Genomic DNA, 285,332 nt, shown 5'->3' on the forward strand with positions numbered 1-285,332 from the left:
TTGACTTCTGTTCTCACATTACAGCAGCACCAAATCCTGTCGCATGGAACAGAAATTTATCTGTCTGTAGATGCACTATTTCAAACTCTTCCCTGTGTAAACTGTTCCAGACTTGACCAGAAACAAGGCTGTTTACTAACAACAGAACAGAAACTTCTTCAGTATTGTGGGTTTTTTTCCCCTCAGTTTTTTAGTTTTCATACTGCTGAGCTGCTGTTTGTCAGTTAACACTGTTTCTAGCTTCTTAATTCAAGGTATTTCCCTTTGTCTGATTTCCTGTGTCTCTCTGAAATGCCTCTGTATGTAGAGTGTGCTCTGCCTTCTTTCTGATGTCAGGAAAGGTTTTCCTCTTGACGTGGGAGGAGGTTAGAAGGACAGGCAATGGCATGCTCATTTTCCGCAAGTAAGTAAGAGGGTATTAAACTGCAAAAGGCTAATGGCAAATTTTTTTTTCTAGCATTCATACCAACACTTCTGTACAAAGGGGTTGAATCCTGCTTCCATTTATGCTGATGTAAATCTAGGATAATAAAGTTCTTGACAGTTTTACAGCATTGCATATTTTATTATTACAAGTGGCATAACTGGAATGGAATATATGATATGGTTTGATCGTTGTATCCTTCTGCAGTTCTTACTTGCTGTGATTACAGCACCTTTTTGATATTTAAATATTTTTTAATGTGTTTTAGACATTAAACTCTCTGAGGCAAGGACTGACACTGTAAGCATAGCACCCAGTGTAATGGACCCCACTGTTAGGAAGACTACCTTAGTAGTAAAGGACCAAAAGCGGGGTTTAGCGAAGGTTTGGAAAGCACTTCCAGGTGCCACAACAAGTTTATTGGTTTTTCCTTTAAGATCTCTTCTAAGCTTTCCCTCCAACTCTGTTTAGGCAGAACTGAGCTCTGCTTGTTTTTTAGATTGCCGTCCCTCAAAAGCTGCATCTCCAGGACCAATACCTGGAGATGACTCAAGACTTTGAGAAAAATGGTTTCTACAGAGACCATTACCACGGTGAGGTGGGTTTTTGCAAATCTGTTGCCTACTTCATGTGCTGATTTATCAGACACATTGTTGCAACAAGTGACAAGGTCACACTGACCAATTTGACTGTGAAGGTTTACATGACCTTTAGCAATAGGAAAGGACCTCACAGACCTAAAACCTTTGTGCAGTAAACTAGCTTTAAAAGTTGGCCTTTTAAAATGACAGTGTAAGGTCAGTTTGGGTTTAGAGGAACAAGACTTACAAAACCCAGAAACTGCAGGAATGTTTGGTCCCTTGGGAACTTGTGTGGCTTGTTCTGATTCAGAGCTGTCCTTCTGTGTGTTTCCAGCCCAAGTGCAGCAGCAGTGCCACAGTGAGCGAGAACTCAAGAGTGAGGAGCTGGTGTTACTGCTGGAAATGCAGAGCCCTTGGATCCCTTTCCTGGCTTTTCCTGTGGCCCAACAGAGGTGGAAAAGGGAAGTGAGGGCCCAGCGGGGTGAGAGTGCAGTGCAGGCAGAGGTGGATGCCATCAGGGAGCCTTAAGGGATGGGCCTGGCAGCACACTGGCTGCGTTTTCTGCACAAATCAGCTGCGCTGAGAGCATCATGCCAATGGCCAGTGATGAATCCCCGAGGGCTGCTCACCCTGAGGTGGTTTGTGTGGCCTTGGGGCCTTCTGTCCTGCTGTGCCATCTTCATCCCTTTGCCCCAAACACTAAGTCCCCTGCTGAACCCTGCACGCTCCATGTCGTTTCGATGGTGGGGTGCTGGGCCGTGAGGGGGACACCCCACCCCTCAGCCGGAGGGCCGGGCCGGGCAGCAGGGCCCAGTTGCAGGGTTGCGTGTGTGTGTGTTTGCTTCTCCCGCATCGGCGAGAGGCCCCCACGCCGCGTGGGGCTTCGCCTCCCCGCTCAGGCGGAGGCGCGGGCTGGGCCGGCGCTCCTTTCCCCGCGGCCCAGCGGCCCCGCGCCGCCGGCAGGGGGCAGCGAGGCAGGCGAGAGCAGCAGGCGGGGAGTGACCGCGCATGCGCCGTTCTGGGGAAGGGGAGGGGGAGGGGGGGGGTGGGGCGGGGAGGGTGGCAGGGCGCGAGCTGCACTCCCCGCCCCGCCGTGCTCCGCCCCGCCCCGCCCCGCCCCGCCCCGCCCCGCCCCGCGCGAGCGGCTGGGGGGCGCTAGGACCCGCCCTGCCCGCGTGCCGCGCGCCGCCGGGCGATAAAGGTCTCGCGGCGGAGCTCTGACGTCACGGCGAGTTAATTTTAAACCCGGACAAGATGGCGGAGAGGGACGCGGCGCGGCGCGCGGGTCCGGCCCGCCAACGGCCCGACCCGGCAGGTAACGCGCCCCACTAGGTGGGCGGCGGCAGCCGCGGGCCGGCGGCGGGGCTACCCGCGGGGCCCCCCCCCGCCGCCGGCGTGGGGCCGGACCGCGGGACCTGTTGGCGGGCGGCGCCGGGGGAGGCCCCGGTGTCTCCCCCCTCCTCAAAATGGCGGGGGTGGCCGCCAGCCCCGGCGCTTGCCCTCGAGGGGCGGCGGGGGAGCCGGCGCGGCGGCCCCTTCGCTCGGCTCGCTGCGCGCTCCCGAGCGGGGTCACCCCGCTCTCCCTGCGGCGGCCGGGGCCTCCCGCTGTGCGGACGGCGGCCCGCACCGGGGCGGGGGCGGCCGGGGATCGGCGGTCGGTGACCTTATTCCCTGCTGCGGCGCGGCCGGGCCGCCCCGCCGCCCGCCCGTGTGTCCATGACGGGGGGAGCGGGCCGGAATGCGGCTGGTGCCGCCCGGCAGAGGCCCCCGGGCCGCGGGGCGCTCGCCTGGCACGGTCCCGGGGCCGGAGCGGAGCAGCCCGAAGGACGCCTGCTTCCTCCGGACCCACGTCCACCTGCGAAGGGAGCAGCGCCGGGCAGCTCAGGGAAGGAGGTGGCTGATCTGCGTTGGCCCGTCCCCCGTATGGCCCCGGTGCTCTCCACCGTCAGTGCTGTTCTCTGGTGGTGATGGGACGTGTCTCTGGCGTGGTGTTTAGCCTCAGATGTGCCAGAGTCTGCGCAGTATGTTTTTTGAAATAGGGTTATTTCTCAAGAATATCTTAAAAGCGAAGAGCTTATAACACTCTCTCTGCTATAGTCCGCGTGAGGTGGGATCTGGGACTTGTGAAGACTGTACTGACTTGAACGTTATGTTGAATCCTGTGAGTTTTTTAGCGCTGTGCTAGAACACTGAACTATTTTAACGTCTTTGTTGTATAACTCAAATTTGGAAGCAGAACGATTGGACTGGGCACGATTAAACAAAGTTTAGCAGATGCCATGTGCTTCTGTTGATTTCAATTGCTTCATTTGGAAGCCAACTAGAGATTGGGAAATGTAGCCACACTGTAAACTGGTAGGTGTGGAGTGGCTACTCTGCTTTTTTTGTAGGGAGGACAAGTCAGTGCTTTTGAGCATGTGGAAATGTTTGATTGTGTTTGGCTGCATTGCAATTTTAATAATTTAAAAGAGTCCATAGATTGAAATTGAGGTTGTGGTGCTGCTTTATTGCTTGGGTACTGGTTTCTCCCTTCCCAGCACTGCTGAATTTTCTTTGATGGTTCTCTGTGTTTTGACCACTATGTAGTTTAATAGATTAGATTATTGCGTAACTTTCTCAGGGTCATAAAAGTGCCAGTCCACATGTAATAAATGGCCTTTAAAGTAGCTGTGTCATCATTAGTGGTGGAAGCATGCGTGTGTCACTTAAGTACTTTAGACATGGAACAACTTAATTGATAGGATCTGCATGTATAGCTATGTATGGTCTGTGCCTGCCTGCAGAAGAGCTTTCTATTCAATGAAATGCAGCAGAGTGATAGATTGGAATAGTTACAAGAAGAGAAATGTAACAGGAGGGGCCTGTAACTCCTCCTGTACCATTACTAAGTGTTGCTTAACAGCTGTTATGTCCTAGCTTGCCCTAAAGTCACTAATGATGTTACAGTTCCTCCCCAAATAATAGCTGTGGTGTTTCAAATAGAATTCTTTTGAAAGCAGGGAGTGGGGTTGAGGAAGGCTGTATTCCTTCCTTTTCAGGTTTACCTGCCTGTAACTTAAAGACGTTTCTCAAATATTTCTAGCACAGAAGAGTTTTACCTGAACTGTCATAAAAGCATTTCTTTAAATACGACAGTCTTTCCCGCTTTAGGAGGCGAACGAAGCAGCTCTTGTTCGTGTTAGGTGGACAGGATTGCTTGAGCCAGGTCTCGCAGAAGTGCTGCTACTTCTCAGGTGCCTTGTACCAACTACAGTCCCTGTGTTTTGGTTAAAATATCAGTAATTAATGTTTGCTTACTGACTATGCTAATGAAGTACCACTGACTGGAGCAAGATACTGTGATAGATGAGGGATTGTTTTCTTGTCCTAGTAAGAATAGGGACACTACCTCAAGCTGACTAGGCTGGGTAAGAGCTGGGTCTGTTGGAGGGAGGAGAGCTGGGGATTTTCCTCTGATGTAACAGAAGAGCACTTTTTTCCTGATAAAAGTATCACATCCTCTCCAACTTCAAGTTTTGCCCAACTGCAAAACCAGATGTAATAAGCAGACAGAAATGCAGGTAAATTAAATTCTGCGTTCTTGTTTTAGTAGTGAACCATAGTGGTGTTAGTCTTCAGCAGAAGCTGGATCCTCAGGTTTCACTTCAGCACTATGATAAAACTAGTTTTAACTTTGTGCCTGTTGTTAGTAGACTGTAAAAGTTTCCAACTGTTCCCAGGACATTCATAAAGAAAACTGCCAAGTTTAAGTTAAACTTCACCTTACACAGAAAAGTGAGATTTGAAGTTGCTTTTGTTACTGCATTGCAGTCATGAACAGTCCCTCTCCTGAGGATGATTTTTTGATATCCTAGCATGGCAGCCTTTGCATGGGAGGGCTTAAACTTTAAAATCAGACTGAATTGTTTCTTTGTTTTTACTGTGGCTGCATGCTTTGCCTACAGTGTGATCTGCAAGCTGCAGTTTGAGTGTATTTTTCCAACTTCTTGCTAAATCCTGCTTTAATTTCTCAAACTTGCTATACTAATCAATATTTTAAGGTTTTTGTCTTTAACTTCAACTATCTAAGGTGAACAAGGCACAAAAATATTTTCTAAGCTTCTGCATAGGCAGGCCTGCTGTATTTGTCATTTGTAAACAGCTGAAAGTTTTTGGAATATACATTGGTTCTTAAGACTTTACTCTTACTGGAGAATGACTGGGTCTCTTTTGCAAAACATTTTCAGCAACCTGAACTTCTTGAGATGTCCTGGAGGAAAGATGGAAGTAGCTTTCTTTGTTTTTGGAAGGTTGTTCTCGACCTGAAGAATACTATTTCATCCTATAGCTGATTTTGAGGTCACAGTGCTGTGTAGGGTGTTGATTTACATGAATACATTTATGGAGTTAGGATTTGTATCTGAAACATCAGACCAAACAGATGAGCAGGTTTGAAATATATGTGAAAACATTGCTCAGATCGATGTCTGCTATTTCAGTTAGCTGCAAAGAAATGACTGATATGAAATGAGTGGTGTCTGTTAGGACAAGGGTTATAATAAAGTCATTTCTGGCAGCAAATTAATACATTATAGGGACTGAGGTTCCGAGGGCATTGGTAGCTAACTTGTCTGACCTTTAACTTCTGTTTATTTCTGAAATAATATGCTTTGTGTAATGTCCATTTCCAGGAAAGCAACATTTTATGTGCTTGCTAAGCATGCTTTTTGAAGCAAATTCAATATAAAAGTCAGAGGAACTCAGGCATTTAAATTCAGAAGTAGATCCTTGGTCGACTTAAGAAACCTGGAATGAAATCTGAGGAATTTGAAGATCTGTCTTTCCTCCCCCACTGTTAATTCTTATTTGACTGAATTTATCTTCTAAGACTTGAAGGTAACACTCATTGTATTCTGTAGCTGTATGAATGAGTTACTGGCAGATGACCCAGGGTATAAATTAGTGCTAGGCACGTAGCTACCTGTTGGTATTTAACTGGAATTATCACTCTGCAGGAAAGCAAGGAGCTTACTCTTCTCCCTTTGCATTTGGGAGGGAGCTTACATATGCCATTATAGTGCTGTAGCTGGTAAATTCACTTAATGAATTACCTCCATAGCAGATTGTTTATGTGCTTACATATCCTAAAGCTATCTAGTTACTTTGCCTGGAGTTTATCACTGAGAATTCCAGCTGCTCCATGGGAATGTTACTCCTTGAGGTAACAAGACTACTTTGTATCTCGTTCTAGTGTGAGAATAGTAGATCTTTGTGCCCAGTGTGACTTGTGAAGCTAAATAAGTCTCTTCTCCCTTTTCTATTAACTAAACAGAAAAAACAGCTGTGCTAATTTTATAATGGTTAGTAGCTGACTCCTCTTTAAGGTTGAAAAAACTTGAAGCAGAATGTTTGACACCAAAGGTGGCATTACTGAGCCATATAGCATCCCAGGTAGTCTGACAAAAGTTAACCTGAGTGAATGCAGGTAAGCTGGGTATTGGATTTGAGGCCAGCTTGATGAACTCATGAGCAGGGCTAATAAGAAATCAAATATAATGTGAAAGAGAAGTCCATTTGGGCCTCTGCAGAAATGATTTTATGAAAGACCAGCTTCTTTTGAAAGACTCACCCTGCTCTTCTGCATCCTGGAGGAATAGATAAGAGAAGTGCCAAAGCTGTAAGATTGCACAAAGTGCCTTTTGGGAAAGGACTCGGCTTAACAGCTTGGTTACTGGGCCTCTATTTACGGCTTGTGTATGGTATGAGGGATATTCTGATATACTTTTGCTAGGAAGGGAGATGTCTCATCTAATATATTTTTCTTGTTCTAGGTGTATTTCTAGCTTTGTTTTCAGTGCAGATAATGAGCAAACGACTGTATTTCCAGCCCTACATACCAGTGATTTCTTCACGGCAAGGTGGAGTTTGTGTGCTACTGCAAGTCTTCACAGGTTTCTCTTAAAAGACTGAAGTAGAAGCCAAAACCTGGAAGGCAGTGGAGTTGAAGACTTGAACTAATAGTGTTGTACAGATTACAGGCATGGAGTGTAGAATGTAATTTCCAGGAAACTGGTATTTGAGAATAGAACTTAATTTGTTCTTATGCAGTTGTTGCTCAAGTGAGATCAGAATCGCATTCCAGTTTGTTGTTAGTGTCAAATCATAATAATTTTTGCACCATTGCCTTAGAGATAGTCGTATTGGATTCACAAGTTCTTACTGGTCTCAGTAAATTATTTGGAGTGTCTTTTGAGCGATGTGTTGTATAATGATTCCAGGAAAATAAGATTTGCTTTTTTAACTTGGGTTGAAAATTATAGAAACCTGTTGGAGAACATGTGTCAACTGCTTGTACTGACATGTTAGGACTACCTCTTTTATGTTGTATGTACTTGGAAAAGTTGTTCTCGCCTGAGTGGAAGAATAAGTGCAGTTATTTTAACTGTCTCCATAAGCCCGATCCTATGATACTACTTTTCTGCAAACTATGTCTTATTCCCCTCTCCTCCTCAACCCCTGCTTCATTTTCAACTCCTCAGGTAAATGTAAGAAAGGGTCTTCTGGCTTTTACTTGTGGCTGTTCATTTATCTTGGTCTGTGTAGTGTGATCTACCTGGGGAACCTTAAACAATTGGGAAACAAAAGGTACCATCTATCAATTCTCTGCCTAATATGGAAGTCATCACAGTACTGATTTCAGGGGAGGAACAGTCACTCAGAGTGCATGAACCGCTCAGCGTGGAGGCAGAAGCCTGACTTCCTTTTGATGTATTGCTTAGACATAAAATAGTAGTGAAAACAACCGTTGTAGAAAATTTAGGTTAACGTTCTTGATATAACCAAATCACTTTCTTAAAACAAGAAGTCATCTTACTTTTAAGATAACGAGGTTCTTAAATGCTTTGTATTTCTGAACTAATACTAAGGAATTGTTCTTGTTAATAACAGCAGTGTGATTCTAAACATGGCCTTAAAGCTACCCCCAAGACAGTTATCACTTATCTTCCAATCAACAAAGTCTTAAGCTTGTCATGAGGATGAGGGAGGGAATGCAGTACAAAATACTTAAAAGGAAATCTTTCTAAATGCCAGTATGTCAGACTTACTAGTACAGAAGTTGTTTGGAAAAGTGCAGTAAGTAATGCCTTTGGGACTGAGACACAGAACTGGGGTATTTTCTAGAGCTAATAGTACTTTAGAAATAAGTAGCTACTGAAAACTTACCGCATGTTATGCTCTGAGATTTAAAAGGCCAAAAAAAATCTTTCAAAATATAATAGTAGTGATAGGAGCATTAAGAAATGCTACTTCTGCTGTTAAGCTTAACTTTTTCAATGGAAAAATGAACATTCTCTTCACTATGAACACTTAGATAGCAGATGCAATTAAATACTTGTGGAACCTTCAGATGCTACTAGGAATCCTGCTTATTTGAGAAGACCCTTAAGATGCAATCTGGTGCTTTTGAAGAGGTTGGAAGTTGGCTTGTGATAGACTGAATGTTATTCTTAGAGTCTCAGTCTAAGTACTGAGTGTCAGGCATATCACCGTTTCATTAATCAAATACCAAACTGAGCTGTTCTGTAGTCTGTTGTTGACTTCTGTAGTGCATTAGAACTGACTAGATTAAGCTTTTGTGAGCTTTAAAGAGCAGCACACTGGTGTCTCTCTCTGTTTGGGTTCATCTTCTAAACCTAGACTTTTTTCCCCAGTGTTTGTCCTCTATGCACTGCAAGGACAGATTTCATGCATACACAGAATGAGGACAAATATGATCTACAAAGACTAAACTGTTGGTTGGAGGGGAGTGTTAAACATAGTCTTCAGACAGTTGTATTTCCCTCTTCCTTTTCCACCCAAGTGAAAGATGAATAGTAAACCATTTGTAGTCTCAACGTATGGTCTGGTCTACTGTCCTGTAGAAAAGCAGTTAGATTGGCTAGATGTATTCAGACTAGTCTGAGAACTGGACATAAAGAGAAGTAGTAACCAGCTCCCTTTCTGTGTTTGTTCCTTTCAGGAGGATAGTGTGGCTTGGCTTGCCTTGCCTCTGGGATTACTCTCTTCGTTTTCCCCTCAATGCTGTACTCGCTGCTGGGCTTGACTGGCCAGCAGCCGTTAATGTACACATAACAACAGCATTTGTTGTCTCAGGAAAATACTGTTTAAAACCCAAAACTGCTCCTCTTAAGACTTTTCTTTTGCTAGCAGTGGCTGAGGTTTCTGTGGTAGCAAGTGTCATGAATGATGTTGAAGAAGCTTAGGTAAGCAGGTAAGTCTTGAGCCCTTTGAACTGATAAGAAGGTGCTTGTTTTGTGGAACTGAGCTACTAAAGTGTGTTCTACAGTGTTCTTGTGACAACTGGTAATTTTGAAATTGCAATTCTTCTAATCTACTCTTTAGTAGAGGCAGGTCTTAGCAGGTCCAAGGGAATGCTAGTGCCAAACTCAAGGTCTTCCCATCAGTCACACAACCTAGTCTGTGTTATTGACAAAACTGAAACCAGGGTTAACCTCCATTTGCAAAGAAAGGAAACCTCGTTGTTAAGTGGAGGTTAACAAATGTGTTGGCTAGCCCAGCCTAAGTCTGAACTCTTTCAGATCTAGACAAATCCTTGGCAACACACAGTCTGATCTAGTTACAGCCCAGTTGTCTACCCATCTATGCAGTGTTATCACATATCACTAAGTCAGTCTCCACATGGACATGCTTCTTAACTGTGCTTGTGAGTTCTGAGTCTGGAGAAGTTTTGCAGCTTAACTAGGTTGTAGTCACAAAGCTGAAGGTTTCTTTTGGCACTAGTGCCCAGTCAAGCAGCTTTTGCCTCCTCAGTTGTGTTGGTGCAGCTGTTTCAGAGGCTGTAGAGTGCACAGCACATCACCTTGTGTTTGTTCAAGATAAGTTGGTGCCTGGACCTAGGACAGTGGTGCCAACACAGAGGGCAGCAGTCCTCTACTACTGTTCAGCAGTACAGCTGAACTGACCCTGTGCCCTGCAGATGAAGCTGCGTAAGCTCTGCTTTTTGTTAGTCTTCAGTTCCAGTGCTCACTGGACTCTCATGAGGTGATAGTTTGTAGAAAACTGTTCATATTGGTTTGCTTTTTCTACTGGTTTGGTTTGTTTAGCTGACTTGACTCTCAGCAGTGCTGGGTATGTGGCAAAATTAGCAGGAAAAGCAGTGTGGTACTGTACTGTGTGGTGCTGGAAATGGGAAAGAGTGGGAGAGCCCTTGTGTGAGTGGGTGGTTAAGACTGCTAGTGAAACAGGCTTGAAGAGGCAGCAGGGGAGAGGAGGAGGAGGCAGTTACTGGCACTGTCCTGTTGGCAGAATAAATGTACTTTGAGCTGTTGCCTTAGCAAGGGACTTCTGTGCAGCAACAACAATGATGCCTGGCAGAGATTCAGGAGTTGTGAAGAGTAGGTACAGGGCTCTGACGTATATGGACATGGTTAGGTGCAGTATCAATTATGAGTTAGTTGGAGGAAAGTGATATGGCAATCCAGCTCTCCTTCTCTATGTTCTTAGCAGCAGGGACTGTGATGAAAACTACTTTTGTTGTACCTGTGTGAGAAAAATCTCTTCCTTCAGCGGAAGGAAGTGAAGTGAACACATGGAAAATGTAAAATTTTTTTGGTTTGAGTTCTCCCTGTGTGTGGGACTTCTCCTGTTTCGATTCACATTGATCTGGGCATTAATTGTGTTGGCACATGTTGTGTTTCCCCCGGTCCCATTTCCCTTTCATCAGGTGAGTGTGTTAGTGATGCTACCAGATTAAGAACAGTTGAGAAGGGAGAGGGAGGAGGAACTGAAATACTCCATTAAGGTGTCTGAAGGTAGTTACTGTATCAGGTTTGCTAGCTATGTGATACAGAGAAAGCAGTTTCTTAAGGTAAACTCAGTCACTCCCTGTACTGCTCTCTTTATTCTTTGAGATGTAGTGTTAAAACAGAATTGTGGAGTTCAGTGCTGGAAAAGCTGGATGGGAGGCTCTCTTAGCTTGCATGTACTAAAAGGGAGGTGCAAAACTGAGTGTAGACTGGAGGCTGGGCTAAAAGATCACTTTTGCTTAGAAGCTTCAGATTGTTAGAAGCATGGTTTGATTAAAAAGGAAAAATTAAAGCCTCTTTGGCTTGCTCTGTTTCCTTAAACTTGTTGGCGTTCCTGACTGACAGCTTGTTCATCCTGGCAATGAGTATGAAAGCAGACCCCTTGGTGTACCTCCCCGTACAGCGAAAGTAAGCACTTGCTTTGCTTGCTGCTCAGCTCCTCTGTGACTGTGGTACAGATGCAGCTGGGGGTGGCTGAACCTATTCTGGCTGCTAATCTAAAGATCAAACATGGGGTAATTGCAGTTGGCATCTCTCACCTTACTCTTTTCTCCATGTCCTTCTCACTCAAAGTCTTGGTCTGCATTAGCTGATCATTGTTTAAATTATCAGCTGCAGACACTAGGAATACATACAAGGTATGTAAAATGTAGTTATGGCCTAAACCAATTAGAAAATACTGATTGAATCTTCTTGGGTGCGCAACAACATTAAATAAAATCACTCTGAAATTCAAGCAGAAGTCTGCCTGGTTTAAATCTGTGGCTTGTAAGGATCCAGTTAGCCTGCAGTGTTCATGAAGAGCTTTCACTTGCCATTTCTGGAGTCCAGGATGATCTAGGGCATTGTCATATCTGGTGTATTCTCAAGAACCTGAGGGATGGGTAAGAAAGGGGAGAAAAGGTGAGGAAGAGGCCTTTTAGTGCTTTCATCTGCCATAGTATTCTAAAGCAGCATTCTTTGAGGGGGCTGAAAAAGTACTGGTAAACTTCACTGTGGGTAGAGATACTGTTAGGTCCTTCAGTGAGTGTGCTAATAATAGCTGTGATTTTTAGGCAGAGTGGAAGAAGGATGAGAAGCATGCTTTGTCACTATCCTTACCCTCCAAGTTTTCCCTTGTAGCTATGGAGAAACATCTTTCTTATGAAGTTCATGATGTGCTTTCAGAAAAGCAATCCTTTTATGAATAGGTTTTTTCTGTTGTTACTTACCAGGTTGTATCAGGGTTTGTTTTTCTTCTTAATCTCTACTTATTGGTATTCTACTTGCATGCATCTGCTGAAAATAGCTGAATTTGAGGGTTGACATTTTTGCTGCACCTCTTCATTATAATGAAGTCTCCCTCTAGCTTTTCTGTCCCCTTAAATGGAGAATGCAAAATGCCAGCTTATCAGTATTTTGCATAGCTGTGGGAGAGCTGTCTGCTCCTGCATGCATGCAGACCATTCAACAGAGAAACAATTTAAAGCACTTAGGAGTAGACAGGCCTATTGTTTGATTAGTTATGGTGCTTCATAGGTATCTAGGTCATCAGAATATCTTGTTTTTCCCCTTCTCTGGCAGAATTGTAGCTTCAGGTACTTCTCTCTTCTGCTCACAGTTTATGTAATAATCCTAGATCTGTCCTTTAACATCTCACTGCCCTGAGGGAACAGAGAGAGTTAAATGCTTCTTTTCCCCTCCACTAACTCCTCTGTCAGACTTACTGGATATCCAAACAAGTCTTTGGAACTTAGCTCATCAGTCCTATTTATAGCTGAAATATTCAAAACATTTAATTATTTCTGGCCTTAAAATGAGCTACTTGGCAGTATTTGCTAGTCAGCAATAGGAAAACAGTGATGCATTAAGGTCTGTGGCAGCCCTATGTTGGTCTTACTGTGAGTTTATTGCATGGAGTAGATGGCTGAAGAAAGGGGAGGACAATTTTGTGACTTTAGTGATTTTTTTTTTTTTCCAGTAGATGTGCCAGATTTTTTACCTTGTCCAAATAAGGTTTGAAGATTAACCTATTTTTTTTCTATGCTCTGGAACTCAGTTCACACATGCCTACACTTTCCTCAGTTCACTACACCAAAACAAACATTTAAATAGTTTGTCTCCTTTCTCTCTGAGGAAAATTTCCTCGGTGAAGCTCTGAGAGAATGCATTACATTTAAATGTGGTGCAGCAGTTTCATCCTGATAACTTATTTTAAGCTTTTGATTCAAGCTGTGAACTCCCTCAGGCCGTGGACGTAGAACAAGATTTCAAGACAGATGGTCTGAGGTTAGTGTAGCCCACTTCAGCTTGCTTTATCATTCGGATGTGTGGGGGATCCTATCATGCATCTGTACTGAGCTAAGAGCAGGAGGCTTAGATTGCTTTTTATGGACACAAACATGGGGTGTCTGTACAGCACCAAGGAAAAGAGTTCAGGGATGCTGAGAGCTGAAGTATGTAGGTGGACTGAAAGTTTTGATTTAAAGTTGGACTTACAGCAAATACAGGTTTCTGTACAAACAAGTTATTAAGACTGCCAGCTTGAAGATGTACAGTGTGAATGAAGTCTTTGTCAATCCTTGTGATAGAGGAAATGGAAGGAGTACTGATGAGAGCCATCTGTGCTAATGAAAGTGACTTGTTTAGACTTTGTTCATAATCCAAGTCTTAAACCACTAAAACGCAAATGGGATTTAAATTTATTTTAATGTAGTGCTGTGTCTGTGTGCAGTTGTCTGTGTCCAACCCACTGTCCAGAGAAGCAATTACTAGTTGTCAGTGCTTGTTGATCAAGAACCTATATTGTGTCTAAAACCAACTGAGTTTACCAATTAGTGTTTGGGTTTTTTTTGTCATTAAAGAATGTGAATGATGTGTTTAAGAAGCTCAGCCTGTATTTGGGTGGACACTTAAAGGTAAGTATGCTGGTGCTTTATTTCAGTTAATGTGCTTAAAGGGAGAAACTTGCATTTAAAGCAGGCTGTCTCTGATTTTCTGTAATGTGCAGGTTGAGCTGACTGTTCTCACTTCTGTGTTCTTATACTGCAGGACAAATAGGCCATCAGCTGCTAGCTGTGTAGCAGGGGAAGCAGGAATTAGATTTTCATTTTACTTCAGAACTTTTAGAAGCAGGTTATTTAGTTGAGTTTGCTCAGTTGAAATACTGTCTGTACATACACAAGAAGCTACTGTTCTCAAAATCTGGCTTAGCATTTTAACAAATGGTGCCTGTTCTGGATACTTAGCTGTCAATAGTGTCCATAGGATTCCTGCTGTAGTTGCTGAGTGGAGTGAAGAGCTTATAGGGAAACCTTGTGGTAGTATCTTCTCCTGGCTATATTTGCTTCCATTCAAGTCTGTCTGCTTCTGTGTCTTGCTGTACAATATTGCTTTTTTTATCTCCTAGACTGTTGACCTGGGTTAGGAAGTTGTTATGCAGAGTCAGAACTGTGCATTAGCTTGCGTGCTTTAATTGAATGATTCAGGTTGGAAGAAGCCATAAGGAAGTAGGGAGTGATTAGTAAACTGCCACAGTAATAGGCCTGAATGGATGGCAGACTTCAGGGATAAGTCCAGTTGATGATCTCTTTGCATCAGCTCAAGCCAGAGTGTAGATACAACTGTAGTCTGGAGTATGTTAGTTCAGTAGTACAGAAGCTTCAAAGGTCAGATGAACATCTTGAAAAAATGAAAATGGAGCTGTAGGTTTCTGGGCTAGCAACACTGTGCTGCAAGTTCTAGTGCCATATGCTTTGACAGATGAGGGCTTTTCTGTATGTACTAAAAGCCTGAGGTCCAGTCTTCTGTGCACATGGGGATTTTCAACAGCATTGAAACCAACCCTGTGAGCGAGTTGGGTGAATCTACTGGCCTGTCTTTAGTACTCTGGCAGGAGGCAGCACTGCCTGGCTGTTCTGCATGCAGTGCAAGGAGCCATCAGCTGTGCCTCAAACAACCACACTCTTGAGCGTGAATGTGCGGGGTCCATAACCCCATTACTAGGGTGGAACTGGAATTCTTAGTGTTAAGGGATACTATAAAAAAAAAACAAACAAAAAAAACCCCAACCAACCAAACAAACCCAACAAAAAAGACCAAAACAACAAAAATATGTTGCTTTAGTTGTGTCTATAACAGTACTGAATGTGTTGTCATGGAGACCTATATAAGGAGGCTGCCATGAGCTTTGCAAGTCCAAATTACTGTCCAGTTGGCTAGAAACGCTTCAGTGTAGGGGTGGTCATTCTGTGAACGCCACCTCTTCTAAAGTTAGTCCTCATCCATTTCTCTACTTGATTTACTGGGACTGGACTGTTGCAAGAACCTAAAGCAGTCTGTGGGCCTTAGACTGGGTTTTAGGACGAATCCACTTAAATTCTGAATTTCAAGTAGTACACTCTGACTGTCCTGGAGCAGGTGAGGAAAGGTTGGGGGGGAGGGGAGCCCTAAGGAGTAGGGCTTCATGTTGTGAATTTCACTGACTCCTGGCCTGACTTGGCTTGACACTGCTATCAGCACGCTTCTTTTATGAACCACTTACAGAACGTACTACAACGCTGGTGCATTTTTTTTGCAGAAAACTGGACTGTGAAGTGGGACTTCTTGTCCTGACCATTGTTTTGAGAGACTGCTCTGAAAGTAGTTCTTGGAAGTGTAATGTGATCCTTCTGCCCAGGATGCCAAAGCCTTCTAGAAAGGCTTCCAAAGTACTCCAGTGCTGCCTGAGACAGTGACAGAGTAACAGGGTAAGCAGCCAGAAGGTAGTATAAAGGACCAAAAAGGTTGTGACATCTGCTGAGGAGTGTGTGACAGGTTAGCTTATGCTGCTGGGATGAGCAGTAGTACTTTTTTCTACAGTTAACATGCTTAACTTGCACAATGTCTGTCCTGGTAATTGCTAACTAGTTCAAAATCTCTTGAAAGGTGTTCTCTGCAACTTGAGCATGAAGTTATCAAACCAGCTCTTCTGGATGGATCAAATTTCTTTCACAGCTGTCAACGCTGTAGCTCTCCACCCTCTAAAGTGCTTGATTCATGGCAATGATGGTCTTTTCTGTAGGTAGGTTGTGTGGTGTCAGATATATTAGGCTGTCTAGTGTAAAAATACTAAACCAAACAACCCAAAAAACCTGACTTGATGCTCTGGACTTGATTTTTCCAATTTCTGCTGGTAAGTGAAATCTAAGAGGAATTGAATAGGGCCTAAGATGAATCTTCTTTGCTGTCTCCTCTGAGCTAAGTGAGCTTCAGGGGTGAAGAATACTATGAACAAGATGTGGGCTTTTAACGGCCATATTGTGTGTAAGCTCTTGATAGTACTATCTACTTGTGATAGGGAGAATCTGCTTGTTTAGAAATAACTAATGATGAAAGACCATTCTACTTGTTTGTCCAGAAAGCGTCTTGGCTTGAAGAGACTTTTGCTGGCTGTGCTCTGCACTGGCAGAAGGATGCTGCTACAATTTGCAATTTGAGGTCTGCTAAGGTTCTGATGACTTCCAGGTAGGAAAAGATGGTTGATATCAGACTCCAAGTGGATGAAGAGAAGTTGCAAATACTGCTTCAGACTATTTTAAAGTCTACATTAGTTTACAAACCTGATATCTTACTGCAGCTGAAGTGAAGTATATGTTTAAATAAAAGAATGTAAGGCTGTTTTAAGAAATCAAGTTAAACTTGCTTCTGTGGATTCCCCAGGCAACAAAGGCTTTGATACATTGTGTGAATATCTGTTTACTAAAACACGGGCATCTCTTTTTGGAGCTATCTAATCCTAATGCTTTTATCAATAGAATATTGCTTTTATATTTCTAGGCTGTGACGCTGAAGGCTTTATTTCTGACTGTCAAAATCTTTGTACCTCACCTGGGCCATCCTTCTAAGTTTTCTGGCCTACAAAGGGTGCTACCTATATGGGGCTAAGTCTGTTTTGTAAACTCTTTCAAAAAAGAGGGCTTGTTTAATTTCTGAGAATATAAAAACTTTAGGCCAAAGGTGAGAGTTTTTCTTCTGAAGTGGTGACCACTATGGTGTCAATGTAGTTTGTATAGTTCGGTGTCCTGTTGACAGCTTTTATTTTTAAAGTTATTCCCTCCAGTTGTCATGCCTGCTGATTTAATTGAATTTTTTTGGCCTGCTCTGTCAAACAGTTTAAGTTAGTGATGCTAGGGGCTGTTTTGCACACCCACTGAGATAATGTTGGAGTTTAGTTCTAGCTGCTTAGGATTTAAGCATTCAAGTTTACTTCCTGTTCAAACCAAGTACTACTCTAGCTTAATGTATTCAAACCAATTTTTTTAAGATTTAGTGCCACTGGCCTTTAAGTCAGCACAGATTCAGTGCTTGGAAATGGAAACATCTTTTCTGATCTGCAATGAATTGAAATATTGTCAGAACCAGCTAAAGAGACAGTTACTGGAAAAAACTTGAGGATTGTCATGTTACAAGTTTTTTTAAGTTCATGCTAATAACTCAAATGTCTGATTACATCCACAAAACAGTTGGAGCACTGCTTATAAGTCTTTTGCTGAGGATGGTATCTAGGATGCAAAGTCTGTCAGGAATGACTTGTCAGGTCCTGTGGGTATTGGTAGGGTCTCTGCCATGAATGAATTAAACTGTGGTGCTTTCCATGGTGCCTCATGACACATCCTGCAAGAGAACACTGCTTCTGGGCTGCTTCCACAGGAAGCACAGGGGCCATGTAACATACCTGCACGCAGTGCATCAAGTAACTGGAGATGGCTCCTTCTTTGTCTTCCTTAAAGCAATGCTTGGAAATGAAAGCAGCACTAGCAGTCCAGCATACTTAAATTCATACAGTGATGTTCCCAGATAAGTAACTGCTAGGAAGGTGCCTCAGTCAGGATTGTGCATATGGGGTTCTGATAGAAAATGGTAAAATGTAAATCTGGAGTTGGAGGCAATTCTGTAAGCACAAAAATGCTTCCAGATGTTTGATAGGAAAAGTGGAATTAGGCCAGTGGTAGAGTTTGTTTCTGCTGTGGGACAAACTTCAGTGGTGTGATACTTGAAAAAGACTTCATCTTGGACAGGTCAGTTTGTTTGGTTTTCTTTTAGGCCTCTAACCCAGTAACTCCTGAATTCTGGAAGTCAGGAAAATAGATATTGGTACTATTGTGCTATATGTCTGAAGGGCTGTGTTACCTTAATTTATCATTCATCAGTAATTTAAGTCTCATATGAGTTATAATTCTTTCAGCTACTTGTTGATGTTGAAAGGATATTGATTCTTAAATTGTGTATAAAATATTATCTTAACTCTTTTTGAAAGAGTTGGTACTTACTGTTGTTAAGTCTTGCTTAATAATGTGTCATAGGATGAGTATGAAGCCAGAAATTACTTCAATGTTTTTTGGTTTTCTTATCTCAGAAGTGTTAGGCCTTACACATGCTCAGGAGTTTATCCTCTTTAAAACAGTGAATAGGCACTCTGAGGTCTCTGCTGTATTGAGAATTGAAATGGGTGTAATGCGTTGGAACTGGAGAGGAGTTTACTAATCTGGTGATGTATGTAATCCTGGGATTACATACTAGATCACTGGTCTTGCTTGGCAAGCAAAACTGACAGAAAACATAGCTTATTTTTTTCCCCTTACAATAGTGTAAGAAGGTGGTAATCTAAAAATGGCCTTTTTGGTCCTCCTTGGAACTTATTTTAAACTAATTAATTTCTCCAGATAAAAGGCCATTGATTTTTAATGGAAGTTATACTTAAGAAACCTTTAAAAGGGGTTTTGATGCTGAAAACCAGTTTTGTTTTGTGATTTCTTAAAACATAGGAACAGTAAACATCTAAAAAGTAGACTATATGCAAAGCTGATGAAAACAGTCAGGGAGCTGCTGTTGATCTCGTTGTCTGCACATGTGCCTTCTCAAGAGCATCGCTCTTGCTGCTGGGAATGAAAGCCCACCTCAAGGCTTCACTTCAAAGAAATGTTGAGTGCCCTAAGTTCTGACTTGCTAATGTATTTGTAATCTGTCAATTTGCAGGTAAGCATTATGAGGAAGAAGAGGAGGAGGATGCCCTACCTGACTCGGATGCCTTTCCAGACTCGGATGATGAGGTGGATTTGGATAAACCATGCCCCATACAGATTGTTCTTGCTCACGAAGATGACCATAATTTTGAATTAGATGAAGAAGCATTGGAAAAAATCTTGCTTCAGGAACACATCAAAGATCTTAACATAGTAGTTGTGTCTGTAGCAGGAGCTTTCCGCAAAGGAAAATCTTTTCTACTGGACTTCATGCTTAGATACATGTATAACAGGGTGAGTAATTTGGATTTTCCTTGCAGGAGAAAAGTAGTTTGTATTTTAGTCATTTACCTTTGTATTTGTTGACTTGAGCACAAATACAGCAGGTCAAATTTTTCTTACTTATTTGGGACGTGGGGAATTCAGCTACTCTGTTTCTACTCTGTGAAGAAGTGTACTTAAGTGACAGTTTTTCAATATAAATTTTCCTGCAGTTATCAAGGGAACTTATTGGTGTCCTGATGTAAGTGGACATGAGAAGAACTTGAGTGAGGGAGTGTGGTAGCCTTCTAGTTGTGGGGGAAGGGCTCATCCAAGTGATGGCTTGGAGGAATCTTGCTTTGACTTGATCTGAAATCATATTGTAGCACTAGCTTACCCGTTGTTACAAAAAGAAGTGTCTTACCGGGTGGCTATTGGAGGACTAAATCTGCTTAGATCAGAGGTATGGCAAAAAGGAGAAAGCCTTCTGCTTGGAATATGTCTCTGAACATAATCCAGGAACTCTTTAAATCCTTTTAAGTCATTGGTTAATGAATGCCTGATCCAAAAATTAGCTTTTAGTTTGTAGCCTTTGGCTGGTACTCTCTTGTGTTCCACTATACTTTGAACTCTTGGCCAATATGGAGAAGGTGGGGTAGGGCCTCCTGTGAACATACACATCTGCCTGTCACAGGCTGTGGTGTGTTTCTTTTAATCTGTACAATGAATATTGACAAATCAGTGTTTTGTTGTTTTTTGAAGCTCTTAAAAAAAAAAAAAAATTAGAACTGATTCTTTGTTGGTCACTGTTCTTCAGAGTTGGAATTCACAGTAGCAGAAACTAACTGTGACTACATTTATTTTACCTTTGTGCTACCTGGCTTGGGGTGAGATTAAGATGAACTGTGCAGTTACAGGAAATATGGGAATATTGCAAAGAAGCTGGTGGTAGTTCGCAGATGAAGACTTCCTTTCTCTCACTCCCAGTAGTGTCTGCTGTTGAATTCCTCTTGCTGATTTGCCAAGAGCTCTGTAAGAAAGACAGAGGAGATGGTAGGAGGAGTACACAGTAGCAGGCTAGTGTTCCCAACTTTTTAAGACTTTTAAACTAGGGAAGTATAAATGTTTCACGGATACAGCTGTTCAGTGAGTGGCCTTTTGTGTGTGTATATAAACTGTCTCTAGTGTCCTGTTTGTTTAAAACAAACACACACACCCCCCAAATGAAAACAAAAACCCCCAAATCCCAGGAAGTAGAGCACACTGAGCTAGATAGTGGCTGGCTAGAGGTAGTGCTAGTCCCTTCCAAAAATAGAAGGGGTGGGCTTTGAGCAAATATTCTAACTTTCAGATTGTGAAATAAAACAAAAATTCATAAAGCAAAATGGATTGAAACACTGTTTCAGCCTTGTGTAATATCATGCCCCTCTGGTCCCTTTATTGTGCAATCACTTTTTTTCAGTTATCTATTGGTCTCCTTCAAAATACCATTTTTTTTACTTAAACTGAAGGTGAAGGCAAACTTGGCCATCTACTGTAACAAGTAACTTAGCAAAAGCAGAGGTTTTGCTCACCTGTGCTGCTTCTGGACAGGCATTTGCATTCTGAAGCTGTAGTGATTGCAGGCCTTTAGTTGAGCTGGTCCAACTCAGTGATGCATCAGAAGACACTACACTTTGCCAGAATGTTTTCCTGCAAGCTCAGTGACATAAGCTGGCTTAGGGAAAGAGTTTGACAAGCATCAGCTTCTGCAAACTGATTGATGGGAGTTGGGGATGAGAGGAGATAAGTGCAATGCCCCCTGTTTTGAGTACTGCTGAATTGTATCAAATCAAATGGTATCCTCTATGCATATGCAAATTCAATACAGGAGGGGAGGCCTTGCTGTAGTTTTACAGTACTCTTTAGTCTGATTGCTCCATCTCCAGTCAGGCTTAATTACAAGTCTGTATTTTCTGTGAACTCAATACTGGATCCTGCACAAAATATTAAAGCATCTGCATTCAGTTCGTACACTAATCAAGCAATTTGGGGATATTCTCCCCTGTGGATATTAACGTGTGATGAAAAACTTGCCAAGATACTTCAGAATCCCATTTTCTTGTCTTAAAGCAAGAGCTGGAGGTCATCTGAAAAGTTACCATCCTAAAACTCTCACTTGTGCCAGTTGAAGTCAAACAGGTAGGATTTTGGCATGGCTGAGAGTAGTCACTAACTTAAGGGAGGTGGGCATCTCATTTCAAGCACTGATACCTGGTGTTACGATTGCTCATTTGAAATAGAACAGAATAATCTGCCACAAAACAGCAGCAGTTATGTACTCAGCTTGCAGCTACAAGGATACTATGATCTTTGTTGCAGTTTAAGCCTAATTAAGGGTTAGGTGCAGTAACACTGATAAATTTAGATTTAAAAGCTTTTTTTACAGGGGTATGACCTTCTTAGCTTGTATTAATCTGCAAGGTGCATTGTGGACTAATGGCACTATGCAAATAAAGTTGCATTGGTCCTTTCCTTAGTGTGGAATATTGAGAGGTTATCTTTTTCAGTGACTGATACAAAATTGTAGTGCAACTTCTAACTTTATTTCATGTAGGAACAAAGTCTTTATTTCCTCCTTCCATTTATTGAATATGTTTCAAGCTAGCTTGATGGATGGAGACTGTTAAAATACTGAGTTTTAACTAAGGAAAGATGTAGGTAACAATCTAGCAGTGCTTCAAAGTGATGCAGAGGTCAGTCAGAGACAGGCTTAAGTGTATCATCCACAAGATGAAGCAGGTTCAGGTGAAGTTGTGCCTGTTAAGAGACCAAAGTGTCCTGTGACATGAATCACATGAAATCAAATGTGGTCATATCTAGTGCTCATTGAGGGACTTGTCAAAAGATTTGTGTAGTTTTGGCCTGAATTGCTACAAATAGGGATAACTTCTGGACCAAACTGGGAAAAAGTATTCTTGTATCATAGAATCCTAGAATGATTTGGGTTGGAAGGGACCTTAAAGATCATCTAGGCCCAACCCCCTGCCATGGGCAGGGTCACCTTCCACTAGCCCAGGTTGCTCAAAGCCCTGTCCAGCCTGGCCTTGAACACTGCCAGGGAGGGGGCAGCCACAGCTTCTCTGGGCAACCTGTGCCAGGGCCTCACCACCCTCACCGTAAAGAATTTCTTCCTTATATCTAATCTAAATCTGTTACCCCTCATCCTATCCCTACCCTCCCTGATAAAGAGTCCCTCCCCAACTTTCCTGTAGCCCCCTTTAAGTACTGGAAGGCCACTGTAAGATCTCCCCAGAGCCTTCTCTTCTCCAGGCTGAACACCCCCAACTCTCTCAGCCTGCTCTCATTAGGAAGGTGCTCCAGCCCCCTGATCATCTTCGTGGCCTCCTCTGGACCTGCTCGAGCAGGTCCACATCCTTCTGATGTTGGTGCCTCCAGAGCTGGACACAGCACTGCAGGAGGGGTCTCATGAGAGCAGAATAGAGGGGGAGAATCCCCTCCCTTGACCTGCTGTCCATATTTCTCCTGATGCAGCCCAGGATATGGTTGGCTTTCAGGGCTGTGAGCGCATGTTGCTAGCTCATAGTCAGTTTTCCATCTACTAATACCCCAAAGTCCTTCTCTTCAGGGCTGCTCTCAATCCACACATCGCCCAGCCTGTATTTGTGCTTGGGATTGCCCTGACCCATGTGCAGGACCTTGCACTTGGCCTTATTGAACTTCGTGAGGTTTGCATGTATAAATGACAAATGGAACCTAATGTTGAATAGTGTAACAGATTCTCTTGCAAAAGCGAAAAGCTACAGTCCATTGACATATACCTGTGAAATATGATTCAGCATTGCAAAACTATCCTGGAGTGTACTGAAGCTCAAAGCAGGCCTGGAGCTTTGATTTCTAGACTGGTCAGTGGATGCATAAACGTTTTATGGGATAAAAAAACTCCTGGGGAAAGCTGTTCAGGTTTTACTTAGCCTCTCTGGTAGAGGTGTATGTGCATGACAGAACAAAAACAAAACCAAAACCACCAAACAACTTGTAAAGAGCTGTGGTTCCTTCTCTTTACTTAGATACTCATGTTCATTTTCTGAATTTTTATCTACTCATCTCATTTACTTGTCCATGTCTGATCCAAACAGCAGAGCTGAATGGTGTCATTTGGGAGAATGCTGGTGCAGAACTGCTTGATTGCCTTTCCCTCTTAGTATGGTTTGCTCTGCTGCTAGGTGTGAGGAATGTGTGTGGTTTTTTCCCATCCCCCTTTAGAAATAAGCAGTTTCACTTATTTGTAGTAAGTGTTTCTATTCTGTACAGTCCCTGGGTGCTCATGCTGTTTTCTGAGATGTCTTGAGCTCTTTTCTGAAAACTGCCAGTGCAGAGTCAGCAAGGTAGAGACCATGGCCTAGTGAATTGAGAAGTCTCCCCTTTAACCTTCTCAAAGAGCACGCTTTCCTGGCTGGTAATCTTCTCTGAGTAGTCAGAGGCAAATTCATTAAACGTCTCTTTCTGTTCTGCCAGCATGCTCTATTCTAGCCTGTGAAATAAAGGTTTTTATCGAAGCCCCCTCATCAGTTGAACTACTCTCTTGCCTACCACTTCTCTCTTGTAAGATTTCAGTGTATATAAACCTATCACAGTGAAACTACTTCAGGGCACCTGTTCATGCTCCTTACTTGCCCAGTACATTAAACTATGTTTCTGTGTTAAATGTACTCATATAATGGCTGGATTCTTCTGTGTGAGCCACTGCTCTGTGTGTTGCCTGTCCTTGAGGACCAAAGACCTTGTTACAGTACCATTAGCCAGAAGCGTTAGCTGCAAATTGTACTTGATTCTGATAGCTCTTTCCAGAGTGGGCAATGTGCTAATAAAATTTTAATATGGATGTGTTGACGGACATGTATGAAACTTGCAATGTGACCTTTTCTCTTGAATCCTAATCACTTAGGAAAAGGTATTTGGTAACTGACAAGTATAGATTGTAGATCTTCTGGTCCTTACCTATTCTTTTTGGCTTCTGGCGTTGGGAGTTGTGCTGCCTCTGTTAGTGTAGGGGCTGAGATGCTTAGCTAGTTTCAGCAGTTGACCTGTTTGTGAGGGGGAAGGGAGAGGATTAAATCAAGATCAGGTTTTTTGTTCCTTAAAGAGGTTTAGCTGTTCCTGTAGTGAAAATACAGGCTATTTACAACTGTATTTGAATGGAGTTCTCTCAACTGTGAGAGAAGAGCATGAGTGCAAAGTGGAATTGATGGACAAAACTAAGCCATTCTCATCAGCTCTGAGCACTTGAGACTTTAAAGCTGTGCATGTATACTCTTCAGTGACTGAAGAGTGAGTTGTGCAGCTGCTGAAATACAGTACACATGAACAGCATTTCTTTGTGGATGATCCTTGAAACGCTGCAGAATAGCATTGTGTTTGAGTATTTTGTGTAGTGTTGTCAACTGGTTCTGAGGAAGATGAGAAAACAATGTGGAAGTCTGCTAAAGCATATCATGTTAAAAAAAAAATCTCCTCCTTGGTTTTAAATAAGTTTCTCCTCTTGTTTTGTAGACTTCCCCTTGCTGGATAGGTGGAAACACTGAGCCATTGACTGGGTTTACGTGGAGAGGTGGATGTGAACGGGAAACCACTGGTATTCAGATTTGGAGTGAAGTGTTTGTAATTGATAAACCCAATGGAACAAAGGTAAGTGCTTGACTTAAATAGGTGTAAGTAAGGATTTTTGCCTCTGTGTTTTATCTTTAATGCCATGGGTTTCATGGGGGCAGTTGCTTTCATCAGTTGCTTTCCTTTGCATTCAGTAGCTGCATAACATATTTGGAAACTCAGTGGAAGTATGAATTTTCTTACTGGATTGTAAGATTCAATCTCCAACAGTAGTCCCATTCTGGGAGTACTTTGTTTTGGCAAAGTCTACTCTGTCCAGGCTGAAGAGTGGGTTATCCTGTGGATGTTGTAAAACTCAGGGCTGAAAAGACCATATATAGACAAATGCTGTGATAAAAGCACCTCTCTAACAAACACTGGTTTTTGAGAGGTGAGAATGTGTTCTAGCTTGTAGCTGTGTTCTAGTGAAATGTAACTCCATACATTTCATGCTATACATGGCTATAAATACTGGAAACAGCTTCAGTGTCTGGAAGCTGGTCCTTCCATATAGTTTTAACAGGTAGTCCGTAAAAAAGGACTAAGTCTTAACAGTGGGATAAAAGGCACTAACTCTATTCTAATCAAAGCTGGTGCATCTTTTTTAACTCTTAGGTCAGTTTAACTACAAAGTTTGGTTGTAGGTGTGTTATCTTCATGCTGAAACAAAGTGTTAATGTTAATAAATATTTACTCCACAATACTGGTGGGGTATCTTGAGCTATTCATGTTTTCCTGGACCATAAGCTCTTGGTTATTTAACTTTTATACCCTTTGCATTTGCAAAGGAAACATCCGATGGCCAATTAATATGGGACACTGATCTTAAACAGGTAGTGGCTTAGGGGCATGCAGGAAGTTTTGTCAGATTTCATAGCTAACCGAACAGTTCTCTGGCTAAAAAACAGTTAAGTTGTGAGGATCTGTTTATGCTCTAGGGCCAAATCACTTGCTTGCTCTTGCTTATTGGTCATCTTTAACTGAAAGAGAAGGCAATTGTAGTAGATCCCAAAGGTGGGAATTGGACAGATTAACTTTTATCATTAAGCACTTAGTTCCTTGTTGTTCCAGCAGACAGTCAGTATCAATTATCTTGTTTTCTTCTGAACATGATTAAGATAGATATATTTTTAAAAGTAACCCTCTCACTCTTGGCTCTAATGAACTGTGCTAGATTGTCAGCTGAGACTGAAGTTCTTCCAGTGAATAAGAGCTGTCTGTTACTCTGCACTTTACCCCCAACTGGCCTGAGGGAGGCTATTTCTGTGGGAGAGGGTAACTAGTGTAGCAAGGCCAAGGACTTAAGGTTGCTTACTCAGCTGTAGGTGTGTAGAGGCATGTATGCAGGAAGCTGACTGAGGTTTAATAAGTAGTTATAGAGGCAGAGACTTGCTCTACTTGAAATAGAATTTATCCCAGTGGCCTGGCATTTAAAAGTCTTAACAACTTGGTTAACTATTACTGCTCTTTAAAACTCTCTAGGTTGCTGTACTACTCATGGATACCCAAGGTGCCTTTGATAGCCAATCCACTATCAAAGACTGTGCGACAGTTTTTGCTCTGAGCACCATGACAAGTTCTGTCCAGGTGAGAATACCTGTGTTGGCAAATAATGGTAGCTATAGGAATCCTCTATCCTGAACATGCAAAGAATATCTCTCTAGCTGCGCTTTGAAAGTTCACTTGCATATCCTCCTCCAACTGTCATTTAAGCTTTCATGCTTAATGTCTTATTTTCAGTTTAGTATACTACATAAGTTTCTCTGTGGAATCGAGGTTATCCAAGGCCAAACTGAGTTAAATTGCTGACTGAGCTGGGGAATCCTAAAAAAATACGTCAGAATAGTGACTGCTTCTGTACAGATGCCTCACAGAATCTTTAAGACTTTAGATACAGTTTCTGGTGAAATTACATTGTGATCAGCTAAACATACAATTGCTGCTACTGCAAAACTTCTGACAATTCTCTTGTGCATGTCCAAAACTAGTTTTAAGCTTATGCCTTAAATGTGCCAAAAGTGAGCAGATTTTGAGGGATGACAAGTGACCTTCTTCAGACACGTTACAACATGAAAGTAACAGGAGTATGTAGAACACCTTCTTCCCTGTGGGGTTGGTTTTGGTGGTTTTTTGTTTGTTTGGCTTTTTTTGTTTGGTTTGCTTTGTTCCTGTGGCTAGGATAACTTGTGGGTTGTTGCTGCATCTTTGAGTTTATTGCTGCTCAGTATTTGTGCTATTGAAACAGTCTCAAGCTCCCTGGATAAAATCAGATTTCTCTGGGAAGATTTGAAAGCAAAAAAACCCGGTGAACTAACTACCCAGTCATTTCTGTAGGAGATGCAGTTGCTGGAGATGCAGCTGTTGGACCAATGAATCCTAGAGCACTTAGACATGCCCTTCTTAATCCTCCTGTCTCTCACCTGTGTGGTGATTTGAAGTATTTGGCAGTCTTCTCTGATTCCTTTATGGCTTTCTTCCTTGGAAGGAAGTTGTTCGAAGAAGGATTTAGGTAGTCAGCAGTGGTTTTGTCCCTAGTGCTTTGTATAAGGAAGTGACTTTTGTTTGGGATGCCTTCTGTGACACGTTTCTAGTTGCTGACTTTTGGGTAGTTAGACTTATCTGGAGGGGGTAAAAATACTCAAGATACCTAAAAGACTACATGACTGTAAGATAATGGTTTCATGTTACACTAATTCTTTGACTGTCTCCTGCAGGTATACAACTTGTCCCAGAATATTCAGGAAGATGACCTTCAACATTTGCAGGTAAGAATATGCTGAATTTATATTAAGTTGCTTCTGAACTGACAGTCTTGTCATTGTTCTTGAAGTTACTACTAATGTAACTGTGATTTCAGAGCTGCCTGCTACTTCATATAAAACACTGAAGCTGACCCGATGCTAGAACTAGTACTGCCTATAACATTTGCATCATCTCCATGATGCTGTGGTGCTTCTGCTGTGCCAGTGCAGAGACAAAATAGTACAGACTTCTAATCTGGCTAAATCTTATCTTTCTAAAGTCTGTTCTCTATATGGTAAGTTCTGAAATTCCCAAAACGATGAGAAAGGAAAATGATTTATGGAAGTAACTAATGAGAAAATTCCAATGTTTCTCCTTTTTCCCTAAAATAGGAAAATGGATGGTATTTCATAATCAGTTTCTAAAGAAATGTGGGAGCTTGGGTCACGGCAGAAAGAGTGTTTTCTATCCAGAAGCCTTCTCTAGTTTTTCAACTGAGTACAGAGTTTTATTTCTGCTTAGAAACAAAAGCAGGAAAGAGTTGTCCTCTTTAGTGTGTGGTTTTCATCCTCTAATGGAACATTGTGGTCAGAGGCCACTGAATTCTGACTTCATGTGAATGGTGCTAGAATTGTATCTCCTTAACTTAAAACCTATAACTTTAAAGGCCAGCTTGTGTATTAATAAATGACTGCCTGTGCTTAGGCCATGACCTTGTCACAGCTTAAAACTGTTGTACATGCCTTCTGATTGAAAGGACTTCTGTCTTGGTCAGTGCTGCAAATGACTGGCTGCCAATACTGGAAGTAGAAGAGCACTAACTAAACAGTCTTGTGATGCAGTTCTCAGTTAACAGAGTTGTATCACTGGGCCAAGACCTCCCCACTCCCCAAAAAAACCCAACCAAGCACTGCAAACAAAAAAAAGCCTTAGCTAATTATTTGAAAGCCAGGCTTTTCTCATGACTTTGGTCCTTTGACAGTCTCGGTGCAATCTGAATAGTGATCCCTTTCTGTTATACTGGAGGGTGAGGTTTGAGGGAAGAGAAGGGTGATAGACATAAGCAGTGGGTAGGGGACACCCATGCATTTAAAGCTGGGACAAGGAATCATGGGCTGAGGGAAGAAAATTCTAGATTTCTGTTATAACAGGAACTTCTGTTACTCTGAAATACTGTTAGTCTATGGCTGCCTTTTCCATGTAGCAGGGAAGTGAATGGGGTAGGGAATTAGGATCAAAGAAGCCAGTCTCTGTGGGTGCTTGGCCACTTCAGAGCTTCTTTTGCTCAGGGTGACAGGGGCTTGGAAGTACTGTAAGTTCTCAGATGTTCTTGTGATCAACACAGGAAGAACTGTTCTTTTAGCCATGAAATTTATCTGAGATGTTCCAGGAGTTAGTTTTAATGCAGAACAATGGTTGCCTGGTACTAGAGGATACTGGTGTGCTTCCTTCACCTTGATCTCCAAGATCTATAAGGGGGCTAGTGTGGCTCAACACCTGACAGTATTGACCTCTACTGAAACATCCAGCACAGTCCACAATTCATGTTCTCGTGGGTTGTCTGGCTCACTCAGTCCAGTGAAGAATGCCGCTGCTGGTATTAAAGATGGTGGTAGCAACAACAGGAAGACAGCTGACACATGCCTTTATAGTAGAAGGAAAGAACAATTATCAGTTAAGGTTATGGGCTGAAGTAGAGATCTGGGAGGCTGCTGAACTTGGCTTGTAGTTAAATGTCTGATACATTGACTCTAGCCAAGTTCCTTGAGATATCCAGGAATAAATCTTTTGTGGGAAATAAGGGGCAAATGTTAGACAGGCTTACCTCCTTAGCCTAGGAAACAGGTTTTGGAAACTGGCTTGCTGAGAGATACAGCCAGCTTTCCTCTGAGAATAGCCTGCAGGCCACCCACTTAGAGCTGTGGTGCGTTGACAGTTATGGAATGGCACTGGGAAACCAGTGGAAATCATGTCTCCTGCTTGAATTTTACTGAGGGTTGGTGTACTTGAGGTGTATTGGCCATTCTTAACCCATAATAGGATTTAAGAACAAATGCTTTATTTCCTAGTGACATAATAGAATATTTTACAGTAGAAAAATGTGGTTTATATGTGGCACCCTTATGCTCTTCTTTCTATCAGTTGTTTACAGAATATGGAAGACTAGCTATGGAAGAAATTTACCAAAAGCCGTTTCAGGTAACTATATATGTTAAATGGATCTTAAGCAATTGAATGTGTAGCAAATGAGCTCAGGATAATTTATGCAGAGAAATTAGTTGGGCTGAAGCTAGCCTGTTCTTTACAAGACTGACTTTTCTTCCCTGTCACCACATTTCTTGGCAAAAACACAATGGAAAAATGCTGAAGAGGATCACATTTGGGCAAGTATAGCTTTGTACCTGAGTTATAAGGCATAAAAGGAATGAAGGTATCAAGTGATGTGTGAACATTAAGGAGAAAAGTTTCATGCTGCCTTTTCGCTCGTTACCCTTTGAGATATGGTTGGTCTTTGCTGGTGGTACATGGTTATACGTAAAGGTCCTGTGGCCTCTAAGAAATAGCACTGAGAAGGGCCATGTTGCATTTCATTTACGTGAAGCCTTACTAGCTTCAGTGTTAAAAGTCTCAAAACTGATAGCATCTCCTGACTGTTTGCTAGGCCAGAGAAGGGTTTGAGGCTTCTTCTGTTTAGTGGAGACAAAGACTGAGATCTCTTCCATCCTGAAGTATCCCCTTTAATCTGTAAGGGTACTACTTGACTGCTGTTGTGGTGAGTTTTAAGACTTGTGTCTCTAGAATATTCAGCCTACAAGTGTGAGTCCCCAATGTTCTTGTGATTGGCCAAGTCTGATTTAAGAGTAATGTCAAGGTTTGTTTTCTGTCTTCAGCTGATGGGAGAGAGGACAGTGTAATCCCTGTGGGATAGCAAAAGGCAAGCCTATGGAACAGGGAAGCTATCTTTTTGAGACACTTGGGTACTTCCTTTCAGATAAGGAGTGAGTTGCATTTGTGTGTGTAGTGTGTGGGTTTGATGTTTGGGGTTTTTTGGGTTTTCTTGGGGGTTTTTTTGTGTTTAAACAAGCAAACACTTGCACCACAAAACTACAAGGCTACTTCATTTAGAGCAGCCAAGCTTAGAAATTTTTTTACTTAAAATAATCACGTGTGATAGTTTTTGACCTTAGGAATGATGAAACCCATTCACTGCTGCTGTTGTTCCTGTTACAGACACTGATGTTCTTAATTAGAGATTGGAGTTATCCTTATGAACATGCATATGGCCTGGAAGGAGGAAAAAACTTCCTAGAGAAAAGATTGCAGGTAAGTTATCTCCAGCAGTCCTGGTGTGGTTTTCTAACTTAAGTGACAACTTGCTGTCAAGGTAATGATGCATGATGAGATAACTCTTTGTGCTAATAAAATACATTTGTGATGTTCCCACTCGTGTGCAGAGTTCTGGGGTTTAGAACTTGACAGTTTTAGGTTCAGGAATGAAAGCTTAAACACGCTTTTGTGATCTTTCTGCTTTTAAGCTGCTGTTTAATCTTAATTGCTGTACTGCAAAACTATTAGCAGTTCTTACTGCCTTTTTCTTTTCTTCAGGTAAAGCAAAACCAACATGAAGAGCTACAGAATGTAAGGAAGCATATTCACTCCTGCTTCAGTAATCTTGGCTGTTTCCTGTTGCCCCACCCTGGTCTTAAAGTTGCAACAAATCCAAATTTTGATGGGAGGTTGAATGGTAGGAAGCTTTCAATTGTGTGTTTCTTGATTCAGATCACTGAGTTTTTCTTTTATAATGGAAGCTAAACACTGAAATGATTGCCTGTTGAAATTCTTGACTGGAAAACTGTAGGGCTAAAAGGTGAAACTGTGGAATCTAGAAATGTGCACTGTGTTCTTTTCAGTGGTTTGAAGGTAGAGGAGTTAAGCGGGCAGAGGGAATGGATATCTTTGTGTCTAGCTGTTGTTTGGAATCTTTATTTATCACTAAGATCTTTATTTAATGACCTTTAAGTATGTCTCAAGTTATCAGATTACAGAGGGGAGAGTTCACAAAATTAAAGACTTCACCTTCCTAAAATTGAAAGGCTTTTCTCCAAGAACTTGCTAAACCAAAGATCAGAAGTAGAATGACTTTAAAATAAAAGCTGTAGGTTTCTGCTACTGCAGAATAAGAGGCAGCCAGGATTCCTCCAGTTGTTGCTTGATCCCCCAACAGAGGGAATGTATCAGAATAGCAAAGGCTAAAGAAGTGGGTTTGCAATAGTGGGATGCCAACCACCTCTGTGCTGAGGGCACAGACTTGTGGGATTATTGTGTAAGATGTTGGTGTAATTGGGGAAATGCACTTTAAGTATTACAAGGATCATGGAACCTTGTTCTCTCAGTCTAGAGATTAAAGAGTAGTAGGTAGAATTTATTAAAGCTATACTATGTATTTAAGCTGTTAAATATCTTAAAAATGCAGTCAAGGGTTGTGATGTTATGGATTTTGAAGAGTCATGGGTTATCAGTGTTCCTTTAGGAAATGTAAGATTGAAAGCTAACCACTTTTTTTTCCCTGAAATTGATTGAATTTTACTAGATATAGATGAGGATTTTAAGAATGAACTGCGGAATTTGGTACCATTACTGCTTGCCCCTGAAAACTTGGTAGAAAAAGAGATTAGTGGATCCAAGGTGACCTGTAGAGATCTCGTAGAATACTTCAAGGTAAGCAAGCTCATACTAATTATTTCTGTTAATGGCTTAAAAGAAAATATTCTAATTTTAGGGCATGTTGTTCCCAGAGAAGATATCTAGGCTGACGCTTACTGATCAGCTCACTTTTATTTCATGACTCTGACTTTCCGGAACTGGGACACAGCTTCCTAACAGTATAGCTCTTAGTAAGCTACTATTGGCAAAATTGTGTGGTTTTTTTTTTTCCTTTGTAAATAGGCTGGAAGACTTCAAGTTGTATTAGAGATTTTTTCCCTACTTTGAAATCCTAGTTTGTCTGGATATGTTGCCTTTTTTTTTAAAGAGGGTCTTGTGTAGATTGTACAGATAGAAAACCAGCTCTTAAACTGCTAGGTATGCAGTGAAAATTTCAGATACTCCCCTGTGGATTTTTAACATGCAAGGAAGATGCTTTCTAAACACTTGCATGTGCAGCACCACTGTATCCTCTGAAATACTTGTGTATGATACTTGCAGCTGTTACTCTTGAGCTGTTTTGGTATCATGGTGACACCAGCAGAAATGTGATAACATAATCTGTACGTCACCAGGAATTGGTCTGGTGTGTGTAACTTTTTTTGAATTGGAATGACTTAGACAGTTGGCTTGGTAGGAGAAAGTGGCACTCATTCCTAAGGACATTAATTTTGCATTACGACTTTTGAGCATGCATGTTAAAGGTAGAAGAGAGTTGGGCTGATGTTAAGAAGCTATGCAACGGAGAAATCTGAGACCAGAACTCTTTAACACTTGTCTTTCCTTTATAAAAAGTTGCTTCATTTTACATGATATGGGATGCAGAAGTCATGGCTGTTCTGACAAGCATAAAATCAGCACTCTAGAGCTCATATGTTCAGTCTATATTTACGTGGTTGCATGCTGCTTTTTGTTCTGCTTTCTTCTCTAGTAAGACCTGATCCTATACAGTATAGGGAGTGTTGAACTGTATTCAACAGCAGTTTAGGAAGGATTGCACCCTAAAAACTATGTAAAACCTGCTCTATTGAAAAGCTGCCTGATTCATGTCCTGTATCCAGTCTAGGAGCAGTCATGCAGGGTGCTGTGGAAACACTGTGGTTATGTAACTAAAGAGGACTGCTTCCTTGGGACTGTGCACCTAAAGCTGAGATTGGAAACTGGAGGACTTTTACTTGGAGGAAAAATAACTACAGAAGCAAGGAGGGTGTCAAGGGACCAGAGTCTTGTATAACTCTATACATTTTTGTAGGTTGTCCTACAACCTAGAGCATCGGGTATATAGGGACCCCCAATAACCTTGTTCTCTGCTCCTTTACAGAGAAGAATCCTCAGGGCAGAGGCTTGTAGACAAGCTGGGGAGAAGAGCAGCAGTAGCATGAAAAAGAATAACTGCCCAGCCTCCGAGGGGCTGAGAGTGGCCTTGTTGGTCTAACTTGCACAGCTTGTCCAAAGCACTGAAATGGCTACTGCTGCCTGCTATGCCCGCTCCACTGATCTATCCCAAAGAGCTGTGCTACGTGCCATCCTGTGGGCTGGAGAAGGCGACGTGAAGGACATGTTCTCTTCCAGCCTTCTGAAACCCTGGTGAAAGAAAGGACACCTGAAGATTGGTGGGGTGGGGCACAGAGGGATAGGCTGCCTGCTTGGCTTCCAGAATTATTTTGGCCACTCAGCTCTGTCTGCATTAGTGCTTTGATCTGTTTTTTTTTTTTTCTTCCCATGCTTGAAGGGAGAAAGGCATGTGGGGAAATGTAAGGACTGGTTCTCCCAGCACTGGGGTGTGTTTGGATAGACCTCTTGCCAGAAAAGCTGTGTGAGGTAGTCATCTTCACTCTTTTGTTTTGGGTGAAGATTCCCTGCTTAGCAAAGACCCAATGTATTTGAGGGAGCAGAAAGCTGCTGTCAAGACTGTCACTTCTTGAGATAGTGGCCATATCTCTTCAAGGTTCTCTGCTAACCTGCTAGGCCCTAACCTCAAATGCACAGGGAAGTAAAGCACTAGGGATAACTGTGAGAATGCCAGACTTGTATGAAGAAATGTGCTTAATTGAGTATTTAGCATTACTACAAAGAAATAGTCAATGAGCTCTATATCATCCCTCTCTTCTTTTCCTCAGCTGTGAATGTTTAGGAAAAAGAAACCTTTTTTTCTTTCTCCCATTTAGGCTTATATTAAAATCTATCAAGGAGAGGAGCTACCTCATCCGAAATCTATGCTGCAGGTATCTTATTTTTCGATCAAATAATCTGATAGATGTGTACTTTGTAAGTTATTTGCAATTGAAGATCGTGACTGCTGTGGGTCTGAAGCTCCCACACACCTTGCTGTAGTTCTTGAAGGAGCTATGTACTTTGAAAGCCATCTGAACTATGTAGCCTGGGTACACATTTGTGTCTTCCCTAAATTCCATCTACTAAATGGAGTAGGGGTATATCTGGTTGGGTTCTTCTAGCTGCTTCAATTTCTAAGCATGTGTTTCCCGTAACTTGTTATTTTTGTCAGTGTCTTTCAGACTGTATTCAGAGGGCTTTTAGCATCAGATGCAGCAGATAAAATGAAGAAGGCTTGCAGGAATGCAGCTATTGCCACTGTCTTGCAATGCTGGGCTACTCTGTGGGTTTGTTAGATTGGATAACTACATTGAGGTTTCTTTTCTGGGTTGATCCAAAGAGAATATAATCAGCTTTAAAGTGATCTGAACACAAACTGATTGTGTAAAGCTTGTGTTGAACCCTTGAATTGTTTGGGATGAAGAGCTTTCACCAAAGTGTGGGCTTTACGGTTGGTTTTAACCATTTTGTGTTTGTAAGACTTGGGTTTTTTTTTTTTTAAGCTTCCTGTGTCACTTCATTAAGACATGACTGTTCTGGGTTTTTTTCATCCTTCAAGGCACTAAATCTTTAGACACTTGGGGAAGTTCAGAAAACTCATCACAGTGAAATAAAGGCTGCTATCATTTCCTCTACTTAGCATGCCATAAATGGGGTTGTGCAAGATATGCAGGATGACATAACTGTCCCTGACATGACACAGGTTAACAGTGTTCTTAAATTCTTACAAATTCTGACACCAAAACTGCACATACATAATGCAGAAAATACCAGCTTGCTGCTTTCATCACAGGTAGTGATGTATCAGGATTAACATTTAGTAGTTCAGTGATCCTTGTTTGCTTATTAACAGTAGAGCATTCAGAAGAGATGGCTCATGATGAAAAGCACGCTGGAGTTTGTCTTGCAGCTGTACTAGAAAGCTGAGGAAAATGTTCTCCTAGTCAGTAATCTGTTTTAATGTATATTGCTAACTGTCACTTGTTTTTGTGGGGCATTTTTCTGGCCATCTGAAGCTTTGGAGGTTGTGGAGGTATGTTGGGCAGTGTAACTACATGTATGTAACCAGCTGGTAATGCTGTGATGACACATGGTGCTCAATGTTTTCTAGGCAACAGCTGAGGCGAACAATCTTGCTGCTGTGGCAGGAGCAAAAGACTTGTACAGTAAAGGCATGGAGCAGGTATGATGATACAACTTTTTTCTAACTGTTGTCCCGATCCAATGTTGGGGGAGGTTTCGCTATAATCCCAAGAGCGAGATTAAGACACAAATGAGGTCAAATGCTGTATACCTAAAACAGGTTTTTATTACTAAAGTGAAGAGGGGTAGCGATAGGACAGAATGGAAGGAAAAGACAGGAATAAATCAAGGATGCAGGACAGGGCTGCAAGAATAGTCACCACCATGGATCCAGCGGCATCCTGTTGGTCCTCAGTCTTCAGTTCTTCGGTGGTGGGTGCACACGGATCTGGCTTCGATGGTGGATGCACGCTGAGCAAAACTTTCTGCTGCCTTTTTAAGTTCATAGTATCCACTGATTAATATATCTGCCCACCTTTAGTTTTTTTTTCTCTGGTCCCACAGGTTTTGTTGCATCTGACTTCAGGGCAGGAACGTTTTCCTCTTGTCAGTTCATTAGCAATGCATGCGTGGTGTCTGGCCTACACAGTAGGGCCACAAATGGCTACAGGATGGGGCCGACTCAGTACACTCTGCCCCTTTGAGGCTTGTCTAAGGAGTCCCGATAATGCAACCACAAAGAAGTGGGGGGGTGCATCCGTCAATACAGTCCCGCTTCTCTTGGCGACACTCCCCAGACCAATCCACAGGCCGCAGCAGCTTCTCTTGGAGGTTTGCACAGACACAAGCAAGCTTTGAGACAGTCATAGGACATTTCAGTCTCTCACAACTGCCTACATGCAAATACAGGCCTTCTGTTTTAATGTACTCAATGTTAGTTGTGTGTGTGTTAATGGAGAAAAGTAGCTTAGGGCCAGTACTCGTGTGTTTTCTGCATTCTGCTCTGAGGTTAGATGTCTGATGCAGCAAAGCCAGGATTCTTGGAGACAGAAATTGCTGGGGAGGTTTGGGAATGGGTTTGTTTGTAAGATACCACCTGTTAGTTCCCCCTGCTGCTCTTGATAGACGTCTTAAAATCCTGTGACATGAAATGGGCAAACAGGTGAGGAGCCGTTTGGTGGACCAGGGTCACACAAGGGTAGAGTTCTAGTTTTATAGTCTTATGCTTCTGAATTGTGGTCATTCATTAGCAGTAAAATGCAAAGATTAATTCTAAAGTTTAAAAAACACTTGAAATACAAGAATTATCTTGTCTGAAAAAGCTGTATGTGTAACTACCTACTTGCTTCTTCTCTTGAAGACAGTGACTTATACCACTCCAGGCTGAGTGTACTTCATACTTCAACACAGTGTTATGCAAGGTTTTATCATAGGAAATTCTGAAAACAATTACATGTCTTGTAAAGCTTAACTATGCTTATTGTGAAACTCTACAACCAGAAAAGACCAGTAGGTGTGATAACATACTACAAACATAGCTTCTCATTAACTAGGCTAATTCTGGTCTTAATGGCTGAAGTAGCTTTCCATTTTGAAATTAGGGTAAGAGCTAATGCTAGTGGCAGACCAGCCAGTTCCAGTTGTTAGCAGGCTGTTTTGAGAATGCTCTGCTGGTGTAGAGGGACTCCTTGGTTTATTTCCATATTGGAAAATCTCTTGAAATAGTAAATGGGTTGTTTATAATAAATGCCAAGTCTGCCTTCCTACCTTGAATCTTCAATGGCTGTTGAGATACTGTAGTTGTAAGGTATTTTATTTGGGGCAAGCAATAAACAGGAACAGATGTTCTCTTAAACAGACTTCGTTTCCATAGTAATGTTCCCCAGTATTGTATATTTTTATATCACTGTAGAGATACACACAAATGTCTTAAATCATTTTTTTATCCAGATGTCTCAGATGATGTTCCTAATGCTACACAGCTCTGAAATTTCTATTTTTATGATTAGAAGTGGGAACTCTTTGGAGTTAAGACTGGATTATGTAAAGATAATTCTTACTGTAGCTTCTGAGTTCTCATGAACCAAAGCCCTCCTTTGCTGAGTGTGCATAACCAAAATACTGACCTCTTGATGATCTTAAATGTAAGGAGCAACAGGTGCAGTCACACAGGGTATAAGAAAACAGTGGCAGTTGTTTGTGGGGTGGTCTTGATGCATCAGCACCTCCTAGTGTTTACCAGTGAGCAATGTGAAAAGACTGTTTTGGAGGATGAGACTAGCAGCCATTTTACAGGGAGTTTTGCCAGATGTGGAATATTTCAATACGGAAAAAGCAGAAAGGTGCTTGTTAAATTTGAGCAAAGGGTAAAGTGGGGGTGTCAGGATCTAGACAACAAAGTATGCCTTGAAGCTAGCCAGTGAAGCCATCTTGTGAGGCAGAAAGGGGATCCTGTACTCTGAGAAAGTGATCTTCTGTGTGTCCTGCTGAAGGGATAGCAGCAGGAGGTTAAAGTTGTTGCTGCACTGAAGACATAAGATGACAAGCACTGCGACAAGACTACCTTGAGGCAGGAGAGGGAAGGCTGTTATTTGACACTATATGGAAAGGATCTTCAGTTTTTAGCCACAGTCTGACTGTGAGGGTCTGGAAGAGTTAGAGCTGATCTGCCATATGTATGTCTCTGGCCTAGGTAATCTCTAATCATAGTCCTCAAGAGGTCAGAAATCAGTCTTAGAGAGTAGAAGTACTTGGAGCCTAACCATTTTCATACCCATGCTGATTCAGGGAGAGGAAGATGGTGGTGTCCACATCACTGATATCCATTGGAGTCCACGGCCTCATCCCTTCAGCAGAAATGTACACTCACAAGTTGATCAGACTCAAGCCTACAGGACAGTTTAGGGAAGAATAGGCTAAAGATGTCAGCAGCTAGTTCTTGTTAATTCATATCACCTGGTAAGCTCAATGGAGCCTGCTAGTGGTGGCAGTAAACCGGAATAAACTTGAGTGGGCGAAGTCTACCCTGTTTTTCCAAGTTGTGCAGTGATCCTCTCACTGAGATAGGTGACCAGGAGTAAAAAGCTGAGGGGGGGGGGGGCGGGGCGGGGCTTGTGGCCTTCAGAGTTCTCCTTAACCTTCCTCAAGCCAAGCTTTCTCTGCCTCCTGGCGTTCCTTTATTTCACCTTTTCAGAACAGGAATGTACATGTGGCTGATGTCCTGTCCTCCTGGGCTTGCCCAAAGGGAATGGTTGAAAGTGTGTGAGTTCAGTCCTGTGCTACAGCTCTGTGTGTGACTAGACAGATAAGGCTCTTGCTGTGCCATGGTGCAGAGTACCTTTAGCTGCTTCACTTGGGATGGGACTCCAGAGTCTACAGAGCCAAGAAAGCTGCAGCAGGTAGTCTGCTGGCTTGAGAGGGGGGCAGTGAGGAGCAGGTTTGCTTTCTGTACAGTAGAAGATACTCAGGGTGTGATGACCTCATATCTGCTTGCTCTAACAGGTTTGTGGGGGAGATAAGCCTTACATTGCCCCATCGGACCTTGAGCGGAAGCACCAGGATTTCAGAGAGTCAGCTGTCAGGCAGTTCCGTTCGGTGAAGAAGATGGGAGGGGAGGAGTTCTGTCGTCGCTACCAGGAACAGCTTGAAGTGGAAATCGACGAGATCTATGCAAATTTCGTGAAGCACAATGATGGCAAAAACATCTTTTATGCTGCTCGTACCCCTGCCACTCTCTTTGCAGTCATGTTTGCCATGTATCTAACCTCAGGACTGACTGGGTTTCTTGGCATGAACTCCATAGCTACCCTGTGTAATCTTGTGCTGGGGATGGCTCTTATATCGTTTTGTACTTGGGCATACGTTAAGTACTCTGGGGAATTTAGAGAAGTTGGAACAGCCATTGATCAGATTGCTGAAGCTATATGGGAACAGGTTGGTATCTGTTTTTAATGCAAAATCTTCCTTTCTTGAGCAGACATATCAAACAGTTCCTGTTTAGTGCTGTGAGCAAAAAGCTGGTCTAGACCTAATGGAGAATGCTAGTGCTGGCAAAGGGAAAACAGGCTCAGAAGCCTGACTGCTCTCCTCAGTAAGAGATCCTGCACACAAAGAATGTTAAACAAACGTAGGATATTATCAAAAAAGTGTTACTTAAAGGCCTTACTAGGTGCTTGGACAGTAAAGAGTTGGAGGGACTCTTTAAAAATCTTGTTACTTCTTCAGAGCGAGGAATTCTGCTTTTAAAGGTATGTTTAAAGTGATAAACTTGCCCTATGGACATGGTGGATAAAATATCTCCGGTGGTGCAAGAAATGAGGAAGGCAAAATGCTGCTCTCCTTCCTCACCTCACCTGAAGGTGTGGCACTGGAGGGCTAATTAGACCTCAGAGAGAGATGGCTGATGACTTGCAGCAACTGCTACAAGAGGATGTACAGCAGGTTTCTTCCTTCAGGAAGAGTTGTGTTGTCTGTGACAACTTCAGTTGGTGCAACTGCTGCTGCAGGAAATACTTGACAGACAAATTCCTGAAAGAACAGATGTGAGTGTAAGAGCACCAAAGCTTTCTGTACAGAGATTTTGTTGCCTGAATCCAGTTGACACAGCTGTGCCAGTAAAGCCAATGTAGAGAATCCCTGACCAACTCCTACGAGTAGTGCTTGGAGCATTCTGAGTAGCTGTGTCCAGTGCCAGCAGAAGGCAAAGGCTTTGGTGGTGCTGTTACTGGAAATAAAGGGCTTGCTGAACTTACCTGGGATGACATTAAAATGGGTCCTACAAGGCACGAAGAAATAACTAACAAGCCTTCTATACAGAGGTGCTCTCCTATATCTGAAAAGTGACTCTGTTCAAGGCTCACCACAGGCAGTTGTACATTAGACCTACCTGAGCAACCAGGTAAGGTTATGAGTTACACTGGAGCAGAAAAAGTGGATTTCTAATAATAGGAGGAAAATGAGCATTAGGGTACTAAATCTGGAGTTACACCCCTACGTAGTGATTAAAATTGAGGCTCTCCTGTACCACCACAGCTTCTTGCTTTGGAGCTTGGGCATGAAGACCACTGCCAGAAAAGTGGAAGGTGTCAGGTTCTATGTGTAATACTCAGAGTGCCACTGCTGCTCTAGGATACCTGGGGCGCATGAGGCTTGATTTGACTGCTGACCTTCCCTGGAAGGGGAGAACTTGGCTTATGCTAGCAGGAGCTTGCCTCCTGCAGGCTAGGGGAAGGTGGTGTCCAAAAAGACCTTGCTGGTGGTGGTACAGTTGCACATCACCAACAATATGGAAAGCACCTACAGGTCCTGTCGGAGTCACTGTGATTATATACCATGTTCTTGCTATTGACTCTTCTGAATCTCTCCCTTTCTTTTCCCTCCTTGCTTCAGAGGAATCCCAGGAAGGTGAGAAGTTACTGGCAATCGGTTTCTTTTTTTAAACTAGATTGACTTTTTCTGCTGCCTTCTAAGAGCTACTTTTCCTAACAGCTGAATTCATGTTTTAGGTGTTTTCCAAACTCTTTGAGGTCCTTAGACGCCGAACAATTCGCCGTGCTCTTACATCAGTGCCGCGACAGCGACTCTCATCCAACAATAACAAGAAGAAAAACTAGCCAGTATTTTTAACTTTCTTTCTGTATCTGAAGTGTTCACACTTACACATATAGGACAATAAGCTGGACCGTCTGGGCCGGTCTGCATAAATGCTGTAACCATACCAGACTGATGCTGCATATAGGGTATGGACTTGCACATCCATCTTCTAGGAACTGTAAAGTGGTTGGAATTCAGTGAAATACTGCTGTATAGGAGGGATATCACTTGTGTCCATAGCATGTAGCTGATTTAACCTCATTACTCTAGCAGCAAAACTCATTTCTCTTTCAGTTCATTGCCAGTTTGTGTCAGACTTCCACATTCTAAGTTTTGTCATTATTTCAAGTCTCATCTCTCTATATGTTTTTATATTATCTTCCTTGGTTACCTCATCTTTTTGTTTCTTTTGCACGTTTCTCATTCCACAGGTGTTGAAGCCCATGAGTGATAATTTGATGGAGGATCATATGAAGCAGTCTGTAAAAAACTCTATCAAAGCAGGCCTGACCGAGCAGGTGTCTCACCATGCCAGACTAAAGACAGACTGACAGGTCATCTCCTCTTCAACTCTGCCCTCTCATCCTAGACATGCTTGCTGTACCATGAGAACTCAATAAAAAAAATAAAAATAAACCAAAGTTTACAATCAACTGTAGAAGTAGTTTAGTGTGACCGGCTTCACAGATTGCTACCATCACCTGGAAAGAGTAAGTTTGTCAGTGCTCTGCTTCTAAGAGAAACTGGTGCCATGGAGACTGTTGGGGGTGGGAGGGTGTGTGTCTGTTTAACGTGTAGTCCTGGTGAACCATGTGCGTTTGGGGGGTGGGAGCAGGGAGAGGGATCTTCCCCCCAGTGTCGGCGCTGATGCAGTCTCTGCCTACGGTGGGACTCTGCCCTCTGCAGGAGGCGATTTCAGGGAAGTGTAACGATCAGACCCCACAGAAGGTGCACTCTGGTCTCCCCAAACACACCCAGCTCCGCACTGTCCCCATGCCCCCTCTCATGGAGTTTGTGTATCAGCTTGCTGAAGCCACCAGAGCCACCACATTACAATACAGATCTTGCTTATTGCCTTTTTATACCAGTGTTACACACACGCATGTATTGGTTCCTCATGCTGCTGCTGGCAGAACCGACTTGAGGGAGGCAGTGGGTCAGAGCATGTGGTGTCTCGCCTTGCCCTCGCAGACCTGGGCCCAAGGGAGGTGCATATCAGAACTGAGCTGTTTTTCTGCAGTTTAGCCTTCATGTATATAGTATTGCCATTAATTCTACTGGGGGAGAAATTCCATCCAAAAATGTTGCCTACAGCTACCAAGCAATGAGTTAGGATTGTCTGTACAGTGTGTTTAGTTTTTATTTTTTAAGAAATCACAGATAGGGCATGTATATGAAATATAAATATATAAATACAATTTTGTATCAAAGTTTTGTAGTTTATGGCAAAACCTGGTTCTGTGGTAGCTAAGTGCAGTCCCTGTAAAGGAATGTTTGTGGCTCATGTAAATGTGTGAATGCATCAACAATTTGAAGTTTTTTGATATATTTGTGATATTTACCTGCCTTGAGCACTGCAATCTCTCACCCCTTGGGAAAATCAGTGGGAATGTTTGTTGTGAAACTCTCGTCTTCTGTTGCATTTATAGTTATTTCCTGTAATTTATTTTCAGTACATGATTAAAATCAGTTGTGTATATATGAAATGAAAGTTGTGCTTATTTTTAAAAGATGTTCAAGTATGTATTCTACTACATAAGCTATGTCAAATACTTATCCTGACAATTATATGAACAAATGGTCTATTGTACTTCATAGCTTTCTCTTGAAGCTACTGTTCCTCTTGTGCTTGTCTCTGAAAAATGACATCTGTCTAGCTCATATCCCCTTCCTGTACAGGAAAACTTTCTGGTATTCTGAAGCACGCTTCTTGACTTGTGGAGTTGCTTGTCAGCTTCTGCCCTCCCAACAACTGTATCATTCTGAGATGTTACTGGTTCTATTTTCACTCTTGGCTAAATCTATCAACTAAGGTGTTTTCAGATGTGTGGAGTGTAAAGGCAGCTAAACAATTAACTGCTCTAGTTTCAGCTGGAAAGGACTGTGTGCAATAGCTGGGTTTTTTTGCATTCCTAAATGGTAACAATTTCCATGAATGTTTGAGCTTCATCAGTCTCCCCTCTCTTGAGTGAGGGATATCACCTGCCTAGGACTAAAGCGATTGCACTGTGACTTTTGTACCATAAAGAACTGCTGGGGAGCGGTGGTTACCTGCCCTCTGATGATGAGGGCTCAGCACCAGGTGAATGATGCTGAAGATGAGGTAGGAATGCTGCATTTTATGATACCTTCTCTCAAACTGTACAGATTAAATACTGTTATTTAAACAACTGAATGTTTTGGTGATGAATCTCTTTATTAGCCAAACAACTAGTCATGTTTGTCTTTGCAAGGTCTGAGGCAGATTTGAGGCTGTGCTGTGCCCTGCAGTGATGGTGAGAGCAGAACTCTGTCCAGGCCAGGGGCAGTGAAGCTTGAAGGCTTTGCCCAGACAGTGCCCTTCTAGTAGGGGACTGAAACAGGGTCAGTTGGGGGAGAATTTGTGAACACTGTGCCAAGAAGCTGCAGAATTAATGCAAAAAAACCAAAAAACCCAACTTGGAGGGATCAAATATAGGAAAAGGGAGGGGCCAAGGTGAATTTTGGGAGGAGCAAGTGTGGGAACAGGTTATGGGTGTGTTCTTGTCTAGCTCTGTCTGCCCTGTTTTTCTGTTAACTCCTTTCGTGCCTTCTTCCCAGGAGAGGGGACTCCACTGTGTGTGTGGAGGTCTCCTCCCCCAGCCTTGGGGCCCAGGGGCTGTATGTTTGGTGCACAACGCAAGTGCTGGCAACTGCAAAGGGGGGTGGTGTCGGTGTTTTCAAGCCAGATTTAGAGGATGAGGGGCTGGGGAGCTGGGCACTGAAGCAGCCCCGAGTCTGGGCTGGATGTACATCTAGTTCTGCATGAGGCACTGGGAGGGACCAGGAACTCCAGGCTCACTTAGAGGGTCTGGGGTTCAACTGTGACCTATTTGTGTCTGTGGGAGGCAACTGGAGACAAATGAGTCTCCCAGGGCCAGTTACAAGACAGACTTGTGGCTGAAGGCCAGTTACTGAGGGCATCTAGAGCAGCTGAACTGGCAACTGGAGTGTGTATTTATTTCCCACTAACATGGGCCAGGAGGGGCAGGATGAGGGTACTGGTGCTGTTTGTGCCAGTGCTGAATGTTGACCTGTGCAGGTGGCACGAGCAGGTGCTGTGCATGTGCCCGTGGGGAACACAGGCTCAGCCCTGCAGCTGCTTGCACATGGGGCTATGAAGCTGTAGCAGCCTCACCTCTAACTGGCAACCCCTTACAATTAGTATTCTCAGTAAAATAAAGGTCACTGTTGCTCAACTTTTGCCCATGTAGTGTTCAGTACCTCAGGATCGTGCACAGTGTGGGTATGAGGGACCAGAGGAGCTTCACTAGTGGAATACCTGGGGGCATAAAGGAGAAAGGCAGTCACTCACTCTAGAGCCTTTCTCTACTCAGGAAAGAAGGGCCAAGCAGTGTTCCAGTTCTGTGGTAAGGCCTTGCTTCCCCCATCCTCCCTGAGCAAATAAAACCTATTATTTAACAGAAAAAGCATAGTGTAAAACACAGTAACTTACTTCCCCAGCAGTGTAGCTCTGGCCAACTCCTGTCTCCAAAAGGATAGAGCAGAGCTAGTTTGGAAAGCTATGTGGAAGATACTACAAGCTGGCAAAGTACAGCATAATGCTGTAGAGAAATGGATGAGGAGAGAGGACGAGGAAGATGAAATGAGCTACAGCATCAGAAAGGGGTAGAGAAGGTGACAAGATAAAAGATACTTCTTGTGTTACATTCTAATTCACTTTTCCTGAAGTATTTCTCCAGCTGGCATCAAGTTAGAGGCACTCGCCCTCACAAGCACCTGCTCAAGTTCCTGTGTCCCTTGGGAGGGGCAATAATAAATACTCATCTGGAACAAGAAGTGAGGTGACTTCTGGCTCCAGAAAGGCAGAAACAAGTCTCACTTCTGGCTATCTTGTAACCCAGTTTTCTTAGAGCAGGCTTGGGCCAGGCCACAGATTCTTCCTGTAGATGGCTGATCCTGAGACTCAAGGAAACTAGAAAGTACATCAGGTAGTGTGGCACAACGCTAGTGAAACGGTGGAGAACAGGAAGCCCTGTATATTTTATGAACCTAGATATACTAAGTGTCTAATGTTTTTTGATTGTGTTAGCCAAGTATGGCTAAACTCCCTGCCTGGTACTATCTTGGGTTAAAGTAATTAAGCATAGATTATGGTAAAACTTCCTTTTTTTTATTGAAGAACATGGGTGGGAGTAAAGACATTATTTACACAAGTTCTCAAGTGCAACTCAACTCAAGAACATATAACCAGCAATATGATAAAAGGATGTGGGTCCAAAACAGAATTATGGAGGCTACCAAATAGTATAAGTCCCTGGTGAACACAGACCTTCAGATAAGATCAGCAACTGCAACGAGAGAAAATGAGAGACTCTGAGTATGTGCAGAGTGTGCTGAGAACAAGGCACATGGTAAAAGGAAGCCTCTGGCCTTTCTCTTTCAGAGGCAGCACACCAGTTCCCAATTGGAGGAGGGCAGCAGCCATGCTGGGGCTGCACTCACCGTTCATGGGCATCTCATCTATCTGGGTGGAGTAGTACTGCTCAATGTCTCGCAGGATGCGGATGTCATCATTCTTCACAAAGTTGATGGCGACACCTTTTCGACCGTATCTGCCTGATCGGCCAATTCTGTGGAGGCAGAAAAAAAAGAAAGAATGGAGCCAGTGTGGTGAAAGGTAATCCCACCCTGCTCTCCTGTGTGAAGGCTGAGCTCACCTGTGTATGTAGAGTTCTCTGTTGTTTGGTAAGTCGTAGTTAATGATGAGAGACACCTGAGGCACATCCAGGCCTCTAGCCCAAACGTCTGTTGAAATAAGGACTCGGCTGCCAAAAGAAGGGGACAGTTATGGCTGTTCCACCCAGCTGAAGGGGGTGTGAGAGCAAAGTCACAGTCTCCAGCACACAGCAGCCCCTGCTACTCTGCGCTTCTCCCTCCCCATGGCACACTGCAGCATCCATGTTTGGCTGCAAGTGAAGCTGTCGCATGCAGCATCACCCAGCTTCAGTGGAGGTAGAGAGTACCAAGGCAGCTTTGATCTCTCAGAAAGAATATGACACCCCTAAGAGTTTAAAATACAGAGGACAGAGCCCAAATATTTTTCTTCCTTGACTTATTTTAAATACAGCAGCTCCCAAACTCTTCAGCAAAATAAAACAGACTAATTCAATGCCTGGAAGCATGAGCACCCCTCCTTGGAAAGTAGCAAGCTCTCAAGCCAGTGACACTGCAGGGCAATAGATAGGAATCACAGCTCCTCCTCATTTGAGCTGAACAAGGCCTTCAGAGGAGAGGCATTATAGATTTCTGAGGCTAGTTCACTTCAGACGCTAGAAGAAATCCTGCCCTGAGGGAGCAATGCTGTAAGCAAGACTGCTGAAGGCATTTACCTTGCGCCAGATCTGAACTCCTTCATGATGGACTCCCTCTCCTTCTGTGGCATGTCCCCATGCATGGATGAAACAGTGAAGTTGGCTTCCCTCATCTTCTCTGTAAGCCAGTCTACCTGTGCATACAGCCAAGCAGCTCAGGTTAGCTCTTGGCTCAGGACAGCCAGATGCGCTAGTTGTGCTTGCAGTATGTTTGCAGAGACATAAGCTGAAGGACTGAGAGACACTTTAACAAGCATTCTGATGCTAAAGGAAGTAAATAATCTTTACAAAGCATCAGCTGTTATGATACAGGACTCCACTAGCCCTGAAAGGCAAGGGATTAAGGGCATTTATTCAAAAAGTGTGACTCTGTTTCAGGCATTTTAAGCAATTATAAGAATAAGCACATTCTTAACTAATTAGTTCTACTTCTCTAAAAGGCAATTCCTGCCAACTGTACCAGGTCTGCCTATAAGCAGTTGTTTAAGCTAGGCACATCCCAAAGACAAATGTTTAACCTCTGCTCTTGCTAAACTGTTCCCAAGTGGGGAAACAACAGACCTCTTCACTGGGTTTGTCCCAATATTATCTCCTGAGCCACCCTCAGGAAGCAGAAAGCCCATGTGATGGTTGCTGTACCTTTCTCTTGGTGTTACAGAAGATGACAGCCTGGGTGATTGTGAGCGTGTCGTAGAGATCACACAAGGTGTCAAACTTCCATTCTTCTCTCTCCACAGCCACGAAAAACTGCTTGATTCCTTCAAGGGTCAACTCATCGCTGTAGGGAAGAAGAGCTGTACCACTCCACAAGCAGACCAATACATACAATGCAGTCAGAAGGGCCGGGTGGGCTTCAGTGGAGACCACACCTCTGCCCCGCGCACTGCTGGGTCTGTGCACAAGGCCGAGTTGTTCTAGGAAGTTCCTGGAGAAGTCTGCTCAAAGGGTCTCGAACCTGACCCATGCAAGAGAGACTAGAACTGGGGCACTCACTTTGATCTAGACAGACAGCTCCAAAAGGAAACATGTCTGTTCTCATCAGTTTTACATTCAAGCGTCTTGACCACAGAGATGGAAGAAAGGTAAAGGGGGCAGCATAAGAGATCAGGCAAGAGGGAGGCGCCTCCTGCCAGGCTGCCTACGCTTCCTCCTCTTGACTCCTGCTGAGTTCCACTGCACGAGGACCTATGACACCACCAGACAAAAGCTACACCTCCAAAGGCATTCAGGATCAGGCAGCTAAAGGCTTTTCTGGCTTGCTATAGTACAGAAAATTAATGGAGGCGGCCTACAAATATCCCCTGGAGGAGCAAAGGAATTGGGTAGGTGCGGAAGATGGGCTTTCCGGGAGAAGGGAGTGCTATACGTGGGAAGGATGAGGGGTGGGGGGCAGTCAGGCTGAGCAGCAGCAAACAGAACTGGGCAAGGATAAAGTCCAAGCAGTGAGTCGGCCCCTGTTGGAAAACAGGATGTGAGGATGTCTGCAAACACCCAGACAAACTGCAACGGTGAGAAGGAATGTGAGAGAGACTCTGCACATTTCAATCAGTTAATACTGTGAACTGCCCAGTGCTGGACCAACTCAAAGAGCTCCCGTTCTTTCCAAGGAAACTCACTCACCGTTTCACCAAGATGCGAATGGGGTCTGTCATGAATTTGTTGGTCATCTCCAGAATTTCATGAGGCAAAGTGGCACTGATCAGAACCACCTGTGTAGCTGGAGGCAAGTATCTGTACACATCATAAATCTGCTCCTTAAAACCTTAAAAGTAAATCAAGTAGCACAGAACAGTTAGCACATCTTTCTCCCAAGTGTCCTGCTCCTTCACAATTTGATCTGGAATTGAGTATTGGGCCCACGCTACGAGATGAGTGAATCAGTAGCTCAGAACCAATGTCACATATTGCTCATCTCTCTCATTTTCCCAAACCCACTACAATGTGGCTGTGGTACACAACAAAGTATGAAAGGCAGTGCTCAAGAATTTATAACTATCAAAAAGAACACTACAACTAAATCAGTCAAGGCATATTAAATAGTTAAACCTGTTACAGCCTATAATTAATTATAACCATCTAACTTTGGCAAAACCAATTGATTTTAGAAGTGGGACTGCCAGCTGGGACACCCTGGAACGTCAAAGAGGTGAGAAGAAAGGAAGTAAAAGGGAGACAAATATTTTACCTTTATTGAGCATTTCATCTGCTTCATCCAAAACCAGCATTTTGATGGCACGAGTCCTTAAACTTCGCCGACGAATCATATCTGTAAGATTTCACTTTGTAAGATGAAAAGGCTCTGAAAGCAAGCAAGCCTACACTGCTCCCAGCTGCTGTCAGGGCGTGTCAGTGGAAGAGGGACAGACACTTGCCCTGCTGCCAACAGAAATGGTGTTTGGTGATGGAAGGCACATCCAAGGGCCACAGCAAGTCCCCTGCACCCTGCAACACAGGGGGCTGTCTCTGCAGCCTGGCTAAGGCAGTGCTGGCCGCAGGGAAGCTCCCAGAGCCCAAGCCCTGGGCTAAATGCACAGGACAGGTGAGCCAGTCTCCCATGGCAGCTGCGTGCAAGAAATGCAAAATGCTGCAGGAACTTTTTGTCAATAGGCTGGACAAATCCACATCCTGTTTGAAAGAGCACATGACTTTGTGTAATTACTTAATAATGCAATAGAAAAGTATTTGCTATTAGTGTGCTGTTCAAAGCCAGCCCAGTTCAGCAGCTGCTTTTTTTGTTTGTTTTTTTCAGCTTGTGGAGACTAGCTCCATGCTCTCTCCATGACAGGTGCTTGTGCAAGAAAGTGCTGCCTGCTTCTCAGAGACCCTGAAGATGTGAGTTTGAAGGCTAACACTACCACTGTGGTAACTGCCATGAACAGTAAATATAAAAATCTTCATGCAATGAAACCAGAAAGTACCAGCTGCAAGTGCACCTGATTTAACAAAGAGAGCGTGATGGCCAATACACAGAAAATATGGTCCTGACTTTGACATTCAAGTACACTCCGCTCCTATCTCCTCCAAGATTCTGAAGTATTTTCTGGGACTGTAATATTTTCTCCTTAAAAAATACTCTTTGTTCCCATGTCACCATATAAAGAAACACTTCAACAATGAAAAGCAAAATAGAAACAGACAACGTTCAAATACTATCCCCACTGATTTCTCTCTAGTCTTTTCCAGATACTACTACAGTAAGTTGTTACCTTGTTATACTTCACATTAATGTCACATTAAGGGTGTCATGATAAATGTAACTTTCATGCTATTCCAAATCCAAGAGCACAAAAGTTGCAGGAGGTTCCCATGGCTCAACTCAAGTCTGAAGCTGGAAGTGATGTAGCCTCCCACATCTCCTTACCAAATACACGGCCTGGAGTGCCAGCAACAACATGCTGCCCATAATCCAGTTTTCGGATATCTTCACCCACGTTGGTCCCTCCGATGCAGGCGTGACACTGGACATTCATGTAGTCTCCCAGAGCAAGAAGACCCTGTGTTGATACAAAGGAATGGCTTAATTAACTGAGCTCTCATGAAGTTTGTATTTGTGAAGAGATGCAGGTCTGCACAGCCAGACAGTGTTTTATTTAAACAGATGTAAGCACAAGCAGTTAGAGGGATTTTTTTATGTCTGTTACCCAAGCCTCCTCAACAGCAGGCTTTCAAACACTGGGAACTCAGTTCTCAGGGAATCGTAACTCCTTTAAAAGTGCTGTCCTTAAAAATTCAGCTAGAAATGTGTAAAACCTTAGACTGCTAACCAGTGTGGTCATGTAAGCAAGAATGGATATAATGCAGATGAGCAAAACAGCCCTTTATCAAAATTTCTTATCACTTTCAGGAACAGAAAGAAAAAGCAGATGCTGTGCTTTGAGCTCTGCTGAGGAACATGTGAGAACTGGTCTCAGGCCTTGCAAGTGCTTTACAGATGGCGATTTAGACGCTCTTACCTTCTGAATCTGTACAGCCAGCTCCCGAGTTGGTGCCAAGATCAACGCCTGGGTCTCGCGAACCTAATTAAAACAGGTGATCATATAGCAGTTAATCACAGGGCAGACGGATTATGGATCCCACGGTACTTTGAAATCTCACATCTGAAGGATTAATCATAGAATTTTGTGCTAAAACCTACTGCTTGCAAGGGTCAGTACACCTAGAAAGCAGCTCTTACACAGAGTATTTACACAGTAACAGCCTCTTAATTTACCTTTGACAAGACAGCACTAAAGCAGTTCTTCAATAGCTCATTTTTCATTCCAACCTGATTTCTGAAAACATTATAAGAGCGTGTACTTTTCTTGCAAAAGAATAGAAACAAATTTAAATCACTTCAATTTCCTATGTTCATTTCAGATAAAAACCTGGCATTGCACAAGGATTCCAAGATAATTAAATTAGCCTTTTACAGAAATGAAGCAAAAAGCTGACCTTTTCATTTAAAACATGCAGCATTTATTTTTATGTCCCCAGGCATAACAACACAGGTGAATAACAATCTAAGCTTTATTTCAGAGAGTACTGGCCCACAGAAAATCATCATTTTATTGAACAGCATCTACACATTCAAGTCATACTTAAAAAACAACTAGATGGACATGATACCCCGAACTAGAAAAGCAAACATTTGTCAGACAAAAATCCAGGTTTTGTTCTGTGCAACGTACGCCAAGTGTTCAGACAGGTTACTGATGCTGTTAGGACTGTTCAAGGACAATTTTGCTTGCTGAGAGATTAATTTACCCTCTAATACGTGAAAGAGGTCTGCTGTTAAAGCCAACTTTATAATTACAAGACTATCTGAACTTATTTTGCCAGGATGGGTTTAACAGTTAAACTGTTACAGAGTAGAGCCGGGTGAAATTTTCAGTCAGAAATCTGTCTTGAGGTTCATTGCCCATAATTAATAGATTTCAATGTAAAGCTTCATTTCTTCACTAAAAATGAAGGCTTTTATGATGAAGACTCTACCAATTTAGTTAAAAATCATTTTTAGCTATGAAGTTACCTGTATATCCAGACACTGCAGAACAGAGATGGAGAATGTTGCTGTCTTCCCTGTTCCTGACTGCGACCTGAGAAACAGATGTTTGGTGAACACTCTGGATGTCTGGACAAACAATACAGGCAGTTTCAATATATTCCACCCCTCTGCTCTTTGTCACTCCTTCATCACAAAGAAGTCAATACTGCCAACAGTATATCTGACAAAGTTCTGTGACGATCACAGCATGATCCGCAGACAAGCACCTTTGAGAACTGCAATATCAGAGATGGAGCACTCCACTACAGGGTCCCCAGCTCTGGTGTGTTTACTCCTTATCAGACCAGCATTTCATCTTACTGCAATTTATGGTACATAGTATTTTTTTCTTTCAAAGTAAATGGTAGATGAGCCAATACAATTTGGAAGGCTAGAAATTCCCACTAGTAACCCAGAAAGGATTTTTTTTCAGTGGGATGCATATCCTTCTTTGTCTCTAGAGATATACAGGTTTTCTTCTGCTTACTTCTTCCCTTGATTGAGACTGCAGTTGTCTCTGTACTGCTCTGGCTTTGCTGGAAAACACTCCCAAAAGACTCAGAGCCCTGTTCATTGAGAGCACACAATAACTTGGCTGAATCTTTATTGCAGTGACATACTTAAACTTAATAAAATCTGACAATAACAACTGTTAGAATTACAACCTATGTGCAAATGTGCCAGTGTCAACCTGTATCGCTCGTGATGCGATTTCCCTAATCCTGCCACGCAGGAGCCCAGGATCACGGGTGACAGATCTCGCTTCCAGCTTATCGGCGGCCAGTGTGACCGACACCCACCGCTCTCGTGCCCGCAGCCACCCCCCCGCGCCGGCAGCTTCACTTACTGGGCGATCACGTCTCTCCCCTTGATTATCTGCTTGATGGCTCTCTGCTGGATGGCCGAGGGCTTCTCAAAACCTGCGGAGGCGGCCGTGACCGTCAGCGGCGGCGGGGCAGCCCCAGAACCCAACAGGCAGCGGCTTCACCGCGCAGGCGCAACGCCGCACATGCGGGCGCCGGCACGGCCGGCCCCCCCACTCCCCTCCCCCTTCCCCCTCCCCCCGCGCTGCCCCACGCCGCGCACCGTAGGCGTAGATGCCGCGCAGCAGGTCCTCCCGCAGTCCCATGGTGTCGAAGGTGGGCGTCACGTCCACCTCCTCGCTCGTCTCGAACTCCACCTTCGTCATGTCCTCCTCCTTCATCAGCCGCTTCCGAGCCGAGCCGGTCGTTCCGCCAGATCCCGCCGACCCCGACATGGCTGCACCCTTCCCTCTGCTGCCGCCCACCCTTCGCGCACCGGCGATGGCGCCACCGCCCCACACACACACACACACAGAGCCGCCGCGCTGCGCATGCGCGGGTCGTGCGCATGCGCCCCGAGTGTGGGCGAGAGGGATGGCGCGGCCTGCGCGGGAGCACGGGCGGGAGCGAGGCCTGCGTAGCGCGCATGCGCCGGCGAAGAGGGCGGGGATTGCGCATGCGCAGAACAGCCGCGTCATGGGCGTGTGGGTGCGGAGGGTGCGGCCTACGCATGCGCGGGAGTGTGGGCAGGGCGGAGGGTGAGACCTGCGCGGGGGGAGGGGGGGAAGGGAGGGTGCGGCGGCGGGAGGGGCGGGGCGTGTGCATCGCGGCGGCGCGGTGAGTGAGGGCCGGGGACGGTGGGGCAGGCGCGGCCCAGGCCTTGGTCCCCGCAAGTCCCCTGGCGCCCAGGGGCCTACGCAAGGGTGTGGGGAGCATCTGCGCCCCACCTCCGGCCGAGGCGCGGCCTGCGGATAGCTGTGTCTTAAGCGTGCGCTGGGGGCTGGCTAGCGTCGTTGCCGTCTACGTGGCCTGTTTGGCTCGTGTGAGGCTGTAGATCCTTCCTAAAACACCGTGAAAAGGGATATTATAGGTTACGCATGGGGAATGCGGGTTCGATTCCCTGCTTAACATATTGCTTGAAGATGATGTGGATAGGCCCTGATCGCATGGTGATGTGTCCCCCTTGGAAAACCATAAGTGCTGGTGAAGGAAAGTTGCTACAAGTATACTTGAAATTGCTAATGTACCTGTAAAGTAGGACATTTAGTTTTAACGTTAACCATCACTTGTGTTTTACTAGCTTTTATTTTTCCTGTATTTTACTGTAATGCATATAATTTAATTTATAGTTTTTCATAACTACCCTCTCTAGTCATTACCCGCTTGTAAGATGTTTTAAAGCCTTTAACTCCTTGCCTAGTAAAGATAAGACAGACCTTGGGCAGTCTGAAAAACTCCCTGAGTACATCCCTAATAGCACGAACCTAAAAAACCGAGTGTCTAAGCAGACGCCAGTGTCCAGATAAGTGACTGGAAGCTGGTCTGAACTAACCTTGCAACAAACAGGAGCTGCAGGAGGGATGAGATAACCCTGTGACCAGGGATGGACACGAGGAACCTAAAGTTCACTCACGGGCAGTGAGAGAAAGGCTATGTGGACCCCTAAGGCGGGGAGCAGACCCTCACTCTACTTTTACTACGCATGCTCAGACTAAGTAAATGAATTCTGAGAACCCGTTAGCGTAAGACTGCCTTTTGTAAGAAATCTGATGCATGTGTATACTTTTTGTGTATATTAGAGAGTTTTGTTAGTAAGTGTGGCACTTGTGGTGGAGCAATCCCCAGTGCTGCCCAGCGCTGCGAATAAAGAATCCCTGCTGAACAGTTACACTCAATCCTGACTGTTGAGTGAAGCTCTTTGTTTCACTGGTGTCTATATGTATGGTATGTCTTGCCCATGTAAAAGCCAAGTGTCCAGGTCCAGGAATGCCTCAGGCAATTTGCAGGGGGAGGAAGGGCTGGCTCTCAGCCCCATATAAACTTTTCTGCAAATGGGTGTCAAGGTTGATTTGCAAACCTGAGCTCAAGACAAGGCAGTTGAATGAGATTTAGAGGTTCTCAACAGAGACCAGAGGACAAGGACGGATGCTTTGCTCTGCCTTTCTTCAGCTGATCTCTCCATTTCTCTGTCCATGTCATGCAAGCAGTTGGGGTCGAGTTTTCACAGAGCTGAATCTCTGTGTTTGTTTTTGGACCAGAGGGTTTGGATATGGACATGCTGCACCCCCTTACCCTCCATTTCCATCTGGGATTTCAGCAGGATTTACATCTTCCATCTTCTCCTTATACAATGATTTTTTCATCCTTGAACAGAGGGCAGATTTAACCTTCCTCCTGCCATGGAGTCTCCAGGATACTTGGCTGATCTCTGAACAAACCCTTAAACTTTTGTGGGAAAAGTTGCTTGTCAGGGCATTCTTCTGAGTCCTGAGCCAAAATGTTTGACATGGTAAAATGAAGTTAAAAAACCACAAATGTTTCTAGTCCTAGTCTGTCTGAGGGTGCCTGGGTGAGTCAGGCTGAATGCTGCTTATGGGTTGTTCCCATTCTGGTTGTGACTAGATGTGTCAGGAGCTGCACGTTCAAGTGGAGCCGGGAGGTTTGGGGTGTGCAACCTGTGCCCTGGGGCGGGCAGACTGATGCTCTTTCTTCATTTTTCTTATTATAGAACCTGAACAAAGAAACTGAAAGTGATAAAGCTTTTGTGAACGAGACACCGAAGGCACAAGGTATCATGGTCTCCCTCCTCCCTATGTGTCTGACCATGGCACGGTTAGGTGGGAAGGGAACTCTGGAGACATCTGGGCTAGTCCTCCTCACAGCAGGGCTGACTTATAAGCTGCACCAAGTTGCTCCAGGCTTGTCCAGTTTTGGTTTGAGTATCTCCCAGGATGAAGACCCCACAGCTTATCTGGGCCTGTCCCAGGGCTGCAGTGCACTCAGGAGGAAAAATTTTTTCCTTATAGCCAGTCAAGGTTTAGGGAAACCTGTTGCAGCTTGTTCCCGTTGTATTTTGTCCTTTTGCTGTGTGTCTCTGCAAATAGCCTGCCATTTCCAACAGCAGTGTTAATTTTCCAGAAGTTTTTTAATTGTGTTTCATTTGCACTGTAAAAAAGATGAGATTTATTTTGAGAAGCTGTTTGGATGCTTCAAGCTTGTTCTTGCAGCTGTTGAGTTTCTCTTCTCTTGTACTCATTTTTTAGAAACCCAAGATTTATTCACTAAACTGGAAAAGGGTGGAGATGGAAGGGTGAGCTTTGAGGAGTTGCAGTTTGGCTTGTTCAGCCACATGACCACCTTTTTCCAAGGTTCGTCAGCATCTCTCAAGCAACGAAGACTCAGCACGTCACAGCATGAGTTGAAAGGCAGAAAGCTTTCTTTGTAAAAAGAATCCTGATTGATGTCCTTGATCTGCAGCTCCTTGAGGTGATTTCAGTTAACTTTGGACAAGGAACCTAAATCATTGCCAGTTCCCTACACAGGACAGTTCCTTTGTCTTTGATGTTTCTACACTGTCCTGCTGGAAATCCAGGCATAAATCTAGCCATCGCACTTAGGAAGGTTTCCCCACAAAAAAGGAGGCTAAAGAATGAGTTCTACCAGGAACAATTCAGGCCAAGATGTTTCATTTCACAAGGGAGTGATTTAACAGACATTAGTTTGGCATCTGAGGGTGGTGACTTTGGGAGTTTTCCACTTGTCAGTCAGTTTTTGGGTATGGTCTGGACTTTGGCCACTGCACGGTGACTGAAAGGTTCCACTGGTAGCTGCCCGAGTAGGAACAAACCCTGTGCAGGTGGAGTGTGATGGTAATACAGAACAACAGAAGGCTGTCGAGCCTCCTCTTTTTACAGGAGAGAGAGGAATGCATATCCTAGGAGAATGGAAAGATCACCCCAATTCTAACATTGGCTGCAGAGTGCTGACATCTCTGCACCTCTTGTGACTCAGATTCATCCACATTTTTTTTGTTTGATGTAAAATACTTTCCCCATAGTGCTTTTAATTCCAAGGGCTGGCAAGGCATTTGCAAATGCTTTTGAAGTAACTGTGCTTTAAGGCACTAAAGTGTAAGTGAATTGCTGATTACCCTGACGGCCAGGACAACTCCATCCAGGACTCTGAGCAAAACAGCTCCAAAAAAAAAAAAGAAAAAAGAAAAAAATAATTGTTTTGGGTTCTTTTGGCTTAAGACTGAGGTAACAGCTCTCTGAAGATAGGCTTCCAAACCTGGTATGAAATCGGTGCTCTTGGAGATATTGCCAGTTTTGTATCAGCTTTCTGGATTCTGCTTTTTGGTTCAGCTTGACTGAATCTCATTTACCTTTGAAGTTGACCTCAACCCAGTTCTAGCTTCTAGATTAAAAAAAATGTTGGCTGGCCGTCCCCATCTGATAGTTTTCACAAGACCTTCTGATGCTCTATAACTTTCCATGTTGGTCTTTCTGTGGATACTGAGTTTTCATGGGTTAGCAGGAAGATCAGAGTGCATGATCTGTGCCTGCCAACCTGCTCCTTGTGGCTGCGTTAAGGGCAGCAGCTCAGGACATCTCCCTCCTGGCAGCTTGGGGTTGTTATTAGAATGTTCTCCAATATTGATGGGGTTCCTGGAGCTTCCTTTCAGTATTGAAAGCTGTCAGTTTTTCTCTGCCAGTTTTGCCCCATTGACTTCCCTCCCCTGCTTTTTTCCTCAGCGTCAGAGGAGAGTGCACAGGGAAGCAGTCTGTCCTTCCAGCAAAGATGCTTCCAGCATCTGTTCTCTGGCATCAGCAACAGCACTAGATTCGCCAAGTCTGGACTTGTCATTGCCATGTGAGTCCTGAAAGAACTTGGAGGAGATCCTCAAGATCCAGGGTGCTGCCTTGACCGGTGGTGGCAGGTGAAGTGAGCAGCAAGGCCTTTCAGCAAGCAGCCACCTGGGGTGGACGAGGCACTTGCTGTCAGGTTCATGATGGGATGGCAGGGTTTGGCCACCCCAGGGCTGGGGGAAATCTGGGGTGAGTTATGATCTAGGCCTGTGAGATGGCAGGGGGAATCTCTAAAAGACTGGAGGGTGGTCAGATGGCGTAACAACAGAAGTCCTGTTGGCATTGTTAGAAGTCCTTGCTGTCCTTGCAGAAGCCAAGTAGCAGCACGGAGGAGCAGGTGAGCCTGGCAGAGCTGCCTGCAGCTTTCAACAACACACTCATGGTCCCCAGGAGAGGGCTTCAGCATGCAGCTGTCACGTCCTACGGATACAAACTGCAGTGCCTCAGGTGAGGATGCTGTTCCCTGGGAGGAGGGCCCTTCTGTGGGGTGTGTGAGATGTCTTAATGCACTGCTTGCCGTGCCTGCAGGATCCAGGTGAGGCAGATTGCCAGGGAGAGGGACAAGGCAAGGCTGGACTTGGAGGAAGTGGAGAGACGCTGCCTGCAGCTTGGCAGGGAGTTGGACAAGCAGTACGTCGCTCTCGAGCACACCCAGAGCAAGCTCAAGTAGGAGGGGTCCTTTTGGTGGGGAAGGGAAAGTGGTTTTCCTGTGGGTACCCACAGCTTCTCCATTCCATCCCAGTCTCCCTTTATGAATCTCCCACTTGTTTTGCCATTGTGTTTGTGGCAGAGAAGTCCCTGAAGACCTCCCCACACTACGGTCCCAGCATCCCTCCAACCAAGCTCTCATCTGCTTTGTGCGTGGTGGGAGGGGGTGCCTGGACCTCATGGCCATCTGAGAACATGCTCTGGGTGCCCCAGCCATGCTGCTTTCTCCCCTCAGGGATTTTCAGGCAGATACAGAGGCAAAAGAGCTGCTTTTGCAGCAAGCAGTCAGTCACCAAGCAAAGCTGGAGGCTGAGGCCCAGTTCCTCCAGGGCAAAGAGGCCAGCCTGCAAGGGAGACTGAACCACACAATGAAGGTGAGTAAAACTGCCCTGGGTGAAACATCTTCACTTGTTCAGAGGAGGCAAAGCAGAGGTGGTGACAAAGATGGATGGTTTGTGTTGCTCTTGCTAGGAAGGATAGGAGTTTTATGCAGAAAAATCATCAGCCACATCCATACTATTGAATTAAATACAGAGTTGTTCCCTTGCCGTGACATTATTAAACCCCCATATTGTCTGTTGGGAGTGGTTTGACCCTTGCTAACACCTGGACACCTGATGGCTGAGGCTAAAATTGTGCTAGGGACCAAGCAGAGACAATGGTGTCCACGTGCCTGGGATTTTCCCAGTGCTGTTCAGCATAGAAGTACAGACGGAGATAGCTTAGGACTTGCTGCCTTTGTTGGCTGTGAGGGAAATCATAGTTTCGTGAAGCAGAGGTAGAGATGAGCTTGTGGGGCTGTCTAGCTCTTATTCTGCAAAACCCACTCCTGCATCTGTCCTTTGGAGAGACGAGCCAAACTTCAGCCCACGTGGTGTGTACCAGCAGCACGCTGTCCAAAGTGGGGTCTCCTGGGAGCTGTGTTGTTTGGCATGCTGATGTGCCAGTTGTTTTACAACTGATGAACTGGCTGATGAACCCATCCTGTGATGTGAGGACCCACAACATCAAGAGAATCTTCTGCCTTTTGTCTGCAGGAGAACACACAGCTGCAAAACAAGGTCGCAGAGATGGCTGAGAAACTGGCAGCCTCTGAGAAGCTGGTGTTGGAGCTGCAGAAAGAACTCGACTGTGTTGTGAAGGACAAGGTAGCCTTTCTTTGTCTGTTGCAGTTACATAGGAACTTTTCAGGAACTCATCATAAGATTGACCCTTTCCTATGAAATCTTGTGTATTTTGGGTCAGTTGTTATGGTCTCCCCCTCTTTGAACTGTCCTGCACAGTAATGACAACCTGGAAAGAAAAAATTCTGGCTTTTAATTTAGGCCTTTCAAAGTTTGAAAAAAAGGAATGAGGAAAGTGTGCAATTGTAGAAAATTCTATGAATTTGAAGTCTTCAACTGTGAACTTTAGAGTTTGGTTTCCAGAAAAGAAAAGCTTTCACAAGTGTTGAAGTAAAGGGTTTTAGTGTCTTCCACTACAGTGAGGCACCTGGTAAAATGGATCTGGGTAAAGAAATGAGTCTGTGATCTTGTTAGCCAGTTTGGGAAAGCTAGCCTGCCTGTAGTTTGGTGTCTCTCACACATGAAGAAAAATGTTTTTCCTCCCATTTCTGCATCTGACCCGTCCCACAGCTGTCAACAGGAGCCCTTCCATTGAATCTGTGGGTGTAGCACCATGACTCCAGTGTTTCTGTAGAGCTTTTGGCTCTCCATTTGGAGAGGTGATAATTTCCTTGATGAGAAGTGTTTCCCTGTGCTTGTGCAGCTTGGCCAGATGGAGCCCCACAGCCCAGAGCTCCTGAACCAGAGTGAGCGCTTTGCAGAGATTATCCTGGAGTATGAGCAGCAGTGCCAGGTACAGGTGGGCAGCTCTCCAGAAACGCTGTTGTGAAAGTACAGCTCTCATTGGCACATCTGTTGGGCACTTTGGGGAGGGGAGGAAGGAGGCAGCCCTGTTCAGAGGGGATCCCTCTTGCCTTGCTCAGAGTCCTTTGGCAGGAGGCAAAGTGCCCCCAGCCTGTCTCCTTGCTCCTGCAGCCCTCTATGGGTTGGTTCCCTTGCTGGGATACTGGCAGAGGGGAGTAGGGGTGGGCCATAAAATCCTCCCTTCCTGCTACTCTGTAGCCCCATGCTATTTTGTTTGGGAACCATGTAGCTCTGTGTATAAGGACAGACCACCCTGGGCTCTGTTGCATTTCTTCTCGAATGCAAAGAGAAAGCTGTTCTTCCTGCTTTGGAAAGCATGTTATCACTTAAATTCTTCTATCTTTTTGTTTTTCCCTTCCTCCTTCTTGCCCCCCCCTTTAAAAACCCATACAAAACCTGCTGCTGCTGGACTCTGCTAGAGAGTCAAGGTGAGCCTGTCCAGGTACTTGGTGTGTGTGTGGTCCAGGCACTGATGCTGTGTGTGTCATACCTCCTGCAGGGTGCTGTGCTCCTGCTCAGAGCTTTGGGCTCCCTGGGACGTGAGCACTGTTCCCCTTCTCTTGTTTTTAAGTGACTTAGGTTATCTTGCATGTTATAAATTGCTGGGTGCTCTGTGACTTGGCTCCCGAGTCCTGTGCTTACTGGATTGCCCATTTGTTTCTGAGTGCTATGTGTGACTGGGGAGCACCACTGAGTAGAGATGTGACTTCTCCCCTCATCAGGGGCTGAAATATGCATTTTCAGCAAAGCTCTTTTCATGGATGCAGCAGACAGCCCCTCCTGAAGCTATAATTAAAGGCAAACATGCTGGAGTACTATCAAGCACAGCATTGCTCCAGATGGCACCAGAGGGTTGAAGATGCTTGGTGCTGCGATTTTTCCTCCCATTGAGCAGCTCCAGAGTTGTCCATGAGAGTGCTGGTGGATGGAGAGGTTCAGCCTTCAGGCTGCAGCTGCCCCTGGGAAGGCACCCACTTGGGTTTATCCTTTACACTTGTTGAATGCTGTCAGCTCCCCCTCCTCCTCTGCTCTCCTGTTTGAAATGGAGATTAAACAAACTGGGTTTGCATTTGTCTAGACCTGCTCCAATAATATTTATTACTATTTGGAAGCATCCTAGTGCATAGTCTCTTGTAGCACATCAGTTTTCTGGGTGGCAGCATATGGAATATAATTTGATGTTTGCTCAAAGTGAGCAGTCCAGAGGGAGGCAGGATGCCTTCTATGCTATTGCTTCCAGTACGGGATGGAAGGTGTGAAGTGAAACAAGCAGTTGCCAAGCTCCAGACCCCTGTGTGGAAGTGGCTCATTGCACTGCCATGGTGGCTCATAGCATGGTGTTCAGCTGTGGGACCCCTGGCTGCAGGCTGATGTTGGCACTGAGGCGGGATAAACTCCTGTGCTGGCCTCTGAGGGTTGTCTCTCTGCTAAGCAGGCAGCAGGACCTGCCTCATGCTTTCCATGGGATCAGCACCTTCTTGCCTTGCTTTATTCCTTCTGCAATCTGGAAATGTTCCCTTCTGGAGCCCTGTGGGACTTGCTTCACCATAAATCCTGCTGTCACTTGGTCTGCATACAGTAGTGCTTGTTAGCCAGCCCAGATACCCACAGGAGTGTCTTGAGAATGTAAATGCAAACCTCTGGGATATGTGAGGGATTGTACTGAGATCACGGTGTTTCTTGTGTGTTGCTTGCTAGCAATGGTTGTGTTTAGGTCAGGAGGGGTCTCAGGAGGTCAAACCCTCCAAGGTGTTTGCAGAAACCCCTGGTATTGTGTGCTTTTGCATGTAGGGGCAGTTGCTTGTGGCTCTTCATGCTTTACAGTGTCCAGTGATGGTGATAGCAGTAATCTGGTCTTGTTTTTCTTCTCTGGCTCTTCCAAAATCTCTCTTCTTCCTTTGGGAAGGAGGAAGATCCCTCTGTTTTATTCTCAGACTGTGCTGGCGAGGGGGCTCTGCTCTTCATGCTGCAAGAGACCCTGAGTACACATGGCTGCTGGGAGCCGTGGGTGCTCAGCCCCCCACAGCTGTGGGGAGCTTTGGAGCAACATCATGACCTGCCTCTGCTTCAGGTGCTGTGGGACCAGAATGGAGTGCTGCGAAGGGAGCTGGAAAGGCTGCGTTTACAGCTATGGGAGAGCAGGGCTGAGAGAGGGCTGCCGGCAGGAGGTAAAATGTGGGAGGGGTCGATGCCTCTCCATCTTAGCAAGAACAAGATTCCCTCTGGATTGGAGTTGCCATGGGAGTGTGGGGCGGCTTGTTGTGCCTGAGCTGCTGCTGCCAGTTCTGGTACTGCGCAGCCCTGGGAAGGAAGAAGGGGGGTGATGGGTGGTGAGGAGGAGGAGAGATGGAGGAAAGGAGGCTCTTCCAACTCGAAAGCTGGTGATGGTGACCTGTGAACTAGACAGCTGGGAGTGAACGAGCAGATTTTCACTTTTGAGGATGTTGAGGAAACACAATATAATAAAGAAGAAGTAGCCCCAAACTGTGGGTTGGGAGGTTCAGGTTGAACATTAAGAAACAACTTCTGGCCCAGAGGGGTGATGCAGCCCTGAGACTGGTTGCCAGATAGATGGGGGATCTCCATCTTTTGGGGTTGTATGGGCTTGACTGGATGAAGCTGCAGACATCCTGATCAGGACAGCTGTCCTGTCTTGTAGGCCTGTCCTCACAGGGCTCCTCTCTGCCAGTGCGCAGCTATTCCAGCCCTCTGCTTCCCCCTTCTGTGTGCACAGAGACATCACTCTCAGTGGAGCAGCTCGAAGAGCAGCTGCGGGACCCGAAGGTGCAGCTGGGAACCAAGGTGAGGGGGATGGGGGGTGATGTCCTGACTTCTTGGCACAACTGCTTGGTAAGCACCCTGCTACAGTATGGCTGATGGGATATCTGCTCCGGGACGGTTGCTGAAAGGTTCAGACTGGGGAGCAGGGTGGTACCTTGTCTCTCTGCTGGAGTTACTGTATGTGCTTCCCCAGCCCATCTTAGCTGGTGGGAGGGTTTGGAGCCATGACTGGCTGGCAAAGGCTTTGTGGAAGTCTTGTCACCTTGCAAAATGTTTGTGTGGGTCTTGCTCCTTATGGGCAACCAGAGATTAACTCTACTCAGTGTTGCTGTTGCAGTAGAACCAGCAACAGGACCAAGAGGAGAAGTAGCCAGGTGTCTCCTGAGGGCATGGTGGGGTGTCAGAGTCCTGTCTCCCTGGGCTTGCAGCACACTTTTAACCTGCTTGCCCTAAGGTGCCAGTGTGAGCCCAGCCCTCCCTTTAGACGTCAATGAGTGCTCACGTGAGAGGCCTCAGTTTCCACCTTCACTCCTCCTTTTACTGCTGAACTGAGAGGTCGGGGTTGCTTGCTGGGTTTCCACTGCAGCACTGCAAGAGTAAATCCTAAACTGCCACAGGTGAGGAACAGTGCAAGGAGCACAAAGCTGCTTGCAGATCTTCTGCCGGACTTTACAGTCCTGCCTTTGTGCTCATCAAATCCTGGAGTTTCTAGTGTTTACAGGGGAGCTATGGGGAGCAGCAGCTACTCACCACCACGTCCTGGACAAGGGACCACTCTGCAGGGTGGAGGAAGGATGTGAGGAGCAGTGGCAGATGGTGCCCTGGCCTCTCCCTTTTCCTCTCTGAGGTCCCTTGCAAACAAGGAGAAAGGGGAGAACTGTGCTGCTTGCTGGGAAGAGCTGGGACCCACCGATATCTGCTTATTAGAGGCTGCTGCCATAATTCAGTAGGGACCAGAACTGCTTGAAGAGTGTCCCCTGTTGAGAGGAACCAATAGATCAGTCTGAGCCAGAGCTATTGGAGGAGACGGAGCTCTTGGGAGCATGATGCTAATATCCAATTCCTGTCTCCTCCCAACAGATAAACTCTGACAAGGAGGAAATCGAGTTAATGAGGAAAAACTTTGAGAGAAGGAAGAAAGACAATGAGGAAAGCTTCAAGGCTGGGATGCACAAGATGAAAGACCAGAAAAGAGACCTGGAAAAAACAGTTGCAAAGGACTGGGCTGTAATTGATAGCCTGAAAGAGCAAAAATGTGTGTGGAGCCTGGAGCTGGAGGAGAGGTTTGAGATGGAGCAGGCCAGGGTGGGACAACAGCACACTGAAGACATTTACCATCCAGGGCAGCAGCTGGACCAGGGGGAAGAAGAGCTGAGGATGCAGCACAGGGACAGAGAGAGCCTGAGGTCTGGCACCATTCTCTTTCTGGGGCTAAGTGGGAGAGTAAGGGTGCATCCCCTGCGCAGTTTGGAAGAAAATCTGGGCAGTATTGCAGGGCTGCAGCTGTTCGAAGTGGGATGTCTAAACTCCCCTTACATGAGTGCTTTTATTTCAAGACTTTAAGTTTCCCGACATGTTCAACAAGCTTGTGCCAGAGTCAGTGCCCAGCAAAGACTGTATCTCAAAACAGCGAGAGAAATAAGAGAGCTTTCATCAGTGTTTTCTTACTATCTCTCTCTTTCTTGCTTCTTCAGCAAACCTGCCTCTATTTGCTAGATCAGCACAACCTGCTGTCTTAAAAGCAGCAAAAAATGGCTTAAATTTCTCTGTATAGCCAAAATAGACTGGCTTGTGGGAGAGTAAGGTTGTCACTAAATGGCTGTTCCTCTTCCTTTCCTGTGCTTGTGGTGCCAGTTCTGCAGCCTCCCCAGGGGCCAGAATGGCCTTGCAGAGATGACTGGAGAGGAATTGGACAAGAAACTGTTGCCTGGCCATGCCTGCTCCCTCCTGTGTCCCAGCACACCCTACCACATCCCGGGACATTCCTCCTGCCTCTTCCCTGCTGTGTCTCCCTTCAGGACCAGAGTCCCCTTCAGCAATACACAAGTGTATTTTGCTAGGTCGTTATCCCTGTTTTAGGGCTGAGGAGCTGAAATACGGGGTAGGTGTGGGAGAAGGGAGGTGACTTAGCTGAAGTCTGTGGTAGACTAGGGGAATAAACCCAAATAACAGGAATACAATACATTAGAGCTGTGTTACCACCATCTCTGGTGAATGGTAGAGGGACTGGCTGTAGCGGGGAGCTTTCAGAGTTGTTGAAAACATCTGATGGATAAGTCTTTGAGAAGTGCAAAATGGCATGGGAACTTTCTGTAATGTTTAAGTAATTGCCTTGACTTTGCAACCTGAAGAAAACTTTGCATTGCCTCTCCAGAAAAAGCATGTTCTGAGGCTGGCTGAGATTTTCAAGCTGCGTTACCGCATCCAGGTCAACAAAATGGTTTTTATCTTTAGGAAGGTTGCAGAGCATAATCAGGAGCTGTTATGGAGTGAATGCCAGCGTGAGGACAGCTGTAAGGCTTTGTTGCAGCAACATTGGTCTGAGAGGAGGTGATTTCCCAATGATGAAGGCTCCAAGGGGAGCAGTGTGCCCAGGAGAGAAGCGTGCCCAGGAGAGCCAGCAGTGGAAATGGAAGGAAAAGGACATGGTCTGTGGAAGAAGAGGCAGCTAAATCTGGAAGAGAAGGTTAATGAGGAACAAGTCAAGATGTGTGAAATGCTGGCTGTTGGGAAGAAGAAAAGTAAAAAAGCACCAGGATGAAATGGGAGTAATGCAGAAATTGTGGGGCTGAAGGCTCTGGTGTTGGAAGGGATAAAGTGTCTGGAGAGCTGCCCTCTGGGGGGAGAAGGAGCAGGTCCCCAAGGCTCAGATGAGCAGGTAGACCAAGGTCTCCTGTTGCAACCTCAGCACTGAAGGAGCAGAGAAGAAATGAAAAATTATGTGATGGACAGAGCAGTGCAGACAGTGTAGATGTCTGTTGCAGTGAATGGCCTGCTCAATCTAGAAGCTGGAGCCAAATCTGAAGGCATTTGTCAAGGAGAAATGAAATCTTGATAGGCAAGGGGATGTGCTTGGGAAGTGTCAGAGAAAGCAAAGGTTGCCTTCACACAGCAGACACAGCAGCATGTCAAGGCATAGACAGACTTCATCTGGAGGGCAAGAAGAAAAAAAGCCCTGGGAGACAGAGTGGCACAGCAGCATAGGAGGAAACATGACATTCAGGCTGTCAAAATGGAGCTGGAGAGGGAAAGAAACAGGGTGAATCTGGGGCTGATGCAGCTCAGAGATGTTGTGTGCTGGGTGGAAAATTAACCCAGAGCTCAAGAGAGTGGCAGGTTTGAGCGCAAAGGCAGTTTGCAGAACTAACACAGTGCTGCTGCTGCTGCAAAAAAAAAGCAGATGCCTTGTGAAACACAAGGCTGCTTAACAACATGATGGTCCAAGACACTCTAACAGCAGTTGTGTTCTGTCTTGCTGTCCCCCACGTGTCTTCTACTAACCATGATAGTGTGGTCAGAGAGCTGGGATGTGCTCATGTGGCTCTGTCTGACTGTGCACTCCTCTGCCTTGTACAGCTGTACATGGGTTTTCGAGATGCTACAGGAAGCACAGCATAGGAATCCTGATGCAAAACTGACTCAGAAAGCAGCTGCTGTGAGGAGCGTCCTGCCAAGCAGGGGGAGTGAATGCCACACACACAGCCCATGCACTAGTCCTCTTGCTTGCTGGCTTGGAGAAGAGAGGGAGAACTTCCCCACACAGCTTCTCTGCCTCCCACATGCAGTGCCGTGTTGTCAGCAACTGCAATTCTGTCCTCCCTGTCGGGATGGACAGTCCATTCTCCTCTGCTCTCCCCTGAGGAATTTGCGTCCTGTGTGGACCTGGGGTTTAGCAGTAGTTATTGGATAAGACTGTTTGTTTAACACAGGACTAAGCTTCCTTCCCACAAATGCCTCATGGGAGACTGGGAGTACCAGTAGGAGTGGAAGGATAATGAGGCAGAGAGGCTGCCTTGGATTGGAGGTTGTAGCTGTTGTGTCCAGAACTGTAAAATCACAGAGGCCTCATAAGCAAGCTGGCTTCTCCAGATGTGGCTCTATTGCAGTTGAGGGGTTGGGCTCACCACCTGGTTATCCTGTGATGAAGTCTCAGTGTGTCTTGATGAGCCAAATCACTTTGTTTCCACTCCTTGGCAGGCCTTCAAAATAATTCCAGCCAGCTGGAAGCCACACAAATTCAGGGTCTGGTGCTATTTGTCCTTACTCCCCTTCATTTTCCTTGCCTTGAAGACCTGCTCCTTCTCTACCAATGTTTTTATTGTCCCCACATGTTTTACGTGAGTTTTTGGTTGGTTGTTTCTCAGATTCCTTTAGTTCTTGCTGTCTTTGCAAACCAAATGGGAATAGAGCAGGGAACCAGCATAGAAGAGCAAACTGGGCTTTTGCATGGTTTTCTCTCCCTGCAGGGGAGAGCTGTGCCAGCTGCTGGAGAACAGCTTGCTGAAAAGTCGACTTGGGAGACTCCAGCAAGAGCTGAGGCTAGCAAAGGAGAAGGGCAGTGAACATGAAGAGTAAGAGAGGAGCCAGCTGTGGAAGGCTGGCAAATGGGTGGATAGCTAATTCTTGTAAAAGGAATAGCCACTCAGGTGCATTTACCAGATCTCAGCTGGCTCAACTTGCCTTTTCTTTTCTCGTTTCTGAGCAAGCCAGCACTCTCACACCCTTTGCTCCTCGCAAAAGCAGCCAATGCTGGGATGGGCTTGGTGAGCCAAAGGCTTGGACAGGCCAGAGCACAGGGTCTGGAGCCGGCTTTGGGGAAGTCTGTGGAGATGGGTATGCTGAGGGAGGAAAGGATGGGCTTCTTCGCTACACAAACCTTGTGGCCAGTTTCGCCTTAGGAAGCTTGAGATAGGTTCTGGGGTCACCTACTGAGCCATAAATCCAAGGAGAGCCAGGTTTCTGGTGTGGATGGTCCCAAGAGTCTCCTAAGCTGGCTCTCCCATTGTTCATCCCCTGATTTTTAGACCTCTGACAATGTTGCAGGACTTCGAGTGTCCCCAGCTGCCTGCCCTGGGCTGGGCCGACTCACCTGTTGGGGCAGAGATGCCTGATGCACGCCTGAATCAGTTCAGGACTGTATCCGTTTTGGCCTGGCTTTGCTTTATGTTGCAGGCCAAAACCAGATGTGTGGCTCCCCGAAATGGGGCCTTTCTCTGGGGGTCAATGGTTTGCTGCTCCTTGGCCTGAAGCTGACTGTATCCCTCTCCCTGACAGGAAACACGTGAGCGAGTTGGGCAGAGAGAAGGTGGAGGAGCTGGCTGAAATAACAGAGTTAACAGTGTCGGTAAGGAGCTGTTACACTAATTGACAGGCTCTTGGCTGAAGGATTTAGGAGGACAAAAAACTACATGTGCTTATAGAGGAGAAGGGAATATTTGTTTCAAACATTCAAACTCAGTCTTGCTTTGAAGAATCAGCTTCATTTTATAGCTTGTCAAGTAGAAAAGATTTGTGTGACAAAAGCCAGGGAAGGTCTTATAGAAGGGAAGGTTACTACAAAATCTCTAATGAGATTGACTTTCTCTCAGAGATTTTTCTCACTCCCAGTCTCAAACCCACATGCTCAGGAGCCCTTGGCAAGGTGTGCGCACAAGGCCTGGCTGGGATTGCTTGTGTGCAACATGAACGAGGGTTGCAGGCTGTTAGTTCCTCACCGTGTTCCTGGGATTCCTCGTGACTGGGAACCACAACCTGTTTTTTTGGAAGTGTCTTTGGTACTCTTTGGGGCCATAAGCCACAGCAGGGTGGCCTTTGCTGGCTTCAGCTTCTGTTAACCTTGAGCCACACACCTGCTGCCCACCTTCAGCCACAAACCTAATGCCCACTGTCTGCTTTTCCTCCTCCTGAGCGCCTGCAAGGCCCTGCAGTGACAGTGGTGTTCCTGAGTGGGAACCCAGCGGGGACAGCATGGGACAGGTTAAGTCTCTGTTGCCTCTCTTCCCACCCCAAGCCTCTGTGCATGAATTGTTTTTTCCTCAACCTTTTCCAGAATGAGAAGAACAAGGTGGGGGTCTCCCACCTGAATGTCAAGATGCGTCAGCTGGGCCCTGAACTCGCTGAGCACAAGACTGGCCACAGTGCTGGCCCTGGCCCTGTCCAGCTGCAGAGCCAGAGGCTGGCGGAGGCCGAGTGGCTACAAGGAACAGAGGCGGCCGCGAGGCTGGAGCACCACCAGCATCATGCAGTGTGTTGGATGGAGACAGAGCTGCTCCAACAGCAGCTCAAGGCCTCGCAAGAGAAGGTGGGTGTCACTCAATTGGTAGCAGGGTGGCAGGCTGCTGAGTGGTCCCTGTGATGTTGGTCTTGTCCTGATCAGGGCAGTATTGGACACCTTCCCCAGGCAGAAAGGACTGTCCTCTTCCTCTTTGTAGGGGACAAAGGCCTTGCCCTCCCACTTAGATATGTCTGAAGCCAGTTCAGGTGCAGCTTGGGACCAGGTCCTTGCTTGCAGCTGCCCCTGCGGTGTCCCACTGTCCTTGTCCTGGGCAGGCTGGCTGGGCAGAGGAGATGGAGGCTGAGTGGAGGTGGTTCACACAGGAATGCCAGGAGCTGTGGCTCCTCACAGCTCAGCTGACAGAGGAGCTAGAGGAGTGGCAGATTCAGGTAGGGGCTGGGCAGGGATGACAGGGGCCAGGCAGACCATGTCTGAAGGGAGGGAACAAGGGGAGCAGGGGAACAAGAATCACTAGGGTAGAGGAAAGCCAATGTGAGAAACCTCCAAATGTGCTAATATTCATCTCCTGCCTTCTACTCTGGGAACAGGCTCAGGGACTGGCTTTCAAGAGTGCAGCTTGCCCATGCCAGCCACCCTTAGGTAGCCCGAGGGCAAAGCTGGGCTAGACCTGCTTCCCAGTACGAGGTTTGCCCTTGGCTGGTGGCAGGAAGCAGAGGACATGTAGTACAGGCAGGAATTGAATCCCAGCTTGCCTGGGATGTACCTAAGAACAAACCCATGTGAGCAGCCCCCTGTGCCTCCTGCCGTTGCGGGCCTTGCTGCTAGGACTCCCTCCCAGAGGATCCTTCCAGCAACTCCTGCTCCTCACTGCTCAGCAAGGGGAGCATCTGTTAGGAAGGGGTCCCTGTTTCTCCTCTTGCAGCGCTTGGTGCTTTCCATCCCTGACTTTGTAGGCTGCCCGGCAAGCACCACTCCCATGGTCCTGCTGCTCTGCTGTGGCCATGCTGGTGTGAGAGCTGAGGCGGGGACTGAGGGTGCTTCCTAACCTCTCCCCTCACCTGCGGCACACTTTGTGCCTGTCCCATTGCTGGCACAAAGCTGTAACCAGCTATTGGCTTTCTGTGTTACAGCTCTTAGAAGCCAAAGCAAGCCTGAGCCTGGCCCAGTCTTGGCACGCTCTGCAGTTGCAGCAGGCCAAGGCCCAGATGAACAACATGGTGCCAAAGAAACTCTTTGAGCAGCTGCAAACCAGCTTGAGAGAGGAACAGTGCAAGGCTCAGCAGCTCCAGGAAAACCTCCACCGGCAGGCTGAGCAGATGTGCAGGCAGCTGGTCAGGACCCAGGTAAGCAGGGAATTGCAGAAACACAGTCAAGGGTACTGGGGAGAGAGCACTGACAGCCTGGAAGGCAGCTGTGGTCAAAGCCGCCAGAGGTTTGGGTGGAAGATGCTATATATCAAGAGCCCATGTGGAAAACACACTTGATCTTCAAATTCAGCTGCAATTTTCATTCCTCATGAACCCTGTCACCACCCTGCACTGAAACAGGAGCCCTCCCCACTCTAATCCGGCTACCCCAGACCAGATACCTTGTGCCTAGAGGAGGAGTTACCCAGGGAGACACTCTGTGTTGGCTCAGGTTGGGGAAAGAAAGTTTGACCCCTCTATGTGAAGATGTAGCCTTCACAGAGTGGGGTGGTTTTACCTTTAGGGCACTGGGCAACAAGGTGTTGGGTTTTTGTGAGTTTGTCCTTTGTTTCAGGACACTGTGATTCAATTGAACTAACTTGGGCAAAAATGGAGTAAATTATAACCTAAGGAATAAAAATGAGCAGACACAAAAGCTGCATCCAAGGAAATTCTGTCTCTTGCTGGCCTTTTCTGGACACAGCTGAGAGAGGCGAGGGCATTGGCTTGTTTTTATAGAAAACATTGCTGGGAAGTATGTGTCTTGTCTTAAAACTGGTTGGTGCTGACCTAGGGAATGTTGTACTGTTCTAGACACTTGTCCCACTGCTCTCTGCAGCCTGCACCACCTCTGCTGATCCCCCCATGCTCTCCTTCAGGGAGCATGAAGGTCTGCGAGTGGGTTGCCAGGGGCCAGGTGAGTGCTGGGCCAACCCAAGTTAGGCTTTGTTGCCTGCGGCAGGAGGAACACAAGCATCTGCTGCAGGCAGCTGTGGAGCAGGCAGAGGGGCTGGAGCATAGTCTGAGAAGTGCTGAAGCTGTGCTGGCGGAGAGGGCAGCTCAGCTCAAAGACACCCAGGTGAGTGCAAAAGTGGTTAGTGCTGCGTGTGCCTGCCTGGCTGGGACCCCTGTGTGGGAATGCTGAACCTTCAGTCTCCTGTCCCTGCTTGTAGGCCCAACTCTCCAGGAACAAACTTCTGATTGAAGACCTCCGTGAGGAGAACAGGAGGTTTGCAATAGCCCTGCAGGCAGCTGAGCTGAAGCAGAAGAGCACTGAGGAAAAGAACAAGCTGTTGGAGGAGCAAGCCTCAGCTCTGAAGCAGCTCATCGGAAAAATCACACCAGCATCTTTGAGTGGATGATGGGACATCCGGTGTGGCAGCCTGTACTGGTCTTGACTGGGGTTTGTCAGGTGCAGAAGGGGAGGTGCGGCTGGTTTGGAAAATCAGCCTTGTCATCTCTGGTCTTGCCAGGATTTTCCTGGGTAGAAAGTAGAAAACGGAGAAAGAAATTGGTCCTGTGGATAGCTGAATTTTCCTACTGAAAGCACCGGCTTTGCTGCCTTTTTCAGCAGAAGAGTGTGCTGTTGTAAGTCAGATCTGTCTCAAGGCAGCCATCCCACAGGACCTGCCTGCACTCTGGCAGTGTATTTGGTGGTGGTGCAGATGCTCCCTCTCTGCGGAGGATTTGCTGTTGGCATCGCGCTGTTACAGCTGGAAAGCCAGAGCAGGAGGGCTTACAGGTTCCTCCATCCAGCTCACTCCAAGCAGGAAAGCTGTGTTGTGGCATTAAAATGTTTGCAATATTACAGCACCTCCTACCATCTCCAGTCTGCTCTGTATTTCAGTAGCCTTCCTCAGCTGTTGTTGAACTTTTATTCTCTACAGCTCCTTTTGGGCTCTAGGAGACTGGCCCTCCTAAAGCCTGAGCCTAGGATCCAAACCAAACTTGCCAGATTGTTGTCTCTGCAGTGAACAGGACAGAGGGGCTGAGGGAAGAGCCATCTTTCAGTTTGAGCCTCCAAGGCTTGGGGCAGGCTTGGTGACCCCCACTCAGCACTGCACTTCTTTAAAGGAGACCAGGAGACATGGTAAGTGACCTGTGTCATCTTGCATTCCTTGCCGGCCTTCACAGAGTCAGTGAGTACTGCTCTTGCCAAAGTAAGTTGTCTAAAAGGCCACAAAGCCAAGTATTTGCATCAGCAAATGCCAAATTTATTGATCTGCCCAGGGTGTTACTCTCTGCATGGAGAATACATCATCACGGTGCCCCTGCCTCGCAGTGCAGAGCAGAGGGTGTTTACGTGGGGGCTGTGGTTGCCACTGGCTGTGAAAGGGCTTCTTTGGGGCTATGGAGACTACTGTACAAGAGATTAGACAAGCCTGACTGGATCAGGGTAGCAAAGCAGAGGCCGGACAAAGTCAATACAAAGAAGAGGGCTTAAAAATAGCTCAAGCTGTTGTTGGTTCAAGAACAAAAAGATAAATTGGCTGTGAGCTAAAACTCAGCCACTGCCTTTAAGTCTCAGCCTGCCAGGGCAGAGAGGTTCCCTGGCCCTGGGACAGTGCCAGGAGCTGGCTGGAGGCTGTGACTGAGCCCTCCTTGGTCTAGACATGCTTTTTCTGCCCCGGTGGATGACAGCGGAGACTCCTCTTTCTTTGCCTTGGGGGCAGCCCTGATTACAAGGGCCATGAGGAAGGCTGGGCTATTACAAGGAGGGAAGCCCCACAGAGGGTGTGGTGCTAGCTCAGGGAGGTTCCTTGGCTGGGGCTGGGAGAGCAATGCACTAACACCCCAGGCGTTTATCCTGTTCCTGTATTCTTCCCTAAGTATTTGCTTTTAGGCTTCTGTCAGAGATGGGGGCTAGGCAAACCTCTAGCCTTACCTAGTGCTTATGTTTTTGAAAGTGTTATCTCTCAGCCACTACTCAAGAGTGAGCAGCTCCATTAGGAGAACCAGACAGGAAGAGCAGCTCTTCAGCCTTGCTCTGGTTTTGTGCTAACTGGAATCCTTAAAACCCTCTGCTCTGTTTCCCACCCCTACTCCAGTGGTCTGGGGAAGGAGACTCTTCATAGAGGGACAGAGGCACAGCCCAAGCATGCTGGGAGAAACCCTGGCCAGCCCATGACCCAGACTGCAGTGCTCATTCACTCAGCACTTAAGAAACATTTATAGGACTCTGATAGGAGATGAGGCTTCATGTCTAATTCTAGAATGAAGCTTGTGCAGCCACTTGGAGGAACCCCACTGAGACACCCAAGTAATGAGTTGAGCATCATCCTGCAGGGTCAAGATGGGGTGGGCCAGAGAGCCAGGTCAGAGTGTTTAACGAACACAGTGTTAACTCTTGAAAAACACTAAATTGAAGGCCGAAACAGTTCTTTATTTTGCAACCGTGGAGTTCTGGCTTCCAGAGCCCAGCCAGTTGGTGTCTTACTCCCACATGCACAGTGTGAACAAAGAACTCCAAACAAAAATGCATTCACAGAACCTGCTTGTAGCTGTGGGGCTTGGATAACACCCCCCCACCCCCCGCCCCCTCCAGTGCCACCCCCCACTACGCTGGATTCCCGGGAGCGCTACATTACCAGCATGCACCCTTTGGGCATGAAGAGCTGGCCAATGTGGTTTGCATACTTTATAAACTTGGGGCTGATCTTCGTATCAGGTATCAAAGGCCGCTGAGAGGAGAGGCAGGGTGCCCACTGCAGAAATGCTGAGGTGTCTAGAGTCCTGCACACAGCCGAGTTCAGTCCCTGTTGCGGTTGTCCCTCCTGTCCCGCGTGCTTACAACAGAATGTGCTCGAGGACTCCTTGTCTGATTAACTGCTCGCATTTCCAGCGGGGTAAAAAGTGCTGCACAGAAACACAGACAAACTTTCCTTGAAACCCAGGCAGGCTGAATTTGTTGCTGCATACAAGCAGCTGTTTGTCGTGCTGCATGGCTGCTGCATTGTGGTACCAGATCAGGCAGAGCCGAGCTGCAGCCCTGGGCCACACAGACAGCTTGCAGCATGTGCGAGGAGCTGCGTATGTAGGAACTCTGACATGCTGCAAAGCTGGGATAAAGCAGGGGGAGGTCATGGGAGCGAAAGGGAAGGAAGAGACCACTCTCTTGTCATGGGTACCTGGCTATTCTTCTTCAACAGGACGGTGGTACCATCATCGATCTCAAATTCTCCATAGTCTCTTAAACACCGCACCTGTAAAGCAGAAATGCAGCTCTCAGATCATCAGACCTCCCATAGAAAACACCACACATCACTGCTGACCTGCAACACGTGCCCCAGAAATGTAAGTATGGACACATTCCTACCCGCCTGCTGCAGCTGCAGTAGAGCAGACCTGGAAATGCAGAAGTCGACTGATCCCACGGTCTGTGGCCTACCTGACGTACTCTTCCTGCCTCTGCCTGGAGCAAGAAGCACCAGTGAGCAGCACAGCCCAGCCCTCCACAGAGACTAGAGGAAGGGCAGCACAAAAGACAGGCTCTGCGGAGCAGCAGCAGCATCATTTTCAGAACCTCTCCACACACACACCAGGAAGTGCCAATCTGTTAACACTGAAACTGTCCTAAGGAGCAGGTTGATTGTCACTAGATGTTCTTTTGAGGAGAACATCAGAACAGAGCACTTCAGCTACTGACTCTGATTTCTCACATGCTCTTGCTTTAGCAATTGTGTAAAATAATTTACAGTCTCATCTATCAGAGCCCATTTAAAATAACAGCAAAGAAAACTAGTCAACAATCCTTAACATGAGAACAAGTTTTCTTAGTTAATCTGAGTTGGTCAAGTTTCTGCAAAATGCTGCAAAAACTTCTCACTGGGATTCAGACCACTCGCCCCATCACACCTATTCCCTGTGGACTAGAAATGTCATCTTTCAACATACTTGGAGCCCTCGGTAGAAGAGGGAGTAGAATGCTGGCAGGCAGAGTGTAGAGTAAAAGGCTGTAGAAGCTTTAGTGCTCTCAGAGGCTTTGCTCAATGACCTTCTGATTTGGGATGGGGGTGAAATTCTCTAAAAAAAGATGGTTGGGCAAAACATTTGTTCATAGACAGAAACCACCAATCTTGCACTTACTTCAATGTACAGGCTTTTCGGAGGTTTTATGTCCTGTGTAAGGTCCAGCCCCTCCTCTCCTCCTACTGACCTCATGTAGGTAGCCAGAGACTTTTTGTACCGACTGAACCACTCCACCTGTGGACATTAACAGCAATCCCTCAGGCAAAGCCAAACAGCTAATGCTGAAAGACAGATCCATGATGAGTGAGATCTAGTTTGTTTGTCCTGTTAGGCCACTGTTCCCACATGTGTTCATGCCAGTCAAAGGTGAACACCAGCTCTTCTGAAGGGAAAAACTGCCCCAGAGGCAGAGCAACCTGGATTCAGAGTAGGACACTGTACGTAGGTCTAGAGATGGCATTTGAGAGCAGCATGTGAAGACCTAGTTCTGAGTCTGATCTGGTGGAGACCACCTGATTCTTCAAACTGCCAACCACTACCTGCCCTCAGTATCTACTTGGGATCGTACTCGTAGGCCATGAATAAACAAATCAGTATTTACAGAAAGGCACGTTGTCATGTTTATAATGGGGGAAGAGAAGTCTACCCTATTTTGACTCTACTAAATCGATAATCCATCAAGAGAAATAAGCTGAAAGAGCGGAAGAGTTTAAGACAAAGCTGACTCACTTCCTCAGCTGACATGTGAAACTGGATGGTGTTTGGCAAGACGCTGCCGTACTCCCACCTTAGTGCTCGGATCCGCAGCAACCGGTCGTACCTAGGGCAAGAAACAAGGGGCAAAACCAGCGTCTCTGCTGAGGTGAGGCTGGAAAATCCCCAAGCAACTCTGCCCTCACAGCAGAGAGCAAAAACTTGGGTCATTCCACTCGCCTTCCCTTAAAGGATGTGATTTTTGGCCTATCCAGTAATTAAAATTTTTAAAGAGCAGGAGCAAACCAGGGCCTTCTCCTTGTGCTAGCGTTTCGTGTAACGAACACAAAGGAGGCGGGTCCCGCAGCTGCCCTTCCGCTTCACCCCGCGGAGGAACTGGAGTCCCAGCGCTTGCGGGCCCTCCCCTCTTTGGAGGCTGCGCCCCTGTGCCAGTGGGGATGAGTCCCACGCCGTGGTCCCGACAGGTCGCGGCAGCTCCCCGCCTGCCCCCCCGCGCCCCCTCACAGGTAGGCCAGGATGCAGCGCTGGTTTCGGAGCAGGCAGCAGTGCCGGAACCGGATGAGGAAAATCAAGTCCGTCCGTCCCGACTTCGCTTCGGACCTGGAGGAGGAAGAGGAGGAGGCACATTACGGTAGCTGCGGGCCGGCTGGGGGCGCGGAGGGGCGCGACACTCACACGTCCGCCTGGTTCCGCTCGTACAGCGCCCGCATCTCCTCCAGCGCCTGCCGCAGCCCCTCCGCCTGCAACACCGGGCAGACTCAGGGAAGGCCGCACCGCCGCCGGGGTGGGGCCCGCCCCGCTCCCCCCGGCCGCGGCCCGGGCCCCGCTCACCCGGAAGGGCGGGAGGTTCCCGCCGGTGGCGCCCCGCAGCTCCCGCACCAGCCCCACCGCGCGTTCCCCCGCCATCCCGCCGCGCGCGCGGGAAACCGGCCGCTCCCCGCAGCCAATGGAGGGCGGGGGCGGGGCCTCGCGGGGCGCCGGGGGGCGGAACCACACCTCCCCGGGGGGGGCGGGGACACACCTCCCCGGGGGCGGGACCACACCTCCCGGGGGGCCCCGCCCTCCGCCATGACGTGCCCGAGAGGTGGGGGGGTCTCGGCGCCGCTGCTGTCACCGTGGCGGGGGCAAGCCCGGCTCAACCCCTCTCCTCATCCACCCCAGTCTTGAGGCTTATTTTGGAATTTCACTTTTCCTCTTTCCGACTTTTTTTTGGCCTCCGGCCTCTGCGCCAAGATCAGCAACCGGGGGGGCCCAGCCCAGCCGTGGCTTGGAGCAGTGCTCCTGCCGTGCTGGATCGGGTCCACTGCGGCCAAACCCCATCCTCGTCCCCGAGGGTGTCCCCTTGCACGCCTGGGGCTGTGCAAGCCCCTGCCCGGGGACCTCGTGGTTACTTTTGGGGTCGTGCTGAGACCCCCTGAGTGGATAAGGCAAAATTTAGAATTTTTACCCCACACTTAAAAAAAAAAAACCAAAACAGGAAAACGTGTGCCTGTAGCAAAACCGGTTTCCCCATTCCTCTTTTTGGTGTTCTCTGGGGTGCTGCACACAGCTGGCTTTTTGACAACCTCCTCCCTGCGCTACCCCAGCCCTTCCTGGTGCATCTCCCTTTGGCCAGCAGCATCCTTCAGACCTGAAGCTTGCCAGAACTAAAGGGAGGAAAAGAAAAAAAGGTGAAGTGTGTTTCTGGGTGGGACAGGAAATTTTTTAGCACTCAAAGCCCTGTGAAAGGAATCAATAACCCAGGACCATGGCTTGTCCTGCTCAAGGAATTTACTTCCCTAACCATGTGTTTCTATGGTTACTAGACATAAAAAATGACCAGTGTTTCACACAGCACAGTTTATGCCACGATGCTCAAAAACTGAAGGAGTGGGGAGGGCACAGTGGGGCTTTTACATCATGATTGAGACAGCTCAGTGTGGTTTTGTATGCCTGAAAGATTTATGCTGCTTATGTTTAGGATAATGTGGCAACTGTACAACTGAGCAGGGACCATGGCTGGCTCTGGCCAGAGTGCTTTAATTGCTCTCAACAACTGTTTTATTTGGCATTTTAGGCACGGAGGGAGAATGCCCAGAAATACTCAGTCATCTGAGAGCTGGAGATGGGCTGCTGGGGGTTTGTTCCTCAAACAGACTCATTTCTTGGCCACACAGTGCTGCAGCCAAGAGACACAGCAGTTGTGTCAGTGGGGGGACAAGACACGGCAGAGCTGGTGAATCCCACTGTGGGAGGTATTGGATCACCTCTTGTCCTTGTGCTGCCACCGCAACTGATTTGTGCCTACCTTGTACTGCTTCCTTCAACAACGTGGCCTGTTTTCCAAAGGATCTGACCTGTATGGGGTACACTGGTGTCTAGATGGGGAGCACACTGCTGTTAGGCAGCCGTGGAGTAACATGATCCCACAGCTGGAAACCAAAGTTAGAAAAAAACCCACATGTGGCTTTGGCTGATGCGGTAGGAGCAGCTGACGGGGGGGATTTTGCACAACGCAGTGTCAGGACAGGTTGTTTGTCTTCAGAGACGTGCTGCAGCCACAGGGTTAATGAATAGAGAAGATGTCATTTTATGGCTGGGATGTCACACAGGAGGGTTAATGGCATGGTCTTGGGGTGCCTTATGTAAGGAGAATAAACGCCTTGGAGCCAGGATGAGTAAGCAGCATCTCTCCCCTCTCTCCTCCAGGCTGGCTAGCTTTGGCAGGGGATTCTACCCTCTCCATTCCCCCTCAACCTGTGGCACGCAGAAGTTTAGGGCCTGAAGAAGCTGCTGGAAAGCGCCTGGTGCCCAGAGGGCTGTCACTACAGAAGCATCACATGTGGCTTGTCATTAATAATTGTGTTCTGCAGTGATAATAGCCCATCTGAGCCAGAAAAGATAATAGCAATAAACATACATCCCTAATTCCAACTGTAGCTGCTGAAAATTGGTTGTTGCATCTTGCTGAGGGATAGAAATGCAACTGAGCCTTGATTGAAAAATTCAGGGGAGGCTGCCTTATCTTACTCCTTTGCCAGATTAAAAAAACCTCTTACATAAAAATAGACAAAATGAATGAAGAATTTATAAACATCTATATTTTGTGTTAGGAAATGTGATAAAATTAGGAAAACAGCTGAAGACACTGATTTATACAACTCTGACTATTTCAGGCAATGAGAGGTTTACATATCACATTTTAACAAGATAAAAGGTCTCCCACAAAATACATAGATGACAGACAACTCATCTGAATTTGACATAACACAGCATCAAGTACATATGTAATGTGATGAACAGTGCCAGGTCATTCCCCAGTTAGGTAACATACAACCTCTTGAATAAGGCAATTCAGATATAACTCTTAATTCAAATCACAACATACCCAGACAGCATGCAGGGAAAAGTCATTTATTTTGTACATTGGAATGACACAACTTGCAACATGTTTCCATTTTATGTAGTTAGAGCAACAGGATATAAACCATTCAAATTATATATATATATATATATATCAAGTCAACAGTTGTCTTTACTGGAATAAAGATTATCTATTTTTGGTAAAAATAAAACTATTTGAATTCACTAATTAACAAAATGCACAGTGATCAGAAACCCAATTCTTCTCACAACTGTCTTCCCCGGCTCACTCGCATTTCCCTGTGATGCAGCAGCTGTGTAACCCCAGATTCAGAGACCTCATTGCACAGAGGAACGAAAATTCCCTGGCCCGTGGTTCCCACAGCTGCAGACTGTGCCATGTGCTTTACTGCGCTGACACCCGCCCCTGGGGGACGGCGGTGCTCCCATCACACCCGTACGCACCCTGTGGCTTGGAAACTACATGTCATGTCTCCGTTTCTGGGTGCCTGCCCAATAAAGCACTGGCACACGTGCCTGACCTTCAGCGAGTCAGAAGTTGAATGCATGCGGAAACCCATTCGCTGGAACAGGGCCCTCGTTTCTTTATTACTAATTAATTCCTCCAGGCCTTTATGACCAAGAAATTTAAGAAACTGCAAATCTGCTTAGAAGCAAAAAAAAACTGAGCCAAAAATATCTCTGATATGGTGGAGCCTAACGGATGTGGCTGAGGATGTATTTCTACTGCAACAGTCTTGGGAATCACTGAAGATAATGAAGGCTTTTCCTAGAATTGAAAAGTGTTTTCAAGAGGAAGAAATGAGTAAGGGAAATAAGATTTTTACATCTTAAAAAAAAAGATTTTTAATTTCTGAACAGACTAATCTGGGCAGCTTCTCACTGGTAGAGGGCCGTACATCCCCCTGTTTAACACATACCTGCAGGGAGGGATCCCCTTGCTAAGGTATTATGTCCCGCAGTGATGGATCTCCCCCACTCCTGTCCCCATGTGGGGAAGGGGACAGATCCAGGTGTCAGCGGGATTACATCTGCTGCCAGGTCGGGGCTGCTGCAGGTGTCGGGTGCATTGCGGGAATGGCTTTGGAGGGGTCCAGACCTCGTCAGGCTGAAGCACTGCAAAGCCCTGAGCAAGGTTCACCCGTGTGTCACAGGGCTGATTAAGGACTAATAACGGTATCATGCTCATGAATAATGAAGAGGCAGAAGTTACCCACGAGGGGGTCCAAATGCCCTGAGCCTTCAAATGGGCAGTTGAGAGATTTCGCTCCTTCAGGTAAGCTACACAGCAGCAAAGGTAGCTGCAGCTGAGGCCTTCCTGATAGAGAACGGTCCTGGGCTTCAAAACCCATCTGTCCACGAGAGAAACTACCGGAGAAACCGGATTTTCAGAGTGATTGTTACTGGATCCCATTTATCACCTTTATAGAGTTGTCTCGTGCCTCCCTACTGCTTTATTTACTGCTCTGGTAAAAAAAATCATTGACATATTTCTTTGCCCTTACAAGATACAAAAACGCAAATCTTCAAAAGATAGTGGGGAGAAAGGTGCTTTCACAATGACATTCAGAGCAAAAAGAGAGAAACAACATTTTACAGATCATTAGAGAGCTATCTTTGGCAGAATATTTCAAATAAATTATTTTTACAAATATTTTCTGCAGTTGTATATTTATTTTGAATAGTTCACTTTCAGCTATAGGGTTACTGGTTCACTACTCTCTATTAATAGGAAAACACCACGAATATAAAAATATATGAGCTCAGCACAATTTTTAGGCTACCACAACTGTCTCCAATGATTTCAAAAGTTGTAGATTGATACCATGGAAAATATGAAACAGGTTTTCTAACAGTATGTGTCAGGTTAGAAGATCACAGCTCATCACTGTTGTAAAACACGCTGGGGAGGGCAATATGGAAACGAGCCGGAGGAGCCGGATGCTCAGAGACAGTCTCTGCCACCACTGGACATCCCCCCGCGGGGAATCGTCTCTCTCTGACCATAAGGCTTAGAGATGTCGCGCTGAGGCTTAGAGATGTCGCACTGGGTGGTGGCCGAAGGGTTTCCACCCTGGACAGGAGAGGAGGGAAACGGGTGCGCGACACCGGGCTTGCTGTGCTGAGAGTTTCTACAAACAAGGCTGTACCTGGTCCTGTGCTTTACCCAGGAGGGAGATCGAGTGCAGCCGTTTTCATTCGCAGTCGCCTCCTTTCAGCTTTGCATGGGGAAAAGCACCCAGGGAGCCGCAGGCTTTGCCCTTGCACCGTGGCCAGATCCTGCCCGGGGCTTTGACCAGGACCCCAGCAGGATGGTGACTCTGCCGGGGACCCCAAGCCTGAGCCGTGGTGGCCCCAGGAGGGAGCTTGCCTGGTCCCAACTTCCCTCCCCAGCACGTGCCACCGAGTCCACCGAACATTTAGATTTAACTATTTTGCTTTGTTTATACAGCATGTACAGAATATACAGCATAGGATAATTATTTCCCAGTAGACTACAAGTGTCTCCCAAGATGACCTCTTTTATCAACAAATATATATAAATCGACAGTAATAAAAGAGTCGTACCAACAAATATTATGGCTTTTCAAATAGTGTAGCTGCATTTTGCCATTAAACTTATGAGGAACCATGAGAGAGATAGAGAGATTGGGAGGTTTCAGCTGCTGTGCCCAGGGGTGACCCTCAGCTGTGACCCACCGTTGCAGGGGCTTCACATTGCTGGGGCAGTGCTGGCTCATGGTGCCAGGTGTGGCGCAGGTGGCCGGGGGAAGGTGGGGTTGAATTTATGCCCCGTGCTCTGGTTTCTGTCTCCGGTCAAGCCAGTTCTGCAAATTCTCCTTTCAGCCCTGCTTTGGAAAAATTTGGCTCTGCCCAGCTGGGGTCTCCCTGCCCGGTGGGGTGCTGCGTCAGGCCGTCAGGTATCTCTCTCTCTCTCGGTCAAGGTTTGCAGAAGGCGTCTGTCTGTCTTAGAGTGCCCTGCGGCTCTGAGGGGGAGGATGCACAGGGTGACAGGTGACACAGGACGTGGGGGGTGACCGTGACAGGTGGCTGAGCTGACCAGTGCTTTGGACGGGTTAGGAAGGGTGGTTGCAGCCTCCTCCCTGCCTGCCCTCCCAGTGCTGCTCCTGGGGCAATGGGGAGCCCCCCTCACGCTGCTGAGCAGGGGGACAGTGGCTGCTGTCAGAGGAGAGCAGGAAAGCACGAGCCATCATTTTCGGAGCATATCATTGATGTGCTCCAGCACATCAAAAACACCAGAGGACAACCTTGCCTTGGCAGTGCCGAGGTTGGTTACCTGCCAGTGAGGCAGGTTACCTGTGCCCCAGCACCACAGGCCTGCTGCCTGCTGTGCTCACGAGATGCATCCAGCCACTAGCTGTTTCCCTCCCTTTTTGGGACCATTTTGAACTCTTTCTCTCCTGCGTCCTGCCATTATAGGGGGTCCTGGCTGCCTCACCCATGGGGAGCATGCAGCATCCCTGGGACAGGCTGCACAGGCAGCTGCCAGCTCCCTGCCCAAGTGTCCCTCCACTCCCAAGTGGGGCAGTGGAAGAAGCTGCTGATTTGAATTAGATCACTGCCAAGACAGATGTGTTTCTGTGTCCTCTCCAAGCTCATAGCAACAGCCTGTTTTCTACTCTAGAAAGAGGAGCAGTTGCTTTCCCTGTGTTTCAAGCGTGTGGAAACTGCTTTTGAGAACCAGAGTGGTCGCTCAAGCATCGAGATAACTGGACCACTTAATTACCATGGAAAATTAGTAACAGATCTAAATTACTGCTGCATCGTTTTTTGACTAATTCTCATCTCATTTCCCACTTCTTCAGAGTATCATGGCCACTCCCTGCAGGCCTCTCTGGCTGAAATCAGGGCTGATTGTCACATGAACAAGCATAGACAGCCCAGGCCTCTCCTTTGGCTCTGCCTGCAGGATGCTGGGCTATGAGAGGCTCTGCCTGCCATGGCAGTGATGTGGAGAGCAGAGTCCCGTGGGGAACCTACTGCCTTTGAGACATGTGAGCTTTCCTGCTAACAGCTTTGCTCCCTGGCACTCTGACCGCTTCTCGCTGGGACTACCCCATGGGCTTGTTTGTTGGGGTGGGGGAGAGATAGTGTGTGGTGTCCTCCATAGCCTTTTCTTGCTTGTTTAATGGTGACATTCACACCTGGTGAACACCAGGTGTACCAGAGACCTCTCTGGATATCCTAGGGACAGTGGTAGGTACAAAGATGCCCATCACTGCTGAGTAGTCTTCAGGAAGTCATAGTTTTGATTTTACAACCTCATGCCACATCTCTTTGGCACAGAGACCTGGGATACGGAAGGCTGCATTGTACCCAACTCAGCATTTTGCAGCTTTTACCAGCATGTATGTGTTTCTTTCAGCAGGAGCTAGGAAGCTTAGGAGAATTCACCCAACTTCTCCCCTCCATCCACAAATAAAATTGTTCTGCTGGATTGCTGAACAATGTCCTCAACAGGTAGTCTTGAAAGCTCCGTTATTTGCAGAGCTGTGCCTCCTAATGATTAATGCCTTACAGAAAAAAGAAGTTGAATAAGTGTTTGTTGTTGGTAGTTGAGTTATCGTCAGGGAAAAAATAAATAACATTTTCTTTCTTGCTAACGTAGCAACTATAATGTAAAAGGTATTACCGCAATCTTTTGCTCTCTAGAGCTCCTAGAAGTGGTGAGTGTTTCCTGATTAAGAGCAAGACAAGCAGGTCTCCTGCATGGCTCGCTGCATGAGCACATTTTCTCAAGAGCTTGGAAGATGAAGAAAGCAACATGGGGCAAAAAAATAAAGACACAACAGGCATCGGTTTGTTTTCATCTGTATAGTGGAAGTTCAGCCAAGGGGCATCTCATCACAGCTCTTACTGAAAGGCAAGACCAGGGTATTGCACAGGACTATAGCTTGAAGCAAGGGGCAAGGGAGCCATCTCAGCATTACACCGAGTAAGAAGAAATCTGTGCACCTCCCTACATCACTGGGAGTCACAAAGCCAGTAGTTTGCAAAAGCTTTCATTAATGCTCCCAAATAAGTCTGATAGCAAGCTGGGACATATTCGCACCACCAGGATCCAATCTATCCTGTGCTAGTGCAGCAATTTTACAGTGACTCAGCAACTCTCCACATTTCTAAATATCTCTGCAAACTCGCGTTTCTGTAAGTGAGGAGCCTGCCAGGGGCTGTGGGCGGGGTCAGAGTGGCACACACTCCTGGTGATGACAGTGCCATGGACTACCACGGCAATTTTCATCAAGAGAACAGAACAAGGCTGTACTCCACACTGTCATCTGTAAGGAACTCCTCTGAGTTAGAAATAAAGGAGGAGAAATAAATCCAACCTCAATGGAGAGGTTAGGAGGTGCAGGGAGAGAACCCTGTGGCAGTCCTCCATGTCCTGCATAGGTTTAGCCCTAAGTGTGGATAAGCATCCCAAGCCATTGCAACTTGCTTTACTTAAACTCTACCCATTTTAAGTGGGGGCAGGAAAATTTTGTAGGCAGATAGGTAAGTTTCAGAATATTTAGAGCACCAAGAACAGGCTCCATTTTAAAAAAAAGGAGTTGAAGTGGACCTTGCTCTGGAAGTGTAGAGGCAGAGTTGGGGTGGGGGGGTGGAGTTGGAGCATCTGTGGGACTTGATAACAGTTGAAATTCAGCAGAAATGTTTAATCGTCCAAAAACTCATGAGTGAAGGACAGCAGCACAATAAAAACAGTGCCTGTGGGTAGTGGCTGTAACAGTGCCTGGGTGATGAACAGGAAGGGCTCAGCATACTTAAGTTTGCCTCTGCTGTGTGGAAACTTGAACGGTCCTTTGCATGCAGGGGTTCAAGTCTAAGACATCTTTTGGAGTGGATAATCTTTGCCCTGAGATACAGACAGCAAACCTGAGCTAACAAGCATTGCTGTTCAGTCCAGTGAAAGAGGAAGCTTGTCCCACACGGGAAGCTCCCCATTGTGGGGCAGGAGAGACAGAGAAGGCTCCTCTGCAGGGAGCCTGAAGGAAAAGGGCATGCAAAGAGGATCTGCAGGTGGGACCAGCACAGAGCAAGCCCGAAGTTGGATTATCACTATGAGTCATTTTGGGGCCTCAAGATGGCTCAAGGTGGATGCTGGAGGACCCCTAAGTCAGGTAGGATATGCTCCTGGTACAATGCTAATTCTCCTTCCCACCACTACCTGGAACTGCACACTCTTGGGGGTAGGTTGTGAGTGCTGGGAGGGGTGGAGAGCTGTCATAGTGCAGTACAACAGAACAAGGGCTGTTTTGAATCAAATAGATAAAAATACTGCCTTGGGGTTGATGCCCATAGACAGACAAAAACCTAGAGGCTGTGCTATAGCTGTGCAGAAATCAAGATGCTTGTCCATAGCCACAGCAGCTGGGGCAAGGGAACATGCTGTGCCAGTGCCTAAAATGGGGTTTCCAGATCTGGGTGGGACCCCAAGGCACTTCTCCCTTCCCCATGTCCTCTGATGCTGGCCATCCCACTAGCAGCACCTGGCTCCACCACCCAGCAGCACTCTACAGCACCCGTTTTGGGAACCGTGTGCACTCCAGTGCCCTCTTTCACACTTCTAGAGAGAGGACCCCCAAGCTGGCGTTCACTTTGGGAGGGTGGGAAGGAGCCAAGGGAGCATGCAGGGCCTGCAGGAGAGAGCAATGAGCGACCCTGAGGGCACTGGATGCTCAGAGGCAGGGCTGGCCATTCTTGAGATGCTCCCGAGAGACAGCAAGACTCTTCAGAGACCCCTTGGATGCTCTCAGGGATGTGCTGTAGACAGCAAATCCTGCTAGTAACAGCAATCTTCTGGCTATCTTTGCTGACAACAGCTCCTGCATGGCCGGATGGGCACCTTTCATTTGCAGCCTACCTTCCCCCTGCATGAGGGGTGCGGCTGGCTGGCGAGAGGCTCTTGGCACCTCTAGTTCCAAAAGGAGAAAGGCTCAAGTCCTTAAAAGGTGAGGAATCTCACTTTATTTATTGTCCCTTGGTGCTTTTTGCAAGAATACAGCTCCCTCTGGATCCTTTCCTGGGCAAGTCAATTTTTTACAAGATAAACAGGCTTTTCTGCAGCTGTGCTGGGCATGTGTATGTGTGTGTGTGGTTGGTCATTGCATGCTCAGAGAGGCCAGAGAGGTTCCCGGTGCTCTGCAAATATGCTTCCCCAGATGGTCCTGGGTGTCAAAGCCTACAGAAAAATAATGCAGGTGTTTTTCCTGGAATATACCCTCAGACATTAAGTTTTCCCTCTTTTTCTCTCCGTCACTTTCTGGCTATGCCCAGCTCTGCCCCTTCGGGAATGCAGCTGTGCCTCCTCCTTAGGTACGTATACGGCCCCCAATACCATTGCACTTGATTCCTACCCAAGCATTTAAAAATAGCTGTAACAATAACACACGGGCTCTGGTTCTCTGCTCCCTGCCTGTAGCAGAAATAGCACGGAGAGTTAATAGACTGCATCCAGACTTGTGACCAGAAAGGGCTCAAAGCCTCCCTTTTCCCTTTTTCCTTTAAGGAAGTGATAAAAGAGGGGAGAAAGATGCACAAATGACTCTTGCAATCTCCCCTTGCCCCAGAGCCACCGCAGACTGCCTGGAAATGGGTGACACATGGGCAGGTGCATTGTTTGGAGAGGAGGGATTCCCATCTCTGGAGTGAGCAGTTCCCTGGTGCAGGCGGGTGGTAGCAGTTTGGGTGGGCTCAGTCCTGAGACGCTGCAGGTTTGCTGCTCCTGCTGACACCAAGGACGTTCAGAGTCCTTGGCTCTTTTGCACCTTTTCTGTGTGTTCAGCTTGTGGCTGGAATTTGCCTCCACTCCTGTTGGCCCCTGAAGAGCTGGGGATATGGTTTTCTAAGATTCTTAGGGCTGTCACTGCCCCATTTGCTCCTTCCATTTGTCCCCAGGCGCTTTGCAGTGGCCTGTTGGGTTATTTGGATGTCTGTCTCTGAATGTCCTTTGCACCATGCTGCATCCTTTTCCATGGAAAGGTTTGCCTTTGGCTAGTGAGGTGATGAGAGGGAGTGAGAGCAGCCGGGACAGGTGGATGAATGGAGGCTGAATTTCTGGCAACCTCTCTGAGCCTGGGGCTTTATCGGAGATGCTCACTGCCCTTCCCTTGCGAGGGAGGGTGGGAAGGCTGGCAGGGATAAGGAGGAGATGGGAGAGCACTGGCATCAGACAGGGGACCTGGGGAGCCCCATGGGGCAGGAAGGTGCGAGGGCGAGACATGCCTGCGCCCAGGGGCTGGGCTCCCTCCTGCTGCTCCTGGCAGCATGCTGTCGGGTGCGAGTGTCTCGTAGAGGAGGGCAGTTTGCTTTTGTATTTGCAGGGTTTGATTTAAAGATTTGTTTGGTGCAGAAGACCAGGCATTATGCCCTTGCGAACAGAGGCAGGTGGCTGGGGCTCTGTGGAGCAGTCATTCCCCTCCTTGGCATGGCAAGGCAACAGCCAGGTAAAAAGGTCACTGCACATCTGTGGCCCCTCCATGAGCAACTGGGCAAATACACATCACGCTTTGCATAAGCTTGTTAAAGATGCTAAAAAGCACGTGGCTGGCAGAGAATAATTGCATAAACAAGGCTGGTGTTTACTGTGTGATTTAGGCCTTGTCCTAAGCAAGCAGTGCTCCATCATTCCCTTTGGAAAGCTCTGTAAGCAGAACAGTTATTTACTGCCTATTAAACTGAGCTGCTACACAAGTCCCATTCGACTTGTTAATGACTTCAGTGACTGCAATTCATTCTGAAGCAGCAAATGATGAGGGTAGAATACCAACATCACCTTTCAGTAGATGTAATTACTGGGTCCGGAGAGCTGCTTTGCTTTCATAATTCACTGCCTGGGAAAAGCATACGGACATGACTGACTGTGTTTGCCTGTGGCTTGAAGAGCATTGAAGACTGACCCACACTCATCCTGGCGGATGCTCAGCACCTCAGGTGAGAGTGGGGCTGGCTGCATGGATGGCAAAAAGCAGCATAGGGTGTGGGGAAGGGCCAGGTTTGCATGAGAGCAGCCCAGAGATCATGTTAAATCCTCTGGCTGCTGGGGTGCATTAGTTACCTGCTCTGCCACACATCCCCTCACATCAGCAGACGGGAATTTTACTGCCTCTGGGCCTCTACAGACATGGTCATGCTGCCACAAAATCAGTCGCATCCTACCCTCTCTCCTTTTGCTCATTTCTAGTCCAGAGCTTGTAAGTCAGACATTGCTGTTGGTGCCAGTCTGACCAGCTGTGCAGCCCCATCCTGACCCTGAGCAGCAGATGGTCAAGAAGGTGGGCAGGAGCACGGGCAGGACCCCAGGAGCACGGGCAGGATCCCAGGACCCCTCATGGGGAGGAGCAGGGAGAGCCTTGCCAGACAAAGGCAGCATTTGCTGGGGCCCTATCTCCAGAGCTGGTGTTGGGAGTTCAGCTGTCAGAGTGGGACCTTGGAAGCATGGCAGGGAGGGTTTATTTGGGGACAGCTCAACAGATGCTGGATGAAACACAGGGAGGTGCAACATCCCTGGGCACGTAGAGACTTTTCCCCTTCTCAGTGCTGGCTGAACTCTGTCAAGCCCCGTGGGTCAGAAACAGCCCACGGCACCTGGACTGGGGCACGGGCAGGCAGCTGCCCAAAGCAGCCCGAGCTCCCCTTTTGCTTGGCAACCTCATGGGGTGTCTCAGATCTGCTTTTGCACCCCTGGGCCCTACCCTTGTACTGCATCTCTTGCATTCCTACTTACCATTATCTAGTGGCTTAACCCAGCACAAGTCACCATGAGGCTGGAAGAACAGGAGCACTTCTATATAACTGGAGGATACAAGTAGAAAGAGCTGCTAAGTACCTTGGGGGCATATGCATGGGTCTCCCCAAGTCTAGGGCAAGCCAGCACTGACAGGGGACCCATCACAGGAAGAGCTCCTGGCTCCAGAAGGGTTGCACTGCAGCTTTGTCCCTGGGCAGTTTCCTGCATCCCCCTGAGAGCTGGGCCAGCACACTGAGCCTGAGGGACAATGGAGATGGAGCAGGAGGAAAGCAGTGAGATGGGGCAAGAGTGGGCATTCAGAGACCCTGTTGCCCCCTGTCAGTGGCAGAAACACAGTGAAAGCAAACCAATGAGTAAAAAAGAGATGGGTACAACGTGAGAAGAGACAACAGGAGGGGAGGGAGGGGTTTTCCATAGAGAATATGGAGGAGCACTACTGGATCCATCAGAAAACATTACAAACTTTATTTGTCTGTGCATTGTGAACCATCGATAAGGATCATCACAATCAGTGGACTCACTGCCTATAGTGGTGGGCAATACACACAAAGAAAAATCAATGAAGCCAAACAGATGAAAATGAAATCATTGTACATAAAGGTAACCATAAACCTGAACAACCTGTGCCTGTGTTTGATTCTTCCCCCAAAACAATGAGAAACAAAAAGAAAACCCCCAAACCCCATTAAAAGGGAAAAGAAGGCTTGAGAAGAAAAAATAACCCCACAACTTCATATTCCTAGATAAAATCTTACAACAGGTTAATTAAAATTTCCACAGATTGTTCAAAATGAGTACAAATACCCCCAGCCAATCAGTTACAGTACAAGTGTCAGATGTGGTTTTCAGCCGGGTGGGAAGAGCTCACCAGTGGCTGTGCAGGCTGGGCATTTGCATGGCTGGGACTCCAGGAAGCTAGTGAAGGGTGTAGGGTAAGAAGATGTCTCTCAACATCAGTGCACAATGTCATCCCTGTGCTGTGCTCAGGGGAGCTCTACACCCACACTCTCCTGGGCTCTGCTCTCTATCTCAGCCCACGCTGCTGGAGTCAGGGGGTGATGCTGAGTCACACCTCCCTATCTCATCCTTCCCATCGATTCAGATTTGTACAGTGCAAAATGTGGCCTTTTTCCTTGGGGGACACTTCCTGGTTATTATCCTCAGTGGCATGGGAGCTCTGTTACGGCCCTTCAGCCTTTATGCTGAATTATTCTGCCTCCAAATGGCTGTAGGGAAGGACCAGCTTTGGGGACTGATCCTGATGGCTTAACGCTTAGAAACAGGGGCTGTCACTAGACCTCTGGGGACACAGGGAATAGCAGGAGGCCAAGGGATTTTGAGGCAGCCACCAGCTATAAAGGCAGAGGCAGGCGAGGTGCTGAGAGCCAGCCATGCTCGTCCCCCTTGGGTTTGGACGCTGCTCTTCCCATTCAGGCTTCCTGGGACCTTGTGTAAAACCTCTTGTGGGCGGTGGAGGCCTTTAGGATGTCCTGGACTGGCCACTGTCAGGGGGTGATTCCGACCATGCAGGGGGATGGAGCCTGCAGTCGCTGGGGTGTGGGCTTTCCTCCCCTGAAAACCTACATCTGCATGGCTGTTACTGCTTCTTGTGGACCCACGTGTGGAGCAATAAATGGGGACGGTTTTCCCTCCTTTTACTCCCACTAAGAGGAAACAAACAAATGAACAAAAACCTATGGCAAAACTAAACTAACTAAAATAAATAAAACCTGGTGAAAAGAAAACACTTGTATCTGCAATGCTAAACCCACATGGCTGGAAGGACTATCGCTATAGGATGCTATATACAGATAGGGTTCATTTCATTCATGCAAATGTTACAAGTACCACGACAGCATGCCCGAGGAGGCAGATGAGGCAGGAGGAAAGCCCCCGCTGCTCCACGCAGCCTCGGCTTAGGACACTGGACACGAGGTTGCGGCGGCGCATCCCTGAAGCATGGAGGGGGGGAAAGGCAAGGGGCATGTTGGGGGGGAAATGCTAGTTGTACACACACCAAAACAAAAAACCCCAAAACAACCTCAAATCAATGACGAAAACGGTTTGTGTTCTATCCTTAGAAAGCTCCCAATTTCCCCTTGTCTTCAGTCTGGTCTCGCTTCTCTCCAACAGGGCCAGAGGGCATGTTCCCGAGTGGCAAAGGCAGGCAGATGGTGGTTGGAGATCAGGACCCTTGCTTTCCTCTCCTTCCCTTGCCCACTGCTCTGTTTCTCACCAGCTACTCTGGCCTTCCCTGTACCAACACGCCCCAGTCGCCTTCGCATCCATCCTCCTGGGGGGCCGGCAGGCAGGAGAGAGCGATGGGAAAGGCTCGGTGGCTATCAGCTGCTCTTGTTGGTAGAGTTGCAGAGAGGGCCCTGCCGCTGGGCTCCTGGCCGGGACCGCTGCCCAGGAAGGGGCCCTGCTGGCTTTGGGGTCCTGTCTAGTTCAAAGGATGCTCCAAAGCTGCTTTCCGTCAGCAGGTGTGTGAACATGGCAAATCTCTTTTATTCTTTCTCTGTTCATTATACACGGCATTATATCTATATCTATACCTATATATCACTCTATATAGATACATATAGATATATATATATTTACTATCTCTGATTGTCCCTTTAGAAGCCCTTTATGTGGCAGTAGGCTTCCAGAGATGAGAAGAATATGTACAAGAGCCAGAGGAGGATAAAGAGTGAGGATGTGAGCAGCTTGGAAGTCCGCGGCCCGCCCAGCTCACCTCCAATCTCGGGTCTCCGCCGGTAGAGCAGCACGCCCACACTGATAAAAGCAAAAATGGTGAAGAGGGTGACAGAGAAGGCCAGGGTGCCGGGCGAGACTTGGAAAGCTTGTCCGTGTGCCGCATGGTAGATGGCTGCAATTGACCAGGCCACCCCGATGCCCAGGAAAACGTTCACGGCATTGCTCCCGGTGACGTTCCCGATGGAGGCATCTGCATACTGGTCCTGCGTCGCTGCTACTTTGCTGGCAAATGTGTCTGCAAAGGGAAGGCAGAGAGAATCCCTCAGGAAAGGGCCAGGTAAGGAGGGACAGCAGCAGGCAGTGTGGGGACAAATGTCAATGGCATCACTTGGGGAATGAAGATAGTGGATAAAGGGACAGGGTACAGCCCCATCTATGGGCACTCCCAAGGAAGGACACATCTAGCCAGAGCCAGAGTGACTATCAGGGTCTAAAAATGCCCAGGAGGGAAATCTCAGTGTCCAGAAATATTGTGTTTCCCCCAATATGGCCCCAGATGCCCCATGGTGCTTCAAGCAAAAGACAACACTTCCCAGTGCTACACTGTGTTGGCCCCTTCTCCCACATCCACTAATTTGTTGACTTGCAAAAGAACTGAAAAGCCTGGAAAAGTTTTGTGGGAGCCACAATGGTTTGTATCTATTTTTCAGGTCCTCTGAAGTTTTGTATTTGTATTTGTGTGTCTCCAAGACCTTTTGCTTCACTGAAGTCCAGTGTCTGGTGCAGACCCTGACACTCTGGTAAACAAGTGGTCATCTCTCACCCCTTAGGGAGAAAAAAACCATGCAGGTGGGTGTACGCTTGTCCAGGTGCTCCACCAGCTTTAATACTGGTGGTGAAAGAGCTGTGATAAAACTTGGCTGGCCTTTTACATGGCAGATCTTGTATCAAGTAGACCAGCACGCCACTGCTCTGCACTGTAGGGAAGTGCTGATTTTACATCCAAACCCACTCTGGATCTGCAGGGGTGGTGAGCAGGAGAGGGGATTAGCATCTGGGTTTTGTCTAGGTGAGCACTCTCAGCTAACGATGAGAAGATGAATCCTTAACACATCTGCACCCCCAGATCACCTTGGGTACAGGCAGCAGAGTGTGGCTCAGAAAAAGAAAATAGTGAGGTCAGATTTCATGTTTTTTAATTCTGTAGACTTTCCTTCAACGCTCCTTCCCAGTGGGGCTCCAAGCTGAGACGGTGAAGACCCGGCACGAAGACCCAATTTCATGTAACAGGGAGGGCTGGGCACAACAAGAAGGGCCATTTTCAGCAAAGAAATCAAAAGCTGCTTTATTTTTTAAAAAAAGGTCCCATGGAAATGCATCTGACTGCTGAGGGAAGGGAAAGGTATTTCCCCTTGTTCTCAGCCTTGATCATGGTGCAGTAATAGGGTTGGGGGATGGTCCTGATGCCCCTGTGGCTCTCCATCTGCCACTGTGGGAGGAGGGATGGGGTAATAGTCGTAGTGTGGAAACAACCATGTGGCACTTCTGCAAGCTTCAGTGGTGCTTTTAGTGCAGGGAAGGTCCCTGTTGGTCTTGATTTCACTGTATGTTCATCTGATGACTGCCCACCTTCTGGAAAGCAGGTGTGGAGGAGCCAGCTACCACCCAGATAACACAACATGGTCTGCTAGTTCAAGTAAGAGTAGCCAAATGTATCCTAAAAAGAATTTCTTAAACAACACCTTTTGTCAACAAAAGTGGAAGGAAGATTTTCGCTGTCAAGGGTGTGAGACAGCCCTGCCAATCTCACACCTAAAAACTCTAGTGCCAGAGGTCTAAAAAATGCTCCTTCTTCTGTTCCTTGCCCAAATCTGTTCTTCCTTTTGGTTCTGCTGCTTCTTTTTTGAGCTCTGATAGCATTAGGACAATTTCAAGATCTTTGAGCACCTGAGTGCTGATCACTGGAAGTATGAGGGTGTCAAGAGGGAAGGTGTGACTGACATGAGGGGTAGTTGTGTTGGGTTGTCCGGGAACCAGGCTCTGTCTGGCCAGCACAGCCCGTGGAAGAAGGTGAGTGAAAGGCACAGGCCCTCTCACATAAGCTGACAGGCGACTTCCCAGAGCAACCATGTCACTGCGACCATCCTCTCCAGTGCACCGGCTCATCCCTAAGAGAGGCCCTTTGCTGAGCCAGCAGAAAAGGAGGCTGGGTTGAAGCAAGTCAATGTGCAGGAGGACAAAGTGGCATGTAGGTATGGAAACTCCTGGTTTTTTCTCTCCCTGGTCAGTGTTCCGTCTCTGCTGTCTTCTGAGGCTGGGTGACCACTTGATTAGAGACACATCTCCAAACATTTGTGGGGTCAGGGCCTTCTAGGGGCTTCACAAATTGCATTTTGAGCAGCTTCCCCAGCTCAGCAACCTCACCTTGATCCATCTGAACCAGGTCTCATACAAAGGTGTCTGTGCTTGGCGGTGTGCCCTGAATATGGACTAGCACCTAACTCACCTGTGAGGCAAGATTAAAGGAGCAGACGCTCACAAAGAAAGCCCAGGACTGTCAAAACAGGCAGCATTTTAATCAAAGACCAATTTCCTGCTCTGAGAGTGGATGCCATGGAGGCTGTCCACAGAACTAGATACTTTACAGTCTTTGCAAGGCGAAGGTCCTTGAAATAGTTTTCAGGGGACTGGATCCACATCCTGGTTCAATCCTCCCAGCCCATCTGAGACTGAAAAACAACTTCCACATACACCTCAAATCTGTCCTTGGGGGTCCTGCAGAGCACAGCCAAGGACCTCACTGTGCTCAGATTTCCCAGCCCAAACCCAAACCTAGACTGGGCAGAGATGGACATTTACAACAAACCATGCTGTTGTCCTTACCTGGCACTGATGTTCCCAGTGCAACAAACACGACCGCGGTGACGGAGTCCTTCAAGCCAATGGTGCAGCCAAAGTGGGATGCCAGGTCGCCAATGAAAGCTGTCAGGAGGCCGATCATAAGGATGGAGACGACGAAGCAAGCCCAGCCATTCCAGTAATCTGTCGGAGGCACGAAGGCAAAAAGGACCTTCCAGAAGACGGTCAGAAAGTGCATCACGTAATCGAAGCAGGAAGGCAGCTTCTCCTCCCCACATTCATCGTCATCGTCATCTTCCCCTGGAGAAAACCACCAGTGCCTGATTAGACTCGCCCATACTGGGGGAGGTTGGGCAAAGCTCCTCTGCATATTGCAGCCCCCCAAATGCTGTCTCTCATGATTTGGGCCCTAGAAGGTCTTGACTTCCAAATATCTTATTTACTGGGCAATCATCAGAGGGGCTTGACAGCCTTTCCTGTCCCCTTCCCGTGGCACAGAGAGACCCTCCAAAGGCATTGGTCTTGAAAACCAACCTGCACTTCAGAAAATGCAGAGCCTCATGCCAGCACCTCTGCCTGAGTTTGACCATCAGATGCTTTCTACGTCTCAGCCCCTGCTCAGGAGCCCTTTCCTCAGAAGATGTGGAAAATGACCGGCCTCACACTAGCTGGAGCTGACTGGGGCAAGTGAACTCATCAAGAATAATATGTGCCTCATGGAGACTCCCCTAAGGAAGCCCTTTCTGAGCTGCTTTTCACAAGTGCCTGCAATTGCTTCCAGCTCTCTGGAAAGATGGCTGGTTTTGGTGGCTGCTGAGCTGCTAGCTCTGGCACGTCACCTTCTCTTCAAACCAGCCATGAAGAATACCTGCCCTAAAACCTCCCTGGTCCATCACTGCTTGTTGGCCTTCCCTGTTGCATTTCCCTGTCCCTTCATGTGCCTCCCTATGAGCTCTGGCTGCCCATTCTTTCAGTCTGGTCTGACCCAGGTCAGTGGGCACCCCTTGCACAAGCAAATGCTTTCATGTTTGCACCCCTTCCAGGTAGCTGTCAAGCACCCCCAGGTCATGAGCCGGCTACGGGGCATCATTTGTCACAGCAAAAATGCATTTCCTTCTCCTCTTTATTTTCTGTCCCTGATCCAGGTCAGTGCTTCACTTCTCACCAATCTGTTGTTAAAGCCTTGCAGAGGTCACTCTCCCAGCGTGAGCCTGCCAGCAGTCCTGGCCCTATCTCTGCTTGCCAGGCACACTGTGTGGGTTGGACCCTGGCTCTCCTGGTGCTGTGCTGAGTGCTCAGCCCCACACAGCGCACTGCTGCTCACAACTGTGACCTCTGTAGCACCTGCAATACCTGGGTCTCCAGTACAGAGGAAGAGTTGGAGATGTGAGTCCTCGTGCCCATCCTGCTTGATGTCCCAGGGACTCTCAGAGCCTACGTGTCAGCTGCTGCATGTCCCCAAAGGCTCTTGGGGAGTTATGCACCCAGTCATGCCCCCTGGACATGCAGGCTGGCTTGTGCCCAGAAGCTCTCCTATGGGTCATGGGGAAAGAGCTCAGCAGATGTTGGACTGTCCTGGCCCTCTTCCCCAGTTCCTCAGCCCTTTCCCCCTGCACTGGCCCAGCACAACTTCATCTTGTTGGTCCCAGCAGGACCATGGGGATCCAGGCAGGTGTCTCAGTTTCTCCCTTCCCTGTTCCAGGCGTTGGCACCTCACCTGTCTCTCTAAAGCCACTTGCCATCCAGCCTCCAGGGAGTCCCAATTGTGCGGGGCTGACCCTGCCAGTGAGCCCCTTGGGGCTGGTGACCTCTTGCCTGACTCCAGCAGCTCTGGCAAGGCATCTTGTGGGCCCACTGGCCAGCCTGTCCTCTGCGTGGGCTGTGTGGCGAACATGGAGCTCCCCCAGCCTGGCACAGTACACAACGTCAAAGTCATGGCACAGCCAAAAACTCCTCCTGCTCATGCTGGAACCACCCCCAGGCATGAAAGGGAGATGACGCTTTTCCAGTGAAATCAGTGGGAGCCTTCCTGCTGCCCTCAAGGGACAAGGATGGATTTCTAAGTCATGGACATCGGTGATTCCAAGGCTGTTGTGAGTTGTGTTAAAGACATTCGGGTTGGTGATTTGTCACTGTCTTTGATGAATTTTTTTCCCTCCAAGGATGTGGACCACTAGATCTCCCTGCGTGGCTTTTGGCAGAAGCTCCTTACCAAGAGGAGGACGCAATGAGTGAGCCTGGCACTCCTTTCCAGGAGGACACCTCAGGATGGCAGAAAAAAGGGACCAAGTCCCAGAGTAGCCAAGAGCACCAGTGAAACTTGAGTCTCTGTGCTGCTCTACCACAGTGGGCGAGGGGACAAGGTCCCACCTTGCCCAACACTGGGTTTAAGGGGATGATGGCTCTGTGTCTGGGAAAAGCTGTTACTCCTGGCAGCCGCAGTACTGATCAGTCTGGCATAAGCTTTTGAATGAGACTGTGCTGTTTTTATCTGCCCCACTGCTGGCCAGTGTGAACACTCCTCCTTTCACACCTTCCTCCACAATACGGATGTTTGATTGAATAACAAAATGTATAAAACCTCCCACAGAAAGAATATAAAATGCTCTTGCTGTACACTGTGTACCAATACGTGGGTATCAATTAACCCCATGTTCAAATGGTGGCTCTGTGCCATGACAACAGAGTTACTGGGGGAAGCTGCTGGCGAGCTGCTTGCTCTGTTGCTGCTCATAACAACAATTGCTTTCTGCCTCATCACAAAGGTGGCAATGAAAAGCCAACTGGGGGATCAAGAAATGGCATCCTTCCTGGGAAAGTGGCAGCCAAACCCTGTGCACTGAAGTTTCACCTCTTGGCTATTCCCCTTTGTGGTCCTGCAGAGAGCGCACGCAGAACACAGGAGCAAGAAAAGGAAAATTCCCAGGGATCACCCAGATTGTGATTATCCTCAAGAGTTCTGGTAACCTGTAAGGGGAGTCAACCTGCTCTTGGTTTGGCCCAGCTCCAGTACATGTCAACCTTGCACTCTGCTGGGTTTCTTGGGGCTCTCAGCAGAGATGCAGCTGCAGGGGAGAGGGTAGTGATGTAGCCAGTGAGAGCAAGGCAGGAGGAAACCTCTAATGCAGATATCTGTCTGTACACAGGGGATATGGCATCCCACATGAGGGCTGGGGTGAAGCTGGAGGGGATTCAGTGGGGCTACCAAGATGATTGGAGCCTGGAGGATGTTGCCTGTGAGGAGAGGTGGAAGGAGCTGACTTGGTGAATCAGGAGGAGGGGAGGTTGGAGGGGACCAAGCAAAAGCCTACTGCGACTTGGAGGGCATGTACAGAAAGGATGAAGTGAAACTCCCCTCTGCACTGACAAGCAACGCAACAAGGGGAAATGGCCACAAACTGCAGCTTCCATGGTAACATCAGGAGAAACGTCTTCTCCAAAAGGGTGGTGCAGCCCCAGGACACATACCCTGGCTGATGGACATAATCTTTGGAGGTTTTCAATATTCAGCTAAATAAAGCCATGACCAACCAGGGGAGAGTCCTACTTGACACCCTGCTGGGGTGCAACTTTGCACACATTGTTTGGCTTCAAAGCACCTTTGTAGATCAAGACCAACACATAAGATACAGGCAGTGGGAAAGTTGATGTTTCTACAATAACTTGATGGAAAATTATGTGTTGCTTGGCTTTAAACTCACTATGGCAGAAACAGTAGCTAATCAGTGGCAAGGTGTCATTATTTTGGCAGATATAAATACCCTATTCCTATGCATTACTGTGAAAACACGGAACAATTTTTCAGCCTGGGAAGCCTATGCTGGCCTGTTTTTTTTGCTTGGTGCACAAAGGCTGGTACTGGCAGGATACACCGTGCTATGCTCACACTATAATTTTGCAGCAGGTATTTTAATCCTCTCCCAAGCTTCATGGCAGCAGGTCTGTCATGGATCTAAATCTTGATGGAGGTGATAGACTGAAAAATGAACATGAGTGCCACTGTCACAATACTCGTCCAGATCTGTCTATCATTTTGTTAAGCAGCAATAATGTCTCTCTTTTGAAGAGCTGGCCAGATCCTGTGAAGGTGCCTTGAAACACAGAGTGAGGTTGGATGGTGACCCAGGGGTGCATTCAGGAACAGGCTCACAAACCCCAGGATGTTTTTGCTGTGCAAGAAACTTTATGGGCTGTTGGGTACACACTGAAGGTGGTGATGAGTGAGGCCCCAGCTCAGCCCTGTGGACAGTATGTGGACAGTATAGCATGGCGTGGCACAGACTTGCTTGCACCTGCACTGCCCTTCCAGAGACTTGGCCTGCTGCTCCATTGCTCGACCTCCCTGACAACATTGCTGCCAGTTGCTCACTGGGTGGGAAATGGGGTTTTAATGTTTCTTTTCTCAGATGGAATGTTACATTTTGAAGTGGGAATGTGTGACTTTCACCTGCTCCCCATGGTGGGCTGCAGGAAAAAACTCAAACCCAAACTCCAGTGTTTGAGGCATTTTAACTTGCTTGGCACAAAGCTTGAGGAGCTAAATCCTGGCAAAATACTAGGTCCAGAGCTCAGAGACAAACTACTGTTCCCCAACTGCAAGGGACAGATCATGTTCACCGAAATACGCCATGTTTATTAAATGTTTGTTAATCATCCTGTTAGCACTAATCGTGGCTGGATATAACGGTGGCAAAGGGGCTTTCACATAACTGCAGTCTTTACATGTGTTGCAGAGATGGGATCCAAGTACCAGTGATTACCTTCGCTTTAATATTGGATGCAATTAAATCATTGATTCTGGCATAGATTAGTTTAGCCGTATTAGATACAAAACCTGCAGCAAGGATTGTCTTGCATGATATGTTCATACTGTATCTGAAATAATGGGAGGCTCCTGGCTGGAGGCTCTAAGAATAACTATGCTACAAGAGGAAGGATCACAATTTGAGGAGATAGCTGCTGCACAATGTCCTGTCCTCATTTTCAGAGGTGGATGGTAAATGGTACAGCCATCACTTTTAATTACTTTGTGCTGGGCAGAGGTTACTCTGTACAGCAGAGCTCGAGGTAGGCAGTGTGAGTGTTCCTCCATACATTTCAATGCACAATTAGCTAGATAAGCTCAGATTGCCTTCCCCAGTGATTTAATTTAAGCTGGTTGATTTTGCCCTAATTGTGTGCACACACAGAGTCCAGGCTGGGCTGTGAGGTTGTAACTGGTGAGTTATAGTGTCTCCAGCTGTTAAAACCACATCTGGAGGAGACCTTCTTTCTTTCACCTTCCACACATGTGGGAATGCTAATATATCTTGTACTGGGCATACTAGTAAACACAGCACTGGCACCTGTGAGAACAGTACACAGGGCATTTCTGAGGGAAAAGCAATTCTCCAAGAGAGGGAAGATCAGATATGCTCTGATATGACTACAGATATCATGTGCTGTGGCAGCTATTGGGCTGCTGAGCCATAACCTCCAGTCACAGCTGGCTGGAACAGGAGGAGTTTCTGAAAGCAGGGGTGAAGGGCAAATTTTGGCCCACAGAGAGAGGGATTCAGTGGCTGTATTCACGGCTTGGCACTCTTGCTACCATGTTGTCCTCACTGCAGCAGTATGGGGAGCACCAGCGATGGGGAGCACTGCTGCTTCACATCAGCATCACTTATGCTGCTCTGAATTTAAACACGGCGTTCGCCTCCCAAATGTCTCTCACTGAAATGACTTTTCCCCTCTGCCATCTGGTAACAGCTAGGGTGTTTCTCTGCCGGGTGCTACAGACGCACTTAATGCAGGAGGTTTCCTACACATCAGACAAGGTGGTCTCACGAAAGGGTTTATATCAGCTGTCTTATTTATGCAGACGCTGTAAATAACTCTGCCACCTGTTTTGCCTCCTGCTGCTCAACTATGGTCTGTATTACTGATACAGCCAAGCTGAGACATGAGCCAGGTTCATCATAATTCACCTGGAGCTATGGTCCGAACTCACCTGCGCTGACAGTAATAGCCTCAATAAACTGCTCCCTCCAGCTGTTTGTGCCAACCACCAGGGCCAGGTTCGTCTTCTTAATGAGCTTGTCCACTGTGTTCTGTGGATGGAGATGCAGAGGAGAGAATTAGGGGCTATTGGGCTGGAGATGCTGGGCTAAAACCTACTGGTGCTAGTGCTTACAGCCATGCACTTATGGAAAAAGCTCAGCAGATTTTAAGCTCAGGTTAAGAGCCCCAGTAGCAAAAGCAAATGTAAGTACTTGCAATTCCCCTCACTGCTGCTCAAAAGACCTTTTGAAACCTGATCATGATGGGAGTTTGAACCATCTCAGCGCAGGTTTAACAGCAAATAGTGCCGAGGTGCCACAGCTCCAATTGTTCCCAATGCCTTGGGAAGAATTTTTACTGGGCTGCTTCAAAGCACTTAACTGGGACTTAATCAAGGCCCATTTGCAGAGCTGGGCTCTACCTCTCTGTGCTGCTCAGGAGCTGAAGCTCAGCATGGCAGGGAAGGTGCTGCGGCAGCAGCGGGTGGGAGATGCTCCTGGGCAGGCAGCCTGAGGGCTGCCTGCATGCTGTGATGCCTCAGATGCACGCTGACGGTGGGCACCAAAACCACAGGAGGGAGGCAGTCACTGCTGTGACACAGTAAGCATGGTCTATTATTTTTATACTGCAGAAAAATGGAAAAGATAATGAAATGGCCAATTTTCAGCTCTTGGTCTGGCACACGCATTCACAGCAGCTTAACTTCACAACCATTACTTTCATTTAGGGTATCAGCCCTTTGTGCTGGAAGTCCCAGGCTCGGTGCTCACTCAAGACCACCTGTAAGTAGGACCTGGGTATAGCACTTCACTATGAGAATGAGGTTATATTTTAAAGCAACCTGCAGCATTTTGGAGCCCAGTCAGCTCTTAGGCTCACCACATTGATGTTCTTATATAATAGTAACCACAAACAGTCTGGGATCATCCCCCAAGGACCATGGCTGTGGGCTAACAGACAGAGTGAGGATCAGACTGTATTTTAACCCACTGCCATCTCACTGGAGTGACCCTCACCCTTTCATTATGCCTTGGCTCAGCTACCTTTCAAAGTGTCCCTTGGTCCTGCTCTGAGACCTTGTGATATGAGGAGCTGCCTCATTTTGCTACGATACCATCAACACATGCTTGCCAATGCTGTGCAAATCCAAAAGGAGGGTCCCCAGCTTGAGGGGAAGAACAGGGACAGAGGACATGGACAGTACCTTGAACTCGTAGGATTCCTCAATGATGACTTCGAGCTTGGTGTGCTCTCCCAGGACTGGGCGTCCCATCTCTGCGATCCGACGCTCTTCCTCCTCCTTGCTGGTCAGTGGCTGCTTTTCTTCATTCTCCTCTGCAAAGCAAAGAGCCCGTCGGTGAGCCAGGCCCAGCTGGTCACTCCCTGGAGCTGGCTTCCTGTCAGAGGAGGAGGTCAGGAAGCCTCCGGGTGGGAGTGTGAGCAACAGAGCAGCTGAGGAGGAGGAGCAGGTCAGGGAGAAACAGACAAGGTAGTTTTGCTGGGAAGTGCTAGCAAGAGGTCTGCAACTTATCCAACCTCAGAAGGAGTCCAGTTCACCTTCAGTGCTGGGGAAAGGCTTATCACCTGTACCTCCTGCCTCTCCCACAGGGATGCTAGGAGGGGACAGATCATCATAAAGGCTGCTCCACTTCCCAGCTCTCCAGGTCTGCACTGGAGCATGGTCAGGACATTTCCATCAGCCTGTTACAACCAGAGAGAGCTGCCAGCAGCCCCAGGGCTGAGATGGATATGAAATCTTGGCTCTGCCTCCTTCTGAGCAGGGCTTTATCTTGGAAGCGACTGGCAGCTGGAGAGCATGAAACTCCTTCTGTGATGGTGGGGCTGGTGGAAATAGTGCTTGGCCATACAGGTGTGAGGAGCCCTCCACAGGGCACGGCCTGGCCCCAAACCCTGAAACAGGAGGGAGGAGGACAACTACAAGAGCAATGGAGCAGGTCTGCACCTCCACTGGCACCTGTGCAACCTCTGGGGCATGGGGACTCCAGGCAGCAGGACTTTTGTCACTGTCCCTGTGCAGACCCCCACTAAGCACCCTTCCAGTTCACCCCAGGGATGAGCAGAAGGACATCAGGGTTAAAAAGGGCTGGATTCGCTGGAGACAGGAGTTAAACTGTCAGTAGGGAAACACCCCAGTCAGTTCATGTTAGACTGCCACGGCCCTTGGGCGTCACGCTGTGGATACCTTGGATGGTGACCACGGTGCAAGGAAGAGGATGATCTCTAGCGTGGACCTTCCTGAAGACAGGTTTGCCTATCAAAGCGATCAGCAGGAGATCAGCAGGAGGGACAGTACGCCCCATGCAAACCACTGCCATGCAGTTAGTATACTCCTACTTCACGCGGGGTTAGTGTCGCTCCCTTGCCGGCTGCCCCTTGTCTGCACAGGCGGCACCATGCTGTGGGAAAGCCCTTCTCCTCCTGCTCATCAAAGGGACTGGCCTCGCGGCCAGAGCCTCGTTAGTTGGAATTATCATTTCTGGGGCTCTTGAGCAGCTGCTCTGCAATATGGGGGACCCGGGACCTTCTCCCCCTGCAGTGCTCAGCCTAATGACAGATGAGCAAATGCTGCTGTTGGGTCTTGCTGGTGGGAAGGGCAGGGGCTGCGTGCCTGAAGCAGCTGTGGGGCCCCACACCTCCAGCAGTGCTTGGGCACCCTGGCTGCTGCTCAGGGAGTGAGGACAGGCTCCCCGTGCCATGCAGAGCCCTGTGCACATCTCCTGTGTGGGCAGCAGTGAGGGGGAGGCTGGACTAAGTGGAGAAGCAGCCCCTGCTCCAAGAGATGAAGGGTGGCTGCCTGTCACTTCAGGGGTGATGCGTCCCCCTCCCCGAGGTGGGAGTTAGATGTGTGTGGCAGGCAGAGCACTCTGTAAGAGGACACGGTGTTAGCGTGACTGGCTGGGGCAGTGGGGCCACGGCACAGCACCTTCTTACCCTTCCAAAGTTTCCCTCCAGGACAGAAAAAAAGCAAAGAGGAAAGAGTAGGGTGAGCATATGGCCATTAAAAGGAAGGAAAGGGGGGGCAGGGAGAGAGCAGAAATCCATACCTGTGATGGTGAAGCCACCTAGACGAAACAGAGAGAGAGAGAGAGAGAGAGAGAGAGAAGAGAGAGGATTAGCATCTGCACAGCAACACAGACACCCTGCAGCCAGCAGGGATGTGACGGTCCTTCCCTGATCCATGTCCGGGGACTGTGGACATGGTGGGGCTGCTTCCCTACACACACCCCAGGGATAGTGCAGGGAGACCTGAACACAGGCTTTTCAACCCTTATCTGCAAGCTGCCACCCCCCAGTATCTAATATATGCTGCAGAGTGGATAAAACCAGTGTAAACCTGCCCTGGGGATGGGGGTGCTCTGGGGTGTGAGGGAGGCTTTGCTTCCCTCCCTGGCTGCCCTATCCTGGGGATGGCCAGCAAAAAAATTCAGAGGCTGGGTGGGCTTTAAATGTCCCCAGGACTGGAGGTGAAATTTGCACTGTCTCTTCAAAAAGGCTTGGCCAACTTTCCTGTCCAGCCACGAGTATCTCTAAGTTGCCAGGCAATCCTGTTTCTGCCATGCCAGTGTAAGAGGCGATGGGTTAATCTGCATGGTGCTGGTTTGTAACTTGGGGTGTTGGTGGGTTTGCTATGGCTGTAATAACACCATTCCCAAAAAATGCTCCTTGCCACTGCGGGTTACCGCTTGTTAACGTTAGTGACTTTGGGGCTCTACTCCAAGGAAAGATGTGGCATTAGATACCTGAGCTTACTTAAATAGTGCTGATCACCCTAAAAGAGGATGTTGTGAGCGAAGAAAAGTGTCAAACAAAATTGTCTTCCGAAAATACGCAGACAAACTGGAAAAATGGAAAAGAAAAACGAATGCGCGCTTACCAAGCTCATTCAACAACAGGGCTGTGAAGGAGACAGACAGAGACAAACACAGAAGAAGAAAAGTAAATGAGTAATGAAATCAAAAGGGATATCCACAGAAAGACTCCAGATCCCAGGGTAGAGATTTCAGATCTGTAAAGCTACAGGATACCATTAGTGTTGAGAGAAAGGCACTAAAAATAAAGGAACAGAAACGTTTCATGGGATTGTGGATTTAAAATAAAAACTGTTAAAAACATGGGGTGGCTATGGGATTAAAATGCACACTCCAAAAATTCATTTTTCCCCTTTGAATTGTACGTGCAAGATCTTCCATTGGTCTCTGAGGCAGTTCTGCCCCGGGGGAGGACATAAGATGTCCCATGTATGGCGGCTACTGGCTTTGACCTCCTCCAGCTGCCTAATGGGGAGCAAGAGCTCCAGCAGGAAGCTGCGCTTCTGGTGTATACAATGAGAGAAGAAAAATCTGTGGCAAGGCTTGGCTCAAGTATCTTGTCACTCAGCATTTTAGATCTCCAAAACAAAAGAAAAAGCCTCTCCCTTAGTGCAGTGGTGAGTCTCTGGCCCCTGAGGCATGGACTTGACCGTGGTTACATGGCCCAAGAGTGACATTTCAGAGATGCTCTCGTCTCCAGGGTGCTGAGCACACAGCTCGCCCCACCTCACTGCCTCTCATACAAAACCAAGCACAAAAACTGAGTTAAAAAAACAATCATTGCATGGCCAAAGCAGCAAATAGCATCTTTTAAAACCTTGACATGCCTTCCAGCTAGTGAGTTTGCAAAGCTGAGCTTCCCTCAGGTTTCCTCAGTTATCTTTGTGACCAGGAAGATGAGGAACTTTCTTTCCTTTTCTGTTTATTTTGAATTCAAAATTTCAGCTGGGATCTCATGACTCAGTACCACGATTCTCAAACCTGGGGCCTGGGGCCTGTTTTCTCTTGTTGGACTCACAAGGCTGAACCCATGCTGGTGCCTGTGAGGCTGGGCAAAGATGGAGTCACCAAGTTGAGTTGTCCATGTGCCTCTTTATCCTGGCAACACTGGCTATGCTCCATAGATGCCTCCGGCACCATTTAATGATACAAATCCCACCTGCAGAGCCTGAACTGTGCCAGTGTGTTTGATTTTTTAGCCCTGCTTCTGCTAGCCAGTCACATAAACCAGCAGGAAATATGATGGAGGGGACAAAGCAGCTGACCTAGATAGCCCTTGTGCTGAAGGGGAACGTGGCATCGCTGCTGGATGTGTTTTTAGCCTGAAATACAGCAGCATGTCCCCACTCAGCGTGCGGACCACTGGGGGCCCTCTCTGTCCTCAACAAATAATATATCACAACCCCATGCCTACTTATGTCCCAGAAATTAGAAAGCAGCTCCAAGGCAGACAGACCAAATGCTGCTGCCAATTTTTTACAAAGGCTTTAATAAGGGTCTGTTGTAGGGCAACTAATTATCTTAAGTAACTCTAAAACTGCTTCTTGCTCAGGCACCAATAGTGCGCAGAATTAGCTGTTGCCATTTACTTTCCCTTAATTTCCTAGCAGAAAAAAATGCACAGAAAAATAAGAGAACTCTGTCTTTTTGGGAAGGTTTTCAGTTGGTTTAGAAATGTGATGAAAGAGGAAATTGTTTTTATTATTCCTATGAGGAGCTATTATCCAGTGCAGCACCATGAAACTTTATTTGAGTATAACCTGATTTCTCCTAGACTGATTGCACCTTATGGTATTACCTGCTTGTGCCATGATTCTCGGCTATTTTCACATCCTAGTGCCAATATAAAAAGGCTAAAATTACTGCTCTGGCCATGCATTTTATTTCAAGCAAAGGCTATTTTATCTTCCGATAAAAATGATGCAGCATTGCCTTTTTACTTCTCGAGACTGAATTTTCTACTCAATTAAATGAAGGTGTAGTTGCGATGTGGCATGGCAACACTCGCAAAATGTCTCTGGGGGTTGGCAATGCTCATCAGCCCCTGCCCAGGTGCTCCGGGGCTGTCTCGGGAGCGTGCCTTGCTCCTGAGGGGCCCTCACGAGTGAGACAGAGTCCTCCTGAAATGAAAGAGGAAAGAAAACAGAGCAAAAAGGTGCAGTGGCCAAGCTTCAAAGGAAGGAGGGCAAAACGGCCAGGAGCCAAAGTGCGAGGAGAAAGCAGTGTGAGAGTAGGGAGACACAGAGAAAGTGGACGGCAGCGTCTCCAGAGCTGGTCTGGTTTTACTCTCACACCTTTCACTCCTCGTCGTAGCCACACCGGGTCCCCAAGCACAAGGAAGAAACTGCACTCTTTCTCATACTCCTCACGGTCAAGTACTCTAAGGGTAATGAATTTCCTGTGGGAACACAAGACAAAGGCAAACACATGATTGGCATCACACACGCATGCAGTTCATGTCCGCCTGGGTGCCGTGGTGTCGGAGATGGTTGGGTGGGGGGGAAGCAGCTGCACATCCCTCCTGGGGCATATGGGGAAGGGCAGGAGCACCCCCACCACCCAGCCAGGGTTGAACCTTGGTGGGCTGGGGAAGGGCTAAGTTCAGGGGGAATGAGAAGTATCCTCGCTCCTGCCCTTTTCCATAGGCACTGGGGATGTGAGCTTGGTGTTGCAGGTGCCAGGCATGAGTGAGCCAGACAGGGACACACAGGCTGGGCTCAGCCCCGGAGCACGTCCCCCACCTTTCTTCTCACTCATCTCCACCAGCCGGGGCTCCCCGATCTCTAGGTAGAAGGTCTTGTTTTTCTCATACTCCTCATCATCTATCACCTTGATTGATATCGTTTTGCTGGAACAGAGAAGAAGAAATAGAGATTCAAGAGTAAGGGGGGAAAGGGAGGAGGGGAGACAGGGAGAGAAGGAGAGTGGAAAAGGCAGGACAAGGGGAGCTGTGGACAGAAAACAGTGGGTTTGGTAGCACAGGCTAGAGGGGCAGCACAGCTGAAAGCAAAGGGCAGGAGCCAATGGGCCGAGCTTGCCTCAGGATGAGCATGGACCACAGGGTCAGAGCACCAGCAGCTCACAGGGTGACATTCTTCTCCCCGGCATGGCTAGAGGCCACAGCTGGACATGACACAGCCTGGACCAGCCTCCATCCAGAGGTGCCTTGGCCCAGGGTCAGCAAGACACATCCCCTTCCAAAAATCCAGGGTACAGAACAGCCCCTTGACAGCTTGCACACACTGCACAGGCTCCTGGGGGCACGAACACTGGGAACCAGCACAGACCAAGTCCCTGAAAGCATGGTGAACTGCTTAAACCAGCCCCTGCATATGGAAGATGCTCTGTCTCACCAGGCACAGCAGATCCATGCACAACATCATGATCAGATGCTCAGTTTGGACTTTGGAGGCTCCAATTTATGAGCTCAAAAGGAATGATGGAGTTAGGACTTTTTCTGTGGAGGGAACATAAAGGAAAGATGGTCTTTCTGGTTAGGGCAGGGTGAAGGAAAGCTTCACTGCTGGTGAGATCTGACTTTTTTATTTTCTTTTGCAAGCAGCACATCCTTCCCCAAGCCCTGAAGGTTTGATTCTTTCCTGTTCGAGAGCTGTGCAGTGAGTCTGTCTTCTCACATGGCCTGGGGTTGCTGAATTTGCCTCTGTGGCATCAGCAGGGCAGGCCAAAAGGCAGAGCCCCTGCTCAGAGCACAGCCACAAAGCACACACCACGAAGGACGAAAGCCTCACAAGAGGCTGTGGCCACCAGCAGAGAGAATTGCTCTTTGGGGCACCCAAAAGAGTGAAAATTGAGTGAATGAATTGCTTTACCAGGGGAAAAAAATAGCGTGAAAGAAATTTTCCAGCTCTTTTCAGGGACTCATATAAGAAGCTCAGAAACACCCAGATGAAAGCTGCTCACCAGAAGGTGACCAAACCCCTGGGGTACAAGGGGCTAGTGCATGGTGGGGGACTATTGTGGTCTTTCCTACAGTGCAAAGCCCTTGCAAAGACAAAATGGGGAGCAGAAATCCAGCAGCCCCTGCTCCTGTTTGGAGGACCCTGTTCACTGTCATGTGTGTGTGGCATTGCTGCTGGGACAGGACCTTCTTCTGGCTCTGACCTTGTCCCAGACAAGAAATGAGAAGGCAATAACAAGAATAAATAAAAAGGCAATGTCTGCAGACTGCAGACTGTCTGCAGCCCTCTGCTTGCTGCTGACCTCCTGACTGGGCTTGCTTCTTCCCCACGCCTTGACAGCACTGCCCTCCTGTGAATGCTCTTGCTTAAACAAGTTTCCCAGTTGCTCTCCTTCTGCCCAAGCCCATCTGCCCTGTCCTTCGAATAAACACTTCTTGCCCCATCCCCAGCTCCTCTGAGCTTTCCACGGGCAGCCAGCACAAGCTGGAGTAGCCCCGAGGCTGCTCTACTATATGATCAAGAAGGATCCTGGCAGGTCCCAGCACTGAAACCCCATAACCATGGAAGAAAGCCACACTCCAGGGGGGTGAAATTCAGGCCATGCCGGTATAGATTCTGACTTTCTCCCCTCCTTGCACGTCTGTACTGCCACCCAGAGCCCCTCTGTTAAGCTGACAAGTATTTGGCAGCAGAGTCAACATTTTATTCTCATTCAGAGCAAACATCACCAAGCACTTGGAGGAACAGCCAGGATGATTTCTTGTGCTGATTGCTATGAGTCAGAAGTGTATTAAGTTTGCCCTTCATGATTATAATGAAACCATTTACTCAAGAGCAAATGATGGCTGTGAAAAGTGTAACAAGGCAGCACAGCTCAGTGTAATTGTATTTTATAATGAAAATCTGTAATAATTTGTTCTGTTTATAATTATTGCTGCAACAGGTTTGTACATAGGAAAACAGGTTACCAAGCATGCAGCTGATCTTGCTTGGCATTGATGAGTTAGAGGAAATTATTGTGTATTAAAAAACTAATGAAGTATGCAAAAATGCTCTCAGCTAAGCTATCAAAGAGGACCTGACAGAATTAACAGAATGGCACAATTTCAAAAACATTACTAACAAAATCAATAATTTTCCTGACAAATCCCATTAAAATGTACAGTGCACCCTGCCCCCATGTATGAAAAAAAAGCCTTTCTCAGGAAAGTTAATTAAAATAGCTGCCTTCATCAATTCTGAGGGCAGCAGAGGTATCAAGACGTAAACTTTCTATGGGTGTGCTCTGGCTTGCCCTGTGCGGCATCCCTCAATGCCTCACAAAATAATTCTCTCTCACAAAAAGAAACTTGGGTGCCAATTAAAAAAGCTGTTCCTGATGCTTAGACCCAACACTAATAGGACTTCCTTGAATAATGCGACCTTGGGGCTTAAACTGCCACTGCCAGCAGGTGCTGCTCTTATGTGGTTCTCCAAGTGATCTTTCTAGGGTTCGAGCAAGTGCTCTGTGTTGGGTAAACATGTGCACTGCTGCTGTTTCTGCTGTACAGGGTTGTTGGGAAAAAGAGTGGGAAGAACAAACGGCAAGTCCGCTCTCTGGATGAATCTCCAATCAGCAAGAATTGCTGAGGCAAATTTGTCCCTGGGATGAGACTGCAATCCTGGAGAAAAGGATTTCCTCCTAATGGTGTTTGAGATCACATCTGTTTGAGAAACAGCAAGTCTGTGAAAATAATATAGGCTATTCTTAGAGCATGCCTGATCTCCATTCCACTGCCTTTTGCCTGCTGCAAAGCTTTGCCGCAGGGTCCTGCATGCATGTGGCCATGTGGCAGCGTTCGGTCAGTGGAGAAGGAGAGGATCGGGCAACTGCATAATTTACCCTGTGCTAGAGTACATACTGCTTTCTACAGTAATTTAGGATGTGCACTGATGACACCCTGCTCTTGCTGGACCCTCTGACATGGTCTCTGCTTTCCCAGGCAGAGATTTGCTGGATAGCACAGGCTGTGATGATGCGAGCAGCATCGAGCTAGCATGGGGCTGACCGTGGAAGCTGTGGATTGCAGCCCATGTTCCTGGTGGCCTCACCTAGTCCTGTGCTCCTGCTGCATTCAGTGTTCAGTTTTGCAAGCCTGCTGCCTGCAGTCCTCTTTTTCAGAGGTACAGGTTGCTGGGCGAGGCTGATCTTCTTGCATTACCATACATGGTGTGAATGAGGCAGACCAGGAGCTCCTGGCAGTCATGTGGGCTGCAGTGCTGAGCTCAGCAGCTGAGACATCTATCCCTTGGTTTCCCCAGCTGGACACAGTGTGATGAAGTATGATGAGACCCAAAGTCCTGACAGTGCAAGTACGTGCTGAAATTTGCATTTAAAGTCTCTGTCTCTTGTGGCTCAGGGGCTCTTTCAGCACAAGATGTGATAGTGCTTGTGTAAACAGAAAACAAAAGGAACCCTGAAACCCCCACTGCTGATTCACTGCAGAGCCAGAAGCTGGGAGTCCCAAATCCACAAGACAGAGGGAAAAAACAGAAGACTGAAACAGAAGATTAAAGCAGTCTCTAAACCATTACACATTTTTTTCACCTCATGCAAATCTGGGGTCAATCTAGATGGTCTTTCCAAGCCGTCCCTCAAATCTTCACAGAGATCTAGAATCAGCTTGATTTGGGGATGAAAGTGGTGCTTCTGCCACAGTCTAATAAACTCTCCCCAGGGAGCTGGGTATTTAAGCCACTCAAGATCCCACGAGAGTGCAACACTACAGCCCTTGAAAAAGCTGGAATATTTTTTTCCTGCTGTGGCCCTCGGTCACACTGCAGGTGGGAAAGGGCAATTTCTGGAGCGTCTCTAACAGATTTGGGTGCATGGGGCTAGAGGTCCCTCTGCTGAGCCAGACTGTGTGTTGGCCTAAACCACCAGGCTTGGCACATCTCCTGCCTTCCTCCCTGCCCGCTGCAGGGACCCCCAGTGACACCATGGGGCAAGATCGCAGCAAACCACGGCTGCTGCTGGGGTTTTCATTCCATTGCTGTTGAGTCCATTTCACCTGAGCTAAAGAGCCCTGCTCTGGCATGAAGGCTGAAGGCATCCATGGCGCATCCAACTGTCTGCATTTCTGCAGCAGAAATCTCTCTTCCCTGAGTCTGTAGCTAAGACAATTGCTGAGGGAATGAGTTTCATCTCATTTCAATCTACCAGAAATCAAAGAATAAAACAAATCTTGCAGAATTGCAGCTCCAGATCTTCTCCAGCAGCAACAAGAGAAGGATGGTATCTTTGTGAACACGGCATATAAATCTCTGTCCTCGCGCCAAGCCCGATGCTCTCCATCAGGATTTAGTTTTCATTTCAAATCATGCTATTTCATTCGCACTGTAAAGGTCTTTTAACAGAGTATGCTCACACAACCCTTAGTTACAATAGCCCATGGAAAAGTCTTCTTGGCTGGTGATGCTCTAAGGATGGTGCAGCAAGGGAAGAACTGCTATACCTGATCGGACCCAACGGCCATCCAGCACAGCTTCTTCTTCTTACAACTGCCAAGAGCACCTTAGAGTAGGAGGATATAAGAGCAGGATGGGCATACAGACAGTATTTCCATGTGATGCTCTCCCAGCCCCCAGATATTTGTGTTTCAGGTGTTTCCTAGCCAGACCAGGTTTCTATGTATTTAGCTACACTATGCAGATTTCTCCCATTTCCCTTTGAGCTTGGGTAAGCTTTTGGCATCTGTGGTATTGCATGTGCCAGGGAGAGCAATGTGATTGCTAATGCCAGCTTAGTGTTATGGACAGCACCTCTTAGGAGGTGATGTGTGCTTGGCACAAGCATGCCAGCTCACCTGTCTTTTCTGGGCACAACTCTGGAAAAGGCAAGACAGAGCACCCAGATGTCCTCCTGCAAGTGACCCCAGCAGGGACATGGCACAAGCAGGACAGGGCTGAAAGTCCCCCGTCAATGGGCAAGAAACAAACTGGCTTTGTACAATGGCAAAAGAAGGGCAAGAAGAGAGCTAATGCTTAGAGAAAAATGCCAGCTGGGGAAGATACCCTGTGAGAAACCTCATGCATGTGCAGGAAAAGGCACATATGTAACAAGCTAGCACAGTCTAGCACAGGGTGACAGCAGCAGAATGGAGATGAAAAGGGGAATACTTCTCTACAGGTATCTTTTTGACCATGGCCATGTGTGAAGATGAACGCAGCACTGGGCAGAGGTGTAAGGAGCTGGGACTCCCAGCTGTCCTATCTCCCCTAGCCTTTTCTCTCTTGTGGGATCAAATGGCACTAGGAATGACTGGTGACATGGACCTTTGCATTCATTTTGAACCTGAATATCTGCACAGTCATGGTGCACCAGGGGAAATCCTCAGTATATTCGCAAAAATCCTGTGATTTCCCGTCTACACTGTACCACTTAAGTTACGTGAAATGGCAGAAACCCCTCTCATGACTTGGACAAGCGACCAGCACTGCAAGTACCAAGGGAGCTTGCTGTTTCCAGGGCACTTCTTGACAGGACCAGATCTCCAGGAGCAGAGATGTGTCAAGTCCAGCACTCACTTCCTACTGCTGCTCAGATTCAGCATGGTGAAAGGTGGTTTTCACTGCTGCACAATGCATCCTTAGATCTCTTTCAGAACTGTAGTCATGCCTTTTTAACACTGCTTTCTTTTTTTTTTTTTTTTTGAGTGAGAGAATGAGGCCAGCTACCTCCATCCTTGAGATGTTCAAAGCTTGTCTGACCAACTTGCTTTAGCTTTGACATTGGCCCTCTGAGAAAAGGTTAGACCAGAGACCTTCTAGAGATCTTCCAATCCAGAGATCTTGCCCACCTCAACCCTGCTGTGCACCTAGATCAGAGATCTTGCAGCTAAGAAACCATCATTGTGCCCAGTTCACCCATGAGCTGGAGCTGGAATAGCTAAGAATTACTGCACATAGCCAGTAATGATGTCTCCAGTCTGCCAGGAAAATGATAATCTCTAAACACACCACCAACCAATCACTATAGCAGTCAGTAACAAGCTTGCCCATGAGAACATGGCATGCTGTCGCTGCCTGGTACCACAGACACTTATTCCTGAATCAATAGAGGGAACAATGTGCTTATGCAGCTTGCCACCCATCCAGCTTCCACTGATCACCCAGGAGAACTACATGAATAGTGTGGAGGACTTTCAACTGCAGATTCATAGTTACAACATCCACGGTAGGCAGTCGGGAGTGGAATCCTGTTGCCTAAGCCTGGTGCTGCCAGCTCTGAGCCCCCAACAGTCAAACACTTCCCATCCAGAGGGTCAGCAATTGTGGCAAGAGAATAGCCACGAGCGATGCACATTCTGGAGGTGACATTTCAAAGCCGCACACATTAGTGCTGCCCATTCCAGCACTCACTCTCAGACTCCTGCAGAAAGCTGCCACACTGATCTCTCATACATCAGCCAGTCACTTAATTAGCTGAAGTTAAATCTTGCCATGAGAGATGGGCACATGGCTTGGGAGACTCCCTGCCTCGTGCAGCTTGTGTAAGCACTGGGCACCGGGCAGTGCCTGTGCAGGGGGCAAGCAGAATGCTATAGGAGACCAAGTGCCATGGGAGAGAAAGCTCCCAAATCATTATCAGGGCTGTGCACCACCAGGGTCAGTGACTAGAGCCTTGAAAATTGGCTGTGGCCACAGAGAGCAGCCTGGACCAGACCCCAGGGCACAGCTGAAGTGAACCACCAAGGCTGCTGCAAGGCAGCTCTTTCTCTCCCCATCCCTGCCTTCACTACACCTTGCTCTCCATCTTCCTGGCTGTCCTTATCTGCTTGGTGAGACTCCCTGGAGGCTGCAGGGTCTGTTATAGATGCAAAGACCTAGCTGCTCCTGTGTCTGTCTGTGCAGCACACAACTCTTCCGACTGGGGCACCAGGGAGTGCTTTTACACACTTAGCAGCTTTATTGCTCAGATTTCTGACAGCTACTTGAGAAGGGAAGTTGTCTTGTTTCTGGGAAGAAAAAAGCGCAGATCAGACTTTTATTCCACCAGTTGACAACAAAATTGCACCCAATGGTGAGGAGGTGACAGCCTTGCATGCAGAGAGACACCCAGGTCTGTGGCGGAGGCGTTCATCCAAGCCGCAGGGGACATGTGCCTGGCAGGGGACACACGAGAGGGCAGTGGGACGCCTGCTCACCAGCGTAGGGACGTACCTTCCAAAGGGACAGATGTGCAGAAATGGGCCAGATTATGTGAATGACCTTGTGTCACACATGATTTTAGCTGTTACCCAGTGGTCTCTGACAGAGGAGAGTGTTCATTAGGGTTTCTGTCCCTGCTGATGGGATCCCATCTTTGTAAGACATCCCATGAGTCACCCATGCAGGGTCCTTTGTCAAACCAAGCCTTGCTGACATGAAATGTCTGTACTTAATGAAAATTTTGCCTGCAGTGTGCTGCAAGGATGACATGGAAAGCAAAGGAAAACCTGCCTGAAGGTGAGCCTGATGCATGCTTTGGGAAGCGTGGACGTGAGCTGATCCAATGTGGCAGCTTGGTTTGCTGGTCTAGGAGCCCAGGTCTGCATGGGACTGCACAGTCCAATGCCTACCAAAATGGTGATTGAGCATACCAGCCTGGGCACTGCAAATAAAGGGAGGGGGAACCAGTCCCTCTATCCTCCCTCCACCTCTGGAGCCAAAATTCAACTGGCTGCTCTTATTTTCTTGGTTGTCCTCCACCTCTTTCTCCAAGGCTTGCTGAATGAATCTTTTTAAGACCACAGAGCTGTGTTGTCATTTCCACAGCTGCATAAACCAACTGCTCCCCTGGCCTCAGGATGCATTGAATCACAGAATCACAGAATCACGGAATCATCTAGCTTGGAAGGGACCTTGAAGATCATCTAGTCCAACCATTAACCTAGCACTGACAGATCCCAACTACACCATATCCCTAAGTGCTGTGTCAACCCGCCTCTTGAACACCTCCAGGGATGGGGACTCCACCACGTCCCTGGGCAGCCCATTCCAACGCCTAACAACCCCTTCTGTAAAGAAACACTTCCTAATATCTAGTCTAAACCTTCCCTGGCACAACTTGAGGCCATTCCCTCTTGTCCTGTCACTTATTACTTGGTTAAAGAGACTCATCCCCAGCTCTCTGCAACCTCCTTTCAGGTAGTTGTAGAGGGCGATGAGGTTTCCCCTCAGCCTCCTCTTCTCCAGACTAAACAACCCCAGTTCCCTCAGCCGCTCCCCATCAGACCTGTGCTCCAGACCCTGCACCAGCTTTGTTGCCCTTCTCTGGACACGCTCAAGTCATTCAATGTCCTTTTTGTAGTGAGGGGCCCAAAACTGAACACAGTCATCGAGGTGCGGCCTCACCAGTGCCGAGTACAGGGGTAAGATCACTTCCCTGTCCCTGCTGGCCACGCTATTGCTGATACAAGCCAGGATGCCATTGGCCTTCTTGGCCACCTGGGCACACTGCTGGCTCATGTTCAGCCGGCTGTCAATCAACCCCCCCAGGTCCCTCTCTGACTGGCAGCTCTCCAGACACTCCTCCCCAAGCCTGTAGCGCTGCTGGGGGTTGTTGTGGCCCAAGTGCAGCACCCGGCATTTGGCCTTATTGAAACTCCTACAGTTGGCCTTAGCCCATCGCTCCAGCCTGTCCAGGTCTCTCTGCAGAGCCTCCCTACCTTCGAGCAGAGCAACACTCCCACCCAACTTGGTGTCATCTGCAAACTTACTGAGGGTGCACTCGATCCCCTCGTCCAGATCATCAATAAAGACGTTAAACAGGAGTGGTCCCAAAACCGAGCCCTGGGGGACACCACTCGTGACCGGCCACCAACTGGATTTAACTCCATTCACCACAACTCTTTGGTCCCGGCCATCCAGACAGTTTTTTACCCAGCAAAGCGTGTGCCCATCCAAGCCTCGAGCAGCCAGTTTCGCCAGGAGAATGTTGTGGGAAACGGTGTCAAAGGCCTTACTAAAGTCAAGGTAAACAACATCCACAGCCTTTCGCTCATCCAATAAGCGGGTCGCCCTGTTGTAGAAGGAGATCAGGTTTGTCAAGCAGGACCTGCCTTTCATAAACCCCTGCTGACTGGGCCTGATCATCTGGTTGTCCCGCATGTGCTGTGTGGTGGTACTCAGGATGAGCTGCTCCACCAGCTTCCCGGGCACCGACATCAAGCTGACAGGCCTGTAATTTCCTGGATCATCCTTCCAACCCTTCTTATAGATAGGCATCACATTGGCCAGTTTCCAATCTGTCGGGACCTCCCCGGTCAGCCAGGACTGATGGTAAATGATGGAAAGCGGCTTGGCGAGCACCCCAGCCAGCTCCTTCAGCACCCTCGGGTGTATCCCATCCGGTCCCATAGACTTGTGTATGTCTATGTGATGCAGTATGTCACTGGCTGTCTCCTGGATTGCGGGTGGGTCGTTCTCCCAGTCTTTGTCTTCTTGCTGAGGAGGCTGGATTCTCTCAGTACAACTAGTCTTGTTATTAAAGACTGGGGCAAAGAAGGCATTAAGGACCTCAGCCTTTTCCTCATCACTTGTTACCATGTTTCCTCCTGCATCCAGCAGGGGATGGATACTCTCCCTGGTTTTTCTTTTGCTACTGACATACTTATAGAAACATTTCTTGTTATCCTTGATTGCTGAAGCCAGATTAATTTCCAGCTGGGCTTTAGACCTCCTGATTTCTGCCCTGCATAGCCTCACAGCCTCTTTGTATTCACTGTGAGTGGCTAGCCCCTTCTTCCAAAGGCTGTAAACTTTCCTTTTCTCCCTGAGTTCCAGCCAAAGCTCCCTGTTCAGCCAGGGTGGTCTCCTCTGTCGCCAGCTTCTCTTACAGCACCTGGGGACCGCCTGTTCCTGATTCATTAAGACTTCCTTCTTAAAGCGTGCCCAGCCTTCCTGGACCCCTATACCCTTCAGGACCATCTCCCAAGGGATCCTGTCAAGCAGGTGCCTAAACAAGACAAAGTCAGCCCTTTGGAAGTCCAGGATGTCAGTTCTGCTTCCCCCTCTCCTGGCCTCTCTAAGAATAGAGAACTCTATTATTTCATGATCGCTGTGCCCTCCGACTGCCACATCATCCACCAGTCCTTCTCTGTCCACAAAGAGGAGATCCAGCAGGGCACCTTCTCTGGTCGGTTCACTCACCAGCTGCATCAGGAAGTTGTCTCCCACACATTCCAGGAATCTCCGGGACTGGTCCCGCTCTGCTGTGTTGTATTTCCAGCAGATGTCTGGGAAGTTAAAGTCTCCCACAAGAACAAGGGCAAGCGATCGTGAGATTTCTCCTAAATGCCTATAGAATATTTCATCCACCTCTCTGTCCTGGGTGGGTGGCCTATAGTAGACTCCTACTACAACATCTGCCCTGTTGGCCTTCCCCCTGATTCTAACGCAAAGACATTCTACCCTGTCTTCACTACACTTGTACTCAAAGCAATCATAACAGTCCCTAACATACAGCGCCACCCCACCACCTCTCCTTCCTTGTCTGTCCCTCCTAAAGAGCTTGTAGCCATCAACAGGCGCACTCCAGTCATGGGAGACATCCCAGCATGTTTCTGTAATAGTCACTACATCATAATTTTCCTGTTTCATCATGGCTTCAAGCTCCTCCTGTTTGTTACCCATGCTGTGTGCATTGGTATACATGCACTCCAGATGGGCTGGTGTTTTGCCCCCTTCCCCCTTCAAATCTAGTTTAAAGCTCTGTCAATGAGCCCAGCTAACTCCTGCCCCAAGATCCTCTTCCCCCTCTAGGACAGGTGCATCCCATCTAATGCCAAAAGGTCTGGCGTCCTGTTTACTAACCCATGATTGAAAAATCCAAAGCCCTTGAGTTTAAATGACAACATATGGCTCAAATAGATAACACTGCCCTGCTCCACAGCATCACTACTAGGAAAATCCTGGAAAAGGATCCAGCCTGCTCTTCCTTGGCCTTGGGGAGATACAAGACATGAGAAATGGTTTGCAGAGACAGGAGGACTGAAAGCTGTTGCTGCTTGAATAGGTGGGAGATGACAAGGCACAGCTAATGCTCAGTACCTCAGAAAACACTTTTCAGGAGTGATGATTGCCAGGTAAGATGATTTCACATGCTAGGCTGAATGCTGCTTGACTCTCCTCTTAGGAAGACCATATTGGGCAGGATTTTTCAGACCAGAAATCCTATTCTGGGGAATCCTTGATGTTTGCTCTGATCTGGCTGTGAATTTTGCATTCTGGCTAATGCAATTCTTCATTTGTCTGCCAATGTCACATCTTGCAAGGGGCCAGCTAAGCAATGACGCACGGCACTCTCTTGATCTGCCCCAAAGCAGGGTCTGAGCTTAAATGTTTTGCTGCCCCAGGACACCTGAAGATGTAGTCTCCCTCTTCCCATGGCTCTGGATGCGATAACACCAGGACAAAACAGCGCTTTGCCGTTCTTTCCCAATCCTATTGCCATGCACATCTAGTGATGGTGATCCACAGTCCTTATAGCTTCCAGAGTGCCTGCTGGGTGCAGGATCACTGGGGGATCAAACAGGAGGGACTCCATCTAGATGGGTATCTGGATCTCCACGGACAGCATGCACAGACAGTGCAATGCAAGTGACAACAACTAGGAGGAAAAACACATCTGATGTAAATTTGATCAAAACCATCCCCAGCAGCAACTGCTTAAGCGCCTGGGAAAGCTGACAGAGCAGAAATAACTTCTCCCCTGGCTTTGCACAACCATGCCCATGCCAGCTGAAAACTGCCATTTGTCCCTAAAAATTCAGCCCACGCTGCAAACAAAGGATTGACTGCTCAGGGCTCAGCCCAGCCCAACATCCTTGCTCAGTATAAAACCCTGCAAATCCTATTTCTAAGCCTGCAGGGTTCAGAGCCAAAGTCTGGCACTTCCCCCCATTCAGCCTTTCTGGGATTTTCTCCTTGTGCCTGGCTGGTCAGTCAGGTCTGTGGGTAATGCAGGCAGGTAACAAAGGCAACAGAAACTTAGCTGCAATGTTTCAACATGCTCTGTTGGCAAGATTTGCCCTGGTTCACAGGGAGCTGGGTGATTGGGCTGGTGTGTTGCAGGGAAGAGATGTGTGCTGAGCTGAGGAATAAAATCATGAAGGGGTTTGGGTGGGGCAGGATCTCTGGGTCAAACCCCTATCCCTCTCCCTGATTGTTCTCATACATCTTTTCCCCAAGGAAAGCAACTGGAAACTCATGCAAGTGCTTCTTGCTTCTTTACGCACCCAAATACGCATGTGGCTTTTCTTTACAGCCAGGTTACGACAATGATTGCTCTAACCTTTCAAATAAATACAAGTTTCTCTTCCCTGTGTGCACCTGTCACAGTTGCCATGGCAATGCTCTTCAAACAGGAGACATAATTCTTATTGAAATGGCTTTGGCATTCCCCAAAATGAATTTCAATGAGCAACTGCCAGCAGAGAGGACATTTCTGCAGCCCTGTAAATCATGTAAGCAAACTTTGATGAGTTAAAGCTAACTAAACAAAACAGTGGGGACCATGAAAAATAACATGGCTTCAGAATCAGGAATCAGGATTCAAGGAAGCCCAAAATATGTCTTCTGTGCATTAGCTGCTCCAGCGCCACCAATGCAGAACAATTCTGTGTCAACCACAGCACTGCCTCCCTCCCAGGGAAGGCACATTTCAAATCCCGCTTGCCTGGGTTTCAGGGCAAGGGAAAATTTCCCTTGTTGTTGGGAAGACACTGGACAAGGGGCCTTGATTGTGCCCTGTCACTTTGCCAGGGCTGCTGACAGGTAGAGCTGCTGGAAAAGCAGTTATACATGGGAAAAGGAGAGGATGAGCATCAGCAGAGGGCATGCCACAGAAATTCAAAGGGCAAACATCAATATTGAATGTGCAGGCTCCCTTTCAGGAGCAGTATCCAGCTTCATTTTAACTCCATGTTCAGTCAGGCATGCATCTGACTCCTGTTATTTGCTGGCTGGCCCCAAAGATCAGCCCCCTCTTTTCAAGACCCATTCCCCCAAAACTTTTGGAGTGGTGACCCAAATGCAGGATCAAGGCCTCCTGATGGTGTTGCAGAAAAGCACATCACCATCCCTACGTTTATTATCCTTTGCCTAGCAATGCAAGTGACTGATTTCAAGTCTCAGAAAGTATCTGTGACTGAACCATTTTGTGCTGTGCTGCTCACGCTGGCATGCCCTGGTGCTCTTAACAGCTTCTGCACCAACTTAGCAAAATGTGTGTGCATGCACACAAGTTGCAGTCAAACTGCTGAACAAAATGACATCTGCCTCAACACACGGTGTGTGCATGTGTGCAGATGCGATCTGTATTTGCAAGCTGTCACAAACTGTTCATAAACAAGAAACTGGTCATCAAGAGGATGTCTCAAACAACTCGAGTGGGAAGCCCTGTGGGGGAGAAGCAGAGCAAGCTCTGTGGAGGTGTGGCGGGGGCCGTTTCTCTCCCTCTCCCTCCTGTTGTTGTCCAGAGACAGAACTTGCCTAACTGAGCAGGTACAAGCCAGAGAAAGTGAGAACCTTCTGGAACAACCTATTGCGCATGCATAAGAAAGACTAGATAAAGGCAACACCCCACGTGTGTCTTTGTTGACCCACCACCTATGGACCAAGCTGTCTACTCTGATTACGTGGGATCCAAGGGTGGTGATTCCCCTTTTCCTATCCCCTCCTCCTCTCTTTTCTCTTTCCTCTTTCTGCTCTCTCTATTTCTTTCATATATTCATGTGTATAAGTTTTGTAGGAATTGAATTGTGATTGGTTGATCATTGACGGGTTATTAGGAAAACAGTCTCATCCCAAAGTGCCTTTATTCATTCCCCTGACAGTTATCAGTTGATTGTTGCCAAATTGTCTTCATTCACTTACTAAAGTGGTCAGTTAATAAATTCACCAGCACAATTGTTCCTCTGAGTCATTGTCGTGACTCCGGCCACCCTGCGGCTCTGCGGAGCAGAGACCAGCTCTTCCACCGGCACCCATGCTCTTGGGGAATTCAAAAGATTCACCCTCCTCGTAACCCACAGTGTGGGACCAGACAATAATTTTGGTGTCAGAAGTGGCATTTCCTGAGTTGGTCAGTGAGAAGAACGTAGAAGGCATATCCACTGCGTTAGAGAAGGGAGGATGTAAAATCTGCTAAGTCCGAATTCTCCAGCAGATGATCATGGCTTCCCAGGTTCAGCCTGATCTGGACTGCTCCCCTTTGCTAGAGCTGTTGAAAACATATAAATCTTGCGCAACTCCCAGAGGGAGAGCCTGGGCAGAGGAGAACTGTCAATCCCCTATTCACTGTCGCAGAATGAATAAAAGATTTGGCGAAAGAGAACAGGTGGAGATAGGAAAAGTAAAAGCTGTGGCTTGTGGTGTTTTGGGAGCAGTGCTGATAGCGCAAAAAGATAAATGCATAGTGAAACAGGCTGAGCAGGAGGTGAATGAATCCTTACAAGAGCTAGTTAAGAACTTACAAAGCAGAATTAAAAGCTGAGTGGAAAAAGGGGCTGAAAGTGGAGGTAACCGCAAACAGTTTACAAATTCAGTTGTGAAACGCTTTTGTTTGGGACCGAGAGTTGTGCTTGGAATTAGGAGAGGCGCGAAAAGATGGTGATAGTGACTGTGGGTGCTCTAGTTTATCTAAGGAGTGCAAAACGATTAACGGAGAAGTATAGCTGGCCACTACCCCTGGGGGGAGATGGAGCAGATAAAGCTCGAAAATGAGAGAATCAATCCTCAACTCTGCCCTCTGATGAAAACAGAATTTCAGTACAATGGGGGAGCTGATGCCGTGCCGAAAATCATAACAAAAGAAATACCCTATAATGCAACTGAACTGGCAAAACTGCAGGAAAAATACAGTAGGCTCCCTAGAGAAACAGAGACTGAATAAGCGTGGAGGATCTCACTCACAGTGGGAGACAGAATTAAACTCAGTGAAGAGGAGGCGCAGGGATATTGGGGTCCAGGTGTGTTTCTAACTGGCCCAGATAGTAGGGCTCCCTGGTCCTTAACTCAGAGGATGGCATACTGGGCCGGAGGGCTGGATCCACTGGAGCGGGGAGACCTGGTAACCATCCCCATGCTGGGGCTGGACCAAATTACCAGAAGTGTGCAGAAAGCGGCTTTTCTTCAGCTTGTGTGCAACAGGTGTTTAGTACCCCACCAACCCTCCCCGATGCTGCTAAGAGCTGACCCGCATTGAATGAAATCTCTGATAAAGGGCCTCCCTGACTCCCTAAAACTATATGCTATACAAATTCAAGACTGTCTAGGGGCGGCATTCCCCGATCCAGGAGCGCTTGGTGGAAATGTTAACACCAGGAAGAAACCAAACACAACTCTCTCCGGTGGAATCTCCTCACTTGGGGAGAGATTGTGCGGGAGCTGATAAATTACTGCTGCAGTGCAGGAATCTTGGAGGGGGGGGGAACAAAGAGGCAAAGCCACAGTTAGGAGAATGGAATTTGACAAGGCCTGCCTCCCGGAAAAATCCAAGGGTCAGGGATAACAAGGAACCAACTTTGGAAAGAGGGCCTACACAAAGAAATACCTAGAGACCTTATGGATGGGCTACCTCTTATTAATCTACAATTACTAGTAAAAATGTGGAAAGGCCCAAATAAGACGTTTATACAAGAAGAAAATGCCCCGACCTCTACCTCCCTTTCCAGACCGCTCCCCCCCACCTCCCCCCTGCCCCAGCTCTGCTTCTCTACTGGAACACCAGGGCTCTGGAGTTAAGCCAGGAAACTCGTTTTGCCATCCCTACTAGGTGAGCTGGGGGATGGCTTGTGGATTTATGAAAGACAGCTTACCACAAATCAGGATTACTTTCCCCATAGGGCCCCGAAGAACACTGGTTACCTTTTTAGTAGATACTGGAGTGCAGATGTCAGCTTTACGCGCTGACGTGGCAGCCCACCACAATATTGTAACAGATAAAAACTGAATATGGGTTACTGATATGTTTGGGAAGTCCCTGCTCCAAAACACAGCCACAGTGAACTGCTGGTTGCCCAAAGAAGACACTCCCATTTGGGTAGTTACGGTTGTTGGCCTGTACCCAGTGAACATTCGAGGACTTGATGTATTAAAAGGAAGGGGGTGGAATGACCCAAGTGGGAGAGGATGGAAATTCGGATCTCCCACCATCACCTCCATATGACTGTTACAAGCAGTCCCAGCACTTCCCCCATCCAAAATAGTAAACGTAAAGCCTTACCCCTTACCATTGAGAGCCAGAGAGGGAATTACTCCGGTGATAAAAGAGTTGCAAGAGCAGGCAGTAATTATACAAACCCACTCCCCTTATAATTCCCCAATATGGCCAGTGCTTAAGGCAAATGAAAGATGATGCTTAACAGTTGACTCGACACTTCAATGTAGGCACTTGCCCACTAACAGCAGCTGTCCCTACCATAGCAGAGCTAGTCTCCACTATCCAATAACAGTCTTATGATATTTTAGCAACTATTGATGTTAAAGACATGTTTTTCATGGTGCCCCTACAAGAGAGCAATAGAGACAGATTTGCATTTACCTGGGATACCTCTACCCGCTTCGCACAAGGCTATAAACATTGACCTACTTTGGCACACCATGCCCTAGCCCAGGTGCTAGCGGAAGCCCCTCTTCCTGAAGAGGGAGGAAAAACATACCAGTGCATCAATGATGTACTGATAGGGGGACCAATGTTCCTGCAGTGGGGGAAGCCCAAAGAAACATAATTATCCACATGGAAAAATTTGGCCTCTAAATCCCTGCTGAGAAAATACACTTACCTGCCCCTGAGGTGAAATTTCTAGGCATATGATGGAAAGGTGGCACAGTGTGCATACCTCCTGAAACCTGGCTTGCCTTGGAACAGGTAGAAGTCCCAGACAATAAAAAGGAATTGCAACATGCTTTAGGTTTGTTGATTTTCTGGAGAAAACAGATTCCAGAGTTCTCTATTATAGCTCATCCTCTTTATGACCTACTATGTAAACGAGCTGCTTGGGATTGGACCCTTGTTCATGAGGAGGCCCTAAAGTTGTTAGTGTTTGAGGCAGGAGTATATCAGGCCCTATTTGTGATAGCCCTAGCCCTACAAGAAGTTGGAAAAATCATACGGAAGCAATCCATAATCCTGCAAGGACCCTTTAAAGTTCTGAAACCTGTCCTCATGGGTACCCCACCTCCTGTGGGAGTAATGCAGTGGGAAAAAATTAGAAAATGGTATGCTCAATTAGAACATTACAGTCACATATACCAAGTGACAGAAGGGGCCCCCAAGGTGCTTCAAATACAGGACAAATCATCTGTTTCCCTGGAAAAGAAAGCTCGTGCTCCCTGTATAAAAGAAGTTCCTCCCTATGAGCCCTAGTTAAAGAATGTATGGTTTACTGATGCCTCATCAAAAAGGGAAGATAAAGTACGGAAATATTGAGCAGTAGCTCTGTGTGTCAATTCCAGACAACAAATCATAACAGAGGGCAAGGATAGTGCACAGGTGGGAGAGTTGGTGGCAGTCTGGAGTTTGGTTACAAGAGAAAGGGATAACATGGACCCTATATATCTACACAGACTCATATGCTGTGTTTGAAGGGTACACCGAGTGGCTCCCCTTTTGGGAGAAAAACCAGGAGGTACTACCTGTCTGGCAAAAGGAGAAGTGGGAAGATACCCTACAAGCAGCTAGGAAAAGATCTATCTTAATGGGATGGGTCACTACCCATCAGGGAGGGAACCACCCAGCACACATTTTGAACAACCAAGCAGACTCACTTACCTGTTTGGCTGTGTTAGCGACAGAAAGAGAGGAAGAAAAATGGGAACACCTATTGGAGTATCAAACACGGACACTCAGGGATTAAAGACCTCCTAAAAGAGGCTGGGAGTAGAGGATGGCCCATCACTAGAAAGATGTGCAGTACCATAGCTTCTGCTTATAGCCTATGTCACATTCGGCTGGAGAATCATCCTTTGCAAAATCCTCCACTCCACCTTCGAGATGGGAAAGGGCTATAGGAAACTTGGCAGGTCAACTATATAGGACCCTTTAAGAAATGGGAGGGAAAGCAGTATGTGTTAGTAGGAGTAGAGATAGTGTCCAGACTTGCCCAGGCCGAAGCTGTAACATGGGCTACTGGAGAAAGTATGGTAAAAGGGTTGAAAATTTGGTTCAGTGTTCTACCCAAGACCAAATCAATACAATGGCAGCCACTTCACTGCTGGGATGGTCCAAGAATGGGCAACAAATGAAGGGATACAGTGGACATTCCACACTCCCTACTATCTCCAAGCAAATGGGATAGTGGAAAGAACTAACGGGGTCTTGAAGTGTGCCCTAAGGTCACATGATCCTGGCTGGCCAGGATGCCTGAAGGATGCTGTGACAAAGGTCAGTAGTAGATGGGGGGTGAACAGATGCCCTAGGCTTACTGCCTTCTGCCCGAAACCCCTGAGTCTTCTCCCAGGAATAGAAAAAATGATGGGTTCAAAAAAAATCCCACGTTATCCGGGGCAACCTGTGCTGGTAGACCTACCCACAGCAGGGGAATTGCCATTAACTTTGAAAACCCCACTGAACCTTTATACCTGGGTGGCTACTGATGCCAGTGGAAAAGACCACAAAATTAATACTAGATGGATAACACCTTCTTTTTAAAGACAGTTTGAAAGAACCGAGCTTTCCCTTTTGTTTTACAGGAAGAAGACCGGATCCGTCATCTGTCAAATGAATCCACCCCACTGAAAGAGCATTGGACCCCAATGAATACTGTCAATGTTATATTTTTAGTATTGGTTTATCAATCGTAATTGTTGTTTTAGTAATAGTTTTAAATGTAGAATAGAACTAACCAAGGGATATGCATTGCCTTTCCCCAGTCTAAATATGCAAATCCTCCAGAACATAGCTGGTCTGATCTATTCACATGTGTTAAAGTTCTTGATTGTAATACTGACCTGGGAGACCCCCCAGAAACCTGGCTCTTGGAGAGAGTAAGGATTCTGATAAGGGTCATGTGTACTTGTTGGAGTTATTGTTCTAGTGGATATAAAAATCAAGATAGGCTGTGTAATAAAATTCATAATAAAACTGAAGATTATAACAGGAGCAAAAATTGCAGTATACCCCGTACACACTACCCTTTGAAGAGCCTGCCACTCACTGCAAAACCTGAAGTATATTTTCTGGATTATCATGATACCTGGACTTGTAAAACTAGTATATACCCGTCTCCCATGGGACTAGCATGGGGATGTTCTAATGGAAAATGTCTTTACTCCATCTGTAATCCTGACATGACATCAATTTATTCTAGAAAACACCACCTGGCAGTTACACCTTCTAAATAACTAGACAAGGTGTGCTTTAGGAGAACTGAATTTACAAGTCTAAAAAGTATCAAAGATGACACTTCAAAATTGTTTAGCTTTAGATATGATATTATTAAAAGAGCAAGGGATATGTGGTATGTTAAATTTAAGTGATGGAGAATGTTGTGTAACTATCCATAATACCAGCAGTTCTGTAGAGGAAACATGGGCCAAAATGAAAGAAACTGCTGATCAAACTGCCAGAATATTCCAGTCACTCCAGCCAAAGGACTGGTTCACTGTGTCTTGGTTCGCCTCCCTCCTGCAATCCTGGGGACTCACAGGGTGGGGGAAGTGGTTAGCACAAATTTTAATAACTTTATTGGTTGGATTTTTGTTCTTGATAATTGGCATAGCTATTATCTGATGTATAATTACTCGCTTCTATTTCTTCTCTCTTTTCTCCTGCTGTCCACTATGTTCATATCACCACCTTAAAAGATGATGTTGAAAACACTCCACTGACCTAGAGGACGACCTTGAAGACACCCCACTGACTCTGGTTGTTTGAGCCACAGGGTGGTGTCACAATCTGGTCATAAACAAACTGTTCGTAGAGACGATGTCTCAAACAACTTGAGTGGGATGCCCTGTAGGGGAGAAGCAGGCTCTCAGGGAATTCAAATGATTCACCCCCCTCATAACCCACCACATGGAATCAGAAGCAAGGCAGCACACAGCAGACATCCTACCTGCTCTCCCCATGGGGTCCTGCTGATGATAATGGACTCCTAAGATAAGGCCTTTTGATCTTTTATCAGCTTGTTGCTAAGTGTCACACTGAACTTTTGTTAGAAGCAGTTGTAAGCAATCTCCTGTCAAGGGAGGTTCAAGTGCGATGCTCACATTTTAGCAATTTAAATGACTGGCTGCAGAGTTCACTTCTGGTCTAGACTCTCTTTGCCAAGTCACCCATGATGGACCAGTATCAGGGTTTACCTGACTGTATAAAAGATATGAGGCCTGTGGATACCAGCATATGAAATGCTGTCACTATACAGGCTTGAGGCATCAGGGATGCTCATTTCTGAAGATCATAACCCAATCTGTGAGTTACACTCCAGTGCCATGCAACGCCATCGCTATGCCACAACGCAAGCCACAACGCAAGCCCTGCAAGGAAGGTGATGCACAGCTACCCAGTGATAAGGCCACCAAACTCAGCACAGGTTCTGTAAAGTACTCCCCAGCCACCCCCAGAGAGGGGCTGCTGCTGCGGCAATGCTGCCTTAAACTGTGACCATGTCTGAGAGCATTAAGTCAACAAATGACCCCAAAATCTCAACTCTAAGTTCTGCATAAAGGTGCTGTTTGGTGTTTTCACACTGCTGTTTCCATCCTTTGGAGATGGCTCTGGCCAAGAAAGAGCGTGTACTGGGGTTGAGTGCCAACAGCGGGATTCCTTTCTGCCCTGAGCCCAGCAAGACATTACAGGGAAGGGACAAACTTGGCCCCAGGGCTTGGCTCCGAACATGGTAGAGCAATGGGGAAAGCTGGTTTGCCTCTGAAATTTGTGTCTCTGGACATCACTTGTTTTCAGAAAGAGAGAGTAAGCACAGGAGCTGATTTTACCTCCCCTGGCTGGAAACATAGCCAGGTCTTCAGACAGTTTGGGAGCTGTTTTATTTTTTTCTTTCCCTCTTCCTTTCCAATGAGTTGCCTCTCCAAAGGGCAGAGGAAAAAAGTGTGTCAGCTAAGAGCTAAGATGGGATTTTTTCCCTGCCTTTTTAAACACCTCCAGGTCTTTAGTAGCTGTCAGTGATTAACATCCATCGCCTCGCAGGGACCTTTCTGAAACTACCCCGAGAAGACCAGAAGACCCTCATGTCCTCAGGCTGCTGTGTCCTGGCAGAGGCAGGCACTGTAAGATGTGCAGGGCTGTGGTGCGCGGGTGGAGGGTGCTGCTGCAGCAAGGAGCCGTTCCTCTATCCCTGCTGATGGGTTTTGTCACTCCAGTGGCTGCAGCATCCTGACAAGGGCCACTCCAGTGGGGCTTTCCTCATGCTGGACACACTTGAGTTCAGGAGCATGTGGGCAATTTCAAGAGCCACTGTTCACACTGCATGACTGACACACCGTCTGTTTACTGTCGAATAAATTCAACTGTGAAATACAGCCCTCTCAACTGAGACTCTATATAAAAACCCTTTGAAAGAGATACCAACTCTCCTGAAATCCCCAGTGATACACGGGGTTAAAGTCTGTGGTGGGAGCACAAAAGCAAACATATTTGCTAAGGATCCCTTCCAGTGCCTAGATAGGCAGGAAACCAATCCTAGGAGGATGAAAAAATTCTGCTTCTGTCTCCAGTTACCAAGGAGATTGTTTAAACAAAGCTAAAATAAGAGGAACTGAATGGCCGAGAGAAACATGAGCATGGAAGAACACTTGAGTGCTTTGTGATGGCTTGCTGCCTTTCAAGTTAGGCAGGGTCCCTGCGATGGGTTCAGCCTTGGCCATCAGCTCTTCCCCTCTGCATGGGGGAAGAAGTCCACATTTCAGGTTACATGCACCTGGGTGAAAATGGCAAAGAGCATTTAAAAATTGCAATACAGAAAAGTCCTTGCCCACAGAGGCCTCAGCTGTGTGTCAGCCCCATTTATGGCAATCGTGGCAGCAGGACGCAGAATCTGGTGCCCTCAGCCTATACCTGTCTTTGCGTGTTCAGGCCATCAGAGGAGACCTCCCTGTGGGAGCAAACTAAATCCAGCTGTATGTGGGGCTAAAAATTACTCCCCTTTGTGGCCAGTTCAGCAGCTCCAGTGCCCGTCTATAAGCTCAGAGGACTTGGCGGATGTATAGAATGCTGGATGGAAAATCCTACTGCAGAGCTCCATGGGCACACTCATGCTGGATTTGCTTCTGTGACACTGGTCAGAAGCCAAAGCCCACCAGATTGTTTGCAAAGACAGGGCTCTCTCAAGCCCCACAGGTTGCACCCTCAATGTCAGGGGCTGCACAGGTGCTGCCCCAGCTCCACCTGCATGTTGCTGTTATGCTGGGAACTGCTGATGTTACATGGAAGTGGCAATTCCCACACAAACCCCAGAGCCCAGGAGCTGGTTTCTATCCCTCTGCAGTCCTTAGTTATGATAGCAAGGGAGAAAAGTTCCCAGACGTCATTTCTCATATGTTACACAGGGTCATCTGGATACCTGATGCCCTCAGGGCTTTGAGTAAAAGACAGAGCATGTCAAACCGCCTGTCCTTAAACTTGCCCCTGACTTTCTGCTGTTTTAGAGTGTTTCAGTTGTTTGATACTTTTCCAGAGTTTAGCCATTCAGACTGAAACTTTCTATGTGGAGTGGCCACTGCTGAGAGAGTTATGAAAAGACCCATCATCTTCATCACTGAAGACTCAGATTTGGGAAAAAAAATAAGCAAACCTTTTTTTTCCAAACACCATATTGAGTAATTCTCTCTTCCTTATGCTTTGCTGCAAAGGATGAAACTTAGCAGAAGGATCTCTCCAGTGCTTAGGATGTGCCAATCCCATAAAAATTTGCTTAAATTAGACCAAGTTCTAAGACTCTAAAAACTTGCAAAATGTGTAGGCTTTCTTTGAACTGGCAGCTCAAGGTCTTGGAAGATTTAATCTGCTCTGGAAATGCTCCATCCTCTCCCAGTGCCAAATTTGCCTTTGCACAGGCTGTGCCCCTCAGCAGGGCTTTCCCTGTGCCTGGGAACTGCTGGGGAGCTGTGAGCTCTGGCCATGACAGGGAAGCTGGCTGGCCTGGGTGACCATGGCAGGGCTCGCCGCAGGGCCTGGGGAAATCCCATGTACATGCCTCTCCTCCTCCTCCTTGCTGTTGGCCTCTGAGCTATGAATGTCTCTGAGCACATGGACTCCTGCTTGCTGTGAGGATGACAGGCTCTCCGCAGTAATTTTGGTAGCCCTTCTCATCAGCCTGTGCTAGGTGAACAGTGAAGTTTGCTGGGGCATCTACACCTGCCCCCTTGTACTCAGCCTGGGATCTGCAGGGGATGATTCTCCTTTTTTGGCTATCCTGATCCTGAGCTCGACTTAGTGAGCCAGGGCTGCTGGGGAAAGCCAGAGGCACATGGCTGGAGTTTAACTCTGGGCCAAAGCGCTTGGCTTGGTAGGACCATGCTCCAACCTGATCATTGTGTTGGCCGGCTGCAGATGGAGTGATGCTACAGAAAAAAACTGCTGCTCCTGGGAAGGGCAATTTAAAACCAGAAGACTTAGAAGTATTTAAAGCACAAAGAGGTAGAAACACACCTCAGTATTGTGCTCAGGAGTTTCTCTCTAGCCTGGGCCCGGTGGGATACACAGGGATAGTCTAGGAGCTGTTGGGTGGAAGGAGGGCAGGAGGGGAACAACAGCTGCCCAGAGAGTCCTCGCAGTGCAAAGCCCAGGAGGCGAAGAAAGAGAGAGAGAAATAAAGCTAGCTTTAATTGCCTTTGGCTCCAGAAAGCCATGCTGGTGATGGTAGTTACAGTGTTAAGAGAAAAAGGTGCTCTCAAGAAGCATTCCAAAGACACTGTCAGGATTCAAGGAAACTGTAGCAAAGTGTAATAAGAAGGAAACAAAAAGACCAAAACAACCAACCAGGAAATAAAGGCTCCCTTTTGTATTCTGCCCTTCTTCCTCTCTGGAACTCATTAGCTTTTTTTTCCTTCAAGCATGGATAGGTGCTGTTGTGGGGATGTTAGTGCTTTCGAAGAGAGAATGGAATCTCAGCAGGAGGCTCCATTCAAAGACCCTGTTTCAAACAGACTGGTGATGCAGCCCACTGTCATTCATCACACCAATTCACCCCATCACATCATATCTATTTTTGGACTGAATATCAGGATGCCTAAGTGGCCGTGAGCATGTTTATTTATTACAGCCAAGTAGGGATCCTGTAGTAGCCACACACAGTCGGGGTTCTATTTTCTCACCAGAGCTCACATTTTTAAAGCTATTGAGGTGTTTAAAGTTGATTTAAACACTAACCACAATAGCTGTAGCAGGGCTCAAGCACAGTTAGGGTTTCTGGCCATGCACCTGCAGTCTCCACCCTGAGCCTGACAGGCCAGAAGCTGCCAGAAGAACACCTGTGGCAGCACAGTCTCAAAGACCCAGCTGATGGTACCATTGTGTGCAGCAAAATGCGTGGGGATCTGGACCAGATCTGGAGAAAAGGGCTGTGAGGCCACACAATAAAGTCAAATTTGCCTCCGTTGCAGTTTTCAGTATGTTTTGACTACATTTCAAAATGAATTGGGAAAATCTAGGCAGCAAGCAGAGAACGAGCCTCCAGAAGTGCTCAGAGGATGGCACTACAGGGAGAGCCAGGGTGAGTCCCAGCTCAGTGGGCATGGGGCTCATCTGTTTGCCTGAGCCAAGGTGCCCAGGTGCAGCTGCTGCAGCCCTGGACTTGGGAGCCGTCTGCGGAGGTGAACATTTGTTTACGGTTGCTCTGTTTCCCCAGAGGAACCTTTGCCGAGCACATTAGCAAAAGTCTCTAATTTTACTGGCGCTGCTCAGGGAAGATGTCAGGCCATGGAAAAAAGAAAAAAAAAAAAAAACCAAACTTAGGAATTTGGAACTTTGCTGCATGCATTTGCTGAGAGAGATTTTTAATTTGCTGTCACCTTTTCTTTTTCTTTTTTTAAAAAAAGAACCCTCTAGTAATAGGCTTTATTGTTTTCCAGTTCGTAGCTGCCAGAGAGCCTCGAGGATTATTCTTCACAGATCTATAAATGATGCCCCATATTAATAATTGCTTTCACTGATCTTTGGAGGCAAGTTCCAGGGTGACTTGTGAAGATGAGATTTCCATTTCTACACCTCAAATAAACAGCTTCATGTCAAAATCCTAACAGATAGGCAGAAAAGTGTGCTTCTAAGCTCCCAGAAACCCAGATAAAAATGCCTAAGGTCTATTCCAAGTGGATGACAATGTATGTGCAATGGGCCCTGCCAGAAAAACAGCGAACAAAGCCAAACTCTGGCTCAAGAGCAGAGAGGGTCCTGCACCACGTCCTTGGGCTAGGCAGCATGCTTGGGCATGGGGGAAGATCACAGCTTTTCCCAGGGCCAGAAAATACCATTGTTTCCCAACTGAAACAGCTGTGCCATGAAAAGTATCAGAGGGAGGCTGGTTTGAAAGCTGAAGATAATACAGATTTATGTCCAATTCACACAGGATCTAGGTATAGGCACCAGTTCCTCTGCGTTTCCTAAGAGGCAGAGCAAGTCACACGTCAGCCCAGTTACTTTCCTGGTACACATATGGTGTCCCACAAATAGCAGGGCCATGTATATTTAATAGGCACTGTTGTGCATGCACACACACACACACACACACATAGACACAGACACACACCCACACCACCCCCTCCCCACCCCCCGCCCACTCTAGAGGCATGCAGACAGAGCTATGGCACCTCAGACACTTGCAGCCTCGATGCTGGCTTGTGGTTTTGCTTTTTAAAGTCCAGAGCAGCCCTGTTTCCCTTCTGCTGCTCCTGTTTGAGATCATCAGCCAGCCACAGGTAAGGGTTTGTTTTCCAGCTGATGGGCACACACAAACCCTGTAAACAGTGTGTCAAGAAGGGAGAGTAGTGCTGCAAGCAGCACAAACCTGTCTGCTAATTTGATGGGAGTTATATTCACCATGAATTTTGTCCTTTATTAGGCCTCCTGTATTCACTCTATTATTCATGAATCCAGCCTCATTTCCTCAAACTGCAGGGTAAGCCAAGAGCTAATCGGGAGGAATAATTTTTGGGCTGGCACCTTTCACCCTCCAGCACCCCATGGAGATGCACCTGGTGCCAGGGGAGCCAGGATTTCCATTCCAGGGTTGTTACCAGCACTAGGAAAATGAGAAATATCCAGGCAAATCAAGACCAGCTGTGAACGTCTCTGCAGCCGCTGGGAAAAATTTGACCAGCCTGTAGGGCTTCCCTTTTTCTATCATGTTGATAGCTACAGGAAACAGACACTTTTAAAAGTTTTAACAAGTGGGTTTCAGGAGGACTCGTCAGCCTTATTAAAATATAATATTTCACTTTGCAAGCCCTTATTTATTTATTTATCTTGGCCCTGCCATCCCCACAAAGCTGCCTGGAAGTGAGGAAACAGGGCCTCACTGAATTTCAGACTGAAGCAATGCTCTGGGTCTGCAAGCCAAAGAACAGAAGCCAAGCTAAAAATATGCATGCATATATATGTATATATATTTGCAATTATTCTTTGTGGCAAGGGTTTTGGAATTTGCTTTGTTGCTTTTATTGTGTTTATAGACCTTCTTTCCAAATCTGATACTTAGAGAAACATATTTTGTTACTATATCCAGCAACCATTATAGCATTTTGATTTGCAATGTGACAGGCTATTCCACAAAGAGGACTCCAGCCAGGCCCTGGTAAACAAGAGAAACAAGGCTGGGAAGTGATGTATGTGGAAGGCTTGTTTGTGTGGTCTGTAGCTGTGTATTTAATAAAGATCTTTGCATAAGCTGGATTCCATGTATCAATGCAACCAAACCAGATGCTGCTCAGTAAGTGCATCCAGGCGGTGGCTGATTTTTCCCACTCTCTCCACACTGTTTCCTTTAGTTATGTGCTCAGATCACAAGGGGTTTCATCCTGTTCCTCCATGTGGATACTGAAAGAGCCCAAAATGCCTCAGAGGAAACGAAAGTACCTGACTTTGGAGCTGGCTGTGCACAACAGCCATTTGCACCAATTTGCATATGATTTGCATTTCATTGCTAATCACTGCACAAATGTGTGGAACATACCGTTTTAATCAGCTGACTGTGGGCAAACAAAGTAATTTTTCTCACAGTTTGGAGCCATCCAAACGGCATCAGAAGTGATGTAAACTGCCGCTCAGATGGCCTGGGCTTTTCCCAGGCAAACCAAGCTGCCAGCCCACGGCCCTCAGGACACCCTGCCCTGCCCTGCCCATCTGCTCTCCTCTGGTTCCCTCTCCCTGGCATTGATGATTTCTTCTAGAAAAGCGGTGTGATTCTCTGTGCTGCCCATGTAGTTGTTACTGTCAAGTATACACTAGGATCGCAACACTCATGCCTGCAAGCAGAGGCTGGAGGCACAGAGGCACAGGGCTCATCTCAGACCTGCCAAAACTGATGGACTTGCTCTCAGCAACCTCCTCCATCACTGGACAGACAGATATCTCCAGGGGACACCATTCGGGCTATTGAGAAGCCAAACATTGCGGAGAAACCTGCTTTCACACTTGGGGATGGGCAGTTCACCAGCCCTGCGGGAGCATCTCCACCCGAGCCATCAGTTTTCCTGTCTTTGCTTCGCACTTCAGCTCTTTCTAAAATCTGCATGTGGCTTTCAAAAGATGCCATATGAAAACCTGAGCAGCTCAGAAAGTGGTGTGCCCTTGGACAGGAAAAGGGAACCATGGCTGCAGAGAGCTACTCCAGGAGGATAAAGGCAGGTACCCATCACCAAATGGGCAGCAAATTGCAATGATTTCAGGTGGAGTAACTGGGCCTGTCTGTCCAGCTGCAGAGGCTGTCAGAGTGATGCACATGCCCCTTACAAAGCCAGCTACTTTTTGGCTAGCTATTTTAGAAGTTTTCTTACCAGAAAGAGATAATCTAGCAGTGATTTACACCTCTCTTCCCATTGCTTGGCACTGCAGGAAAGATCTCCTTTTTGCTATGGAAGTGGGAGGTGGAGCAAAGTCAGGAAAGATGACTTTTGCCAATGCCAGGTGATCTCAGACACACAGCCAGCACATGCTGCAGTCCCTCACAAGCATGGCTCTGCCCCTGCACCCTCAGAGGGGACAATGCTCCAGGACGTGCACCACTGTCCTGGGGAATGGGGGGGTGTCCCAGGGGTGATTGTAGGCTGCTTGCTGGGAGAGTGAGGCTTATGGGATCACCAATGCATACATGTTTCCCTGCCTTGCCTCCCTCCCCTCCCGCTCCTTGCGAAGTCCAAGACTGCTTGGATGTTTTTAGCCACATTCAAAAATGCATTTTGGCGTAGTGGGCTTATTAGACAGTAGAAAGTTCTGGCCTGCCAGCAGGCTTTCTGCTCCCAACCATGTGCAAATTCCACATGCAGCTTTTTCTGCAGCAGTGTCATGCCTCATGTCTTGCTCCTGTGTGAGTTTTCAGGTGTCTAATACAGGGTTGAGCTGCTCCAGCTGCCAGATTATTCACTTAAGACATCAGTCAACCATGGGCAAGCCAAGTCTCATCAATCAAGCAAATCACAAACTGAGCCTCACTCATGCCATCCAGCACATGCAGAATAGCTTGTTTCCTTTCCCAAATCTCTCAAAAACAGGCAAACCTGTTCAATTCACCTTTTAAAGGTTTGCTGGTGGGTCAAGACAGAAGATTGGAAGTTCTGAAAAAAAAAGGAAATTTCTGGGCAAGTCTGTTGTGTGACTGGGTTTCCTGAGGACTGAGAGGGCTCAAACAAATGAATTTCTGAAGACTAAACTGTGATGGATGAAAGCTTTACTTGTGTTTTACTTCATTTGTTTCAAAGCTTTGCCTGTGGTTTTTGCTTCCCAGGGACTCCTTAACTGTTTCCCTAGACCTCTTCATCTGTTTAGATCCCCGTATGTATATCCCACTGATAGCAGACTCAAAGCCTTCAATGGACATTTGTATCAGCAATAGCGTGGCCAGCAGGGACAGGGAAGTGATCTTACCCCTGGACTCGGCACTGGTGAGGCCGCACCTCGATTACTGGGTTCAGTTTTGGGCCCCTCACTACAAAAAGGACATTGAATGACTTGAGCGTGTCCAGAGAAGGGCAACGAAGCTGGTGCAGGGTCTGGAGCACATGTCGTACGAGGAGCGGCTGAGGGAACTGGGGTTGTTTAGTCTGGAGAAGAGGAGGCTGAGGGGAGACCTCATTGCCCTCTACAACTACCTGAAAGGAGGTTGCAGAGAGCTGGGGATGAGTCTCTTTAACCAAGTAATAAGTGACAGGACAAGAGGGAATGGCCTCAAGTTGTGCCAGGGAAGGTTTAGACTAGATATTAGGAAGTGTTTCTTTACAGAAGGGGTTGTTAGGCGTTGGAATGGGCTGCCCAGGGACGTGGTGGAGTCCCCATCCCTGGAGGTGTTTAAGAGTAGGGTCAACATAGTGCTGAGGGATACGGTGTAGTTGGGATCTGTCAGTGCTAGATTAACGGTTGGACTAGATGATCTTCAAGGTCCTTTCCAGCCTAGGTGATTCTGTGATTCTGTGACACTTGGGCAACACTTAGAATGGGCAAACTAAGATAAGGGGGACTCGAACAAAAGGACACAGAGATCCTATCTAGGAAGGATGATTTTCCTAACTTAGGAAGAAGGCACCTGGACTTCACTTCACAGTGTATGCTCTGGAAAGAAGGTCAACTACCATGAAGAAGGCTACTTACTTCTTCCCTCGACCACCAAAGACCCTCACCCTATTCTACTATGCATGCTCAGACTATGTAAATGAATTCCAGGAACTCATTATCATAAGACACCCCTTTCAAGGAAATCTTAATGAAATCTTAATGATTTGTGTGTATGTAAACTCATGTCCCTTGCTAGTTCTTGGGAGCCCTTATGGTGAAGAATTCCCAGGGCGACCCCAGTGCTGCTAATAAAGAATACCTGCTTAACAGTTATATTGGATTCTGACTGTTGAGTGAATTTCTTTGTTTCAGGACAGAAGTAGATGTTTGTGAGCCTGGAGCTGAGGTATTCAGCAGAGAAATCCCAGCTTTGCTCATGACCCAGTATATGAGGTCTCAGGAGAATAAGTCAGGCCAACATTTCAGTGCAGCCTTTGGAGGAGGATACTGAAGTTACCCAATCAAACTGGCCCAGTGCCCAGTGGCCAGTGTCACCCCAGTGGGCAACGGGCCAGTTCGGCAGCTCTGTAAATACAGCCTTTTTAATGAAAGTACTGAACTGGATCTGGATGTCTGGCCTTAACAAACCTAGATTAACCAAGGACTGACTCCACTCTGCTGCTATTTTTAGCTTCCAAAAACCATCTGACCATGCACCGCCCCTACGCACTCTGCCTGTGAACCCTTTCAGCTTGATTCGACTCAGAAACTGATTTGACACAAGCATCCCTGTATCCGTTATTCATCTCCAACATCCCTGTGGTGCTGATCTTCCACCTCTTTCCACGTCACAGCCGCTGCAGGGTCTATTTCGATCCACGCAAATGAGTGGGTGTCTCCAAGCGTTGGTGGACCGGCTACCCAGGAGCTGCCTTGGAGCAACCAGGCTGCCAGGCTCAGTGGGATGCTTCCCAGCAAAACCACCTGAACACGCACGCGGTGTCTCCTCTGAGCCTCGGGTGCTTTGCTAATCTAACAAACTGATACATGCACTGCCTTTCAGCTTCATTTTGCTGCTGAAAATACACATCTCTGGAAGCAGCAGCTGTTTGGGCTCATGCACCAAAATCACTCAGCAGCTTTAGGGAAGGGAGACCTGATGGTTTATCCGTGAGGCAGAAATGGCTTAGCCACTTTGGATTTGATCTAGCAGCCTTGGTAGGTGCCAGCTGAAATGTCCCAGCCAGCTGGTGGCACTAGGAGGGCTGCTTGAGCATCAGGATGTCTAGATCTGCTTGGAGCATGCTGGAAAAGTGACGTCCCACTGGGTCAAAGCCAAACAGATATGGCCCCAGCTGCCTTTCTCTCAACACCTCCTGGGCTGAGTGCCTGCACTCGAGGCAGAAATGCCATGTGCCTCTTCCCAGATAGGTAAGGCACTGCACAGGCAGAAACTCACCAATATGGAGGTGTGAAACCCAGCACTGAGCTGATGCTTAAAAACAGAGGTCCTGCAGGACTCCTTATCTCTCCTGCTCCATGAAGTATAGCCAGATGAAGCTCTGAAAATCAAGTCATGTGTTTTCCCCCCCTACTTGTGATTCTCAGAGGAAATGGTGTCTTTAAAAGCATAGGCAATTATTAGTGGTCTGGCCCTACTGCTTCCTAAATCTCAGACCACCAGAAGAGGACAATCTGGAAGTCAAAATCTACTTGAAAAAAACACACTCAACCCCACCCCAAACCCCTTCAATGTGAACTACAAATCCTGCTGGACTGGGAGCCGCTCCTTTCTAACTACTGGATTTTGTAAGTGGAAGGAAAAAGGTTTTTTCACAGAAATTCACTGGGGATTTCTGGTTTTGTTTCCTTTTTTTTTTTTTTTGTCAGAAGGTATAAGGTGACAATTTATTAAAGGTAAACATTTCCTGGAACACAGATGGGGCCCTGTTGTGCAGATCTGAGCGTTAAGCCTTATCTGCATCAGTTTCCAGGAAACTGCTCACTTTAACTTCCCAATCAGCAGTAACACGCAGCCCACACCTCACCCGTAGGCACATCTGGTCTTCCCTTGCTGAGGACTGTGGTCACCAGCAGGCCATCCACAAGCAACGGTGGCGGGGATGGCTGTAAACAGAGAAGTTCAGCTCCAGCTCTGGCTCAGCCTGGCAGCAGTGGCATCACCTGCCACCAGCTCAGGTTTGGTAGCATGAGTGAGAATGCACCCGCTGACACTTGAGGCTGGACTGGCTCTGTTACCTCCTCCATCCTCAAAACCTCCTTGCCCTGGAGGAAGAAGATGCTGAAGGAGACCTGTTTCCCAAATATGCTTTTTATGACTAAAAATGACCAAAAATTTTTATTAAAAATGATGCATTGTTCTATGTCCTAGGATCCATTTAGTGTACCTTACGCTATTGGTTAAATGCCAATTCATTTACAATCTTACTTTTTATGTTCGTAACATAAGGGTCACAGTGCGTCTACAAACACTCTCATCAGATCCTTGCTGAAATGGCTGAAGCTCTCACTTGTACGAAAGCAACCTCACTGTCCTAAATCAAGATATTGTTACCTCCCCATTTAAACCCACACCAGTCCAACAAACCAGTGGATCGCAAAAGCTGTTTGGCCTTCTGGCTCAGATAACAAAACTCAAATGCCTTTCCCCACGTCAAAGGCAAATCATGGGACTCCCTTTTGTGCTGTACCACTCATCCCGGCTTCCAAGCAGACGGGGCCCAACCCCATCCTGCTGACATCACCCCAGCTAACCGCAGATGGACTCGCCAATCCCATCCGACAGACATTATGAACACCATGATATGACCAATCCTCTAAAAATACTCTTGTTTTACAAGGGGGAGGGCCTGGGTGGGAAAGTGCCAGCATTTCTGCTCTGGCACATTTTAGTCTGGCCCTGCTCAGTTTTCAGCCTGTTCAACATTACAAAACAGCAATCTTACATCACACAATTAAATAGAAACCTCTCCATCCTGCACGGATCATCTGTCATGGGGAGAACATGTGTTAGATGGATCCCCTTCATGCTCGCCATCTCCAAGGAACTTGCAAAAAGACTTTGCAAATCCCTTTTTCTTCCCCAGGGAGCTGTTCCTGTCTGCTTTCTGCTGACAACCTGGCTTTTATGTGGGAGGATAGAGAATTGTATGCAGCAGGTTTGGGGAGACCAGGCAGAAATTTCCATGTCCCTGTGAAACCAGTGGGGAATGTGCTGCTGATGCCAGGCACGGCAGTGCTTCATCCCTTGCCTGTCGCTCTCAAGTCCTTCCTCACACCCTCTCCCTGTCAAACGCACCCATGCCGTTCGGCTCTTCATTCAACGTCAAAAGCAGCCGGACCGAGGCTGCTGTTCCTGTCCTTGCACCATGCTCCTGCCCCAGGCACACATCTTCTCTCCAGCCAGGGCTGGGGGCAGCGTGCAGCACCCGTGGATGTCTCACACCTTGGCAGACCTGGGCATTTTTCACCCCTGAGCGTGCAGGATAGGTCATCTTACAAAATGCCCATCCCCTCAATTAAAACATTTGGTTATTATCCCCTTCTGATCCCTGTGATCCATGCAGGGCGCAGTGCCACTTGCCAGGTCTTGTTCAATAGAAAGCCTCCAGGGGCAGGGTAGCCCCCGTTCGATGTGTGCCCTTCCCCAGCGTGTTTGCCGTTGAGCCCTGTGAGCTGGGCTTGCACACACCCCTGCTCGTGGCACTTCTCTTCCTGCTGCCTCCGTCCCTCCCTCCCCAGCAGCAGGGGCTGTGGGGCAGCCCTGACACCCATCCCAGGAGGGTCAGCAGCGAGAGCTGCCTCCTTGGCTCATCCCTGAGTCTTGATCTGCCGAGACAAACCCAGGCCAGTCACAGAGGACTCCTGGCAGCATGCCCAGGCGCTCCTCTCACTTAAGTGCATTTCGTCTGAGTGGAAATTACGCCTAGTGGAAACAGAATTAAGGGAAACCATTGCTGCCCCTTCCCTCTTTCAAGGAGTCAGGTACTTCCAACGTGCTGGCCTGCCACAAAGGATTATGAGCTGTAATTAATGCCTGGCCCATTTCCCAGGGTTGTCTTTTCCTTCTTGGGATGAAAGGGAAAGGGAGTTGTATGGGGAAGGGAGTTGTAAGGGAAGTGCCGTAGTGTAGCCGAGCCCAGGGACATTCTTGGAGTCCAGCATCAGGCAGAGGCAGACTCCCGCCCAGGCTGGTGGAGCAGAGAACAGACCTCATCCCTAGCCTCCATCTTCTGCTAGGATGCAGTATCAGGGGGTGCCCTGAAACACACGCTGGGAGATGTAGTTGCCCCTACCCTCTGCCCCAGCCCTTCCCCAAGGCATGGCCATGGGTTTGGGGAATGTGCAACATCACTGAGGCAGTGGAAACACCTGACTGGTAGCTGCTCTTCAGGCATACCAAGGGTAGAGGAGTTGTTGGGAACCAGTGGGAGTGCTTTCTGCAGTAATAAGGATGGGATCATGTAGAGGACTGCCATCTGGAAGGTGACAGGGCACGCAACTGTTTTTCTCCAAGCCCGCCCTGAATGTTGCATCCATGGCATGATAACTTCAGAAAGATGAAGGTGACCTTGAGATATGTTGGAGGATGTTTAAAAAGCTCAGGAGGGGCCAGTCATGGAAGAGGAAAATTTTCCTGAGAAAAAGTCAGGGTATCAGAGTGAAAACACCCTGTCTGTTGGGCAGAGGAAGTGATGGCACTGGTGGCACAGCATAAGGTCAGTCTGGCTGGCAGGGAAAACCCATGGCAGGGTAGGCTAGAGGCACACTGCTGTGCAGCGGAGACCACGCCACAGCGTCTGCCGTGCCAGGGGAATGCCGGGAGTTAATCTTCATGAGATCTGCCGGCTTTCCTCCCTATTTTCCCCCCATTGCTCCATCCTTTTCTGCAGCAAGGGAAACCTTTTCTCCGCCTGCATCAGCTGTCAGCTGCCCCGTGAGCGAAATGAGGACAAGGCAGGGTCTGTGGTCCTGGGAGGTTTTGGCACAGTGAAACCTGGGGGGAAACAAGCATGCTGCAACCCAGCCCTGAGGAGGGTATTATAATGCGCCTGTTGCACACGGGACTTGATGTCCAACATAGTTAATGCCTCCTTAATCACTCATAAGCCACTCCGCTCTGAAAGAGTAATAATAATGATAACAAAAACCCTCCTCGGTCTCTTTGCTTTCTATTTTCCTGTTGGTAAATCCCAAGACCTTCAATAAAACACTGTCACTGCTGAGTGAACTTAACCGTTAACCTACAAAGTGCCACCGATGATTATGCTCTGAAAATAGATTTTATCCATTCCCTTCACTCCCCTTTACTGATCTGGGCACAAATGCTTAGTGATTGTTACTTGGCAACCATGGTAAAAATGTACTAAGCCACAAGTGGCTACAAAGGATGAAATCACTATCATGAAATTTCCAAGATAAGTACTGTAATACCAGAACTCATTCCTGAGAGGAACAAATAAATCTCTTCCTTCCTTATATATATTTTTTTGTTTTAAAAGAACTTATTTTTTTGTTAGCAAGGTACAATTTTTCTTCTTACTTCTTTGTGAAGCTTCTTTGTGACTTGATTCAGCATATTTTGAGTATCACATACATTTCTAAGCGTATATGGGCACACAGTGTTTGGGAAAGCACATACACCCTCTCCTGAAGTATGGTCAGAAATATACAGTTGTAGAAGGGTTCAGGTGGGCATGGACCTCTGGAGGTCTTTGGTCAAAACAAGGCCAACCCCAAATCTAGGGCAGGGTGCTCATATACATCTGTATAGATGCGTGCATGTGTACACACACCATCTGGCACGCTTTCCAGACTCTCAGAAGCAAGCCCAGAGCACATAATAAAAGGTTAATCCATCTGAGACTGCTTTAAATTAGATATCACTAGTGGAACGAAAAGCTGGGATGCATACCAGTTATTGATTAATCAACTGCCTGAACCTACAGTTGTCAAACATCCAACTCCCATCTCCATAAATCTGTTCTTCTCCTATGGCTTAGCTCCTGTATTCAACGCTATGTAGCTCCAGGGACCACCAAGATGCAACTTGTAGGAGATTCTTTTCCAGATAATGAACATCTGAGCTTTAATCTTTGATAAAATATTTCACAGTGAGAAAATGTTTGTGTCGTGGCTCTCATATGGAAAATTCTGCCTTTATATCTGACTGAAAGCCATCCTTGGTAGCCTTTGATTAATATGTGTTTCTCTGTTGGTCTCTCAATAAAGCAGGGAAAAAAATTAATGCTTTTGCTTTGCTCAAAGGTCTGGAGGCTGACCAGCTTCTGGACAGACTGAACTCCACACAATCAGAGAGATCTAAAACCAGTGTATACCAAGCTTAATTTTTCAAACAGGAGCCTCTTGAAGTTGTCGAACTTCTCACCAGAGAAATATTTAATTCCAGAGATTAAACACTCTGTCTGGAGACTCAGATGCAAAATGTAATGCTGATTAGCATTTGTCTCAAAGCCTGATTATTTATACTGTTCCCCTCTTAGGGAACATACTTCTTTCAAGCTTGCACATAAATTTGTGCCCACAGATCTGCTTTTTCCTCTGATCAATACCCAGTAGTTGCAGCTTTTCCTAGACCTGAGTGGCAAGGGCATCTGTTCTTCTCCAGACCAGTGCTGGATGGGATCAGCAATGTGAAATCAGATTCATCCCGATTTTCAACCCAGTCCAGTCCCAGAGCCCTGCATGCTGCACTGGTGCTTCAGGTCAGGACAGGGAGGTGTTTGTCCATCTCTGCCATGATGCCTCTGGTAGCAGGAAAGGCTACAAGGGCGTTTCAGCTCCTGCAGCAGGAATATCTGCTCAGCTTCCTTCTGCCTCTTAGCGTGGAATTTTATCAGCAGCAAAGCAACCTGCACCATCTTTTCCTGTAAGAAAGGGCTTAGGGATCAGGGTCTGTCACTTCTCTAGGATATTTCTAAGCTGATGCAGACACTCCAGCATGCTTGCAGTGTATGGTGGGTTGAATGCCCTGGTTTGCAACAGAAAAAGCCTCTCCTTGCTCTGCTGTTGCAAAGGAATGAAAAATCCTGGTGCTGTGATCCCTGAGCTCCCTGAGCAAAGGCAGCAGTGCTTGTTCAGCCTGTCACAGCTGGTGCTCTCTACTTGCACCCGCTGGCATCCCTGGGCTCCTCCATGGCTGAGACTGGGCCTTTCTGAGCCCCACTTTGGTGGTATGGCCTGAGCAAGGAAACCCTTGAGCCCTGGATGGACCCCGGTCCCTTGCTGACATCTCCAATCCACTGTCAAATGCTGCTTTCCTATTTTCCTCTCTGTCTATAACACAAGCATGAAACTGGAAAAAACATCTGCATCTCACCAGCCTTTTCTCTGCAAGGGTTTGGGACCAGCACCCAGAAATCTCTGAGACACCCTTGCAGACACTGAAATAGTGGAGGAAGCAGCTGTGAAATGAGATGATGCCAAATAAATGTCTCTGGAATCATCTTCCCCACCAACCTACCCCCCTCTTACACCTGGCCATGGGGTTCGGGCTTCTGGGCCAGGCAGACTGTGGGACAGGGCTGCTCTAATGGACACAGCTCCAGTGTCTGGCCCACCTTGCTGGGATTTTGTCCTAGGCAAAGCTGTGGAAGAGGCTCCCCAGCTCCCTACAGTTATTTCATGCCTCCTCCCCAAATCCTTCAAAAAGCAACTGCTAGATATCCCATGGGCACAGGGAATAGCTCTGGGGCTCCCTAGCTCAGAGGCTGATGGTTTCAGCTGTAAAGTAGCATGAAAGAATGCTGAGAAGGTAAGAGAGCCACACAAACAGGGTGAGTTCTTAACTCACCTGCCCAGGCCAGTGACATAAAACCAGCCTTAGAAAAAAACATACTACAAAACCACAGACAGCATTTTGCATCTGTTTGCTGAAGCCTGTGTTCAGCTGAGTTCTAAACTCCCCCAGGAAACATTTCTGCTTCCTACTAGCACTTTAGAAATGGGTTTGAACACTGTTTTTTTAGTTGGTGAGAACTGCCAAGCCATATCAAATTTCCGATATTTAAAAGCTGATTTTTCACAAGTGTACTTTTAAAAGATTCTTTCAAAAAAATCCCCATGCCTGCTAAATTGCATCTGCTTTTTAAACATTCAGTGCAGACATGCAGAGCTATGGGTGACTAATAGCTATTTAAACTAGCTATTATTTTCTTCTGCAAACAGTGGCAAACCGCAAATGCTAATCATATGGGATTTCATTATCTTACACGCCGAAGACTTAGCACTCCAGACAGCTGATGCGCAGGGAGACATTAAAACTCTGAACCTCAAAAATGCAAGCCCTAAGTGAGCTGCTCTGAAGAATGACAACCCAAACCCACCTCAGCAGTCCTTCTGCAGGGTCAACTTGTTAGCATCGACTTACTGGCAAATTCCTGGCACGAGCGGTTTGTGGGTATTTAATACTTTGATTGCAAAAGAAGTGCCCAGCAGCAGGGCAGTGCGTCCATACAGAGACACAGCATTGTCCCTAACCCCATGGCCTTCTCAAGTGCTGTCCTGCCCCTTATAATTTCATCCCGTATTCTCGGTGGCTTGGCAGTAGCTGCATTGCACTGAGAGGTGTGTGTAGAGGGCTACCCGTGCACAGAAGTGCCTACGGGCAGGAAAGCAAAGATTGTCCATTTAACCTTAAATTTGCACAAAGGCATGTGATCATACATCTGAAGTTCAGTGTTCACATACTACATCTCCAGCAGCCAAATGTAATGGTACTGCCTGCACAAATCATTCTGACCACACAGGAACAGGGCCAACACACACACCTGAGTGCTTCTGAGAGACCGTGTGTGAAACATTAATTTTAAACCATTTCCACACCGAGCTGCCATCACTGGGAGCATTCCAAGCTCAGCAGCACTTTCAAGATTCATCCACAACTAAAACCTATTTTCTGGCCAACAGACAATCTTGGCGTAAAAGCCAGGCCCTGCCCGCCCCTGCTCTGCACTCCAAGGCAGAGCAGGAGAAAGGAGATATTCCCTTTGTCTTACAAGCAGCAAAAGGAGCTGTTTCTGTGAGATTTGAGAAAGTCGGGTTTTGTTTTGTTTTCGTTTTCCCCAACACTTGGAACAAAAAAAGGTTTCCTATTTTAATCCCCCAAAAGCTGATGACCTCCATGTCTCAGGGTCAGCACATTCCCCACCTGCCAGCAAGTGACAGATTAAAACAGCCACCTTCACTGCGGTTCTCCAGTTTGGGAGCTTTTAGAATCAAAATGAGACAGGCTATTTGCCAATTCACTTTTAAATAAAATGTGGCTTTCAGCAGGGCAGAAGGACAGCTAGGGAAAGGGCAGCCTTCCCTGCCTCTGTGCTGTGCTGGCAGCCAGTGCCTTGGGCATATCACACCGGGGCGAGAGGCACAGCAGCAAGAATGTGTCAAAAGGGTGACAGAGGTACCAGTGCCAGCAGGGGCCCTGTGTCCACCTTCTTCTTCCACCTCTCCATCCTGCTCCCATTTGGCTCATTTCTGCTCTCTTCTCTCTCTGCTTAGCTTCCAGAAGTCTTAGGGACTGGAATCCCAGCAAAGCCACCAGGACAAGTCACACAGCAGCAGCCATTGGCAGGAGGGGACATCTTAGCTTGGACAAGCAAGGATCAAATCCCCTCAACAGTGGGGCACGGACACAGTAGCCTGTCTAAACACCCTTGTGCAGATGCTCTTCTCCATTGCCCTGCTTCTCTCTCCCTACCTTTCCCTCTCCCCCTCTGCTGAAGACAAGGTCAGTCCAGGCAGGGAGTTTAATAACCTGTCCCCAGTCTACAGTAAGCATAGTAGCCCTCAAATAACTATTAGTTGAGCCAAAAGAAGACTGCTGGTTCCCTCCAGCCTCCCAGCCAGTGAGAGTGGGGATCATGGTGGGGAGCAGTAAGCTCTTCCACCTCCTGCCTGGGGTGGGAGCTCCCCATGGTGCAGGTGGCACCGGGGCTGGGCAGGCACTCCTCACGTCTGCGGCTGGGTGAGAAGCACAGCGAGGCTGGCCGTGCCATTGGTGCGCAGCAGCCTTTGAAACTCCGCCAGCTGCCGGAAGAAATCTGTTATATTTTAACACGGGTTATGATTCCCTGCTCTCTTAAAAGCCCAGCAGTCCACCAGGCTCCGGCCAACACTAGTTGAGCAATTTATCTTCGTGTCTGGGACAACATCCTACTACAGGTCATGAGTCGCCCTGACCTCTGCAGGCATCCTGAGACACACGTGGACACCAGACAAAAGGATGTGTTGCCTCAACGGCTCTAAAACTGCTCAGAGATAAAGAAAGAGGTAAAGGCAGGAGGCGTCAGGAAGGCAGCAGCTGTCGGAGGAGCCAAGGGATGGATTAGTTTGCATAATTCATTCCCACACTTCAAGGGGAGGCTCAGGAGCCAAGGTCTCCTCTTGCTGAAGTTGCTCTCCTCCGTCAGCATGCAACAGAGACACGATCAATCACGGCCACTGCAGCTCCTTGGTGACATTTCTAAGTGCTCTGTTGAGCATAGATGAATTAGAAGATGGTTGTGGTGTAACTGTCAGGTGCCCAGGTCTCTCTCCTGGGCTCCCACAGCCACCAAGCTCCATCCTTGCTCTCCTCTCAACCACTTTTCCTGAGACAGATGGGATCAAGGAGATAACGCTTGTACATAGTGGCACCAGTCCTGATAACAAGCTATTAACAAGAGGCATTTTCAGACTGTACCACTTCTAACAGGAGATTGACAACTGCAGAGTAAATAACATAAAGCAGATAAAACCCATGTGTTTCTCTGTCTGTACGAAGTGCTGCTCACAGCTATGGGGCAGCGTTCAAACTGAGCTGAGGAACTCAGCCATGTGGTCCGATCCAGCACATATCATCTCTGTCTCAATCTTTCTGTGCCTCAGTTTCCCCTACCTCTATGACAGCATGATACCAGTCAGGCTTTGTGAAGCTTGTGGGGATGTCTGAGCTGGAAGTGTTGCATAATACTCTAGGTGTTGCTGCAAATGGCTGAGCTACTTGCAGATTTATGCTGATGGCTTCCTTGAGTTAAGTATGGGATGTGGATGGCAGCATAACCAGTTGGGGTTTGGTCTTTGGAGTCTAAACAGGCTCTGGATTTCAGCCCTGTCGGCATCAGCTGCCCCTCTGTAAGCAAGGAGAAATCCTTTGCCAGGCTTATCCTTGTGCACAGTGCACTCCCCGGAGCTGTAGCTGCTCTTTACTCTCTGCTTGTCCAACCATCTTGATCTCAAGAAGAAAGCCCTGAGCTGTGACACATTCCCTCTCAGCCCTCTTTGGAGCCTCAGCTCCTGCAATGAAAGGACAGGAGAGCTATGTGTGCCCTTTGCTCCCACCAAGGGCAAGGACTGCTCTGTCCTTGCAAGTGCCTGCTTGTGGCATCACAGCCTCTGCCCAGAGGGATGCTTCCCCTCTTGGGGCTGTGCTCCCCAATGCCAGACACAGCTCTCAGCTGCAGCTATTTTTTACTGGGTTGCTATCTTTACTGGGTAATGCTCTGCAGATCACAGGACCTTCCACTCTGCCTCTGCCCAAGGAGCCATCAATCTGCTGGGCAGCTGTTTCCACATCTGGGAAGGAAGGAGCCCTTGGGCTGAAGCAGTTCAGGGACAGCACACTTTGAATGTGGTGCCCTCCATTGCCTGCTACATCTGTTTCCCCAGCAGCCCTGGGGGGACCTTTATTTCTCACCAGCATTACCAGGGCTACAAACCTCCTGCAGAAGGTCCAGAGCAGTATGAGGAGGCACCTGAGAAGCCTGTGGGAGCCCCTCCAGGGCGTGAGGAAAGGAAAAGGGAAATTTGGCACCATGGATGCGATGGCTGGATCCAGGTGTGATCCCACCTTGCCACCCAAGCTCACAACAAGCACAGACTCTCTCCAACTGATGCAAAAGACATCTCCCAACAATGTAGGTGTCAGCAAAGCCCTGAAACTGCTAGGCTGGACCAGAGGGTCTGCATGGCAGGGATGAGCAAGAAGGCAGATATAACCTTGAAACACAGGGCAAACACAAGCGGCTCTCAAAAGCTGATGGAAGGAAAGATCGCTTCTGAAAGAGGAAACAAGGTGTGAATTAATGAAGCTGCTGAGTGAGGAGTCAATGGTGCTTTTTGTGCCAAGTGCTGCAGAGGCAGCTTGCAAATGGAGAGCAGCAGATATGGTGAGAACAGGCAGCGCTTGGGGAGCTGAGATCCCTGCTGCCACGCAGACACCCAGCCCCAGCACCAAGAGCTAAAAATACACTGCTCCCAGCATGATGCCTGGGAAAAAGTGGGATTCCCATGGCACAGACAAAAAAGCAGGGAGCATGCGGGGGGGTGGGTGCAGCGACACCCATGGCTGCCTGTGCAAACCCACCATCATCCCTGGGAGGGAGCTGGGCTGGGAAACACGAGGGTCTGGGAGGAAGCAGGAGGAAAATGAGCAAGTCATCAGTGATTCCCATCCAGGGGACATCGAAGATGCATCAAAGGCAAGTCCAGCCCTGACACTGTAGCTTCAGCTGATGCCTATGGTTTGAGCTTTTGTTTCCTTTCCATCAGAAGATCCTCCCTCTGTTGCCAAACTTTTACTACTGAGGCTGACATCTGTTCAGGCTCAGCTTCAGCCCTGCATGGATCCTGCTGGTCACTTAGCACAAGCAGTGCACCAGCTTTTCCCGTTCACAGACCCATAGCACTGCACTGCTGGCATGATAGAGCAGCCCCTCGCAGCCTTCCCACCCAGCTCTGCTACCCACCCGAGGCTGATGTGGATGTGGGCATGCAGGCAGGTGGGCAGCGGGGCAGTTGCCAGGGAGGGCCTGGGAGATGCAGTGTGCATGAGATGGGGGTGGAGAGGGGGAGAGGGGAGCCTTGGGGATGGCTCAGCTCAGCACTCCCACGGAAGACCACCCAGTGAAACTGGTAGCTCTTCTCTCAGCTCAGTTCTGGGGGTCACTGTCAATTCACAAAGTCACCTGCCAAGTGAGGAATTTAAATAGATGACATCTATTAAACAGACGAAGGGGATGTTGCTTATCAGCGCAGGGGGTGAGATCTAGTCTGTCCACTGGAAGAAGCACAGGTTTGAGTCACAGGCAGAGGCATTTTTGAGGCTGCCCATCTATTCGCTTGGGTTGGCACAAGGGTGTGCATGCTGGCTACGACTCACTTTGTTCAGGGCAATGTTCTTGCCAATCTCAGCAATACAGGATGATGTAAGTATATCATCCATTATTACTATTTTCATTCTTGACACATGGAAAAATTAATTTTCTTTTAAAAAGTGATGTATGAAGAAGCCAGATTTGCCTGAATAATATACGAACCTATAATCTGGCAGTTACCCTTTGTCTGAAGCATTAACATTAGCAGAAGGCAATTTAGGATGATTGCTTTTAAGTTGTAAAGCCAATGTTCAATTAGAGCATGAAATGAAAGACTTATCACTAGTACTAGCATAGAGATTTATTCTCAAAGTATTTCTTTTCAGCCATAAAGATTCTGGTTTTGTTGAAAGTGACATGTTTAGAACAAGCTGCTTTTGTCTAATATTACTATGAAAAATGGTTTGGAATCAAACATTTGTGTATCTAGAATAATGGCAGTGTTTTGTTAAAAAAAATCAACATCATGCTTTGAATTTCAGTTACTGAGTTTGGTTTGAGACTTCTATTCCTGTGGTGGGTCCTGCTGCCCCATGGGCTGTGGAGGATACTGTTCAGCTTCTCTGACACCTCTTTCACTAGGGTGGTGGTAGTAGAAGTTGCAGTGATACCATGAATGTTTTAATGACCAAACAGAGCTCCCAGAAGTCTCCCACAAGCCTGAAGCTTTGTGGGATCCCAAAATGAACTTTCTATGAATCACGTCTTTGTGAAATGGTGGGTACCAGAGCTGTAGGCAGCCTTCCAGCAAGCAAAGAAGTAACTGCAAGTTCATGGCTTGTAAAAAAAAAAAAAAAAAGGCAAGCATGCCGAAGTGTGGTGTCAGGGAGGTACCCAGAAGCCCTGCCGGCCCTCGGCTGCACGTGGGGAAAGGCGCAGGAGTGGGCAGCCAGGCTGAGCAGAGCGGCGAAGCCCGGGCTCTGCTTCAGTACCTGCTGGCACTGCCAGTGGTGCCTCGACTGCAGCAGGCACAGCTCACAAACCCTTGTCTGTAGGCAAACCCCGGGCCTTTCAGGGTGCTTCAGAATAGTCATTCCCATTTTGTTTCCAACTTTGGATGGCCAAGACACCAGACTTTCTAGTGAGATTTCAAGAGAGGTATGGGCGAGGGATGGATTTGTGAAGATCCATCAACTACAGCAGGAAAAACTGTGCATGCAACACATGGGGCTTCACTGGGGAAATAGAAGAGAAAGCAGTGACAAATAGCCTGCTGGTATGTAATGTCGTTACACAGCAGCTGGGCCGCATGCTGCACAGGGCTCTTCAAGTGATCGCTTTGTCCCAGATACCGCTTATTTTCTGCATGCAGTGCCATTTCTCTGCCGCGTGCTCCCCAGGTCCCAGCGTTCATTCGGCCCCATGCTTTCCAAAGGGAAGCAGTATGTGGTCGAGCCACTGGCTGCAGACTTGGGGTTTGTGCTGGACTACGCACAGAGAGCAATTGCTGCAAGAATAATAAAAAAAGGGCACTTCACTGCTTGCTGTGCCATCAGCGCTTGGAAATATCTGGAGGGCACTGATGGGGGTGAGCAAGGCCCAAGCTGCATGCAGGGGACAGCCATGCTTGGGGGTGCTTGGACCACCCAGCACTGGCGGTGGGGGAATGGAGGAGGTGCACATCTGCGCAGCCTGTCTCTCCCTAATTCCTCCCAAATCAAAAAGACCCCTAAGTGGAGCTTAAGGGATACTGAGGCTCCAGGAGCTGTGACAGAGCAAGGCCATCAGTGCTGAGCTCTGCCTGGGAGAGAGCAGGCCTCCCCTTCACTGGCTCCCATGGGGGGCAGTCACGATCTGCTTGGTCCCAGTGAAGCTCGCCAGTACGTCTTGTTCCCACTCGGCACTATTAATTTGATGAAGCTGGCAACTCGTCTGCGCAGAGTCCTGCACTCAATAATAAGCCCCGATGTCAAGACACAAGGTAGGGCTGGAACGAAGCAGCCAGCAAGCTTTGTGAGCTGCTCCTCTCAGTCTGGCGCTGCCTGCCATGCCTGGGGGTCTGGCCCGACCATGCTTCTTGACCCTCCAAAATGCATCGCTGTCTCCCAGTTTCTTCCCTGTTTACAAGCTGTGATCCAGACTCCCACGTTCCTGGTCTCAGCCTAGAAGCACAGTACAGACCAGAGTTTAAATTCCCAAGATTGCAGCTCAGATCTTCCTCTGATCCTCTTGCAACATTCACAGAAACAATATGCCTGCACGCAATAACACACAGCAGCTCCCCCAACTCCATCACAGTCAACAGAGAGGCACTGATTTCTGCAAGGCAATGGTCTAGACCTGAATTGACACCAGGACTTTTTTTTGGTAGAAACGTTATCCAGCCACATTTTCACGTGCTCAGGTTGGCAGTTGTTTAGTTTAACGGCATGGTATGGCTAGTTAGAGCACGACAGCTGGCTACCTGCAATTAATCCATGACTGAAAGACTGAAAATGAGCAATACAGTCTGCTCAGGTCTTAGGGTGCTGATATGGAAATCCCAGGGAAAAGATTAAAGGAGGAGAAGGCGTAATATCTCCAAGCGAACTTCATTCCTACAAAAGAAATTGCTGGGTTCATTTATACAAAGCTGTTTCTCAAGGCTGTAGTGATTATCTCCTGGCTGAGATATTTTCCAGCTGCACTTTGAAGAGGCCTGGATGGATCAAAATTACACCTTGTTTCTGGGCAGCCTCTGGCAAAAGTTTATACAGCATCAAGAAATGGTGAAAGAAGTACTAGAAAGTTTCTCACAGTGAGAACATTTGTCACTGAGATGTTTCACGGAATAAACCCTGGGCATGAGACCAAGAGAAGTAATTGGACTGGCCGTGCTCCATGTTTAAGATACTTGTCTTGGGCTCCAGAGAGCAAGGAAGAGATGGCATTTATTTCTCAGGCTCACATATCCTTTAGGCCTTTACCCTGAAGCCATATTGCTTTGTCCCTCAAAATGCTGCCAGCATGAAAACCTGCTGTTTATTGCTTTCCTGAAAGCCCTGCAACACACCAAGCTGCCTGCACAGTGGTGCCAGAGTGGGCAGGAGAAGGCAGGAGCAGGCAGAAGCATGCCCATGGGGGAAGCACACCTCGTGGGAGTCACACTGCAGCACATAGTGAAATCAGCCCTGGAGTTGGGCAAAGATGTTGTCTCCAAAGAGGCACCTCACCACATGCCTATGGCTCAGGAGAGCCAACAGAGATGTTTTCAGCATGCCTTTTGCTGGCAGCTCCCCTGAGCCCTTAATCTGTCACCTATGTCCCGAGAGTGCCTCCAGACTGCCGCCGAGGAGCAGACAAACCCCAGTCCTTTGTGCACGATCCCCTGTCCCCCCCTCAAATTCCTGACAGTTGGGAAAGGAAGGGAAGAAGATGGTGTGAAACGTGTTGGGAATGCTGACAGGGTAAAGACTGTCACTGGAGCTACAACTGAGCATCAGGAGATAAGGAGAGCACAGCTGGATCTAAAGGAGCTGAGGACAACAAACCAGCTCACACACTGCCAGCTCTGCACAGGGAGAAGATAGCTTGTAAATGCCTCTGCTTCTCCACTCCATGCTGTGCATTGAACATTTGGGCTGGCACATGCAATGGACCCTGATGCCTGCTGAGCTGAGCATGCAGCCATCTCATTTCAGGAATGACTCCTGTGAGTAGCTTGGGCCACAGGAATGGACCCAGCAAGAAGCCAGGAGAGAGTTGGGGGAGGAAAAAAGCAGATCCACAGCTGTGGGGTTCACCTGGGACAGCCTCGAATTTATCCTTGTGCAAGCAGCCCCTCTCAGTCTGCTGGGCTTGCAGCTGGTTTTTGGGATCCAGTTCCTGTTGCAGGTGTGAAGTGGCATGGGGGGGGCAGGGTTGGGATCTGCCCGGGAAATTCAGGGTCCTACAGATCTGTGTATTTGGAAAGATGGAGTGCGGCTGGCCTGGGCAGTAGGGGAGAGACTGTGCCAGCTGCATGCGGCCCAGCCTGAACTTGGGAAGCTGCTTCTTACTGCACTAGTCCCTCAACACAGCAACTCTGCAGTCTCCTCTGGCATCACATCGCCTTTCTCAGCAGAGATCTGTTGATTTGGATTTCTTTAAACTAATCCTCCATACTAACATGTGCCTGGCAGGTTTTGAAGTAAAATAATAGCAACTGGAGCCACTGGTTATCCAAGCAGTAACACAGACGTTAACAACAGCCATGCAATTATGAGACCTGCTGCAGTCCCTGCTGAGATTGCCCATGCTTCTTAGAGATGTTGTAAGCATCAGCATATTAAAGGCTGCAACTAGCTGATGTTGTATTGCCGGGTAGTTTAGTACTCAAGCACAGATTAATTGCTAGCTTCAGGAGGTAATTAAAGAGACTCCGAGCCCCCCTTCCGCCCCAAGCAGCACAGACCACAGTCTCAGCCCATGTGGCTGCAACTGCACCAAACCCTCTGCCTCCTGAACTGTGGCAGCGAGCTGAGATGGATAGATTTACACAGTATTTGTTTGCCAACAGGCGATCCGCCATCAATATTTAAAGCTGAATGAATCTCAAGAGTGGTATGAAGAGCCCTTCATAAGGCAGCATCCATCATTTTGGTTTTTAATTTCGCGCTTGCTCACTTGCTGCACAGCATTATATGCACACTGGGTAAATGAATAATGGATACATAATTCACCAAATTGCTCAACCTCCTGGTTCTCCCAATCATCACGGAGCGAGGAGCCTGGCATGGGGATCCTGGAAGTACCAAGTACCAAGGGAGATGGGTTTTGGGGGGTAATACCACATTGATGCATTACTCAACACTTCTGAAATCCTCTGCTAACAGCTGTAACACCACAGCTGCCCAGCTGGCTCTATAGAGGCACGTCAATGCATCTTGTCCTCCCAACAATGCTCAGGAGTCTCAGCAGCCCGAGCTATGTCTCTGCTTGCTCTGCCCATGCAGTGGGTGCCGAACACCTATCCCTGCCATTCCCAGTGTGCTGCAGGGGTGGCAGCAGCACCATGGGCAAGTGCCCAGGACTTTTTGCTGCACCACCTTCATGTTCCAAGTGCAGCCAGAGAAATCCTGGTCCTACTGAAGCCTGTGCCGAAACTCTGCTGGCCAGGAAAGGAGAAACATCAGCCTCTGCCACCATTGCTGAATGGGGAGGATGGGCTTTTGTTAGCCTCCTGGGTTGTTTGGCACGACAGCCTTGGACACTGTACTTCACAGTCCTCATCAGCACCTTTTAAAGTGGCACTTCCTGAGTTGAGGGTAAAAGGAAGAATGCCACGAGTGTCTGCTCTAGGAAAGGCAATGAAACCAAGGATGCAGTGATGCTGGGAAGCCCTCCCCACACCCTCCTGCAAGGCTACAGGCTAGCTGCACCCCACTTCACAGCCACAACACATTTATTCCTCTGTCTCTTCTGTGTACTGGGCTGCTGCCCGAGGTTTGGCAGGTCCCTTCTGCTCTAACGCAGCTCTCTGTTCACCCTTCACTTTCCAGAAACAACACTGAGGTCTGCAGCCCATGTATGCCTGGTTCAAATGCTGCAGGATCATTTGCTGGAACACTCAGAAGCCTTATCTGGAAGAAATGATAACAAATGTGTAACTGGATGGTGAGAGCATGATAGGTGTGTGAGAGGCTGTGGAGCAGAGATTTACCATGTGCAACTTTTCTGTCAAGTTTCTCTTGGGACCAGACACTCATCCTCACCCGCACCCCCCCAGTCACACTGACACCACTCAAGAAACCTTCATCTGCTTCCACTCTGTCTCAATCACTTACATAGCAATAACCTCTCCTGGTCCTCAGCTGTGCACAGGTGTCCTGCCACTGGACTGGGGTGTCTTGACCTCTGGTGATGAACAATCACAGCCTAACCCCAGGGCTGGGCCACCCAAACAGGCCCCACAAGCTGCTGGTGGCCAAAAGTAGAGCTGTGATCTCCTGAAGCCCTGATGCCATGGCTGGAAAGGCTGCCCATGTTCTGCCATGGTGCTGCCATTCCCGCAGCAGGGACACTGCCACATCACTGTCCCTTTGCAATGTTGGCATGGCCAGTGCAGCAGCCCAGATCTGCCTCTCAACCATCAGCACAGCATGCACATCTGCTTTGAGACTGTAGCCTTAGCCTTGGTAAGACTTCCCCAGTGCACCACGAGAGAAACAGCTCTGCTGGCAGAGTCCACTGGGACACTGGGGGAGAGCAAACCTGCCAGCAAAGCTTTCCTGGTCCAGCCTCTCCTTCTGGCCACCAGACACACAACTGAGTTGCTTGGGATAACCTTGGTTCCCAGGCCTGCACTGGGACCTGTCTTAATTTATGGTGGCAAATTGAAAATCGACTCCATGTGTTTGGTGCAAAGGGCTCAGCAGTTCCCGCTGGAAGACACTGCATGCACAAGAGCTGATTTTTCTCCATCAGCGACCAGCAGGCTCTGAACCTCTGTAAAGCAGCTTGCTTTGTGCCCAAAACTTTACAGCTACACCACCACTTCTGCAACCTCTGGTCCCAGAGGGGTGTGCAGGTGGTGTCCAGAGCAATCTCAGCCACTCTGTCTGCAGAAGTGCTGATCTGATGTGACAGTCATTATCCAGGTCTGCTCTGGCTTCAGACCTGGTTTGTGAAAGAGTTGCCTCCTCATAGCTTTGTGCATTTCTGAGTCTCCAGATGAGATGTTAGAGCTCACCAGCTCCACCTGGTCAGAGTGAGCCAGCAGGATACACAGCATGTCTTAAAGTTTAGCAACCAGATTCCTAAAACATGGATCCTGAAACATGGTAAACAGTTTTGGTTTTCCTGTAACGTGGTTGCAGTAAGCAGTCATTTCCCAATGCTAAACCACTTCAGCACACCCACAGGAATGCTTAGTTGGTGTTGGCGAAGGTATTTTCAGACTGCAGGCCACCAACACACAAAGCCCATGTACAAGCATGGGTCACAAGTTCCCTGTAACATGAGGCAGCACAAGGGATGCACAGAAATGCTTTTGGCTTCCCTGGGGAGCTTTCTGCTCCTCTCCTCACCCCTCTTCTGTATTTCTCCTGATTGCACCTGTCACACAGACATGCGTGGAAACTCACTGTGGCAGTAAAAGCGTTGCCCAACTTCAGCAGGAAACACGCACAGGAAATTCCTGAGAAGCCGTGCACACCTGAGTGGTGGCAGGAGCTAGGACAAAGCCTTTCCCAACCACCCCACCAGAAAAAGCCACAATCTTGCTCCAGTCCCTGCTGCACCGCTGCGGTTTCAGCACTAGAGGTTACAGGGGATGCAGAGGTGAAATACCCAAGGAGTCAGTGTTAAGGCAAGGAGCAAGCTAGCACTGTGGCAAGAGGGGATCTCTCAAGCTCTGGTACAGCCTGGCAGTAAAATTTGACCTTTTTTTCAGACAGTTTTTACTATCGTCTTTTTTTTTTTTTAATAAACAACAACAAAAGTCATTCTTTTGGCAGGTGCATAGAGCTGTGTTTTGCCATGACAAACAGTTCAGCACGTGGTAGCTGAATTCATGAGCAAGTGGAGCGGTATCTTTAATAACACTGCATGGATACCTCTTCTAATGGGAAAATCTGTGGAAGTGCAAATGAGCAGGGAGCAGAAGGTGGTGGTGTAAGAGACCTGTCAGCAGCCCCCATGGACAGGGCTCCCAGTAGTCACAGTCAGGCCCCTGTCTCTGGCCAGCACTGTGCCCACGGCGGGCACACAGGGGTACAAGCGGAAATGGGGCAGTTCACTCCTATTCCTACCCCCCACCCCCGCCAATCCAAGGAAGAGAAACAAGAGCCCAGTATCAAAGGAAAAGACAACCAGATCGCTCTGCCTCTTTGGTTTGTTTTGTGCTGACCTTTAATAATTGCAGAAGGGGAAATAGGCTGGTCAGTTTGCATTAGAAATTCACTGAAGTGTCTGGTGCTTTCTCCTTCTTATCAAATCCAAGCCGCTTGGATGAACCCAGTGAGCAATAAGTGCTACAACCTACAGCCAGAAATTTTAGAAGGTCCATTTGCATATAGTTAGGAAGGAAAATGTTGATTAATTTGTTCTGAAACACTCCAGAAAAAACTGCTCAGATAGCGTCAGGGAGCTCAGGCAGATTATAAATTGCCTTGCTCAAGACTGTAAATGTTGCATCCATTCTTCCCTGTGCGTTTTAAAGACATCTTCATGGGCTGTGCCTGTGTGAAAGAGGTTTGTTTTAATATTTTACCAAGGAATGCATATTTCATCTGTGTGGTCCTTGCGAGGAAGGGATTTTTTATTTTGAAAATCTTCAGCTGTGAGGAGAGCAAGTGTGGATGATACACATACATGCAACTGCAATAAGCCAGGATGCTGCAGTTGCCCTGAGATGTGATTAAAAATGCACAGGGCAAAGACAAAAAAAAAAGAGAGAAAAGGAGAGCAAGAGAAATGGAGCAGGTGATGCCTCAGCAATGAGTGAAACAAGGCACAAATCACAGCACTGAGCCTTGAGCCTCTCATCACCACAACTGCGAGTGTGCCAGAGGACAGCTCAGTCTGGGCAGAGGACCTTTAAACAGTAGCTGCTGTTAATTCAAGGTGATCACCTCTCGCCATCAATATCCAGGCATTTACTGATCAGGGCTGGCATGGCATTAACATCAAAGGATCTTATATCTGTATTTGCATCAGGGGATGGTCAACAAAATATGCTGATCCCTTCCAATGCAGGATGACAAAACTTTAAGGAACTTAGACCTGTTGATGGCCTCTTGTGCAAGATCAGCAGCTGGTATCATATTTTCTCTTTTCCTCTAAGGAAGAAGCTTCAAACTTGAAACAATATTTTGACCATGAGGGTAACAGATACAAGCTCCCTGGCCTTGTGGAGGATCTTCACAGACCCCTTAGAGGTCACCCATGGTCCCTTGCAAGTCAAAAGCAATGGTGCTCAGCGCAGGATGTTGCCCAGGATGTGCAGGCCCCCATTTCTAACCCACAGTGCTGCAGTGTTTGTTTGCAGGGCTCTGTGCTGTGCTGGCTGATGCTCTCCCAAAGGTCTGGTCTCCCTGAGACTGGGGGCTATGGGCAAAGCTACATTTTTCTTCAAACATAACTAAGTTTCACCCTATACACTTGCAGAGGAAAAACTGAAAGTGTGAACTGGGTACAAACCAGCAGCTCCCATGGCCAATATAAGAGCCCTCCATTGTCACTAAACCAGCTGTCTCACTGAGGTGTGCTATGACCCAGGAAGTTTCTTGCAGCACCAGGGCTGCCTGAGTCGATACTCCTGCTCCGAGTTGTGAAAGCTGGCTGCCCAGGAGAGTTTCTGTCTCCTGCAGCTCCTTTTTGTGGCGGGCTGTAGCTACATGTACTCAGCAATGTGCACAGCCAGCTCCCAGTAAGATATCTGCTGGGGGGAAGCAATGAGACTGGTGTCTGATGCATATGAAGACCAGAAAGCGACCTCCCCTGCCTTGCCGGAGACAAGGATCTACCTGAACAGAGAGTTCCTCTCTCAAACAGACAGCACAAATGTCCCTGGGCCCTGCACTCCCAGTGAGACCATGGCACTCATGCTGAAGGGTGACAAAACCCCGTAAGACCCTACCACAGCGACGACTCCAAATGCCAGCAAAGCTGCAGATGTCAGCTGCAGGACTGAGAGAAAACAGAGCCCATTCTGTGCAACAAGCAGCGTTTTAGGGAGAAAGTTATGAAGACAGACTGAAAGAGCTGCCTTTTAAAGAGCTGCTAACATTTAAAAGATGCCTTGCAGAATTTTGTTTATTTTTGTGCTGTGAGCCGAGCTCTGCTTATCTAAATTCAGATCCGCTGCACTTCACAAACACGGCAGCTCTGAGTTCAGCCTGGTTTCTCTCTGGCCTTTTATCTTTGGGAAACGTGGCCCACTCCAAAGACGGGAGGAAGCACATAGAAGAGAACAATGCTATGAAAAACTCTGGGAGTTCTGTCCTTGAAGCCAAAGAAACAGGCATGTGCTTGCTGGTGGTAAAATCCATGTGCAGCTACCTGCAGTTATCCTGAGACACTGCAAGCAAATTGGCTAATTCAGCAGCCAGCCCATCCATCCAAGGCAGCTAAGAAGTGGAAAGACCTAAGAGAAATTATACTGTAACTCACTCACAATACTACCAGGGATGGATTCAGCTTGGGTGGTGGTATGGTTTGCGTGTTCAATCTGCCACTAACAGCAAGATGCAGGACATGATAAAGACCTCTGCCCAAAAAGGGTCCCTTTGCTTCTCTGAGACCTCTTCAGCTTCCAGCACCTGATCCCTTCTGGCCTCACCAGTGATACCTGTGCAGGTTGCAGAGACCCTTGCAAGTCCTCTGCAAACTGGGCTTCGCAGAGGATGCCTGCCATGTGTCACTGCAGTTGCTTGGCCAGGGCGGTGACTGTGCCACAGGGTCTTTGCAGAAAACCAGATCCAAGGGCTGGGATAACACAGATGGAGGAGGCAGGGATCCCCTGCCAGGCTGCCAGAGGGAAGGTGGGGAGCACGCATCCCCACGGGATCACACCAGCACCTGACCACCGTCAAGGCCTTTGGCCTGGCTGTGCCGGGCACTGGCAAGGTTTCAGAGCAGCACGAACACTGAGCAAAACCTGCATGCAGCTGGAAAGAGCCTAGCAGATTGCTCCTTCGTGCTTACTCAGGCCTTTCACTAAAAACCGTCCATGTTTTTATTGCATACTGCTGTGAGGTGGAGCAATGCTGTTACACAGGGAGGAGACATGAAACACAGCCAACACTTGTTGTCTGCAGGGGTCAGGACAGACGTCAAGACCCGCAGACACATCCCTCCAGTGAGCTGCTCATGGCTGTCCTGGTTTAGCCAGGATAGGGTTAAGTTTCCCCAGCAGTGGGGGGAAGCTCTAGCCGGGTTATTCATATATCATGCTGACATCACATCCTGGCGTGAGCGCGGGAAGAATCAATGATCGTGTGGGTTTGTACAGCTGGTCCTCTCACTGCTGTATCGGTACATACCTTGCTCTGTTCATTGTTATTACTGTTATTATTAGTGTTATTGTTTGTTGTGTTGCTGTTGCTCTGTTGTATTAAACCTCTCCTTATCTCAGCCCTGGGGCTTTGTATTTCACTCCCTTTGTGGGGGAGGGGCAGCGGCTGCGTGGTCTCAGACCCCGGCAGGGGCTAAACCATCACAACTTTGGCACCCAACGTAGGGCTGGAGAAGACTGAGATAAGGACAAAAGGAGAAGGTGTGTCAGAGCCATCTGTTAGGTGTAATTTTTCTGGTTTTATTTGCATTTGTTTGATAAGAAACGTTTGCAATGCTGGCCAATTTGCTTGCGTGGTGGGGCTGGATTAATCCTCATCTCCGCTCTGTGCTCCTAGTACTGGTGTTTGTTGGCGGTGGAAAATGTGCCAAGGGTCTTGTTTTGCTGTACTGGTTACTGTCTGCTTGTGGGGGTGAACCGATACCTGTTTGCTGCCTGGGCTTTTGTTTGGGGTCTCACCCCCTCTGTGGGTGAGCCAGGGGAAGAGATGCTCTCGGTTTTTGAGCGTTTCAGCTATCCCTGGAGCACCCAGGCCAGTGTGCTTGCGGCACAATGCTTTCTAAATGTCTGCCAGATCTTGTTTTGGGCCATGCGGTATTTCTTCAACAATAGCACCACCTGGAAACCTGCCCTGAGGGCAGATAGTTATAAATGGCTAGGTATGTGGGAGAAGATGGGCAAGTACCTGAGTGAGTGGTCACCTCCAACATTCTGGGATTTCACTCCCGAACAAGTGCAGAGTCCTGATAAACTGGTGGAGTGTTTGGAAAAGGTGTGTTGCCAATCTGACAAACCCCAGGAGACACAACTCGCTGCGATGTGCTGGGGGCTTGCCCATGCCTACCGTGTCATCTTTAACACTGATCACTGCCCTCAAGGGGGAGAAAGGGCTGCAGGGTCTGAAAGTGAACCTGCTGGTACAGCAGCTGGGCCAGGGGGACAGGCAGTGCCAGTACCGGTCGCCTCCACCAGCACAGCAGCTGAGCCAGAGGGACAAGCAGTACCAGTATCACTCGCCCCGATACGGAAAACCAAATATACCAAAAAAATCCCCTCACAATGTACAGGGTGACAATGAACCAGGCCCATCACGAGAGCAGGAGGAAGAGCCGGAGGTAATCATCCGACCTCTATCCCTCAGTGAGTTGTGAGATATGTGGAAGGATTTTAGCCGCAGTCCAGGCGAGCAAATTTGCACCTGGCTGCTCCGATGCTGGGATAGTGGAGCTGCTGGTTTGGAATTGGAGGGGAGAGAGGCCAAGCAGCTGGGATCTTTAGCCAGGGAGGCTGGTATTGACAAGGCCATAGGGAAACAGGCTCAAACCCTCAGCCTTTGGAGGCGACTCCTGCTCGGTGTGAGGGAGAGGCACCCCTACAAGGATGATGCTCTATGTCGGTTAGGCAAGTGGACCGACATGGAGAAAGGCATCCAAAACCTCAGGGAAATGGCTGTGTTTGATATGATCTATGGTGATCTGAATGATGAGCAGTCACCAATGGATCCAGATCAGGCCCCCTGCACACAGCTGATGTGGCAGAGGTTCCTGCAAAGTGGACCAGAGGCACATTCCAAAGCATTAGCAGCAGCATCCTGGTGGCGAGACACCCAGACTCAGACAGTGGATGAAGTGATTATCCAGCTCCGGCAATATGAGGGAAGTCTCCCTTCCTCCCAACATGCTTTGGTTTCAGCTGTAGAGGAACCGTCTCAGAGGCTCCAGAAAGTGGAACAGGACATGTCCTATGTTCCACCTGCACGGGCCAATGTCTCAGCTATTAGAAGCAGGCGCTTCCCCACCCAAGAGAAGGGCAGTGGAAGACACACACCACGGGGCACCCTGTGGTTCTTCCTCCACGACCATGGGGAAAACATGAGAAGGTGGCATGGACAGCCCACTTCCACCCTAGCTGCATGAGTACAGCAACTGAAAGAGAAGACCACCATGAAAGGGGAGTCTTCCAAGAGAGATGCAGCTCCAGTGTCTAGTCGGAAATCCCCCAGACAGAATAGAATGGCCAACAGTATGCTTGACCCTCTTGAGGGGACCAGGAAGTCATTCTTGCAGGAGTCACTCTTAGATCAGGTGAGTGATGGTGAGCAGGATTAGAGGGGCCCTGCCTCCAGCCAGGTGGAGGAAAGGGATAATCAGATTTACTGGATGGTGTGGATCCGATGGCCTGGCACATCAGAACCACAAGAATATAAGGCCTTGGTAGACACTGGCGCACAGTGCACCTTGATGCCATTAAGCCACAGTGGGGTCGAATCCATCTGCATCTCCGGAGTGACAGGGGGATCCCAACAGCTGACCCTATTAGAAGCTGAAGTAAGCTTAACTGGGAAGGACTGGCATAAGCACCCCATTGTGACTGGCCCAGATGCCCTGTGCATCCTAGGTATAGACTACCTCAGGAGAGGGCACTTTAAAGACCCAAAAGGGTACCGGTGGGCCTTTGGTATAGCTGCCCTGGAGGAGATTAAGCAATTGTCCACCTTACCCGGCCTCTCAGAGGACCCCTCGGTGGTGGGATTGCTTAAGGCTGAAGAGCAGCGAGTGCCAATTGCTACCAAGACGGTGCACCGGCGACAGTACCGTACTAACCGAGATTCCCTGGTCCCCATCCATCAGCTGATCCGTCGACTAGAAAGCCAGAAGGTGATCAGCAAGACTCATTCACCTTTCAACAGCCCTATATGGCCAGTGAGAAAACCTAATGGTGAATGGAGACTGACTGTGGACTACCGTGGCCTGAATGAAGTTACGCCAGCGATGAGTGCTGCAGTGCCGGACATGCTAGAGCTCCAGTATGAGCTGGAGTCGAAGGCAGCCAAGTGGTACGCCACGATTGACATCGCTAACGCGTTTTTCTCCATTCCAATAGCACCAGAGTGCAGGCCACAGTTTGTGTTCACTTGGAGGGGTATCCAGTACACCTGGAATCAATTGCCCCAGGGGTGGAAACACAGCTCCACCATTTGCCATAGACTGGTCCATACTGCACTGGAGAAAGGTGGGGCTCCAGAACACCTGCAGTTCATTGATGATATCATTGTATGGGGGGACACAGCTGAGGAAGTCTTTGAGAAAGGAAAGAAGATAATTGAAATCCTCCTGAAGGCTGGTTTTGCCATCAAGCCACAGAAAGTTAAGGGGCCTGGAAGGGAGATTCAGTTCCTAGGAATAAAATGGCAAGATGGGCGTCGCCACATCCCAATGGAGGTGATAAACAAGATAACAGCCATGGCCCCACCAACCACCAAAAAAGACACTCAGTCTTTCCTGGGCTCTGTGGGGTTCTGGAGGATGCACATCCCAAACTACAGCCTGATTGTGAGCCCTCTCTACCACGTAACCCGCAAGAAGAAAGATTTTAAATGGGGCCCAGAGCAACAACAAGCCTTTGAACAAATTAAGCAGGAGATTACCCAGGCAGTGGCCCTCGGGCCAGTCCAGACAGGGCAGGAGATTAAGAACGTGCTCTACATCGCAGCTGGGGAGAATGGCCCTTCCTGGAGCCTTTGGCAGAGAGCAGATGGGGAATCCCGAGGCCGACCTCTAGGCTTTTGGAGCCGGGGATACAAAGGCTCTGAAGCTAACTATACCCTGACTGAGAAGGAGATACTGGCAGCGTACGAAGGAATTTGAGCTGCCTCAGAAGTGGTCGGCACTGAGACACAGCTCCTCCTGGCACCCCGACTGCTGGTGCTGGGATCGATGTTCAAAGGAAAGGCTCCCTCCACACATCATGCAACAGATGCCACGTGGAGTAAATGGGTTGCGTTGATAACACAGCGGGCTCGAATAGGGAACCTCGACCCCCCAGGATTAGTAGAAATGATCATAAACTGGCCAGAGAGCAAAGATGCTGGGATGTCACCAGAACAAGAGGTGAAACGTGCTGAGGAGGCCCCACCGTATAACGAGCTGCCAGAGGAGGAGAAGTGACATGCCCTATTCACTGATGGGTCTTGCCGCATTGTGGGAAAACACCGACGATGGAAGGCTGCAGTGTGGCATCCCACACGAGAAACCACTGAAACTGTTGAGGGACGAGGTGAATCGAGCCAGTTCGCAGAGGTGAAAGGCATCCAATTGGCTTTGGAGATTGCTGAGCGAGAAAAGTGGCCGAGGCTCTATATCTACACTGACTCGTGGGTGATGGCAAGTGCCCTGTGGATGTGGTTGCAGCAATGGAAACAGAACAACTGGCAACACAAGGGCAGACCCATCTGGGCCGCTGAAGTATGGCAGGACATTGCAGCCTGGGTGGAGAACCTCATTGTGAAGGTGCGCCATGTGGATGCCCATATACCCAAGAGTCGAGCCACTGATGAACATCAACACAACCAGCAGGCGGACCAGGCTGCTAAGATTGAAGTGGCTCAGGTGGACTTGGACTGGCAGCGTAAAGGTGAACTGTTCATAGCCCGGTGGGCCCATGAGACCTCGGGCTACCAAGGCAGAGATGCAACATACAGGTGGGCTCGAGATCGAGGGGTGGACCTCACCATTGACACCATCGCAGAGATCATCCACGGATGTGAGACGTGTGCTGCGATCAAACAAGCCAAACGGGTGAAGCCCCAGTGGAATGAAGATCGATGGATGAAATATAAATATGGAGAGGCCTGGCAGATCGACTACATCACACTGCCACAGACCCGCCGAGGCAAGCGCCACGTGCTCACAATGGTGGAAGCAACCACTGGATGGCTCGAAATTTATCCAGTGTCCCACGCCACCGCCCGGAATACCATCCTGGGCCTTGAAGACCGAGTCCTGTGGCGACACGGCACCCCAGAGAGGATTGAGTCAGACAATGGGACTCACTTCTGAAACAACCTCATAGATGCCTGGGCAGAAGAACACGGCATCGAGTGGGTCTACCACATCCCCTACCACGCACCAGCCTCTGGGAAGATCGAGCGCTGCGATGGACTGTTAAAAACTACATTGAGAGCAATGGGGGGTGGAACCTTCAAACACTGGGACACACATCTGGCAAAGGCCACTTGGTTATTCAACACAAGAGGATCTGCCAATCGAGCTGGCCCGGCTCAGTCAAAACTCCCACGTGTTGTAGACAGGGATAAAGTCCCTGTGGTGCGTATGGGGGATCTGCTGGGAAAAATGGTCTGGGTTAGTCCTGCGCCGGGCAAAGGCAAACCCATCCACGGGATTGTTTTTGCTCAAGGACCTGGGTGCACCTGGTGGGTGATGCAGAAGGATGGAGAGGTCCGATGCGTACCACAAGGGGACTTGATTGTGGGTGAAAACACACCGTGAGTTATACCGTGCTTTTGTTAATTTTTCTTTGTCAATGCTAATTGCTAAATGGCAGCTGGATGTGACACGCATGGTATAGAATAAAGGGGTGGATTATGTCCTGGTTTAGCCAGGATAGGGTTAAGTTTCCCCAGCAGTGGGGGGGAAGCTCTAGCCGGGTTATTCATATATCATGCTGACGTCACATCCTGGCGCGAGTGCGGGAAGAATCGGTGATCGCGTGGGTTGGCGCAGCCGGTTCTCTCTTTGCTGTATCAGTATATACTTTGCTCTGTTCATCGTTATCACTGTTATTGTTATTGTTTGTTGTGTTGTTGTTGCTCTGTTGTATTAAACCTTTCCTTATTTCAGTCTCGGGGCTTTGTATTTCACTCCCTTTGTGGGGGAGGGGCAGCGGCCGCGTGGTCTCAGACCCCGGCAGGGGCTAAACCATCACAATGGCCGAGCTGGTGGCTTTGGCTTTTGATTCTCTGATTTCAACCGCAAATCACCACAGCAAGGCAGAGCATTGCTCCACGTTGGAGCACCTCCAGGCTTGTATCAGTACGCACCGGAAATCATCGCTCTGAATGCTCAACTGCACCTAAAATCAACTGCTTGTATTAAGTGGGGCCAGAAAATCTGCAGCCGCCTTCTCAGGAGCAGTGGGAGGAGGAAAGGTCTTCTGCTGCTACACAGCAGCTGTCCTGCAGCGTGTCTTCCAGGTACTGACAGCTTATCTAGCAGACATAATCAGCCTGAAATTCATCACTTCTGCTGTGGTATTTGAGTGCCTTGTAATCTTTACCAGCTCTCTCCAATTCAGGGAGCTGCTGCTACCTGCTGGGAGCTGGTGGGGAACTGATGGGGATGGCGTGCATCAGTCCTTGGGGTGGGATTGTCCCCTCTCAGACTCTCCCTGCCAGGCTGCCCAAACGCTGCTTCCACCCCCCCACAACCACTGGCTCCAGAGCACAACCACCTCCACCCTGGGGTAAGCAGCGAGGATGAGGAGTTTGTTTTCTGTTTCTGCTCCTCTTTTCTCCTAATGTTTTCCCTAGTGTTTTAAAAGCTCCTGCTTCAGTCTCCCTTCCTTGGCTGCCAGCAAAAAGCCTGCAGGGCATAGGAGGGGCAGCGGGCAAATGCCCCCAGGCACCCACTTTAGAGCCTTTGGGGGACACCCACGATTCTCCCAGCTGCTGGCCGTCAGCAGGAGGCCCCCAGCCCAGTGGACATCAGCAGTGGGCAAGCTTGCCACTTCCTCGGCTGAACATGGCTGCCCCTGAGCTGTGCTACCACAGCTCTCCTTTTCTGCCAGAAACCACGAATGGTGTCTGGCCGCAGATGTTTGGGTGGCCACATGCCCTGCCTGGCCTCAAGAAGCCATCCCCTGAAGGATAAGCCAAATTGCTCTCCCAAACACATAACCTTGTGTCTGGATGTGCGAGGGAGGTCTCCAGCAAAGGCCAGGCACCGCGGGGAGGTCACGTCAGTGACCGAATATTTAGTTGTTGCATCTGCCTCTGGTTTCATCCCTGTCAAGTGGCATAAACAATCAAATCAACATTAATAAGGGGACTTGGTGGAGGCTTTTAGGTTCTTGCTTTTAATGATTCATTCAGCTTCCCTCAGCTCTTGCAACCCAAGCCCTCTCCATCTCTTTCTTCCTGAACAAAACCTGCCAGGACCCACCCCAGGACCTCTCAGTGCTGTCTGGAGAAATTAAAGGGGCTTGGGCTACGTACTGGCTCCGAGAACTAAAGGACTCATAAGGGGTGATGATTTCTCTACAGAGGCACACAGAAAATTGCTGCATTCGCTTGAGGTCATTATTCTTACTAAGCAGCTCCACAGACCAGAGTAACCAAGATACTCCTGCTGCCACCATGTTCAGCCACACTGTGTTTTGTGATGGCATGCCAGCATGATCCTTGCCAGCCCCTGGCCCCCCTCCCGCCACCACCACAGAACCGGAACATGCCACCATGCTGTGGCCCCGTCGCCAGACTGATGCTCTGCTGATGCGGTAACCACCATGGAGGGGATGAGGGAGCAGAGGAAAGAGGTTTCTTCCTGTGCTGCCCCCTCCATTTATTTTCTCCACCGAGTCCTGGTGGTGCAGCAGAGAGAAAGCCCCCGTAGCTGGGGAGCAGGAGCCAGGGCGCTCCCCACACCACTCGCCTGACCACAGCAAAGGTGGGAGGGAGCTACCTTCACCTCTGTGCTGTGTCAGCCTGAGCAGTTCTCATCCCCGTTCATCTGAAGCGGAGAAACCCTCTAGCACATCTCGCATCTGTCAGGCAGCTCTCCCTGATCCTTGATGCTGATTTATGGTCTTGTCCAGCTGCCAGAGGAACCCTTTATACCAGATAGCTTTTATCTCAAAATAAGCCCTGGAAAAATACCACAGGCTTTATTTGTCATTCACTCTGGGAAAGTTTTGAGCTAATAAATAAAGCAAAGTTATTTTAAAGGGCAGCAGCTTTCCTGAAAACTTAAAACTCAGGGCTCTGACAGAAACAATACCTCCATTGCCCAAATACCATAACCTCAGCTCCTGCAAAATTAGGTTTCTCAGGCTGCAAAGAACAAAACTTTGCAAATCAAATCGCTTCACACTCATGTAATTAGCAATTATCTCCCTGGTGGAAAATGATTCCCCCACACAATATTTGGGTGAATCATACCCAAGTGGGGCTTTTTTACTTGCTTTTTGCATGTGCACACACACAAACACAGAGGCACATCAGAATCTTGGCCAAGTTCTCCCCTTCAATCTTCCCTCCATTTCATTTCAGTGCAATTCAGACCAGAGGTCTCAGATCTTAAAGCACAGGAGACTTCCAACTGTTAATACTGGCATTAGCAATCCCACTGCCCCACTGACACTAAAAGGAAATTCAGGGACACGGTCCTGCTCCCTGACACAGTCAGGCCAGGACTCCCGAGGACAGCTGAAGTGTTCACACACAGTTTTGCAGAGCTGTTTACAGTGCTTGGGCACTGAGGTGGGAGCATAACTCCCCCATGGAGGTGTGGACATGCATGAGGCATAGCGTCATGCTGGAGAAGGACCCTTCACCATGACCTGGATTTTGCACACTCATTTTCACATGATAGATCACGGCTATCACATCCTCTGCTGGGACTCACTTTTGCCTAAACCTCACAGGAGCAGCAGCCTCATGAGACACCCCTCCAGGAACAACCGTATTTCTCCTTATTCTCCTGGTCTTGTGGAAGCAGACATGGCCTTTCATCACTTTCGCAGCTAGAAAAGTTGGCAGGATGATGAAAAAATGAATGGACCTCAGTAAATTCACGCAGTGATGTTGTCCAAGATTAACTGAGTCCCCCTGCTCCAGACACTAACACAACCATAAGCACTCAACTGAGCCATTAGAACAATGTATATACATGCATGTATCTGTATTTTGATGGCAACTCGTGAAAAGCTGGGCTTTAAAGGCATTTAAACTCTTGAATTGGTTCAGCTCCCAAATCAGCACGAAAAACACAAAGAACCAGACCACATGCTAGCATAAATGAGCACTGCCTCCACCATCCTCTGAAAAACACAGCCTTAGGGCTTTGCCCTGAGAGAGAGGGTTTATATACACTTTGGATCCAATCCAGGAGTCCTTAGTCACCTCTCAAAGGCAAAATCCCTGTGGCCCTGCAAAGCAACATGGCATTTGTACCCATGAAAGGAATGCAGAACAGGACCACAAGAGGGTTTTTACTTTCTTTTTAGGCTGGCTGAGACAGGGACCTGTAGGAGTAGTCGAAAGCCACCTGTACCCAACAGAGAAAGCAAATACAGCTCTGGCAGGCAGGGCTGGAGGGTGCTTGGAGTGGGATCACATTACATGCAGAGCTGTCCCCAGACTTCATTTGTCTGCAGCCTGCAACAGCCCTCTCCTATATTATTTCAGTATGCAGCTTGACCAGGACTGCTTACTTGAGGTTGCTGTTGGCATTCCTGCTCACAAAATGAATGGTTCATGGGGTATCTAGCGCTTTTTCTTTGGGACTGGTTTCTCAGTTTGAAGGGAAACATGACTTTATCGAAATGTGAGAATTCTGAATTCCACCCCCAACACACACATTACAATGTTGCTCTGGGATAAAAAAAGCTCATAGTCTGCTTTTATGTTCTCTTTCCCCTCTATACTATTTAACATTGTTTCACGATGGCTCAGTAACAGCATGCATGATCCATTCCATTTCTCCCAGCATAGTGAACCAGAATTTTATGTATCAAACTATTAAGAGAGCAGCTTCTCATGTTGAATGATACACCAGACCTCGCTAGAGCAAAACACTCCCCCCTTGGCTTGTCATTGGGTACTTTGTCACAAAGGGACTCACTGAACATGAAGTTAACAATTTATTTTTTTTTAAAAACTTCATAAAATGAAGGAATCTGGCTCCTCTCAAGGTGGGTCTAAAGCTGAAAGGCCACAATACAAGGCAAGCAATGCAGCAGCCCTCATCGTGTTCACCGAAGGGGCTACCACTCGTCTTATTTCAGGACATAGAGTGGCCAGACATACCCACTGCTTTATGTAAAACTTGCTTGTGTTGTTCCTGGCCTCCTTAAGGTTTCACAAAGATGCTGTCTACCTTCCTCTGCTGAAGGAGGCTGTCTGCATCTGCAGTGATGGTATCACTTCATGGTCCACCTGGAAGACAGATTCTGGCCCAGATCCACCATGGACAGCTTCACTGGCTTCAGCAGGCAGTGGTGACTTACACCTCAGGAAGAGCTGGCTGTTTGCTCCTGGGTGGGTTGCTGGATGGGAATTAGATCTGACTGCGTGCTTGCTTTGGGTTTCAGTGCATCAAGTGGGGCAGATGCTCTGTGGGATGGGCAGCCTATAGCCACGCAGGGTGGTGCACCTCTGAGACCTGGATCTGCTCAACCTCATTAGTTTGCTGGCAGAGCAGTTTGGCCTTTGACATTTCAGCTTCTTCTCCTGCCTCCCAACTCACAAGTGGCACAAAAATTTCCAACTTTTTTTGTTTTCAGTGTACAGAGTGGCTTTATGCAGTTACCAGATTAAATCTAGAGAGAGAGTGAGCCATCAACCGGGGGTGTCTGGTGTCAGAACAGGAAATTTGAGGATAAGCATCTAAGAGCACTCTGTGCAGCACTATCTCATGCGTAGTTCAGGTGGTTTCAAGTCCAGGCCTCAGGAAAGGATTGCAATGAAAGACAGTGATCAATAGTTAACAGATCTGAGAGAGGTCACAGCTTTGAAAATAGGTCCAAAGTGGAAAACAAGGAGTAAGAATAAATGGTCAGTTTTCAAGAGAACAAGCTCACCAGCAGGGTGCCATACAGTTGCATGGGAAGATATACAGGGCTTCATAAATTCAGGGCTTCATAAGTTCATTAACAGTCCGAGAAAAAAGCCCATACACACGCACATACACAAACACACATATCCCTCCATATATGTATATGTATGTATACACATACAAATATGCATATTGAAGCTCAGAGAGAACTGCGGGAATCTTCAAAGGCACCCAAGAAGGGTGAGGGAGTGGGAAGATGAAGTCTGAAGAAATTAATGCAAAGCAACGCACACATCGATGGGAAAAAACCCAAACTACTCCTACACGCCCTACATTGTAAATCAGCTCTAGCTGCTCGTGAAAAGGACTTCGCAGTAGTCAGCCTGGTGAAGAACTGTGCTCTGACATCAAGAAAACAAAAGAAACCTTTGGATGTGCAAACAGTAGATTGAAAAAAATAGTATCAAACCAGCATGATGACATTCAGTAAACCTGAGTGAGGGCACACACATGGTTTCTGTCATTCCACTTCAGAAAGGGAGAACACCAAGTAACAGGGTGACAACAGATAAAGGAATGCAGACATTTCCATAGTAAGCCAGGCTGCACACAGTGGATTTGTTTAGCTTAAAGATAAAGCAATATATAAAAGGTCTGCCTGACACTTCTCATTTATCCTTCCTTGACACAAGTGATCTCTTGGTGAAATTAAAAAGCAATGGATTTCAAAAAAGCAAAAGGATTTTTATATTCTCACATAAAGTATGCCAAATTGTGGCACTAAATGATGAAGTATTTTTGATGTTAGAAGATTAGTATGATTAAAGACAGAATCAGATGTTTAGGTGGAAAATAGAGTTACTTTAAAAGCAAGTTTAGAAAAAAGCATGCAAGCCTCTGTGTTTTTATCAACAATAATGCTTTCTCATTCCGTCAAGGTCAAACAACTAGGAATAAAGAATTGGTCCAAAGGTGCTGGACGAAGGCTTGTAATGCCAGAGCCGTGACCCTGGAAATGGTGCAGCTCTCCCACCATGCCGCTGTGTCCTGAGCTGGGTGCATAGAAAGGGAGATGCTGACTTATGGCAGGGAGTCAGGGACACCACAGACCAGCACCAGCAAGACCACTACTGCAGTATCTTTCAACCCCCATGCCTACCTTTCAGTATGGTTGTTGGGGGGCCTGATAAAGGCTGAAGACCAGTTGAGGTCCAGAAAGCTCACCTGGCAGAGTGGACTCAGAATAGGAGGCACCCTTCTGCTCATTTGGGAGAGACTGATCTAACCTGACTGGCCAACACTGTAATTTGTGCTAAGAGGAGCCTGAGGAATCCAGACGGTTATTGGAACATGTGTAAATGCATGCAAATAAGTAAGATGAACAAAAAAACCTGCTGTCTGCAGACAGGAAAAATGGTTGATTCTGCTGGATAAGGGGAGTAATCTAACTCCCTTTTCTCTGGACCATGTAAGAATCAGCATAACCCCCTGAGGAGGGTTTCCCCAGGCTCCCAGTGGATAGGATTTAATCCATCAGCTGTTTTTATCCTACAACAGCTTTATTTTCCCATCCTCCCTCCCTAGCTTGACTCCTCTCAACCTTGTGCTTCACAGCTGTGCGCTTTGGTCGGAAAAGATGGGTTTGGAAATGAAATTACTGCAAGATGCAGAGGACAAGCAGGCAGCTGAGGGTGCACTTCCAGAGGTCACGTCCTCCTGGCCTTTCCTATGGGAAAGTGCTCTCTAAACCTGCTCACACCCTTCCCCAACAGTTTCAGAGCCCAAAACTGACCACCCAGTTACATGCCTGTGATGCCTTTCTCCAACCAGGTTACCCTGGAAGGACCCACGCTGCTGCAGGGAGCTTTTTCCCCTCTCCGTGCTGGGACACTGATGGTGTTGCTCGGAGCCAGAAAGCAACTCTCCCTGGGGAAATGTGAGCAAAGTGGCTGCTCCATGTCAGTGGTGGGGATACAGAAAGGGATGAGATCTCCCCATGCTCAGCTTTGTGGTGGGAACAAAACTCCAGTTCCTAGCTGCTGTGAGGAAGGAGATCCACAGACTGAGCCCAAGCAAACCATGCACCATGGTGGGGAGACGTTTGCAGACTGAAATAGCTTAATTCCTTAGCTTCATGTGCCCTTGGATACATTGATATTTTCCTCTTGTGCCACAGAAGCATCGACAGTCTTCACATGGAGTGGCTCTGGGATGACAGACAAGCGAGGTCCTCTTCTGTTTGCCATGGGGTGATGCAAAATGATGGGTGACACGTAAAAAACAGTCTTCTCCTGGGACTGTTCAAGCATGCATGCCCACAGGAAATCTCCATTACAGATCTTCCTTTGGCCTCTTTATACTTAGAGTGGAGTAAGATCTATGCAGAGTTTTCAGCTGTCACTTTGTTTTCCAAGGCAGCATGGTTCACCAGATGGAGGAGATCTGCTCTTACCCCTGCTCTCTGCGAGATGGTTGGTTTGTGGGAGAACCAGCAGTCACCCATCACAATTACACCATGACCCTGTGGCCTGCAACTGGTTTAGGGATGGACCATTGAGCAGGGGACCCATGAAAGGTGATAGAATGAGCATGTGGTGCCTTTCTGTGTTGGTGCAGGGGATACCGTAATACCTGATGTGATGAGGACATTGCTTACCTTTACAAATACCTTTGCTAACCATATCTGAGCCTGAAAGCCCCTGTGCATGTGTTTCCTTCTGCTCATCCTGGCCATCTGCTGCAGAGCAGCCAGGTGGGACAGCGCACTGGCTGCACCAGACAGAGAGCCTGATGCTGTTCACAGCCGTTTACTCCAGCAAAGGGGTAACTGCTGAAAATAAAATACTTAGGCAAGCCAGAGCTGGAGGGAAAAGTGAGTGGCCTCTGGTCGTACCAAGCCACAGCTCCTCCAGTGCCAAAGCCCACGCTCCCCACACAGGTGGGCAATGGCTAGAAGGAAGGGGGAACTTGCAGATCCTTGATTTCATCCTGTTGGACTCTCTTCATCCCATTCACCATCAACAGGCTTAAACTGGCTTTCAGACAATTTAAGTTTGTGATTTTTTTCCAAAGGTGTCTCATGGAAAATGTTTAGAGGTCTCCAGCCTCAAAGCAGCTGCCAAACACTACTACAGAGAGGCTGTGGGGTTTCCTTCCTCACCCCCCATCATGGCTGTCTCACCAAGGGGCAGTGGGAAAGCCTCCAAGCCCCTTCACTTGCGTTGCATTGCTCCTGTGAGACAAACAGCCTCCCTGGTATGGGAGTGGCTTCACTGTTGGCAAAGCAAGGGGAATCACGCCTGGCTGAGACCTGGTTCCACCACTGTACTGGGGCAGGGAGAATGACTGCAACACATCCTCATGGAAGTTAGTGGGGTCTGGGGAGGCCTTCTGGTCCCTGGAGGATCCAAGAAGAGAGACTGGTTCATGGCAAAGGGAAACTCAAAGCTGGAACACCACTCAGAAAGAAAGAGGGCTCTGGGTTTTGCATGGACAGAGAGGAGGCACACAGACACACATAAGAAGAGGCAAGCCAGACAGTCACACATCTAAGAACAGGCAGAGAAATCATTGCCATCAGTAGCTGCAGGCTCCTCCCCACCCCATAAAACCTTCTCAGAAAATCAGGGAAAGGGAGGGCCAGCAGCTGATAGGAGGAATTTGCCAGAGCTCAGAGTCCAAGACACTCATCTGGGTTGTACAGAAGTGCAGCTGGCCCTGTCTCTGGCACATCCCCAGAAGTCCTTTGGGAAATAAAACCAACAACCGCAAGTCCCTTGCCTTTGGAGCAGGAGCTATGGCTTTGCATCCCTAAGAATGTCAACACACATTGGACATGCTCTCCTACAGCCCCAGCTACTATTTCTGTCCCCAAGTTTCTGAAGCTTCTTCCAGAGATGCCAGTGTGGTGTCCAATTATCTCATCAGTCACAGCTCCATGAGCTTTGCTGGGTGCAAACTCTCAACTACATAAATAATAAATAGGAAAATTAACATCTTGTCTCTGTTTCTCTGCTCCTTTCAATTGCAAATGCATCTGGTGCAGGCACATTAGTGTATACACACACATGCGCACACACACATGCCCACGCACACGGAGAAGCTAAGTGCCTGCACTCCAGTTTGATTAATTCTGCATTTGGTGGTAAGTTCAGTTTGTGGCAAGGCTGTACACACAACTAGAAAATAACACTGGCTTTAATAGACCTAATTTTCATTAATCTTGCTGCTTCTCTCTTTGCCTTACCAGAAGGGAACTGAGCTTAATCAGAAAAAAGGAGTCTCCTTCACAGAGCTGGTGGGAGTTCGCAACAGGGTTGTGTTGGTTATTTTCCATATTCCCCTGAGGCCCATGTAGGAACAGACATTTAGTCCAAACTGTATTACTTGGCTAACAAGATTTACAAGCAGTTTGAGATAATGCAATCATTTCCAAAATGAAGAAAAGACATTCTCTAAAAAGTAAAGCTGGGAGGAGGGAGCCGAGGGCTCATTTTCTCAAAATCCATTATGTGCAGCCTGGGTTTTGCATGTGTGAGTGTGTGTGTTGCCTTCAGACTATGAAGACTGAATTAAAGGCCAGCTCTGTATATTCACCACTAGCCTTTATCTGCAGCATCATTTTTCATCTTCATCTGGATTTTTTCCCTCCCTCTGCCTCCTATGAATCTTACACAAACAAACAACGAAATCTAATCAGGCTGCCCAACCCCGCCTCATCGCTGCTGCGTGTTACTCCACGCAGCCTTAGCTTGTCAGCAGCAATGCAAGGGCAGAGCATGTATCACTACAAACAGGAATGCTTAGCTAATGCAATAACGCTCCACAGATGGATGCCTGCTTTGCAGTGTGTCAGATCCCCAGAGATCGTGCCTGCTCCTTATGCACCTGAAACTGTGGAGTAATGTGATCAGCTCTCCAAAATAATCGATGGTCACTGAATCATAGAAATCAGCGATGGAAAAACCAACTGCATCACACTGCTGTCCACCACCTCACCTATGTATGCATCCACGTGTGTGCACACATGCTGCCTGTTGCTGATGCGGGATCTCTCCCTGGGGCTGAGTACAGTTGGATTTTAAATTACTTTTGGTGATGGAGTTTCCAGTGTCTCCCTGGGAGTCTGTGAGCTAACCAGGAAGACATCACCGACTGTACTGACAGTCCTTCCTCCCCAAATGACTAATTTTAATTTGTTCCATCATCCTTGCTATGCATCCTGCTGAGCTCCCTGCCAGAAAGCAATTTTGTCCCAGCTCCACCAAGCTCTGCACACATATTTCTGCTGTTTCACTACAAGCCAATCCCTCAGGCTCTTCCACCCCTGTGTCTCTGGTCCTCCCGGGACTGTGCACTGAGCCATGCCCATGTAGGTAGCTGAGGGTTCACTGCAGAGGGATGGGGAGATGCAGGTGGTCACGGTGCAAGGGGCAGGATGGCCAAGCCAGAGGAATTCCAGGACGGGTCAAGGACCATGCTCAGCACAGGAGAGGATGCACTGAGGTGTGGCTGGAGAAGCAGAGGGAAGCGCAAGGGAGCAAATCTTGCTCCCCCCCAAAAAGTGAAGGTGACACATGAGAAATCCTGCATGGCTTTAAAGACAAACTACCTTCATGCACTGTATTTGCCAGGTTTCACGTGCGCAACAAGGTCTGGTAAGTCCACGGGCTGTTTAATATTAAATGTCTTATTTATTATTTACACAGCAAAAAGTGCATGCTAAGGAGCTGTTCCAAGGCAGATGCGCCAAGCCTGGCCCCAAAAAACCTCCCTTGCTCCTCCCAGCAAGGCCAAGAGGAACAAACCCTTTAAAAGTCTGGGAATACATCCACCAGCAGCACGGGTGAAGGCAGCAAGGGGAAAAATAAACCATTTTGAAACAGGACAATGCTGTACATTGACAGAGAAAAGGGAAGAACGAGGCTAGACTGGGAGCTCAGCAATCCAGGGTGCGAGTGCAGGGGGAGTTTCTCTGGGGCTCTGGACACAAGTGCGGGGGGACAGGACTGCAAAGCTGCAAGAGATGGTGGGGAAAAGCTCCAGATCTTTTTTGAAATCCTTTTAATTTCAAGTGGTTACACGATAGTGCCAGATTGCCAATTAAATGCAAGATGTTAAATCTAAAGATACCTGCAAAAGCCTTAGACCGAACCCCAGGCAATGCTTCTTTGAAAGAAAAAAGCATATTTCTCTTAACTGTTTAATAGTTCAGATTCTGGCTAAATTTGTAACAGCCTACAGTAAACTCAGGGGTCAGCTAACATCACTGTCTGCCCACCGTCCTTGTGCTGCACTGGGAGGACAGGATGGCCCCTTCCTCCTGCAGCAGGCTTCTTCTGGGGGTGCTGGCTGTTCTTGGTGGCCCCAAACCCAGCCCTGCTGTGTCCAAAACCACACTGTGGCTCAGGGCCAAGCAGGCAGGCTGCCCCTCTCCCATGCCCTTGACAGTCCTGAGTGCTTTATTTTGGAGATGTTGATAGCAGGAGTCATCTTCTGAAGCAAAGAGCGGGCTCCTGGATTATGCCACCAGCAAGGCTTGTCTCCCGGCATGCCACCGAGATGGCTGTGACATAAACGATAGCGATGGTTTCAAGGGGTTTTCGTGTTGTTGCATTCAGAGTACCTCACTGCCTGCCTTCCAGACACAGGAGCTGTTTAGGAGGCATGACGTTTCAAATAAAGCAGCTGCAATATTTTCCCCTTGCACAGAGCAACTTCTAAACAGAAAAAATAAGCAGCAACAGTCAGCACACAGTGTAAGAGACTTTCAGGTGATACCCTTATCCTCACCACACCGTGATGAGCCAAAGTTTGACACTTTCGTATCAATGCTCCTCCCATGTAGCTTCCACTAGACTCTTCTCCAGCACCTCAGTACTTTTCATTACTGCACAGACTTGTATTTGTTGATGAGAAAACAGAAACCATCCCTCCAGAAAATACATGTAAAATGCTATTGCACCCCAACACCCTGCAGGTCAGACAGAGACTGCACCTCCTCATGACCAACACATGTGTGCTTAGCCCCAAAACGGGGGGTTTTCCCCAAAGATGGGGAATATTCCTTATCCAAATCCCACTAGACTGAAAATTTCCATGTATATATGCTGGAAGACCACACCCTTTAGCCTGCAGATACCCAGTGGTTTGCACAATGCACCTCAAAACTGCTCAATGCTCGTCAGCAGGGCTGTGTTGCACTGGGTCAGCAGAAGCAGCCTGATAAACTAAAGCAGCTCAGAGCTCAAAGTGATGGAAGAAGCAGCAGGCAAAACACTGTAACTCATCAGACAATGTAAGATATCACAAGTAATAAGCAGCAGCAGCAGTCTGCAAAGTGGTTTATAAAGGGCTTGATGAGTAACTCAGCTGAGCCTCTGGATTACACACAAGACGAATCATTTCATTTCTGTCCTTATGCAGCAGCCCATCTGCAGTGTGCAAGGAACCATCCCTGTTCCTCACATCTTAGGAGCTTCAGATAAAAAGGTGAGAACAGCTGCTAAAACCAGGCAACACAAGGCAAATTTTTCACTTATTCCTGAAAGAGATGAGTGATTCTGCATGCCTGATCTCTATAATTGAGGAGTACTTGATATGCACAGATGTGCAAAGCCCTAAATGGACACACAACTGTGAAAAGTTCAAGAAGCAGGCTGCGCTGACTGATAAGCTGTTTCCAAATTCAAAACCAGATTTGACCGGAGGCACTGACTTACACCTTATAAAGCTGCACTGATTTCTGCCCTGTGCAACACTTGAAATTCAAGGAACAAAATATCTGCAAGGGGGGGTCCACGGTGAACCTGCATACTGTCATACAAGCATCTATTTCTCTGACCCCATTCAGCCACCACCTCCAACGCATCAGTCCTGCTTCCTCGACAGAGCCTCCCTGTCTGTCTGCCCAGGGGGATCCTACTGCTTCAGTTTCCCTAATGTCCCAGGATTTTTCCCCAGTCTATCTCCATTCTGGGTTCTCATGAAGGGTCCCTAAGTAATCTACTTCTACTTTGAACTGTGTGAATCATGCAGCAATGCAGACAAGCCAACAATGAACTTGCCTTATTCTCCTGAGAGATTTGGGTCAGCATCTTTGAAGCTTTTCCTCTACTTGCAACAAGGAAACTTCTGCTTCACATGCAGCATGCCTGTGCGTGACACGTTACATCTCAGGCACGTGCTTCCTTTGCAGGTTCATCTGCAAATGCACAGCAAGGCTGATGTGGCCAAAAGGCACTTGGTTCCTTGCAGAGCACTCATACGGTCAGACGGATAGTGAGCTGTGTGCATTCACCCAGGACTGACAGGTCTCTGAGACTTCAGTCCGGATTGCCCTAATCCTCTGCTTGCACAGAGACAGCCTACTGTGAAGGTCCTGGCCAGGGACAAGCAGATACCTGCAGTCTGAACCTAGCTACTGGCTAAGAGACAACTCGGAGGGAAGATGAACCCCTAGTAGAAATGACATCTGTGGTTTCAGAGCCACACAGAGAGACCAAGCATTTGGAGTGTAAACACCCCCAAGGTTGCTCATCAAAGCAACCTTGATTAATTAACTGCATTTGCAGCAAAATGTACAGGTGTGTCAATCTTGCCAGGGGAGCTGGGGCATTCCTGAAAGGCGCTGAGTTTGGGACACATATGCAGCTCACTCTGTAGCGAAGCCCAGGCTATGCTGTGCGGGGGCTCACACACCCCCTTCCTTTCCCCCTTGCATGACAGGTGGGTGAGCAGCTCCCATGCCCAGCTCTGCCAGCGAGCTGAGCTGCCCGGTGGAGGAGCCTGAGGCTGGGGGGGCAGCTGAGCACGAGCCATCTCATCCCCGTGCTCCCTGCGTGTTATCAAGCGTCAGTGCACTTCTGGGCTCTTGCCAGGCAAGATGGGTTCATGTCAAATGGAAAGACATCAGGAGATAATGTCTTCAAAATGCTTCCGATCACTGCCTTGCATTTCAGTCCACTGTACCGAGGGAGTCTCCCCAGCTGCCCTCTGCCCTGCATTCCTGTGTTCAGTCACACCACTGCCACTGCCTGAGAAAGCCCCCAACTGGGCTCTGTCATCTCTGATATACCTCAGACATGGGGACAGCAGGTTCCAGCTCACCCAAAGGAGAGCCATTCCCCAAAACTCATCCGTCTCTCACATAGTGCTCTGCTGCTTGATGTAGCATAGAGACAACATCCTTCGGCACCCACAAGCTCACTTGGCTCACGCTCGGCAGCAGCAGGCAGGCTTTCTGCTGCAGATTTCACCAGCAGCCCCAAAGCGGAGCTCTGCATATCATGACATTTAAAGGCAGCCCTGCTGTTCCAGCACCTCTTGCTCTAGATGGTTCAGCATTACCCAGAGCTGATTTTAAACCTTAAAGGATTGGTTTTCACCATGCCGCAAAGAGCCATATAACTGCACCCTGGAAATCACCTAGGTGCCAGAGGAGAAGGGTTTGTTATGAAGGAGGACATAAGTACCTGGGAGCTTCTGGTAAAAAAATAACTTAAAAACCCCACAGCAACCAAATAGTTAATGCTTTTTTTTTTTTAAACCCTGGGGTGCCATTGCTCCTGGGTGGTTACAGGTAGGAGCCCCTGTAGCAGCCGGCTGTCTGGTCCTACAGAGCTTGTGCCGTAGCTGACATTTCCAAGCACAGTTGCTGGCTGGGTGCAAGACCACGAGCACACCGAGATGTAAGTAGGGAGCAGTCTGGCTTCCCAAAGCACAGCAAAATACCAGCACAGCCCAGTCTCCCCTCCAAACTCATGGCCATGCGCTTTGCTGCCTTTGTCCATCTGCTTCAAAACAAAACCCCACATCTCTGATGGTGATGGACAAGGCGTAAACAGTTCCTCTTCATCCGAGAACCCCAAAATTGTCCAGGGAAGTCTGCAAACCCCGCTTTCTCCTGCTCTACAACCAGTGGCTTATCAGCAAGGTGAGGGGAACAAACCCCTTCTGGCTGAAAGATGCCTTCCAAGAGTGCTGTGGCGAGGGAGAGTGTTTCTATTCTGAGCCACATCTCCCAAGGTCTCCATCGCCCGGCTGCTTTCCCAGAACTTGCTTGAATTTCTCAGGAATGAAGGGAGGGAGGGGCAGGCCGCAAAGACCCCCTTTCTGGGGGCTGCCTTTTGGCACTGTGACAATGGGCTTTCAGCTCTGAGGCAGTCACAGGGAGGCAGGGGCACACGAGTATGCCAGAGCACTGCAGGCTCTGCTGTTTGCTCAGTTAGGTATGCCTAATCCTGCACCATCAAACATCAAACATGTCAGGCTCTCCAGTTCTCTTTATTTCCTAATTTATTCTCCCAGGCTAAGATGTTGTCTGGCTTGTTCCAGTGTAACTCGTCTTCAGAGACTATCCCAACTTCCACCAGCTGGGTAATAAACCAGGATAATAATGTGTTGTGGCAGAGCAATTAGGAGGGGGAAAGGAAAGCAGAGTGAGGGAATGAGCATGAATGAGAGCTGGCTTGAGCCACCATGTCTGCAGTGATTTGTTTTTAATTTCACTTATTAAAACTGCTCTGGGTACAGATCACCTTTCCCCACTTTGTTATTACTTCACCTGCCTTGAGACTGGGTGACATGGGCATTTTGACAGACTAACTGGAAGCCTGGCTAATTTCCCTGGTGTTTCCTCTGTGGTGTGATGAAACCACCACTCCAGAGAGCCGTGGCAGCCATGCCAAGCAAAGCTTTCCCTGAGGCAGGTCTGTGCTGCAGTGCCTGGAAGCACAACTGTGTCCCCATCCTTGAAGCAATCTTCGTTTGCACAGGCCAAGAAAACATACTTCTCTCTCCAGATGCCCTGCCATCAGGAGCAGGGGACAGGAGGATACAGGATACAGGTGTCTCTGACTTCCTGCTTCAGGTATGGCACAGGGGACTGCCAAGGCCATGGACAAATCAGGCTCCAGGAGAGACCTCTGCCCAACACGGAAACTGCCCAAGCAGGAGCAAACCCACACCAACCTTCTGTAAGGTTTCACCCTGACTGAGAGGCTGGTGCCAGCATGGATCCAGGCTCAGCAGGACTGCCTGTTCTCATGGACGCAAACAAGTCCCAAGGTGGTTACCCAGGCTGATCACTTGAGACATTACAGCCCTCATGTGAGATGAGGGTTGATATAGTACAGATTTTTGCTCCACTTAAGACCCCTATTTCGCTACTGCAGAAGAAACAAACTTTTGCTACAGTCCATAACTGGCACTCCTTCCAGCTTGCAGGATCCCTTCAGAATAGGATATGGGATGCCCAGTACAACATCTCCCAGAAGTCACAGTCATACGCTGGTCTTCAGCATTTCCTCGCGTCACACCTGGCAGCACCAGGACTTGCTCTGTGCTGGAGGAAATTCAAGGCAAGGACACTCTGCAGTACCAGAAGTTACGGTGGTCAAAGCTATCTTTGCCATGGAAAATCAAGTTGTTTTAGAGAGGCGCATCTCAATCCCTCATCAGTGGAGAATCTGCATACCAGCCAGCATGTGTGGGAAGCAAAAAAACAAACAGGGGGTTTCTCCCTCTTGCACTGATGGAGACCACGAATATCTCCCTTGCAGGTGGCAATCTGCCAATGGCTGCCAAACATGCTGTCATCTGGACCTTGCTCAAGAAACCATCCCATCACATTAACAGCTTCATCAGTTGTCAATCTTTTTTTTCTCTCCTGCCTTTAGGTCACCAAAATGTTGAGGGCTGGTGCTGCTCCAAAAGGATTGACTTCCTTACACAGCAGTTTTGCATCCATCTCTTCTTCCCAACTTACTTGTGTCTTCCATATCCCCAAGGGTTTGTGAGACCTAATCAGCCAATTCAAAGGTATTCATGGCCAGATCCAGCAGCATCTGCCACTCTGCATTTTGGACCCTGAAAAGGACATACTTCAGCAAAACCAAATAAAGGACACTGATTTCACAAGTCAAAGGCTTCTTTGGAGCAATGGAAAAACACGTACTTCCCATGCTAAACTAGGATTTGCGCATCTGTCTTCAGTGCCTCGCACAAGGAATTATGGCTGCCTCATCGGCAGGATTTAGAGCTGCAGTCAGCTCAGAAATATCACAACGCTGTATTTACTTTCTGACAGATGTACGTGTTTATCACATCCTCTCCCTTAAACATATATGTCCTTGAGTATATATACACCCAAGGTGTCTTTGGGCAGAACTCCGAAAATGTGACTGAGAGAAGATTCTGGCCTTTTCTGGGGCAGTTAAGCTTCCTGTCCAAGCACAACAGGATTGACAGTAGAAGGCATGCTGAAGAACGGGTTTTCTCACTTGTGCAATGTACCAATTCTGGTATAATTTGCCCTGGCTGCCAGCTACTAATGCGACAAGTACTTTAACCAGATATGTTCTTAGAGTGCTTCCCTTGCTCACGTGTGCTGGGCTGTACGGTTGCACACTGTGATTGTGCATCTAAAATTATGGCAGCTGATAAACTGAAGGCAGAAAAGGAAGTTAGAGCTCAAGCAAAAGTCTGCCAAGTTTCTAATAAAATTCAAAACACAGCAATATTTAAGAGCGTACATGAAGCCAGCATTTGTCTGTGTTTCAGTCTGCCTTGAAATCCCCTGAGCAATCAGCCCACGTGGAAGCAGCTTAAGGAATGGAAAAATCCGTCACTTCTATTTCTCATGTCTTTTTTAGTCTGCAAAGTACAATATGCAGTGGGAAAATGAGATCCAAACCACTTACTCGGCAACAAAAGCAATTTTGGTTGTTTTCAACTTGAGAAGACCAATGATACCTCTTCCTAAGGCCTCTCATGACAGAAGTCCACGGATGCTTGACCAATCACCTATCCTCAAATATGAAAGTTTCTCAAAAGAGTGCACTTGCTCACTAGCTCCCCAAATGATCCTTTAGTTCCACTGTCCATGAGCACATATGTTGTGATCCAAGAGGCTTGTCCCCATGTCTAAGTAACAAAAAAATCACTTCCTCCCACCATTACTACTGCAGTTCTAGCTATTTAATGCTGCACAGGTTTTTAGTCAGTTCTTGTTAAATATCCAAAAGAGAAGAGGCCTGTGCTGGGTCTGCAGCTGTGTTCTTCATCTTGTTACAGACAAGGTTTGGGAGATCCCGGCTGCCAAGGTCCCTGTTCCCCCTGGTCTTGCAACGAAAACAGTTCCCCTAGTGGTGGGAGACACATACAAATACTCTGGATGACTCGGGACGAAGGTGAGGGTCACATTTATGTCTTGCATATCACTCTGTGTCAGCATATCCATGTGCTCTCAGCTAAGCCTGGAAGGAGAGTGCAAATGTGATTCCCTAATGGTTTCCTATCCTGGAAACACCTCAGCAAGGACATTCCTCCTCTCAAGTCCAAGCAAGGAAGACAAGGCTGCTCTCTCCAGCATAACCAGTGTCTCTGCAGGCATTGCTGTGGTGTGGAGCTGGGCCACCATGAGCCAGAGGGCCACCTACACAACTTGGTGCCATGCCATGGACACCATTGATACAGCTGAGCAAGTGGGGAGAGGCCAGTCTGGCCTGGGACATCTACAGAAATATCCTAAACTGTTATTGTCTGGGTAAGAGGTAACAAGGTGTTTGAACCAGTTGCTACCACAGCAACATGCAGAACAGAGTACAAGGACCCTGTGTGGAGGGGAAAGCTTCTTGTAAACTCTTCATGCCAACCCTAACCAGGTTATGTCTGTGAGGAGGCCCTCTCTACAATATGGGAAACAAGCTCCAGTCCCAAGGCACAGTGAGACATTGCAGTTATTAACAACCAAATATTGTGGTCAAAGGAGACCCAAGTCTCCTAAGCAATCTAACCTAGATCAAGGTAAATATATGGTGGGTGGAGAGGGACAACACTGTGGCTGCAGATAAGTAGGGAACCTGGGAAGAGGCAAACAGGGCTGGAATTGCCCACGGCTGTGCAGAGACCCCGTTTCCCTTTCCATCTGGGACAAGCTCTTCATTGACATTTTGACTCATATCAACATGTTTGCAGCTTTCCCCACTCTTGGAGAAGAAAGGAAAGCTCATGAGAAACAGCTCTCAGCTGCAAAAAAAGTGCCTCTCAGAGGCCTTATCCAGGCCAAGGTGGATAACTAGAGAAATCCTTATGAAAGCTTTCACTAAACAAGATACCAATGGTCCTGAGTTGCAGCTGATATTTCCTGAGCTGTGATGATGTCCTGGTGTTTGGCACAACCCCTTAAAGTCACCAGTTTGTGCAACAAGACCAGTTTTCTAAATACCATAGCTCACAATTTAGCTGCTTGTTTTATCAACTGTAATACCAAGCTCACATAGTATGAGAAGTAGTGCCCTACAATTGGAAGTACTTTTGCTTGTGATAGTTTTGGCTCTAAATTTCGTCTCTGAAGTACTAATTGACCTTATGGTGGGAGTTTTTCCTGGTTTTCCTTTTGAATATAAGGGATCTCAGATCCTTAAACAAGGCAGAATAAATCACTGCATTTGAGTAGAGGCCACTTGCTGCTCTGGCTTAAGGAGAATTTCTTTATTTCCTCTAAATGTCCACAACCCTCTTTAGAGGAATAAGATTTACTATCAGAGCTGTCAAAAAATGTCTTGTTAAAAGTTTTTTTCCCCAAAAAACCTAATCTCGCAATTATTTTCTGAAAATTTCAAGCCCTGTTATCCTCTAAACAAAATGTTTGAAACATTTCCCCTGCCTATTTTTTATAATATTATTTCATTATTATTACTATTATATTTCTTTTATTACTAATTTTATTATTATTCTATAACAGGAAATACCTGTTTCCCTGCCATCTCTTTCAGTACTCACTGTTGCTGTTTACTACCCATTTCTTTGACTTTTCTTCCAGTGTTTAATTAATTTTTCAAAACTGTAAAAAAATGGAGGGGAAAAAAGGAAAAGCTGCTCTCTCACTTCTTTTTGCTAAACAGACTTTCTAAAGCTGATGAAATTCTGAAATACTACAAAGTTACCACAGCCATGGTTCTACTTTTCAATTGCCATATCAGAGATTTCTTCCAACAAGCCCAAAGAGTTCTGGAAAAGATGGAGACTAGAGAAAGAGAGAAGTTTAGGAAAGAAAGAAATTAAAGAATTTGTTCCCCAACCCTCTCTGTGACTTTGACAGTCACCTATAGTCCTGTTCGGAAAGATGGAAGAAGAGCCAGAGAGCAAAAAAGGTGAAGATTCTAGGTTTTGGGTTGGTTTAAGGATTTTTCCTGGATTAATCTAGCATTTTCTTATTTCAACACTGTGAGGTTTTGTATTTTTTTTGATTAAATTTCTTTTTCCCCTCTTCAACCAGCTCTACCCTTCAGACTATGCAATAATTTTTCCTATTTAATATTTCTCTAGCTCATCTTGCATTTGCTTCCAAAAATAGGGCTTATCACTAATTATTTCTAGTTCTGGGAATAATTAACTCAGACGAGGGCCCTCCCCATACACAACCTGCATCACTCCTGTCCACACAGCGCATTGTGTCTACATTTATCACATCCAAACACAGTTCCATAATTCTTTGTGCAATGAAAATTGTAAGACACAGGACACCATCCCCTGCCCTGGTGTTTTGGTTTCCCTCTGCTGAAGACAGACCCCAAAGCCTCCATCCTGGTGAAGTGCTGTCTCTAGGGACATGCTGTCCCCATAAAGTCCAGGGGCAGGCAGTTTCCTAGTTACAAGGTATTTGTCTTCCGCACCAAGTTTCCGTTTACCACTGGTGAGATATGGAGAATGAAAGCTCTGGGGCATTATCAGCCTAAGTCAGCACATACTACTAACAATCATTACTTCTGCACTGCATATTGGTTGGCACCCTCAGCCAGATTAGCTCTGCTTCTTGCATCGCAGCTGTACACATGTTTATTACCATACAGTTTACAACTAATGCAATTACTTCAGCGATTACTAAAAACTACAGGTAAGGCAGAAAGACTTTTTTTATCTCTTGAACCATCAAAAAACCTCCACGGCTAGAAATTTTTTTCCCCCCATACTTGCTTGAAGTTTTTTTCTGGTTTACATGCAGAACTGTGCTAATCATTCTGGCAGTAGCATTGCCAGGCCCCATTTCTTATGGTGAGGAGGGAAGCAGGCAAGCGTGAGCACAACTGCCTGCCTGGGGGATGATCCTCCCTGCCGGCGCAGCCGAGCTGGTGGAAAGCAGCATCTCGGGGCAGGATGGGTGAGAGGTGCTGAAGTGACCAGCTCAGACAGGGACAGAGGGAATTGCTGCCTGATAATTGCAAATTTCCAGCTATTTTCAGAGCATAACCAAGTAAGTTGGTCTGCTTTTAATTCTGAAGCATCATACTTACAGTCATTTAAACTGTCTGAATTAAGAGAGGGGGAAAGAAAAAGAAATGAAAACTTGGAAAAAGGACAAAACAAACAGAAATTATGTTCAGAGAAGCTTCCTGATACCTTTCAATGTCCTGTGCTGGAGAAAAGATATATGCTAAAATCTTAAACTTTCCTACTTCTTGCATGTGTCATAGACAGAAAATCCTGGCTTTTGCAAGGGGACACCAGAGACCCACACTGTTTTGGCCAATTATACCCTGTGTTTCTGCTGTCCAGTATCCTGCCTGTCCTGCCTGATACAGATGCACCCTTGTGTGGACCAGCAAATCAATGCTCATAGGTTTTTGGAAAGCCCTGTGTCTCCCGGGTACCTGGCTCAGGACCTCCAAGCAGCAAGCAGCTGCTGTGGTTTTGTCCTTATAATACACATTAAGAGACACTGACTAGGAAGCAGGTGCCAAGCAAGATGAAAAAACTTCAACGAAGTATTTCAAACAAACCATGCCCAAAAGCCATGAACTTCTACTTCAGGTTTGAAGTGTGGTGTGGAGAGCTGAATCCAGCCTTTCAGTCCAGCAATAGCTAAAACATATTGGGAAAACCTATGAAGGTCCCTTGGTTTCCCCTGAGAGATGCTTGGTGATTGAAGCTGGTAGGACGAGGCTGTGGGCAGGACATGGCTGATGTTTTTCTTCTCCCAGCAGACTCAGTCCCACCTGTGGGTTGCTGAATTGCAGAAAGCTCACCCCAAAGCCCACCGGCTGGCAGGGGAGCTGGAGCAATGATGCACACCAGGAGGTTCCCGTGCAATGGTCCCAGACCCCTGTTCCTCCACTTCCCACCTGCAAGGGCAAGATTTATGGGTTTTTTAGGCTTGTACAAAAGTCTGCAAAGTCCTTTGGGCAGGATGTGATGTTACCAGGTGTTGGCACGGCAGGGCGCTGCTTTTGGTCCCTGGACGTGGAAATACTGCTCCATCACGTGAAGTATGAAGCTCCTGTGGGTGCTAGGAGAGAGAGAGCAGAGAGGTGGTGCACAGGAGGGAGAATGCCGCAAAGGTTGGGGAAGGTAGACCAAAGCATGTGGCCCACATGGTGACGTGTGGGCTGCAGAGGAGGTGAAGGACAGCAGAGACAAAGCGGGGTGACCTGGGTGCTCTCAGGAACCCACGTTGTGGTTAAAATCCCCAAGGACAGCTGATAACACATCACATATAAAGGATCCTGCATGCACCAAGGGGACTGGGGAGCAGGGGGGGTTCCCAGCACAGGCAGAGTGATTACACAGCAAGAAGAGCCAGGCTGGGCTGGATAAATCCCAGAGGACCACTGCTGGAGTAGCACAGTAACACAAGCAGGAGCAGGCTGGTTTTCCCTGCATGATGCTTGTGCTGGAGGACAGGAGTTGAGAGGGATGCTTTTGGGGCAGCAGCTCCTGCACTGTTGGGTTCCCATTTGCAGAGTCTCAGGCAACCAGGAGATGCTGGATGCTGGCTCCAGCCACACACAGCAGGTGAAAGATTTCCCTCATTAATTAAGTGATTGGATGGGCCCAGGCCCTTGGCTGAAGTGATTTATTGCCTCCTCCCTCTCTTACAGCTGCACAGGCTTAAAGGCTGCATGAGGAAGAGCTGCTCAGCTCTTGTTTGGAAATGAACTGGGCAAAGACCAGCATGGAGGAGGTTGGATTGACTCCAGTTGTTGGCTGCCTGTCTTTTAACCTTTAGACAGCTCTTCGGAGGGGAGGTCCCCAAAAAGGAGGCCCTCCCTGCATCATGCCAATCACAGGGTGAAACCTGCCTGCAGCTCTTCCAGCATCATATTTAGTGTTATTTACTCTGGAGCATCAAAATTCTCTCCTGCTTGGCATTTCTGAAAAGTGTAAATACAGACCAGATAAATGGACAGAGCTTTTCTAAAATCTCATCTACAAGGCATTTTTCCGTGCACAGAAATACCACTACTCCCTGCTAACCCAGAGGGCAACTTGTGCCATCCTCAGAGTCAGTCCCAGGAACTGATTTACCAGACAGGTTTCTGGCTGCCTTCGGAGAGAAGGCCAAAAAGTATGACTGGGGATTGGGCTTCCCTGGGTGAAGAGAGAGAGGGAGGAAAAAGAAAGATAAAAAAGGCCTAAAGGAAAAGGAAAACAGGTATAAGGAATAAAATAATGGAAAGGGGGAGGGAAAATAGAGAAAGAGGAAGCAAAGTTTAAACAAGGCTTCAGCAGCCATCAGGGAAGCAGAAAATAAAATGAACCCCTGGCCCCCAACAAGGTGTTCAAATGCTTCAGTTCTGGGTATCAACGGAAGAAATCAGACAGGCAAACCATAGGGATGTTATTTGGAGCAGCTTGCTGGCTTTCCCTAGAGTTTAATAATAGCAACTGTATTTATACGACTAAAAATGTTTTTGTTAAAAGGCTAAGTACTGGTATGTCACGCTAGTTGCTTTAATTTAAAATAAGTTTTAAAAGTTCTCACTGGAAAGGCTTGCAGCTAACTATAAATACATGCAATATGCAGATGGATTTTTTTGAAATCAGATTTATTCTGCTTCAGAGGCACTAAATTGCACAATAGTGCTGCATTTCTGTGGCGCAAGTTTCCAAAGGCCCTGGGAGTTAGGATTTCCAACTGATCTTGCTGCATATTTTTTTTTAGCCCTTCTGCACGGAGTGGCAGCTCTGCCTGGTTTGATGTGAGGTTTTTGATATGTGAAGAGATTTTAAAAGATAGAATTGAGAGAGAGAAAGGGGGAAATGAAAAAGGAAGAGTCCTGGGCAGGGTGACAGTCCCCATCCTCCCTGTTTCTCTGAGCGTTTGGAGGAAAAACCTGGTCAGTCAACTATGAGACTGAAAGCAGCTACCCAGACCCCAGTCCCGTGGCTTCTCTAGGTGAGGGACAATGGCCCCAGACTCTCATTGCATTGATTACTTTTCCCTAAATGGAAACCGCAGAAAGTTTCCTCCAGGAACGTCCAGCCCGTGCCCTCTGCTGGCTGCACTCAGGGCAAGACATTACCCCGTGCAATAGGGACAGCCGGGTGGTGTGCTGGATGGTGCTTACCTCCCCTTCCTTCCCAGACACAGGGACCTCTTTGCTGGCGGCCAGCAGAGAGCAGAGCCCACGCGAATTCCTTGATTCCCACAATGTGGAGAGTGCTCAGCCCCAAATCCCATGCCATGTGTGGGCACACTGGGAGAAATTGCAGGAGGATGCAGGTGGCCCTTTTTATTGAACACTTCCATCCCCTTTGCAAGCTTCAGGATGGGCAAAACAGGTTCATCTGCATTTCAAACCCCAGCTCCTGCAAACTGGCCCAGCCCTGGCCACTCCACCAGCCCCTTATCCAGACTCTAGCCAGCAGCACCCTGCCAGGAAGAGTAAAGCAGCCAGGCAGGTTTGAGCCTGCAAAGGGAACAGCAGCTTCCCCTCTTTTTATGCTTGCAGAGAGTCTAAAAACATTCCCGATGCTCTTTGTACGTGCTTTCTTTGGCTTATAAACATTGCCAGAATGTGTGACATCATACATTTGCATTGCCCTAGCAGCGGTCCCACAGCAAAGCAACATAGCTGCAGCAGTGGGTGCAGAGGCCAGCAGCACTGCAGCGGGCGCAGCAGCAGAGCTCTGCCCTCGCTGGAGGCCTCGGCCCTGAGTGAGCCCTCCAACACATCCCGCAGCCCCATCCCACCGGGGCAGTCAGAGGGCACGCTCCATCCACGGGCCTTTGCCAGGAGCAGGGTTTTCACTGCAGCTGTTATAAAGGATAATTACGGTGAATTCCTCAGAAGGGACTGAAGTCAGCCTGCTACCAGATCGCAGGAAATATTTATAACAATCACTTCCAACTGCAGCCTTTCATCTAAAATCTAAACAGAAAGCTGAAATCCCCAGGCCTGTAAGTTGATACCTTGGCTATATATGGTCAAAGAACGACATAGGGGAGAAAAAGATGTTAAGTCCCTAGCAATCCTTGTACACGAGGCACCAATGAGATCCATTAACCTCTGTAAAATTAACAAGCCTGTATTGTCAATCAGCTTTGAAGTATGACTGTCATGCTGTTGTATCAAGAGCTCTGCTCTCCCAGGGATGTTTCAGCATGCTGTACTCACAGTACGACAGGGTGCAACACGCTGGAAATGCACAGAGACATCCCGCGATAGCAGTTCTGAATTGTAAAGCACTATCAACTATTGCAAAGTCATTGGATGACCCGCTGCTGTCTTGAAGTACAGCACCGCCACACAGAGGCAGGGCATTTTACAAGATGCTCACTGGCGAATGGGAATGGCGTTTTCTGGTATTCAGGCTTGCAGAAATGAGACTAAAAACAACTCCTGCATGAAAATGGACCTAGAAAATCACACAGCATTGAAACACTTTGCTTCAGACACTAGTAGTGACTATGACTTACTCTTTGTGAAAAAGTTCTTTTCATAGCAAAAGTCCACATTTTCCACTAAAATGTCCTTTTTTTTTTAAGAATCCCCCACATGTCCTTCTGCAACAGCAGGAAACAAGCTGCAGAGCTTTACTCAGAGAGGTGGCGCTTCATGTGTCAACACGTGTTCCCACAGCTGCCTGGCCCCTCTGGCCAGAAGCATCAGCACAGGGGTGTCTGTGCAACCCAGTGTGGGGCACACGGCCTGGGAGACAAGGTCCTTCTTCACTACCCAGGGATTAACAAACTAGAGTCTGGCTGGGACAGCGGTGTTTTCTTGTTGCCCTCCTCTGCTTTTAGCTCAGCATTCACTAACCTAACACCACAGACGTCAACTCTGTCCTCCCTTCCCCTTTGGCTTGCAAACTGTTGCCTACCTCTCAGCTTTCAGGTTTGTTGTAATCCTGGAAGAGTCACTATTTCTGGCTTTTCTGTGTGATTGGGAGGGCACACAGAATAGGGATGTATGCTCACAGGCACACGGGGTTGAAAACGAGCATTGCAGGTTTTCATTCCAGGGGAAGAACAGACTCATAGTCCCTGAAGAATCAACAGCATTGGCCCTGTGATATTGTGTGTCTCTCCAAGACACTGCTGCGTACATGCACTCCACCACGGAGATGGTCTCATGCTCAAAAGCAAAGAGCTGGCGTTCCTGTTCTTAGTCTGAGGTATGTAGGCTTTTAACAGCTCACCCGAACACTAATCTCAAACCAGTCCAGTGAGTTTGCTAACACACATAAGCCTTGAGCTGGAGCTCACAGGGGTTGGTCCTCATCAAGAGATCAGCCTCTGCATAGGACATCTCATAAAGCAGTCTGACAGGCAGATGAACCCATGTGCCTCTGGGGTAGCCTGTTTCTTTTTCATGGCAGTTCCCGCCCACCCCCAATTCATTACTTGCAACTCAGTTTCAAGAAAACAGCAGTGAACATCTGAATTTAAAAAACAGAGATTATGAAAGAAAAACCATGTTTCCTTTTGTGAGAGCTAACATAGTGTCTCAACCTGCTTATTGTTACTAGGCAAACAGCAGCAAATTAATTTCTGCATATGTCCCTGCCATATGTGGTGACAAAACCACGAGAACCATTTCTTTTTAAATACAAACTCTCTTTTGTTTTCCTTTCTGTAACTCATGCTGTATCTCAGCAGCGCATGGTCACAAAACCACTAACCAACCAAATTTTGGTCTCAGTCAGTGCCAAAGCAGCAGTAATGCCAACTACACCACAGCAAATGGCGAGTTCACAGGGTGGAAACAACCATCAGACACAACAAACCTCTCTGCAGTGATGGCAAGTAAGAAGATGTAGGCTTGAGAACTGCAGTCTGAAATACAAACCCCAATAGCTTTTGCTGGTAGTTACTATGTGGGCTGCATCACAGTGCATATTTGGCTTATCTAACCAGTGCCAGTTTGTTTGCAGCAGGAGCTCATCCTGCGGGCAGCAGCAGACTGTACATACATGCACCACCACAAGGCCAAACCAGGAGCAGCATTATGCCTGTGTAGGTACCCACAGCACATTTTGGGGCAGGATGACTCAGCCTGCCTGATTTGAGGCACAGTACAAGCCTTCTTCCACTGAACCCAGGACACTCAGAAGATAAGCAGAGGAAACTGGAGTAGTGGGGCAGAGGAGAGGCTGGGGTGGAAACAGGGACAATACGAGGAGAGACAGAGGTCTCTGTGGGAAGAAGGGGTTTTCCAACCCCAGAAGAGGACTAGGTGTGGTGAGGAGAGACCTTGATGCCTGCTGACCCTTCCCAGCTTCCTCATGTGCTCCAGAGCCACTTTGCTGTCAGTCTTCATTCTCCATGCCTCAGAAGCCTGGTTACCTCTGACCACCGGTCCGCATTGCTCCCTGCCTGCATGCCACAAACACCAGACAGGAAATGGGGATGGACAGATCTGAAAAGGAATGCACATCTGCTAGATGTGTCCAGCCACAAGGTTGGAAAGGAAAAGGACCAAACCCCAAAACAGAGCAACAATATTTCCATGCAGACTCATGCAGTTGCTACCCAGCCGGTTACAATCCCTAGCTGACAGGCAAGAGCCACATGTGAGTATACAGCATCCCCAGTAGAAATCCGAGTGTTACAAATATTTGTTGGATCTTCTCTCAACAATTTCAACAGATATAACCCAGGGGTTTAGCTACTGGGGAAGACTCTTCAGGTTTATCTGCAGTCTTTTATACTCCTCTAGACTTTAAAAATGCGCTGCCTTTGCAGCCAATAGCTTTGAGATTTGAAAAGAGCTCCTTTGCCGAAAGAGCAGCTGTGGAGCCTTACCAACAGCAGCAGTGGCCAGATGATTAACCCTCCTGCTTCAAGTCATTTTTAGTCACAGCTGTGGCTGAGCCGGCTTCCCTCTACCAGGATGCAGCCACCCTTGCAACTCTTCTGGCAGAAAGGGGAATTATTCTCCCTTCACCCAGCAGGAGCTGCTCCTGAGGCCTCAGTGCCCACATCCACAGCGCAAAGACAAACCTGCCTCTCCTTCCCTGCCAATACATTCTCCTTCCTCCACTCAGTGGAGTTAGTGCAAATAAAGCTCTCATTGACAAGATAATGAATCATAGAATCACAGAATCATCTAGGTTGGAAAGGACCCTGAAGATCATCTAGTCCAACCGTTAACCTAGCACTGACAGTTCCCAACTACACCATATCCCTCAGCGCTATGTCGACCCGACTCTTAAACACCTCCAGGGATGGGGACTCCACCACCTCCCTGGGCAGCCCATTCCAACGCCTAACCACCCATTCTGTAAAGAAATACTTCCTAATATCCAGTCTAAACCTTCCCTGGTGCAATTTGAGGCCATTCCCTCTTGTCCTGTCGCTTATTACTTGGTTAAAGAGACTCATCCCCAGCTCTCTGCAACCTCCTTTCAGGTAGTTGTAGAGGGCGATGAGGTCTCCCCTCAGCCTCCTCTTCTCCAGACTAAACAACCCCAGTTCCCTCAGCCGCTCCTCGTACGACATGTGCTCCAGACCCTGCACCAGCTTCGTTCCCCTTCTCTGGACACGCTCGAGTCATTCAATGTCCTTTTTGTAGTGAGGGGCCCAAAACTGAACCCAGTAATCAAGGTGCAGCCTCACCAGTGCCAAGTACAGGGGTAGGATCCCTTCCCTGTCCCTGCTGGCCACTCTATTGCAGATACAAGCCAGGATGCCATTGGCCTTCTTGGCCACCTGGGCACACTGCTGGCTCATGTTCAGCCGGCTGTCAATCAACACCCCCAGGTCCCTCTCTGACTGGCAGCTCTCCAGCCACTCATCCCCAAGCCTGTAGCGCTGCTGGGGGTTGTTGTGGCCCAAGTGCAGCACCCGGCATTTGGCCTTATTGAAACTCATGCAGTTGGCCTTAGCCTATCGCTCCAGCGATGAGAAGCAAGAAGTACAAGCCTGAAAAACGTATCTCTGATGGGAGCATTTCAAAAGGTAGCCAGCTTCCAGAAGGCAAGAACTATTCTCCGCCACATCAATTATCTACAGAGATGCGAGAAACTGGTTGACAATGAGAAATTAGATAATAAAAGCTCTGATTTAACTCATTAAGGTTTCTGTTATGGCTCCAGGTATGTGTAGTCCCAGTGAATGCTGAATTTTATTTATGCCTGCATTGCAACCACCTTTTGAGAGCACTGCTACAGGGCACAGAGCGACAGAAGAAGAAATTGAAAGTAATTTTGTTCTGCAGCTCAAGAGATGTGAGCCATTTTCACTGTCACAGTATGCAAACAAACCTCCACCTCCCTCAGAACTGAACCTCAGCCAGTGGGACTGCACCTCTACAGTGGGATCATGGCCCTGGGCCTGCTCAGCACAGTCACCTCTGCAGGTCACTCTGTATTAGCATTGCCATGTGGATTTCTGTCACTGAGGACTGAAGTAGGCAAGGGTGACATTTTATTTTGTCCCAGGTGTCTTCTCTAAAAAACAAGCCAAACCTCTCTAAAAATCTATATGGTTTCCCCTCCTCCAGCTTTTTAAATGAAAAACAGGTACACTTCTATAGAATTTCCAATTTTCCTCATTTTCACTGAGAGAAGAAAATACAGTAAGTACTTCTGGGGTGAAACCCTCAATCAAACATTTCCCCAGGTCCAGTTCTTGTAGGAATGACAACCAACAAGCCTGTACAACCTCTGTCACACAGGGAGGTAAGCCAAATGACCTTTACAGGCCATCTCTAGCAGTTTTGACATACGTAGCTATGTTGTATTTGTAGTTTAGACCAGCTGTGAGATGCAGCCTTTCTCTACAGCCTATCATTTATGTTTTAAAATCGATGGCCTTCATCTTAACCAAAATCTGCCTGCAACCAGCAGAGAGATCCCGCAGAGCAATGAAGAAAACTTTGTCTGAATGTCAAGGTCATTTGGGCTGCTTGGACACACCAGTAGGCAGAGAAGATCCTCAGAAGATATGAGCTGGGTTTTCCTGGGAGGGTTTGACCCTCCTGGGTTTTGCCTCTCCTGGCAAAACCTGAAGAGAAATCCTTACACTGGTTCCCCCTCACTTGTAAGCGCTGGGGCTGCGTGACCTCTTTTGTAATGGAACTGATGGAGAAGCCAAGGGAGGAGCAGGAGAGAGCAATGCTTGTGCTGACATGTCTCCAGACCCACTTTGCTCACTCTGCAGCATGCCCCCCCCACCCTCGGGAGGATGTCCATGCAGGAAGGGCTTCCCCTCATGGGTCGGCACATGTTTTGGCTTCCAGCCTCCCAAGGGTTTAACTCAGCCAGTTAGTCCCAAGTTTGTTACAAGCTTGTCAAAAACTAGTCTGTCTCAGACTCTCCTTTTCATACAGTAGCTTCAAACCACTCTATTGTGTAATGACACACTGTTCTTTCTGTGTTAGAAGTCATTAGTGCAGTTGTGTTGGGGAGATAACTGCTCTCAAATCAAGGCCCCTGTTCACAATAACTAGTGCAAAAGGAACATCATTTTACTTCATTTTTAGTGACCCAAATGCAAGCCTAAAGCTACCCATGTTCAAATGTGTTAGCAGAGCTCACCAGTTTTCCTCTAATTAGTACATGTGCCTAAACACAAAAGGAGATAAATGAATAAAACTCATGCCACAAATCAAAGGGTGCTCTACCCCAGCAAGGACTGGAGGGCAGACACTACACCCTACTCCCCATGGTTGCTGGTGGAGATCACCGTCATGCTGAGCTCTGGGTCCAAAGCAGGCATGTGGCTTTGCGACTCCCAGCTGCTCCTTTGCAGGATCTTCTGCCACATAACTAGGGTGCTAGAAGCAAATCCCTGCTTGCAAAGAGCTGTTGCACAAATTCCCTGACTTGATACATACCTTTTCAATGTACTGGCTTTCACAGAGAAGTTGAGATGCTGAAGTGTTGTTCCTTCACCTTCTGCTACAGTTCCTGTTAGCAGGGGTTTTCAAAACACTTGGCCTGAAATCCATCCCCTGCTTAAGTTTCCAGAGTTAATGAAGGAAAGTTTGGTTCAAAATGCAACTTGAATTTTCTGTGAAGCAATAAATTATAAAAAAGCCCCACAACCCCAAACTTCAATTAATGTCTTCAGACTTCCAAACTAATTTATTCAGTTGCAACTTTCCTGAAAGGTAAAGCTTTCTTCCCTAATTAAATGATGTTCTCATAGATCAGTACATTTCCCCTTACGTACAGCAAACGAATTTTAAACCTCTGCTCTAGCTGGGAGGGAAGGGATTAACGTAATATTAAATATGAAGCTCTTCATATTACCTTTTTTCTTTCCGTCTCTCACATGCATCTTTCACATGCATGTACCCATTCATACAGAGTGTGACTACCTTGGCACGAAATGCTGACCAATAGCAGGAAAATTCAGACCAATTTAGTTCTACCTTTGTCATTCACAGTGATTTTTCTTGGCAAAGCTAGAAGAATTCTATTGTCCTCATTGCTTTTACCTTTGCTGTCTAGTGCCAAGCCAGGGCTCTCCCTGCAAGCACACTGAGGCTGAAACTTGTGCAATATCAGCTCAATGCATTTAAGACATGGATGTCAAACTCATTCTGTAGCAAGAGCCAAACGGCTTTTTCCAATTAGCTGTTGCAAACTTGAGCAGCACAACCTTGCTCTAATCTTTGATGGGACTAGGGGCCTCTGCACATGACCCTGAGCACGCTGCAGCTCTGGAAGTGCTCACCAGCAGCTGAGAGGAAGCACTCATATGAACCATTGTGATTTTGGCACCTCTTTCATTTTTCCTTCCACTTGTCCTTTTCCAATTTTCATCATGCATTCACCTCTCTTTTACCCTATCCTGCCTCATCCCCATAGATGCACTTCCCTGGTCAGTCTTTCACCTACTCTCGTTGCTGAGGCATAGGCATATGCAACCCTTAGGTATGTGGGCACCTTGAGATATATCCATCCCTTTTGGAGATGGCTCAGCTGCTGCATAAGGCTATCTACCCACACTAAGAGGAAAGGGCAGTGGTATGAATTAGCTTTGTAGCTGAGCTGTGCAATAGCTGAAGGCAACAAATGCGCTGCGCCCATGAAGCAGAGCAGTGGCTGGGCAGTGCCACACTCCCTTTGATGTATAGGATTAAGTGCCTGGGTTTTAAGTCCTGAGAGCCTGACTGTATTTTCCAGAAGGTCTCTGTTTTATTCCATGTGCGTGGCTAAGTGTCCAAGTAGGCTGCTGTGGCTCTCCCTTCTCACTGGTGCTGGACTCTGCTCTCCTCTTCTTCACGTTGCACCTGCGACCCCAGCCTGATATCAGCGTGCTTGTAGGCCGGCCACTGCGGGTGGAAATCGGCGCCTCCTGTGTGGCCTGGCTGCCTTGCCCTGCTGTCGCAAGCCAGCCCCGTGCTCAAGCCTGTGGAGGAGATAGACGCCTCCTCTCATAGGTTTCCTCCCAGCGCTGCCAAGCCTCTCACCCTGCATCACAGCCAGCATCTAACAGCCTCCCAGCGTCTCCACTAAAAATGCACTATTTCAGCAGTGTAATGAGCTCCCCAGGTTGAGCCTTCTACCGACTCCCCACAAATCACTGAAAGGACAAACTACTGTTTTTGTTCATTAGCAAGTGCTTTGTAGAATCTGTTTGTATATTTGCAAGAGACCAACACGCTCATTCATACTAGGTCTAGGAAGACTTGAACTGAGAAGCAACTTAAGGCTCCCACATTCCCTTCCAGGTCTGCAGGATTGACAACAGAGAGCAATTCACCCCCCAAAGAACAGCAAATTCTCCCCTGGCACACCGAGGGCCAGACAGGGCACTCTAGATGCTAGTCAGCATTTTTCATAAAACCCCAACTCTTGGAGTTCTGGGATTCAACACAAAATTTAATTTTCACCTAAAACACAATGAGTGAAGAACCCCCTGAGGCTTTAGCTCTTGGCACAGCAGAGGAAAACATCACCAGAAAGGCTCAGGCAAATAAAATAAACCTCAATGGCATTGGCATCACTTTCAGGTCCTGAAACATTTTAAGCATTCGAATCACCACAGAAGCTGTTCATGACAGCATCGCAGATGTGACTCATGGGTTCTGTGCCTGGACCTAGAAGAAATTCTGGGCAAAGACCAGACAAAAGAGGAATACCAGGAGATGAGGATGCAGGAAAAGGAGCTCTAGAGTTTTGCTTGCACTTTTCAAAGTTGCTGCCTTCAGGAGGTAGAAGCCCTCTGGCACTTTATATTTACAAATTAAAACAGGGGCCACCTCCTTTGGCATCCAAGGCTGAATTAAAGCCTTCCTTAAGGGTTTGAAGTTGCTGAGGAACAGGAATTTTGGAAAACTTCAGGCTGGTTCTGCAGTTCTACTCTGCCAGATGATATGAATCCATTCAAGCTTTCCCTCATCATGGTTTTCCTACATTAACACCCAGAAGTAGCTATGGGATAAAAGCTACTGCTGCAGTCCGCAAAGCTTGCTGGGTCAGAGTGCAACAGTGATTATTTGAACTCAAGGCAGGCACTTTACACTGAAATCAAACTGCCCTCCTGGCTTGGAGGAGGCAGGCTAAAGGATCAGAGGTCAGGGGCTACATATGTACTGTGGCAAAGGAGCAGGGAGGGGAAGTAGTTGCTTTAGTGGCTAGAGCAAGCTTGTGGGAAAATAACCTAAGGTAACATGGAGGGATTGTGGAGCAAAGGGAAACATCAGCATGGTGCTCCCTAAAGATACCAGGACGCCCCTGTCTGGCAGGCACAGGGGCAGGAGCTTTGTCTTCTGTGCATTGGGAGGGAAGGGCACAAAGACTGTTTCTCTTTCTCAGGCCAAGTATTTACAACCCTCTCCAATTTCCCCTATGTTTTCAGGATAGCCTCTCCTTGCATAGGTGTCTACAATGGTCTGTGCCCAGCTGCATGGAAAACCAGAGCAATCCACCTTTCAGTGACAAAGCTTTGGGTTCCCATTACCTGCTCTGGGAGAGGGTGGACACCACACAGAAATAAGGAGCTGGTGGTCCAAGGGAATTGTCCTAGCTCTTCTCTTCAGATGTGTTTCCCAGGTGGAGTTTAATAAGCACAGCCCTTAGCCCACTGCTGCCTTCAGATCTGTTCATTAGCACCTTTGTGGGGGCTCTCCAAGACTGCCAGTTCTCAGGGGGCTGAGATGCGGTGTTTTAATTGTATATAATTAAATACTGCTCCCTTATCTAGATTTCAAAATTTACTGTTGGGGCTTCAGTACTCTTCAGTGGCTCTCTTCCCCTCTAATTAGCTTCCTTAATCTGTGCAGCCTTGCTTCTTCCCCCATGGGGACAGGGCTCTCCTTACAGGGAAGCTTGGATTGCATCTAATTATTAGCACAGGAGACAGACAGCAGGCGAGCATCGTCCCTGTCCCAGATATCCATTGTGAGCAAAGAGCCCAGATCGGGTGGCCACAGGGAAGCTCTGAAAGTGGCATGTGTATGCACGCATTTGGTCTTTCTGCTCCATCTGTAGGTTGCTTTGCATGCTACCCCATCACACACTTGCAGCAGAAGACCATGCAGGACAGAGGCCACCCGACTGAAGTGCAACTCACATGATGAATGCTTTTGCCTGGCCAGCACATAACAACAGGAGAGGAAGAGTTCCCAAGACCTCATCTGACCCAATCCTGTTCTAAAAGAGCCAATACATCTGATATCTTCAATAAATTTTTGAACAGTGTCTCTAAGCTGTCCTCTGCTGTTGACAGAGTTCACTCAAGCTACTCCTGAGGACCAATCTAGGAGGAAATTTTCCCTCCTGTCTAATCTGAATTGCCTCTGTTGCTTCCTAGAGACCCTGCAGACACAGAGAATATCTTATTACCCTTTACATAGCTCAAGGCTTAGACCTTCTCTACACCTGTGTCTTTCTAAATTAAACAGTCCCAGTTCTCATAGTCTTTCACCTTGCGTGACATTTCTCAGACCACCAGTCACTTTCCGTGCTTTCCAACTCTTCTCAACTTCTTCTGGAGTTGAGTGCTCAGAGCTGGACACAGCTGGGCAGAGAGAGCACAAGGGTGGCTGTACTCCTCAGGAATATCTTCAGGATGATGTCTGTCTCATTCATTGCAAGAGCATGATGTGAGCTCGGGTTTGGCTGCCGGGTCACAGTGGCACCTCCTGACTCAGTTGTTCCCCTCCCACTTGATTTTGTGCTTATGACTATCCTTGCACAAGCACTTTACAGTGTCTTGCTTCTTCTCGGGCTATTTCCCAGCCCATCTCTGTAAATCTCTGTTCTACCTTCAATAATGCTTCCAGCCTTTCCACTCTTTCTGTCTGCAAGTTTCAACACCAAACTTCTCTTTTCCACACCCAACAAGCTCCAGTTCAGGACAAGCACCTGCTGAACACCTCTTCACCCCCATCCTGTGCCACATTTCTCTTTCCAGACAGGTTTGATCCCATCACCCCAGCGGCCCATTTAGCCACTGCTTCCTTAGGACAGTACTGAACAAGGCAACATTAAAAGCCCTTCTGAAGTTGAGTCATATGACAACCACTGCTTCTCCCTTACCCAAAAGGCTGGCATAAAATGAAATTAGGTTGGCTTCATAAGATTTGTTCTTGACAAATATATGCTGGCTGTTATTCATATCCTTGTTATCTTTGAGGCACTTACAAATAACGTGTTGATTTATTCTAGGCTCTTTTAGGTACAGAAGCAGACCTAATCTGGCTGAGCTGCTTTTGAAGACAAGTCCGAAGCTTGCATGCAGATCTCACCTATTGCCCAGGAAAACTTCCAGGAGGACTGCTAGCAGCTCTAAGAGCCCCTCGGGCATTCTCTAACAACACAAAGCTAGATTTCAGTATGCTCGCTGGGTCCAAGGACAGGTAGGTTACATTATCTCTGTCCTACACCTGCAGGCCTCATGAACACAGACGTCCACAGAGGGACCTGCCTCTTGATGGAATCTGTTGTTCAGCTCCCTTCCCCTTCTCACTCTGCGTTGCTGAGGCATGGACAGGACATGTCCCTCCCCTCTAATTATCATCCAGTTCAGGCTCAGCCTGACTCTGACCCAACACTCTCACTCTGCTCTGTTACAATCCTCCCTACTAAACTGACCCATTTTCAGGTTTTTGTATGATTCTTTCTGAGTTCCAGGTCACTGGAGAGCTCACAAGTCAGGCAAGTCTGCTGTTACACTTCCCTCCCCTTCCCCTGTGGTAGGATCATTTGTGCCTGGGGCATTAAGACTCACTTCATTTATATTATTTTTACCCTATGTAGGAGTCATACCTTACCCTCTTAGGTCCCATCACATAGCCAGTCGCTAAGGAGGAACATAAATTTCAATAACCAAACCTAAAGTGTGAATGCAAATCTACTGAACTAAGCAAATACAAAGCCCTGTGCAGACTCTGGTGCCAGGTAAAACCTGTTCGAGCCAAAGCAACAGGTTTCATCTCAGATCCAGCCTCCTGTTCTCAATGAAACCAGTGTGTCTCTCCCCTGCTCACTGCAGTTCTACTTATTCCAGACTCCCTGCAGAACAGACTTTTTTCCTGTCTCAAATGCTGTGACAGGGCTGCATATTCATGTGAGAGCAGTGCAGTATTAGGACAGCAGAGCCTGGGCTGCAGGACAGCATTGCTGGGAGGGAAAGGAGGGCTGTGGCCAAGGATGCAAGGCTCCTCGAAGCACAACGTCCATGGTCTCCAGACAGGCATGTTTCTTGCCCATATCTAAAGGCTTGCCAGGATAAGTAATCTGTCACAACACTGGTGAGAGAAGCGCTCAGGCTGCATGAGTAAGATCTTGGGTCAGAGGTCGGTAGAGCCAAGGCCACAGGAGTGGCACAGAGACAGCAGACGAGCGGGGGGAGAAGGGGCAGGGAGGGGAAACACCTGCCCCGGCTGAGGAGCTGAGCCACTAGCACTGTAAAGCTGAGAGGCTGCCTGGGCAGTCTGAGGGGCTGATGAGCACTTTAATGGATTGATATATTTCTACTCCTATTTGTTCCCAAAGGCTCAACATATAACTGTTTTGTTCTCCTGAAGTCAAGCAACAGAGTTTGGAAAATAACTCAAGAGAAAATCAGTCCTTTTTTTTGTTTTGTTCCAGACCCAGCAAGAAACTTCATGCCCTTCTTATGACCCAGCCAGTGAGACAACAGCTTTGTCACCTGGTGACAGTGCATCTGGCCTCTGGGACAAGGCTCTCCTCAGAGTGTACTGGGCCCGTGGTTAATTTAGAGCCACATCACATGACCCCAAAATAGCGCAGTGTGAGACTACCGCACACCAGTGTTGTAACAGGAGCAAATAACCAGAGGAATCACTAAAACACGCCAAAGAACAAAGAAGCTTCCTGACAACAATGCCAGAAAATTTAAACCACTAGAAAAGACCCAAAGGTAGTATCTCTGCACTGGACTCCACTCAGCCCATCTCCATCCCTGTTCTCCACCATCTGAGAGCATGTGCACTCAGAGGACCTTCCCCTGGAAAGGACTTTGCTCTGATGGGGCAGGTGTATGCCATCAGCTCCATCTCTCTCCTTCCAGCACCCTGTTCAGGGGGATCCAGTCTGTGCTCCCGTTCTTCGTTATTGCTTTGTTTCTCATTGCTAGACACATTTTATTGTTACTTTGATTATGTAGGAAGGAGTCCTGACACTATGGAAATGAAACCATATAGGGACTGGATGGAAGAGGCACATGCTGGTCACCCTCTTACTTGCGCAGCAGTGGGAATATTTTCTCTCTTACGCTATGATATTTTTAAAACAGAGAATGCTGTTATTATTTGTTGTCACCCAGGATCCAGCACTGCCATTCTTGGAAACCAGCACAATGCCTCCAATGTCAGTGTCAGAAACATAATTAGTAGCATTTTTGATATCTCCCAAGATGTCCTCAGGCTAAATGGCATTTATGACTTGGAGAGGGCTGACCTTAACTCCAACCATGCCTGAGACTGCAAAGCAGAGAACATACCCACTAGTACCAGTGCAGCTAGGCCATGCACCCAGCCATCACAAACACTGTGGCTGTGAAAGACTAACTTTTAATCAAAGCTCCTCATCTGAGAGTACTGTAGAAATACAGGTGGTTCAGCAAGACCAGACTGTGAAGGTTAAGCTAACACAGTTGTCCTATGGTGCTGGAGAACAGGGGAAGGAGCAGAGACAAGGCACAGCATAGGTATCTTTCCCCTTGCATGGCAGTGATGTGCATGTCCTTGCTAGTGAACGTGCAATTTTGTCCCTGATGTGCGCAAAGCCAGTAGGGACACATACAAGGCAGATCCAGACATGGAAGACTGTGGATCACCTCTGGTACATCGGTCTGCCAAGGGCAGAGTGACATCACATCTCCCCACCGGCAGGGAGTCTGCCGATAGCACTCCATCCGCCTGCAGCATATGGGATGATGCCTCTGGGCCCAGCCTCTGCCCCCGGGGAGGGTCTGTTTCTGACTCAGCCAGTTGTCTGCCAGGTCCAGCTTCTCCTCTCTGTCTTTGGATGACAGCAGATGTTTCTCTGCCCATCTGCACAGATGCTGGATGTGGTCAGCTGTCTGCTTTTTGTTGTATATCACCCTTGTTTTAAGCCCACAAATGCAGCCCTGCTGCTGGACAAAAACTGAGTGCCATCCACTCAGGTCAAACCTGGGGGCAAAGTGCAGAGGAAAGAAGTCTATTCCCAAGGCAGATGCACAACTTGAACTCAGCACTTGCATTGTGGTCCTGTGCACAGCTATTTACATCTCCATGCTCAAGGATTTGCCACAGTAAAGCATCCTGTGCACACAGGCTGAAGAGGGACGGATCCCTGCTCTGATGACAAGACCTGCACATCACAGCTGGTGCTAATGCTGCTGCCAGCAGTGCTCAAGCACATGCCAGGCAAAGAAAAGGGGGGACAGGGCTTCTCCTACCCCCGATCCTCATCTCCCCAGCAAGGAGCTGCAGAGCAGTGCTTCACTCCAAAATAACTCATTCTCACTGCAACAAGCTTCACTAGGGCTGCTGCTTTAATTTCTTAAAGCAAGCCTAGATCCTGTGTTTTATAAATTACTACAATGCATTTAATAGGTAGCCTTTTCATAAAGGAGCACAGTGAATGTGTACACAGGCCCTGATGAAGCTAATAACTGCCTCTCAATGGTTTTCAGAGAGTTATTACATATTTAAGATCCAAGCTCCCTTAATCAACCACAGAGATGCAGCTGGCAGCAGTAAATTGGCAACAACAGCTCATTACAAATAAGGAAACATTGGTTTTTCAAGGACAAAAACTGTGTCAGCTCTTCAGTGAGAGCTAACCACTCTTGTCCTCACCCTTCTCCCCCCATTCCCCCCAGTGATGTGCTGGCACAACTTGCTTCATCCAGTAACACAACCTCACTGCCTAATCCCCTCCACAGGGGACATCATCAAATCAAGTTCCTAGATTTCATGACTTATTTGGGCAAATGGCACAGACTGCATCCCGTACTCACCCTCCCCAAGCAAGCTACGGGCAGGACTTGTCCCACAACACCATGACATGGCATAGGAGCACACACACTGGTCTTACTCTGGGGATGAGAGGACCAGATCAGGCCATGAGACACAGAGACACAGCTGCGAGTATGCGCTTTGCAGGCTTGAGACCTGACGTGGTACTTGGGAACAATTTTTTCAGTACACATCATGTCTGTGTCACTCAGTGGCCAGTCTGTGTGCGCAGGGCAACTGCAAGTGCCTGTGGGCACTTGGGCACAGGAGAAGGGGGAAGGTCTGTGAACACCATGTGGTCTTATTTCCTTGCTGTGTCCTAACAGAAATGGGGGGGGTGTCCAGTGCAACCAAGCCAAGAGCACAGCAGTTTAAGACAGATGCACATGACTGGGAGATAATAAGGCTAACTTTTTAGGAGTGTTTAGAAAAGACTAAACATTGTGTGAATGAAGAGGAGAAAAAGAGAAGACAGCTCACCCTGTTATATCTTCCCCCCTGAAGAGAGGACGGACCAGCTCTTGGCCTTCAGGACCCAAAGCAATGATACATTTCAGTCCTAGGGAACTTCTCCTCCCCAAAACTCCCCCGGAAACGGAAAGAGGCACCCACACCATGCCCCAGCCTGGTGCAACATGTGCTCAGCTCCCTGCTGTGGGCCATGGCCAGGGCCACCTTCTATAAGATGGACCCAGGGCACCGGGTCCTCCTGTCGAGGACCCAAGACCTAGATCCTGGTGGCCGTATCTGAACTGCCTGCAAGTCCCACTGGGCCAGGTGAGGCCACCAGTGGTGAGGGAGGGAAAACATGCTCTGAAAACCAAGCTGGACACTGGAAGCAGGTTGAATAAGAGTTTAATCTTTGTTTGGTCTGTTTTGATATCTCACACTGTGCCTCCAGACATTAACCCTGCACAAACCAGGGCTCGTGAGGGAGGGGATGCACACTGACCCATGTGGGACAGACAAAGAGAGAGATAATATGTTCAACAATGAAATGTGAAAAGGGGAACGTTTGTTTGCTTCAGCTTCAGTCTGGGTTATGCCAGTCTTTCTGCCATATCAGAAGACTCTCTGCTCTTCCACTGCATCCTACTGCAAGGCTGACCATGCTGGAGGTTTCATTTTTTTTCTCTGAAGCTGCAGGCCACAGATGCAAAACTGAGCTAGAGAGGTCTCAGGGCTGAGTAGATTTTATTTTTGCTGTTTCTTTAGAAATACCTCACCCAATGTTTTTTGAAAAAGAAAAGGGGAACTTAAAAAACCAGTACCACTTGGTTCCCCCTCTGCCACAATCTATATTTATTGACATTGACATTTTTAAAGGGCTCTTGGGAGGGAGGCTATGTGGTCTCTGAGGTCACTTTTCCTAAAAAATTTGAGAATTTAGCTGATGTGTCCCTGTTAGCATTTGGCTCTTAGATTTATGCTTCCAGAGAAATGCCAAAGCTGTCTTGGACAAGTCAAATTCAGTGGACCAAGAGTATCATTTTCTAAACCTGCAGCAGACACCTTTTGTAAAACCAGCTAAACTGTATGTTATGAACGGCAAGATCTATTGACATAAGATTCTCCATGCATTTACAGGTATAACTGCATAGGTGAAATACCAGTGTAATCAGTTATCCATATAATTGTGTATACCATCTTCCTCGCTGACTTATTAACTCAGTAAAAACTTTTTTTGGGGGGTGTGGGTGCAGACATCTGGAATACAGATTGTTATAGATCTCTAGTTGTAATGTTATCTCTAGAAAAACTACTGCTTTTTGAACATGAAAGAACACACAGTTTTCCTATAGCTTTGCAGTCACATCTGGAAGAGGTGCCCCTCCTGATGTTTCAAGACAGCAAGGAGAGGAGATCTCATCAGCTGGTGGAAGGATTGCTTCCTCCTTTAAGACAGGAGGCTGTACTTCTTTTGAATTATTTGGCATTTGGTCAGGAGATAAAAACACTCTTGCTGGATGAACCAGTGACCTCTTCTATGATCACAGTAGCTGTGGTAGACGGGTAGGCAGGAAGAGCCTGCAACCACACATCTTCTCCATGTTCTCATCAAGAAAGCTTTAATCATTAATGGAGATGCAAGACAAGGCTGGAATCACCTTGTTGAGGATGGCCCCAGCAGGAAGGCTCTCTCTTTACACTTTAAATCATAGCACCCTGTCCTACACTGATGTCTCAGAGCCCCAGGTACCCATGCAGCATCACTGAGACTGACCTTGCTGAGACCAGAGTCAGACATCTTTAGCTGTCCCAGACAGCTTGGAACAATCTGTCATGCAAACCCAGCTAACCCCTTTGCAAAACACATTTAAATGCTGTTTCTTTCACTTGCCAACGTGCACCCGCTGAGCACACAAGCTGTGCTTCAGGACCAAGGAGCAGAAAACATCACTCCAAGAGGCCACCAGACAGTACTGGAATAAAATGTTCCATAGGAGGACCAACTTCTTCTCCATCATACATCTTTTTTGGTAGCATCGAAATGAGATCTTTGTTTAAATGCACAGGAGTAGCATGGCTTCAGCAGTTACACAGCTATTTTGTATGTTCTGGGAAAGGGGATATCAACAGATTGCAAAATGCGAAAGTGTCTCTGGACGCTGCAAACAAACAACATGTTACGTAATTGGGCCTTTTGGGAACTGAAGGAAGGTCTCCAGAAGACCAGGGCCCTCCCAGCGCTTTCTAATTTTACTGGGACTTACCAGCAAGTCAGGCCTCTAATAATAGAGGCTTGCACACAGTTTTCTTTCATCTTTGTGTGCCCCTGCACTGCCCTACCTTTGTTGTTAGTGCCCCAGAAAAACACATCTTACTCAATTTTATGGAGCTGATTAATAAAGCCTAGAATGGCAGAGCTGAAGAGGCACTAAAGACCTTCAGAAAGGGCAGCAAAGCCATCTCTTGGCCATCAGAGCATGGGAAAACGTGAAGTTTTAGAACTTTCCTGAATAAAATCTGCTGGTCACTTGCACCATTCTACATAGCTGTGATTTAGCTGAAGCACAGCACTAACAATGACATAGCAAACAGGCTTTAGCTCTATAATCCACATATTGTGCTAGTACATACAGCAAATTCTTTCAAGGAAGGATGCCTGTAAGCAGCACTGCCTTTGTGCTGCAGAGCTGTCCTAAACTTGTGCCCAGGCAAACATGGACCTGCAGGAAATCTTCTGCAAGTCAGATTGTACAATCCAACACCTGACCATGGACTGTAGCAACTAAGTTTTAGACGAATACCTACTGCCTTTCAGGCACATGAATAACATGAATAGATTGCAATTTGTACAATCAGTTTCATCTTTCTCCCAGAAAAGTAAGGAAGAATGTATGCCCTCTCCCACCTCAATGGAGCAACATTCCTGGTCAACATATGGCCCTGCAGTCGCCACCTCCTCCCACCCCATTCCCCAGGCCCTCATTTGTACCAGGCTGCAAACTCCTAAAGTGGTGCTTCCCATGTACCATCCCTCCCTGAGATTCCAGGGAGAGATAGTTTAAAGGCAATAGAGATATGATAGCAATGCCCTGGTGTCCGCACAGAAAAAACACACTTGGTTTTCTAAGAAAGCCATTTTCCCCTGTTTCTTTCTTGCTGAGCACGTGCTGACAGCCAGTAAGAAAAGGAAGGAGGAGGCTTGCTGATGTGGGGAGGACACACTAGCATGGCCCAGGAGGCCAGGCAGCAGCTCTGAGAGGATGCGGTTAGCCTGTTTCCAGCACACCCCTCGGTTACTGGGCTGTTGGCAAAAGTCAGCAGTGAATAGCTTAATGGAGGAAAGGCCACCAGCAGGGGCAGTAGGCAGAGGCTCAGCAGGCCTTGGCATAAGGCCAGGGAGAAGGCACTGCTTGTCCCACTGCAACACCCCACAGCATGGATTGAGCACCAACAGGCAGTGCAGACACAGGTGACACTACCTGTCTTTGATGAAGGACAGCACAGAGATCCTGACCAGAGTGATGGATCCGAGACAAAGGGGAAGCCCAAGCCCTTCTGAACATGGTCGCAGAGCCTGCAGCCATGTGTTTGGCCTGCCATGTAAACATGTCACATCCTAGGGGAACTGAGATCAAACGTCAAAGTCTTCCTGTCAGTAGCCCAGTTTTGCTAGTGCTGAGTGACCTGGTTAATAAGTAAAGAGCCTTCGGGGGATATCCTTATAGCCTAGTTCATTGCATCTCTGCAGACAACTCCCTGCTTCTCCCCAAATGAAAAAAACCCAAACAAATAATTGCATTCCTCTCTACTACACTTATCGTTCAGGAGCCAGGAACAATGGTGTACTGTGTGCTCTCAATCCTTGTGTGAGCAACATGCATGTTCTGGCCTCCAGATTGCTGGAGCTGTGAAGTTCTTGCTCAGGTTTTCCTGAGAAGTCAAAACCCCAACTGGTCTAATACTCTGCAACTACAAATCACTTTTTTCTTTCCCACTGCTTCAAAAAGTTTTATGATTCCCATTTGCTTCATTCTTCCTGTGTATATGGAGCAAATACAAGTAACAGACAGAACATAAGGCCCACTCTCGGCACTCATCATGGGTCTGTCTCAGCTCCTAAGAGACCAGTTGTGTGATCTGCAACACCGAAGCCAACATTTAGCTCTCCTCTGACACAGCAGTGTCCTTTAGCAGTGACTGCTCCAAGTTCCATACAGTGGTTTTGTGCTACAGTCTACAGTTCGCAGGGACTGATCTACAGACTCAGACTTCACTGCTGGAACAACGCAACTCCCAACCCTTGCTCCTCCCAGAGCTCCAACTGGGCAAGAAAATGTCTTCATGACATACCCAAAGATAGATGTTTTCTACTATGATTTACTGGGCTAATTTATGTTCTCCACATAATGTAATAAACAAGGCTAAGGCACTAATAATTTTTCCACCATTCACATAGCAACTCTCAGGAGTAGCCTCCAACAGCTTTCAGCCTTTTTTATCTGCAAGCAGCCAAATGTAGCTGCAGTTGCATCCTAACCATGAGGCTTCTCTGCATTACAACACTTTTTCAGGACACGCATTGGACAATGACCCAGGCCTGCAGCCTTTGGAAGAGGAGGAGGTGAAGAAACCTTCACCAACAGAGCATCAGTGCAACAGGCTGTGGCCCAGTCCCAGATGACCTGACCCTCAACAGGCAAGGGGAAGCAGGTACCACAATTCATACACTCAGTTTAGGCCCTTCGCAAGACAGGTCCTTGTGACTGGGTGGTAACAGCCAGCTCGGTTTTGTTCTCTGCTCCACTGTACAGCCGAGGCTTTAGAAATCTGCTCAGTGTATGGGTAGGGTGTGGGAGGCTGGACTCACAAACCAGTCCCACCTCCCTGCTGCTGGAAGGGTGGAGTGCCCCTGAGAAGGCATCACTCTGGTCTGTTAACAAGGCAGAAACATAGCATTTCAGGCTCCCCAAAGCATATAAAGCCATCCGTGGCTTACTGCAACATGCTGGCACCGCAACACCTCCAGTACAGTTCTGAGAGCCATATGCATTTAATTTCAGGAGAACCAGAGACTGTAAGTAACAAATAAACCCCTCACTTACACTATCTCATCGTTCTGGAACTCCAGCTCCCCACAAGTGTCTTCAAAGTCCTCTCCTCCACCTTTGGCCGAGCCTTCAATGGTTTTGTAGGGCACAATAACACTTCCTCGTGCACCAGAGGTTCGCAACACTTTCACTTCCATGGTCCCTACACTTTCACTGACATGCGTTACTGGCTCCTCAAAGGTGAAGATGCCAGCGTGGTCATCGTCAAAGATCGTGATGGTGGCAGTAGATGGTGATCCCAGGCAGGCAAGTGTTGAGACACGACTGACCTCAAGAACGCCCTCATCTGAGGCCTCAGTGCTCACGCGGACATTGCTGAGATGGACCAGGAAGTTCTCATCCTCCTCAAATATGTCATCATCGATTATGCCAACACGGATTTCCTTCTGGGTCTCTCCAGGCTTGAAGACCACTGTCCCTTCAGTGAACTCATAGTCAGAGCCGGCATTGGCCGTCCCATCCTCTGTCCGGAAGTCAACGTACACTGTTTTGGTCAAGTCGCCTCCCCGGCGAATGATGGTCAGGGCGACAGTGCCACAGTTCTCCAGACACTGGTAGGTACCCTGCTCAAAGTAGAGCTTGCTGATGGGATCATTTTCTGCCACCTCACTGTTGACCTCATGCATGCTGACGGCTTTGCGGGCCTGGTCTGCAGCATGTCTCTTCAAGATGTTGCCAGCTCCCGTCATGAGTCGAGTGGCCTGAATGCGGTAAAAGGCCCTGCTCTTCTGCTGCTGGCTCAGGACCTGGTAATTGGCCAGCTCTATAAGCTGTTCAATTTCCTTGTCGGGGTGCTTTTGTTTCAGCTCCTTAAGGATCCGAGCCATTTCCCTCCTGGCTTCCTCATCATCCTGGTCTTTCTCATCCACCTCCAACACCAGTGTCCCATCCAAAAAGTTCTCCACATGAGAATTCGCAACCTTTCCATCCATCTCGATATCAGCTTTGGAGGAGGGCCTGTCACCCTCATGCTCAATGATCATGCCTCTCTGCTTGCCAGCTCGGTATTTCTTGTAGACGTACTTGTAAAATAAAAGCCTCCTGTCAGCTATCCAGGCAAACACCACACAGATGGGGAAGAAGAAGAAGGTGAGCAAGCCTTCCCAAACCTCCACAATCCCAGGAGAAGACACAGATAAAATAATGTAAAGCCAAGTGTAGGCAAAGATGCTCCAGGCCGCTGTAACAAAAAACACTCGCAAGTGCTTGATCTTCCTTATCTCTCCATCTGGAACAACGTAAACACAGATTGCAATGATGACAAACATGTTAAACGCAGCACTCCCCACAATTGTGCTTGGCCCCAAGTCCCCTGCCGTGAAGCCATGGCCACATACTTCAATAACAGACAGGAGGATCTCAGGGGCAGATGAGCCCAAGGCCATCAGTGTGAGGTTGGAAACGGTCTCATTCCAGATCCTCACTGTGGTTTTGCTAGTCTCACCATTGGGCTTCTTGATGGTTATTTCCCGCTCTTGGGATGTAATGACTTCGATGGACGACATGAAGCGGTCGGCTATGATAGATACTCCCAGGAACATGTACACCATTGCTACAAAATACACTGTTGCCCGAGCGATTTTGTCACCAAATGAGGGGTCTTGGGGTTCCCATATTGGTAAAATCACACCCTTTTTGCAGATGTATGAGCCAGTGCACTCCTCAGTGTCATTCACAGGCAATTCACTGGGGCTCTCCGCATGTGTGCTGTCTGCATGGAAGAGTAACACCAGTGCCACACTCAGGAGTTGGAAGCTCACTGGGAAGGTGGGTAGGTGAGTTGCCCGCGACATGGCCGCTTCCACCAAACAGGTCCCAAACATCCTCAACCTACAGAGACAAAAGGAAAGATGCATTAAGTGAGGCCTACCAGAGATAACAGATTTTCCTCTACACCCTGTTTATTTCCCATCTTTTCCAAATATATAATCAAATTACCCTGTTACTCAAGAAGACCCATCTGATGAGCCGATTTGTGTTATGATTACTGCAGTTTTCCATGTACACATCATCTCATTCAGTTATCTGAACAAGGACGGATTCAGCTGCTACCAGCAGGCTAGCACCTACCCCCTTTAGCTACTATGTTTAATGCCACTTTCTTTCTCTTTGCTAAAGGCCTGTTTGTTCAATTTAATTTTCTTGTTTCTCATCTAATTAAAGCCCATCATTCTGCTTCACAGCTGGCAGAAGTGTTTCCCATTTCAAAATTACAGTGCATTCACTCAGTCACTGGAGTTCAGGGAAAGAGCAGGAGAGCACATGGAAATCTACCATCCCCCCATCATTTTTTAAAAATAGTTTTATACCTGCCATCTTTAATCCCCATAAACTATGTATTTCACATCCTATTCTTGCTCACAGTCCTCCCAAGCATCTGCTCCACATCAGAAATCTGCTCAAAGTGAGCTCAAACCCTGGCAAAACCTTATTCTTAACAGTAACCTGGTCATAAGGTGCACCAGAAGGGCAGTCTTTAATTAATGATTTTGGAGCCATTCCTTCCACAGCGCATCACTTTGCACCTTCCCAAACTGGAAAGAGCCCCATATGCATCCAAGCCTGGCTCTCTTGGCATGCTTGGAGAGGAAACCTGTCCCTGCACTCTTTTCCCACTAGGTCAGCTTTGACGGCTTCCCCTTCAAGGGCCTTTCTCACTCCATTTACAACGTTAGTCATCAGGCATGACAGCAGTACTTGCCCTTGTCTTGCCTCAGGATTTTCTAGCAGTGTAGAGGAGCTGTTAAAGAGGTTTGCAGTTAGTTAACAGTGCATAAACCAAAAGAACAGATGCCTTTAAGTAGTGCAAAAACCTGAGCATGCTCAGTATTACATTCTCAATTTTATTAGCCAATACAAGCCAGATTTCTAGTTATTAAAGCTACATTTTCTCCTCAAGGAGAGCCTTTGCCATACTACACTTCTCCATTCCAAGTTAATTTAATCACATGGTACTTAAAAATGTTTCTATGAGGAGAGGAAAATGAGTACATCAATACCTTTACTTTGCGGGAGAATACAAAAGGCAGAACTGGTTTTGCCCATAAAAATACCACACTCCAGAGAGAAAAAAAAAAAAAGAGCCTAGCCATGAAAGGTTTCAATTTCTAAGAGAAGGATGGTATTCCTAGGCTCATATCAGAGATGGGACACAAGCAGGAAATCCAGTCAATGCCTCCCAAAGTCCAGCCTCTGCAACGCCTGGCAGGTCTCACCCTACCATTTGCCATCTGCCTGGTCTCCAGTAAACACCATGGCAGGCCGGAGAGCTGCCCAGCTGCGTGTGCTGGGAGACACAGACCAACTCAGCCATGCTCAAGGCTGCATCTGGTGACAGCATCCCAGCTGTCACCTGGACCCAGCCACAGTGACCGTGACCCAGGCAGGATGGCTAAGCACACCTCCCCTCTGTCTCCAGAAAGAGGGCTTGTTTCACAGCACAGCTGGGAACCAGGCTGGCTCTCCACGCAGCAGGCTACACACGCTGCACTGCTGACTGCAAAAGTACAGCCAGGCAGGTGGGGAGAAGCATTTACCCTCCTAAACAGGGACACACCTCCTTGAAGGAAAGCACCTGGTCACCACCATCCATCTCCTTATCCTCCATGACACAGAAATTCCCCCCTCCTCATTAGGGCAGGGGCATGTTTCGCAGGCACGCAAGTCAAGAACTGGCTGGAGGAAGCAATGGGTACCATCCTGCACCCATGTTACAGGATCAAAGCCCTCTCCTCCATTTCCTTTTATTTAAGGATGCTGCAGTAGGATTACTGGGCTGGAAGAATAATACAGGGAATTATCAAGTTTTACATAAACGGCATTTCCTCACCAGGAACTGTTGGTCTGTGTGTGTGTGTGTGTGTGTCCCCATTTTTAATTAAGAAAAAAAAGATACACAGAGCAGGAATTGAACAAGTCAGGGAGCTGGGTGATAAGAACAGATAAGATGAAGAAGAAAAAGCAAGTGTGTATGAAGACAGATTTTAAAAAAGGAGGTGTTTGTGTTGGAAATCCTGCTAATGCTATAAAAAGCTCCTACTGCTGGAGTCAGAAGCCCTGAACGTTGCTCTGGGATCGCACTCCCTGGGTACCTTCTCCTTCCCAGAATGCAGGCTGTAGCCACCACTTACAAATCTGAAATAAAACCTGAAAACATATTGTTTGTACAGAAGAGTACCCTGTTGCAGGCCATTTGGTGGATAGCTAAATTGAAACAGATGTGCGTTCATGGTCACTGAAGTTTAGCCTAAGCATGAATTAGTCACCCAACATCTGTACTCCTGTGTTTCACACTGCTCCAAATCAACTCTCAGAGACATTTGATAGAGGGGCTGTCAAAACACAGGCTGACTTGGTATCTACTCTGTTTATCCCAGATAGCTCCTAAGCATAGTTTTGGAGTTTTTTTAAATATGTAGGATTACAAAACATTTAACGTGGGCATAAAATATTATTCAGTTGCATGGTTCTTCACTGTCTCTTTCTAAAGTGTAGTAGTTTCAACAAAAAACTCAAGAGCATCCACCTGCCCTTGTTCACTTAATTTTCTCCCTGTGGCAAGTCATATCCTTGCACATGTACAATTATTCAGAGCAACCAGGCATTGTGAAATCCCCTTGGCAAGAAGAGGAAACAGATGGTTCTAGAGAAAATATTATGCTTTGGGTCACTGATCTAGGTCATAAAAATAGGAGACTCCCATCACACTTTGGACCAACTTTACAGTCTTAAAAACATTAGAGCACTGGAAGTCTCAGACAGAAGAAAGACTAAATCAGATTAATAAGTCACTTGAACTTTACTTGCCATGTTCTTCCCTTTCAAACTTTCTAATATAAGTTGGGTTTGGTTTGTTGTTTTTATTTTTTATTTTTTTAAATCAAGTCCCATATTACGTTAAATGAGAGGAAAAAAGGTCTAGAGCAATCCATCTTTCTGGCCTTCCCATTCAGTTGTCCATGTACAAATAACATTTTTCCCTCAGATGGCAGAAGATATGAAGAACTTTTTCTGGAGAGTTCAGATGGAGGGTTCAGGCTGGAGCTTTGGAAGAAAAATCCACCTGCCTTGGCAATGTGCCAGGACCCTTCTTTGAGTGGCAGTAGCATCCCCCAACTCTGTGTTGGACCTTCTCCAGCATTTTGTGGTGCAGTCATCAAGCAAGATTCACATACCCTCACCAGCTTTCCTACTTAAACCAATTCACAATGAGTGTTATTAACACCAGACTCAGGAATTATGGAGGGCTAGAAAATGCTTGGCCACAACATGTTGGTTAGACACACAATCAGAGCCTGACACTCAAAATATCTCTGAGAAGCAGCTGCTATAAAATTAGCAGCATTTCTTTATTTGTACAGTCCAAAATAAACAGCTTGGTCCCCAGAGACCCTCTTACTCTGTATTTGCATAGGGTCTCGACCCATGGTCAGCACACTGCTGCAGGCACTGCAATAGGAATATTCTCAGACAAATAATTCATATTATTCTTTAACGAGAAGCAAGGCTATCAGAACGCCAGCCCTCCCTCCAAACCCAACTTTGTTAGCTTTTCATTAAGGTGTCTCAATTGCATTTCCCATCCCGGCCATCAACAATAAAAGCAAATGCGGTAGCTGATTCACAGCACACCAGTTAGCAGTCCCGGCAAACCTTGCCTGCTGCGGTGCTCCTGGCCTTGGCGTCACTCCCCCGGCGCCTCTCAGGTCAGATTTATCACTGCAGCACCGGGCAGGGGCACAAGCTGCTCTCAGGCTCGGTGCTGGCCATGCGTGTGTGGTGAAGATCCTCAAACCACCACTCCAGGCCAGCACAACCCTGCCCTGCTGGGCAGCACCCAGAGCCTTTTTTACCACCAAGGGAGCAGAGCTGTCCTGGGGCTCCCTGGAACCGGCTGCCTGAGAGCTTTCAGGTGGAGCTGGAGCTAACCAGGAGAGCCAGACCCTAACTTGGGCTTTCCTGAAGTTGCAGCTGAGCCCCTTCCCTTCGCGGACAAGCTCCCCCAGGGTGCTAGCAGTTGGGTTTGCATAGTCATGGAGGAAAGCCTGCAAGAGGCTGCATGGTCCCTTCAAGGCAAGCTCAGTTTAGATGCAGCTCCCAGCCAAGGGATGTTGGTCCAGCCTTTTATTCCAACCTTTGGTGTGAAACACCAGAAAGGCAGTTGTTGCCCACAGAAGGGCTAGGAGGGTTGCAGAGATATTTGCCTCCCCGCTGGGCATGGGAGCACTAGGTTTTGCAAATTGGTAGGAGAGAGCTCCTGCTGCCAGCTTGTGCTCCAGCCCCCCAGCTCAGGAGCTGCCAGATGGGGAGAAAACAGCCTTTTAGACTCTGCTCTGACCTTTCCCTGGCAGCAGTGCTCCTTCAGGATGGCTGGTTGCTGCATGCAAAGTGAGCCTGAAAGCTGCTCTGTGTTTCAACAAAGCACAGCTTTTCCTTTGCAGCAGCCTCTCAAAAGTCCCATCTCCATTTGGACACTTCGCTCTTCAAATACCCCCTGTAAGACTGCCTGTTATTTTCCTACACCTTTGTATCATACACAGGTTTATCTGCAACAAGCTGGTAGCACCATTATTTTTCAGAGTACTGAAAAAACATTGCTAGCCCAGACAGTTTCATTAGAGAAGGAGGACTGGGCAAGGAAGGAAATGGCCTGGGCTCACAAGGAATGAGTGGCAAAGAGAGAGAGAGAGACTTTCCACATGGAATTTTTTTCCCAGCATTCGACAGAAAACACAGCAGCGTTCACACCACTACAGCCACCACCGACACTACCTAACAGTGCCTACCCCACTTCATAATAAACATAATTACTGTAAATTTACTGACAGCTTGTATGGGAGAGAGTGTCCCCACAGCTGCGTCACTGGTGTACGGGAGGTGGGAGCAGCACCCTCTCCCCACAGGGTGATGATGGTTGCTTGCTGGGGGGCAGTAGGAAGTTTGCTCTTCACGTGACAGTGGCTGCTTTTTGACGTGCTATGGGGACACAACCAGGAGCATGTAGCAACACCATGAGGACTCCCGGCCAGCCCTTCCACATCCTGTAGTCAGAGCTAGACAGAGAGGAGCTTTTGTTAGTGGGAGTGCACTGCTGCAGGAAGACAGGGAAGGCAGCTCAAAACCCCCTTTGCTGGAGTCAGGGGCAGGAGAAAGATGGTGTCTCTTCAGGCAGAGTGGTCAAAAGCTTTGACAAAGAGGAAGCTAGTCGCTACTGCAAGGCACAGCTAGCCTGCAAGATATAGAAACAGAGCCTCAAAGCAAGCCAGCTACTCACTCCACTGTCAGTGTCCCTGATGAAAAGACAGCAAACCCCAAAAAGGCCCCAAGTGAGAGGACAGGCTCTCTCAGCCAACAAGTGCCCCCCGCTCCAGCAAAAATGGCTGTTGCAAGTTATGTGTCCTATGCTCCTACCCCAAGGTCAGACCTGAAGTCTCCAAGTCACAGCACCCCTTTCCCAGTTTCTCTTGCAGGAGAGCAACACTTACAAGTCTACTGCAAGCAATAATCAGCCTTCCCTGGGGAAAGCACTGCACAGCTTGCCTCCACGGGTGGGACTCATACCCACGGCCCCATCTCTGGAGGGCTAGCAAACCCCTCCTCTCCTGCTGACCCTTCCGGGCCATGCTGAAGACTGTTCACCTGTGCTCACTGAAAGCAGCAAGCTGCTTCACAGCAGGGCAGCTTGAGCAAAGCCTGTACTGGGAAAAGACGTGACTGTAGGAAAAAAAAAAAGTCCAAACAAATTGTCTGGTCTCTTGCCACCAATCAGTAAATCAGTCAAGAGCCTTAAGTCCAGCTTCCTACAGTCAAAAGACACAGAACGGATGCCAACAGCCCTGCAAGGTACAGGATGCTTGGAGATTTATCTAGGCAGCCACAGGCTCCACTGGCTTCACTTCTGATCTTAATGCTGAACCATGGCGTGGCTTTGGTAAAAAGTAGCTCCTGCCAGCTGTGATTTTTACCCACCAAAGCAGGAGAAGGACCCAATTTCCACGCTGGCTGCACATCCAGACCTGTAGAGGAAGGCTGCTGTGTCCAAATACTGTGTTGCCACTCAGGGCTGCACAGTGTGACAGCACTTTAAACACAGCTTGGAAAACCCTTGGCTCACTGCCCTGCTCCAGCTCTGCCCGGCTCCTTCTCCCTTCCACCCAGCTCTGCCACTCCAAAACAGGAACAGCCTGTTGGCATCCCCTGCCCATGACCCTCCAGATCTCCACATCAGGAAAATGATTTCCAGGCCATCAACATCCAGATTGCATCAGTACGAAAAAAAAACATCAAAACCTTTCCAAATATAGTCAGAGGCACAAGCCCTCCATGAAGCCAATCAAGTAAAATACACATCAGGCCACCCTGTTTTCTGTAAAGGCCATTAAAAAGTTAGAACAATTATCAGTCTGCAACTGATTTTTCCAAGTATCCTATCTCTTCAATGAAGCATCCAATCTCCTCCCACAATCTCCCCAGCAACTTTCCAAAATAAACAGATAAATAGAGAAAATAAAACAATCCCAATATAAAAATTTCAGCCAGATTGGTTGAATTTGGGGGCAGCTCATAGAGACTGAGCTTGGAAGTGTTTGTCAGAAAGATTCCAGCCTTGGTTTTCAACCTATGGAGACAAAGTGGCAAGTTGTCCTTTTCCCCCATGATTCAAGGTCTCAGCAAAGAAAATGCCAGGAAATGAGAAGCAAGGGAGAAATACTACATTTCTTTTGGGGTTGTATTTTTTCTTCTTTTTTTTTTAACAACTCCCCTCCTACTCGCTGCTGTCTCCAGATCATTTCTCTATCCCTACCACCTGCTTTTCTATCAAAGCAGCATCAGGTCTCTATCATGCAGCATCAGGCTCTTTCCCATTACTCCTCCTGGGCCGTTAATGCCTTCCTCTGCCTGTGGATCTACCTTGCTGATTTAAGCACAGTGCTATCTGCCATGTCTCCACGAGCTGGCTTTGAGGCTGCCTTGCTGACAGACTCTGCGTTCTCAGGGCAGTCCTTCACCTCCCTGTGCTCTGTGTCTCCCTCTGTAAAATGGGAAGACCACTTCCTGTGAGTGTTGGGAGAATAAAACACTGCTAGTAAGCCTGAGGCTCCTAGGTAGCCTGGGGAGGAATCATCTGCCCAGAGATGCCCTACAGGGGCCAGGAGAGGGAAGTTAGCAGGCTTGTTGCTTTCCCTCTGTCTGCCTGTGTCTGCTCTTTCCTCCAGGCCCCTTTTTACGCTGGGTTTGTAGTTGTGTGGGGTCCCCTGTGCAGTGGGATGCTCTTCTGGGCTCTGTGGGAGGAAGGAGCAGAAAGCTTCAAAGGGAGCAGAAACAAATCTCCAGCCCCAGCACCCTGCACCCATCCAGGGACAAAGAGGTGGGAGACGTCCCTGGCGATGTGTGTGGGGAAAGGCTGAGGCAAACGCAGGTTGTGAACCCAGGAGGATTTGGACACAGTCAAACAGGAGCTGGGCAGGTTAGTTGAGGCTGGAGGCCCACCCTGGCACGGTCCATCCATCAGCTAGGTGCCTAGCCCTGGCTGGTGAACGGTAGTAGCACCTACCCGGAGAGTCCCTGTCCAGAGGTACAGCTCTTGCACTGCTGACTCTGGAGGAAGCTGAATGCTAGTGCTGAGCAGATGCCCAATTTTTAGATCACCAGATCTCAGGAAAGAGAGTCTAAGCCCAGGTGTGCGCCAGGCCTTGGTTGCCTATCTCAAAATTGAGGTTAACTGCCCTGCCCTCCTCCCCAGTGTCCCCCGCCTTCTCTGTCTCCCCAGGAGCTCTTTGCAGCAGCAAATCTCACTTCTATTTGTAGCCAGGTTTCCTTAGGAAGCCAGGCATATGAAATCACAGTTTCCATGTCTGTCTCTCTGTTCACATCGCCCTCCCCCCCTCCCAATTTCAGCTAAAATCACCAGAGGGATAGAGATAGCAAAGAAAGCCAAGTTCCTACAAGCTTCCTGAAAATAGCTGGAGAGATACCACTCACGCCCTTGGCAAGGGAAAGACCGGTCAGTGAGCTCAGACCATATTGGATGCCAGAGTCCCGATGGCACAGCAGACCCAGGTGCAGCCAAGATTTGCACAGTTGCAGCGCCAGTTTCCATGAGCCGGGAGCACATGCAGATCATGGTACCCTGAGCTTAACAGAGCTCCAGCTTGTTCACTCTACCAGTCGCAGGGAGAGCCAGTATCGCATCCCATTTGTGTTGTCTATGACCAACCTGTTGGCTCCAGTGATATTCATGCTTTGGGGGACACTGGGCTTTATTATAGGATCTGAGTTGCACTAGGATGCTGGGGAACAGTGGCTTTTCCCTGGTTAAGGCAGCAGGACTGTATCCTCCTGAAAACACAGCAGAAATCCAAATTCTGTCCTAGATGCAATGCTGGAAAATTGCAACCCCTGACAGCCCTGAGCAGATCAGGACACTACCAAGGGCCCAAACAGGCAGAGGAATGGCTGTGCCTATATGGCTGTGGAGACTAGGTGCAGCCTGGGCAGCTGCAGGACAGTGAATGTTTAAGTCTCAGGAGCAACTCCCAGCCAAAGGATCACAAAAAGCTAAGTGAAAGTGGGGAAGAAAGAAGCAAGCAAAGTTTCATCAGCTTAAAACTGTGCTACTTGGTGTTGGCATCCAGGGGTGCTAGGCATAAAGAGTACACCCAATCTCCCCAAATATCTTGAACAAATCTCTGGTACAGAGGAACCTTTGGGCAACTCGGCTCCCCAGCACTGGCTTAGGAGTTGTTTATGCCTCCAGAGAAACAGAGCTGGTGGGGTATAAATCAATTCATCAACTTTCCTAGGGAGACAGCGGTGGAGGTTCATGGCTTGGCTGGTAGGTTATGGCTCTAGAAATGCTAGATTATTTCCCTATGTGGGCTAAATGCCTCCGCTGGAAAAGGGGCAAAGCTGCTATTGAAGAACCAATCTGAAGGGGAGAAAGAAACATTTATCAGATGCACGCAAGGGAGCACAAATGCCTCTCTTTGGTGATGTCCACCGCCACAGCCGAACACATACAGCACAGCTCTTTTTTCCCCAGCTGCCATCATCACATCAACATGCAAGTGTCCCAGCATTCCTTCTCTAAATAAAAGTGCACCTCTTCTCTTTGTGGTGGTGAGAAGGACACGAATGCCTAGGCAGGTGTTGAGAGAGTGCACAGAGAACCCCAGCTTCTCTCAGTCCCTGTTTCCATCACCTGACTTGCGCATTTCCAACATCTGGACTGGAGGAACTGCTTCCTGTGAAGCGCAAGCAAAGAGGAGCCCTGAAATCAAACACTCGCACCCACATGCCTGTGACCTTGTGGTTTTACTACAGCTTTCATTTTTAGACTTCAGTTCTCCCTAGTGCTTGCTGCATTTCTACAACATTTTGGTAGCTTGCTTTCACCCTGGAGACGGAGGTGAATGTGGGGTTGCTTAGCATGGCTCGGCAAGGAGGGAAGCAACAAGCCTACGATTAAAGAATTAAACTCGAGATGACGGAAGAACCCCAGCCATGCTTCCACCTAGACAAAGCCTACGTGATCAGCGCTGCTCAATGCCAACCCTTAACAACACACGCTGAGCGAGACGAAAATGGGAATTTCATCGTGGCTGCAGGTGCCTCCGACCACTCACCTCGGAAACCGTTTCAAGGCAGAAATCCCCGGCGCTGGAGGCAAAGCAGCCCTGCCTGGAGGCACCGACACCCGCGCCGGGCGGAGGCACCGCGCCCGCGCCGCCGCGCACCGGGGAAGATGCGCGGAAGCCCCCCGGGGGGAGGCGGTTTGCTCCAGCCCCACCCCCTCCGCCCCCCGGCCCCACATGCCCGGCAATGCCAGGCCCTTGGGCTAGGGGGGGGAGGCGAACCCCCGCCGCAGCCGCGCCTCCCGTCTCGACATGTCGCGATTAGCCGGCGGGGGAGGGGGGCGAGCCCCATCGCCTGCCTAAAGGTGCCGTGGCTGGGTTGCAAAAAGCATTCCCGGGGCGGGGGAGAGCATCCTACTCCCGCCTCCCCACCGGCTCCGGGCCCCTTCCCCCATCCTTCCCCCGGCACTGGGGACCCCCCGGTGTAGAAACCGGTGTCGGGGCGGCGGGGGACCCGCCTCGCTGGGCAGGGTGGGGGACGGGTCGGGGACCGGTCGATCGCGGTCCTACCTGGCGTGGGGCAGGAGCGGGCGGCGCCGGGGCCGACTCAGCAGCGGCTCGGCATCGCGGCGGGGCGCGGGGCGGGTGGCGGAGCCCCGGTGCGCGGCTGCGGCGCGGCGGCGGGCGGGCGGGAGGGAGGGAGGGAGGGAGGGAGAAGGAAGGGAGGGAAGGATGGAGGGAGCGCGCACACACACACTCACGGAGCGGCCCGGGGATGCGCTCAGCTGGCCCGCCCCGCAGGCAGCCTCCCCTCCCTCCGCATCCCTCCGCGGCGCTGCGCGGGCAGGGAGAAACCCGCCGTCCCTCCTCCGCGGTGGCAGCTTCAGCTCTCCTCCTCCTTCTGCTGCTGCTGGAAATATTTCCCGATTTCCTCCTCGGAGCGAGGGACTTTGAAAGGCAGGGCTGTTTGTGGACCCACCCCCAGCAGCCCTGCCCGCCCTGCCTAAGGGAGCCCCCAGTCCTGCCCTGCCTGACCCCAGCCCTGCCCTGCCTTACCCGGCACAGTCCCCGTCCACGCTCTGCCTGCCCCCAGCGCTGCCTGCCGTGCCGAGGCAGCCCCCCATCCCTGCCCGCCCTGCCCTGCCGGGTGGAGCTGCCAGCCCTGCCCTCCGTGGCCTCATCGCGTCCCCCACCGGCCGCCCTGCAGTCTCCCAGGGCAAGCTCGACCCCATTTGCACCCTGCAGGGGGGAGAAAACAAGAGGGAGGGTGCAAGGAGCGCCTTGCTGTGGCTGTCACCGTGCCCCACAATGTCACCCATGGCTGCTGTGGGGAGGCGGGAGGCCAGGTGCATCCCAAGGGGCCAGGGGTGAGGTTCTCTCCCCTCGCACATCACCAATATTGTGGGGTTTGCAGAAGACAGCGGGGGCCATGGGGTGACAGGCAAAGGTCATATGGGTCATCTAGGGCCCTCCTGGAAACTGCCCCCGCATCTGGCTATGTCCAGGTCAGCGCCTGAACCCACAGAGCCTCCTGTCCCCACGGGAGGGTCATTGGGGTTGGGGAGGTCCTGTAGGAAGCCAGCGGCCTGGCACAGAAGGACTTGCTGTGCCTCAGGCTGGCCCAAGTGTCCTTCCTGTGGGCAATTTCCCTTTCACCATGCCTGAATGACTCTGCCACCCTGCGCTGGCTCCATCAAGGAGCAGATGAACCCATTGTCCCACCCTCCAGGCAGAACTCTGTGGCTTTAGGAACTTAAAATAGGACCAAAGCTAATAACTCGCACACTGGTAGTTGCAAGTACCCAACGACCTTTAGTAGCCCTCTATGCCCAGATCATCAGGTGCAACAAGAACCGTGGAGAAACAGAGCCATTATTCTAGCTCTTGCATCCTCTCACACCTTCTCCCTCTTATCTTGTTGGCTGTGCTTGTATTTTTTGTCACCACTAGCAAGACAGCAAGCCAGCAATTTAGCTTTGGATTTCATTTGTGCTATTCTTTCTTTTTTTTTTTCTTTTTTTTTTTTTTTTTAAGATTTTTGCATCACCATGTTCTTCAGTAGAGATGGAAAACTAAGTTTCTTGTTCAAGATGAGGTGTAAGACATGTTAAATGTCACCAAACTCCTTTGTAAAGCAGTTCATGGTGAGCTGACCAACCAATAAACCAGCTACTTATTAGTGTTGCAGCTGTTATTGATATTATTTAGTTTTGGTCTTACTTTAAGATCTTATTGCCTACACATGGGATGAAAGGCATTTCCAAATAAGAATTTGGTTTAGAAAAAAACATGGGTTTGTGTCCAGTAGCTAACTGATTTTCTGTCTCACCTCTTTTGATTTAAAACTCTTCAGAGGAGGGATAAGGTTGCATCTGGCCATGTGTGGTACTTTGATGGGACTCAATTCTCCCAGCAGGGCTGTTGATATAAAATGAGCACAACTAAATGTCTACAGCATGCACAGTGCTATGCTCGGATCAGGACCTGAGCAGAGCAGTGGATGTGTATCAGTGGTGTTCGGTTTGACAGTGGCTGCAGGACGCAGGGCGCTGCACAAGCCGGTGTGGCAAACAGATAGTGTGGGCAGAAAAAATTGGCATGGTTGCAGCCAACAATCCCTGCTGTTGCTTTTCACCCTGCACACTGAAATCTAATCATTGCAACAGTAAGCAGTGGAACTCAGATTTTAATTAGCTGTCAGCCATGAAGTTGTCCCAAAAGCTCCCCATTTCCCTTAGTTATGTTGCTGACCTACTTCCCAGCTCTTTCACTGAATATGGTACACAGCTCCTCTGGAGCACCAAGACTCTACTAATGGGGATCCACTGGTGAGCTGCTCTCTAAAGAGCCAGGCATGTCCCCAGTTCCTCCCAGCCCACCTCTCTCTGTAGCTTGCATGAGAGACATGTTCCTGTCTCCCAGTGCCTCCTGCTGAGACCCTCAGAAAGGTCCCTTCATCTGAGGGATTTTTGTGACATTTGAGGGGAGCTGAAGAAAACAAATTTGTCAGTGTTCGTGGTGATGCTCATTAGTCCATGCAAATGAACCCTTTGTATCACCCAGCCTTAATAGCACTGGAACAGAAAAGGTGAAGCAGAGATGCAGCATTATCCCACCTGCACCTGAGAGCAGCTTTCATCTACTTGAAGAGTGACTGGTTAGGAGGGATATAAGGCTGGAAGGCTGGGAGAAGATGACACCCACTCCCCAGTCCCTCACACACCCCTTTCTAGGCCCATTCAGACCTTCATCTTTCAGAAGCTCCAAGAGAAAGGTGGAGTTGGGCTCTGAAAGAAAGAGTGGAAGTCAGGGAGTAGGGGAGACAGTGAGCCCAAATAATGAGAGGAGATACTGTGTTATAGGACTGCTCCGCACTGCAGTGGCTATGGCTCACACTGCTTTTTCTCAGTCAAGCTGGCTGAAATGGTAGCTGTAACAGCACAGAGCTCTGCATGGGCTATGAAATCTGCTGGACAAGCTGAGCAAATGCTCCTGTGTTCTTCCTGGTGCTCCAGGCAAAAAGGCAACAAGACTGCTCATGTGCTGGCACAGCAAGTTTGCCATAGTGAGGGCACATCCGTGCTTCATCATGATTGCAGCCTGGGCTGTGCTGGGAAAGGCAGGTGTTTGCTCCAGCTACATTTCCTTCTCTGTTTCTCTTTGCGGTCATGCAAGTGAACACCTACCATTGCAAATGCACTTACAACCACTCATCAGTAGTCTCAAAATCATGGAGATTCTCATGCCAATACTAACGAATGGTTCATTCATTCATTCATTCATGCACACCCACAGCCCTCTCCGACAGCAGCCTGCATCCCTCTGCAGTTGCTGAAGCAGGTTTCCAGGTATTGTCTACATACGCAGAGCAGAAAGATGATTCCTCCCTGCAAAGAATGTCGTTAGTGGGCTGTGGAGACTCGAGCACAGGACAGAATGGTGCAGGCTAATTCTCTGCTCAATGCCTTGTGAAGAAAGACATCTGATCTCCTGCACATTTTAGAGGAGGGGGACACAAACCCTCAGGCATTTCTTGCTTGAAAAATTCCTGCCTTATATTCCCTGTAAAAGAGACAAGTGGTCAGGGGAAGGTCAGACTTCAGCTCAGCTCACAGCATGCTCACCTCTGAGCAGCTGTCCTACCACCCTTTCTTGGCCCTGTCTGGAACACCTTCCTCAGTGGGATGCTTTGATCTCTGCTCCAGCTTTTGTGGGTTCAGATAATGCTGGAGGATAACCAAGGAGTCCTCATAGGTTAGTTATCTCTGGTCATAGTTTTCCTTGAGTACCTCCAGAGATGCCAGAGAGATCCTGCACGAGCATATGGGATGTCACCTCTGGCTTGCCATCCATCTGTCTTTGCTCCTCGCTGCAGCAGATGTGAGCGTGTGCCCACTGAACCTTCTCTGGCTCTCCTCTGCATGTTCTTGGCAGAGACCTGGAGATCCCTGAGAGTGGTGTTTGTAAAAAAGATGCTCAGAAACATAATTTCCAGCAATTTGAGCATTCGCTTTCACTGACACCTTCAAACCTGCCTTTGCTGTTAGGAGGATAAATCAGGCATTTAAAAATGTGGTGGATGGAGTGGGACACAGCAGTGAATAGGAAGGGCAATTCTGTGTGCTGGACATCATGCACTTCTTTTTGAGATCTCCAGGCAGTGCCTCCCTAGCTGTTTTCAAGTAGCTTGTACAGTCTGAGTCCTGATGATCCCAGGGAGGTCTGAGCAAAACAGTTGTCTATTGGCCAGCCAGAGGTCTTAGAGGCAGAAGGTGTCTGCTACCCCTGGAAAACTGAGAGTAAAGACAATACCCCAGCGAGAAGGCAGTGCTCAATGGGATGTTTTGGCATGCCTGTGAAAAATTGGCAGCATATGGTTTGCTCTCACTGCAATGCTTTGGGAGCCTGCAGAGGTAAATGGAGAAACCACGCTTATGCTTCTTTCAAGCTTTTCCCCAAGTACTTGCTCTATGCTGTGTTTTAGGTAGGTTTAAACAACAAATCCAGAGCACTAATTGCTGAGCATAGCATTTAACAGCTTGGGAGAGAGTTTTCCTGGAAGAAGCATTGACTGGCCAAATTTTGCAGAGCACTGCTTGTGTGTGGCAGACACAAAAGAGTATTTGCACTGGAAATCCCCTGCTATGTGGGGGTTAAAAGCAGAACTAGTTTTAGGGGCTGGACATGAATTTAGGGAGCTTGGAAATGGGGAGAGCTGCATGCATGTTGCAAACATCTAGTCTACAAAACAAGCCACACACTCTTCTCTTCAAATTCTGCTTCAGAATCCCACTTTTCTTTTTGAAAAAACTGCTTTCTGGTCATCAGGGATATACAGGAAAAGCTCAATATATGTGCAGAATGACTTCAGTGACTGGGCTTAATGTAAGAGATGTACAAGGTGCAAACTGTCTCCTCACTCTTCTCAAAGGAATAGAAACTCAGAAGCCTCTGACAGCTGTCATTTTTCTCAACAGCAGTGCATGCTAATACTAGCATCTCATTCCCATTTCCATTTCACAGGCAGAAACCAGTTCCTAGACTGTGACTGGAAAATGAAGGACCAGATGTTCCCTGCTGAACTGCCTGTCCCTTAACATCTCTTCCCACCAAAAAAAATGAAGCTTTGTTTTGCTGTTACAAAACTGCAGAATACAGGAACTAAAAATGCAGACGCAAGGTCAACTGAAATGCATTTCCCAGTGAAAGCAATAGCCTAGGGACTCCGTTGCCTCAAAATGAGTGTCCTGCAAGGGGCCATAGAGCTGCAGTGTGCCAGCCCCAGGGCATCACTACAACAGAGCAGCACTAGCTCTCTCCACTTGACACTTCATCTCTTTTCACCACCATCCCAAGGCTGCCTTGGCCTGGAAAAAATGTGGCTGAAAAAAAAAAAATCCCCCCAAATCCAGAATTATAAATCAACAAATGCTGTGTTCTCTGGATTTTCTTTTGCTTTTGAAACCTAGAGATTTGATGTTTTCCAATTTACTTGGTAACCAGAAGTAAGTTAAAAAATTGAGAGATGAAATAGTGATATGTACTCACATGATTCCAGGAGCTGGGACTTTAAGAAAAAAGTGCAAATACTGTGGTAATGTGACAAGATTTGGGAGCTGTGTCCTTCAAACTGAGGACTGTGATGCTTCCTCAGCAGCTCTGGTGTCCACATAAGGCCATATCCCTCATTTGATCTGTGTGCAGGGCTCCCATTGCTATCAGTGGGAGACACAGGATGGATCGGATGTAGTGCATGACTCCAGCTGCGGCCCCTGGTTGTGAAGGTAATTTGGCCTGCTCTGTACCATCTGTTTGCCAGCCCTGAGCGAGGTTTGATATTCCAGGGAAAACAGACTTTTTTATTAAAAGTGAGAAGTGACTGACCTCAGCTGCATAAAGCACCTTATTTATATTTTACTTATACAGTCCAGGTCAAGAAAACTGCTGGGACACCTTGAAAAAACCAAGCCCATTAGGCAAGAGGATGTGAAATGACTTCTCTTAAAGGGAAAGTTGTCTTCACTATAATGGGCTCTAATCTGTGTTGTCCTTGTAGGTGGTCAGAAACCTTCCTTGCCTTCTTGCTGCTTTGACTTTACCAACCTCTGCCTCAGCTCTGCCTCGTTTCAACTCCAAGTGGCCTTGCCTTGCTAGGTGTCTCTTCAGCACTGACCAGCTCTGCCAGAGATTAGCCCCTGAGTCTCAGTGATAGAGCGGAGCCGAGGAATTTCTGGGAATTTTTGGGAATTTCTGTGCTCCTCAGTCTTCGCCAAGGCACCTTGGAGTAGACGTGTGCCCTTGCTCCTGGCTGACTGTCTCTGAAACAACTGAGGCAGCAACATGGTTCTTATCCCAGCTCCCTTCACAGCTTAGACCCAAGTCCTGGGGACAGGGACTCCCACTGGTGCACATACAGAACTTGCTATTTTGGCACAGTTTGCTCTGTTTGCACTTCTGAACATTTATAGACCAAAAATGCTTGTCTTCTCTGTGCTGCATGCTCAAGCATTGGTGAGGCAGTAACCAATGCTGCATGTCCTAGACATTGTAATTGAAGCCCTGCATGTAAAGAGAATTTATCCCAAAGAGAGAGAAACACAAGAAAACCAGATTTAACATCCGGATTACTTAATGGTTATGAGTCTGGTTTTTTGCTGGAGTTTTTGGAGAAATGAAACTGCACCGTTTGTGAGACTGGATTCTCCTTTCAAATACCCCATGCTATCACACGCCAGTCTGTTTCCCCCCTGGAATTTCAAACACTGCCTATTCAAAAGCTGTTCTGAGCTGAACGGCTTTTTCATGGCTTTCTGGATTGTGATGATGCTTTAGAATTCTTTAAGATGGTCCTTTACACCTGCTTCGTGGTTAGAAATCCCCAAGTCTCTTATAAAAATATTCTGCTCTTATGGGAAGCTGTTCCCAGCTTCTGGCAAAACTGGTTAGGTTCTGAGGCTGCATCCCTGCATGTGCAGAAAGGACGTGGATGTGTGTGTGTGTGTGTGTGCGCACATGCATGCAGATGTTTCCTAATCCAGATTGTGCAAGCTCTGACTTCTTCCCTCTGCGTTTCTGCTTATTCAGATGAACTCCTGCTCTTCTGTGAGTGCTCTCATCTCTTTGGTGGGTGGGACAGTGTCTTAGCAGGGCTGATGTGAATACAGGCTTTCCTCTTTCATTCAGCTCTTTTCTATGTGCACCTCAGTCACTAAGAAAGTTTCTGGCCCCTGAACCTTAAAACACCAGTGTGGTATTTTGGTATTTGTGCCAGGGCTCTTAGCAGTGTTTTATATGCCATCAGTAGCCTCCAGAGTTAACAGCTGTATTTATATGACCAGTGGCATCAGGAAGGCAGGCAACAGCTTCAGAGCCACTGATGGGAAGAGATAAGAGAAGTGGGAGTCTAGAAGACATGAGTCAAGAGGAAACATTGAAGGAATGCAGACTGTCAAGTCAAAAGAAGACATATATCCTCGCAAATCTGAAAGAAGTTTCCCACTCCTACTGTCGATAAGATAAAAAGTCAGGACCTTAAACTACAGGCAGGGACACTGAAGTTTGACAGGAGGAAAAGCTTTCCGCAGCCATGAGAGTAATGGTGTAGGCAGCTGGATTGTCTGCAGAGAGGGAGAAGTCTGTGTCACAGAAAGGTTTTAAGACCAGGGTGAGCAAACATCTGTTCAGTTCAGATGAGGTATAGGTGACCTAGCTCTCAACATCATTGCATCAGGAAGATGTATATGAGAGATGAACAATCAGGAGACATTCAGCACACCATAAAAAGAAAACCACCGTTGTGGTTAGTAGGTTGAAAGAAAAAACCTGCCTTTAGGCTTTGAACAAAGATTTGGTGTACGAAAACAATCAGAGCACTAGAAATTAGGCCACTCTGGGAGAGCAGATCTAGGTGCCAATGCTATCCAAGCTCATGCAACCTGGGAGCAGACTGACCTTGGTTCCAGGCTGGCAGCCAATTTCTTGGATGGATGAGCCATTTAGCCAGTAGGATGCTGGGGAAGAGAGCTTGTTGCTGCTCCGAAGCCCATGATATATCCTACTTGGGTTTTGTCCTGTCAAGGTTTAGTTCAGGCTTATAGCCATTTAACTCACTTAGCAACCTCTTGATTAATTTTTCATGTTCAGCCATAGGAACCTTGAAGCTTACCCGAATGCTCTCAGGAGCTGGCAGCATAGGAAGGCTTGTGTTGGAAACATCCATCCTGCCATGGTGGTCCCTCTCACTTGCCTTGCTGGGACCTGTCTCACTGTGAACTGCAACCTGAGGCGTGCAGACAACTGGCCTTCCCTGACCAAACTGCAACACTAATGAGAGGGTAGCACAAGGGCACACATGGGTGCTCCATGTAGCAACAAAACAATGTCTTTGGTTAACCCTAACTTATGGCTATGTAAAATATAACATGAAGTAAGGGTATGAGAAGCTACCAGAACCTGCAGATCATAAGAAGAGGAGTAATGTATATGCAGCTGATCATCCCTGACCAGTAGTTACACTAGACAGCAGCATGAAAAACGGTGGAAAAGAGAAACATTGCATATAACAAAAGCGGGGTACAAGCTTCATTGCTGACTAAGGTAGAAATTACCAAGGCAACCATATCATGAGGACAAAATAAGTATATAAAGTCAGGAAACCTGGGGCCAGTGAGGGAAAAGTAAATACAGGTGGTCTGGGAGGAGAGAGACTTGGTAAAGAAGCAGAACCTGGGTAGAATAAAAGGGGCAAAACCAGAATATAAGGTAAAGCAAGTGACATACTCAGGACTGATTGGGGGCTGTTGGTCAGTCCTGTGCTTAATTACGACAGTTTGAAGCAGGACAATAAACCTTCTGTTTCCCCCCTTCTTGTGTTCAGCTTGACTTCATGGTCAGGAGGGACTTGGAGTGCTTTGGGACTAATGAGAGCTGTTTCCCGGCGACTCATGAGGAAACCCCTGAAGGGTATTACCTAAGAACATCACCCTTCCCTTCCCTGACAGCCTGACTCCATCTTTCAAGTTGCAATTTCTCCTGACTGACTCTACAGAGGATCTTAAGTGTAGACGTTGGCAACATAGGAGTTCAATAGCTGATACTAATACGGGGAACCACACAGCAAATGAGCTCGTGTAGCTGCACCTGAAGTCAGTCAGGCCACGCACATCTGCCACGTTCAGCACACCTCCAGCTCTTCAAAGAGCCCGACTAACCACACTGCCTTCCTGCAGATGTTTTTTGGGGGGAAAGAACTAGCTAAAGTGAAATCTCTGCACAAGTCACAGCCACAAAAGAAAAGACATGTGTCAAAAAAAATCCACTCCAGAAACAAGAAATGAAGTTACAGCTCAGGATGAAGGCAGGGAGTTTGTGCTGGCAAAACATCAGCTTTATTAAGGTTAGAGTCTTCAAACTTGTCTTGTTCTGTAATTTTCTGTAGGCTGCATACATCAAGGCATGATCAAGATAATCAGACTGTCTGTTTCAAAGAGAAGAATGTTAAAATCAGGTATGTTTTTACCAACAGGGACAGAAAATGTCTAGAAAACATGAGTAGTGGCACAGCTTGTAATGCTTACAAACTCCTGTTTTGTAGCATTCCTCTAGTCTGTGCATCAAAGCATGCTTGAAAATAGTCTGCCTGGTTATTTTTAAGGTAAGAACATTGAAATTAAGGGTCAAGGGCCAAAAGTTTTCTAGTGCATTATCATGGAGGTACATCTTCAGGCATTTTAACACATTAAGGCACTTTCCAGGCATACATGAAACAAGATGCATGCCTAGACAGGCTTGCCCCAGCCTCTAAAATGCAAGGACTGTCACTGAATTATGGATCCTCAGGTGGGTCTTTAGTGATTTAAAATGGAGATTCCCAAGTGTCTAGAAAGGGACCAACGATTTTTTTCTAAAATACTCATGATTTGTCCTGAATCTTACCCAATGATTTGTAGCTGAACAGACAAATCATTGCCCACTAAGCAGATTTTCAATGGCAGGCAGTACAAAGTTTTCTCCAATAATAAAACATGCATGCTCTGTACACACTGTTCTCCTCCACAGGATCATAGAGATCCTCATACACACTCACAGCAGAGAACCTTCAAGATTAAGTCTTTTGCCTAGGTTAAGCTGGAGATATGTCACACCTCAGGGGAAGAATGAGGTTATCAACAAGGCTCTAAAATGCTATAAGTATTGGTTACTCTTGTTCTCAGAAATTCACTTCAGATCAATTCAACTCAAGCTAAAAGGCAAATCTCTCAGTTATCAAGAAAGATGCTTCTTGGAGCATCTGTTTTCTATAACCAGTGGCAAAAAGTATTTCAAAACAAGAGAAACTTTTTAATGCATTTGTTTTCCAAGCTGTGTTGTGGACTAGGCCCAGTACAGAACATGGCAGGAACACAAGTGCCGGACATCACACAAGGATCCACTGTGGTGCTGGAGCTCATTGTGTTAAACTTTTGAATAATGTAGCCAGAAAGTGAAACAAGGACACTTTTCACAGCTGCGTATCTCTCTTTTTGCATTATTTTGCCCATGAATTAACATTACCAAGAAGATTTGGAAAACCTGCTAGAAGGTTTCCACAAAGATTTGGCTCATCAGCAACTTGGAAAAACACACATGGGAGGTAAATGCTAGAAGTTAAATCTCTGTTAGCTCCTTGGTCAGGTTATGGCTTCTTGTGCCAGAACATTGGTATAACATGTGGCTTACATCTGAAAGGTGTCACAGCAGGCAGCAGAGAAGCAGTAATCATCACTATTCTGGAAAATCAATAAAAACGGAGACCTACTTATCCATCTAAAGATAGGGCAATACAGAACATCTGTCTTGCTCCTGAACTGGGCATTTATCCTGGACAGGAGATGCTTTCAAGGCCTTACTTCAAATAGTTATGCTCTAAAAAGCAGGCTAAATCCAGGAGGTCATCTTGAAATAATAGTTGGCAGGCCAAAGTGACGTAACATTTAACATGCTTTAAAGGACCATATGGAATAAGTTACACCAGAGTAAAACAAACACTTGTCTCTCACATCCAGTGTTATTGTTAGCAACTCACTCAACTGAGTGTATTTCTCGGCAGCGACAATGTCTCACTAAAGAACAGGGTAATACGACAGATCACTAGCATGTTGTGGTCTGTGGCCACAGGAAGGGTTTACTTTTACTGTGTACATGTTGGCAGTCTCAAGATGCTAGCAGCAAATCCAAATGTAGATAGCCACATCTAGGGCAGAAGCACAAGATCTCTGCTTGGAGTCTTTCTGTAAGCCAAAAAGATAACATGGTGTGTCTCTAATATCATGCTTGCCAAACGGCAGCAAAAACAATGAGCTGAGAATTAGATGCTGGGAAAGTAGTTGTCACCTTGGTTTTGCTTCTTTGTTCCTGTGTGCAGATATGGCAATTGCTGATGCTGGGAATCAGCAGGGGAAGGGGCTGTTTCAAAGAGAAGAGTCCCCTATTCCCACACTAAAGCCTAAACCTTGATGCATGGTTGCTACTTTTGGAAACAGGCATCAAAACAAGCTGATTTGGAAGGGTGAAGAGGTTGGTGGGCAAGAGGTAAGACTGGTCTATCAAGCCCTGGACCCTGCAGAAAGCCTGAGAGTGGTCAGAGCTGCCTCAGGTGGACAAGCACATACCCTTGTCTGCTTCAGAACTCTTCAGGCTTCTGCCTGAGGCCTGACACACTGAAGCTCTGCCCAAATCACTGTGGGCCAGACCCCTCCATCACCTCCACTGAGCTCATGTCCTGTCCCTTGCTTCCTAATGCTTGTTGAACATTACGGATAAAACTCAGCATCTTGGTGAGACCTCTCCATAGCCTGGAAGACTTATCTGCCTGGAGGAGCGTTTTCAGGTAGATTGCATCAAAGGATCCCAGCGCATCTCCCGGTGGGTTAGGGGCTGTACAGGCACCCAGGATGACAGCATGTGTCCAGGCAGTGTGCAGGGACCCATCTAGCTGACAAAGAGGAGACCACAACCCCATTCTGACCATATTGCAACAGAAGAGTGTCTGATACACTTCTAGGTAGAGAAGAAAGCAAAAAGGGAACATTTCATGTGCAGAAGTTTCCAACAGGGACTCAAGGAGGCCTTGATGTGTTAGAATGATAGAAAGGCAGCAATAGATTTGCAGGCCACATTCTTACACTTTCCATGTTTTGTTTTTGGTGGTGGGTGTTTTTTGTTTTTTTTTTTTTTTTTCCATTTTCACATTTTTCTCTAGTTTCCTTCTTTTGCTTATATAAGAGGGAAAGAAAAACCAATTTGATGTTCCGATGAAAGGAAGGACAACTCTCTGGAAGAGCAGGAAATGGTGTGCAGTGGTGTCATGTGGGATTAGTCTGCAACCTCCAGGGCATGCTTCGGTCTGTGGGATAACCCAGGAAGCATCCCAGGCACAAAACTTTTGGTGAAACTCATCCTGCAGAGGATGAGGGGCTTGAAAGCACTGGGAGACTGAGGGTAGGAAAAAGGCTCTACACACTGTTCAATATAGTATATTCCTATGGGGAGTGAAACAACCCAAGCACTGAATCTCCCAGCCTGGTAGGGAAAAATCTATACCTGAACAGGACTTCTTGGCAGAAGTTCTTGAGCATTTATCCTCTTCAGGTATTTACAGACATGTCATTAGTCATTGTTAAGCTGAGTGGAACACAAACTAGTCTGGGGCATATGTCTTCCAACTGTACCTTTACCCACATAGTGACATTTTCCAGAATCCCAGTTCTGTATCTTCCTTCTAACTATGCCCACCTTTCTGCAGAAGTAAACTAATGTGGAGTTTTCCAGAGTGAAATACTTCCTATCCCTTCCCTTCCCTTCCCTTCCCTTCCCTTCCCTTCCCTTCCCTTCCCTTCCCTTCCCTTCCCTTCCCTTCCCTTCCCTTCCCTTCCCTTCCCTTCCCTTCCCTTCCCTTCCCTTCCCTTCCCTTCCCTTCCCTTCCCTTCCCTTCCCTTCCCTTCCCTTCCCTTCCCTTCCCTTCCCCTCATGTCTCTGGAAGAAGGCTCAGCTACAAAGATCACAAACGGAAACCTGCATTTTATGTTAGCAACGTCAGAGTTCAGCATTCCAAGGATTTGGTAAAGATCCTAAAAACAAACATCCCAAACTCATGAGGAAGTTCAGCATTAAATATAAAAGAAATCCAAATATGTTGAAGTATGGAAATCAAAACAACTTCAGCTTTGCCCTGCAGTGACCCCATGCAATAAGAATACATTTATGATTAGATCACAGTGATGGTTGGAGCCCTAGATAAGAATAAACTAAGTTTTGAAAACCTCCACTTTTGCTGTATTGTTGCTATGTTTTTCCCCCATGTGTTGCTAGAATAATACTGAGTTTCTTAGAGGATCAACTCCAAAATTAATGTCAACCCATAAATTGCCTGCTTTACTTGTAAATCAGCAGAAAACACCACCACTGCTTAAAACTGTCATGTTGCTGCCTCTTCCTATAGCAGCACAGATCAGCACATGGTGGGTCTGAAGAGTGAGGCTCATGGCTGGAGTCCATCTGAAGGACACTGGAACAGCAGATCTCTGCAGCCATGTGCCCAGCCAGCCTGCTGGCATCTTGCTGACCACTTAGGGAAAACATCCTGGGCACCTCTAAAACTGAGCTTTTTAGCTCAGGGCCATGCAACTCTGAATTCAGACTAATTTTTCCTGCATTTGTAAAGAGGCCTTCTCCATTTGCTGAATGCCTTGTCTGCAAACCTTAGCACTGGGACTCCTCCTGTGTGAGCGCAATTCAACAATACCATGGTTCAGTTTGCTAGTGAGATGCTGAGTACCTGAAAACTTAGTATCATCCAGAGCTATTTTGTCGCTATTTTGATTCCAGTTTGGCATTAAAGGCAACTTGTGTCATGGGATGGAAATTTAGGAGTAGTTCATGTTTGTAAGTGACCAAAAATGACAGCTGGATTTAGACCAGCAGAGGCCATCAAGGGTTATTTATTCATCTCTCCATGCTGTGCAGTCAGTTATTATACACAACATTTTTATAAAGAAGAAGAGGTTTGTGAGGCTGAATGGCCCAGAGTTTAACACAGTGAAACAAAAATGACAGCACAGTTTCTTTAAAACACAGGCTATTTTCACTTCCCATCTGAAGTTCTGCTCTTGTTCAAAAGGATTGTGGCCACATGTGCGTAAAAGATACTGGAAATATTTGTGCTGCTGTGCATGAGATTGCAAGCGGCGAGCACCATGGTACATGCTACAGTATTTACATGTGGTACTTGCAGCCTGCAAACACAAACTTTTCCCAAAATGCTGTTCCTTCTAGAAAACTGCCTGTCTTTGTGAGTCCTCTGGTGAAACCCTCCCCAGATAGACCATTGTTCTTTACCCTGAAGGAGGAGGAGAGACAAGAATAGGAAGATCATGTTTAGGAGCAAGAAAACCAAAGAAGACAGCTGCCCACTTTCAGATTTTTTTTGAAACATCATATTTTTCAGGACTCAATTCCCTGGGCAAATCAGATTTGAACTGGCAAATGGGCCTGCAGGTTTCTAAACTGGGAACAGATAGACCCATCACATAAAGCCCATTTCTCTAGAACATAAGCATTAAATTGTATCTGGCCAGAGAAGTGGATCAGTCTGTCAATGTGTTCCCAGATGAAAACAGAGATGGTGTCCAAACTCCATCCTTCAGGAATCACCATAAAAATATTGAAGTTGTCTGAAGGAGGAGAATATATAGTGAACTTACTTCAAGCCAGAGCCACTTTGCGAAACCCTCACTGAGTGACTTCATGGTGTAGCTCTCCTCTTTGTGATTTGAGTACACTCTCTTCTTGGGCACCCTATAAACCCCTTCTCACAAGAAATTCTGAATTCAGGGACCAGTTGTGGATGTCTGGTACAAAGACTGCTTCAGACCTGCTGTTGGGTTTGTTTTGAAAGCCACTAAGATTTAGGAACACAAACCACCAGTGCACCTGGTAGTCCTGTGTGCCTTTGGCTCCTTGCATGAGGCACACAACACATTCTTGCTTGCTCCAAGTGCCACCGGGGTGAGGGCAGCTTTACCCTTGTCCACAGCTAGCAAGAATAAGCACTGAGCTCAGCTTTGTCCTTGTTACTTGACTCCTGGGTTTTGTCCTGCCCCGACTCAGCTCAGCATCCTCACTCTGATTGTGAGAAAGAGCAGAGCTTCCCCTTCCCCCTCTCCTTCTTGCACTCTGGCAAAGAATTGGTGCATGGGAGGACCTCATGGCGGATGCTCGGAGGCTGCAGTCTTCATAATAACTAGTCACTTATAAAAGGCATGTTAGTGATACTATCGCTAATGTTTTATATGACTATTTATATTCATATCTAGGGTCTCTGAATGAGATACCATCAGCTTTCCACGAGGGACCAAACAAACACTAGCAATACCCATGACTAATCAATAGTAAACATTAATAATAGCCAGTACACTGATAATAATAATAATAATAAACATTAGTGATAACACAGCCTGCCTGAAAATGCTTTTGGTAGAGGGAGGGAAGGAGGAGGGCACAAAGAGCGGTCTGCCCTGGGGCTGGGCACCAGTGATGACTCCTGCCACCATGGCTTTTTCTACTGGGTCACACTGCCCCAGGCCCTGGGCCAAATGGGAAGATCAAATTAAATAGGTCTCAGCTTTTCCAGCTCCATCCTGGCATCCTCTTCCCAACCTGCCCAGCACAACTGTGGGGTAATGCCTTGCTCAGGGACCATGCACACCAACTAGTTTTTTTCTCCAGGGTAAGGGAAGCACATAGTCTATAGCCTCAAAGAGACAGGAAAAAAAAGAAAAAAAGGGAAAACTGGGGAAAAGCTTTTATCTATCAGCAGGCTGACAGCAACCTATAAAACAGAACCATATCCAACAGAAAATAGAAGCAATCTGAGTAAGTGTGAAATGCAGAAGTGTTCTTTCATAGCAATAACAGCAAAAAGGTTTATTTGCAATAGCAATTGAAAAGCCATCTATTGACCCCAATTACTTAAAGATTAATTTCTATGCTAGCATTTCTATAGACAGGTGATATGTATTTAAATGTACCTGTCAAAAAAATCAGAGTTTGCCTGGCACAGACAAATTTCAGCTGCATCTTAATTTTGAGTATTTAAGCACTTGAGAGGAAGCAAGACAAAGAGAAGATTTGTATTTCAGTGAGTATAAAAATGAGAAATGTGGGAATATCCATGGAAATACTAGTTAAATAAGGGGAAACAAGGGCTGTACTCAAGGGCCTGCAGACTCTACTATGGAGTTACAAGCAAACACTTCCATTATGTTCTTCTTATGTAATTACAAGGGAAAGCATTTTCATTCATGAATGGAAACTTTGATGACATTTGTGGTCTAGTAATTTCTCTTTACAATCATCCTTGATATCTCTGGAAATCTCCTACAATTTCAGTCATATTCCTGATATTATTTCCAGTTCTTTCTGTATAATTTCACTTCACCTGCTCTAACGTTTTTTCCAGTCTATTAACCACCTGAAAAATGAGATAGCTTTACCCAGCACTTTGCAGTGGGAGTACGAATACTGTATTATAACACCTGAAAGCACATGAACCGTTACCCAAATGACATTCTGTAGCATTTAAAGAAAAATCACGGGTTTAACTGTACCGCTGCAAACCAGCAAGATTTTAAGCTAAGGCTACAAAAAGCTTTTTTTGTGTTCTTTTTAACAAAACACTTCCGTGGAGAAAGCCTCTCTGCCAAGGGCATACTCTGCTTTTTTGACAGTGCCCAGTTCACAGAACTAACACATTTCAGTGCTAGTTTGAAGAAGAGCTATTACTTCAGTGCTTTGGAAATATACACAATAGCACACAGCTGTTTTCGCTGGCGTCGGCTTTCACAACACTGTAATGGCAGTTAAAACTGTACCAAAAATCCCTGCACAGGATGTAATCAACCTCAAATCTACAGAGAAACATTGAGAAACTGCCTTCCAGTGCCAAGAAAAACAACAGACGTTTACAAGTTCTTCCTAATGTCCAGTCAGCTCAACCCAAATGAGACATGTTTCTCAAAATGAAAGTAGGACAGACCAGAGAAGAAAAAACCCTCAACTATTTTTATGATTTTTTCTAAATAAAAACACAAAAGGACTCCAACACTGGAAACCTCCCCTCCTGCCCTTCTGTCCAGTGAAGCTCTAACATCAGTCAGCCTGTAAATCCAGTTCGTGAGTGATAACATGCTTGTTTTCCAACATTTTTCTCTTGCCTCTTTCAGACACTTGAAAAGTTTCTGTCCCTCCAGCGGCAAAGCTGTTATGTCATGTTCCTCACTCAGAGAGCTTAACTGCTATCCAGTTATTTGAGTCATCCCATAGCCCCAGATTTACAGCTTTTCTCAGGATGTCAGTCTAACTGAATACCTAGGTGTTCCCAAGAAATGCTTGAATTGCTTTTCACTTACCCCAGCTGAGTCTCAGCAGTTGTGGGTAAAGCAGAATGGAAAAAAGCCCTCATACGATACTGTCTCTAAGTTTACCAGGAAGAAAGGAGCTGGGGTGCGTGTCCTTTAAGTGTCTCTAAAGATGGTTTGCATAGCTGGATCTCAGCTTATCTATGCTTTTCTGCTTTTGCTTCCATACATGGATCTGTTCTCAACAGTAACTTCAAGCTGTCGAAAAGAAGCTATCTGGCAGCTTTCAGCTTCATCTGACACATAAACGAGCAAAAGTAAATAAATAATGATTTCTGCCAGCTCCCTTTTTTTTTGATTTGCACCTCAGAACACCTTTTATTTTTTTTCCTTTTCCCCAGAGTAACATTTTGCTATTTTTTTCAAATTCCTAGGTGAGGGAAACCAGAGATGACCAAGGCAGATTTCTCTTCTCCCTTTCCTGCAGGCTCACATAATTTTATTCTGAGAAATATCTTTTTTTTTTTTTTTCCTTTGCTTTGCTTATAGGTCAGGGTTTTGCATGTTTCTTACTTGGAAGAATGTCAAGGCAATATACATTATGTCTGTAGCAAGGGAAGGTTAAGAGTCAAATTTTTGGAGAGAGAGAGATTATAGAAGAGCCACGTGACTGCTCCCAGATTAGCAACAGTAGCAGGAGTATGCATTCTTCTGATATTACAGTAGCCACCGTGGGACATGCCTGAAACACTGGAGAGTGGAAGCTGCAGTTTGGAAGCTCCTTGCAGATGTATTTATGAATAAATCACTCCGTGTTCTCTTTCCTACCTTCCATACTTCCTAAGTTTCAGTTTCAGAAAGGGCTGATAAAGGACAAAAATGCTCCCAGGGAGCCCTGTGCCACAGGTCAGGAAAGTAGCCGTATAATTAACCTTAGCTCTGCTCTTTATTATCTCTGCTGTTCAAATGGGAATGTTAAGGGCTACAGTGAAAGGGCAAGACTAAGAATATGTCACTGTTATTGTATGTTATAGTGGCAACTGGGAGTAAAGAAAATACTAGGAACCTAATCGATTGCTTCAGAGTGGGCTCCCTGGATGAAAGAAAACTGGTGGAAGACATATTCAGGCACTTAGATATCTAAGGCTGCACGTAGGTGTCCATACTCAGGCCACTTGCATTGAAAATGTCATCCTCAGACTTGGTGTTTTTGATTCATTGCAGGAGAAGGAAATTCCTTGTATATTCCCACACACGAATGACCTCGACTGTTTGAGATTTTTCCTAAACATCTGTTGAACACTTGGCAGAATAGAAGTTTTTTAAAGGGCTCAGTAGCTCCACCTCTTCAATTAATGGTAAACTACATTATTTCATTATTATATTACAAATTTCCCAATTAGAGATATTGCTTTAAATAGCATATTCGACTCCTGCTGTTTGGTGTCTCAGAAATTAGAGGGGGGGTGTGGGGTGTGTGTGTAGATGGGGATCCTGGGAAGTCTCCAGCATCTACTCAGTGTCCAGAGCAAAGACAGCTGTCCTGGGAGCACACCCCTCCATCCCAGAGCAAGCAGAAGACCCACAGAAGCATGAAACAGGAAGCAAAAGATGAGTAAGCATGAAGGGGACCCTCCTGTTTCTAGCACACCAGCCAAATGATTAGTGTCTGTTGTTTGGGGTGGTGGGAAGTAATAGGAGGAGAAATATCCCTTCTGGAAATCTGTCCTGGGGTTTCTCTGGCCTTTCAAGAGCAGAATCCAAGCTCATCCTAGGAGGGTGCTTGAATGGGAATATATGCCACTGTTGCCTGTCAGACAGACTTGGTGACTCAGGAGGTCTATGCTCTAGTACAAATAAGAACATGACTCAGCAAAGCATTTAAATTCCTGCTTAATTTTAAATACTGAATAATACTTTTGACTTCATTGGGGTTATTCATGTGATTTTATTTCTACGCTTTACTAGGTTGTCCAGATAAGGACATGAAGCTGACACAAAGCAGCATAAAAAACGAACAAGATTTGGCACTAACGTGTGAGTGTATTTGTGTTTCAAAGGTCTTTTGACTTCCATGTATTGCTCCTGAGAAGTCTTAGGGCTAACCAAAATGGGCTAAGGAAAGCAAGGCTGTTGCTTCAATTCATTGCATGCGTCCTCCTTTTCCACAAAGGAAATGTTGAAAACCACAGGTGTGTGTAACTGAAGAAAAACATACGTAGCATTGAGAATAACATGATAGTGCTGCACTCAGAGTTTTGGTAACCACGAGGCCAAGGGGGTAGGCTGTTTTCTGGCTTTGATCTGTCCTTCTGCACAGCCGCCATGTATCACCCTCTGGATGAGTGACACCATCCTCTTTGAACTCCGCTCCCTACACAGAGTGGCCAAAGAGCTTCTCATGTTTTCCATGAAGAGCTTTTCCATTCGGCCCTGCTGGGACAATCAAAGTTTCTATCAGGGCATGTGGGTGATAAGGTAAAAGACATTTTCCTAAAGCAAAAGAAAAAATAGGCAGCAGTGTTGCCAAGCACCAAGTGGGCCACAGGGAGATGGAAATAAACCACTACTGACCTTTGTGCCCACCTCCCCAAAATGTGCAGGACGTAGGAGAAAGTCCGTCTTTGGTGGTAAGACACATGAAGGACATCAGCAGCTCTGATTGGCCTGGCACCAGACAGATTTGCAGAAGTGCTGGTGAGCGCAGGCCTGGGATCAGAATTGGTGCCTGAGCCAGACGAGGGTGGTGGGGCTTCATCTGCTGAGGCCTAGCCCCCCCCTACGGGGATCTTCCCATCCTCCTGGGGAAAATCCCCCTCAGCTTTTCACTAAGCAACTCTGTGCTGCATCTCCAGGATTCTGTTCCAGGAGACTGTGCTTTTTTGTGCCATCCGTCCTCTGCTTGTCACAGACTATGCTGTAGCCTTGAGACAAAATGTGGCCCCAGTCTTCAGAGCCACTAGTGCTCTTTCCCATGCTGTGTGCTGCAATTTGAAGTCACCAAAGAGGTGTTGAAGTGTCTTTTATGAATATCAATGTGAATTTTGCAAGAGTGATTTAAATATAGCTGCCTGCTTTCCTGGGAGACCCTGTAGCTGTATTCTCACTGCAGCAAAAGCTGCACCATATGCCCAGCATTCACAGCCGTTTCCCAAAGACCGCCAGGGACTTGTTATTCTGCATTTGGCTTGTACAGAGTTCCAAAATAAAGACTTGCTGGAGAGAAAGGGTGGAGGGGCAGACTGCAGCTGCTGTCTTCAACACATTCAGATGTGCTGCTCAGGTGCATTTATATAGCATTATGTGCTATGAAAGTTGGACACAGCTCTGAGCAACCGGACCTAATGTGGAAAGTCAGCCCAGCTTTGAGCAGGGGCTGGACCTCCAGAGGTCCCCTACAACCTAAATTATCCTGTGATTCAGTGAGAAACTTAGTTTGGGATATAGTTATATGACAGAGGAATAGCAAGGGGCACCTGGGTCATTTTCTGTCTTCCTGTTGTTTTTTTGTGACTATCTTACAAACTCTTTCAGCATGGTCCATCTCTCATTCCACATACATGGCTTGTCTCCAATGTTGCTTGAACCTTACTGCACTGCAAGTGAAAATCCACTATTTCCTCATTTTTTAAAGCAAAGTGATTAAAATGCAGTTGGGCCTGTGCCCAGGTAAAGCACAAGAAAGTCAGGCAGCCATTCTTTCCTTGTGTAAGTATGTAAAGCCTTGAAAGCGAATAAGACTTTTTCTCTTTAGGGTAAGTAAATACACCTCAAACCTGGGGAGTGTCCAATTTTTAGTGATCTTTAAGTGATTATTTCACCAAGGCATAAATTACTGTGCCTTTAGGACAAAGCTAATAGAAAAAATGCTAATTAGTGCTGGTCAGAAATTTTCCAGTGGAACACTTTTCTGTCAGAAACTCCTGATTAGTCAAAGTTGAAAGACTCCAGAAGAACATGATGATTTTGCTGAATCTCCAGTACCACACAGTGGGCTTAGTGGGGTGGGGTGGGAGTAAGGAAAGAGGGAATCCATCAAAACCCTCTTGCTGATCCCCTGCCAGTTTATCTGCCTGGCTGCAAGCCCTGTGCCAGTGCTAGGGATTGGAGTTTGGGGCAACCTGCCATGCAGAAAACATGCTGGTGGAGAAGTCCGGAAAACTCCTGGTTCCTGGATGGGAGCAGTAAATACAGAAGTCAGGGAGCTTGCCTCATCTCCCCTGCTCCCTTCCACTGGACACCAGCATGGGAATGTGCAAGCAAAATGTATTTCAACATTTCCAAATGAGATACTTCAGTGAGTAAAATCGGCCCTTCTCCTTGGCTTCCAAAAGAGAAGACGTGAATTTTGTTATGGGATTTCTGCTGGAAGAGAAGGAGGAACTGGTCTAATACTAGCTGTGTTCATTTGGACTCACGTTTCTACAGGTGTAGCTTCTAGATCCCTGACATTTAAAATCTGCATGCAGTGCTTTTTTTCATCTCATATTTTCCTGCCCTCCAACAGAGCTGCCTCTGAGGCTGAAGAGATGAGGATCACAGCAGCCTTGTCTCTGTGATATTCCTAAATTCAGAAACAGCAACACGGGCTACAATTTGCATGTAACTTGAGAGACTTGAGGGCTCTATGGCCAGACTGGAACTGAAAAGCCCATGAGCACTGGGCTTCTGTGGTGGTGATTGGAGAAGTCTGCTGATATCAGCTCACCCTGGACCTGCACTGCAGGACCTGGAGACCACACATGCAATCAGCAGCATGCTTAGATAGTGCATGCATCATTGTATATCTGCTTGTGCCTGATAACTCTTTTTCTCCACTCTTCCTGAAACCATCCCAGCTCTTTGGACCTCCACATTTCCCTCCTGCAAAGAACATCCCTGGAGCCGAGCACCCATGGGGGCGGTGGACATGACTTTTCCCTTAGCTAGTTCCACCTCTTCAGATCCTAGGGCTGTCAGAACAGGGCTCTAATGCTGATCAGAATACTGCAGTAACCAGGACTAAGGATAACCTGAATTGCCAAGCATTAATATTTGAAGCACTTCAATATTTAAAGAGCTTGATAAAATAATTTAAGAAACACTGTCACTTTTTAAATTATTTGTAGACAATTTATAACGGAGCAAATCCACTTGGAATGAACAATATTTTGGCTAGGGTAGATGTATGGCTCAGACAGCTGCCTACATTTATTTAAAACATAAGAGATGACAATTTTGAAATTCTTTGCTTGAAACCTCAACAGGCCAGATTCCCAGCTAGCAGAAGCAAACAGAGGATCCACACGGTGTCTTAACACTGGTTGCAATTATGTTGAAGGAAAGTTTTGCCTTTGGAACTAAAGTAAAAGAAACAGAGTTTCCCTGAAAGTTTTGTTTTCAGTGAAAATATTTGGGTTGTCATCTAAAACTTGAAAACCACAGCTGGAAAAAAATAAACTGTTGGCTGCCAAGAAAGAAGAAAAAACCCAGCTGCCTTTTTTTCTTGATTTATTTGTTTTCCTGGAAACATCCTGGTGTGAGTGGCTGCAGCACTTTACACCTGGTCAGGATCATGCCCAATACTGATAACACTGTCACTTGCTTGATAAAAGCCACATGAGTCTGCACAGAGTTCACTGTGGCAATCATATCTCTTGTACATATCACATAACTGCTGTGTGCCTGAAGCAGAGGGCAGGGAGGCGACGGCACAATTCATGCGACGTTAAAATGAGCTGCTTTCTGTAACACAATATGCTTCAAATGCACCCAACGCACCACGGAAACTATGCAAGGGAAGCCAAGAAACCTTTGTACAATAGCACAGAGACAGAGACAAACAGTCTGTAAAGGACAGCACACTTGGTTACCAGTGAGGGAACATTCTCCATAAAACATCCCCTTTGCTTCTGAACTTCCCATCCTGATCATCAGGGAGATCTCCAAACATGCCATCAAAAGATGAGCCTCGGAGTAAAAATTCATACCTGCATTGGGTCCTGGAAAACAGCAGGTGCTGCTTTTACAGTCCATAGGAATTTTCTCCAGCTGCCCCTCGGTGGTTCAGAACCACCACACTTTCTTTTCTTCCCTAACCACCACTGGGGTCTAAGCCACTTCTTTACCTCCTTCCTCTCTGGTACTCTTGTTCACTGTCCAAACACCAACCTGTTCTCTCAGACTGTATGAGTCCATGTAATTAAAAAAATCATCCTCAACCTGCACTTGATGTGAAAGTGGAAAGTTCTCTTTCACATGGCTTTTCCTGCTGCATTGCTATCTTAAGTCCAACTCACTGCCTCTGCCTACAAACCATGCCTTGCTTGTAGCTTCAGGTCTTTGCTAATCCTGCAACCCAGTTGCTTTATACAGCCAGCACACAAGGACAGTGCAGGGAGAGGATTGCTCTGTGGTAGTGCTTACTGTTTCCTATGAAAACCAACACTGCTCCACAGATGCCTGGGCCAGGTTGCATTAGCAACTGGAAGCTTGGTTTACAGGCAGAAGCTGGGTGTCTCATTTGGCCTTTCTCTGTTCTGGTTCATTCCTGTGTAAAACAGAAACTACAAGACTTTGTTTCCACTGTTGTGTTTCTCTGGACTTAGGGGGCAAATTCTGTCTGTTACTGGAGGTACAGAGAACAGATAGGTCTCATTCTGCTAGGTTTTTAAGTAGGGCTATAATGCAGTTAGGAGAAACAATTCTTTTTTTTCACCAGTGAAGCAGGTGGCACATGGAACAACTGCTATGGCAAAAAAAATTCATCTGTCCCAGAAAACATGAGCAAACATGACAGAAGTGTAGCAAAGCAACAGTTGAAGGTTTCAAAATGTTCACAGTCTTATGCTGGATGAAGGGAAGAGAGGCAGAAAGAATGGAGTTGCACACTTCCAATCACGGCAAACTACCTAGGAACAGGCACCCAAGGGCAGGTTTTGTTCAGCCATGACTGAGTGTCACTAGCACAGCTCTGACAGTCATTCTGCAGCCAGAAGGGATTTTGGAGCTCTGGGTGTTGAATATTGTGAATTTCAGAAATTTAGCTGCTCTACACTTTGCTTATGGCCAGATCTTACTTTATCCTGAATAGACAGGAGACCTCATCTTTTGGCTTCTTTCCCTGCCACGAAATCATGATCAGAATCAGCCAGGTCAGTGGACCCGCCAGAATAAAAGTGGTGCTTTATCTGAAGAAAGCTCAGTCACAGAATTTCGCCTGAAGGTGTCCATCATCCTGGGAATCCCAGCGGTCATTTTTAGCCCTTTGGGATTAGGAAGGAGTTTTCCATCCTGTGGGAGGAAGAGTGTGGCTCCGGGGCTCCCTTGCTTCTGAAGTCATGTAGGGGTGATGGGATTTTGACAACTTTTCTCTAGAGTGTTTTCATTTCTGTTCATCAGCTTGTTGGTGTGATAACATTAATCAGCACTTCTGTGGAAACAGTGCTTTTGGAGACTAACATTGTAATCATGATGAAGAGACACTGATGAGTATTGCTAAAATTAAAGTGTCTAAATTCAGCAAAATCACTTTCACTGGGAAAATATACTTTGATCCATAGCCACCATTATCCACTAGCTCCATGCTAGCTTGACAAAGCCAGGCATGCTCACAGACGGAGGGGATGGCACCTCTGTGGGAGCCCCAGCAAAGATGTTCCTCACACCTCACATCTTCCCAGTAGTACTTTCCTCAGTGTGTCAGTGGTCTCCCTCTTATGCTGTCATCTGGCCAGACAGTTGCAGCAAGAAGCTTTGGCTCCCAGGGGAAGACAGTCCAGAAGCAGAAAACCCAGCCCATGCTTGTGCTGGAATAACTGGCAGCTGCCCACTGCTTGCTGCAGCACCCCTCATTCCAGACCATGCTACCTGTTGAAGAGATTTGGGTCTCTTCCTAGTGTTGTCAACCTTGTATAGTCCATAGATGTACTGGGGCTCTCTGTGAAGTGTCCCACCTGAAGGGTAGGGAGAGAACTCTGGGAATGACACTCGAATGCCCTTGAGACAAGAGATTCCATGTGCACATACTCCATTGACCTTGCCATCTGATCTCTTACCACCACCAGAGACGCATGCTTAACTCCTTAGTGGAGGAAAGGCTTTTCCTAAGGCAGCCTGAGCACTTCTTCCATCTCTGACAGCCTCCCTGACAGTACCTACCCCTCTATGTTCATGGTGCCCAGTGTTTCTCAGCTCTTTGTAGGATGAGTGTCTCACTATAGCAAAGCAGATGTGTTGGGCATGCCACATGGTCCTGCTCCTCATCCCTTTGAACTCTCTGGCCTGCTCACTGCTCTGCTGACCCTTCACCACAAATCCCAGCAGCCTCATGCCCCACTCCATTCATGGAGGGATAGTGGGAGACACCCTCACAGCTTTGTTCATCTACCTTTTACATCAGTCAGAAGAATGTCCTAATTTAGCATGCTGGTGACTTGCAGCATGTGACTTGGTTCAATGAGACTGTGCACATGTTTGAAGACAAAGGGCAAAACTTAAATTCTCTATTAATGCTTTCCTTTTTGAGGCTGCAAAGGTCTCCCAGTGGAAGGCGTTGTCTCCATTCTCACTGTGGCATCTCTGTGCTTCAGGTTCTGATCTCTCCTGGATGTGTGTAAGCCTTGCTGGAGGCAGCAGCTACAGATATGGGGCTTGGAAAAGGGCAGTTCTTTGCACACCTCCCTGTTGCAATAGTACAAACTGAACTAGAAAAATATTCAAATCCAGAGAGTGATGCAAGGGTATGTCAGTGTTAGTGTGACTAAAATCGGGTAATTCGTGCATGAACATGACTAAATATTAAAGGAAGATATACCTTTGCCCATAAACCTGTCAAGGATGAAGCATTTCAGAAGTGTTTCATGGCCTATAAAACTGAAATACAAAGCCTAAAAGTATCACTTCCTACTGAAAAGCATGAAATGGCTCACACTGCCAGTGCTGGGGCCATAAAGCTGCAAGTGCACAACTCTGGGACATCCCAAGTCTCCGCTTTCTTACTCCTGCTCAGAGAAGTGAGAGTTGTTTCATCTTCCATGGGTGGCTTCCTGCTTCACCACCTCTCTAGAAAGAGTGAGGAAAGCAGAGGAGAAAACAGAATTTCTTACTGCTAGATATTACTGCTTATGCTTCACATATTGCTGCTTAATATTGTTAATGCAGTACATACAACACAGGACAGATTTAATATGCAATTAATATAATTACTAGGTAATGGTTAATAATTTCTTTCATGTTCTCAAGGGTCTGAAAGCAAGCTCCAGGCTGGCAGAGCAGCAGTCTTACACAGTATGTCTGATCAATGATTACATTTTCTATTTTTTTCCCTTCCTCAACACTATCTGCCCAAAATGTTTGCTTCACTCTCAGGTAGAGGGCAGAAAGGGAAAGGAGGAAGCTGATTTTGCCTGCTGCTTCATTTTGTACTGTCAGAAACATACCCCAGCCACTTCTTTTTTTTGTGAGTTGATTAAATGGTGGCCTCTGGGCCTTCAAAAGTGAAACACCTGACTGGCCTTGGGTGAAGAAGTGGCTCCCCTCGCCCACCATGAACCATGCATTTGTGGGTGGGAAGATGTTCTTCAAGAGATGATGTTTCAGGAGCATCTCAGGCATCAGAGACAACTCTCATCTTCTCACTACACCTAATGCCTTGCCACGTGAGGCACAGCACTGGCCTTCACCATATCAACACTGCCCCCAACATCCTCACTCTTTTCTTGAGGCATAAAAAAGGGGATGATGTCAGCAGCCAGAGGAAAATAAGAAGATATACTAGGAAATCTCTTTTCCCCATGGGAGCGGTCAAATACGGGCATGGAAGCCCAGAGAGGCTGTAGATCTCCATGCTTGGAACTTGTCCTGGTTTAACCAGGATAGGGTTAAGTTTCCCCAGCAGTGGGGGGGAGCTCTAGCCGGGTTATTCAGATACCATGCGGACGTCACATCCTGGCAGGTCACATTTTCCTGGCGCGGAGCGAGGTGCACTCGTGGTTTTGTACATCGTGCTTCAAACTGCTGTATTTGGAAGCTATTTTGCTCTGTTCATTGCTATCACTATTACTGTTATTGTTATCGTTGTTGTTGGTTGTGTTGCTATTGCACTGTTGTATTAAACCTTTCCTTATTTCAGTCTTGGGGCTTTGTATTTCACTCCCTTTGTGGGGGAGGGGCAGCGGCCGCGTGGTCTCAGACCCCGGCAGGGGCTAAACCACCACAGAACTACTCATACCTCAGCTGGAGATGGCCCCGAGGACTTCATCCAAGTCTGACCACAGTCCCTTCCCACCTCAACTAATCTGTAATTCTCTGTATTTCCAAGATCCAAAAGTTTGATAGAGAACTGATGACTGTTGCTTACCCACCAGCAGGCCCAGGGCAGAGGCACAGATCTGAGCATTTCTTTCATGGGAGTGGGCTGGCTCCAGATTTACTACCCTGACAGACACCCTAATCTTTGCCCTGTTTTGTCTTCTGCTAGTTTAATATTCAAGACTGGAAGGCAGTGGTGACAGAGATTGATCACTTGATACTTTAGTGGTGATTATTATGAATTCATTCATTTAAACTAATTTGGAGTTTATTTTTCTTGCTTTTGAAGGCTTCCTTTGGATAGTTCAATAACACTACTTCTAGTGACTGCAAAAATAAATATCTGACAGCTCTAGTTTAGCAATCTCTCATTTGTATGGATGTTTTCTGATGTATAATAATAAATACATGCTTGTTAGGTATATATAATCTATAAATGAAAATTTCCAGGGTCTCTGATTAATCTTTGTGAGTGATGTAAGGAAGGTTGCTTTCACCCTGTTACAAGCAATCCCTGCTCTGAGGTCTAGTAGCAACCACTGGCACTCAGGTCACAAACCAGTTTCTATTCAATCCCTTTTGTTTTCATTTCCCTATAACTTTCTGAAACATTCACCTCTGGGGCTAAAATTTTCCATGCTGAGCCTCTGCCTGAGGAGGGCTTTAGACAGCTGTATTTTGGGAGGGAGAGTGCAGAGGGCAGTAAGAAGCATTATTTCCCCCTCCCTCCTATGTCAAGGAGAGCGGGATAACATTTGCAAAGAAGTGGCATAAAAGTCTTCCTCTCCAAAGGGAGGGATACAATCCACAGCTGGAAGGAGCTGGCTGAGGCAGGCTTACAAGCACATGAAATATACTGTATCAAGCATGAAAGGAGTTGCATGGAAAGTGGTGTGGTATAGCCCTGGACCAAGACTCCATCCCTGCACAGGCAATGGCTATTCTCACTTGTGGGTTGCTCCTCTCCCCAGGCATCATCCCCAGGATGGGGACAGGGCAGGGCGTTGGGACATCTCTAAGAGAGCATAAAAGTCTCAGAAAAATGCCTGGATGTCTCTGATACTAACAGATTTTCTGTTTCTGTTTTACTACAGACCATGAGTATCCATAACCTGTTCACAGCACTTGAAAAGCCTTTTAACTGGAACAATGAGTTTTCTGGAAAGAGAAAGCATTGTCTCTAGACCTGTCACTCCCTGCCTAGTCATCTGCATGTTATAGTGGATGGGACAGGGATGTGAAGGAAAGACTTGATGCTTTCCAAAGCTATGTTTGCTTGGTGCCACACTGTGTGGCTTGTCTGCCATTGGCAGGAGAAGGGGGGGGTATGGGACAGGGATCTTGTGCTGCAAATGTAGGTGTTGATGTAGCACAAAAGGAGGAAATGGTCATCTATCTTGCTGTATGAAAGTCTGCCTGTGTGTACAGATCAGGGCTGCAGCCTGAAGGTTTATCCAGATGAGCTCCTATTCCAGTGTCCTGCCCTCCCTTCCCTTGGGTATGTTGTTTCCACTAATGAAGGTGATGCTAATTAACAAAAGCTCTTTGTAAAAGTTAGCTCTTGGTTTAGAAATGGCTCACCATACCTCCCGAGAGCATTCATTTCTTTGGAACTGTTTTAGATTTTTTTTTTCTTCTAACCTTGTTTTTGTGCTATACTCTGAAAAAGCCTGGTTCAGCCTGGAAAAACCTGGTTGGCAGAGATTGCATCTTTGCTGATACCCCTGCTCTCTGCTAGCAAAGCAGTTGCAGTTTGATGTTTGCCTTCCTGTCTGTCTGCTCACCACAATTATCCCTGGTTAACAGTGCTGCTGTGCCACAGCCTTCTTGATGTCATCTCTTGACTTGTTTAGGAGGAGATTAAACAGCACAGGCAGCTGAGGATGCATAGACATGAGCCAAAGAAGGAAAATGGAAATAGTTTTTACAGTGACATACTGAGGCCTGTCTAGAAAAGCTGGAACATCTGGCTTTTAGATAATTTCAGTCATTTTAAGGCCACTTTTTGCAGAGTTTAGTAGCCTGTTTTAGTTCTTGATGGTCTGTCAGGTGGAGGCCATTTGCTGCTCTGTTGTATAGCATCCGGTGGTTTGTCCAGGTGGACTCCTGGATATGCTGGTGGGAAGGTACCTGTGGTGTCTCTAGTCCAATGGGTGCCTTAATGAGGAATTAGACTGCATATACAAAGTGGATGTAATTCCCGAGTCTATCCATTTCTAGCATTTATGTCTACCTGTACAGTGCAAGAACTGCAGCAGACCCAGTTACAGCCCATTGTAACATATATCTGATGACCAGACATCTCTTAGGGAGACCTCCTGATTCAGTGCCATGTAGGCAGATTGGGTTAGAGCGTAGGTACCAAAAAGTCCCCAGTGGTGACCAGCATGTTTATGACCATGGGTTAGTTCTACTGGAAACCTGAGTGACCACATAGCATGTTTTCTTCTACAGCATTAGGTTTGCCAGTTCAGATGTGAAGATGTGATATCTTCAGACATTGATTTAGCAAGACAATAAAATATCTGCATAAACCCCTACACTTTTTGCAGTGGAATTATGCTTTTAGCTAAACCCTAGTCTTAGCGTAAAGTGTAGAGAGGTCTTCTGGATTAAACTTGTCTTTTCAAGACCATATAATTATTCTTAGTGGTTGTAGAGAGGTCTTCTGGATTAAACTTGTCTTTTCAAGACCATATAATTATTCTTAGTGGTCTAAGCTCTTAGGGTTGCCAGAAGTGTAAAGATTCTGGTTTAAAAACATCCAAGCAATTTTATGTCTGTGCTTCCAGTGTATCTGGAAGCAGCGACAGATTCTCAATAATTTCAACTCCATTGCAGAGCTAAACTGCAGTGTGATCCTGCTAAAGCTTCCTGTCTTCCTGGAAATGAGTCAACTGGTGCTATGACAAGCATGGGAGCAGCCCATGCTGTTGGCGTCAGCTGGAGTGTCTCCACAGAATGAACATATGTTCTCCAGTGCAGCCACTTCATTTGCTATTCCCTTGTTAACTTTTATGGTATGATTTTTTTCTCCTCTTAATTAAGAACTTTGACTTTTTGAGAGGTTTTTAAATTTTCCCTTATCTGTGGGGGTGGGAAAGGGCAGATGCTAGGAGACAGAAGCTTTCATTGATGAAACTAATGAGATTTTTCATGTCCTATCTAAGAAGGAAATTGAAATAAAGACACTAGTAACTTGAGCAATGTTCTGAAAGATCTCAATGATTGGCAGGTTGTTAAGTTTGCATCTGTGCTATCTGGTAAAGAGGGAGAAAAATTAGATGGAGTTATATTAGGCTGGTGAATAAATCTCTAAAGACTGCAGAGTCCTCAGGTTAGCTCAGAAATGTTCTGCAAACTTGGTGGTGGCACTGGGTGTTTCAGGGGACAATATCTACCAGGCACATTAGCAAGAAATCATAAGAACAGAGTTAGTGGGGACATGGCAATAAGAAACGGAGTTGTGATGAAGCTAGAAGGAAAGCATATTAATAAATGTTTTAAAAGGTAGAGGGGGAATAAATGCTTATTTTCTCCATGGGAAGAGTTTGCCTGTGGAATCTCCTCCATGTCTTTGAAAGGGATCTAGGAGAAGGTGGCCAAGCTTGCTGCTGATACAGACCCATTCTGGATGGTCCAAACTGACTGAGGAGATGCAGAATGATCTTGCAAACAAAATTCACTTTAACTGCAAAATGATGTCTGTGCATGGGGGGGAGCCTTCAATATGCTTATGTACTGTTTGTCTCTAAATTATCATGTACCATTTACAAAGAGGGGCTGAAGATTTGTGATTGTGTATAGTGCTCTGAAAACATCGATTCACAGCTCAGCATGGTCATAAAGGCAAATGGGATATGAGTAATTATTAGGAAAGATACCCAGAGAAAAACAGACAACATTGTTATCCTGCTGTTTAAACCCTACATGTGCCTCAGACTTGCACATGGCATGAAGCTTTGTGCATTCTGCCTCAGAGGCTATCATGGGAGCAGTGAAGGGACAGGAAGAGGGGATCTGGGAATCAAGATATGGGTGAATGCTCTTTAAGAAGAGTTTAAATATGACTGAAAAGAAAACAACTGAAAGGGCTGTGATCAATTCCTCCATGTTCAAGAATAAGAGTGAGAGCAGAGAAACAGTAGATGCTGCTTCTCATAACTGCAAAATGTTCAAAATTTTTTTAAAAAGCAGTATTCAAACAGACTGAAAGGAGGATCCTTTTGCATGGATCCTTTGTTGCATAATGAAGCTGTGGAGCTCCCTGCCAGAAGATGCTGAACAGACGAAAAATCTAAAAGAGAAAACTCAGAAAAGAATAAATTAAAAAACTCTTCCAGAGTTGATCTGTCAAAGGTTGTTTAACATGATAATAGCTACTATGGTTTACACTGTGGTCTAAGACACGGGTAAATATGGCAAGGAAGAGGTGTCTCTGGGGTGTCTCCCCTAGAATTTGTCCCTCACAGCATGTGATCACACAAAGTGCAAACAGATGTATAATGACTATGTCTGGTCCATATACCTGCTGAAAGAATAACTTTTCTCCCTGTCTGTTTTCCTTCCTGCCATTGAGTTTTTGGGATGTTCAGGAAGGGGCTGTGTCACCATATGAATTCACAGAAATAAGCAAGTTGGAATCCTGTTTTGGTTGGACTCTCCGTTTTAATTCCTCTAAAGGATAATGACAATGTAGCATACAAGGACAAGTGACAGTCAGATGTTTGCAGTATATTTCAGACAGTAAAGGCCATTTTGTTCTACATAATCTCAAGAGCCCAAGTACAAGGTGTCAGCACTTTCCATGTGCCCCTGAATGACTTAGAACAAGAACGTGAAATGCAATTTAACAGTTTCAATGCTTGTTCTCAGATGTTCTGGCATTTTGGTGGCGTGGGATCCCATCGCGTGTATTTTTCTGAGCCTGGGTATCTTCTGGAGTGAAAGCACTTTGCACATTGTGAGTTACTCTAACAGTGATTGCTTTCACTGCTAGAGTGAAAGTGTGAAAATTTCTTTTTATTTCTACCACTTGCTAATCCTGTTTTGGCTGGTGCAGCCCCTGCAAAGAGTTCTCTCCGTGAGATGTGTTACTCAGAAATGATCCATACTATTGCTGAGATTCAGAAAGTGCTTAGATCTATTTTATGAAGTGCTTCACTTGCAAAGCAAACCTGGTGAGCATTTGTTGTCTGCCAATTTGGTGGAAGGGAGAAAAAACTTAGCTCTTTCACTTTATCCCTTTGCCTGACATGGACAGTTTTGCCTCTTGTATCTTTACTAGTCTTCAACCTGGGAAGTTTTAAAAGTTGGTATTTCTCTGTACAAGCTAATGTCCCATGGCTCAGCATCAGGTGAATTTGTTGGGGATGCCTCCCCTACTGTGCCAGCTCTTCGTGGTGGGTGACAGATGAGCCAGGAGCGTGTACAGAGATCGAGTGAGTTATCTGACTCATTTAGTATCCAGCACCAGCTGCTTCAAAAGGAAGGTTGAGTTTAGAACTGTGAACTCCAGCAACTTCTCTAATCTGGGAGAAGCCAAGTTTGGGGAAGGACTTTCATAAGATGGGGACTTGTATACCTCTGAGGTAAGCAATTACCCTTTTAATCCCTTGGATGGGCAGTAGTTGAAATCAGATTGCTTAGTGCTCTCTAAGATGTGGACAGGCTGGAGAGGGTCCAGAGGAGGGCCATAAGGATGATCAAAGGACTGAGAAGCCTGCCGTATGAAGAAAGGCTGAGAGAATTGGGTTCATTCAGACTTGAGAAGAGAGGTCTTAGGGAGGACCTTATCACCATGTTCCAGTATTTAAAAGAAGATGGAGACTCCCTTTTTACAAGGAATCACATGGACAAAACAAGAGCTAATGGGTGCAAGTTACTCCTGGGGAGATTCTGACTGGACACAAGAGGAAAATTTTTCACAGTGAGAACAATCAGCCACTGGAATAATCTCTCCAGGGAAGTGGTGGATTCCCCAACATTGGACACTTCTAAGACTCAGCTGGACAGGGTGTTGAGCCATCTTGTATATACCGTGCTTTTGCCAAGAAAGGTTGGACCCGATGATCCTTGAGGGTCCCTTCCAACCTAGTATTCTATAATTCTGCTGTAAGGCTGTCCCTGACTGTTTGTAGTTTAAGGAATTTGGTCTGTTTCTCCAGGCTGCCTGCCATCTTCTGGATGTGTGATTGTATTCACTGGTATAAGCACATCATTGCTCTGCAAGGAAGAGTTCAGCCCTGTTTCTGGAACAAGACAGGCAGTGGTGGCTTGTCCAAGCTGGCCTGGCAATGAGCTGCTCTTTGCAGTGCAGGCAGGGCAGTTTAGCAGCTTCACTACCATCTGCAGTCACTGCTCCATGTCTGTAGTCACCTGCTCCATTCCTAGCTCCTATAAGCAGGGCTGCTGGGAATGCAATGAGCCTGGGGCCCAGGATGTGAAAGACAATCCCAGGGAGGGTAGAAGATATGTGGACTTGGTTCTCTGAGAAACAGCCAGACCAGGACTGATAGGAGTAAGCCAGCTGGTGCACAGGATCTTTATTCACTGTCCCCTTTCCTCCTGTATGCTTCGTACTGGCTACTGAGAAACAAATTCATAACTGCAGTGGTTGGTTAGGGTGGCAGGTAGCATGTCTTGTTACTGAATGTGAGCATGGGCATTGGTGGCAGGGATAACAAAGTCCTGGCAGACCCCCAGAGAAAGGGAGACGGTTTGTACTGCACAAGGTGGGGAGAGAGATGGGGGGGAATAGACTGGGAAAGGATGAGGAGAGGATTTTGGGTGAGAAGCAAAGGACGGGTCTGGCTTTGAGGTGAAGGCGAGGAGAGAGAGCTGGGAAAAGGGCATATGGGTAGAGTAAGAGACTGGGTTACCCAGACTAGTTGGGAGGGAGGCTTGAGAGAAGAGATTGAATCAAAGTATCACAGACAGACATCAAATAAGAAGAGACAAGCCATGTGGAGGTGAGGGTAAGTGAATCAGTGCCACTTCAAACATGTTTTTTGTCCCCCTAAACCTCAAAGGGAATCCCTGTTTCATTCTCAAGCTGAATCCTTATTATAGCTTCCATTTGATAAAATGGGAATAATATCCCCTTGTTTAGTAGTGGTGTGGTAAAAACACATGCATTTGTGTGGTGGACTGTAATGACAAGCTCTAGAGCTGGGGGAAAGGACAAAATTTGCCTGCGAAGTAGGCTTTGTGCTGTGTGATAAGTAGCATCTAAAATTGTGGATGATGCAGAATGTTGAATTTTAAACTACATGAGAGACCTTCATCTGTCTGGTCTGAACAAGACAAAAATCCTGTGGACAAAAGAAATGTTTCATTTAAAAAAAAAAAAAGAAACTATCTAATACACACAGGAGGTGTCAACTCCTTAGCGATGGACAGGCTTGCAGATTCATTTCTGGGGACTTTTTTAGTTGTACTTTGTCTTGGGAGAGATGCCAAGAGTCATAGCACCTCTTTCCATATGCTGTGTTAGAAATTTAACTTAAAATATACTCTAGATATAAAAAAGGTTAAAACACTTTTGGAATATCTAAATATCTTTTATCTTCATGGTACAAAGATTTATTATCAAGTCCTGCATCTGGAGACAGAGGAACAAATTATGCTGTTCCTGCTTTTCTGTTGATGGACTCTGATTTCTTTCTGGTAGTTGTTCCATATGGTTTATTACTTTTACTACCTTTTTTATATTAACAACATCCTTGCTCTTCTGACATATATTTCTTATGAGAGCTGTCAATTCCTCTTACCCTCATCAGTGAACAAGTCTGGCAAACATGTTTATGCACTGGATCAGGTGCCAGTTGTCCGGAACAAAATAAAACTAGATTTAATACAGCTGGTGTCTAAATCTGCTGACACTGCATTCCCTTGAGAACAAACTGATTTACTCAGTGTATATAGAGCCTTGTGAAGCAGAGAGGTGAGTCCAGACCAGGAGATGGACAAGGCAGGACTAAAGCATGATGCTGTGTGGTAGGTAGAAAAGAGACTTTAAATGAGAGCCCAATCTCACTGGCACAGAGGAAAGGATTCCTCCGTTCCCCTTTGGAGTTAACGGATGAAATGGACCCGAGGGCAAAGGCAATTACTCGCAGACACATTTGAATTTTAGACTACTCTTATCCTTTGTCAATGGTCTAGGCTCTTTCTAGCACCAAATTGTGAAATCTTTGCAGACATAATTTTAATAGAGTTTCTTTACAGTACAGCAATTATGGTGATTGATATGGACAAATGTGATCATGAAAGAGCAATAATGAGACAATATAGCTCCATACTAAAGAAAATGCATTTTGAAAATCAATTTTGAAATGAGAATTGCAAGAAAAGTTGTGCAAGTGTGTGCCTTTGTGCCTGACTTTCTCATTTTTGTCTGGCTTTTTTTCTGCAAAACTTTTAGCAGTGACCTCAACCACACTGACGTGGATTATTACTCTCTCAGAAGGCTGTACTGTGACAGATGTGCTTACCTGCTTATACCAAAAGGCTGGAAGGTAAAGTATATTTTTCTGTCCAGTGTTTTTTTAGAAGAAGTGAAAATGTTCTGGAACATGCTTGGCAGTACCAAGAGGAAAATGTGAATCCATTACGGGGACATAGATAAAAACTTCTCATTAAAAATTTGTGTAAGCAGAAGAGTAGAGAGCAGATACTTTACAGAAAAGCAAAATAGGCAGAGTTAGACTGAACTGTGGGTCTGACGCAGCAAATGAGTTTGCAAACACATTTTCCAAGTATTCGCTTGGCACTATAAACAAACAGTGCAGAAGAGAAATATGTCACCAGTTTTTTGTAAATCTTTGTAAGCAGGGAACTGATCTGTAGCAATTTTCCCATTTATCACCAGCTTCTTTCTGAACCTCACTCCTCTGAAAGTCTGCTAACCTCAGACTGCTTTTCCTCCAGTGCTGAGTTACATGAGAAGGAATGTGGTGTTTTTTACTGATATTTGTGCAAGATGAAGTCATTGTTACAGGCTTGGTGAAAATGTTGTCAAGCTCTTCCCTTTTCCTGGAGTTTCTGACAGCTCCTGCTGTACAGGCTGCACTCCCCTCTGCTGGAAAGATACTCAGTGCTCAGCAGGTGAGCTGCCTTGGGTTGCCAGTGGAAGACAGAAACCATGCTCTTTCTTCAACAAGGGAGGCTTTCCTTCCACTGACCATTGAAAGGCTCAGTGTGAGGCAGAAGATGCTGTATCCTGTCTCTGGCAATGAACGTGTCCAGTTTAACGACTGTATTTTGCTGGCATGGATTTTTCACTCTTGTCAGTGTAAGATTTTTCTATCTCAAATACCATATTTAACCTGATGTTTTGTCATGCTTCTGTCTCTGAACAGCAAGCATACGTCTTTAGTGAGGTAGCTGACGTGTTTCCCAGATTTATGCCCTTTAGTAACCTTAATAGACTTTTCTTGCTAGTGTATATTATTATACCTTTATCCAAATCATGGAAAGAAGATTTCATATGATTTCCACCTCCTTAATGCATCTGGATATGTATGGAGCTGCAGTGCTCTAGGATTTGAACTAGCATGAATCAGTGATAGAGAAGACAGAGGCATATTCAGGAAATAGGAGTACTTTTATTTTAAATTCTCAAGAAACTCATGTGTACATCAGGAAAAAGTGATGCAACATGGGCCACCAAAAATTACCCTGTTACCAGACACTGCGCTTGCAACAGGTCTGTCTGACTCCAGCAAGACATACCAGGTAGTTTTGAAGGTGCCAAGCACTGTAGATTTGACCATTGCTCTGACTGTACTCACTATAACTGCTAGGGGGAAAAAAAAATCACTAAAAAAGAGCATCAGTTTCGAGGTTTCTGTTGGCAGAAAGATCTTCAGCCTGCTGGAAGAAAGAGCACATAGATACCCACTGTCTTCTGGTGATGGTAGCTCTAGCTAGGAAGGGTGGGGACCGCTTCACACAGGCTGTCTTTCCTGATGCATTCAGGTTTCTAGGACCATCCATCACAGTTGCTGATTCATCATTCACTGTGTCCACAGTTGCCTTTTCTGTGACTACAGCTGATCACTGAATGTCTGAGCATGACTGAAATTCCTGTGCAGGGACTAAATCTACAGAAGAAGAGGCTAAGTTGTATCCACCCATGCTAAAGCTATACTTTCTTCCGATTCAGAGCAGAAAGCTCTATCTCTTCCCTGTGGGATAAAAAGGGAAAGTCACAGTAGGACAGTGTCTTTGGGATTTGGCATTGGAGACTGAATCAAGAGCATGTGGCCATAATGATCAGATTTCTTGCTTTTGTTGGTATAGCTCTAACCATTTGATTTATTTTAATGATGGTGTTTTTCATTAATGGTATGCCAAACTCAGAAGAGCAAACTGTGCTGGAATCTGTTGTCCTTGGATCACCTCTCTGAGTTCAGGTCTTAGAAAGGACAGACACTACAAATAGGAAAATGATGTCTTCTCACCAGAGTGATGTGCCATAGACTGACACGGAGATTTCTTGGAGCTTTCCTTAGTGCACTGCAAAAAATCTGTGACATTGCAATTATTATTAAGGAATTTCTTTAACTCATGCTGGATTTCTGGTGTTGGAAACTCACCTGACACATATTGAATTATATTGGAATATTGCCATTACTTTACTGAAAACTGGATTGGACAGTTTTTTCTTAACATCCATTTCAATAATCTTAAACAGTCTTAGAAATTGAGAAATGAGAGCACTATGTGACAAATTACAAATGAATCAGCACTTTTTGCGGGGTCAGTAAGATGGCTGTGAATTACAAGAACCTTGTAACTGCCCGTTCTGCTTACTTGCACTGTATTAATGAAGAATTGCCTGAGAAATTGCTGCATTTGAACAAAACAATGGGGAAAAGCAGGAAGAGAGGAAAACAGTAATCATTGGATATTTTCAAAACTTGACTGGACAAGGTCATGGTCAACCTGATCTGGTTTGAAGTTGCTCTGCTTTGAGCAGCGAGTTGGACTAGGGACTCTTGAAGCTGAGTTACTCAATGATTCTGCAAATTTTCCTGAATATCTTCTCAAGCTAGGGTCAACTTTTTTTTCTAAAAACCCTTTCATGGCCTTTGGTTGCCTTGGATAACGGAAGGAGTAAAACAGAAGGCCAGGAGCTGTTTCAGATAGCCAGATTCAGCTCAGTTCTAGTCTGGGGAAATCATAAACCTGAATATGATGCATATAATCCCCCTTCTTCAGTGAAGGGGAATATGGACCTCTGGCCATGAAGGACTGTGCAGAATCCATGGTTGGAATGAAACAGCATCACTCCTGCCTCCAAATGATCCACAAATCTTGCAAGCAAAGAATATTCCAACCTTAATAAGAAACATCATTCAGCCATATGTCAGCAGAGTTACATCTGATAATGGAGTTGTCAAAGCTAAATCAAAATTGGTCCCAAGAGAGAATTAATTCTGGGCTTTCCAACATAAGAAGAGAAATGAACCCATAAACATCCACTTACATAAAGTCTGACTTGGACTTAAAAGTCTTCATAAATATGCCACAAATATTTCTTAGTAGTTCTTAGTATCTCTTGGAGTTTGCGCAGGGGGTCTGTAAAATGCCTGAGATCAGATCTCAGAGGATGTGTGCCACACAATGTGCTGCTTTACTATTCTTTCAGCCTTTTCCCTTCTACACCCTCCCAAAATCTCCATAGTTTTGAAGACTGTCTACAGGAAGGAAAGGCTGAAATAAAGTCTATTTTTTTTGGTGACACTGATGTCTTCAAGAGCTTTAATGGACTTACCTCAGCAGGTGTAGGATCTCATCAGCACATTGAAGTACCTTTACTTGTCTGATTTACTTCTAAGCATTTCCAATCTTATTTTTAAGGCAGAAAAAGTAAAATTGTGGTGTCTAAATACAATGCAGTGTTGGAAGTCTCACATGGGACCAAAAGACAAAGGATGTGCTCCAAGGATTAAGAGCAGTGAGGATTCACTGAAGTCAGTGTTGGGCCATCTACATAGACTATAGGGCTACCTAGAAAGTGGTAAGAGGCCACTTGCTCCTCAGGAGAGCATTTGGAGGTAAAGAGCAAAGGCCTGAGAGTGCAGCCTGGCTGGTTAGATTTCCAGGCCTAAGGATACATTTATACCAGCTTAACAATGAAGATGTGTAAATTAATTTTAAGCAGGATATACCCTGAAACATCAGCAATTCTTTTTGAATATGTTCAAGTGCAGGAAAGGGCTCAGATGCCTTTGGAGTGGACCATGCTTTTGAAACAGCTTGAGCTCAGCCAAAACGTGATCTGTGGGGGACTGAAAGAGGACAGCAGCGCTGTAAAAGGTACTGGCTGAAGTCTCATCAGCTGTGCGAGGTTGGAAATGCTCTGTTTAGGGTGTGGGAGTGATAGATGAACCATGCCTGAGCCCTCAAAGCCATGCAGAGAATGAGAAGACAGCAGCCTCCAAACATCAGGGAACAACTCCTCCTGCTTCCTCCTCGGACCCTTCACACTTACTCTGTTTCCTTCTTCTCTGAAATTCAGCCATCTCTATTTTCCTGTGTAGCTTCTCTGCTCACTTCAGGAAGCTGAAGAGAAGTACCATTAAATGACCCAAAGCACAACTTCTTCTAAAGAGTTAATCCCAAATAAATTCAGATTCCAAGTCATGCTGTGTAAAAATGAGCACTTTCCTAATTTGCTTGAAGATTGGAGCTTGTTGCCTGTAAAGGAAAAAGGACTTTCAAATTATTAAATAATCCCTATTGGTTTATTTATTTCCCCTGACATTTCAAAGGGCTCAAAGTAGACTTGTGTTGTGGATTTTTTCCTTGACACGCTTCTTGGGAGCTGTTCTGGAAATATGTTACCTACTAAGTACCGGTCTTATCTTTTTATAGTAGTTTGCAGGTCATTTGCAGATATACTCTTCCCCAGCTCTTATGTGCACACCACATAATTTCCCAGAGCAGGGACCTGGGATGCTTTCCTGCCTGCCCTTCCTCTGCTGTCTTCTTCAAGGTCTTCTACTGGGGCTTGCAAACTTAACACAATGGAGTGTCCCGTCATCAAATTCCTATATTCCTGCAGCCAACAACATTTTCTTGAGTTTTGCCTAGAATCACTCAAGCAGTTCCCAAAATAAAATCTTGATGAAAGTTTTTTGAAAGTCTTCCCTCCTATGTAGGAAGCTGCCTGTACCAAATTATCAGGTCTAGAAGAGATCTTCAGAGGCTGTGCCAAAACATGAAAATGTGTCACCACCTGTAATAACTGCACTTCAGACTCAGTATCTGTATTTCAGAAAGGACTAGTGATAGCTTGGTGGTAAGTTATTTAGCGGTGCATTTGTGGTGCTTTGCTCCTGAGTCTTTTTCCTGATATTGCCTTGTAAAGGGTTACTTTGAGGAAGGCAGCAAAATGAATTAATCCTATGAGGAAACTACATTTGGAGTGTTCATTCACTTATTAAAGAAGAGCCAGTGTTTAACTTTTCTTCAACACAGTATTAGAGGGAAGTGAATGAATTATTGAATGAATTATCTTCAAAAGTTCCCTGAGGCTTATATCATCCTGCACTTACCAAAAGTATGATGCCTGCTGTGCTCAGACAATCCATTTAAAAGCTTTTAAAAATGTTTAAGGGTGAACTTTGTAGGTTTCCTATTTCCAATTAAACAAAGCATTGACTTCTTTTAGAAAAGCCTTTAAGAAGCACAGAATCTCATTCTTTAAAATATTTTTGGAAACTTGTTCCCTATTCCTAACAGCCCTCTTTATTCTTTGAACTGATTTTTTTCTAGTGTTATTTTGAACGTCAGTTTATTTCAAGTTTGCCATCTCTGATTACCTCATGTTGTTCAGGATGCAGTATATACCTAGAGATCCTGTGACTCAGGATGTGCTGAAATTGCTGGTTGCTGGAAGGTGTGTGGGGTGCTGAGGAAAGACATATTTGGTATGCTTTATAGACTCATAGCAGTGCTGGTGGGAAGGACTGCTGGAGATCTGTAATCTAACCTCCTATTACCAACACTAAATCAGGATGGCTTCAGCTTCATCACAACTCAGCATCGAAACCTCCAGTGGTGGAGGTTATCCCTATCCAACCTCTGTGGTGACCCAGATCCTGGAGAAGACATTTCTCTGAATGCCCAGCCTGAACCTGCCAGGCTGTAGCTTTCCATTGTTGCTCCCCGATGCATCGTATTCCAAGAGTGTGGCTCATTGTTGCTGTAACTGCCCTTCATGTAGCTGTTAGATGTCTCCTCTGCCTCTTCACTGACTGCTAAAGCACAGCTTGCAGTGCTTTTCTGAACTATTGCTGCTTGGCCACCACTATGGATAGGATGGTAAGTGTTGCGTCCTCCAGAAGTTTTTGTTCTTTTTCTGGAACCATTGAATTCAGACTCCTACTCATAAAGATCAGCTCCAAAACTGACAATAAGGTTTAGCTCAAAGTCTCAAATTGTGTAACCAAACACTCTGCACTTGCAGTTTTAGGGTCCAATGATCAAGCGATAGGACAAGAGGTAATGGCCTCAAGTTGCACCAGGGAAGGTTTAGACTAGATATTAGGAAGTATTTCTTTACAGAACGGGTTGTTAGGCGTTGGAATGAGCTGCCCAGGGTGGAGACCCCATCCCTGGAGGTGTTTAAGAGTCGGGTTGACATAGCGCTGAGGGATATGGTGTAGTTGAGAATGGTCAGTGTTAGGTTAATGGTTGGACTAGATTATCTTCAAGGTCTTTTCCAACCTTGGTGATTCTGTGATTCTGATCTAGACTAGATGTTGCTCCTCAGTGAAATTTGAAGTTGAATCTGTGACAGTGAATGAAAAATGCCAGTGATTTTATTAATATTGGTTTAAAACAGACATAAAGCTTAGTGATTCATCCTGGATTTTCATTTAAGCTGGATATGTTCCAAACATTGCAAAATAAAACATTTTTTTGATTGATTCATGCCTTTTCTCCTGTTTACCCCTATTCTTACAGAATGAGACATAAGTATTTGAAAGTACAAAATCTGAACTGCATTGCTAGAAAGGCTGAAAATGTGGTCTTGGAGGTTAATCTACAACAGCTGTTGTGCTATCCAATGGGAACTTTTGCCTTAATGTCCTAGGATTTTTTGCTCTTCTAATGGGTGGTAGGGGCTGTGACTAATCTGTGCTGCTGCAGAAGCAGCAGATGCAAGAAAACACCTTCTCCTTTCCAGTAATGGGCTGCTCGATGAGCCAGGAACCAGGTTTATTGTGTCAACATGCTGTGACTACTCTCTCCCCTATCAGGAGAAGCAGTACGTGTCCATTAAGGACAACAAAAGGTGCTCTTACAGCAGAGTGAACAACACTGATATTAGAGCATGTGGAATTAAGCTAAAGGTAAATGTGACTTTTAAGAGGCTCTAAGTTATCAGAGTTCCCGAGGGCAAGTGACTAAATGACTGCATGACTAATAAATAATATTTAACCTAAATTGAATAATAAATCCTATCACATAAAATCTAATTTTTTGTTCTATATATATTCTACAGTCACTCCAGTTCTTGCTATGGTCCATCAAGTTGCAGACATCAAATACAAACAGCTAAGAGTCATTTGCCTTGATTTAGGGTTTTCATCTGCTCCACAAGCTGGGAATTTAATTGGAGTGGGTGTTCACACTTCAGGGGAAGCAGATCTGAGCTGACTGAGACACACAATGACAACTTCCAGTTTGTAAAGGGCAGCCTTCAGATGACTATGGTTTTTGGTTCCTCGAGTGAGCAGCCCAATCTCATTTCCACAGCCTCTGTTTCACATTTTGCTCCTGAGAACAGTGGAGAAATGGAAAAAAGGTGCTTCATACACAGGGATTTTTCAGTGCTTTTGGGCACTGTTGTAATTTGGTTCCTGAAGGAGTAGAATTAAGTAGTCCTGAAGGTAAATAGGATCAGAAACATCTATGGGAAAGTCTCCAACACCTCTGTTAATTCCGGAAACATCCATGACACTGTGATGGATGCTCGACTCCCCTCACATGCTGGTTCTGCTTGTGAGCACACAGGTTTACCAGTCCTGCAGGCGCTGATGTCAGTCAGCACCTTTCTAAACTCCTCTGAGACTGCTGACATTGCAGTCTTCAAAGATCCTGAGCTAAAAGTGCAAAGGGATCTCCACAAGGCAGGTGATAAAGTTGATTTGCTGATGAGGAAAAGATGAGTCTTGCAACGCCATGATGATTGTGTTGCATGGGATCAGAAAAGGTGTCTGTACCTTCAGAGACATCAAAAATGTGCATCAGAGGAAGAAGGTGGAAAGAAGTGCATGGTAGATCATGTGGATGCCCTTGAATATATGAAAAGCCTCCCCACATAGGATACTGCTTTCTCACATAAGGTTGTTGAGTGGATACAACTGGATCTGGCTGCCTTGCTTAAGCAGAAAAGCCTGTTGAGGTGGTATAAAACATCACAATTTGTTATACCCTGGGAGACATAAACCATTCAAATTGCTTCCCTCTTGGGGTTTAGAAGATCATGGTTTAACATGAAGTCACAGTACGACCTGTCCAAAACAAGTATCAGTGTTTTATTACTGAGTTTTGGCTCTCTATTTAACTTTCAGATATTAGACTTTGGCTTTGGATGAAGACTTGATATGTTTAGCTGGAAAGCAGACCTTTTTTGCAAAGACCATTTAACTGAGAACCCAAGTTTTCAGTGCAAATCACTTAATACCTGACTATGCCCAGCTAGGCACTTCTGATGTCCCACTATCCCTGTTTCATTTGTGACCCACGGGGCTCCTCAGGAGGCTGAATATATTCTGAACCATTCACATCTACGTGAGCTTTGCAAAGCCAACCAGAAGTATCCACAGATATTTTGCAAATAAAACACATGGACTCACTCCAAGAAGACCAAAGACACTCTGTAAACTCCCTGCCAACTTTTGGGTAGTGAGGAATTTTAATTGAAAGCATAACCATCACTGTCACTCCAGACATGTTTATACCATCTATTCTGGAAGATTTTTGAGTTGTGATTTGAAGGTGTAAGGAAGGCAGATCTAACAGTGGAGTAGGGACAACAAAACTCTCACAGCAAACAACTCCAAAAGTGCCAATTAATATGAGCAGCAGGGGTGGTGAGGTAGACAATTGCGTGTGTTCACAAGTCTTGCAAACCACCAGCCCAACAGAACTTGGGAAAGGAACATCCATACCCTGGTAGGAGCAATGAGGGCTATTGATGAACAGTGATTTCCCAGGATGATCATCATCTGCGCTGCCTGGAAAATGGGGATGATACGTTGTTTCAAGTCCTCTGTTTAAAGCTGTCAAAACTAGTGTCCCTCAACGGTTATCAGAGGGCAAGGCACAGCAATGTTGATGTGAAACTAAGCATCAGGCTCCATATATTTTTCCTGCCCAGCATCACTTTTTTCTTAACAGCTCACATTTCACTTTTATCCTCCTGTTCATCATGTTCTGGATCTGCTCTTGTCCACCTAGACCTATATCTCTCTGGCCATTGCCCCTCCATCTCTTTCTTTTTATTGGTCTGACCGAGGACCTGTCACAGTCTTGTTAATTTGACCTATCACAGACACACCATGTCATATGCAAAATCCTGCCTCTGTTGAAGACAAATTGCTCTTCTGCTGGCCTTAGTGTTGTCAGAGTTTCACCCGAGGGTATGGGCTGTGCTTATCTCTAACAGGAATTTCCCATTAAGTAGTTGATGAGACCCAAGTAATGCAAGAGGTTATTGCTAGTATCAAGTGGGAGCTGGGCTAGACCTCCAGCAGTCCAAACCCACCTCAGGGCTGCACCTTGCTGCTGTAATAATCAAGTCCATCACAAGAAAAGAGTAAGCTTTCTGTCTTTGTACAGAAACAGTCAGATGATCTGCTCCTGATAACCACTACAATAAGTCTGGAACCATACATTGCAAATGAGATCTTATGATGACTCTATTTGCTCTTATGGAGAACTTTGCCAGATCTGGCAATGCTAAAGGAAGCAGGAAAATTAACATATCTGCACTGACTGACTGTTTTGAATTAACTTTCTATTTCTTTTTATTTCCCTGAGGCAAGGTTACATGAAGGTATTGGAAAATTTCAAGGCAAAGAAACTCAACACCTTAAACTTTGTATAAAATAGAGTTTTATATATATATGAAACCCTGGGATATTTGGCAGTCTGGCTAATCTCTAAGCAGTAACTAAGGTTTTAAATGCTTTCTCAGAAAATCTAAAGGATTTAATTCTGGCAAAATGATGTCAACACCCTGTCAGTTGCCTCTTGGTAGGTAATTACAGAGAGCAATAAATGTTTTTGAACTCCTAGATGCGGGCTACATCAAGGGGAGAAGGATACAGTGTTAATGTTGTTAAAGGCAATCCATCTCCTGACTTGGAAAGATATGAACCTGGCAGACACTTCAGATGCCAGGTCACATATTAGCACAGTGCATCCAAGAAACTATAAGCTATATAGCTTGCCTCCATGTTGTGAATCCCAGGTTAAAGTCCTGGAAGGGACTCGGCATTTATGAAGTTGTGATCTGTCCTCTTGCAGCTCCTCTGCACCTTGCCTTGCAGGATGAATGGAGTATAAAACTACAGTTGAGAGAGTTGTTTAGAAGAAGACAAAATGGAACTTTTAACTAAAGCACCTGTGTAAATGTAATGATATGGTGGTGTGGTCGTAAATATTCATCTTGAATTAGAAGTCAGTGCACTGAATGAGGTGTAACAGAGATGACAGCACTGTGCAGAAACTGGTTTTTAATTTGAGAAGTACTCCAGTCACATTTAAGATGTATTTTTGGTTTTATATATGATAACACCACTTTTTCTTGACACATGCAGAAAGTTCAAGAAATCTGGGGGAGGGATTGTTGGCCTTTCTAAATACCGTTTTATGTTTTTGGCAGAGTTTCTGGTGGGGGGAGCAAGAGGGCATAATATAAATCCTTTTTCCTGTTCACCTGTCTACTTGCAAGCTCACAGCTCTTGAATTCATTTGCCAAATTCATGAGATCTGACCAAAGGGAAGAGATCTCAAAGCTGTCAATTTATATCCCAGTTACCTCCTAGATGCTACATTACTTTCTGTATGCTTAAAGAAAATTGGCATTTACATGGAGGTAACAGCTCCTTTTGGGCTCGTATTCAGTTGAAAAAAGGCTAAGAGCAGTGCTTGCCCCTCCCATGTAATCTGGGTCATCCATCCCATAGAAGCTGTTCAAAACGTTCGTTCTGAATAGTAAGTTTTTTTGGTCTGGAAAATTTCTAAACTAGCTTTTGTAATCCACTGGTATTAATCATAGATGGGATTATTCCACCCTGATGGTGTGAGAAGGAAGAAAGACCTTTATTTGACTGAACGCTGATTTTCTTCCCTTTCAAGAGCTGCATTTGTTGTGTGTATCGTGTACTGTGAGAAATGTAAGCTAGAGAAATAGGCACGCAAAAAAGGAATGGAAAACAATGTTGCCAGGGCAACTTTCTCATGGTTTCCAAAGATATATTTTTTTGAATCCCTGAAAACATTAGTCATGCATTTTTTAATACATTATTTTTATCTATTAATTTGGAGTTTGCTTTGCCATAGCATGGAAGGCATGGAAGTAGAAGACGACCTGTCTAGGAGGAGAGTTGATTTGTCAGTGAGGTCTCAGGCCTGAGTTTGCAGTTACCCAGGACTGCAGCAGCCTGATGTGCCCGTAAGGAAAGTGCTGAAGCCGTGTGGACTGACATGTTGTTATGCACCAGGAGGTGCTGCTTCATTATGATCCTAGTAAGAAAGGCATTCAGATGCTGTGAAGTATAATTTTAATGCTGTTTATTAGAGTTAGCACTGTAAAGGAGAGGATAGTAGAGATACTGTTGTGTCCCGTCAGATACTGGGAACCCCTAGCTGTGCGGCCCTAGGTGGGTCTCTGATGAGGGCACAGTGTGCCATGCAGACCCCATCCATGGCGAGGTTCCACTAGTTTGGTCATTTGAGCTATTATATGGTTTTCTTACAAGAAAATGCACAATTTCCACCATCAAACAAAGGGTGTTGCCATGAGAGCTTTTTGCTGCACTTTTAGGTAAGGGCAAGGCAACACGGGTGCGTAGCTGCTGGTACCGTGTGGGAGCTAGCAGCAAGCTCCTCTACCAGCGTGAGCTGGTGAAGGTTGTCCTGTGGCTGAGGGCTATGAGCAGCACATCCTGGAGGCCACGCTGGGCATGCAGCACAGCACAAGCTGTGTCCACCAGGGCCAGCTGTGATGAGGATCACTGGCCCCTCGATGTGCGGGGGTTTCCATGTCAGGACCATGACATGTGCATCCCTGTCACGATGGCTGTGGGAACACATTGTGGGGGACACATGGGAAAGCTATCTGGGAGAGGTCCTTCCTTTGCTGTTGCACTCCAGGGAGACTCTGCAAACCAGAAATGTTAGTTTTCATGCTGAAAGCAGTACAGAATGTGCCATTTGCAGATATCTTTGCACTCTGGTTTTGCAAAAGAAGCTGTGATGCTTTCTGTAACTACAATAAAGCTGTACCAGTTATTTACTGCCCTCCCAGATACTTAATCTGAACCAGAGTATTTCCAGCATACCTTGCAAGAAGAGCGAGTTTTATTGATGAAAGTTTTCATCTTACCCTAACATGGTTAAGTGCAGTTAGGAAGTTACCATTGCTCCTTCTAGGGTTGTAGGAATTTTTAATTTTATTTTTTTTTCAAACGTGGGAGATTCTAAAGCCATAAAAAAAGGAAAACATTTGATAAATGCAAAATCGAAATAATACTTTCATTAGTAAAATGAGATCTTTTTCGCTTTGATAGTACGATTTCTTTACTTGAAAGAAGTAGCGTGCAGGAAAAATATAGGAAAAACTGTTGTGACTGAACAGACACATTTAATCCTGAAAATGCAGAGAAAGGAGCTTGGCACTTATCTGAATTATGTAACCAGTGTCTCAGTGGAACTGACAAGATTTTCAGGAGCATGTTAGTCCCCAGACTCCTTGCAAATCCTCATACCATGTGTAGGGCCACAGAAATTTTCAAAGCCACTGAAGAGGATATGTGCTCTTTCCCTCAGAAGTGCACTCGCTGTCTTTTTGCTCTGCCCTGTAGATGTTCACATGACTCTTCACACCAGTGTTTTGAGGTTGTCGTTGATGAGAGTAAGTCCCCTACTGCAGTCAGTATATTGCAACAGGAACTGTACTTTCTTGCCTCTCTGATTCACTCCATCTTGAATGCAAAACTGTTTATTTCCCAAGCACACTGGAAATGTGGAAGTATGGAACCAAACTAGCTCCCAGTAGCAAAGTGACTTGTTCACCTTGCTCAAAAGTCTTCTCTCCAAATTTTGACCATTCATTTTCTAACAACAGCTAGGCATAGTCGAGATGCTGAAAACAACAAAATTTGCGTTAGTGATGGAGACCATCCCTAGCCTAAACTGTGTGTGTGCAAAAGCACCCTTAGCTCCAGAGCACCAGGAACCAAAGGCAGAGACTTCAAGGGATTTCAGAGTGAAAGAGGAAGACAAGATTGCTGCACAGTTCCTGTGCAAAATAGTAGTTGGAATTATATGTGAAATAAAAAGAAGAATAGGTCACAAATTGGCCTCTTGCTCACAGTATTTCTGAAACCAAAATTTATGTGCAAATTCTTGCAAATCCTGTTGTGCACAAAGTCCTGGTGAACAAGGTTGCCAGCTGCCCGATGCTCTGTGTACTTGCTTTGGAATGGTGGTTTTGGGATTTTGTTTACTACAAGGAAAAAAGTGTATATGAGCCACTCAACCAGTTTAAGGTTGGGTTTCCTGCTCTGAAATGGAAGCTGCTAATGTAGGACCTCTGTGCAGCCTCAGTACCTGCTTTTAACGGTGTTTGCACAGAAAACACTTGCAAAAACCGACTGAACTGAGACACAACACTTCCCAGTCATATCCTTCAACTTTTCCCAAAGTATATCCAAAACTTTGAAAGTATATGAGACATTGAAACAATAGTAGGAATAAAATGTTCAGCCAACCTTGAACATGTAGCATATTGACCATTTTTCTGTAGGCTTTGGAGTGCTCGGCTTCAGAAATAGTGTTACTGGCAAATGTGGTCCCTTCCTGGTCTGACATGTTCCTCCTGTAGGAGTGAACCTGCTTTGTTTGTTTGCTGAATAAATTTATTTGCTAAATGGTTTGAACAAATCATTCTGTGAGTGTGGGTGTTCAGCCAGCTGTCTGCATCCTGGCTGCTGGTTACCTGGGCTGCATGACATTATCCCCACTCACTGCCCAGGGGGTGGCAAAGAGAATAAATGGTGAGGCATGCCTTGGGTAAACACCTATGACTAGAAGTCACAAGCTCTTGTTATATACATGGACCCTTATCATGATCCATAGGATAAGATGTTACTCATATGATGTCAGAACAGGTATATGTATTCATAAAAGTCATCCAGGAGCAAGTCCTACAATTCATCTGTGAATTTACACATTGTTAAATTATGGGATCTTGTCTTACAAAATTCTGAATAATGCAAACATGAGCAAACATGGGATGTGGCTTCAGGAATTTATTCTTTGCAACAGCTTCCTAGAACCATTGGCTCCAAACTCCTTTCATCTGTCTGATGTGGAGGGAAATGCCCACCCTTTATGCAGGACGAGGCGCAGGCAGGTAAACAGCCAGACTGTGCCTGAAATGGCTAGGAGGTTTGACATGCTCAGTCTTTGTGGGTTTTTTTAGAGAAAATGTTGGCTAGAATAGAATATTTCAGTTGAAAAAGACCTACAATGATCATCTAGTCCAACTGCCTGACCAATTCAGGACTGACCAAAAGTGAAAGCGTGTTGTTAAGGGCATTGTCCAAATGCTTTTTCAACACTGACAGGCACGGGTCATCGACCACCTCTCTAGGAAGCCTCTTGGTTTGACCACCACTTTACTCTCAGTAAAGAAATGCTTCCTAATGTCCAGTCTAAACCTCCCCTGGCACAGCTTTGAACCATCCTTGTGCGTCCTATCACTGGATTCCAGGGAGAAGAGCCCAGCACCTCCCTCTCAACGTCCCTTCCTCAGGAAGCTGCAGAGACCAATGAGGTTGCCCCTCAGCTTCCTCTTCTCCACACTAGACCAACCCAGAGTCCTCAGCCACTCCTCACAGGACAGGCCTTCCAGCCCCCTCACCAGCTTTGGTGGTGTCCTTTGGATGCATTCAAGGACCTTCACATCCTTCTTAAATTGCGGGGCCCAGCACTGCACACAGTACTCCAGGTGAGGCCGCACCAACGCTAACTACAGCTGGATAATCCTGTCTCTTGACCGGCTGGTTCTAGTATGTTTGAGGCACCCCAGGATGCAGTTTGCCCTCTTGGCTGCCAGGGCACGCTGCTCACTCCTACTGAGCTGCTGCCCACCAGCACCCCGAGATCCCTTTCTGCAGGGCTGCTCCCCAGCCACTTTTCTCCCAATTTAGACTTGTGTCCAGCATTACTCCATCCCAGGTGCAGAATCCAGCATGTGTTCTTGCTAAATTTCATCCCACTAATCACTGCCCAATGCTCCGATCTATCTAGAACCCTCTGCAAGGCATCTTGTCCCAACAGCACCTCCCAAGTTTGGTATCATGAGCAAACTTGCTAATGGTGCATTCAACTTCTGCATCCAAGCCATGGATAAATGTGCTGAACAGGACTGGCCCTAGGATCAAGCCCTGGGGAACACTGCTGGTGACCGGTTGCCAGCCAGATGTAGCCCCATTCACTACAACCCTTTGAGCTCTGCCCTTCAGCCGGTTCTTCACCCAGCACACCATGTATCTGCTCCTCTCACAGTTGGTCAACTTGTCCGTAAGGATGCTGTGAGGGACAGTATCAGAAGCCTTGCTAAAATACAGAAAAACTATATCCACCGCCTTCCCTTCATCCACTAGACAGGTGACCTTATCGAAGAAGAATATCAAATTAGTTAGAGAGGACTTTCCCTTTGTGAACTCATGTTGACTGTGCCTGATGACTGCATTGTTCCTTAAATGCCTTTCAGTAGCACCCAGTACGATCTTCTGCATTATTTTTCCAGGTACTGAAGTTAGACTAAAGTGGAATAACACTGGGTGGCTTCCAGTCAGCAAGGACCTTCTCAGGCTCTCAAGACCTTTGGTAGATGATCAGGAAAACATATTCCATCTCCTTCAGTGTTCTGGGGTGAAACGCATCAAGCCCCATGGACTTGTGAACATTCAGCAGATACAGTTGATCCCTGACAATTTCAGTGTCCACAAATGGAAAGTCACTGTTCCCACATTTGTGGTCCTCTGACTCAGGGACCAGGCAGCCCAAGGTCTTCTTAAAAGTAAAAAAGCATTGAATGCCTCTGCTTTTTCTTCATCTGTATTAGTCAGATGACCATCTTCATCAAATATCAGTCTAATGTTTTCTTTAGTCTGCCTCTTCCTACTAATTTACTTAAAGTCCTTCTTGTTATCTGACACAATTACTGGCCAGTTTCAATTCTCACTGAGCTTTGGCCTTTTGTGTCTTCTCCCTGCAGATATGAATCACAGCTCTAATCTTCCTGTGAAGCCTGATCTTACTTCTAGAGATCATACAATTTCTTTTTCCACTTGAGCTCCACCAGGAGTTCCCTGTTCAGCCAAGCTGCTCTTCTGCCTTGCTCACTTGACTTCTGACACAGGGGAATTGCCTGTTCCCATGCTTCTCAAAAACTGACTAGTACTCATGGACTCCTAAGCCCTCAAAGGCAGATTCCCAGGGTACTCTGCTAAATAGCTCCCTGAATAGCTGAAAGTTTGTTCTTCTGAAGTCCAGGGTAGCAACTCTGCTGGCCTTTTTTCTCACTACAGTGAAAATTTTAAACTCAACCATTTCATGGTCACTGTGGCCAAGACAGCCACCTACCATCACACCCACCATGAGTCCTTCTCTGTTCACAAATAGCAAGTCTAGGAAGGCATCTTTCTCAGTCATATGACAAGAAGTTATCTATCTCCTACAAAATTCAAGAATTTCCAGGACATGCTCTTCACAGGAATATGGTGTTCCCAGTTGATGTCTCAGAATTTGAAATCTCCCATAAGGACAAGGGCTACCAATCCAGAAATTTCTCTTAATTGCCTATAGAAGAACTCATCAGTGCTTACATCCTGTCTGGGTGATCAGTAGTAGACACCCACTTCAACATCTCCCTTGTTTGCCATGCCCTAATCCTCACCCAAAGGCTCTCAACCACATCACCACTAACTGTAAGGGCTGTGCAACCAAACCTCTTTCTTACATATAGAGCGACACATTCACCTTGCCTGCCCTGCCTGACCCTCCTGAACAGCCTGTAGCCCTCCATCCCAGCACTCCAGGTGTTGGACTCATTCCACCAAGTCTCACTAATACCAATGAAATCATAGCTCTGGGGACTGACCAGTACTTCCAGTCCATCCTGGTTTTTTCTCATACTGCTTGTGATAGACTAAGCATTTCAGATACACTCCTGAACCTTCTGTGCTCCCAGGAGCCATGCAAATGTTCCCACTAGCATCGCCACCCTCAGGTGATGCCATGCCAACCCTTGGCTTACCTTCTGCAATCCCCCACTGATTCTAGCTTAAAGCTCTCTCGATCAGTCCCTCCAACTTGAGCACAAAGACATGTTTTCCTTATTGGGATAGCTGGATCCCATCAGGGCCCAGCATACCTTGGGTCTCAAAGGCTCTTCCATGGTTTACAAACCTAAAGTTTTGAAAGAGGCTCCAGTCCTGGAGCCAGGTATTGATATCCTGGACTCACCTGTTTCTTCCAACATCTCCCCACATTACTGGGAGGATTGAGGAAAACACTACCTGTACAAATTTTTTAGCATTCTGAAATCTCTTTTGATCAACCTCAGACCTTTTGTTGAGCCATCATAAGTACCCATGTGAAAGAGCAGGAATGGGTAATAGTCTGAAGGTTGTACTAAGCTCTTCAGTCTTGTGGTGACATCCCTTATTCAGGCCCCAGGGAGGCAGCAAACTTCCCTGAAAAGAGGGTCCAGTCTGCAAATGAGTGCTTCCATTTCGCACAGGAGGGAGTCCCCAGCGACCATAACTCACCATTGTTTTTCCTTGGTGCTGGTCTTAATGCAGGTTTTGTTGTGAGGAGCTGGTCTCTGACCTTGGCAAGACTGCTTGCACAGTTTGCTCCTCTATCTTATTATGACCTTCATCTACCCTACCCAGGGCCTCGTACCTATCCTGTAATGGTATCTTAGAGGGTAAGGAGGGGTTTCTCTTACTGCTCCGTGCTGTAACCTTCTTCCACCTCTCCTTGTCCCTTGTGATGCTGACTTCCTCCTGGCACAAAGCAGATCCTGGACCTACCTCCGTAGAGGCCATGCTGAGTTGGCTTGTGTGCATCATAGATGGCAGGGTATGGCTCCATTGATCAATCAATCTCTCAGACTCTCAAGTACTCCTCAGTCTGCCCACCTCCTTCTGCAGCTCAGCCACCAAGCAGAGCAGTTCATCAAAAGTTATACAGCTCTCAGTGAAACCTGTCAGGTTTCAACAACAGTGTGGTTTTGTGATTAAAACAGTGTCTGAAGTGTCCCAATGCACCTTCTTGGTTCTGTTATTTTGGACAAAGATGCTTGGGTTGTTCAGGACACTTGCTGAGCCAAGTCTTGGCCAAGTACATGGGGAGGCGAGCAGCTTTCCTCACCTTGAGAAACATTGGATTAGCTTGTAGGGGGCTTCAGGAGAGGCTGTCCTTGACCGGAAGAGTTCGCAGGTTGAACAGAGATGAACTGGAGGAAAAGTGAGGAAGAAATGTAACGTCCAGGGCCCAAGTGCTGAGCAAAGCCCAGAAAATATATCTGCATAGTCTGACTTTCCACACCAAGTTTTGCTACTTCCTCAGCTGGCTAAGGTCATGCCTGGACCTTGTCTCTGTGTTTCCACACCTTCCCCACACTCCACCCTGCCACTGCTTTTGTTTGTGCTGTGCTAACGATGTAAAATTTATCGTAGAGCAGAAAGTCTTGTCCAGGTAGTCTTTGGCAGTTTATGTCCCCGTTGCCCTGGCAGTAGGGGTACTACAGGGTGCTTTCACGAAGTGCTGTAAAATAGAAAACTCTTAGATAAGAACCAAGAAAGTAAGCTTTCTTGACAGTTTTGGGGCTCAGTTATTTTGACTCTTACAGCCCTTGCTACGAAATTCACAACTGCAGTACTTTGGGAATATGAAATTGGACTATTCTTGGACTTAGGGTTATCCTCCTTCAATATAGGGCAAATCCCCAAACCAGCTCTAATGTGATGTACACAATGGCAGGAGGAATTTCTGGTGTTCCTACAGCAGGAGACAGACAAAGCCTGGGGTGGCAGACTTCTGTGTGTCCACCCGCATGGTGCAGAGCATGTGAGCAACGAAACTTGGGGGAGGAAGGTAGTAAAAAGATGTTATGTGAGCGAATGTTGCTTCAATCAGGTAAAGTGTATTAATTCATTTATGATCTGAATTGAGCACATCTGCCTGGGAATATCTGATTTAGGAAAAAAGAGATCTTTCAGGACTTTCCTACAGATAGCTGCTAGTCCCACAGTGAAATGGAATCTAGTTAAACTGGCAAGGTGTAGCCATGCTCAGCTCTGAGCAGCTTTATTCAGGTGTAGTTCAGCATATCTGAAAGACTGAAAGAGATCCTGTGTTATCTCATTTCTTTCTAGGAGATTGATGCTGAGTTTAAATTTAACTTAAGATGAAAACATCTGTTATTCTTCAGCATAAATATGTTCTGATATCCTCCAATTGATTGAGAATCAGACAGTTCAGAAGACAAAAACTGAAGGCATTTTAAGTCATTACTGTTTATACTTGGAGCAGGAGTAACTGTTGTTTCCCACTCTTATGAGTCATGACTAGAGGTAATAAAACTCCTCCAGAATGTGATGATAATTGAAAATGAGTTCATATCTTTTCAGAAAAAAAATGAGAAAAGTGTGTTATAGACTGGCAGGATTGTTAGGATCTTACGAAAAATTCACATTTGCCATATTAGCTGACTAGAGCCTAAAGCACTGTGTGTAATTGGTATTGTTATGCTAATTTATGATTTACATTACATTTCTGCCTGTAGATCTTAAGCATGCATTTGAGTCATTGTGTTAGGTGCAGACACATGGGAAATAATGAAGTGAAATACCATCTCACAACTTGTTCCCCTTTTCTTGCTCCCCATCTGAGAAGGGAGAGCAAAGGGTAGGCTATCCCTCTGACAGTCATGCTGGGTGCTCCTGGTCTTGGCTTTTTGGAATTAAATTGTGGGTTTGAATGACCCCTCTGAGGGGCTGGGTGCCATGTGCATCTTTTCTGTATAGTTTCATTTGAGCCATTGCTGAAGTGCTAACAATGGCCTAGCTGGGCTGGTTGCCTAAACCCAGAGGTGATGTGAATCAAAGCTAGGTCACCAGTGCCGAGTCCAGGGGTAAGATCACTTCCCTGTCCCTACTGGCCATGCTATTGCTGATACAAGCCAGAATACCATTGGCCTTCTTGGCCACCTGGGCACACTGCTGACTCATGTTCAGCCGGCTGTCAATCAACCCCCCCAGGTCCCTCTCTGACTGGCAGCTCTCCAGCCACTGCTCCCCAAGCCTGTAGCGCTGCTGGGGGTTGTTGTGGCTGAAGTGCAGCACTCGGCATTTGGCCTTATTGAAACTCCTACAGTTGGCCTCAGCCCATCGCTCCAGCCTGTCCAGATCTCTCTGCAGAGCCTCCCTACCCTCGAGCAGATCAACACTCCCACCCAACTTGGTGTCATCTGCAAACTTACTGAGGGTGCACTTGATCCCCTCGTCCAGATCATCAATAAAGATGTTAAACAGGAGTGGTCCCAAAACCGAGCCCTGGGGGACACCACTTGTGACCGGCCACCAACCGGATTTAACTCCATTCACCACAACTCTTTGGGCCCGGCCATCCAGCCAGTTTTTTACCCAGCAAAGCGTGTGCCCATCCAAGCCTCGAGCAGCCAGTTTTGCCAGGAGAATGCTGTGAGAAACGGTGTCAAAGGCCTTACTAAAGTCAAGGTAGACAACATCCACAGCCTTTCCCTCATCCAGTAAGCGGGTCGCCCTGTTGTAGAAGGAGATCAGGTTTGTCAAGCAGGACCTGCCTTTCATAAACCCATGCTGACCAGGCCTGATCCCCTGGTTGTCCATTATATGACTTTTAATTGCACTCAAGATGACGTGCTCCATGACCTTCCTTGGTACCGAGGTCAGACTGACAGGTCTATAATTTCCTGGATTGTCCTTTCTGCCTTTCTTGTAGATGGGTGTCACATTTGCCACCCTCCAGTCCAATGGGACCTCCCCAGTTAGCCATGATTTCAGGTAAATCATGGAAAGGGCTTGGCGAGCACATCTGCCAACTCTTTGAGCACCCTTGGGTGTAACCCATCCGGTCCCACAGACTTGTGTGCATCCAAGTGGTGTAGCAGGTCTCTGACCACCTCTTCTTCAGCTGTGCTGACCTCAATCTGCTTCCCCTCCCTATCTCCCAGCTCAAGAGGCTGGGTGTCCAGGGACGTCTTGGTTCAGAATCATTTGTTTGCACTTTTGTTCCATTGGCAAATTTTATTAATATAGATATTATGAATACACTTTTAAAAAATTTTTATTACGAATATGCTTTACATAGATGGCTTTTGCACTGTAGGGCTCTCTATCTGTGGTAATTCATACAAGGGATGAATCTAAAACCCTGTGGCACTGAGTGGGTTCAGACTTAAGTAACTAAAAAGAAGTCACAGTGCAGTGGGCTGGTAACTGTATGAACTGAAACGGGGTGAGACTAGTTTCAACACTGCCCCTTATGAAGACTGGTATCTCAACTGTCCTTCCAAACCACTATTACACTTCCCAAGTCTAACAGTTTGGTTTCAGTTCCAGTTCCCCCTTACAGTTTGCGAACTTTACTATCACATAAGGATGCCAGCTCGCTCACAGTGCTGAGCAGGTCTGGGAAGCTTTTCAGGAGGAGAGGTACAAATCCATAGTACATAACTGTATGTCCAACTTCAAATGTATATCAGAACTTACAAAGAAACCTGCCATCTCCTCCAAAATACATAGTAGAGCAAGTTTCAGGATACTGAGGGTCTGGCTTTAAAGGAACCACAGGGCAATCTCATTCTTCCCAGCTCTGGTGGAAGAGGTGATCAAATACCTAAGGATGCTCCATGCTTGACAGTTGCCAGGACCCTGTGGATAAAGCCATGGCCTCCCTCACCTAGTGTTTGGGGATATTCCTAGCAGAAGCTGGGATGAAGGACTTTGGAGGTCCCTTCCCTGTGCTGTAGGGTAGATGCCCTGGGCAGAGCAGAGCACCGTTTATGCTTGTCAAGGTGTAAGAGCATAGGCAGCTGTCTTCTCAACATGCAGAGCAAGAACTTACTGTTTCCAACTGTCCCTGCTGCCCCATGACTACATGGAGCAGGTGTTATGTGTAAGCACTTGGGTTGTCCATGCACCATCCCCATGCAACAGGATCCCCTCATCTGTCTATCGCTGTCAGGTGCCTACTGCAGTTCACACTTTTTTATGTGGCAAAGCCAGAGTCCACCTGGATCTTTTCAGATCTTTCATCTGGGTCACTGGGGTGCATTCCTGAGCCATCTGCATTCCACCAAGAGCTACAGTCAAAATGTAGCTCTGACACCCATCTGGAATCCATCTGTGCCTCCTCTCTGGTTCTGTGCCTCCTCCATAGTTTGTGTGCAACTCATTAATCTTTGGCTGTGCATTTTGAGATCACTATCTTTTCTGAACTGGTGCAGTATTACGCTGTTTCTGATTTAACGAACCCCTCTGCTCTGCCTTACTGAAGGAGTGGATAACAGATGGCTGGCATTTGTTTTTCCATTTAAAAGGTTCAAAGTAATTGTGCTCCCTGAAGGGTTAGTGAGTTGCCCAGGTGCCTCTGCTGTAGCTAGGTTACTTGGTTGCATTGCTGTTCCCCCCTCCACTAAGCTTTGGACATCCTTGCTGTGCTGTCCCTGCCAGAGGCTGCTCTGGCTTCCAACAGTGTCTGATATTTTGCATGCCACACAGCCAAGATTGCATGGGATAATGCTTCTAACTGGAGCCTTAGATCAGCCACCTCAGGAATTCAGTTCTGCTCCTTGGTCTGTGGCTAGTTTTTGAGTTGATCTTGTAATGTTTCTGGACATCAGCCCTGCCTAGATGTTAGGGCAGTAGTGTTTGTTCCTCAGCAAGAGTTGTGGGTTACTGTAGATTATTAAACCATTATTTGCTTGCTGGACCTGCATGGGCAAAGGTCAAAAGCTTCTTTGTGGTGACAGTAGGTAATGCCTTTCTTCCTAAGAAAGATCTAAGTGGTGTTACTCTCCATGTGCAAAGTGAATGTTCTGGCACATACAAAAAAGAACAAAAGGCAAATGAAGCAAGGTAGGGTTTTTTTTTTCAATTATCTAAAGCTGTAGTACCTTCTGTTTCATCTATGAAAAGAAACAGTTGAAGTGTGCACCCCTCTGACATAGAGCCTGCACATTTTGGATCTCCACAGGTGAGATGTGAAGATTTTCTAGAGAAAATCCAAACACAGGACAGATAATTTGTTTGCCGCTCTATAGGCTGAGTAAGTGCTGGTGGTATGACTGGTTCTTGTTTGCTCTGATGGTCCCCTGAAGTTACCATTACAAAGAGATCTTCACTAAAAGAGTTGTCCTGTAGATGACTGCGCTGGTATGATATAGTGACAGGTACCAGTAACAAGTTCCCTGCTGCCCTGAAAGTCAATTTGGATGTGACCAGACTGTTTTGGAAGTTAGTATTTCATGGTATGAATGCAGATATGTCATCCAGTTTGGCTTCAGGGCCAAGGCATGTTTGATTCACTAGCTGAGATGCAACTTTGTCCATTTTCTTTTTGAGGTATGGCATTGGATCACAAGGGAGGAAATCTCTCAGTGGGCATCCTTTAAAGAGAGCAGCGAGATAAGGCACATAAAATACTTCTAAATCAGATGGTGGAGAGGATCATAACTAAACACAGGTAGGTTTTCTGACCACCCACACAAAAGCCTTTGTTATAAAGCAAATGAGTCAAAAGTATTTTTTAATATGGTATTGGCTTGCGCAGAGAAAATAATATCACCACTAGTTATTTCACATGTTCTTAAACCCCTCCTGTGAATTTGGTCTATCCCCTGTTTTGACCCATGGCTGGTACATGTACATGTTTATTACTTATTGTTGTAAATTTTTTCAGTTTTGCCACTGAGGCTATGGGGTTACCAGTGAAATGTGAAATGTCTGCCCTGTAAGGGCAGTTATGCTGCTACAAGACTCCTTCGATCTTTTTCATTCCAGGCAAGCATCAAAGCTCCTGTCTATGCAAATGTCTGGTCATCGGGGCTTTTATTGCAATAAGTAAGCTATTAAAAAGTCACATCCTTAGCATATCACTGAAGGAAAAAAACCCAACCAAATAAAATCTGGCCTCTGTACAGTCCTCATTTACATGATATACTTTAATTCTTTCAAGGAAAACCAGCACTTTGCAAAACAAATAGCTGCTAGCTCTTTCTTTATTTCCTCATCAAAGGATCACCCTGCAGGAATTGGTCACTAGAGCTGGCAATCACAGACTCACATTTGCACTTCATGTGTCTTATCATTGTGTCCGTTCCTCTTTTTCTGAATAGTGCTGCCTCATGAGACAGGACATGCCACAAGAATTTCAGTGTCCTATAAAACAGGGTGTTCAATAAGCAGAAGAACTAATTAAGGCTCGTTTCCTACATAAACCTGGTTCCTGTCCTGTTTCCTTAATAGGTGGCTTCTGTTCTGTCATCTATGATGCCAGTAGGTAGGTGAACTACATCCATGCTTGTTAGCCAGCCAGCACTCTTGTGCTGATGGGTCACCAGCTGCTGCCAAGCACAGCTTATAAGAGAGAGAAAGAACAATTTCTGGACAGCTTTCCTCTAGCCAGATGCCAATTTTCACAAAACCTGTAGGGATGTAGAATCCTGGAAACATCAACTGCTCAGAGAGATTGATTACTGAGTTAAAATATGTTAGTGGATGATTGAAAGACACATGAACATCATGGATGTAAGGAATCAAGCCAAAAGGGAAGAGAAGCATATATTATATGATCAATCACGGGTGATTACTTGTGTCTTTATCCCCTTTTTCTCTCTACAGAAGATTTGATGTAACACAGTTTAAATGCCATAATCCTTTGATCACGAATCAGAACCTAGCTTAATGTTTTCACTTACTGCTTCTGCTGCAGAAAACATCTTAAATACATGCTCTGCAAGAATTGTGTAACTTTTATCTTGCTCTGAACTTCTCTAAAATGCAAGCTTCATTTGTGAGTGACTTGCAGCACCTATTACAAAAGTTATCTTACTTTACTGGGATTAGAAAAAACATGTTATCTGGAAGATTAGAGAGTATTATTTTTGTTAGTTTATCAAAATCTAGATGAAGTCTCTTGAGCCTAAACTGCTGTGATTTAGTGATTTTGCAGTGATATTTAAAACTGACTACATAAACTATGCCTCCTCCTTTTAAA

The 285,332-nt window shown here is 46.9% G+C and overlaps 5 protein-coding genes across 26 annotated transcripts; 2 read left to right on the plus strand and 3 right to left on the minus strand.

Moving 5' to 3' along the window:
* Positions 1-2,183: 2,183 nt before the first annotated feature.
* Positions 2,184-43,493, plus strand: ATL2 (atlastin GTPase 2). Of its 3 annotated transcripts, XM_074864238.1 has the most exons (15): positions 2,235-2,320; positions 15,370-15,538; positions 18,807-19,087; positions 24,608-24,742; positions 26,186-26,290; positions 27,418-27,468; positions 29,588-29,644; positions 30,677-30,769; positions 31,052-31,190; positions 32,037-32,164; positions 34,318-34,374; positions 35,595-35,666; positions 39,008-39,439; positions 40,895-40,909; positions 41,011-43,493. In XM_074864238.1, exons 3-15 carry the CDS (start codon positions 19,064-19,066, stop codon positions 41,116-41,118), a joined length of 1,416 nt encoding a protein of 471 aa, XP_074720339.1. In that variant the 5' UTR covers positions 2,235-2,320; positions 15,370-15,538; positions 18,807-19,063; the 3' UTR covers positions 41,119-43,493. The 3 variants fall into 3 exon arrangements, with proteins under 3 accessions (XP_074720336.1, XP_074720338.1, XP_074720339.1); XM_074864235.1 differs by lacking the exon at positions 15,370-15,538 and having other exon boundaries at positions 2,184-2,320; XM_074864237.1 differs by lacking the exons at positions 15,370-15,538; positions 40,895-40,909 and having other exon boundaries at positions 2,184-2,320; positions 41,530-43,493.
* Positions 43,494-45,448: 1,955 nt separating this feature from the next.
* EIF4A3 (eukaryotic translation initiation factor 4A3) lies at positions 45,449-53,043 on the minus strand. The gene is made up of 12 exons (XM_074864239.1): positions 52,781-53,043; positions 52,542-52,614; positions 51,680-51,746; positions 50,625-50,687; positions 50,033-50,165; positions 48,857-48,937; positions 48,292-48,433; positions 47,311-47,449; positions 46,690-46,805; positions 46,018-46,125; positions 45,803-45,930; positions 45,449-45,648 (listed from the first exon to the last, which is right to left on the minus strand). The coding sequence occupies exons 1-12, from the start codon at positions 52,950-52,952 to the stop codon at positions 45,632-45,634; spliced, it is 1,239 nt and encodes a 412-aa protein (XP_074720340.1). The 5' UTR covers positions 52,953-53,043; the 3' UTR covers positions 45,449-45,631.
* Positions 53,044-53,305: 262 nt separating this feature from the next.
* On the plus strand, positions 53,306-72,016 carry LOC141941461 (ninein-like protein). Of its 13 annotated transcripts, none has more exons than XR_012628332.1 (17): positions 53,306-53,334; positions 55,226-55,286; positions 55,761-55,983; positions 57,252-57,369; positions 57,676-57,812; positions 57,894-58,031; positions 58,309-58,447; positions 59,111-59,221; positions 59,841-59,936; positions 62,073-62,169; positions 62,661-62,803; positions 63,863-64,188; positions 68,057-68,126; positions 68,832-69,083; positions 70,148-70,360; positions 71,147-71,282; positions 71,377-71,515. XR_012628332.1 is itself a non-coding variant. In XM_074864241.1 (17 exons), exons 5-17 carry the CDS (start codon positions 57,745-57,747, stop codon positions 71,563-71,565), a joined length of 2,082 nt encoding a protein of 693 aa, XP_074720342.1. In that variant the 5' UTR covers positions 53,306-53,334; positions 55,226-55,286; positions 55,761-55,983; positions 57,252-57,436; positions 57,676-57,744; the 3' UTR covers positions 71,566-72,016. The 13 variants fall into 13 exon arrangements, 11 of the variants coding, with proteins under 11 accessions (XP_074720342.1, XP_074720341.1, XP_074720349.1 ...); XR_012628333.1 differs by having other exon boundaries at positions 71,357-71,481; XM_074864241.1 differs by having other exon boundaries at positions 57,252-57,436; positions 71,043-71,282; positions 71,377-72,016.
* A 1,549-nt stretch (positions 72,017-73,565) lies between these two features.
* GINS1 (GINS complex subunit 1) lies at positions 73,566-76,835 on the minus strand. Its single transcript, XM_074864252.1, has 7 exons — positions 76,718-76,835; positions 76,562-76,626; positions 76,391-76,486; positions 75,902-75,992; positions 75,290-75,406; positions 74,332-74,406; positions 73,566-74,059 (listed from the first exon to the last, which is right to left on the minus strand). Exons 1-7 carry the CDS (start codon positions 76,790-76,792, stop codon positions 73,991-73,993), a joined length of 588 nt encoding a protein of 195 aa, XP_074720353.1. The 5' UTR covers positions 76,793-76,835; the 3' UTR covers positions 73,566-73,990.
* Positions 76,836-89,462: 12,627 nt separating this feature from the next.
* Positions 89,463-241,709, minus strand: SLC8A1 (solute carrier family 8 member A1). Of its 8 annotated transcripts, XM_074864257.1 has the most exons (12): positions 224,125-224,290; positions 223,606-223,639; positions 211,976-213,811; positions 107,191-107,297; positions 104,515-104,535; positions 103,685-103,702; positions 103,572-103,586; positions 102,823-102,891; positions 101,824-101,954; positions 100,570-100,669; positions 94,605-94,880; positions 89,463-92,016 (listed from the first exon to the last, which is right to left on the minus strand). In XM_074864257.1, the coding sequence occupies exons 3-12, from the start codon at positions 213,802-213,804 to the stop codon at positions 91,640-91,642; spliced, it is 2,943 nt and encodes a 980-aa protein (XP_074720358.1). In that variant the 5' UTR covers positions 213,805-213,811; positions 223,606-223,639; positions 224,125-224,290; the 3' UTR covers positions 89,463-91,639. The 8 variants fall into 8 exon arrangements, with proteins under 8 accessions (XP_074720358.1, XP_074720354.1, XP_074720359.1 ...); XM_074864253.1 differs by lacking the exons at positions 223,606-223,639; positions 224,125-224,290 and adding an exon at positions 241,500-241,708; XM_074864258.1 differs by lacking the exons at positions 223,606-223,639; positions 224,125-224,290 and adding an exon at positions 236,635-236,649.
* Between the last annotated feature and the right edge of the window lie 43,623 nt (positions 241,710-285,332).

This window comes from Strix uralensis, chromosome 3 (assembly GCF_047716275.1).
Source record: "Strix uralensis isolate ZFMK-TIS-50842 chromosome 3, bStrUra1, whole genome shotgun sequence".
In the NCBI taxonomy this organism is placed as follows: Eukaryota; Metazoa; Chordata; class Aves; order Strigiformes; family Strigidae; genus Strix; species Strix uralensis.

What these genes read in the sequence shown, in the direction of transcription:
- SLC8A1 (XM_074864253.1), bottom strand. Translation starts at nt 241,552, where the DNA reads ATGAGGGCTTTTTTCCATTCTGCTTTACCCACAACTGCTGAGACTCAG. An exon ending in TTCCAGAACGATGAGATAGT is followed by an intron (nt 107,298 to 211,975) that starts GTAAGTGAGGGG and finishes TCTCTGTTCCAG; the next exon opens with CAAAACGATATCAATCAAGG. An exon ending in CACCGTGGTCACCATCCAAG is followed by an intron (nt 101,955 to 102,822) that starts GTATCCACAGCG and finishes TTTGCTTTGCAG; the next exon opens with AGGAGAATGAAGAAAAGCAG.
- GINS1 (XM_074864252.1), bottom strand. Translation starts at nt 76,792, where the DNA reads ATGGCGGGGGAACGCGCGGTGGGGCTGGTGCGGGAGCTGCGGGGCGCC. An exon ending in CGCTGCATCCTGGCCTACCT is followed by an intron (nt 75,993 to 76,390) that starts GTGAGGGGGCGC and finishes TTCTTGCCCTAG; the next exon opens with GTACGACCGGTTGCTGCGGA. An exon ending in CGAAAAGCCTGTACATTGAA is followed by an intron (nt 74,407 to 75,289) that starts GTAAGTGCAAGA and finishes TCTGCTTTACAG; the next exon opens with GTGCGGTGTTTAAGAGACTA.
- LOC141941461 (XM_074864241.1), top strand. Translation starts at nt 57,745, where the DNA reads ATGGTCCCCAGGAGAGGGCTTCAGCATGCAGCTGTCACGTCCTACGGA. An exon ending in CACACCCAGAGCAAGCTCAA is followed by an intron (nt 58,032 to 58,308) that starts GTAGGAGGGGTC and finishes TTCTCCCCTCAG; the next exon opens with GGATTTTCAGGCAGATACAG. An exon ending in ACTGTGTTGTGAAGGACAAG is followed by an intron (nt 59,222 to 59,840) that starts GTAGCCTTTCTT and finishes GTGCTTGTGCAG; the next exon opens with CTTGGCCAGATGGAGCCCCA.
- EIF4A3 (XM_074864239.1), bottom strand. Translation starts at nt 52,952, where the DNA reads ATGTCGGGGTCGGCGGGATCTGGCGGAACGACCGGCTCGGCTCGGAAG. An exon ending in TCTGTAACACCAAGAGAAAG is followed by an intron (nt 46,806 to 47,310) that starts GTACAGCAACCA and finishes CTGTATGCACAG; the next exon opens with GTAGACTGGCTTACAGAGAA. An exon ending in GAGTTCAGATCTGGCGCAAG is followed by an intron (nt 46,126 to 46,689) that starts GTAAATGCCTTC and finishes TTCTTTTGGCAG; the next exon opens with CCGAGTCCTTATTTCAACAG.
- ATL2 (XM_074864235.1), top strand. Translation starts at nt 2,260, where the DNA reads ATGGCGGAGAGGGACGCGGCGCGGCGCGCGGGTCCGGCCCGCCAACGG. An exon ending in CCAACGGCCCGACCCGGCAG is followed by an intron (nt 2,321 to 18,806) that starts GTAACGCGCCCC and finishes GTCAATTTGCAG; the next exon opens with GTAAGCATTATGAGGAAGAA. An exon ending in TTTACCAAAAGCCGTTTCAG is followed by an intron (nt 29,645 to 30,676) that starts GTAACTATATAT and finishes TTCCTGTTACAG; the next exon opens with ACACTGATGTTCTTAATTAG.